The sequence below is a fragment of the Bos taurus genome, chromosome 6 (assembly GCF_002263795.3).
Source record: "Bos taurus isolate L1 Dominette 01449 registration number 42190680 breed Hereford chromosome 6, ARS-UCD2.0, whole genome shotgun sequence".
Classification (NCBI taxonomy): domain Eukaryota; kingdom Metazoa; phylum Chordata; class Mammalia; order Artiodactyla; family Bovidae; genus Bos; species Bos taurus.
The window spans coordinates 15,132,331-15,412,874 of NC_037333.1; the positions used below are offsets into that span (position 1 = coordinate 15,132,331).

At 40.5% G+C, this 280,544-nt stretch overlaps 2 protein-coding genes and 1 non-coding gene across 5 annotated transcripts; 2 read left to right on the top strand and 1 right to left on the bottom strand.

The window, feature by feature from the left end:
• The first annotated feature begins 26,904 nt into the window (after window positions 1–26,904).
• Window positions 26,905–27,039, top strand: LOC112447187 (small nucleolar RNA SNORA70). The gene has a single exon (XR_003035293.1). It is a non-coding gene; the product is annotated as a small nucleolar RNA SNORA70 (small nucleolar RNA).
• Window positions 27,040–87,103: 60,064 nt separating this feature from the next.
• LOC107132556 (small nuclear ribonucleoprotein G-like) lies at window positions 87,104–87,550 on the bottom strand. The gene has a single exon (XM_059887886.1). The coding sequence runs from the start codon at window positions 87,463–87,465 to the stop codon at window positions 87,235–87,237; it is 231 nt and encodes a 76-aa protein (XP_059743869.1). The 5' UTR covers window positions 87,466–87,550; the 3' UTR covers window positions 87,104–87,234.
• An 8,120-nt stretch (window positions 87,551–95,670) lies between these two features.
• ELOVL6 (ELOVL fatty acid elongase 6) lies at window positions 95,671–230,118 on the top strand. 3 transcript variants are annotated; one of them, XM_015471503.3, is made up of 5 exons: window positions 95,671–95,768; window positions 96,437–96,557; window positions 178,600–178,731; window positions 213,666–213,817; window positions 225,790–230,118. In XM_015471503.3, the coding sequence occupies exons 2-5, from the start codon at window positions 96,475–96,477 to the stop codon at window positions 226,215–226,217; spliced, it is 795 nt and encodes a 264-aa protein (XP_015326989.1). In that variant the 5' UTR covers window positions 95,671–95,768; window positions 96,437–96,474; the 3' UTR covers window positions 226,218–230,118.
• Window positions 230,119–280,544: the final 50,426 nt, after the last annotated feature.

Below are 280,544 nucleotides of genomic sequence, written 5' to 3' on the forward strand. Positions count from 1 at the left end.
TGAGTGCCGAAGAATTGAGGGTTTTGAACTGTGGTGTTGGAGAAGACTCTTGAGAGTCCCTTGGACTGCAAGGAGATCCAACCAGTCCATCCTAAAGGAGATCAGTCCTGGGTGTTCATTGGAAGGACTGATGCTGAAGCTGAAACTCCAATACTTTGGCCATCTGATGCGAAGAGCTGACTCCTTGGAAAAGACCCTGATGCTGGGAAAGATTGGAGGCAGGATGAGATGGTTGGATGGCATCACTGACTCAATGAAGATGAGTTTGAGTAAAGTCCAGAGTCGGTGATGGACAGGGAGGCTTGGGGTGCTATGGTCCATGGGGTCGAGAAGAGGTGGACTGAGTGACTGAAATGAACCAAACAGAAGAGGTGACTGAGTGACTGAAATGAACCAAACAGACTCTGACTCAGAGTCCTTCCTGATGGTGCACGCTTGTTCGGCCAAGATGGGTGTCAGAGAGAAGGATTCTGGGAGGTGGTCGGACATGTGGTGTCTCCTTTTGACCTTTCCTGAATTCTTCCGGTTGGTGGTGGCTTATTAGTTTTGTGTTTTTTACCCGGACCTGCTGTTGTAAAACAACTCATGTGAATGGTTCCTATGGTACCTGGCCAGGGTGCAAGGTCTCAGTCAGTGTACTTCCCCTAACAACTCCCCCACCCCCTCCCCCCGGAGACTTCATACTTAAGATACTTCTTGGGAATTTGGGCGGAGGTCTCTTTCTTCTGTAATTTCTTCCTGCTGTGCATGGGCATAGGCCTGCCTAGCAGAGCAGAGCGTATTAGATCTCTCTCCCTGATCTAAGTCAAGGTATTTTTTGCCTGAAACCAGCATTCACCCTTGTAATAACAGCAATTTAGTTTGAAACTGTTCACTCCTCTCAGAGATGAAATAGACAGGGGGTGGGGGCCCAGTTCTGTACAAGAACTCAAAGACATTGTTATGCATATTTTTTTGAGAAGGAACCAGGACCATGTCAGGAGGCTGTACCAACCTTTGATTCTCCTCTGTTTCTGTATCTCCTCCCTTCCCTGATTAGCAATTATTTGAATCCACCCTTTGGAATTTAGGGAAGGTTAAGGAGGCTGAATGAAGTCTATATCCTACAGGCAAGAAATGGAGAACACAGAATAGATCTGTACTCCAGAGCCCCACAGAGTCCTGCTCAGTTTTAATTTAGGGAACTGGGCAACTATGATTGTGATAACTTTCTGTCAAAATGGGGCATAGGACTGCCTCAGCTTGGAGAATAGACACTGAAATGGAAGTATTCCTGATTTCCAAGTCTTAGATCTGAGTCTTGTATGATTAAAATCTCAATCCCTTGTCTGCCATTTTGGTGTAACAGACTCTATTAGAAGTAGTTGGAAGAGTGATAACTGGAATTTTTATACACAAAAAAAATCTGATTTCTTTTAGGAAGAATAGGCCTGAAACCCAGTCTGGACCTAGCACTTAGGGGAGACTTGTAGCCAGGTAACCAGTTGCCTAATTTTATAAAAAGTAGGGTTGCAGTTTCTAGCTTCCAGCAGACATTGTTTTGAAAATGGTGGCATCCAAGCCTGACATGACTCAGAAAATTCAAGTGTTTAGCAGTACAAGGTCTAATCTGAAAGTACACCCATAGCATTACCTAGTTATTTCCCAGGATGTCTGAACCATTGTTACACTGTTTTGACTTTTAATTGTAAAATTTTCCTTAATAGCCAAAGCAGATGTCACCGTTATTGACATCGGTGTTTCTCTAGGTATGAGAAGATGCAAGAAATGGGACTCATAAAATCTTCTCCTGAAAAGATCTAACTATCGGAAGGCCTGTTCTGCCGGGTTTTCCCAGAGCACAGAGTGCCTCATTCCTGATTTTCACCCTGAACTCCTTTCAGGGGCGTTGAAGGTCAGCAGTTGTGGTGGAAGTTGCAGTTCTTCTTCACTTTCTGCCATAAGGGTGGTGTCATCTGCATACTGAGGTTATTGATATTTCTCCTGGCAATCTTGATCTCAGCTTGTGCTTCATCCAGCCCAGCATTTCTCATGATGTACTCTGCATATAAGGTAAATAAGCAGGGTGACAATATACAGCCTTGATGTACTCCTTTTCCTATTGGGAACCAATCTGTTGTTCCCTGTCCAGATTTAATCTTTGTAGATGTAGATGGCAAGTGTCAGTTTTCAGTTGGCAGAGCCCCTTTTTGCTCATAAACTTGACCATGATTTTGAGGGGGGCATTTCAGGACCATTTTATCCCATGGTGCTGAGAATGTCCATTCTCAGGTTTGGCAAAGATTTTGTTGACAGGCCACTCAATGTGCTGTTACTGGACTAGGCCATAAAACAGTATTCAAAATTCTCTGGCCTACCTGTCTCACTAGCCTCTTGGTCCAGGAAAACATTCGCTCTTATTGCTTCTTCCCATATCTAGAGTTAGAGTTACCATCATCAGTCTCATAAGGAACTATATATTATTTTATCAGAGGCCTTAGTCACACATTTGGCAGTGTAAGAAACAGCAATTTTGTAAAACAGGTGAAATACAAATAACATAGCCAGCAGTATTAGTAAAATCAGAAGTAAGACTTAAGATCTTCCATTAGATGTAGCCCAGTATATCTGAAGTCATCTGACTTAGTCTACTCTGTATGAATCTTTATCTTCCAGGGAAATTATATATTGGCACTGTCTATAAGGCACATGGAGAAGGCAATGGCACCCAACTCCAGTATTCTTGCCTGGAAAATCCCATGGACAGAGGAGCCTGGTAGGCTGTAGTCCATGGGGTCGCTGGGAGTTTGACACGACTGAGCTTCACCTTCAATTTTCACTTTCCTGCATTGAAGAAGGAAATGGCAACCCACTCCAGTGTTCTTGCCTGGAGAATCCCAGGGATGGGGAAGCCTGGTGGGCTGCCGTCTATGGCGTCACACAGAGTCGGACACAACTGAAGTGACTTAGCAGCAGCATAAAGCACATAGCCCAGTTTTCTAGTGTTACTAGACTGATTATCCTTAGTATAATTTAATTGCTTCCAACGTAGAGGAGACTTTAAACCTAAATTACCATAGCCTGGTGTTAGCTATATAAATCCATCCCATAATTGTGGGAGATTTTTTTCTTTGCTGAAACTTTGCTTGTTGCTCTGATTGAGCTTGAGTAATAGAAGAAAATTCAAATTTATGGCCAGAGTCAGAGCAGGCATTATTAATCACCCCGGTGAGGGAATCCCATCTAGTAATATGACTATAATTTTTTTTTAAGTAAATTTTCTCAGGGCCAACCAGTTAGAGCCTTGTAGTAGAGAATTGGCCACAAACCCAATAATTGGATTGATTTATAAAACTAGCATAGGATCAGGCCTATGATAGAAAAGCATTTGATTTATATGCAAAGGTCTAAGAAGTCAAGAAAACATTATAAAAATGATCATATGAATCAGGTCCAGCATCTTAGCAAGCTGTCTACCTCTGACGGTGTCCTCTTCTCATCCTGGTGTAGTGTAGTTTCTCCTCTGTTTGAGCATCATTTTAAGGTGAGATAAGGTCAGCTGTCTTCTCCATAGCCCAGTCCAGGGTAGGGGCCTTTGGAGGTGGGAATTAATCTAACAGTCAATTTCCCTTCAGTTTCATTGTGCATGAGCTAGTTAAGAGTACCTGATAAAAAAGTCCTTCCATCCAAGTTGGAGACAGTCCCTTAAATTATGTCTTTTCCAGTCCTGGTTGCATGTCATGAGGCATCTGATCTTCATCCAAAGATAGATTACTGAGATAAACTTCAGAAACAAACTTAGGGAGTTCTTTAAGAAGCCAATTAAATTTTATATTAATATGGCATAACAGCAAAGAACTATCCAAGAAATGAGTCTTACTAGACACAGAACTCCATTAACAAACTGGGATTTAACATTTATTGAAACATCTTTTTCTCCCTAAAATTACCCTTATGTTTATCAAATATAACCAAATTAAGGCTAGTTTGTTTGCAAAATAGATCTGCTCTCACTAATTTTGGCCTGATGATTTATATAACCATAATTGATCATAGGCTTTTTATTTTGCTGAAACATTTATAGAGTCTCAGACTGAATTTTTAAAATAAAAGTTTTATTTTTATAAAACTGAGAAACTCACACCAAAGCCTTATCACAGATTTCACCTAACATATCTAGGTGAATTCTTCCCTTTCTAAGGTCTCAAAAATTTTCCTTGAGATTTTTCTACCTGTTAGTTAAATAACCTTCCTAACTCATATAATAAGCTTACTGGAAACCTAAGAGTTTCCAATTTCTGGAGGAGTCAGAGAGAAAATATAGTTGTTTTGTTTATAATGTATAATTTTACCAAATTATTGTCATAATTAGTTTGAGAGGAAGTTTTTCCCTACCCCCAAAAAACACAATATTCAAACCTGTAATTTTTCAGATAGAAACCATAGAAGTTATAAGCATATTTGCTGGTTCATTCAGTCCTTTTGTTAATGTTTTTGAAGTCATCAGGTTTCCAGGACGTATCAGAATGTTAAGAACTCCATATAATTTCTAGGATATCTGTGTTAGTAATATTTACCATACTTTATAACATGAGAGGATTTACTACTCATTTGATAACATTTTTCATGCAATTTAACCAACCAAATAAACGCAATTGATTTAATATCTCTTTGGGATATTTCGGGGGCCCTCTGAAGCACCCCAAAGTTAGCTAGAGGTCAAAGGAACTTCAAAAGAATTAGGAAGTTTTGTCAAAAAAAATAACTAAAAGGATTTAGAACTTTTGGTCAGATTTAGTCAGTGTTGTAAATGGGTGTATCGTTTAGCTTGTTGATATGTCACAGTGGGCCTATATATCAAGGTTCAAGGTCTAGTGAAAGTCAAATCCACCATCCTGGACCTAGTTGGCTCTAACCGGTTTTCCTATGGCTGTGTCATTCCTAACGAAATCCATTTATCTAACTAATTGTAATCCAATTTTAGAAAATCCTGATCATGCATAACTCTTTTTAGTATTTTTTCATGCCTTTTTTTTTTTTCCGATGAAAATACACTTCCTACTTTAGGAATCAAGAACTAATATTTATATTAGCAATTGATAGATTAGTGAGCATAAATACCAGTGATAATTTCTAAAACCCTTCCTTTCTTTAGAACATTTTAGGATGGCACCAAACATTATTCATTTATAGTCCCAAAACTCTTTAGTTTATCTGTAAAAGGAAATTAGTGTTTTGTCGTAAATGTTTCGGAGAAGGCAATGGCACCCCACTCCAGTACTCTTGCCTGGAGAATCCCAGGGACCGAGGAGCCTGGAAAGCTGCAGTCCATGGGGTTGCACAGAGTCAGACATGACTGAAGCTACTTAGCAGCAGCAGCAGCAGTAAATGTTTCAAAATCTTATTTTATTTGGAAATGACCTAACTGTTCAATAGACTTCCAACCCTGAGTTTAGCACAACACTTAGAAATTCAAGTTATCCCAATCTGGAGAGACTATTTTAGACAGATATTCCTAAAGCATAATTATTCCTAATAGAGTTTATCTAAAAGTTCATATTTCATTTACTTTTTTTAGAAGTTTCTTCACTCGAGGTAACTTCCTTGTTCACAAACTTGTAACAGATATGATAATATTTAACTTATATTAAACCTACAATGAAAATATTCTACTTAATGTTAATTACTCTAAGACATGTCAATATTAGGTCAACAAACAAACATTAATATCAGGTGTTTAATACTGAATATTTCCCAGTTCACGTGAACCTGGAATTTATTGTTTAATTTAGAATTTTTTGATTTGTAAGCTCTTACCTTTCTTTAAGCCAGTTAAATAGAGCTCATTTACAAATTAATCTCAAAAATATTATCCAGAGACAGAGACATATTTAGACAGACACAGCGCAAGATCTAGCTTCATTTTCTAAGCTCAGTCATGAATTAGATATTACAATATAAAATTTACTAGCTTATAAAAAACAGTTGGGATAAATAAAATTTTTAAAGGCTTTTTCCCATTTTTCCTCAGTCTCAGGAGTTAGAGATAGTCTAGATAAGTTTTCCTGACAGCCCTGGTCTCAAGGCACAAGGAAAGAAAATCAAGTTCTAACAAAATGGTGGCAGGTCTAAACCAACTGGTGTCCAGACAAAGCAAAATGGCCATCAAAAATCACAACACAGAACACAGAGTTCAAACACACATATAGACTTGGCGATCCTCATCAGACACTCCCTTAAATACAAGAATACAGTCTCTCAGAAAACCTCCTACCGAGACACAGAACTTCAGATCCAAGTACTAACAGAGTAAATGAAAATATCTCAGGTCTTCAAACATTTCAAAGACAGGAAAGGAAGCCAGGTTGAAAGAAGAAAGGGGAGGAGGTGGGAGAGGGGGGCAAAAGGGGTGGCCTTACAGATGTCTCCTGCCACCTGCATATACCCAGGTGTTATGGGATTTTACCCTGGGCCTCCAGAGAAGGGAGGACTGGAACTTGGCCCTACCAGAAACCAGACCAGGACAGAACCAGAATTCGAGTTCTCTGCAAAGAGGAGGTGTTCAGTTCAGTTCAGTCCAGTTCAGTCGTTCTGTCCAGTTCAGTCGTTCAGTCATGTCCAACTCTTTGCAACCCCAGGGACTATACCATGCCAGGCCTCCCTGTCCATCACCAACTCCCAAAGTTTACTCGAACTCATGTCCATTGAGTTGGTGATGCCATCTAGCCATCTCATCCTCTGTCGTCCCCTTTTCCTCCCACCTTAAATCTTTCCCAGCATCAGGGTCTTTTCAAATGAGTCAGCTCTTTGCATCAGGTGGCCAAAGTATTGGAGTTTCAGCTTCAGCTTCAGTCCTTCCAGTGAATATTCAGGACTGATTTCCTTTAGGATGGACCTGTTGGATCTCCTTGCAGTCCAAGGGACTCTCAAGAGTCTTCTCCAACACCACAGTTCAAAAGCATCAATTCTTCTGTGCTCAGCTTTCTTTATAGTCCAACTCTCACATCCATACATGACTACTGGAAAAACCATAGCCTTGACTAGATGGACCTTTGTTGGTAAAGTAATGTCTCTGCTTTTTAATATGCTCTCTAGATTGGTCATAACTTTCCTTCCAAGGAGTAAGCCTCTTTTAATTTCATGGCTGCAGTCACCATCTGCAGTGATCTTGAAAGAGTAGAGTGAAAAAGTTGGCTTAAAGCTCAACATTCAGAAAACTAAGAGCATGGCCTCTAGTCCCATTACTTCATGACAAATAGATGGGGAAACAGTGGAAGACTTTGGTTTTTTGGTCTCCAAAATCATTGCAAATGGTAACTGCAGTCTCCAATCCTCAGCTTAGGCTGAGGGCCTTCAACCAGATTCCTGCATCCAGTACCAGGGGACTACAAAAAAGGGGAAGGATAGGAAAGGTTAAGGAGAGGAAAGAGAGAGCGAATGGGAGAGAGGTCAATAAAGTCTCTTGTTCCTTAACTGGTTGGGGCACTCTCGCCAGTTGCCTGAGTTGGAAGGAGATTGGAGAAAACTTGGTCCCAGTTGCAGCCACTGGGATGGGTCTGGTCCATCAGCAGGCAAGCTGGTCCCTGAGTATCCCGAGTGGTCAGGATGTCAGTTGCAGCAAAGAAGAGTTCTGCCAGAGTAGCCATTTGTTGCAGGAAGGGGGACCCTTTCCAGGGCCCAAAACTGGGCTCTGGTCTAACACTCAGAAATGAATTGTCCGAGGAGACACATGTGCTGACAAAGGAAGAGATTTTATTGGGAAAGGGCACCCGGGTGGAAAGCAGTAGCGTAAGGGAACTTAGGAGAATAGCTCTGTCATGTGGCTCGCAGTCTCGGGTTTCATGGTGATGGGATTAGTTTCCTGTTTGCCTTTAGCCAACCATTCTGACTCAGAGTCGTTCCTGGTGGTGCACACATTTTTAGGCCAAGATGGATGCCAGAGAGAAGGATTCTGGGAGGTGGTCAGACATGTGATGTCTCCTTTTGACCTTTCCCAAACTCTTCCAGTTGGTGGTGGCTTATTAGTTTCGTGTTCCTTACCAGGACCTCATGTTGTAAAACAACTCATGCAAATGGTTCCTATGGTGCCTGGCCAGGGTGTGGGGTTTCAGTCAGTGTGCTTCCCCTAACAGCCCTAATGGTAAAGAACCCATCTGCCAATGCAGGAGACGTAAGAGATGTGGGTTCGATCCCTGGGTTGGGAAGATCCCCTGGAGGAGGGCATGGCAACCCATTCCAGTATTCTTGCCTGGAGAATCCCCATGGACAGAGGAGCCTGGCAGGCTACAGTCCATAGGGTCACAAAGAGTCACACATGATGGAAGTGACTTAGCATGCACACATACAGGTGAGAAGCATGTCACCCTATTACTATTTCATATTCAGACATTAGCATTACCAGTTATTGCAGGAAAAGTTACAAGTTAGAAAGGCATTTTGCAAAATACTGAAAAGTTGTTGTTGAGGTGTGAAAAACGCCGGGATTCTTGGCCTCTGGAGAAGAATTCAATCCAGGGCTGAGGCTTGATCACTCAGAGTTTTGTGTAATCAAGTTTTATTTAAGTATAAAAGAGATAGAGAAAGCTTCTAACATAGACATCAGATGGGGGCAGAAGGAGTTGCCCCCTTGCTAGCCTTTAGCAGTATGTTATATACCTATCAGCAAGCTGTTAATTAGAGAAAGGAGATGTCTGAAAACTCAGAGTGGCACCAGGCCCCTCACCCACAACATGCATTTTGAGATAACATTGGTACCAGATGAGTCATCCCGTGCCATAAAACGATTGACATGAATCTTGAAGAAAGGCAGGTTTCCAAGTAAATATATAGATTCATTAACATAGATTAGGAGAACAATGAATGAGTAAAACACCTTGGTGTGTTGAGCCCTTATCAGCTGGTTCTGCCTTAGTTGGAACCAACTTGAAGAAAGACAGAGTCTAGGGTAAATACATAGTTCATTAGCATAGCTTAAGACAAACATTTCCATAAGAAAACTGCATTGGTTAGCTCAAGGTTTGAGAAAAGTTCAGGTGGAGCCAAGTGTCATGGCGACACAGAATTTTAAGAGAAACCTGCCTTTAATTTAGTATAGAGAAGGGGAAAAAGTCTGACACTGAAAACGTCTGACACTTGCAGCCTATTTTCTCCATTTGGAGACCCCTAGCCTTCCTGCCTGTTACCCTCTCAATACCACAAAGGCATTGTATGGTATTTCGCAAATACGTGCTTTGGAAGGGCAAATGCGAAGTGCCAGTTCAGAGTGGTCCTTGTTGCCCTTCTCAACACAGTTGATCTTGACCTTTTTCCTACTTTCTTGATGGAAAATGGATTCCCCACATTATTCATTACCACAAGCAGTGCAGGTTACTTCATCTTAAAAAGCAATGTGAGTTTCTTGGTTGGAGTAATGAAATAGACATGACTCAAGTGAGATTTTAAAATAATCATAATTTAATAAAGGAATAAATATATCAGTGTTCCCCCCCCCCCACCTCTGCCCCAAACCCAGTGCAGTGTATTCCCCAGTTTCTTTGATTTTTTTTTTTTTTTTTTTGGCCACACTATGCACCTTGAGGAATCATAGTTCCTGACCAGGGATTGAACCCGGGTCACAGAAGTGGAAGTGCCAAGTCTTATCTCCTGGACCTCCAGAGAAGTCCCTCATTAAGGCTTTTTAGAAATGAGACAAAGAGAATTTTCTGTTTCATTTTCCATAATGCAGGATAATTGAGAAATCAATATATAAACATGCAGAAAAAAATCTTCCTCTGTAATTCATCTCTTCTATTGGACTAATGTCACTAACCACCATCCTTTTACCCAGGCATTTAATCTTTTTCCCACCCTACAAATTTAGTCAGCCACTAGATTCTGGACATTCTGCCTGTGCAGTATCACTGTCTTCTGAGCCACAGGAGACAGAAGTTTGACCCCTGGGTTGGGAAGATCCCCTGGAGAAGGGCATGACAACCCACTCCAGTCTTCTTGCCTGGCGAATCCCAAGGACAGAGGAGCGTGGTGGGCTACAGTCCATTGTGTCACAGAGTCAGATACAACTGAAGCAACACGGCACACCCGTTCAAATTCTGGCTTTCCTTATCTGGCCCCAGTTATAACTGCCTTCAGGATCATTTCCTCTGTTCCCTGTTCTGAGGCATTCCCTACCGATGCAAACTGATTACCAATTCTACGCTCAAAAACCTTCAGAAGCTCCTCCTTGCCACATTGATGGCTAGTAGTCATCTCAAATTCAGTATATCCAAAAATGTGGCCTTAATCTCCTCCAAACTCTCATTTCCCATATTCTTTCCATCTCAGTCAGTGGCGGGCATTACAAAATCAACATGTTTTACTGGCAGCTCCTGGTTTATGTTGCAAAACTCACTCCTCCTATAGTTTTCCTTGTCATTCCAGTTAATCAGGGCAAAAACCTTCAGGTCTTTTTTTTTTTTTTAATACCTCTTATTCCCGTACTTCAGAGAAGGCAATGGTACCCCACTCCAGTACTCTTTCCTGGAAAATCCCATGGATGGAGGAGGCTGGTGGGCTGCCATCTGTGGGGTCGCACAGAGTCGAACACGACTGAAGCGACTTAGCAGCAGCAGCATTCCCATACTTAAGAGATATGTATTCCCATACTTTAGAGATATGTATTCCCATACTTTAGAGACATGGGTTCGATCCCTGGGTTGGGAAGATCCCCTGGAGGAGGGCACGGCAACCCAGTCCAGTATTCTTGTGTGGAGAATCCCAGGGACAGAGGAGCCTGGCGTGCTATAGTCCATAGGGTCGCAAAGAGTTGAACATAACTGAAGCAACTGAGCATGCACGCATTTCCATACTTAGCATCCAGTCCTTCATGAAAAAAAAAATCTGTCACCTGTAGTTTCAAAGTATGTATCCAGCTACTTCTCAGTGCCTCCACTGATACTGGCCTGAGCCGCTCTCAACTTTTGCTCTGTTGTCGCAGTAGCCTCTACCTTGTCTCTCAGGTGAAAGTCTGCTATTCTCATCACATGACAGAATGATCCTTTAAAAAACACTTAGGTAAATCAGTTTTGTTACTGCTTTGTTCAAAAGTGGGGAATAGCACTAATTCCTCTAATATCCTATAGTGGTCTGCGTGGTCCCACATGATCTGCCCTGCGCCTCACCTTCCTGACCTCATCACCTACCACTCTCCTCTTGCTCACCCCTGCAGCTCTACCCACCTCCTTGCTGACTTCTCCAAATAAGCCAGATAAGCTCCCACCTTAAGGCCTTTGGATAGTCTGTTCTCTCTGCATGACTAATCTTTACCCAGATATTTACCAGGCCTTTTTGCTTACATCTTTCATATTTTTGTTTAAATTTCCCTTCTTAATAGCAGAATCAAACCCTCTCTACTGCCCAGTATTCTTGAACCTCCTCACCATATTCGAGCTTTCTTTTTTTCATGGTGGCCCTCACCACCTTCTAACATACTGTACAATTTTCTTATTTCTTATTTGTATTGTCTTTCTACCTCTGCTACAATAGAAGCTGCACTGATACAGGAATCTTTGTTGATTTTGTTTATGGATGTAGGCTAACTACTTATTACTTTGCTGAACATATTGTGTGTACTGAATATTTTTTAAAGAACTCAATTAGTCAAATACCAACTAATTAAGAATGAATATTCTGAGCATGGTGAGAAACATCCACAAAACAAGTTCTATTTTCCTATCTTTATTATCTACTTCACTAATTTTCTATTCTTTAGTAGAATAGAATACGTGTGTTTAAGTAGTTTTCATGAGAATAAAATAACAGGGGAAGATGTACTTCTATAAAAAGCATTTTTAATTCTAAGTCATTTGTCCAAATTACTATGCTAAAAAAAGAGGAATGCTTCAGGTGTCTCTTACAGTCCTTTCCAATGTAGTTAACTTCACTTTCTTAGTGAAGATAGAATAGCACCACCTGTGTCAGCATGATTTTGATGAAATTATTTATTTTGGCCTTAACTTCCTGATGTTCAAGCTGGTTTTAGAAAGGGCAGAGGAACCAGAGATCAAATTGCCAACATCCGCTGGATCATCGAAAAGCAAGAGAGTTCCAGAAAAACATCTATTTCTGCTTTATTGACTATGCCAAAGCCTTTGACTGTGTGCATCACGATAAACTGTGGAAAATTCTGAAAGAGATGGGAATACCAGACCACCTGATCTGCCTCTTGAGAAATTTGTATGCAGGTCAGGAAGCAACAGTTAGAACTGGACATGGAACAACAGACTGGTTCCAAATAGGAAAAGGAGTTCGTCAAGGCTGTATATTGTCACCCTGTTTATTTAACTTATATGCAGAGTATATCATGAGAAACACTGGACTGGAAGAAACACAAGCTGGAATCAAGATTGCCAGGAGAAATATCAATAACCTCAGATATGCAGATGATACCACCCTTATGGCAGAAAGTGAAGAGGAACTAAAAAGCCTCTTGATGAAAGTGAAAGTGGAGAGTGAAAAAGTTGGCTTAAAGCTCAACATTCAGAAAACGAAGATCATGGCATCTGGTCCCATCACTTCATGGGAAATAGATGGGGAAACAGTGGAAACAGTGTCAGACTTTATTTTTCTGGGCTCCAAAATCACTACAGATGGTGACTGCAGCCATGAAATTAAAAGACGCCTACTCCTTGGAAGGAAAGTTATGACCAACCTAGACAGCATATTCAAAAGCAGGGACATTACTTTGCCAACAAAGGTTCGTCTAGTCAAGGCTATGGTTTTACCTGTTGTCATGTATGGATGTGAGAGTTGGACTGTGAAGAAGGCTGAGCACTGAAGAATTGATGCTTTTGAACTGTGGTGTTGGAGAAGACTCTTGAGAGTCCCTTGGACTGCAAGGAGATCCAACCAGTCCATTCTGAAGGAGATCAGCCCTGGGATTTCTTTGGAAGGAATGATGCTAAAGCTGAAACTCCAGTACTTTGGCCACCTCATGCAAAGAGTTGACTCATTGGAAAAGACTCTGATGCTGGGAGGGATTGGGGGCAAGAAGAGAAGGGGACAACAGAGGATGAGATGGCTGGATGGCATCACTGATGTAGTATGGAGTCCTGGACTGCAAGGAGATCCAGTCCATTCTGAAGGAGATCAGTCTGGGATTTCTTTGGAAGGAATGATGCTAAAGCTGAAACTCCAGTACTTTGGCCACCTCATGCAAAGAGTTGACTCATTGGAAAAGACTCTGATGCTGGGAGGGATTGGGGGCAGGAGGAGGAGAGGACGACAGAGGATGAGATGGCTGGATGGCATCACTGACTCGATGGACGTGAGTCTGAGTGAACTCCGGGAGTTGGTGATGGACAGGGAGGCCTGGTGTGCTGCAATTCATGGGGTCGCAAAGAGTCGGAGTGACTGAACGACTGAACTGAACTGAACTGAATAAGGAAATGATTCATTCACGGAAATACAGAAAATTTCAGATCTCATTTCTGGGAAAATTAAGGAAAGTGTTAGGGTAGTGATTCTAGTTTTCCTGGTATATTAGTCATTTCACATCATGGTTGACAGTCATGAATAAAGAATTTCCTCCTAGGGAAAATATCCTTCTTGTGTCCAGCTTTTCAGAAATGCAGATGTCCTTCTTTTTTCCCCATAAGTGATTATTATATTGATTGCTTAACATAGAATCTATTAAAGAAAGGCAAGACTGGTCTATCTGACTGCATGTCATCAGTTTGTTCAACAAGTATTTACTGAGTGCCTGCTGTGTGCCAGATTCTGTTTTAGGTGAAGGTGATTCAACAGTCCAAACAGACAAATTCTCTGTCTTCAAGGAATTTACATCTCAGTTGTCAATTCATTGCTTAGCTAGTATGGGAAGACTGACAATACTTGCCCTCCTGGCAGCTAATATTTTAACGGAGAGAAAACAAACCACAAGCATAATAAAGAAAACATATAGTATGTTGGATGATGTTACGGGTTGAATTGTGAGCCCCTCAAAGTTCATATGTTGAAGTCCTAACTCTCAGTACTTCATAATGTGACCATATTTGTCAGTTACACCACTGCAGATCTAATTAGTTAATATGAGGTCATAATGGAGCAGGGTGGGCCCCCTAATCCAGCATGTCAGACATCCTTATAAAAAAGAGATATTTGGACATAGATATACACACCAGGAGAATGCCATGTGCATGTGGCAGAGTGATACCCTTACAAGCCAAAGAACGCCCAAGACTGCTAAAAAAACAACAAAAAAACAACAACAAAAAAACTGCCAGAAGCTAGGAGAGAGGCATGAAACAGATTGTCTCTTAAAACTCTCCAAAAGGGTTGGAGGGTGAGAGGCAGGTTCATGAAGGAAAGGACATACATATACCTATGACTGATTCATGTTGATGTATGGCATAAACCAACACAATATTGTAAAGCAATTATCCTCCAATTAAGAATAAATAAATAAGAAAAGGAAACTCCCCAAAAGAACCAACTCTGCCATCTAGATCACAGGCTTATAGTCTTAGATATGTGAAGCAATACATTTTGCTGTTCTAAATCCCCCAGTTTTTGGTACTTTGTTGTGGCAACTCTAGGAAGCTTAAGGAGGGAAAAACAATAATGTACAGGTTGCAATTTAAAATATTTTTTTAATTTTTAATTGGAGGATCATTGCTTTACAATGTTGTGTTGGTTTCTGCCATACAACAACGCAAACCAACCATAATTATACATATATCCCCTCCCTCTTGAGCCTGCCACCCCACCTCCAGCCCACCCCTCTAGGTCATCACAGGGGGCCAGGCTGGGCTTCCTATGTTATATAGCAGCTTCCCACTAGCTTCCTATTTTACATGTGGTAGTGTATATATGGGGAGAAGGCAATGGCACCCCACTCCAGTACTCTTGCCTGGAAAATCCCATGGACAGAGAAGCCTGGTAGGCTGCAGTCCATGGGGTCGATGGGAGTCGGACATGACTGAGCGACTTCACTTTCACTTTTCACTTTCATGCATTGGAGGAGGAAATGGCAACCCACTCCAGTGCTCTTGCCTGGAGAATCCCAGGGACGGGGGAGCCTGGTGGGCTGCCGTCTATGGGGTCGCACAGAGTCGGACACGACTGAAGCGACTTAGCAGCAGCAGCAGCAGTGTATATATGTCAATGCTACTTGACCATTTGAGTCACTGCCTAATTGGGTATTGGGGGGCTTCATTTGAATGGTGAAATGTTTTAGAACTAGTTAGAGGTGGCAGTTGCACAGCACTGTGAATATTCTAAATGTCATTAAGTTTCATGCTTTAAAATAGTTATTTTTTTAACCTTTTTAGTGAAGTACCTAGTGGGCTCTTTGCCCATTATTCTTTGTCACATTGTGATGCCCAGGGTGCCCATATCACTTCTGGCTGTAGCTCTAGCACTCCAGTCACTATATTCTTTTTCATTTTTTATAGACAAGACATTATGTCATATTTATTTCTTTTTCAGCTTGGACAAACTTGGATGTAGAAGTATGAACGTAGTACCTTTCTCCCGTCTTCACCAAAAACATATCAAATATGCACTATGATTGTATTAAAAATACAGATGGGATACTGAGGCCACCAATGTCTTCCTGAGAGACAAACAGGGACAAGTAATATCGAAAGTGTGAGAACATCACCGGCTAATTGTACATTCTGCACTTGACACCGCAGAGTGAGCTGAGACTAGCAGTCTATGTTCTAAGATCTTAGATAACGTTTCACAGCCTGTGGTAGAGCTAGTTTTCTGTCCTTCTGTATGCATGCAAGGTCCATAGCCTATTTAATAAAACTGGCAAATAATGCATTTATATGTAAATTTGCAAATGCATAATTGACAATGTAATATATAAGCAAGTAACAATTGCCATGATACAGAAAAAAATAACTAAAGTGCTGACATTGTTTGATATAGTAAAAAGAAAAAAACACTGAATCAACTTTTAAATTTGACTTGTAAAATTTGAAGCTGTTTACATTTATCTACTGACCAATATGATCAGCTGAATTTAATGGGGGAAAAAAGCCAAGACCAATACTTCCTCGCATTTGGAAACTACTCAGATTGGCAGCCTTCAATTTCTGGATTCTGTATAAAAACAATACAAAAATAGAGTGGAGGGGTCATTTCAGTCAATAAAAATTTAATAGCCACTGTGACCAGGAAGTTGCCACACAGAGGCCTCCTCTATCCCCATTGTCCATTAAGCCCCTTATGGGTTGTTCTTTGATGACTGACCCTCATTGCAAAGGCTGGCATCTCTAACCAGGTTTTGATCTCTTGATCCCAGTCACCACCTTGGATAAAGAAGATGGGGACTATTTCCTCAGTGATCCTCCAAAGGAGTTTAAGCTTTTTAGGTTTTTGCAGAATCAATCTGTCACGCCCTCCCCCTGGAAATGTCCTGGACTCTGTTGTGACAGAGAAGTAAACTCTGTCCTGTTTAGCTTTTCTTTTCCAGTTAGAGCAGCATCCAATTCTAAATAATGCAATTTGGAATTGGAGTTGGAGATTTAACCCAACTCTTTATAGACAAGGAAACTGAGAATCAGAGAGATCCATAGCTGTACCTCAGTAAATATTCATTGATCTTCTGAGTTTCAACCTGTATGCTAGCCAGCCATAATACTTCTCCTCAAATTAGATTTTCTAGGAAAGAAAGCACTAGAAGGAAGTGGTTACTTCTATTAGGGCTGAAGCCAGTCTCTCCATAAATCTTTCCCTTTGTTGATTGCCTTCTAGCCTTAGGGAGTAAAAGAAGTCCCAGAAATAATGCCAAAGGATCAATAACCAATGTAAAGATTTTAAAAATAATTTGGCAAAGCAAATTAATCATAATAATAGCTACCATTTACTAAGCATGTCTTATTTCCAGGCTCTGTGTTAAGAGTTTCAATAAGATTTTCTCATATAATCCTCACAACAAACATATGAAGTATTATTGTTTCCTCATTTTTCAAAGAAGGAAACTGAAGCTTCAAGAAATGGATTGACTTTCCCAAGTGTTCACAATTAGTAAATGGCACATTACCCAGAACACATTAGCCCAAGACTGATTCCCAGCAAACACTGCAGTAGCAAGTATTGTGTAAAGAAATATGAGAGCAGATGCTGACTGCTCACCACTTGCATATGCCATATGATTGAAGCCTTTTTCTTTATAATCACCTCTTTGCTGCTAAGATGCTCAGCATGAACATGTTACACTCTCTATACAATTATTTTGCTTTTGCTACATATGTACACTGTCATACGTGTACTCTTAATGCACAGTATAAGGTGTACATTGTAGAAAGTAGTGAAATTCTCCACTTATAAATACAGGAGCAGCTATAGCATCTAATCAGAAATCCTTATTCAACTTGTATATTTGTACAAACAAGGAATGCATTACTTTATATCTATATTCCTACAGCTTTAATTTCTATTTGTGGAAGAAAGTGAATTTTTTTTTTTTTTTTTTAGGAAAATGAAAGTTTCTTGCAAACGAAGATTTCTTGCTTCCCTCTGTGCTCCATCATGCTTGGTTTAGCTCCCTGTTACACTCCTTCCCTCATTAGGTTTGACTTTTCTACTCATATGACTATTTCCTCCACTCAACTGATAGCAACATGACAACATAATCATGTCTTTTGCCATTATGAATCCTTAATACTTGAGTTAGTGCTTGGCACATAGTAGGTAGATAAATATTTATTAATTAAATTAATGCATGATGCAGTAAAAGAAGATGACATATTACTCTACCAATCTCTGGATAAAGTCACCTAAAATAAGTTTTCAAATAAAGATTTAGAGTAGTTTTATTACTTTATAATATTGAGTTCAAAATTAAATTATCATATAAACAAAGAATTGCAAAACAAAAAAATTCTCCAATGTCTTTTTGCCATAACTAGGCTAGATGTTTAAACTATATATTTTTAATTAAGTTTATAAAACATGTTTATATAAAGACACCATTCTTTTCCCACTAGGTTTTAAGGGATTTGATGGTTGTGGATTTTCTTTATATGATTTCAGATATTCTGCCACATCAAATCCAAATGAAAATTTCAGTTAGCAAATAAATCATCACTTCTTTTTTATGTTATTTTTTTAATCATCATCTCTTTTACTGTTGTAAATTATAATCCTTTCTAGCCTTGCAAAAATGACAGGTGTTGAATGATTTTTGATCAAAACTGAAAGTGTTAATCAAGGTAGCTAGCTACAAATTGCCTCCTACAGATGGGCGTGTTTAACTTATGAACACACAATTTAAACATGAGCATATATCCTTTCTCTTATTCAACTCAACAGTTATTCATACGATTCCTTGCGTATTTTTCAGAATACTAGTCTGCAAGTTAATCTTCCAGGAATAGAATTTCTGAAATTAAATAGAAAGAACCTTAAAATTCTGAGTGTAGTAATAAGCTATTCAGAGTGATAATACCACCAAGATGATTAACTATTATATAGTTCCTTGTCTCTCATAATAAAATATGATTTTAAAAGAAATCTTTTTTCTCCTTACTTGAATTCTAAAATTTTTTATCCACCTGCCCATCTCTAGAATAGTATGTCTGTAACCCTACCATTAGAAGAAAAGACTAACTATAACACGACACAGAATAATGTAAAAAACCAAAAAGACACTTCTTTCATAAGCACTTTTCTCTCATCTACATGTCTGTGAACTCAGTTATAAGATCGTGAGACTTCTACATCTATTATTATTACTTATATGTTTATTTTATTTCCACCATACTTTTCCTGATTTCTACTCACCCTGCTTTTTCTGTGCTTTTTTTTTAAGCTTCTTCTTGTCTTATAGCAGTCTAAATCCTGATACTTCATCTTCTCTTGTGGAATACTCTATAGCCATGTTATCTAACAAATGTAATGTGAGCCACATACGTAAACCTAAAGCTAAAATATTTTAAATTAATTAGTGCATGTGTATATGTTGTTTAGCATTTGTATCCATGTACTCAATAACCATTTTACTTTGTTTTGTTGTATTAAGACCTGAAACTGGTGTGTATTTTACTCTTACAGGACATCTCAATCTGAGCCAGCCACATTTCAATGGTTAAAAGCTCCGTGTAAGCTAGCAGCTGCCATACTGGACAATAGAAATCTAAAATTTACTCTCTTTTGGACTTCCTTGTGGTCCAGAGGCTAAGGCTCCAAGCTCCCAATGCAGGGGCCCAGGTTCAATCCCTGGCCAGGGAACTAGACCTCACATGCTGCAACTAAAGATCCCTTGTGCCGCCAAGACTGAAGAGTCCTCATGCCACAACTAAGACCCAGAGCAGCCAAATAAATAAATAAATAGTAAAATTTACTCTCCTTTGTCAGCTGTAGGAAAACTTAATTTTAAAAAATACCCAGTTGGAAATGGTCCAAAAAAAAAAAAAGAACAATAGTAACTGTCAGTAAAGATTATAATTTTCCTAAGCCTGGATTATCTATTCAAGAGTTATTCCACAGGCCAAGATCAAGGTCTTCACAACATGCCATAATTGTACATTAAATCAACAAAATTGTTATGTTCTTCTAAAATGAGGAGTTCTAAATCACTACTCTTTGTAGTGAATGAATTCACTAGAAGAAAGATCTAAGAGTTTTTTCCCCTATTTTTAAAGTTAGCAATCTAAAATCTTTCAATTCAATATGGATAAAAGTATGGCCCTGGCATAAATTGAAGAGAACATGATACCATTTAATAATTTTAACATCATCAGTTTTCTGGTGAACATGAAAAATTCCCCCAGTGAAAGAATTATTCTTCATTCTATGAAGTCACAGGGAATAAAGGACACAGACTGTCTTATGCTCTGGACAGCCTCTACCTATTGCCAAACCATTGCATGTGCATGCCTTGACTGCGTGCAGACTTCTCTAAAACACTCAGCTATTGGCTGAGATTATAGTTCTACTGCCAAAGTTCTAATTGGACTAACTTCAGTGCAAATACTGGACCTATCTTACCCCCTCATTTTGGCTAGCTTCACAAAGAGAAAAAATAAGCTATTGAAATAACTCAGTTCAGTGTTGACAGAACCTATTTCAAACTGTCAGCACAATTGTTCCAAATGTTCCCCACTTAAGTCAGTTTGAATGAACCTGTTTAAAATGACCAAAATTGTGCCTAAATTGCCAGCAACTTGACTAGAAACACAGAAGGGTTTTTCTCCTTCCTTTTAGAAGCTATACGTCCAGTGGAGAAAAATTATTCACACCAATTCTTATTAGGTAAGATAGATTTAATTCAAATACTAATAATTTAAAACTTTAATTCTCTCACAATTCATTTTGATATCTGTCTTTTTCATTTTTTGGCTTTTGTATGACATACATGCATATATATATATATATATATATATATACACACACACACACACACATGTTTCATGTGTACAGCATTATAATTCAACATCTGTATATACTACAAAATGATTACTGCCACTAGTCTAGTTATCATCCTTCACTATACAATTGACCTTCTCCATTCATTTCACCTACCCACCCCCAACTGCCTCTTCCCTCTGGTCACCATTAGTGTGTTCTCTGTATTCATCAGTTTGTTTTTGTTTTATTTTGTTCCCTTGTTGTTTTTTTGTTTTTTTTTCTAGAATCCATATATGAGTGAAATTATATAGTATTTGTCTTTCTCCACCAGAATTATTTCACATGGAGAATATCTAAGAGGACTCTTGGCATGAGGACTCTTCTATCTAAGATAAAGATATCTTATCATGATATCTTTAAAGTGTAGCCAGGTTATCATAAATGGCAACATTTCATTTTTTATGGCTGAATAATGTTCTATTGTATGTATATGTGTATATACATACTACATCTTCTTTATCTATTCATCTATCAATGGGCACTTAGGTTGTTATCATATTTTGGCTATTGTAAATAATGCTTCAGTGAATGTAAAAAGGCATATTTCTTTTTTAATTAGTATTTTCATGTTCTTCAGTTAAATACCAAGAAGTAGAATAACTTGGTCATATGATAGTTCTATTTTCAATTTTATGAGGCATCTCCATACTGTTTTCTATAGTGGTTGCACCAGTTTATACTCCCACTGACAGTGTACAAGGCTTCATCTTTCTCTGCATACTCTCCAACATTTGCTGTTTCTTGTCTTTTCCATTATAACCATTCCAATGTGCATGAGGTGATATGTCATTGCATTTCCCTAATAATTAGACATGTCGAGCATCTTTTCATGTGTCTCTTGGCCATCTGTATATCTTCTTTGGAACAGAAGAAATGTCTATTGTTCACATTTCTATTTGGAATAGAAAATGTCTATTCATATTCTCTTTCCACTTTTTAATCAGAATGTTTGTTTTTGGTTGAATTGTATGAGTACTTTCAGAGAAGGCAATGGCACCCCACTCCAGTACTCTTGCCTGGAAAATCCCATGGGCAGAGGAGCCTGAAAAGCTGCAGTCCATGGGGTGGCTGAGGGTTGGACACGACTGAGTGACTTCACTTTCACTTTTCACTTTCAGGCATTGGAAAAGGAAATGGCAACCCACTCCAGTGTTCTTGCCTGGAGAATCCCAGGGATGGGGTGAGCCTAGTGGGCTGCCATCTATGGGGTCACACAGATTCAGACACAACTGAAGTGACTTAGCAGCAGCATGAGTACTTTATTAATATTTTAAATATTAACCTCTTATCAGATACATGATTTGCAAATATCTTCTCCCATTGAGTAGGCTACTTTTTCATTTTGATGATGGTTTCTTTCACTTTGCAGAAACTTTTTAGTTTGATGCAGTCCCATTTATTCTTTTTTTTTTTTCTCTTGCCTATGGAGATAGATAAAAACAAACAAACAAACATCATCAGTAAGCCAAATCTCAGTGAAGTTACTACCTTTATTTTTTCTTCAAGGAATGAAATGATCTCAAGTCTTACATTGTTTTGCCTTCCAGATCACTGATTTGTTCTGCCTCATCTATTCTGATACTGAACCCCTGTAATATATTTTTCAGTTCAACTTTAAATGGTTTGTTACTTTCTTATTTTTCCTATCTCTTTGCTGAAGTTATCATTCTGTTCATCCATTCTTTTCCCAAGTTTTGTGAGCATCTTTATTACCAATACTTTGAACACTTTATCATGTACATTGCTTATCTCCATTTCATTTACCTCTTTTGCCGAAGTTTTTGTCTTATTCTTTTGATTGGAATGTATTCCTCTGTCTCCTCTGTTTGCCTAATTCTCTGCTTGTTTCTATGTATTAGGTATGTCAGCTGTGTCTCCCAGTTTCGAAGGACTATCCTTATTTAAAGGATGTCTTGTAGGGCTCAGAAGTGCCATCAGAGCCAGGAGATCAAAGGGTATCCCCTGTGGTCTGTGTGTGCCCTTCTGGAGTGGTTGGGCTGTAGCTACTGCAGGGTGCTGGTGGGTGGGGATGGCCCCCAGACGGCTTTAAGACCCAGTGGTAGCTGCCTCAGTGCACTGGTGGCTATTAGGCAGCTGTAAGGTCCAGCTAAGGTGCAGTGTGGGTGGGCCTTTCTGTGGAATGTGCCCACAGGTGATAACAGGTTAGATAAAGAATTCCAAAATGGTACCTGCACTTCCTACTTATCATTTTTTTCTTCCATCTTTCCTTCACAGAGGTCATACCTGAACTAGAGTTCTCCCCTGAACTAAAGCCTCCTCCAGCTTCCCCCTCATTTTCCCTCACAGTCATTTTCCCCAGGAAATAACTTGCATGTTTAGTTCCCTTCTGGTGTTTTCTTCTCAGAGGAACCAAACTAATACAACACCATTCGTGTTTCTAGTCTTAAGAATATATCCCTTCCTCCTCCTGCTTAAGGATAGCTCATTCAACAGTACTTTTAACCAAAACCTCCCCTGTCATCTCCAGTACTTTATTACCTACCACATTCTTACTTACAATACTTGCATTTTTCTTCTTGGTATTTATATTCTTTCCCAACTAAACAACAGCTACCAACACATATACCCAGGGAACCAGACTCATTCAGTCTGGATGTGGTTATGAAAGTAGAAGTGAAGTGAAGTGAAGTGAAGTGAAGTCGCTCAGTTGTGTCTGACTCTTTGCGACCCTGTGGACTGCAACCCACTGTCCATGGGATTCTCCAGGCAAGAATACTGGAGTGGGTTGCCATTTCCTTCTCCAGGGGATCTTCCTGACCCAGGGATCGAACCCAGGTCTCCCGCACTGTAGGCAGACACTTTAACCTCTGAGCTGCCAGGGAAGCCCATTATGAAAGTAGAGAAACTTTAAAATTCCAGAAATAAAGGGTTTATTTTAAGAAGAAGGATTTATCTGAAGGATAGAAGAACTGAGGGAGCAAAGGTCAGGGAATTTACCACCAAAGTTCAGAAAAAGTGAAACAGACACTGATGACCACAATCTGAAGCACTGAAGCAACAAGTTACCTATCTAAAGTTCATGTGAAACTTGGAATTTTCAAGTTTAAAAGTTTTCAACTAATTTACTCCAAAGCAATGAACCAGATGGTTCTCAAACATAAAAAAGATTGTAGATCTCATTCAAGTATAGCATTAGCAAAATCTATGATCGTATAACCAGAGTCATATCATAATCAGAGTTATCAGAGTCTACAACAACCTAGAAAACTTGTGATTGTGAGAACTCTGGAAACCTGGATCATTTCAATACCTCTCTCTACCTCTTTCTGCTCTCAGCTCATTGGTCCTCATGGCCAGGACTGAGTTTCACTAAAACCTCAAAAATAAATGAAAAAACCCACAAAACTATATTTCTCTTACCTAATTCAGAAAAGAATATGGGGAGAATGCTACGTTCCTTAGTACTATTTTATCAGGTCCTCAGAAAATTCTGAAAAAAATTCTGATTTCTCATCACATATCTATAGCAATTAGAAAGGAAACATTAGGTTTGTTATTTCTTTATTTGAAGACAAATGGTTAAATTGCAGGAACGTGAGGTATTCATTCCGAGTCTTTGTAAGAACCCAGGAGATCAGATTCTCTGGCAAGTGTTTAACAACTTATGGCAAGCATCCTGCCTATGCTGAAATGTATTTTCATGTATGCTAATTATTCATTGAGCAGTTGTTTCATTTGTTGTTTTGTTGCCCAGTCCCTAAGTCATGTCCAACTCTTTGCAACGCTATGGACTGCAGCACACCATGCTCCTCTGTCTTCCACTATCTTCCAGAATTTGCTCAAATTCAAGTCCATTGAGTCAGTGATGCTTAATCATCTCATCCTCTGATACCTCCCACCTTCAATCTTTCCCAACATCCAGGTCTTTTCCAATGAGTCAGCTTTTCATATCAGGTGGCCAAAGTATTAGAGTTTCATCTTCAGCATCAGTCCTTCCAATGAATATTCAAAGCTGATTTCTTTTAGGATTGACTGGTTTGATCTCCTTGCAGTCCAGGGGACTCTCAAGAGTCTTCTCCAACACCACAGTTCAAAAGCATCAATTCTTTGGTGCTCAGTTTTCTTTATAGTCCAACTCTCATATCCTTACCTGACTACTGGAAAACCATAGCTTTGACTGTATGTACCTTTGTTGGCAAAATGATGTCTCAATATGCTGTCTACATTGGTCATAGCTTTCCTTCCAAGCAGCAAGTGTCTTTTAATTTCATTGCTTCAGTCACAGTCTGCAGTGATTTTGGAGCCCAGTGTTTCCACTTTTTCCCCTTCTATTTGCCATGAAGTGATAGGACTGGATGCCGTGATCTTAGTTTTTTAATATTGAGTTTCAAGCCAGCTTTTTCACTCTCCTCTTTCACTCTCATTAAGAGGTTCTTTTAGTTCCTCTTTGCTTTCTGCCATTAGAGTGGTATCATCTGCATATCTGAGGTTGTTGATCTTTCTCTTGGCAATCTTGATTCCAGCTTGTGAGTCATCCAGTCTGGCATTTCACATGATGTATCTACATTGAAGTTAAATAAGCAGGGTGACAATATACAGCCTTGTCATACTCTTTTCCCAATTTTGAACCAGTCAGTTGCTCAATGTGAAGTTCTAACTGTTGCTTCTTGACCTACATACAGATTTCTCTTGCTTCATATTCACTTCTAAATAATTACCCAGAAATTTAGAAATATATGTTCAATTTTCTCTCACATATGTCCAAAACATATATCCAGAGACCTACTCAGAACTGTTAAAAATCCAAAGGTGGGATATCATGCTGGCTGTGGACATCTCAAGAACCAATTGTATTGACAGCCATAGGAGCTGGGGAGAATGCAGTTCATACATACAATAGGGCTATAACATCAGTTCAAGGACTGCAGGGTAAAATATATTACAAGTTAGCAGAAACTCACAGAGAAGGCGATGGCACCCCACTCCAGTACTCTCGCCTGGAGAATCCCATGGATGGAGGAGCCTGGTAGGCTGCAGTCCATGGGGTCGCTAAGAGTCAGACATGACTGAGCGACTTCACTTTCACTTTTCACTTTCATGCATTGGAGAAGGAAATGGCAACCCACTCCAGTATTCTTGCTTGGAGAATCCTGGGGACGGGGGAGCCTGGTGGGCTGCCATCTATGGGGTTGCACAGAGTTGGACCCAACTGAAGCAACTTGGCAGCAGCAGCAGCAGCAGCAGAAACTCAAATGTTTAAGAAAGGGAGCAGTCATCCAAGGAGCATGCATCTAGAAACATAACTGAACCAAAAATTCCTAGTTCTTAGGATTCCTTAAGCTGGAAAAATCTGGAAGAATGTATTTTTCAGAATTATAAACCTGGCTTGTTCACGTATTCACCAAAAGACCTGGGGAAAAATAACTTTTGTAGCATCTCAAATTCCTCATTTGACTTTTAAAAATAACTATCTTAATTATCTCCAAGGGCTATTATGGAAACCAAAGGCAACGTTGTGTGTAAATTAAATACAATCACACAGATTAAAATAAAGGTAAAATAATTGTTGCTTCCTAAACACTATCTTGATTAGACCCTGAGAAAGTTAGGTTCATTCTGTATCATAGCATCATGTAGTGATTAAGGTTGTAATATAATAATGTGTCCTTTCTCTTTTTATTAATATATGTTCTTCCTGTTCTTCAAAACTCAAGCTCAAATTTTCTACAAGAAGTTTAAGAGGGTGTACAGTTCAGTTCAGTCACTCAGTCATGTCTGACTCTTTGTGACCCCATGGACTACAGCACGCCAGGCCTCTCTGTCCATCACCACTCCCAGAGTTTATTCAAACTCACGTCCATTGAGTCGGTGATGCCATCCAACCATCTGATCCTCTGTCATCCCCTTTTCCTCCCACCTTCAATCTTTCCCAGCATCAGGGTCTTTTCAAATGAGTCCGTTCTTTGCATCAGGTGGCCAATGTATTGGAGTTTCAGTTTCAGCATCAGTCCTTGGATCAACTTTAGGATGGACTGGTTGGATCTCCTTGCAGTCCAAGGGACTCTCAAGAGTCTTCTTCAACACCACAGTTCAAAAGCATCAATTCTTTAGCACTCAGCTTTCTTTATAGTCCAATTCTCACATCCATACATGACTACTGGAAAAACCATAGCTTTGACTAGATGGACCTTTGTTGGCAAAGTAATGTCTCTGCTTTTTAATATGCTGTCCAGGTTGGTCATAGCTTTTCTTCCAAGGAGTAAATGTCTTTTAATTTCATGGCTGCAGTCACCATCTGCAGTGATTTTGAAGCCCCCCAAAATGAAGTCTGTCACTGTTTCCACTGTTTCCCCATCTATTTGCCATGAAGTGATGGGACCAGATGTCATGATCTTAGTTTTCTGAATATTGAGTTTTAAGCCAACGTTTTCACTCTCCTCTTTCATTTTCATCTTTAGTTCTTTGCTTTCTGCCATAAGTGTGGTGTCAGAAATATTCAAAGATGAGATGTCATTATATCTGCAACTTATTTTGAAACGTGGCAAGATGTTAAAAGTGGGAATCTATTTGCATCCAATAAAGCAGATTGTGTTCTTTTCCCCATGGGTGCCCAGTGTGCAATGACTGCAAAGAGCAGCCTTCTTGGTGGTGTACGCAGCCTGTTGCCTATACAGTTGGCCCTAAGGGACCTTGGAGACAACTCTTTCCAGTGGACAATTACGATTGGCTTGCTGTCTCCAGTCTAGGCTCCAGACAGGTATGTGTGGTACCTTTGGAAAGCCCCAGGGCATAGTGGCCAGGGCCCACACTGGCAAAGTCATAATGTCCATCTTCACCAAGCTTCAGAACAAGGAGCCTGTGGTTGAAGCCAGACCTTCCACAGGGCCAAGCTCAAGTTCCCCGGCTGCTAGAAGGTCCATATCTCCAAGAAGTGGGGATTTACTAAATTAAATGTGGATGAATTTGAAAACATGGTGGCAGAAAAGCAGCTCATCCTGGATGGCTGTGGGGTCAAATATATCCTTAATTGTGACCCTCTGGACAAATGGCAGGCCCTACATTTATGAGAACCTTGGCTCTGTCCTCTCCTTACTCATTCCCACCAATAAATCCTACTTTTCTATCAAAAAAAAGTGGAATCTAAAAGAAGAATGTTCATTAAACTGTTTAACTTGTCTCCAAGTTAAAACATTTTGAGAATAAAAAGTTGATGGAGGAAGCAGAATACATTCCTCACTTCAGTCCTTCACACAGCTGTTCTTTCTCCTAGAACAGCTTTTCCCTTCACCTCTGTGTCTAGAATTTATTACAGTGGTGAAATTTAGAGTCATAGATCCTGATTCTGCCACATGCAAGGGGTTATGGGGCCTCTGAAATGTTATTTCACTCTTTGGGGCCTTAGCTTTCTTATTTGTAAAGCAAGGATTTTAGTAGTATTGGGTCTGAAGGCATACAGTTGATAGAACCTAACTCATGAGTTTATTTACTTTAAACCTATGCAAAGTAGCTTCAGTAACTTTTTGAGCTTCAGCTTTCTTACCTATAGATGAGGAGCAATGACACCTTATAGAATTGTTGTGAAGATGATAGATATGATCACTGAAAATATTTTGTAAAATACAATGTTCTCATATGATTATTATTATTAATTTTTGAATTTTAAGTGCCTAATATATCATACTAGCCACATAGTATGGGCTTAGAAATAATTATGGAGTTGTTTTTTTTTTTAAGCTTTCAGCAAAAAGCTTTTTCTACAATAACCTGTTAGATTAGACTCTGTTCCCTTCAGCAGGTAATGTACCATGTTATGGTGTGAATTTGTTGTCCATGTACTGATGTCCCTAGATGTTAACAGCACCTGTTGGGAGGAAATCCAGTATTGGTCAGTTTGGGGACCCTACCCTTCCTTTAAAATTGTACAAGACCCCTAATATTTATATAATTTGGTAAAAGTGAGGAAGATCTGATGTTCATTCCATTATGTCACTGCTGAGATGCTTATTGTCCAAGTCTACATGGTCCAGATGAAGATCAGTGAGTCAGTGAGCAGTGTCTACACCCACTGAGGCCAGTTTCACCACTGGGACCTTTGCTATCCAACCAAGGGAACAGTGTGAGGGCCCAGTCCTCAGGCATCCACAGAGTCAACTCCATCAGGCCAGTGCACTGATCACCACAGAACCTTTCCACCCTTCAGTCCTTCTAGTCTTGATAAATCCAACCCTCTTTCCAAGGTAAACCCACATCCTTGTCTTACTCTGGCAGAGCAGATGTTTCCTTTCACTCCCCACTCAGTACACTCTTGGTTAGTATCAGTGGACCTGACACACTCAAAGCACAGAGAGCTGGCTGAGCATCCACAAAAGCAAAAGGAGACGTAATCTTTGACTCTTTGTCCCTTCCTCCACACCAACAAAAAGACACTAAGTAATTAATCAATAACTCATCCATGACAATACAGAAAATTGCACTGACTCTTGCTAGGTCATCAGGATAAACTCTTCTCCAATTTTTTGATAATTCCACGATACGACTGGAGTCTGCAGATGTAGTTTCAGATATTCATGGCTCTCAGGTTTAAGAAATAGTGATTTAAGGCAAACAAGTGATGATCTAAGCAAGCAGATGATATCAGGACCCTGATGAAATTTCTCCTCTCTCCAGAATTTCTATTTCAAATGTTTAGAAATTGATTCTTAAAATAGCTTTGTGTCTTTCTTTCTAGTCATCTTATTGAAAAGTTTTCAAATACCTGCAATTATTTAAACACTGAATATATTGTCTTAATAGGAGAAAATGGTACAGAGCCTGCTATACCAGATAATTAAATGTGATTCTTTCTTTGGTTGTCCTGTATTCTTTTCTTAACTCACCACCTTCATAATCTCTGATACCACTGCAGTTAATTAAATTCTGTTATCTAAAGATTTGGGAACAATAAAATCAAAACTAAAGGAGAATCTCTGGTTTGCTGGGTTTAGACTATGAATACTTTTAAGATATCAGATTCAGGGGGAAAGGTAGTTATTTTAATAGGCATGAACATTTAAAAGCTAAAAGAGGATAGAATCCATTTAGTTCAACTCATGTATTACAAATAAGAAGAAAGGATCAAAGAGATTTTTTTGTCTGATCACATATTAAGGTAGTTATTAAATTATTTGTTTCAACACAGAAACATTTCCATGAATATGTCTAGAATGAATGGTTGGTTCACTATCATCTTTTAGACCGGGCAATTGGTATTTGCTACTTCTTTTGGGCCCCTTAGAGAGGTAACCACCAGGCAAGCAGTTCTGAGGACCCTTGCTCCAAGTCTAGGTTTTTTGAGAACCCTAATCTCTTCCCTTTGTTTCCCTAGTACTAAAAATGAAGCTACTTCCTGAAGTTCGTATCTGTTTTATCTGTATCCCTTCCATTTCCCATTTGACCAGCTCCCCACATTAAATTGTCTTTGTTAAAATAGTTGTTGTGGTTTCTCTTTTCCTGATTGGACTCTGACTGACCCTGTTCAACATCCTTTCTGTTGTAAAGAGAGAGGTCTTTAGCCCTATCACTCCTGAATTTCAAAGCTCACATCTCACTTAGCAAAATGTTAGGGCACATGTGTGTGTGCTAAGTTGCTTTAGTCGTGTCCAACTCTTTGTACCCCTGTGGACTGTAACCTGCCAGGCTCCTCTGTCCCTGGAATTCTCCAGGGAAGAATTCTGGAGTGGGTTGCCATGCTCTCCTCCAGGGGATCTTCCCAACCCAGGGATTTAACTCACATCTCTTAATGTCTCCTGCATTGGCAGGCAGGTTCTTTACCACTAGCGCCACCTGGGAAGCTTGTTAAGGGCACACCTTCATTCATAGTTTGTCAAATATATCCCTGTTCAGGGCGATAGTTGGGAAAAGGGCTTCCGTTGACCCATTTCCACCCTTTTTTGTCTCTCAGTTTCAAATGATGCACAGAAAAAGGGAATGAGATCAGGATAGTCTTGGTCCCAAATAGAGAAACTGAATGCTCATTATCCTTTCTTTGGCTGTTAGAAACATCATCCAAACAGATATCTTGGATCAGTTTTTCCATGAATCCTGTTCTTAAATTTGGGATCTTAAAACAGATTTAGAGACTTGCAGAAAAGCCTTTCATCTGGGTTACCCAGAGGATCACAGATTGAAGCTCCCCCAAGGGACGAAAGAGATATAACTGCATAAGACAGCTCAAGCTCTGACATTGTTTGAAGACAATTTTGTATGAATTAAAAGCTACAGCCTGAAAATTACAGGACCAAAGCACCCATTCTGAGCAGCCCAGGGAGTGAAATGGAAAAGAAGTAGGTGATCTGAGGCACTTAGGTCTAGAAAAGTGTTCAATAGGTTTAAAACTCTCCAGAAAATAGTTTTGGAGGGGAAACACAGTAAAGAATTTTTAAGTATTTATATGTCATTTATTACTGACATGGATAGTTAGGGTTTGTTTAAATGTCTAACATAAATTACCATGTGGATAGCTTTTAAATTATTTTTCTTAGACTCATTTTTTCACTCTATTTATGTTTGATAACTGACAACAAAGCTTTACAGGTAAAATATGATGCTTCATGAATGTTGACTTGATCTCCTGAATATTTTATTAACAGCTACTTCATTTAGTAAAATTAATAAGAAAAAAGAACCAGTTAATCAACTGTAGTATCCTGTATATCATTTAAATAAAGCAATTATGTATTAATTAAATAATCTGTATGGTTTTCTAAATGACATCAATCATACTGTGCATTTTTTACATTTGATAACTTGTCTCTGGGGGGGAATTTTTACTTAGTAGAAGAAAAAGGAAAACAAAAGGTATGGACAAGTCAGAAAGTTACGATTAAAAGACCATCCTTCCTGAACAGATCTTTATATTAAATGTTTAATTTATTTATTAACTTATTCCCACATACCTATATCTGAAAAGAATTTGAGACAACAGATAAAATACATAAAATTAAATGGGATAAAGTAGATAAAAGAGTTAAAGTGAAGGGGAGTATGGGAGGAAGAGTAAAATAAAGCCAAAGTAAAATTTACAAAAGTTCTTACACAGCTGCTGAAGGTAAGGAGCAGATTTAGCTTTGAGTTTCCTAGCCACCAAAGCAAAGAAAGAAATTAATAAAATACATAAATAGAGTACACATTCAAAACCTGCCTATTGCACAAAACAAACATAGCTTTTTTCTGGTATTATGGCTTTCTTTCCTATGGATATTTATGAAGGGTTGATAAGTATGTTTAGATGTTCTCAACATCATCCCCACAGTAAAAATACCTGTGAGTTCTTTTTTTTTTTCAATTAAAAATTATTTATTTGTTTTAATTGGAGGCTAATTACTTTACAATATTATAGTGGTTTTTGCCATACATCGACATGAATCAGCCATGGGTGCACACGTGTTCCCCATCCAGAACCCCCCCTCCCATCTCCCTCCCCATCTCATCCCCCAGGGTCATCCCAGTGCACCAGCCCTGAACACCCTGTCTCATGCATCGAACCTGGCCTGGTGATCCACTTCACATATGATAATATACACGTTTCAACGCTACCCTCTCAAATCATCCCACCCTCACCTTTTCCCACAGAGTTCAAAAAGCTGTTCTTTACATCTGTGTCTCTTTTGCTGTCTCACACATAGGGTCCTCATTACCATCTTTTTAAATTCTCTATATATGCATTAGTATACTGTATTGATGTTTTCCTTTCTGGCTTACTTCACTCTGTATAATAGGCTGCAGTTTCATCCATCTCATTAGAACTGATTCAAATGCCTTCTTTATAATGGCTGAGTAATATTCCATTGTGTATATGTACCACAGCTTTCTTATCCATTCATCTGCTGATGGACATCTAGGTTGCTTCCATGTCCTGGCTATTATAAACAGTCCTGCGATGAACATTGGGGTACACGTGTCTTTCAATTCTGGTTTCCTCGGTGTGTATGCTCAGCAGTGGGAGTGCTGGGTCATATGGCAGTTCTATTTCCAGTTTTTTAAGGAATCTCCACACTGTTCTCCATAGTGGCTGTACTAGTTTGCATTCCCACCAACAGTGTAAGAGGGTTCCCTTTTCTCCACACCCTCTCCAGCATTTATTGCTTGTAGGCTTTTGAATTGCAGCCATTCTGACTGGCATGAAATGGTACCTCATTGTGGTTTTTATTTGCATTTCTCTGATAATGAGTGATGCTGAGCATCTTTTCATGTGTTTGTTAGGCATCTGTATGTCTTCTTTGGAGAAATGTCTGTTTAGTTCTTTGGCTCATTTTTTGATTGGGTCATTTATTTTTCTGGAATTGAGCTGTAGGAGTTGCTTGTATATTTTTGAGATTAATTATTTGTCAGTTGCTTCATTTACTCTTATTTTCTCCCATTCTGAAGGCTGTCTTTTCGCCTTACTTATAGTTTCCTTTGTTGTGCAAAAGCTTTTAAGTTTAATTAGGTCCCATTTGTTTATTTTTGCTTTTATTTCCATTACTCTGGGAGGTGGGTCATTGAGGATCCTGCTGTGATTTGTGTCAGAGAGTGTTTTGTCTATGTTTTCCTCTAAGAGTTTTATACTTTCTGGTCTTACGTTTAGATCTTTAATCTATTTTGAGTTTATTTTTGTGCATGGTGTTAGAAAGTGTTTTAGTTTCATTCTTTTATAAGTGGTTGACCAGTTTTCCCAGCACCACTTGTTAAAGAGATTGTCTTTTCTCCACTGTATATTCTTGCCTCGTTTGTCAAAGATAAGGTGTCCATAGGTGTGTGGATTTATCTCTGGGCTTTCTATTTCATTCCATGGATCTATATTTCTGTCTTTGTGCCAGTAACATAGTGTCTTGATGACTGTTGCTTTGTAGTATAGCCTGAAGTTGGACAGGTTAATTCCCCCAGTTCCATTCTTCTTTCTCAAGACTGCTTTCGCTATTCGAGGTTTTTTGTATTTCCACACAACTTGTGAATTTATTTATTCTAGTTCTCTGAGAAATACCATTGGTAGCTTTATAGGGATTGCATTGATTCTATAGATTGCTTTGGGTAGTATACTCATTTTCACTATGTTGATTCTTCTGATACATGAACATGGTATATTTCTCCATCTATTTGTGTCTTCTTTGATTTTTTTCATCAGTGTTTTATAGTTTTCTACATATAGGTCTTTTGTTTCTTTGGGTAGACATATTCCTAAGTATTTTATTCTTTTTGTTGCAATGGTGAATGGAATTGTTTCCTTAATTTCTCTTTCTGTTTTCTCATTGTTAGTGTATAGGAATGCAAGGGATTTCTGTGTGTTAATTTTATATCCTGCAACTTTACTATACTCATTGATTAGCTCTAGTAATTTTCTGGTGGAGTCTTTAGAATTTTCTATGTAGAGGATCATGTCATCTGCAAACAGTGGGAGTTTTACTTCTTCTTTTCCAATCTGGTTTCCTTTTATTTCTTTTTCTTCTCTGATTGCTGTAGCTAAAACTTCCAAAACTATGTTGAATAATAGTGGTGAGAGTGGGCACCCTTGTCTTGTTCCTGACTCTAGGGGAAATGTTTTCAATTTTTCACCATTGAGGATAATGTTTGCTGTGGGTTTATGATATATGGCTTTTATTATGCTGAGGTATGTTCCTTCTATTCCTGCTTTCTGGAGGGTTTTTTTTTTTTTTTTATCATAAATGGATGTTGAATTTTGTCAAAGGCTTTCTCTGCACCTATTGAGGTAATCATATGTTTTTTATATTTCAATTTGTTAATGTGGTGTATCACACTGATTGATTTATGGATATTGAAGAATATTTGCATCCCTAGGATAAGCCCACTTTGATATATGATCTTTTTAATATGTTGTTGGATTCTCTTTGCTAGAATTTTGTTAAGGATTTTTGCATCTATGTTCATCAGTGATATTGGCCTGTAGTTTGTGTGTGTGTGTGTGTGGCATCTTAATCTGGTTTTGGTATTAGGGTGATGACGGCCTTATAGAATGAGTTTGGAAGTTTACCTTCCTCTATAATTTTCTGGAAGAGTTTGAGTAGGATAGGTGTTAGCACTTATCTAAATTTTTGGTAGAATTCAGCTGTGAAGCCGTCTGGTCCTGGGCTTTTGTTTGCTGGAAGATTTCTGATTACAGTTTCAATTTCCATGCTTGTGATGGGTCTGTTAAGATTTTCTATTTCTTCCTGGTTCAGTTTTGGAAGGTTATACTTTTCTAAGAATTTGTCCATTTCTTCCAAATTGCCCATTTTATTGGCATATAGTTGCTGACAGTAGTCTCATGATCCTTTATATTTCTGTGTGGTCTGCTGTGATTTCTCCATTTTCATTTCTAATTTTGTTGACTTGATTCTTCTCCCTTTTTTTCTTGATGAGTCTGGTTAATGGTTTGTTTATTTTATTTATCTTCTCAAAGACCCAGCTTTTAGCTTTGTTGATTTTTGCTATGGTCTCCTTTGTTTCTTTTTCATTGATTTCTGCCCTAATTTTTATGAGTTCTTTCCTTCTACTAACCCTAGAGTTCTTCATTTCATCCTTTTCTAGTTGCTTTAGGTGTAAAGGTAGGTTATTTATTTGACTTTTCTCTTGTTTCTTGAGGTAAGCTTGTATTGTTAGGAACCTTCCGTTTAGCACTACTTTTACTGAGTCCCATAGGTCTATTGGATGGAAGAGCAGTGTAGACAGCAGACAGAAGACTTTAGTTCCACCAAAGAAGATTGGCAGGAATTCGTCGGACCCGACTGAGTGACTTCACTTTCACTTTTCACTTGCATGCATTGGAGATGGAAATGGCAATACCCACTCCAGCGTTCTTGCCTGGAGAATCCCAGGGATGGGGGAGCCTGGTGGGCCGCCGTCTCTGGGGTCGCACAGAGTCGGACACAACTGAAGCGACTTAGCAGCAGCAGCAGCAGCAGCTGACTGGATGGAAGCGGGATTAATTCTGCGACCAGCACACTAAGCGCGGGCGGCTGCGACCGGCGCACTAAGCGCGGCGGAGAGGAGCTACCCCATGTCCAAGGTCAGGGGCAGAAGCCAGGAGGACCCCATGCCCGAAAGGCTGAGGCCAAGAGGAGTTACCCCATGTCCAAGGTCAGGGGCAGTGGCCTGGAGGAGCTACCCCGTGTCCGAGGTCAGGGGTGGCAGCCGGGAGGAGCTACCCCACGCCCCTATGCCGGAGGCCAGGGGCGGCGGCTGGGAGGCGCTATCCCACGTCCAAGGAGCGGTGGCTGCGCAGGCGGGCCCAGGAGGGCCTAGAGGAGCTGTTCCACGTTGAAGGTCAGGAAGGGTGGCAGTGAGGAGATATCCCTCGTCCAGGGTAAGGAGCAGCAGCTGTGTTTGCTGGAGCAGCCTTGACGAGATACCCCACGCCCAAGGTAAGAGAAACCCAAGTAAGATGGTAGGTGTTGCAAGAGGGCATCAGAGGGCAGACACACTGAAACCATACTCACAGAAAACTAGTCAATCTAATCACACTAGGACCACAGCCTTGTCTAACTCAATGAAACTAAGCCATGCCCCTGGGGCAACTCAAGACGGGAGGGTCATGGTGGAGAGATCTGACAGAATGTGGTCCGCTGGAGAAGGGAATGGCAAACCACTTCAGTATTCTTGCCTTGAGAACCCCATGAACAGTATGAAAAAGCTAAATGATAGGATACTGAAAGAGGAACTCCTTAGGTCAGTAGTTGCCCAATATGCTACTGGAGATCAGTGGAGAAATAACTCCAGAAAGAATGAAGAGATGGAGCCAAAGCAAAAAGAATACCCAGCTGTGGATGTGACTGGTGATTGAAGCAAGGTCCGATGCCGTAAAGAGCAATATTGCATAGGAACCTGGAATGTCAGGTCCATGAATCAAGGCAAATTGGAAGTGGTCAAACAACAGATGGTAAGAGTGAATGTTGACATTCTAGGAATCAGCGAACTGAAATGGACTGGAATGGGTGAATTTAACTCAGATGACCATTATATCTACTACTGCGGGCAGGAATCCCTCAGAAGAAATGGAGTAGCCATCATGGTGAACAAAAGAGTCCGAAATGCAGTACTTGGATGCAATCTCAAAAATGACAGAATGATCTCTGTTCATTTCCAAGGCAAACCATTCAATATCATAGTAATCCAAGTCTATGCCCCAACTGGTAATGCTGAAGAAGCTGAAGTTGAACAGTTCTATGAAGACCTACAAGACCTTTTAGAACTGACACCCAAAAAAGATGTCCTTTTCATTATAGGGGACTGGAATGCAAAATTAGGAAGTCAAGAAACACCTGGAGTAAAAGGCAAATTTGGCCTTGGAATACAGAATGAAGCAGGGCAAAGACTAATAGAGTTTTGCCAGGAAAATGCACTGGTCATAACAAACACCTTCTTCCAACAACACAAGAGAAGACTCTACACATGGACATCACCAGATGGTTAACACCGAAATCAGCTTGATTATATTCTTTGCAGCCAAAGATGGAGAAGCTCTATACAGTCAACAAAAACAAGACCGGGAGCTGACTGTGGCTCAGATCATGAATCCTTATTACCAAATTCAGACTTAAATTGAAGAAAGTAGGGAAAACCACTAGACCATTCAGGTATGACCGAAATCAAATCCCTTATGATTATACACTGGAAGTGAGAAATAGATTTAAGGGCCTAGATCTGATAGAGTGCCTGATGAGCTATGGAATGAGGTTCGTGACACTGTACAGGAGACAGGGATCAAGACCATCCCCATGGAAAAGAAATGGAAAAAAGCAAAATGGCTGTCTGGGGAGGCCTTACAAATAGCTGTGAAAAGAAGAGAAGTGAAAAGCAAAGAGCAAAGGAAAGATATAAGCATCTGAATGCAGAGTTCCAAGAATAGCAAGAAGAGATAAAAAAGCCTTCCTCAGCGATCAATGCAAAGAAATAGAGGAAAACAACAGAATGGGAAAGACTAGGGATCTCTTCAAGAAAATTAGAGATACCAAGGGAACATTTCATGCAAAGATGGGGTCGATAAAGGACAGAAATGGTATGGACCTAACAGAAACAGAAGATATCAAGAAGAGGTGGCAAGAATACAGAGAAGAACTGTACAAAAAAGATCTCCACGATCCAGATAATCACGATGGTGTGATCACTGACCTAGAGCCAGACATCCTGGAATGTGAAGTCAAGTGGGCCTTAGAAAGCATCACTACGATCAAAGCTAGTGGAGGTGATGGAATTCCAGTTGAGCTATTTCAAATCCTGAAAGATGATGCTGTGAAAGTGCTGCACTCAATATGCCAGCAAATTTGGAAAACTCAGCAGTGGCCACAGGACTGGAAAAGGTCAGTTTTCATTCCAATCCCAAAGAAAGGTAATGCCAAAGAATGCTCAAACTAACGCACAATTGCACTCATCTCACATGCTAGTAAAGTAATGCTCAAAATTCTCCAAGCCAGGCTTCAGCAATATGCGAACCATGAAATTCCTGATGTTCAAGCTGGTTTTAGAAAAGGCAGAGGAACCAGAGATCAAATTGCCAACATCTGCTGGATCATCGAAAAAGCAAGAGAGTTCCAGAAAAGCATCTATTTCTGCTTTATTGACTATGCCAAAGCCTTTGACTGTGTGCATCACGATAAACTGTGGAAAATTCTGAAAGAGATGGGAGTGCCAGACCACCTGACCTGTCCTCTTGAGAAACCTATATGCAGGTCAGAAAGCAACAGTTAGAACTGGATATGGAACAACACACTGGTTCCAAATAGGAAAAGGAGTAGGTCAAGACTGTATACTGTCACCCTGCTTATTTAACTTATATGCAGAGTACATCATGAGAAATGCTGGACTGAAAGAAGCACAAACTGGAATCAAGATTGCCAGGAGAAATATCAATAACTTCAAATATGCAGATGACACCACCCTTATGGCAGAAAGTGAAGAGGAACTAAAAAGCCTCTTGATGAAAGTGAAAGAGGAGAGTGAAAAAGTTGGCTTAAAACTCAACATTCAGAAAACGAAGATCATGGCATCCAGCCCCATCACTTTATGGGAAATAGATGGGGAAACAGTGGAAACAGTGTCAGACTTTATTTGGGGGGCTCCAAAATCACTGCAGATGGTGACTGCAGCCATGAAATTAAAAGACGCTTACTCCTTGGAAGGAAAGTTATGTCCAACCTAGATAGCATATTCAAAATCAGAGACATTACTTTGCTAACAAAGGTTCGTCGAGTCAAGGCTGTAGTTTTTCCTGTGGTCATGTATGGATGTGAGAGTTGGACTGTGAAGAAGGCTGAGCGCCGAAGAATTGATGCTTTTGAACTGTGGTGTTGGAGAAGACTCTTGCGAGTCCCTTGGACTGCAAGGAGATCCAACCAGTCCATTCTGAAGGAGATCAGCCCTGGGATTTCTTTGGAAGGAATGATGCTAAAGCTGAAACTCCAGTACTTTGGCCACTTCATGCGAAGAGTTGACTCATTGGAAAAGACTGATGCTGGGAGGGATTGGGGGCAGGAGGAGAAGGGGATGACAGAGGATGAGATGGCTGGATGGCATCACTGACTCGATGGACGTTAGTTTGAGTGAACTCCTGGAGTCGGTGATGTACAGGGAGGCCTGGCGTGTTGCGATTCATGGGGTCACAAAGAGTCGAACAGGACTGAATTGAACTGAATAGGTTTGGGGTTGTTGTATTTTCATTATCATTCATTTCTCTACATATTTTGATTTTTGATTTCTTCTGTGATTTGTTGGTATTCAGAAGTGTGTTGTCTAGCCTCCATATATTTGTATTTTTAATAGTTTTTTTTCCTTGTCAGTTCAATTCTGTTCAGTTTAGTCACTCAGTCGTGTCTGACTCTTTGTGACCTCATTAATTGCAGCAAGCCAGGGCTCCCTGTCCATCACCAACTCTGGAGTTTACTCAAACTCACGTCCATCGAGTCAGTGATGCCATATCCAGCCATCTCATCCTCTGTCATCTCCTTCTCCTCCTGCCCCCAATCCCTCCCAGCATCAGAGTTTTTTCCAATGAGTCAACTCTTCGCATGAAGTGGCCAAACTACTGGAGTTTCAGCTTTAGCATCATTCCTTCCAAAGAACACCCAATACTGGTCTCCTTTAGGATGGACTGGTTGGATCTCCTTGCAGTCTAAGGGACTCTCAAGAGTCTTCTCCAACACCACAGTTCAAAAGCATCAATTCTTTGGTGCTCAGCTTTCTTCACAGTCCAACTCTCACATCCATACATGACCACAGGAAAAACCATAGCCTTGACTAGATGGACCTTTGTTGGCAAAGTAATGTCTCTGCTTTTGAATATGCTATCTAGGTTGGTCATAACTTTCCTTCCAAGGAGTAAGCTTCTTTTAATTTCATGGCTGCAATCACCATCTGCAGTGATTTTGGAGCCCCCAAAAATAAAGTCAGCCACTGTTTCCAATGTTTCCCCATCTATTTCCCATGAAGTGATGGGACCAGATGCCATCATTTTCGTTTTCTGAATGTTGGGTTTTAAGCCAACTTTTTCACTTTCCTCTTTCACTTTCCTCAAGAGGCTTTTGAGTTCCTCTTCACTTTCTGCCATAAGGGTGGTGTCATCTGCATATCTGAGGTTATTGATATTTCTCCCAGCAATCTTGATTCCAGCTTGTGCTTCATCCAGTCCAGCATTTCTCATGATGTACTCTGTATAGAAGTTAAATAAGCAAGGTGACAGTATACAGCCTTGACCTTCTCCTTTTCCTATTTGGAACCAGTGTGTTGTTCCATATCTAGTCCTTACTGTTGCTTTCTGACCTGCATATAGGTTTCTCAAGAGGCAGGTCAGGTGGTCTGGTATTCCCATCTCTTTCAGAATTTTCCACAGTTTATTGTGATCCACACAGTCAAAAGGCTTTGGCATAGTCAAAAAAGCAGAAATAGGTGTTTTTTTCTGGAACTCTCTTGCTTTTTCTATGATCCAGTGGATGTTGGCATAATGATCTCTGGTTCCTCTGCCTTTTCTAAAACCAGGTTGAACATCTTTTTTCCTGTAGCTGACATCTAATCTTAGCACATTGTTATCAGAAAAGATGCTTGAAATGATTTCAATATTTTTGAATTTACCAGGGCTAAATTATGGCTCAGGATGTGATCTATCCTGGAGAAATACCCATGTGCACTTGAGGTAAAAGGTGAAATTCATTGTTTTGGGATGAAATGTCCTATAGATATCAATTAGGTCTAACTGGTGCATTGTAGAATTTAAAGTTTGTGTTTCGTTGCTAATTTTCTGTTTAGTTGACCTATCCATAGGTGTCAGTGGGGTATTAAAGTCTCTCACTATGATTGTGTTACTGTTAATTTCCCCTTTCATACTTGTTAGCATTTGTCTTACATATTCTGGTACTCCTATGTTGGGTGCATATATATTTATAATTGTTATATCTTCTTCTTGGATTGACCCTTTGATCATTAAGTAGTGTCCTTCTTCGTCTCTTTTCAGAGCCTTTATTTCAAAGTCTATTTTGTCTGATGTGAGTATTCTTTTGGTCTCCATTTGCATGAAATATCTTTTTCCACCCCTTCACTTTCAGTCTGTATGTGTCCCCTGTTTTGAGGTGGGTCTCTTGTAGACAGTATATACAGTGGTCTTGTTTTTGTACCCATTCAGCCAGTCTTTGTCTTTTGGTTGAGGCATTCAACCCATTTAAATTTAAGGTAATTATTGATAAGTATGATCCCATTGCCATTTACTTTGTTGTTTTGGGTTCGAGTTTATAAACCTTTTCTGGGTTTCCTGTCTAGAAAAGATCATTTAGCATTTGCTGAAGAGCTGGTTTGGTGGTGCTGAATTCTCTCAGCTTTTGCTTGTCTGTAAAGCTTTTGATTTCTCCTTCATATTTGAATGAGATCCTTGCTGGGTACAGTAATCTGGGTTGTAGGTTTTTCTCTTTCATCACTTTAAGTATATCCTGCCATTCCCTTCTGGCCTGAAGAGTTTCTACTGAAAGATCAACTGTTATCTTTATGGGAGTCTCCTTGTGTGTTATTTGTTGTTTTTCCCTTGCTGCTTTTAATATTTGTTCTTTGTGTTTGATCTTCATTAATTTGATTAATATGTGTCTTGGGGTGTTTGGCCTTGGGTTTATCCTGTTTGGGATTCTCTGGGTTTCTTGGACTTGGGTGGCTATTTCCTTCCCCATTTTAGGGAACTTTTCAACTATTATTTCCTCAAGTATTTTCTCATGGCCTTTCTTATGGTCTTCTTCTTCAGGGACTCCTATGATTCGAATGTTGGGGCGTTTGACATTGTCCCAGAGGTCTCTGAGGTTGTCCTCATTTCTTTTAATTCTTTTTTCTTTTTTCCTCTCTGCTTCATTTATTTCTACCATTCTGTCTTTCAGGTCACTTATCCTATCTTCTTCCTCAGTTATTCTACTGTTGTTTCCCTCCAGAGTGTTTTTGATCTCAGTTATTGCATTATTCATTATTGATTAACTCTTTTTTATTTCTTCTAGGTCCTTGTTAAACATTTCTTGCATTTTCTCAATCCTTGTCTCCAGACTATTTATCTGTAACTCCATTTTGTTTTCAAGATTTTGGATCATTTTTACTATCATTCTTCTTCATTATTCTGAATTTTTTTTTTCAGGTAGACTCCCTATTTCCTCCTCTTTTGTTTGGTTTGGTGGGCATTTATTATTTTCCTTTACCTGCTGAATATTTCTGTCTTTTCATCTTGTTTAGATTGCTATGTTTGGGGGTGGCCTTTCTGTATGCTGGAAGTTTATGGTTCCTCTTTATTGTGGAGGTTCCTCCCTGTGGATGGGGTTGGACAAGTGGCTTGTCAAGGTTTCCTGGTTAGGGAAGCTTGTGTCAGTGTTCTGGTTGGTGGAGCTGGATCTCTTCTCTCTGGAGTGTAATGAAGTGTCCAGTCATGAGTTTTGAGGTATCTATGGGTTTGGTGTGACTTTGGGCAGCCTGTATATTAATGCTCAGGGCTATGTTCCTGCATTGCTGGAGAATTAGTCTGGTATGTCTTGCTCTGGAACTTGTTGGCTCTTGAGTGGAGCTTGGTTTAGTGTAGGTATGGAGGCTTTTGGATGGGCTCTTGTCGATTAATGTTCCCTATAGTCAGGAGTTTTCTGGTCTTCTCAAGTTTTGGATTTAAGCCTCCTGCCTCTGGTTTTCAGTCGTATTCTTACAGTAGCCTCAGGATTTCTCCATCCATGCAGCACTGATGATAAAACATCTGGATTAATGTAGAAAAGATTCTCCACAGTGAGGGACACCCAGAGAGGTTCGCAGAGTTACATGGAGAAGAGAAGAGGGAGAAGTGAGATAGAGGTGACCAGGAGGACAAGAGGGGGAATCAAAAGGGGCGAGAGCAATCTAGCTAGTAATCAATTCCCTATGTGCTCTCTACAGCCTGGAACACCCAGAGAGGTTCACAGAGTTATGTAGAGAAGAGAAGAGAAGAGAAGAGAAGAGAAGAGAAGAGAAGAGGGAGGAAGGAGGTAGAGGTGACCAGAAGGAGAAGAGGGAGAGTCAAAAGGAGAGAGACAGATCTATCCAGTAATCAGTTCCCTAAGTGTTCTCCACAGCCTGGAATACCTAAAGAGATTCACAGAGTTAAGTAGAGAAGAGAAGGGGGAGGGAGGAGATAGAGGTGACCTGGGGGAGAAAAAGGAGAGTCAAAAAGAGGGAGAGGGCAATCAAGCCAGTAATCACACTCCTAAGTAAAAATGGGTACTAAAGATTGGATTCTTAAAGGTACAAAATTGATAACAAATACCAAAAAGCAAAGATTAAAAATCTAGATAGAGATTAGACTCTCAAAAATACAATATTAAAAAAAATCATAAAAATTATAAAAAATATATATGAAACTTCCTTTAAAAATGGGGGGTTTTTTTGCAAGGTAATAATAGGTTATAAAAATGAAAATTAAAGGAGTAATAAAGGACTTAAAAATAAAAAAATTAAAATTAAAAGAATGATAATAGTAAAATATATCTAGGAATTTCTCTGGAGCTGTTGTGGCCATTGTGGGGTCAGTTCAGTTTCAGATAGTTCCTTGTTCCAGCTTTTACTTCTCGAGGTCTATAGGCCCCTTCCAATGTAGTCGGTGCTAACTACAGGGTTTTAATCTGTTGCACCTGTCACTTCCAAAGCAGTTCCCTCTATTTATTTTGACTTATTCTGTTTGCAAGTCTCTTCAGTGTCTAATTTCCGCCCTGACAGAGGCAGTGGGGGTGGTCACTTATTTAGGCTCACTTGTTCAGTCTTGCTGTGGCGGGGGAGGAACACTGCATACAAATATCACTGGCATGTGTGGGGAGTGCTCATAGTGTCTGGGCCACACTGGCTTTTCCCCAACTCATGGCGTGTGTTCTTTCCTGGTCTACACTACTCAAGCTACAGGTTGCTCTGCAGGGGAACTGGCTAAAGCAGGCCCTGGGTTGCATGCACTTCCCAGGTCTAAGCTGCTCAGGTTCAGGTTCTCGTGTATTCCACAAAGGCATAGACTTGGTTGGGCCTGTGTTTTGTGCCCTTCCCAGGTCCGAGCAGCTCAGGCAACCAGGTGCTTGGCGAGCGCACTCTCCCCATGTGGGTGGTGCATCTTATCACCTCCCCCGTCCCAGGCACTCGGTTTCCTGGGTGCAAGCAGGAGTGCCATCTCAGGTGTGCCGTGTGTCTCCTCTGGGGAGCTGATCTCTGGCTGTGACCCTCCTGGCAGATGTCAACCGTCCAGGATCCCAGGAAGACTTGGTTAGCAACTAGGAGCCTGCTTGCAGTTTGGTAGAGGATGCCATCTCTGGGGCCAAGATTGCTCCTCGCCCTCCAGCTCTGGCCATTACCCTCCTGCCTCTCTGCCTCCGGCCGGCTGGGGATGGGCCAGTCTGCAGCCAGCTAGCTCTCCTCTGGTATTCAATCAGTCCTTTGTTCTGTGAACAGGCCTGGCAGTGCCTTAGGTTAGAGCTTTTCTCAGGAAAGTTATTCTCTCTCTCTCTCTTTTTTCCCTCTCTCTGGCCATCCCACAGTCTGGGTTGCTATCTCAAGTTAGTTCCCTCAGATGGCCCTCAGGGCATTCAGGCCCAGTCCTTATCTTAAGCAATGCAGCCCGCGCCTCCCTGTTCAGACCCCGTTTGCTGGGGGCGGTTGCGAGCCCTCAGGCTACTTCTCTGCTGGGAGTTGTGGTTAGGCAGGTAATCTGTGGGGTTTTTTTTCCTCCTGGCTATGTTGCCCTCTGAGAATCCAAAATTCCCCCACAGACCCATCCATGAGAGGGTTTCCTGATATTTGGAAACTTCTCCTCTTTGACGACTCCCTTCCTGGGACAGGTCTCCATCCCTAACTCTTTTCTCTCTCTTTTTATCTTTTATATTTTGTTCTACCTCCTTTTGAAGACAATGGGCTGCCTTTCTGGGTGCCTGGTGTCCTCCGCCAGCATTCAGAAGTTGTTTTGTGGAATTTGCTCAGCATTCAAATGATCTTTCAATGAATTTATGGGGGAGAAAGTGGTCTCCCCATCCTATTCCTCCACCACCTCAGGACCGCCCCCCGACTAGTGCGTTCTTATTGTGGGTGTGTGTGTGTGTGTGTCTTTATTATTGAGTCTCATGAAAGTGAAAGTGTTACATCAAAGCTTATTTCAGTAAAAGTAACCAGGAGTGACAAGGATACTCTAAGAAAAATCTTACTGATGGTCTGGCTGGATTCTGGACTAGTAAATTTAGTAATACCCAAAAGGATGAAGAGATAGTGTATTCAGTAGGCAGAGGTATCATTTCTCACAAAGGAGTTTTTACTGAGAGAACTTCTCTGGAATTAAAGACTGATGGGAGTAATCAAACGGTTTGGTTGACGTTGTCTTGTTTAAATCGATTTGATGAAGGAGAGGCCAGACTGAATGGATATGGAGATGGGGTGATAGAGTGCCTAAGGATAAGTCCTGTGTGTCCCTCAGAAAATGATTATAAGATTGTGTAACCAAAAAAAAAAAAAAGATTGTGTAACCAAAGACAAATGAACTAACAAAGAACCCTAGTTCCATGTGATTATGTTAGCTAGAAACCTCCCAGAGCATGTTTTTCCAGTAGCTACTGCTACTGCTACTGCTACTGCTACTGCTAAGTTGCTTCGGTCATGTCCAACTCTGTGCGACCCCATAGACGGCAGCCCACCAGGCTCCCCCGTCCCTGGGATTCTCCAGGCAAGAACACTGGAGTGGGTTGCCTTTTCCTTCTCCAATGCATGCAAGTGAAAAGTGAAAGTGAAGTCGCTCAGTCCTGTCCGACTCTTAGCGACCCCATGGACTGCAGCCCACCAGGCTCCTCTGTCCATGGGATTTTCCAGGCAAGAGCACTGGAGTGGGGTACCATTGCCTTCTCCAGTAGCTACAAAGTCATAAAAACAAAAATCTCAATAAAAGAATCCTACCATGGCTTCCACATGTCCTCCTTGACCTTTAATATGAGGGAAACTCACACAGGTTTGTCGGATGAAAGTCAATTAATAAAAGCTTTGGTTTTTCCAGTAGTCATGTATGGATGTGAGAGTTGAACCATAAAGAAGGCTGAGTGCCAAAGAATTAATGCTTTTGAACTGTGGTGGTGGAGAAGGCTCTTGAGAGTCCTTTGGACTGCAAGGAGATGAAACCAGTCAATCTAAAGGAAATCAGTCCTGAATTTTCATGGGAAGGACTGATGCTGAAGCTGAAACTCCAATACTTTGGCCACTTTATGTGAAGAACTGACTTATTGGAAAACACACTGATGCTGGGAAAGATTGAAGGCAGGAGGATAAGGGGACAACAGAGGATGAACATGGTTGGATGGCATCACTGACTCGATGGACGTGAGTTTGAGCAAGCTCCAGGAGTTGGTGATGGATAGGGAAGCTTGGCATACTGCAGTCCATGGGGTCACAAAGAGTTGGACACAACTAAGCAACTAAACTGAACTGAACCTAACGGAAGTTAATTAAATGATTGAAGATGTCTGCCCAAAATGCAATTTGCAGTTTAAGTTATTTGTGTTCACAGTAATTAGATAATATCCATTTATTCAACAATAAAAATCGACAAGCTATTAGATATCAGCAACTGTTCCGGACTTTGAGACAGAAATGCCAGCCTTCGTGGGGCTGAAATTTTTCTAGTAGAACCACATTAAGCACATAAATAGTAAAAAACAAAAACAAAACAGAAGTGCTATGGAAGATATTAAAGCAGTGAAGGGGGAAATAAAGTTCTAGGAATTAAAACAGGACTGCAGTTTTAATAAGAATGTTCAAGGAAGGCCTTTTATGTGTATGTTTAGTCGCTCAGTCCTTTAGGATAGACTAGTTGGAATATTCATTGGAAGGACTGAGGCAGAAACTCCAATACTTTGGCCATCTGATGCAAAGAACTGACTCACTAGAAAAGACCCTGATGTTGGGAAAGACTGAAGGCGGGAGGAAAAGGGACCGACAGAGGATAAAATGGTTGCATGGCATCACTGACTTGATGGACATGAGTTTGAGTAAGCTCTGGGAGTTGGTGATGGACAGGGAAGCCTGGCATGTTACAGTCCATGGGATCTCAAAGAGCTGCACACTACTGAGCGACTGAACTGAACAGAGTCACTCAGTCATGTCCTACTCTTTGCCACCCCATGGCCTGTACCCAGCCAGGCTCCTCTGTCAATGGGGTTGCTCCAGACAAGAACACTGGAGTGGGTTACCATGCCCTCCTCCATGGAATTTTCCCAAATCAGGGATCGAACCCAGGTCTCCCGCATTATAGGCAGATTCTTTACCATCTGAGCCACCAGGGAAGCCTGGCTCCCTAAAATATCACTAAGACAACCTGCTGATAAGACAAGCTAAGCTTATGCCTACCCTGGTAAGAAAGAGCACAGAGTCTGAGCATCTCAGAAGGAGGAGGGCAAAGTGGGGATATTTGATGAGACCCTGAGTCAGTTTAAGGCAAGTCTTTCAATGGCAGCCTAAGGCCGGGATCCAAAGCAAGCCAAAATGACCAAATTGACCCCTATTTCCTAAGCACCTGAATCTCAAACTTTTCCAATCCAGAGGGAAAAGTTTGTCTAACAAAAGGCAGCGGTAGAGGAGTGCTGAGAGACAAAACAAAAAAGTTGTGTTCTTCCACAATGCCAAGAGACTCCCTCCTTCCATGGGCTAGAGGAACAATCTAGACCAGCTTACTTCACCAGCTGTCAGAAGAGAATGCCCACATAATGGCAAAGAGTCCACCAAAGATCTGGTAGGAATCACAGTGCTGGCTACCTGGGAGAGAAAGTATTGATTAGGAAGGAGAACTAGGAAACCACCAGAGTCACAGACATATTTCTATTTTGATCTGGGTAGTCATTGCATGTGGATATATATAGGCAAAAATTCTTCCAGCTGTTCACTTAAGATTTGTGCATTTCATTACGTGTAGATTATGCCTCAAGAAAAAAGGGTGGGGGGGACATTTTTTTTTAAAAAAGGAGACACATAGCCAAACTTTTCTCCAATATGAAAAACTTCCAGACTTTCTTTAATTCTCCGGATTTCTGGAAGTGATAGATCCCAAAGAAATAATTAAGGGGCAGTCAAAAAAGAAGCAGAGAAGGCAATGGCACCCCACTCCAGTACTCTTGCCTGGAAAATCCCATGGACGGAGGAGCCCGGTAGGCTGTAGTCCATGGGGTCGCTAAGAGTCGGACACAACTGAGCAACTTCACTTTCACTTTTCACTTTCATGCATTGGAGAAGGAGATGGCAACCCACTCCAGTGTTCTAGCCTGGAGATTCCCAGGGATGGGGGAGCCTGGTGGGCTGCCGTCTATGGGGTCGCACAGAGTCAGACACGACTGCAGCGACTTAGCAGCAGCAGCAGCAAAAAAGAAGACAATGATCACAGAGCAGGATAGTTTCCATTTCCCTTCAAACTCATGGCAAAGCAACTGGAAGAGAAACAAAGAAATAATGCCCTCACCCCATCACAACTTAGTTCTCATGAAAGAGAATGCATCCCCAAAGTCATCACCTGTATGTACACTGTGACTTTAAAGCCCTTTCATGAAAAAAAAATGAGGGATCCATCCCAGGGAAACCTGGCCATATAGAGATGATGAGTCCAAACTGCTGTCCAACCCTTGAGTAACCTTCTCTGGAGGCACAGTTTCACAACTATAGTTCAGTGCAACTAATGTACAGATATATTCTTAGGGATGTGCCAAATGATTTTCAGTTTTAGTTATTTTTGGTTTTACTTTTTGGCCACAAAGTGTATGTGAGATCTTAGTTCCCTGATCAGGGAGTGAACTGATGTGCCTGGCAGTGGAAGCATGGAGTTATAACTACTGGGCCACCAGGGAAGTCACAAATGACTTTCTCTTAAAGGGCTGCTGCATTATTCAATTTGGGGGAATAATGCCTCTGAGGGCCTTAGTTAGGATCAACAAAAAGAACACAAGAAAAAACTTTATTTGATACTTTAAAATATTAAAATATTCTTATACCCCCATTCCTCAATATTTTCTTCTCTAATTCCCTGTTTGCCTCCCCACACACAAACTACCACCACCATCAGACAACCTGATTGTTCTACCTCCTGAACGAGAGGAGGGGATGTGTCAATAAATTAAAAGATTTTATTCTTAAAAGATTTAATTTTTAATTTAAAATTTGGGATTTTAAAACTTAAGCAATTTGGAGACTAACAAAGAGCCATGACAGATACAATATAAATGGGAAAGTACCTGATACATAAGAGAAAAATATCCCATCCTCATTCTACTCCTTGTCAATCTCCAATCTCTAAAGTACAAAGGAGTCCTCAGGCTAAAAGAAGACTCCATCTTATTGCAGTGGAAACACAGAAGTGGTAACAGAGCATCTAAAGGGTCCCAGAAAGAGGAAACTTGCCCTCGAGTTCTTGGGTTGAGTTCTAGGAAGGATTCAAAACCCCTGTATGGGCTGCTGGTCTCTGGGAGGAAAGGAAACCAGCTCCCATTGTTTAGGCAGAGCCTGTGGAAATGACATAGCCTTGGAGGAAAAGTTGTTGCACAGCACGCCTAGCCAGATGGCATTGGAGACAATGCCTTAGGCTTCCCCATGCCCCAACACAGACTGGATGATTTACATGGCTCCTCAGAGAAGCACAGAGAGAGTGATAAAAAATGGAGGGCTCATGGAGATGGGAATTAGGTACAACTAGGCAATAACATAGACCTTCATTTAAAGACCAGACAGGATGATGACTGTTCCAATGGATGCCAGACAACATCAAGGACAACACTGACCTCCTGCTTTCCCAGTATGCGGCCATGACCACTGCTAGCCCACAGGGACTTTTGTGCAACCTAGGAAAAATACCTGTAAAATGTATACTGTTTAGTGAAAGGAGCAGTTAGCTTTCAGCTGGCTTTTCTCTCTACCTACTCCAACCCCCAAGCCATGGTACTTAGAAATAGAGCTCAGATGTTCTAACTCTTATACCTGAGCCACATCAACTCCAAACCTGCCTGAATAGTTGAGACTAACCCATCTCAGGAAGTTTATCTAAAATTTCATGCAAATTAAATCCATCCCAATAAACAATCATGGTATTAAAAAAGTTGTAATTAAGAAAATTCAATCTTATACAACTAAAGATATAAAGGAGAAACCACAACACAATGGTAGAAGGTACAGAGACATAGTCAAGACCCATAACCCCAAATGCGCAACTCACAAATGGGAGTTGCAAATTAGAATTGCACAGCTTCTCCCCAAGGAGCAAGGGGTCTGAGTCCTACACTGAAGTCTCCAGCCCAAGGGTCCAGTACAAGGAAGATAAGCCCCCAGAATATTTGTCTTTGAAAGCCAGCAGGGCTTACTTTCCAGAGAGGCAGAAGGCTGTGGGAAATAGAGACCCCACTCTTAAAGGGCACCCACAAAGTCTCATGCATTCCAGGACCCAGGGCAGAAGCAGTAATTTGAAAGGAGCCTGGGTCAGGCCCACTTGCTGATCTTAGAGAGTCTCCTGAAGAGGCAGAGGCAACTGGAGTTCATCCTCGAGACATAAACACTGGTGCCAGTCATTCTGGGGAGCTTGATCTACTCTGAGGACACTGGTTTAGGCAATTTGGAATGCTCCCTTTAGCTTTACTAGCGCCTGGAGTCTAGGGCCCAGGCCTGCCCACAGCCTGTGGCATCAGTATTGGGATGCCAGAACAGTCTGGTACAGGCATAAAAACAGACACAAAGCTCAATGCAACAGAACAGAGGGCCCAGAAACGAGCCCCTCTTATATGGGCAATTAATCAATGACAAAGGAGCTAGGAATATAAAATGGAGAATAAATAAATAAATAGATTCTTTGATAAATGGTCTTAGAAAACTGGCCAACTGCATGTGGAAGAGTCAAAGTGGACTTTTCTATTGGGCTTCCATGGTGGCTCAGTGGTCAAGAATCTGTCTGCTAATGCAAGAGATGCAGGCTTGATTCCAGGGCCAGGAAGATCCCCTGGAGGAGAAAATGGCAACTCACTTCTGTATCTTGCCAGGAAAATCCCCCAGAGAGAGCAGCCTGACAGCCTAAAGCCCATAGAGTTGCAAAGTCAGACACGAATGAGCAACTGAACACATTCTATCACGCCATGAACAAAAATAAACTCAAAACAGATTAAAGACTTTCACTTAATATCTCTGAAACTATGAACCCTTCGGAAGATAACATAAATAGTTAAGTTCTCTGCCATCAGTCTTAGCAATGGTTTTTTGGCTATGTCTCCTCAGGTAAGGAAAACAAAACAAAGATAAAGAAATGGGACTACATCAAACTAAAAGGCTTTTGCATAGCAAAGGAAACTATCAAGCAAAACAAAAAGGCCACCTACTGAATGGGAGACGATGTTTGCAAATGATATATCCAACAAGACGTTAATATCCAAAATATACAAAGAACTCATACAGCACAACATCAAAAAAAATAAATGATCTGCTTAAAAATTAGGCAGAAGATTTAAATAGACATTTCTCCAAAGAACACATACAGATAGCTACCAGGTGCTGAGAAGGTACTCGACATCACTGATCATCAGGGAATTGCAAACCAAAACCAGCTGTCATAGTGGCTGTCATCAAAAAGACAACAAGGAAGAAATTTTGATAAGGATAAGGTGAAAAAAAAAAGTCCTCCTACACTGTTGGTGAGAGTGTAAATTGGTGCAGCCCTTGTGGAAAACCGTGTGGAGGTTTCTCAAAAAATTAAAACTTGAACTACCACATGCCCCAGAAATTTCACTCCTGGGTATACATATGAAAAAAATAAAAACATTAATTGTAAAAGATACATGTACCCCAATGTTCATAGCAACATTATTTATGATTGCTTAGATATGGAAGCAAATTTAGTGTCTATCAACAGATGCATGGACAAAGAAGAATTGGTATGTATATTATCATGGAATACTGCTCAGTCATAAAAGAGAAAGTTTGCCATTTACAGCAACATGGATGGACTTGGAGGGGATGACACCACCCTTATGGCAGAAAGTGAAGAGGAACTCAAAAGCCTCTTGTTGAAAGTGAAAGAGGAGAGTGAAAAAGTTGGCTTAAAGCTCAACATTCAGAAAACAAAGATCATGGCATCTGGTCCCATCACTTCATGGCAAATAGATGGGAAAACAGTGGAAACAGTGGCTGACTTTATTTTTGGGGGGCTCCAAAATCACTGCAGATAGTGATTGCAGCCATGAAATTAAAAGACGCTTACTCCTTGGAAGGAAAGTTATGACCAACCTAGATAGCATATTCAAAAGCAGAGATATTACTTTGCCAACAAAGGTCCATCTAGTCAAGGCTATGGTTTTTCCAGTGGTCATGTATGGATATGAGAGTTGGACTGTGAAGAAAGCTGAGCACCAAAGAATTGATGCTTTTGAACTGTGGTGTTGGAGAAGACTCTTGAGAGTCCCTTGGACTGCAAGGAGATCCAACCAGTCCATTCTGAAGGAGATCAGTTCTGGGTGTTCATCGGAAGGACTGATGCTGAAGGTGAAACTCCAATAGTTTGGCCACCTCACGTGAAGAGTTGACTCATTGGAAAAGACTCTGATGCTGGGAGGGATTGGAGGCAGAAGGAGAAGGGGACGACAGAGGATGAGATGGCTGGATGGCATCACCGATTCAATGGACATGAGTTTGAGTGAACTCCGGTGTTGGTGATGGACAGGGAGGCCTGGTGTGCTGTGATTTATGTGGTCACAAAGAGTCTGACATGACTGAGCAACTGAACTGAACTGAACTGAATACTAAGTGAAATGAGTCAGGCAGAAAAATAAAAATACATCATGATCTCATTTATATGTAGAATCTAAAAAATAAAACAAAAAGTACAAACAAGACAAAATGAGAACAGACTCATAGAACCAACAGGTTCTTGCCTGAGGAAAGAAGGGGTAGGAGGGCTTAATGAAATAGGTGGAAAGAATTAACACTTACAGACCTCCAGTTATATAATAAATGCATCACAGTGATATAATAGAAATGATAAGGAATAAGGTCAATAATATTAAAATAACTTTGTATGGAGATAGATGGTTACTAGATTTGTAATGTTGATCACTTCACAATACCTACAAATGCCAAATCATTATGTAGTACACTTGAAACTAATATTGAATGTCAGCTATATTTCAATTTTAAAAAAAAGGCATTCAGAACATAAGAGATCCTTAACCACAGGCATTCAACACAAAGTTATATGCTTCATGAAACAAAAAATTCTAGATGTCCTTTGTCAAACATATGAAATAGGCCTTTTCAAACTTCTCAAGCTAAATTTCAAGGATTCTTTTGTCAAAGGCGATTTCTTTCACCCAAAGTGTTCTGCTGTGAGGAAGCCTGTTCAATAACATTAGAAAACTGTAGGTCAGAGTCAGCACTGATTTTAGAGACATTTGAACCTAGCATTTAAAAAAATAACATAATAAACATTTCCAGTACTGATATTTCTCCTCCATATTTTTGTTTAAGCATGATATTTTTAGGTATAAAATAATATTACCCTATTGTAGATTACTGTGAATCCAGAGGGAAACAAACTCAGATAATTTCATTACCATAATGCAACAATTATAATTTTTGCCTAATAGCCAACGGTATTTTTTTCCAAGTCATTTTGAAACTTTGAGGATGAAATCTTCAGCATAGATTAAATAGCCCTTAAAAGAGATGACTCACTGTTGTAAAATTCTTCACCTCTTTAAAGATATTTATCTCATTATAGTACAGGTGAGATGATAAAGTCGTGGGAAATTTTTTACAACAGGCCTCAGTATCGAAAGAGATAAGAAGTTCTCCATAATAAAACTTAGGTTAACTCCTGGTGAGACCCAACTTCAAGCTTGCCAGTTGCAGTGAACCAGCTCAGGCCTACTGTACTTATTTATGCTATGGTACTGTTGGAAACAAGAAAATAATCCAGTCCAGTTTTACAACCTAAAGGTTAAGAAACATTGCCTACTCCAAATCTGAGCATATGGACATACTGAGCCCATGGGAGAAAGGATAGGAGAGAGTATCTGTCTGTGAATGACTCAAGAAATTCATTTTACAAGCTTATTGCACAACAGTAAAAACCAATAGCAGATAGAACAGAATCTCTAGTTAGCACATAAGGGCACTGGTTGAGGTGGAAGAGAACAAAATGGAAATAAATGAACAAGTTCAATGACTCTCCTTCCTTTCCTTTTCTGTTTTTTCCAATTACACTACACTTCTGTTTGCTCCACTTGAAACGCCAAATAATGTTTATGCTGACTGCCACAGGCTAAAAAGGACTTGTTCAAGTTTCATTTCAATTAGAGAAAAAAGCTTAATTTGAGTACTTAAATATATAATAGTCCTCCTAAAAAAAAATAGGAATAAAACTACCATATGACCCAACAGCTGAGCTATTTCAAATCCAAAAAGATGATGCTGTTAAAGTGCTGCACTCAACATACTAGCAAATTTGGAAAACTGAGCAGTGGCCATGGTACTGGAAAAGGTCAGTTTTCATTCCAGTCCCAAAAAAGGGCAAAGCCAAAGAATGTTCAATCTATTGCACAATTGCACTAATTTCACATGTTAGCAAGGTAATGCCCAAAATTCTTCAAGCTAGGCTTCAGAAGTATATGAACTGAGAATTTCCAGATGTACAAGCTGGGCTTAGAAGAGGCAGTGGAACCAGAGATCAAATTGCCAACATCTCTTGGATCACAGAAAAAGCAAGAGAATTCCAGAAAAACACCTTCTTCTGCTTCATTGACTATGCCAAAGCCTTTAACTGTGTGGATCACAAAAATGTGGAAAATTCTTCAATAGATGGGAATACCAGACCACTTTAGCTGCCTGCTAAGAAATCTGTATGTGGGTCAAGAAGAAGCAGTTAGAATTGGACATGGAACCACAGACTGGTTTGAAGCTGGGAAAGGAGTATGTCAAGGCTGTATATTGTCACCCTGCTTATATAACTTATATGCAGAGTACATCATGTGAAATAATGACTGGATGAATCACAAATTGGAATTAAGATTGCTGGGAGAAATATCAACAACTTCAGATATGCACATGATACCATTCTAATGGCAGAAAGTGAAGAGGAGCTAAAGAGGCTCTTGTTGAGGGTGCATAAGGAGAGTGAAAAAGCTGGCTTAAAACTCTACATTCAGAAAACTAAGATCATGTCATCTGGTTCCATCACTTCATGGCAAATAGTTGGGGAAAAAATGGAAACAGTGGCAGATTTCATTTTTTTGAGCTCCAAAATCACTGTGGATGGTGACTGTAGCCATGAAATTAAAACATACTTGCTCCTTGGAAGGAAAGCTATGATAAACTGAGGCAGCATATGAAAAGCAGAGATATCAGTTTGCCAACAAAGGTCCATATAGTCAAAGCTAGACTTTTTCAGTAGTCATATACAGATGTGAAAGTGAAAGTTAAGTTGCTCAGTCATGTCTGACTCTTTGCAGCCCCGTGGACTACAGCCTATCAGGCTCCTCCGTCCATGGAAGTTTCCAGGTGAGAATACTGGAGTGGGTTGCCATTTCCTTCTCCAGGGGATCTTACCGACCCAGGGATCAAACCCAGGTCTCCCACTTTGCAGGCAGACGCTTTACCTTCTAGCCACCAGAGAAGCCCCTCTACAACTTTCACAGACATGAAAGTTGGACCATAAATAAGGCCGAGCACTGAAGAACTGATGATATCAAACTGTGGTGCTGGAGAAAACTCCTGAGAGTCCCGTGGAGAGCAAGAAGATCAAACTAGTCAATCTTAAGAAAAATCAACACTGAATATTCACTGAAAGGACTCATGTTAAAGCTGAAGCTCCAATTTGGCCACCTGATGTAAAGAGCCAACTCACTGGAAAAGACCCTGATGCTGGGAAAGATTGAGGGCACATGGAGAAGGGGGCAATGGAGGATGAGATGATCAGATGGTATCACTAACTCAATCCACATGAATTTGAGCAAACTCCAGGAGATAGTAGACAGGGAAGCTTGGTGTGCTGCAGTCCTTGGGGTCCCAAAGAGTTGGAGAAAGAGTCGAACTTAGAGACTAAACAACAAGTAGTACTTGTACTGTAAACAAAAAGAACAGAGTGTCTCTCATTATCCAGTTATACAAAGAGTTAAGTTTCATCCCTTATTGTGACTGTGTGGATCACAATAAACTGTGGAAAATTCTGAAAGAGATGGGAATACCAGACCACAAGATCTGCCTCTTGAGAAACCTGTATGCAGGTCAGGAAGCAACAGTTAGAGCTGGACATGGAACAACAGACTGATTCCAAATAGGAAAAGGAGTGCATCAAGCCTGTATATCGTCACCCTGGTTATTTAACTTCTATGCAGAGTACATCATGAGAAACTCTGGGTTGGAAGAAGCACAAGCTGGAATCAAGTTTGCCGGGAGAAATATCAAGAACCTCAGATATGCAGATGACACCACTCTTATGGCAGAAAATGAAGAAAAACTAAAGAGCCTCTTGATGAAAGTGAAAGAGGAGAGTGAAAAAGTTGGCTTAAAGCTCAACATTCAGAAAACTAAGATCATGGCATCCACTCTCATCATTTCATGGCAAATAGATGGGGAAACAGTGGCAGAATTTATTTTTTTGAACTCTAAAATCACTGTAGATGGTGACTACAGCCATGAAATTAAAAGATGCTTACTTCTTGGAAGAAAAGCTATGACCAACCTAGACAGCATATTAAAAAGCAGAGACATTACTTTGTCAACAAAGGTCCGTCTAGTCAAGGCGATGGTTTTTCCAGTAGTCATGTATGGATGTGAGAGTTGGACTATGAAGACAGCTGAACACCGAAGAATTGATGCTTTTGAACTGTGGTGTTGAAAAAGACTCTTGAGAGTCCCTTGGACTGCAAGGAGATCCAACCAGTCCATCCTAAAGGAGATCAGTCTTGGGTGTTCTTTGGAAGGACTGATGTTGAAGCTGAAACTCCAATACTTCGTTTTGTTTTTTTTTTAACCATTTATCATTTCTTTATTATTTTTTTTTACTTCACAATATTGTATTGGTTTTGCCATACATCAACATGAATCCACCACAGATGTACATGTTCCCCTTCCTGAACCCCCCTCCCACCTCCCTCCATGTACAGTCCAGTTTCGATGCAGGATACAGGATGCTTGGGGCTGGTGCACTGAAACTCCAGTACTTTGGCCACCTCATGGGAAGAGTTGACTCATTGGAAAAGGCTCTGATGCTGGGAGGGATTGGGGGCAGGAGGAGAAGGGGACAACGGAGGATGAGATGGCTGGATGGCATCACCGACTCGATGGACGTGAGTCTGAGTGAACTCCGGGAGTTGGTGATGGCTAGGGAGACCTGACATGCTGCAGTTCATGGGGTCGCAAAGAGCTGGACATGACTGAGTGACTAAACTGAAGTTTCATCCTTCTGCAGTTGCCCAGGACAGCTGCCCTGAGGGGAATTTGGGCTGGAAGAAAAATAGAATGAAGCATTCATATTTTGGATATATGTGTCCCTAGATAGTTCAGAGAAGGCAATGGCACCCTACTCGAGTACTCTTGCCTGGAAAATCCCATGGACAGAGGAGCCTGGTGGGCTGCAGTCCATGGGGTCGTTAAGAGTCAGACACGATTGAGCGACTTCACTTTCACTTTTCATTTTCATACATTGGAGAAGGAAATGGCAACCCACTCCAGTGTTCTTGCCTGGAGAATCCCAGGGATGGGGAGCCTAGTGGGCTGCCATCTATGGGGTCGCACAGAGTCGGACATGACTGAAGCGACTTAGCAGCAGCAGCAGCAGTCCCTAGATAAGATACAGATCTAAGAGAGATCTCAATGACACTAGATCTTATATCTTCCAGTAAAGAAGCACTGAAATCATTAAACTTGAGAAGTTTGTTTTGTGTGTGTGTGTGTGATTAGCAGTAATCTTTTACCGAGATGTATGCTTGACTTAGACTTTCCAAGTGGTCAGTGGTAAAGAATCCACCTGCCAATGCAGGAGACAGGGATTTGATCCCTGTTGGGAAGATCTGCTGGAGAGGGAAATGGCAACCTGCTCCAGTATTCTTGTCTTGGAATCCCATGGACAGAGAGCCTAGTGGGGCTACAATACATGAGATAGTAAAAGAGTTGGACACAACTTAGCAACCGAACAACAACCACCACAAATGCTTGACTACATCTATTTCCCAGATTAAAAAAAAAAATTCATATCTATATACAGCTCCTCCCCTACCTCTTTGGAACAAGTCCTCTCAGAGCTTCTGAGAAGCTGTAGTCCTCAGTAAAGTGAAAGTGAAAGTCACTCAGTCATGTCCAACTCTTTGTGACTCCATGAACTGTAGCCCGCCAGGCTTCTCTGTCCATGGAATTCTCCAGGCAAGAATACTGAGTGATTCTTTTGAACTGTGGTGTTGGAGAAGACTCTTGAGAGTCTCTTAGACTGCAAAGAGATCAAACCAGTCAATCCTAAAGGAAATCAGTCCTGAATATTCACGGGAAGGATTGATGCTGAAGTTGAAACTCCAATACTTTGGCTACCTGATGAGAAGAACTGACTCACTGGAAAAGACCCTGATGCTGAGAAAGATCGAAGGCAGGAGGAGAAGGGGACAACAGAGGATGAAATGGTTGGATGGCATCACTGACTCAATGGACATGAGTTTGAGGAAATTCCGGGAGTTGGTGATGGACAGGGAGGCCTGGTGTGCTGCAGTCCATGGGGTCTCAAAGAGTCGGACACAACTGACTGAACTGACTGACTGACTGAATAGTGGAGTGGGTAACCATTTTCTTCTCCAGGGGATCTTCCCAACCCAGGGATCGAATCCAGGTTTCCCACATTGCAGGTGGATTTTTTTTAGGCTGAGCTACTAGGGAAGTCCAGTCCTCAGTAAGTTGCTTGAATAAAACTTGGAGCTTTTATGTTGTGTGTTTTTCTTTCAGTCAGCAAGTTGTTTAGTTGCCAAGTTATAGTTGACTCTTTTGCAACCCAATGAACTGACAGGCTTCTGTGCATGGGATTTCCCAGGCAAGAATACTGGAGTGGATTGCCATTTCCATTTCCACAGGATCTTCTCAACCCAGGAGTTGAACCTGGTCTCCTGTATTGGCAGGTGGATTCTTCACCACTGAATTACCAGGGAAGCCCATAGTTGATATACAGTCTCATATAAGTTACAATAGAGTACAATAGAGTGATTCAAAAATTTTAAAAAGTTATCTACTTATAGTTATTATAAAATATTGGCTATATTCCCTGTGTAGTACAATATATTCTTGTAGTTTATTTTTATGCATAATAATTTGTACCTCTTACTCTCCTACTCCATGTTGCCCCTCCCCGCCTTCCTTCTCCCCACTAATAACCAATAGTTTGTTGTTTATATCTGTGAGAGACAGACAGATATAATTTTAATCACTAGAAGTATTATGAAATAATGGCCAATAAAATCAGAAGTCTCGCATTTAAAAAATATCTTGTCTGGCAGAAAGCAGTTTTAAGTTGAACTTTTCCAGGGAGGATCAAATTAAAAGTGATGACAACTAAAGTCACAAGTCACAAGTATTTATTTTATTCATATCCAAGAAACTGATGAAAATATTTAATATGCATATCCCCTATAATCAGGAACAGAAAATAAATAATTGAGCTAATTTAATAAAGCACATTACTCACAAAAAAATCCCTCACCCTGCATATTTTCATTCACTGAGTCTTCAGCAGAGTTTAAATTGTACCCTGACAGATTTCAGCATATTAAAATCAAGTTGCTAAAAATGAGTAGGTGTGAGTAAACTTACAAGAAGATGGGAAGATAGTTGAGAAAAATAATACCTACTTTCTCAATCTTCCAGGGCAAAGACATGACCTCCTGAGAATGAAAGTTTTAGGTTAATGCTCAGGAGAATTTGGAATAGTCACTGAAGAGTAGAGCAGAGAAAGCTGAATGTTGACAGGTGGTATGGAAAGCTCATAAGATTGAACGGCAGATAACATATTTGTGATGGTGCCAGTCCATGTGTCTCTCCAGCAGTACTCAGCTGTCCAAGTTCAGAAGGATAGGACAGTTGAATAAATAGGACAAAAATACATATTGCCATCCTTGAATAACAGCAGTTTTGTTTGTACAATTGTACAACTGGCATAAGGGATCCATTGAAGTTATTTGACTACTGAATTGTATTAGAGAGCAATATCTTGCAACACAGTATGACATGAGGAGAAACTCCATGAGTCCACACATCAGGTCCTGAGAACAAGAATGGGAGCAGAAGCAGTGTGAATGTAAAGAAGAGAATAGGGTTAAGCTACATGCTAAGAAAGTAAGATGATTTTTTGATTGAGCAATCAATTGAAATGAAAGTAATGGAAGTGTCTAATATTTCACACCAAGTTAATATGAAGAATTGAACAATGAATTTCCTTGTGCATCCCAAAAGGATATAAAATCAATCAATATACTGGAAAAGTTGATAGAAAAATCTGACCTATTTTTGATTGTGTTGTTAGGAGGAAGGAGCCTTGAAACAAGGTATTTTGAGATGAGAGCAAGTCCAGCCAAGGGAGAAATAATAAACAGGCCACTGGTGCTGTTAGATGTCATGGCAGGACTGAAGATTCAAATGAAAACTGCCTAGAAGGGGTTGCTAAGGTGCAAAACCAGAGATCAAATTGCCAACATCCTCTGGATCATGGAAAAAGCAAGAGAGTTCCAGAAAAACATCCATTTCTGCTTTATTGACTATGCCAAAGCCTTTGACTGTGTGGATCACAATAAACTGTGGGAAATTCTGAAAGAGATGGGAATACCAGACCACAAGATCTGCCTCTTGAGAAATCTGTGTGCAAGTCAGGAAGCAACAGTTAGAACTGGACATGGAACAACAGACTGGTTCCAAATAGGAAAAGGAGTACGTCAAGGCTGTATATTATCACCCTGCTTATTTAACGTGTATGCAGAGTATATCATGAGAAACGCTGGACTGGAAGAAACACAAGCTGGAATCAAGATTGCCGGGAGAAATATCAATAACCTCAGATATGCAGATGACACCACCCTTATAGCAGAAAGTGAAGAGGAACTCAAAAGCCTCTTGATGAAAGTGAAAGGAGAGTGAAAAAGTTGGCTTAAAGCTCAACATTCAGAAAATGAAAATCATGGCATCTGGTCCTATCACTTCATGGCAAATAGATGGGAAAACAGTGGAAACAGTGTCAGACTTTATTTTTTTGGGCTCCAAAATCACTGCAGATGGTGACTACAGCCATGAAATTAAAAGACGCTTACTCCTTGGAAGGAAAGTTATGACCAACCTAGATAGCATATTCAAAAGCAGAGACATCACTTTGCCAACAAAGGTCTGTCTAGTCAAGGCTATGGTTTTTCCTGTGGTCATGTATGGATGTGAGAGTTGGACTGTGAAGAAGGCTGAGCGCCGAAGAATTTGAACTGTGGTGTTGGAGAAGACTCTTGTGAGTCCCTTGGACTGCAAGGAGATCCAACCAGTCCATTCTGAAGGAGATCTGCCCTGGGATTTCTTTGGAGGGAATGATGCTAAAGCTGAAACTCCAGTACTTTGGCCACCTCATGCCAAGAGTTGACTCATTGGAAAGGACTCTGATGCTGGGAGGGATTGGGGGCAGAAGGAGAAGGGGACGACAGAGGATGAGATGGCTGGATGGCATCACTGACTCGATGGACGTGAGTCTGAGTGAACTCCGGGAGTTGGTGATGGACAGGGAGGCCTGGCGTGCTGCAATTCATGGGGTCTCGAAGAGTCGGACACGACTGAGCAGCTGAACTGAACTGAAGTGAAGGCGCAAAAAGAAAACAGAGAAGGAGAGAGAAGAAAAAAAAAATTCTAATCAGAGAGCCAAAAAAAATGGAAAAGCTGTAAATAAATATTCAGTAGCACCAACCATATCATATTTCTGCAGTAATCACTGGAGAGGTGGTCTTCCCCACAAATGTAAATTACTAAGTTGACTGGAGAGGAGGCAAATCAATAATACACACTTCTCCACAAAAGATAGCATTGCTCACTATTACGTTTGTATGTAATACATAGATGCACTAGTGGTATAGAACCCGCCTGCCAATGCAGGAGATGTAAGAGACACGGGTTTGATCCCTGGGTAAGGATAATCTCCTGGAGGAGGGCATGGCAACCCACTCCAGTATTCTTGCCTGGGAAATCCTATGAATGGTGGAATCTGGCAGGCTATGGGACCCATGGTGTCTCAAAGAGTTGGACATGACTGAACATAAGCACGATGCATGGTATGCGTATGTATATATACAGTTGACCGTTGAACAACACAGGTTTGAACACAAATTTGAACTGTGTAAGTCCTCTTATATGTAGACTTTTTTTCAATAAATGCTGCGATACACCATGATCCAAAGTTGGTAGAATCAGTGGATACAGAGGGCAACTATAGAACCGTGGCATGGATTTTCGACTATATGGAGGGTCAGCACCCCTAACCTTTATGTTGTTCAAGGGTCAACTGTATATCCTATTGCTTCTGTTTCTCTCGTGAATGTAATACACCAAAGATTTAATCTTTTAATCAGTTTGATGAACTAAAGTCCAGTGTGACTGGTTTGGGGGTCAAGGAAGACATGGATTGAATTGGGATCACCTCAAGTGTACCAGAAAATATAAATAGCATTATTATTTGATTATTATGAAATTTAGTGAGTAATATAAATTTTTAAAAAATTCAAATGAACAAGAATTCAAAAACGTTAGTGTAACAACCCCCACCACAATAATAATAGAACACCTTAGAGAAGTTTTACTGTCTGCTTATGTAGTGACAACTGCAGCATTAAAGTTTTCCCTTATTGTACTTGGTACATTGCATGAAGTCTATGCTCACTGCATAACCCTGTGTGACTCTATAAGTAATTATTTCCTGAATGATAGTTATTTCCATGAGATCTATGAACAAGATCCATCACTGCAGTGGCCAGAGGTAACAATATAGCATCCAAAGCATTTCAGATGCCTCGAATACAATGCTGTTCATCCAACACTATCTCAGTCTTACTTTTCTAATCATTAATCAGCCCGAAGGTCAATAAACATTTAATGATAAGAAAAGAAGCGTCCCTCAAAAATGAAAACACCTTTAAGAAGTCGTAGTTGAGGACTCCTGGAACAATGGGTACTGTCATTCATGGCTTATTTTGTTTTAGTGCTGAATACTATTCCATTGTCTGGATGTACCACAGTTTATCCTCTCACCTACCAAAGGAGGGGCTTCCCAGGTGGTGCTCGTGGTAAAGAACCTGTCTGCCTGCAGGAAACATAAGAGACATGGGTTCCATCCTTGAGTCAGGAAGAACACCTGGAGAAGGAAATGGCAATCCATTCCACTATTGTTACCTGGAGAATCCCCACGGACAGAGGAGACTGGAGGGCTACCGTCCATAGGGTCAAAAAGAGTCAGACATGACTGAAGTGACTGAGCATACACACAGCCTTCCAATTTTTTTCCCTGTATGTATGAATGCATTTTTTATTTTTGCCCTTCTAAAGATATATACAAATCAACTTAGCTAAGAGCAAGTTCAACGTCTCCATTTTCAGCCCCCTAAAGTATTTCAAATTTGCTGGCCAAAAGAGTGGCCTTCAATTTGCAGTTTGCTATAGCTGGACACCTGTGTTAATGGACATGGAAGCAACCTAGATATCCATCAGCAGATGAATGGATAAGAAAGCTGTGGTACATATACACAATGGAGTATTACTCCGCCATTAAAAAGAATACATTTGAATCAGTTCTAATGAGGTGGATGAAACTGGAGCCTATTATACAGAGTGACGTAAGCCAGAAAGAAAAACACCAATACAGTATACTAACGCATATATATGGAATTTAGAAAGATTCTAACAATAACCCTGTGTACGAGACAGCAAAAGAGACACTGATGTATAGAACAGTCTTATGGACTCTGTTGCAGAGGGAGAGGGTGGGAAGATTTGGGAGCATGGCATTGAAACATGTATAATATCATGTATGAAGCGAATTGCCAGTCCAGGTTCAATGCACAATACTGGATGCTTGGGGCTAGTGCACTGGGATGACCCAGAGGGATGGTATGGGGAAGGAGGAGGGAGGAGGGTTCAGGATAGGGAACACATGTATACCTGTGGTGGATTCATTTTGATATTTGGCAAAAGTAATACAATTATGTAAAGTTTAAAAAAATAATAAAATTAAAAAAAAAAAAAGAATAACTAACTTGTCTGAGGTTCCTGAAAGTGAAATAGATCTGTATGCTTTAATAGGTAAAAATGAAATGTTCATTTATATAAAGAATTAGGTAAAAGGAGAGAAGTCATGGACCCTGGCTGCCAAGTTCATGGTGTCCAGTCTCCAAAGTACCTCAAGATATGGGACTTCCCTGGTGGTCCAATGGTTAAACCTCTAAGCCTCTACTTTGGATCCTACCTCCTGCGAGTCTTCCTCTGAGCTTCACTTCTTTCTTTCTCACCTCTGACCTGGTATTTAAATAAAATCTATGTCCCCTCACCCCACCATCCTTCATTTCATTTAGGTATGAGTCCCCTTCCACGTCAACGTTCTCTGCATCTAGGTATGAGTCTATCTTTCTCTTCAAATTTTATAAACAGTTGATTCGTTTATTCAGCAAATACCTGGTGTCAACTGCATGCAAGGTTTTGCTTTAAGTGCAAGAGATTCAGTGAAGAACACAGCAGACAAAATTCCCTGCCCATGTGGAGTATGGAGGGCTGTAACCATGCCCTCATTTCCAGATCTATCACTACCCATCTGGTTTCTGCCTCTACCCATCTTTGCAAACTGTTCTCACTGAGGTCACTAAAGATTTCCTTGTAAAACTTACAGAAATGTGTTTAGTTCTCATCTTGTTAGATGTAAGTTTTGCAGCATTTGAGATGGTGATTACCTTTTCTCAAAACCCTAGGCCCATGGGCTTCCCTGTTAGTCCAGCAGTTGAGACCTCACGTTTCCACTGCAAAGGGTGCGGGTGTGATCCCTGGTGGGAGAACTAAGATCCCACGTGCTGCACAGTGTGAAGAAAAAAAATTAAAATATTTCTTTAAAAACCTTAGGCCAAAATAGAGAAATAAATAAATAAAAATAAATAAATAAATAAATAAATAAACCCCAGGCCATTCAGATGATATCCATCCCCTGATTACAAACATTTAATGGCTGCACATCTCTTTTAGGATAGTTTTGAATCCTCCACAGTTTATAAAGTGCCGGGTTCCAGCCCCGGCTGATCCAGGTACTCGAAGGAGAGACGGCATAGGCGAGGATCAGGAAACAATTGCTTAATTAAACGTTAATTAAAGATATAAAGAGTAATAGAATGAGGATAGCTCAGTAGGAAAATTCAGTGGAGAAAAGAGGCTGAGTAGCTTGGTTTACGCGGGAGACCAATAAAACTTCAAGACAAGAAGTTTGCAGCACTTACGTAGGCCGCAGGCATCCTTCCGTTCTCCCGAAGGAGAGGAGACACTGAGGCCTCCCCGGTCGGATCTTAGAAGCCCAGGCATAATTAGCAAGCATGGCGGGTTCCGCACTCCAGATGGAGACTCAGCCAGAATTTGAGAGACAGAGTGACATGGGGAGACCAAGTTTTGGCGAACAAGACCCGCACTTTATTTTCCAAAGTAGTTTTTATACCTTAAGTTGTGCATAGAGGATAATGGGGGAAGGGGTAGAGTCATGCAAGGACAGCAGTTCCTGGTCCTAATTGAAGCCAGGCTTTCAAACTTATCATATGCAAAAGTTCAGGTGAATTACATCATCTTCTGGCCAGGAGGCCTGTTAACATTTTAAGAAACTTATCTTTCTCTAAAGGTAATTATTCCAAAGTCAGGTACCAGCCTCCAAAAAAGCATTGGACAAAGCTGCATTCCTATACGGCGAAGGTGAGGTGGGCTCAATCAAGAAAAGATTTAACTCAAGGGTCCAAGGTTACAAACATTGAGGCTACTACTTACATTTCTATACACCCATTATATCAATCAATACACTGCCAAGGACACAGTAGGTAAGGAGTATGGAGACTTAGCAGCAAACATTGGCTCAATAAGTGAAAAACCCTTCACCAATACAATTTCTAATCAATCTTTTAACTACTCAAAGGAATCTGTGTTTAGACAGTTTAGAACATCTCCTGCCTCTCACAGTTGAGAGGCTCTGAACAATCACATGTGGCCGGAAAAACCTATTCAGGCAGGCTAGAGGATTTCCAAAGGAGTTTGTAGGTTAAACACTGTCACACCCAGGAATTATTAACTGGAGCTGTAAGCTAACTCTTTTTTCAGAGAGAGGTAGTGGGGGACAGCCCTCCGTAAAGTCAGAGGTGTAGGTGAAAGCACAAAGCAGAAAGTAGGCAGGCTCTGGTTTGGGGGGTAGATGCTTGAGAATTTCCAGGGGGCTCCTGAGGCTCGATCCCGCCTTTGCGTATGCCGAGCCTCCTTCCTCATGACCTTTGTCATGGGCGGAGTTCCTCACGCTGGCTCCCAGCAGTGATAGAATTCCAGTTGAGCTATTCCAGATCCTGAAAGATGATGCTGTGGAAAGTGCTGCACTCAATATGCAATATGCAATATGCACTCAATATGCAATATGCCGGCTCCCGGCAATAAAGCACTCACTAATGACTCTCTTGTTTCCCTCTCCAGCCTCAATTCTCACCTTGTTAGCCTTAGTCTTGGTCTGCCACTTTTGGTTCCAAGCATCCTAATCTCTCCATGATTCACTAGAAATGGCACATATTCCTTCTTCCCTCTTCCATTGGCTCATCCCTACTCACTCTGCATGCTTCAACTCTGGCATCCTTTTGTCAGGGGGGGGGCCCCAAGCTTCCAATTTTTAATTCTGAGTGTTTCTTACAAACTTTCATAAAAACTCTAATTCTTCATCTGGCAGCATCTATCACAGTATGCTTTCCCCATCAGTTTACCTGTCTGTATCGTCTTGGGATACATAAGACTCTAAAGCGTGAAGACTAACTCTTATTCAATAAATGTTTCCAGTATCTCGCATACTGTTGGACATAGAGTAGTTCCATAATAACTATTAGCTGAATTAAGATTATATATGTCGGAAGTTCCCTGGTAGTCCAGTGGCTAAGACTCTGAGCTCCCAATGCAGGGGCTGTAGGTTTAATCCCTCATCAGGGAACTAGATCCCACATGCTACAACTAAGACCGGGTGTAGCTAAATAAATAAATTAGAAAAAAAAAAGATTATATATGTTGAAGATCTATTTTATGTCAGGCAGTGTGCTGCTTGCTTTACAAATAGTATCTCATTTAAACCTCACCAAAAACCCCCTCAAGACACCAGTTTTTATCATAGGGAAATTGGGGCTCCAAGTAGTAAAATAATCCAGCTGGACCTGTGGTTTCCCAGCAGCCCCCTGGTGAACAGTCTCAACAAGAGGAACCACCAAAGAGTGAGGACATTCTACCTGGTCAAGGGAGAGAGGATGAAGGAGCACCTGTTATTCAAGGACCTAACCTGGAAGTTGATCGACTGGAACTGACTGGAGGTGAGCGTGGAGATAGTCTAGAGGTCAAGAGGAAGCTTCTACCCAAGCTTGAACTCACTGAAAGACAGTTATAGGTTTAAAAGAAGACAAACTGAAATCGTGTCGTTTGTTCTTATACTGGACATTTATTAAGATTCTCTCAGTAAAGTTTTACAGTTTGCTCTTCAACAGGTACAAAGATGGTAAGTGGTGAGGGAAGATTTGAACCCAGGTTTGACTTTAGAGCAAAAAGTATATTTCATCTATCTCTGAGCTTCAGAATGAATTAAAGAAAATTATATCAGAGTTGCTAGAAGAACCTTCATTATGATTCCAGGTCAACGTGCCAGAATCTGTGGCTCTGTTTTTTAAATATGTTTCTCTCTATGGGAACTTTCCAAGCTGTGCTGCTGGGTGGCATTTGACAAGTTTACATTTCTCAATATAACCCTTTTCCTTAATTACACAAAGAAACTTGTCTTGATGTGATAATGGTATAGAAATGGGAGGTGAAAGGATGGCTAGTAAGAACATGAAATTCTGAGTCTTTAAATTCTACTCACAAAGATCCACATACTAGCAGAGAAATCCCTGAAAGAAAGGCGGGTAAGTCATCTTTTCCTGGTGGGACATCTCTTGGTCTTTAACATCCAAACCTCATAATGGTACATATCTCTTAGCACATTTTGGGAAATAATATTTACATAGGCAAAATGTGTATGTATGTCTTTAAAACTCAATACAACCTTTTAAACTAAACAATACACGTAAAAAGTCTCAATTATTTTCCAAACTGACAGAATAAAAGAATCATATGAAAAGAACCCCAAGGGTCAGTTAAGTGGATGTATAACTCTTGCTGGCACCAAGAGAGGTTGTATTAACTACAGACAAAGCAAAGAAATTAACATTCATATTAATTTTTTTTTGGTGACTGGGAAATGATATTTTAAACATTTTCCATTCTTATTGACAGTTTATTTATTATACATAGTATTTGGATGTGTTTACATTTCAAGAAGTTGGCTCAGAGTTTGGGATTAATATGCAGCATTATATAATTTTTGTAATTTAAAATAATGTGAAATACATTTCCTGTGAATGTTCTTATATTAATACCATAAAGTCTGATTTTCAGAAATGAATTACTGGAATTAAGCAGGAAATACCTATCTATGCATAGAAAGTAAAATCAGAAAGAGAGCTAAATTAGCACTCCTGCCCAGACAAAGAAGTCCTACCAACTTAAGCTCTCCTCTGAATTCATCCTTCCACATGCATAAAAGGACAAGGGACTGGGTCCTGAGCCCCTTCTAGAGTATACTCTGAGCTCCTGGAATCTTGAAAGTCCCTTCAGTCAGGAGGAAGAGAAGGCAAAGAAGGATTCTGTCAGTAGTATCAGTCTCCTTTTAAAGAGCTTTCCAAGAATGCCACCCTCTCGTCGCTTCTGCTTGTATCTCATTTGCTAGGACTGTATCCAATGACACGTCTACCTGTAAGGGAGGCAGGACATACGGCTGTGAGTATTACCATAACCAAAAACAAATAAATAAAGGAAGAGGACACTTTCATATTAAGGAAAAAAGAGAAACTGGCCACAGATGGAATAATTTGTGAAGGAACAGTAATCTTCTCCTAAGCCAACAACATTCACCAGCATTTTGTTTTTTAGCCTGTTAACAAGCTCAGTAGCACTTTGACGGTCAATTAGCAGGAGGGAAATATTGGAATATCTTTATTCCTTTGTCAGGAAATTGTCAATGCTCCTAGACATGACAGGGAGTTCTGTCCATTAGTACCTTGTGAATATTTCTACTTTCTTATTCTAGAAGCATCTGAAATAATCTAGAATGGGCTGTTAATTCAATCTTGTTGTTCTTGGTTAGTTGCTAGTGAGTGAAGTTGCTCAGTCGTGTGCGACTCTTTGCGACCCCATGGACTGTAGCCTACCAGGCTCCTCTGTCCATGGGATTCCCCAGGCAAGAGTGGGTTGGTTAGTAGCTAAGTTGTCTCCAATTCTTTGAGACCCCATGGACTATAGCCCACCAGGCTCCTCTGTCCATGTGATTTTCCAGGCAAGAATACTGGAGTGGGTTGCCATTTCCTTCTTTAGGGGATCTTCCCAACCCAAGGATTGAACCCATATCGCCTGCATTGGAGGGCAGATTCTTTACCACGGAGCCACCAGGGAAGCCCAATTCAGTCTTCAGTTCAGTTCACTTCAGTGGCTCAGTCGTATCTGACTCTTCACGGCCCCATGAATCACAGCACGTCAGGCCTCCCTATCCATCACCAACTCTTGGAGTTCATTCAAACTCACATCCATCAAGTCGGTGATGCCATCCAGCCATCTCATCCTCTGTCGTCCCCTTCTCCTCCTGCCCCCTATCCCTCCCAGCATCAGAGTCTTTCCCAATGAGTCAACTCTTAGCATGAGGTGGCCAAAGTATTGGAGTTTCAGCTTTAGCATCATTCCTTCCAAAGAACACCCAGGGCTGATCTCCTTCAGAATGGACTGGTTGGATCTCCTTGCAGTCCAAGGGACTCTCAAGAGTCTTCTCCAACACCACAGTTCAAAAGCATCAATTCTTCGGCGCTTAGCTTTCTTTACAATGCAAAGAAATAGAGGAAAACAACAGAATGGGAAAGACTAGAGATCTCTCCAAGAAAATTAGAGATACCAAGGTAACATTTTATGCGCAGGTGGGCTCGATAAAGGACAGAAATGGTATGGACCTAACAGAAGCAGAAGATATTAAGAAGAGGTGGCAAGAATACACAGAAGAACTGTACAAAAAAGATCTTCATGACCAAGATAATCACGATGGTGTGATCACTCACACTCACCTAGAGCCAGACATCCTGGAATGTGAAGTCAAGTGGGCCTTAGAAAGCATCACTACAAACAAAGCTAGTGGAGGTGATGGAATTCCAGTGGAGCTATTCCAAATCCTGAAAGATGATGCTGTGAAAGTGCTGCACTCAATATGCCAGCAAATTTGGAAAACTCAGCAGTGGCCACAGGACTGGAAAAGGTCAGTTTTCATTCCAATCCCAAAGAAAGGCAATGCCAAAGAATGCTCAAACTACCACACAATTGCACTCATCTCACATGCTAGTAAAGTAATGCTCAAAATTCTCCAAGCCAGGCTTCAGCAATATTTGAACCGTGAACTTCCAGATGTTCAAGCTGGTTTTAGAAAAGGGAGAGGAACCAGAGATCAAATTGCCAACATCCGCTGGATCATGGAAAAAGAAAGAGAGTTCCAGAAAAACATCTATTTCTGCTTTATTGACTATGCCAAAGCCTTTGACTGTGTGGATCACAATAAACTGTGGAAAATTCTGAAAGAGATGGGAATACCAGACCACCTGACCTGCCTCTTGAGAAATCTGTATGCAGGTCAGGAAGCAACAGTTAGAACTGGACATGGAACAACAGACTGGTTCCAAATAGGAAAAGGAGTACCTCAAGGCTGTATATTGTCACCCTGTTTATTTAATTTCTATGCAGAGTACATCATGAGAAACGCTGGGCTGGAAGAAACACAAGCTGGAATCAAGATTGCCGGGAGAAATATCAATAACCTCAGATATGCAGATGACACCACCCTTATGGCAGAAAGTGAAGAGGGACTAAAAAGCCTCTTGATGAAAGTGAAAGAGGAGAGTGAAAAAGTTGGCTTAAAGCTCAACATTCAGAAAACGAAGATCATGGCATCTGGTCCCATCACTTCATGGGAAATAGATGGGGAAACAGTGGAAACAGTGTCAGACTTTATTTTTGGGGCTCCAAAGTCACTGCAGATGGTGATTGCAGCCATGCAATTAAACGACACTTGCTCCTTGGAAGGAAAGTTATGACCAACTTAGATAGCATATTCAAAAGCAGAGACATTACTTTGCCAACAAAGGTCCATCTAGTCAAGGCTATGGTTTTTCCTGTGGTCATGTATGGATGTGAGAGTTGGACTGTGAAGAAAGCTGAGCACCAAAGAATTCAGTCTTAAAGGTGCACTATTTACAACTGTCTGTGTATATCCCACATTATGTCTGACAGCCTTTGGTTCAAGATGGCAGACAACAAAAGAGAACAAGAGGGCACAGTCAATAGACATGAGAACTCAACAAGCTTCTAGTGGATGGAAAGAAGATGAAAACACCAGGGTCTTGCAGGGGAAAAGGAAGGGATTTCAGCAAAAAAGAACCACTCAGAGTTCTAAGACACTGAATGAGAATATCTGAAGTGGCCGGGGGCGGGGGGCGGGTGGGGGGAATGAAAGCAGGCCAAAAGCAGAGGTGTAAGTACAATTCTGACCATGGAAAACATGAGCCACTGTCTGCCTTTCCCATCATCATGTATTCCTGTCTCTATTCATATGAGCACCAGCATTTTACCTACAGAGAAAAAATAAACAGACACATAACAACAAAACATTAAGGATTTTAAAAAATATAATTGTAGCTCTTTCCTGGGGAGAATTAGGGAGGAAGGCCACAGAATGAAGTTCTCCCCATTCCAGTATTTGTACCTTCTCTATTCCCCTGATTAAACTCTGCACTTGCAGAAAGTAAAGTCTTCTGACCCCAGTACACACATATACACACAGACTACTGTGTCCATATACATACAGACTACTGGGAAACTAACCTACAATACCACAACAGATGAAACTCATGCTGCCTGCTTAGAACAATCAAATTAAGCTGTGCTAAACTTTCCAGCCAATATGGATGGATGCACAACATGGATCACATGAAAATGTAAATCCAAATGTGTGAAATCCTTGAACCTGGCCACCACCTTATAAATTTAAGATAATGAAGCTCCTCCAACTAACAAGTCCATCCTTGTTCCAAAAATAAATAAATTAATGTCCCTCTAGGTAGATCTCTCCTTCAATTTTAAGTCCCAGAAGAGGGAATCAATGCTTCTCCTCCCCAAATTCATATTTTTCTCTGATCCAACGGGAGGGGTCACACTCCATGCCTGGGTTGAGGTTTATTCCTTCCTCAACAACTTGCACCAACTTTTGTATTTTTCTTTAGTGGATCACGTTGGGGTAGCACCAACATTAGCACCTGCAGAACTGGATCACTTCAACCCCAATGGTCTCATGAGTCCCAATCTTACAAATGTTCATAGGACCAGCCCTTTAACCACTGAATTTAGAAAACTTTATGGAAATGTCTAAAACAAAATGTAAGCCTTAACACTTAAATCTCAGCAACTACCCACCACCAATTGCATTTCTTGAGCTGAAGCGGATATTTCAGACCTTAGCTACAACCTAAGACCGCATCATTGTAACCAGTTGTAGGCCACCTCAGAGACAGTGTCACGGAGGAGAAGAAGGTAGACTATGGAAAATCATAAAAACATCCTTCTTATTGATGGACGAGGATGCACTATTTGAAAGACATCATTTCCCTAGCCAAGGGCAGCCTAAGACCTGGGTCCAAAGCAAACCAAATGACCTGCATCGCCCCTATTCCCCAAGCACCTGAATCTCAAACTTCTCCAATCCAGAGGGAAAAGCTTGTCCAACAAAAAGCAGCAGCAGAGGAATACTGAGTGACAGAACAAAAGAGCTGGGGTTCTTCCACAATACCAACAGACTCACTCTTTCCACTGGCCAAACGAACAATCTAGACAGGCTTCCTTCACCAGCTGTCAGAAGAGAATGCCCACAGAATGCCAAAGACTCCACCAAAGAGCTGGTAGGAATTGCAGTGGTGGCTACCTGTGGGGAGAAAGTATTGACTAGGAAGGAGGGCATTAGGAAACCACCAGAATCATGGAACTGTTTCTATTTTGATCTCAGTACTGACTGCATGTGGATATATAAGTAAGCAAAAATTCTTCAAACTGTTCACTTAACATTTGTGCATTTCATTGCATATAGAATATACCTCAAGAAAAAAGGGGGAAAAATAATTTTTTAAAAAAAAGAAGACACACAGCCAAATTTTTTCAAATAAGAAAACACTTCCAGACTTTCTGTAATTCTCCGGATTTCTGAAGTGACAGATCTGAAAGAAAGAATTAAGGGCAGTCAAAAAAAGAGGAAGATGATGATCAAGCAGGAGATGACCACATTTCCCTTCAGATCAGATCAGATCAGTCCCTCAGTCGTGTCCGACTCGTTGCGAGCCCATGAATTGCAGCACGCCAGGCCTCCCTGTCCATCACCAACTCCCGGAGTTCACCCAGATTCACGTCCATCGAGTCAGTGATGCCATCCAGCCATCTCATCCTCTGTCGTCCCCTTCTCCTCTTTCCCTCAATCCCTCCCAGCATCAGAGTCTTTTCCAATGAGTCAACTCTTGGCATGAGGTGGCCAAAGTACTGGAGTTTCAGCTTTAGCATCATTCCTTCCAAAGAAATCCCAGGGCAGATCTCCTTCAGAATGGACTGGTTGGATCTCCTTGCAGTCCAAGGGACTCTCAAGAGCCTTCTCCAACACCACAGTTCAAAAGCATCAATTCTTCAGCGCTCAGCCTTCTTCACAGTCCAACTCTCACATCCATACATGACCACAGGAAAAACCATAGCCTTGACTAGACAGACCTTTGTTGGCAAAGTGATGTCTCTGCTTTTGAATATGCTATCTAGGTTGGTCATAACTTTCCTTCGAAGGAGTAAGCGTCTTTTAATTGCATGACTGCAGTCACCATCTGCAGTGATTTTGGAGCTCAGAAAAATAAAGTCTGACACTGTTTCCACTGTTTCCCCATCTATTTCCCATAAAGTGATGGGACCGGGTGCCATGAACGTCGTTTTCTGAATGTTGAGCTTTAAGCCAACTTTTTCACTCTCCTCTTTCACTTTCCTCAAGAGGCTTTTGAGTTCCTCTTCACTTTCTGCCATAAGGGTGGTGTCATCTGCATATCTGAGGTTATTGATATTTCTCCCGGCAATCTTGATTCCAGCTTGTGTTTCTTCCAGTCCAGCGTTTCTCATGATGTACTCTGCATATAAGTTAAATAAACAGGGTGACAATATACAGCCTTGAGGTACTCCTTTTCCTATTTGGAACCAGTCTGTTGTTCCATGTCCAGTTCTAACTGTTGCTTCCTGACCTGCATACAAATTTCTCAAGAGGCAGGTCAGGTGGTCTGGTATTCCCATCTCTTTCAGAATTTTCCACAGTTTATTGTGATCCACACAGTCAAAGGCTTTGGCATAGTCAATAAAGCAGAAATAGATGTTTTTCTGGAACTCTCTTTCTTTTTCCATGATCCAGCGGATGTTGGCAATTTGATCTCTGGTTCCTCTGCCTTTTCTAAAACCAGCTTGAACATCAGGAAGTTCACGGTTCACATATTGCAGAAGCCTGGCTTGGAGAATTTTGAGCATTACTTTACTAGCATGTGAGATGAGTCCAATTGTGTGGTAGTTTGAGCATTCTTTGGCATTGCCTTTCTTTGGGATTGGAATGAAAACTGACCTTTTCCAGTCCTGTGGCCACTGCTGAGTTTTCCAAATTTGCTGGCATATTGAGTGCAGCACTTTCACAGCATCATCTTTCAGGATTTGGAATAGCTCCACTGGAATTCCATCACCTCCACTAGCTTTGTTTGTAGTGATGCTTTCTAAGGCCCACTTGACTTCACATTCCAGGATGTCTGGCTCTAGGTCAGTGATCACACCATCGTGATTATCTGGGTCGTGAAGCTCTTTTTTGTACAGTTCTTCTGTGTATTCTTGCCATCTCTTCTTAATATCTTCTGCTTCTCTTAGGTCCATACCATTTCTGTCCTTTATTGAGCCCATCTTTGCATGAAATGTTCCTTTGGTATCTCTGATTTTCTTGAAGAGATCCCTAGTCTTTCCCATTCTGTTGTTTTCCTCTATTTCTTTGCATTGATCGCTGAAGAAGGCTTTCTTATCTCTTCTTGCTATTCTTTGGATCTCTGCATTCAGATGCTTATATCTTTCCTTTCTCCTTTGCTTTTCACTTCTCTTCTTTTCACAGCCATTTGTAAGGCCTCCCCAGACAGCCATTTTGCCTTTTTGCATTTCTTTTCCATGGGGATGGTCTTGATCCCTGTCTCCTGTACAATGTCACGAACCTCATTCCATAGTTCCATCAGGCACACTATCTATCAGATCTAGGCCCTTAAATCTATTTCTCACTTCCACTGTATAATCATAAGGGATTTGATTTAGGTCATACCTGATTGGTCTAGGTTTAAATTCATGTCAAAACAACTGGAAGCGAGACAAAGAAATAACCACCCATAGCCCCATGCAACACAAGTTAGCTCTCATGAAAGAGAATGCATCCTCAAAGTCTTTACCTATATGTGCACTGTGACTTTAAATCCCTTTCATGAAAACAGAGAGGGCTCTACTCCAGGGAAACATCGCCAAATAAAGATGTTGAGTCAGAACCCCTGTTCAGCACTTGAGTAACCTTCTCCGAAGGCACAGTTTCACAACTATAGTTCAGTGACCTGGTTCAAAGATTTATTCTCAGGGATGTGCCAAATGATTTTCTTTTTCTTATTTATTTCTGTTTTTACTTTTTAGCCACCAAGTGGCACGTGAGATCTTAGTTCCCTGACCAGGGAGTGAATTGGTGCCCCCAGCAGTGGAAGCATGGAGTCTTAACTGCTGGGCCACCAGGGAAGTCACAAATGACTTTCTCTTTAAAAGGGCTGCTGCATTATTCAAATTGGGGAAATAATGCCTCTGAGGGCCTTAGTTAGGACCAAGAAAAAGAACACAAGAAAAAAACTTTATTTGATGCTTTAAAATATTAAAATATTCTTATACCCCCATTCCTCAATATTTTCTTCTCTAATTCCCCATTTGCCTCCCCACACACAAACTACCACCACCATTCAGACAACCAGATTGTTCTACCTCCTGGACTAGAGGACAGAATGTGTCAACAAATTAAAAGATTTAATTCTTAGATTTGGGATTTTAAAACTTAGGCAGTTTGGAGACTAACAAAGAGACATGACAGATACAGTATAAATGGGAAAGTACCTGATACATAAGAGAAAAATATCCCATCCTCACTCTACTCCCTGTCAATCTCCAACCTCTAAAGTACAAAGGAATCCTCAGGCTAAAAGAAGATTCCATCTTATTGCAGTGGAAACACAGAAGTGGTAACAGAGCATCTAAAGGGTCCCAGAAAGAGGAAGCTTGCCCTTGAGTTCTTGGGTTGAGTTCTAGGAAGGATTCAAAACCCCTATATGGGTTGCTGGTCTCTGGGAGGAAAGGAAACCAGCTCCCATTGTTTAGGCAGAGCCTGTGGAAATGACATAGCCTTGGAGGAAAAGTTGCACGGCACACCTACCCAGGTAGCATTGGAGACAATGCCTTAGGCTTTCCCATGCTCCGACACAGCCTGGATGTTTTACATGGCTCCTCAGAGAAGCACAGAGAGAGTGATAAAAATGGAGGGCCCATGGATGGGAATTAGGTACAACTAGGCAATTACATGGACTTTCATTTAAGGACCAGATAGGATGACTGTTCCAATGGATGCCAGATGACATCGAGGACAACACTGACCTCCTGACTTCCCCTCAACAATGCAGCCATGACCACAGCTAGCCCACAGGGACTTTTGTGCAGCTTAGGAAAAAACACTATACAATGTATACTGCTTACTGAAAGGAGGGCTTCCCTGATAGCACAGTTGGTAAAGAACCCACCTGAAATGCAGGGACCCTTGATTCCTGGGTTGCGAAGATCCGCTGGAAAAGCGGTAAGGCTACACACTACAGAATCCTTGGGCTTCCCTTGTGGCTCAGCTGGTAAAGAATCTGCCTGAATTGCGGGAGACCTGGGTTCGATCCCTGGGTTGGGAAGATCCTCTGGAGAAGGGAAAGGCTACCTACTCCAGTATTCTGGCCTGGAGAATTCCATGAACTGTATAGTCCATGGGGTTGCAAGGAGTCGGAAATAACCGAGAGGCTTTCATTTTCACTTTAGTGAAAGGAGAGGTTAACTTTCTGCTCCCTGTCTCTCTACCTACTCCAACCCCCAAGCCATGGTACTAGGAAATAGAACTCAGATGGTCTAACTCTTATACCTGAGCCACATCAACTCCAAACCTGCCTGAATAGTTGAGACTAACACATCTCAGGAAATTTATCTAAAATTTCATGCAAATTAAATCCATCCCAATATACAACTAAAGATATAAAGGAGAAACCACAACACAATGGTAGAAGGTACAGAGACATAGTCAAGACCCATAACCCCAAATGCGCAGCTCACAAATGGGAGTTGCAAATTAGAATTGCAGAGCTTCTCCCCAAGGAGCAAGGGGTCTGAGTCCTACACTGAGGTCTCCAGCCCAAGGGTCCAGTACAAGGAAGATAAGCCCCCAGAATATTTGGCTTTGAAAGCCAGCAGGGCTTACTTTCCAGAGAGGCAGAGGGCTGGGGGAAATAGAGACCCCACTCTTAAAGGGCACCCACAAAGTCTCACGCATTCCAGGACCCAGGGCAGAAGCAGTAATTTGAAAGGAGCCTGGGTCAGACCCACTTGCTGATCTTGGAAAATCTCCCGAAGAGACAGAGGCAATTGGAGTTCATCCTCGAGACATAAACAGTGGTGCCAGTCATTCTGAGGAGCTTGATCTACTCTGAGGACACTGGTTTAGGCAATTTGGAATGCTCCCTTTAGCTTTACTAGCGCCTGGAGTCTAGGGCCCAGGCCTGCCCACAGCCTGTGGCACCAGTACTGGGATGCCAGAACAGTCTGGTACAGGCATAAAAACAGACACAAAGCTCAATGCAACAGAACAGAGGGCCCAGAAACGAGCCCCTCTTATATGGGCAATTAATCAATGACAAAGGAGCTAGGAATATAAAATTGAGAAAGAAGAGAAAACAGCTTTTCTGATAAACGGTCTTAAGAGAATTGGACAGCTACATGTAGAAGAATAAAACTAGACTTTTCTATTGGGCTTTCCTGGTGGGTGGCTCAGTGGTCAAGAAATCATCTGCAGTGCAAGAGACCCAGGTTTGACCCCTGGGTCAGGAAGATCCCCTGAAGGAGGAAATGGCAACTCACTTCCGAATTCTTACCAGGAAAATCCTTGACAGTCTACAGCCCATAGAGTTGCAAAGTCAGACATGACTGAGCAACTGAATATGTTCTGTAAAACCATGAACAAACATAAACTCAAAGTAGATTAAAGATTTAATCTTAAGGTCTGATAACATGAAACTTCTGGGGACAACATAAACAGTTAAATTTTCTGACATCACTCATAGAAAAAAAATTTTTTTAATATGTCTCAGGCAAGGGAAACAAAACAAAAATAAAAAATGGACTAACAAACGAAAAGGCTTTTGCATAGCAAAAGAAACTATCAAAAAAAAAACCCGAAAAGGCCACTTACTGAATGGGAGAAGATGTTTGCAAAAGACACATCCAACAAAATGTTGATACCCAAAATATACAAAGAACTCATACAACTGGATATTAAACAAATAATCTGCTTAAACATTAGGGAGAGGATTTAAATAGACATTTCTCCAAAGAACACATACAGATAGCTACCAGGTGCTGAAAAGGTGCTTAACAACACTGACCATCAGGGAAATGCAAACCAAAACCAGCTGTCCTAATTGCTGTCATCAAAAAGACAACAAAGAAGAAATTTCGGCAATTATATGCTGAGAGAAAAAGTCCTCCGACACTGTCAGTGGGAATATAAATTGGTGCAGCCCTTGTGGAAAAGCGTGTGGAGGTCTCTCAAACAACTAAAACTTGAACTACCACATGCCCCAGAAATTTCACTCCTGGGTATACATATGAAAAAAATAAAAACATTAATAGTAAAAGATACATGTACCCCAATGTTCATAGCAACATTATTTATGATTGCTTAGACATGGAAGCAAATTTAGTGTCCATCAACAGATGCATGGACAAAGAAGAAATGGTATGTATATTAACATGGAATACTACTCAGTCATAAAAGAGAAAGTTTACCATTACAGCAACGTGGATGGACTTGGAGTATTGTTATTATTCATAACAAGGTCCTTTCAATCACACCTGAGTTTTTATCAATGACATGACTTTCAGTTAGCTTCAAGATAAAGGCTGGTGCCCAAGGGAACGATCAGCCATCCCCTGACTATGGAAAGCTCTATACCTTGCCTTATGCATCTCTTCCATCTGGCTGTTCCTGAGTTGAAACCTTTATGATAAACTAGTAATCTAGTAAGTAAAATATTTTCTTCAGTTCTCTGAGTCATTATAGCATATTATTAAACCTATGGAGGGGTTGGGGAACCTCCTATTAGTGGCAGGTATGTCAAAAGCACAGGTGATAACCTGGACTTATGATAGGTATCTGAACTGGGGACGTGGGGTGGAGTCTTGCAGGACTAAGCCCTTTAACCTGTGCAATCTGATACTATCTCCAGGTAACATCAGAATCGAGTTCCACTCAGACATCTAGTTGGTGTCAATAGCAAACTGGAAAACTGCTCAGAGTGAAAAAGCCTACACATCTGGCATCAGAAGTGAAGTACTGAGAATGATGTATATGGCACAGAAAAACAGATTTTTTCCCCACAACTTTCTTCCTTCCAAATGTGTCATGACTGTATCTAATAGACAGAACCTATGGCTCAGATGGTAAAGCGTCTGCCTGCAATGAGGGAGACCCAGGTTCGATCCCTGGGTTGGGAAGATCCCCTGGAGAAGGAAATGGCAACCCACTCTAGTACTCTTGCCTAGAAAATTCCATGGATGGAGGAACCTGGTGGGCTACCATCCATGGAGTTGCAAAGAGTCAGGCACGACTGACCGACTTCACTTTCACTTTAACTTGCATCCAGATTACAGATGCAAAGGAGATTGGTCAACATAGTTTTCAGTTTTCCAGTCTCAAGTTTACATCAGTTCAGTTCAGTTCAGTTGCTCAGTCGTGTCTGACTCTTTGCGACCCCATGGACTGCAGCACACCAGGCTTCCCTATCCATCACCAACCCCCAGAGCCTACTCAAACTCATGTCCACTGAGTCGGTGATGACATCCAACCATCTCATCCTCTGTCGTCCCCTTTTCCTCCCACCGTCAATCTTTCCCAGCATCAGGGTCTTTTCAAATGAGTCAGTTCTTTGCATCAGGTGGCCAAAGTATTGGAGTCTCAGCTTCAGCATCAGTCCTTCCAATGAATTTTCAGGATTGATTTCCTTTAGGATGGACTGGTTGGATCTCCTTGCAGTCCAAGGGACTTTCAAGAGTCTTCATCACCACAGTTCAAAAGCATCAATTCTTCGGTGCTCAGCTTTCTTTATAGTCCAACTCTCACATCCATACATGACTACTGGAAAAACTATAGCTTTGACTGAACGGACCTTTGTTGGTAAAGTAATGTCTCTGCTTTTTAATATGCTGTCTAGATTGGTCATAGCTTTTCTTCCAAGGAGCAAACGTCTTTTAATTTCAAGGCTGCAGTTACCATCTGCAGTGACTTTGCTGCTGCTGCTGCTAAGTGGCATCAGTCGTGTCCGACTCTGTGCAACCCCATAGATGGCAGCCTGCTCCCCCATCCATGGGATTCTCCAGGCAAGAACACTGGAGTGGGTTGCCATTTCCTTCTCCAATGCATGAAAGTGAAAAGTGAAAGGAAAGTTGCTCAGTTGTGTCTGACTCTTCGCGACCCCATGGACTGCAGCCCACCAGGCTCCTCCATCCATGGGATTTTCCAGGCAAGAGTACTGGAGTGGGGTGCCATAGAGCCCCCCAAAATAAAGTCTGTCTGTTTCCATTGTTTCCCCATCTATTTGCCATGAAGTGATGGGACTGGATAACCCAGGGATCAAACCCAGGTCTCCCGCATTACAGGCAGATTCTTTGCCAGCTGAGCCACAAGGGAGAGCCCCCAACTTTATATAAAGACACTCTAAAAGGAGAGTGGACTGGACCTTAGCAGGCCATTCTTCAATATCTATCACAGACATTGTATCACTGTCCTAATATATTGTATTTGTGCATTCTAAAATTATACAGTGCCAGAAAAACATGATGGAAGTTGCCCGCTTTGGGAAATAAACTATTTTAAGTATATCTATTCTGTTGAAAGCAGAGGAAATGCAAGTAGTGTTACCTGGCAACTTTGAATATCAATGAAATGATTAAGCATACAGTTTCCATTTATTCATGATCTGTGGCTACACATTGCCAAATTTCCAACTGCTTGATATTACAGGGAAGGAGAAGAATCTGACATGTGTAGTGCCCATTTGATCTTGAAAGTATTTTAAAACCTGTGCTTTCCTCAAATTTATTCATTCTTTCCTATGGAAAAAAAAAATCCAGGAAGAAAGGCATTCTGGCTTGCATCACATAAAATCTGAAAACTCTACAAATACTAAATAAAGTACTGCAGTAGACTGAACAACAGCTACCCAAATATATTAGGTCCTAATCCTTGGAACCTATAAACATTACCTTATATGAAGAAAAAAAAAAAAAAACCTTTTCAGATCTGATTAAAATAAGGATATTGAGATGGAGAGCTTATCCTGGTTTATCCAGGTGGGCCCTAAATGCAATTACATGTATCCTTATTAGGAGGAGGCAGAGGGAGATTTAACATGGATATATAGAGGAGAAAGGTATATGAAGACAGATTTGAAGATACTGGCCTCAAAGGTAAGAGTGATGCTGCCACAAACCAAGGAATGCCAGCAGCCATCAAAAATTGGAACAACTAAGAGATTCTCTCCTCTAGCTACCAAAGGAGCATAGCCCAGCTGACACCTTGATTTTGACCTAGTGACACTGATTTTGGACTTCCGGTGTCTAGATCTGAGAGAAATAAATTTCTGTTGTTTTAAGCTAACCAGGTTTACAGTGATTTACTGTAATAGTCACAGGACAAGTATTTCACAACTGAAATATTAGAGCCTACTAGCTCAATACATGAACTGTGAACTTCCAGATGTTCAAGCTAGTTTTAGAAAAGGGAGAGGAACCAGAGACCAAATTGCCAACATCCGCTGGATCATGGAAAAAGCAAGAGAGTTCCAGAAAAACATCTATTTCTGTTTTATTGACTATGCCAAAGCCTTTGACTGTCTGGATGACAATAAACTGTGGAAAATTCTGAAAGAGATGGGAATACCAGACCACTTGACCTGCCTCTTGAGAAACCTATATGCAGGTCAGGAAGCAACAGTTAGAACTGGACATGGAACAACAGACTGGTTCCATATAGGAAAAGGAGTACATCAAGGCTGTATATTATCACCCTGCTTATTTAACTTCTATGCAGAGTACATCATGAGAAACGCTGGACTGGAAGAAACACAAGCTGGAATCAAGATTGCCGGGAGAAATATCAATAACCTCAGATATGCAGATGACACCACCCTTATGGCAGAAAGTGAAGAGGAACTCAAAAGCCTCTTGATGAAGTGAAACTGGAGAGTGAAAAAGTTGGCTTAAAGCTCAACATTCAGAAAATGAAGATCATGGCATCTGGTCCCATCACTTCATGGGAAATAGATGGGGAAACAGTGGAAACAGTGTCAGACTTTATTTTTTTGGGCTCCAAAATCACTGCAGATGGTGATTGCAGCCATGAAATTAAAAGATGCTTACTCCTTGGAAGGAAGGTTATGTCCAACCTAGATGGCATATTCAAAGGCAGAGACATCACTTTGCCAACAAAGGTCTGTCTAGTCAAGGCTGTGGTTTTTCCAGTGGTCATGTATGGATGTGAGAGTTGGACTGTGAAGAAGGCTGAGCGCCGAAGAATTGATGTTTTTAAACTGTGGTGTTGGAGAAGACTCTTGCGAATCCCTTGGACTGCAAGGAGATCCAACCAGTCCATTCTGAAGGAGATCTGCCCTGGGATTTCTTTGGAAGGAATGATGCTAAAGCTGAAACTCCAGTCCTTTGGCCACCTCATGTGAAGAGTTGACTCATTGGAAAAGACTCTGATGCTGGGAGGGATTGGGGGCAGGAGGAGAAGGGGACGACAGAGGATGAGATGGCTGGATAGCATCACTGATTTGATGGACGTGAGTCTGGGTGAACTCCGGGAGTTGGTGATGGACAGGGAGGCCTGGCGTGCTGCGATTCATGGGGTCGCAAAGAGTCGGACACGACTTGAGCGACTGAACTGAACTGAATCCCCTTCCAATTAACTTATCTCCAATTAACTTAATCCTATTTTTTCTTCTTCCCCATCTTGATTAAAACTTCAGTTTTAAAAATTCAGCGATTAAAGTGAGTGAAGAGTGAGTGAAGTCGCTCAGTCGTGTCCGACTCTTTGCGACCCCGTGGACTGTAGCCCACCAGGCTCCTCTGTCCATGGGATTCTCCAGGCAGGAATACTGGAGTGGGTTGCCATTTCCTTCTCCAGGGCATCTTCCCGACCCAGGGATCGAACCCAGGTCTCCCGCATTGCAGGCAGACGCTTTAACCTCTTGTTTGTTCAACTTTGTCCCAACTTCAGGCAGACTACAGTAAACAACATCTCCCAAAGCTTCCCGACAGCAGAGCAGGGCCGGTGCGCAGCTCCGGGACTGCACCCGCTCGCAGTCCCCAGGGCCGCGGCGAGCAGGGCACGCTGGGTGCCGAGATGGCGTGCAGGCTGCCGACCGCGGCCTGCATGCTCCACACCGCGCGCAGCCCATGTTCGCAGTGGTTAGAAGGTACACCGAAAGCAGCCAAGAAACCACCTGAGGCAAGATTAAAGGGACGTGAGAGGCTCATCAAGATTAGGAGACTGGACCACCTATGACTCTGCATACACCCTAATCTTGTCAGCAACCCCAACCTATTGAAACTTTGTAGAAGAAAGGAATGCAAGACTGTTGTTACTGCCTTGATCTTTATCACATACCCTTGCCTGACTTAGCGATTCCCTGGTGGCTCAGACAGTAAAGCGTCTGCCCGCAATGCAGGAGACCCGGGTTCGATCCCTGGGTTGGGAAGATCCCCTGGAGAAGGAAATGGCAACCCAGTCCAGTACGCTGGACGACTGAGCGACTTCATGACTTCACGACTTCCCTGACTTATAACTTCTCCCTATTCACCAGAGAGTGGGGGCACAGTTCTTGAGACCCTAGCCTACTGTGTTCCCCCTTTGCCTGGCAAAGTAACAAAGCCACTCTTTCCTTCTCCATTAAAAAAAGCAAAAGAAAAAAAAACTGGATCCAAATTCAGAATACCCTGGAAATCATTAGACTTTATACCAGGTAGTATATGATCTTAAAAAAGAAAAAAACCTTCAAAAGTCTAAAGTACAGAACTTCAAACAAAGAATCAGACGTCAATAAATCAGTATGGGGACTTCCCTAGCAGTCTGATGGTTGGGAGTCTACTTTGCAATGCAGGAGACATGGGTTCGAACCTTGGTCAGGAAACTGATCCCACATGCCTTGGAGCAGCTAGGCCCGAGGCAAGAATACTGGTGCTGCAACTATTGAAGAGATCACGCCACAGCTAGAGAGTCAATTAGTGAAAGTCACTTAGTCACGTCTGACTCTTTGAGACCCCATGGAATGTGCAGTTCTGTGCAATTCTCCAGGCCAGAATACTGGAGTGGGTAGCCTTCCCCTTCTCCAGAGGATCTTCCCAACCCAGGGATCCAGCCCAGGTCTCCAGCGTTGCAGGCGGATTCTTTACCCGCTGAGCCAGGAGGGAAGCCCGCAAAAGAGTCCATGTGTTGCAACAAAAGATCCCAAGTGCCACAGCTAAGACCCATGCAGCCAAATACATATATAAATCACCATGATTTTGGAAATCCCACATTTGGGGAACTGTTTTACTCATTTGGCTTCTGGGAAACTCTTATTTTGTGGATGATATTTTTTCTCAAGGTCACCTTATTTTCCAACTTTAAACATCCTCCAATCTCTTCCACAGTTTTCTTCTCCTAGTTCAGTCAATTCAGTCACTCACGTCTTGTCTGACTCTTAGCGACCCCATGGACTGCAGCACACCAGGCTTCCCTGTCCTTCACCAACTCCCAGAGCTTGCTCAAACTCATGTCCATCGAGTCAGTGATGCCATCCAACCATCTCATCCTCTGTCATCCCCTTCTCCTCCTGTCTTCAGTCTTTCCCAGCATCAGGGTCTTTTCCAATGAGTCGGCTTTTCGCATCAGGTGGCCAAAGCATTGGAGTTTCAGCTTCAGCATCAGTCCTTCCAATGAATATTCAGGACTGATTTCCTTTAGGATTGACTAGTTGGATCTCCTTGCAATCCAAGGGACTCTCAAGAGTCTTCCAACACCACAGTTCAGAAGCATTAATTTTTCTCCTAAGATACTTGAACCATTACAAGAGTTCTCTACATGGTCTAATTGAGAAAGACTCCAGGCTCAAAGTACAACTGTTAGAGAGGAATCCGCTGCTGTGAATGCCTACAGCACTGAGAGAACGTGAGCCATAGATGGTCAGGCCAGGGTGGGGGTGTGGATGTGAGCCTGGCCATCTGCAGTGCAGATGGCCAAACTCCGCCTTCCCTCTTCCTCCTTTTCCTACTAAGAACCATAAAACATGACAAGTGGAGGACACCTAACTGTCCAATAATCCTCATTCTACAGGAGAAAACTGAGGCCACCAAAGGGAAAGGGATTTGCCTAAGATACCTGGTAAATCAATTAATGCAGGGCTAGGAAAGAACTCAGGCTTCCCTGGCAGCTCAATTAGTAAAGAATCTGCCTGCCGTGCAGGAGACCGGGGTTCGATCCCTGGGTCAGGAAGGGCCTCTGGAGAAAGAAATGGCAAACCACTCCAGTATGATTGCCTGGAAAATCCAACGGACAAAGGAGCCTGGCAGGCTACAGTCCATGGGGTTGCAAGAGTCTGACATGACTTAGCAACTAAACCACCACCACCATCAGGAAAGAACTCAAGCCTTCCAAGAATAGGTCTAGTGCTCTCCCCCTGTGCTACAGCTTTCCCTTTCTTATCCTTCCTCTAACAGGAGCTGAAATGACTTCTGCCAAGGCTCCCTTTGCCTGCATTTGGGGCTGGGTGGTCTTCTTCCCTCCAGCTCTCCCTCCCTCTCTCCTCCTCCCTTGCATTCTTTTCCTTCCTTGTTGTATACAAAATACAGCAAAATGATGTATAAAATATAATACAATCATAAAAACAAGTAACAGAAGAAAAAATAAGGGTAGAGATTACAAGATGGAGTTGGGAATAAGGTTAAAAATGTATATTATATTAAGGTAAAAACGTCTACGAAGGTAAGTCCCAGATTTGCCTCCAAATTTTTCTAACAGTGGAAACACAATTTACGTTATTCTTGATAATAAATCAAGTACCTAAGATGGCACAACTATTAATACTGAGACCAGGTAGGAATACTCTTCAGAGTTTCCTTATAATCAAAATATTTGAAGATTTGTTGTTGTTCCTTTTAGGCTATTTGCTGTAGAACACGTTGAAAAGACAGTCTTTAGGAGTTTAATTAGTATTCACTGTCTTAGGCCAAGTCATAAGGTGGTAAAGCCCTCCTCAGTCTTACATGAGAGTAACTGCTCTGCAGGTCTGAAGGCTCAGCTATGGTCCACTGTTCTGCCACATGCTTCTGACAGATTAAAGTTGGATCATGGTGGGAAAGGGACTCACTGAGATTCATGCCTTTCTCAAGGTCTCATTTATAGTTTGGACCAATGTTTATCAGAGGGAGAGCCTGAGAGGGTCTAGGTATTTCTTTGTAATTAAAAGAAGTTTATTCATTATAAATTTCAACGCATCTCCTATTTTCTTTTTTCTTTTTTTGGCTATTACAAAAGTTTATTTAACAAAAAAGTAAGAAAATGTACACAACCCAATTTTTCTGGTAGTAAAATGTGGAGAGGGGACACAGGGAAGCGTTGATTTCTCTGGTGAACACAGCCATTGTTCATACTCGTTCCAAGGCTTCTAACATGATGATACTATTTCCTCGTATTACCACCATTCCAATATTGTTCTGTTGCCCACTAGTTGCCATCTCCACACATTCATCTATCACAAGATTCATAAAGGGATCAAATCCCCGCAATATTCCTTGGACAAGTCTGCCACCATTTAATTTCAATGATAACTTCTTGTCCATAAATTTCTTCAACTCGGGAGGGTGTGCTTTGCTCATGTATACTCCGCGAGCTCAAAGAAGCCTCCAAACGGAATTCGAGTGGGCCTCACGCTTCAGCAGCAGGCCCGGGGCTTTCCTATTTTCTACTAACACAAAAATAAAGAGTAAATGCAGTTTCCTAGCAGCCAGTTCATTAATACATTTATTTAGCTGCTAAGTTATGTCTGACTCTTTTGTGACCCCATGGACTGTAGCCTGCCAGTCTTCTGTCCATGGGATTTCCCAGGCAAGAATACTGGAGTGGGTTGCCATTTCCTTCTCCAGAGGATCTTCCCAATCCAGGGATCAAACCCATGTCTCCTGCATTGGCAGGTGGACTGTTTAACACGGAGCCACTAGGGAAGCTCTCATTAATACATACAAACATATATATGCACACACACACACACACACACACACATATATGGAGAGTGTGGGAACCTTAATATAATGTAAAAGTAACTCTTCAGTTCAGTCGCTCAGTTGTGTCCGACTCTTTGCGACCCTATGAACCACAGCACACCAGGCCTCCCTGTCCATCACCAACTCCAAGTCCACCCAAACCCATGTCCATTGAGTTGGTGATGCCATCCAGCCATCTCATCCTCTGTTAGCCCCTTCTCTTCCTGCCCTCAATCTTTCCCAGCATCAAGGTCTTTTCCAATGAGTCAGTTCTTCCCATCAGGTGGCCAAAGTATTGGAGTTTCAGCTTTAGCATCAGTCCTTCCAATGAACACCCAGGGCTGATCTCCTTTAGGATGGACTGGTTGGATCTCCTTGCAGTACAAGGGACTCTCAAGAGTCTTTTCCATCACCACAGTTCAAAAGCATCAATTCTTCGGTGCTCAGCTTTCTTCAAGTCCAACTCTCACATCTATACATGACCACTGGAAAAACCATAGCCTTGACTAGATGGACCTTTGTTGGCAAGTGTCTTTAAATTTCATGGCTGCAGTCACCATCTGCAGTGAAAAGTAACTCTAGATTTCTATTAACATGCAGGTTGCCTAATTGTTCTCGAGGAGTGCTTTGATCTTAATAGCAATAATAAGAAATTGTTTTCATTATCAAATAATGTTCTTGAGGTTTTCCTTTATATCTCAAATACATTTTTTGTGCTACCAAATAATTCTCTGTGTTGAACACATACAGGGGAAGTTTATCAGAATATATCTGAATAAAGAAAGCACAAGAGGTAGGATCCTATTACCTCCTATTTGATCTCCTTTCCCAGACATCCCTCAAGGGCCAAGGAAAACTCATTCCTTGGGCCTTAATTGCTCTTGGCTACTCCCGGAGCAAAAAGTCTTGGCTCACAAATTCAGAGGCTTTCAGGCAGCAAGCGACTGTCTGCAGCATGGAAGGCATATGCTCAGAGTGTTGTGAAAACCCCAGAGTTAAACTGGATTTTTGAACACCTATCTCATTCCCTTATTAAATCAGATGTCTTAAATCAGATGTCTTCCTCTGTAATGCTGTGCTCACCACTCACTTAATTGAACTTTTTCAATTCACTGAATTGAAAGTGTCTATTTTGGAGTCTGAGTTTATTTTTACGTAATTATTTGTACATCTCCTATTCATGTAAAATTTTGACCTTTTATATTTCCCTTAATCTCTTCCAAGATTAATAAGGCATGTTGATCACTATGGTAAGATCTTTTTAGGACAGGTCTACATGGGATGGGCTTTGAAATGGCTCAGGCCCACCTCAAACTTTGGGGCAAAGGAAGACGATACTTTGAACTCTGGCCAAGCACCACGATAGGGAGATGCAGGATGCCACCTGAGGCACGTACAGAGCACCTCTGGAGGGGGCAGTGGGAAGCAGGAGCAGAAGGTGGGTCCCTAGGTCACCCTGTTCTTCCCAGTGTTTGGGGGAGGCCTCTGCCCTGCCACAGTCTTTAAGAAGGCTCCAGGCCCCAACTTCCCTGTTCCAATCAAAAATCTTGCAAGCCACCTCAGTTCTGTCAGTTTTTGTCAGAAAAGGAATGGGGAAAGTTAAGGCTCCTTGGCTTCTTTTGTTTGTAAATAAATTGTGTCTTTGAGAGGAAAAAAAAAAAAAGATCTTCCTAAACTTTTTAATTTTCAGAGAGATCTAAAGTGAAAATTAAAGAAAAAAAGAAAGAAAGTGAAAATGACCAGGAATTGAATATTGATTTTTCTCTCCGGGAGTTTTGATTTTTTTTTCCCCCAATGTTAGAATTTCTTCCTTACAAATCAATATAGTTTCCAACTTTGGAAACTATCTCCAGTTAGGTTAGCAAAGTTCATTGGGGAAAAAAAAAGAAATGAAATGTGGTCCCTGTATTGCCAACCTCTGTAAGCAGGCCCAGAATAAAATTGCAACTTACCACTGTCATTAGAGAGGTGTAGTCCATTTCCACCTGTGCCAGATCCAATGCCAGCTGGGTGGCATCAAAGAAGGTACATGAAGAAATTATGATCTGAATCCCTCTCAAGGGGTCAACTGAATCAGAGGACAAGGGAAAATGGAATCACCTACTTGGGGTGTGTTTTTCAGTTCAGAAATCTTTAGATCTGTTGAAACAGAGCTATACAACTCTGATGTGATGTGGGTGTAGTCATTGGCTACAGCAGCCCTATGAAACTAAGAACTCATTGTCTCTGCCCTTAAGATACAAGGTACAATGGCTTCCCTGGTGTCTCAGTGTTAAAGAATCCACCTGCAAGGCAGGAGACATGGGTTGGATCCCTGGGTCAGCAAGATACCCTGGAGAAGGAAATAGCAACCCACTGCAGTATTCTTGCCTGGAGAATCCCATGGATGGAGGAGCCTGATAGGCTGCAATCCATGGGGTCGCTAAGAGTCAGATATGACTGAGCGACTTCACTGTCACTTTTCACTTTCACACCTTGGAGAAGGAAATGGCAACCCACTCCAGTGTTCTTGCCTGGAGAATCCCAGGGACGGGGGAGCCTCATGGGCTGCCATCAATGGGGTCACACAGAGTCGGACATGACTGAAGTGACTTAGCAGCAGCAGTATTCTTGCCTGGAGAATCCCATGGACGGAGGAGCCTGGCAGGCCACAGTCCATGGGGTTGCAAAAGTAGGACACAACTTAGCGACTAAAACCATCAATCACCACCACCTCCCACGTGGCTGAGGGCTTCAGAGCTGTGGTAACAAGCACAAGAGTTTAGGAGGTGAGACAGCAAGAGACCTTATTTTTGAACAGGTAAAGCCTTAAGCTGGGAGTAGCTCGTGAATATCCAAAGGGGTTTTGGAAAGAAGGCATCCAAGCAGAGAGAATGATGGGACAAACGAAGTCCAAACTCAAGATGTTCAGAGGATGTGAAATGGGTCAGCATGGCTAGATTCATCTAGGGACCAGAGGTCTAGAAAAGTAGGTTACTGTTAGAAGGGGCCAGAAACAATGAGTATATTTTAACATATTTCTGAACCAGTGAAATTTTGAGCTGGTAGCATGTAGCCCAGTGGTTATTTTACATATAGAAAATGAAATTAAGGATCAATGTACTTTCCCCAGTAGCCAGGTCTGGAATAGAGTCAGGACCAAACTCCAGATCTTTTGCTTAGCTGTCATTCATCTCTGTAAATAAATATGTCTTTCAAAGTATGCCTTACTCTCTGAACTAATTTTGAGAATTTTACTACTAAATGTCGATTAGCTGTTATTTTTTAAGCCCCAATTATTTATATTCAATATTAACTACCTATCTGGTTATGGGTTAGAAACACACACAATAAATATTTTCATAAAAATTTCTAGTGGTGTTGCTAGGCACCTTCCTAACATTCTTCTCCATTTCTCCTAAGCTTCTATAGCACCCTTGCAGGAAAAAAATAATCAACACAAATAGCCAGGTCTTAGTATGTGTTTTGCAGTGTAAAATAAATGTAGAAAAATCATCATTTAAAATATTTTATTTCTAATAGAAAAACAATCCATTATTTCACTACTCAGCTAACTACTGTTGACTTTTATTTTTAAATGAAATACAAATACATCATAAAATTCAAATACTGTGAAAAAATAAACACTAGGAAATCTCTTTAGTTTGCTCCCAAGTCTTTCCCCAAACATATACATCATCAACAAACTCTTCCCTCCAACCCCCACAAAAGTGTACATTTGTAAATATTTTTCTTAAATATATCACAATACAAAATGCCCTGTGCCTTGCTTTTTAATTTTCCTTAAAAATATTTCTGGAAGCTCTCTGAATATTGCAACCAACAGAACCATTTCTTTTTAAAAGGCTTTAAAATATTCTATTGCAAGGGTTTGCCATCATCTAATTAATATTAACCATCATTTAGTTAGCCCATGATTATTTCCAAAATTTTCTTATTACAAACAGTGCTGAACAATATCTTATACATATATCTAAAATGTGTTTATGAGTGTATCCACAGAGTAAGTTCCTAGTAATGGAATTACTAGGAATCATCATGCTATTCTCTATCTAAAATCCTTTTAATGTCTCCTCACCCCATTGCAGTTAATGTGTGTGTGTGCTCAGTCATGTCCAACTCTTTGTGACCCCATCGACTGTAGCCTGCCAGGCTCCTCTGTCCATAAAATTTTCAAGCAAGAATACTGGAGTCGTCTAATCCAATTATCTCATCTTGATTTGCCAGTCTGCTAAGATCTGGCCCATGCCTGCCTCTCCAACCTATCAGTCATTCCTTCCTTATGACCTGGAAATACACCAACCTACAAACTTATCCCTTACCTTAGAGTGTTTGTACTTGCTCTTGCTTCTGCAAAAGTTAGTGACTCTTCGTCATTGTGGTTTCAACTACTGACCTATAACAAATAGACTGGTGATTATTACTCCAGCAAGGATGAGTTTATTCAGAAATAATAGAGAATTACAATTGAGAGTGTGTAACTGGTAAACCATGCACAAGTCACCACAGAGGAAGGGAAGGAGAACACTCTTATAGAGGGGAAAAGGAGGTGGGTAGGGTGTAATAAACAAAGAGACCATGGTTTTTCATTGATTCAGTTGTTGCCAGAAAAAAAGAGGAGTCTTTCTTCCTGTTGGGCTCTGCTGTGGTTGCAGGGCAAGGAGGGCTCCTCCTTTTGGTCTCGCAGCTCTATTTAATTGAGATTTCTGTGTATTAATTTTTTATAAGACTCATAGTCACCTTCTCAGTGAAGCCATCATCTCTTCAGATGATGCTACTTAATTTTAATCTTAGAATGTCACCTTATACGAAATTATTTTGTCTTCTCTGGAAAATGAGCTCCAAAAGGGCGGGAGACCTGTCTTTCTTCTTCCCCTGACTCCCAAGAGCTCAGCAGAGCACAGGCTCAAGTAACATCTGGTAAATAAATGGTCAAAGGATAGTGTATTTAAAATGATTAAATAGGCTGCCAAATTGCTTTCCAGGTAAAGTTACCAGTTTTCACTACCACTGATAGTGTCTGTTTTGAATACTCTTAAAAACACATAATACTATCAAGAATTTACCATTTTTTGGTACTTGTCCACTTTAAAGGTCAAGAAATAGGGACTTATCTCCTATTGTAATTTTTCTTCAGACACTGTTAAGAACAAATCAGATATTTGCTTTTAACAAAACCCCAACTTCATCTCCAGAAAATAAACAGGTAATAACGGACAACATATTAAGTCAATAAAAATTTCTCATACTAGTTTAAAATTGACATGATGCCTAGTGAGAATAACAGTTAGTTTAAAAATGGGATTTTTTTAAGGCAAAAGTAGGACTTGTCCTTGTAACATATAGCAAAATATTTGCTGGATTTTCTCACCCTTGTTTCCGTTGTCACTTTCCTCGCTTCTTTAAGAGCCTTCCCTTGTGGCTCAGATGGTAAAGAGTCCACCTGCAATGCAGGAGACTGGGTTCAGTCCCTGGGTCGGGAAGATCCCCTGGAGGAGGGCATGGCAATCCACTCCGGTATTCTTGCCTGGAGAATCCCATGGACAGAGGAGCCCGGTGGGCTCAGTCAGTGGGGTCGCATAGAGTTGGACAGGACTGAAAGACCAACCAAAACATGCCTCCCTTCTTTCATCTACTTAAATCACTTCACTTTGCAAATACTTTTTGGTTACTCATATGCCCAGGTGCAGTGCTAAAATCCTGATCTCATCAGGCCACGCCCACCTTCCACCTTAAGACTATTAAGTCTTTTGGCCTAGCTGTACTTTCAGATTTACTCAGACTTTTGCTGCAGAAGTCTCTAGAATAACAACCCTTAAATGGAGAGATGAGGAAAGTTTGTATATGGAATATTTGGGAGCATCAACTTATACATTAATTTGCCATATATGTGTGTGTGTATGTGCGTGCCTGCAAAGTCAGTTCAGTCGTGTCCAACTCTTTGCCACACGATGGACTGCAGCCCACCAGGCTCCTCTGTCCGTGGGATTCTCCAGCCAAGAATACTGGAGTGGGTTGCCATGCCCTCCTCCAGGGGATCTCCCTAACCCAGGGATTGAACCCATGTCTCCTGTGTCTCCTGCATTGGCAGCCGGGTTCTTCACCACTAGCGCTACCTGGAATTGATCTCTCTCTCTCTCTCTCTCTCTCTATCAGATCAGATCAGATCAGTCGCTCAGTCGTGTCCGACTCTTTGCGATCCCATGAATCGCAGCACGCCAGGCCTCCCTGTCCATCACCAACTCCCGGAGTTCACTCAAACTCACGTCCATCGAGTCAGTGATGCCATGCAGCCATCTCATCCTCTGTCGTCCTCTTCTCCTCCTGCCCCCAATCCCTCCCAGCATCACAGTCTTTTCCAATGAGTCAACTCTTCGCATGAGGTGGCCAAAGTACTGGAGTTTCAGCTTTAGCATCATTCCTTCCAAAGAAATCCCAGGGCTGATCTCCTTCACAATGGACTGGTTGGATCTCCTTGCAGTCCAAGGGACTCTCAAGAGTCTTCTCCAACACCACAGTTCAAAAGCATCAATTCTTCGGCGCTCAGGCTTCTTCACAGTCCAACTCTCATATCCATACATGACCACAGGAAAAACCACAGCCTTGACTAGACGAACCTTTGTTGGCAAAGTAATGTCTCTGCTTTTGAATATGCTATCTAGGTTGGTCATAACTTTCCTTCCAAGGAGTAAGCATCTGTTAATTTCATGGCTGCAGTCACCATCTGCAGTGATTTTGGAGCCCAGAAAAATAAAGTCTGACACTGTTTCCACTGTTTCCCCATCTATTTCCCATGAAGTGATGGGACCGGATGCCATGATCTTCGTTTTCTGAATGTTGAGCTTTAAGCCAACTTTTTCTCTCCTCTTTCACTTTCATCAAGAGGCTTTTTAGTTCCTCTTCACTTTCTGCCATAAGGGCGGTGTCATCTGCCTGTCTGACGTTATTGATATTTCTCCCAGCAATCTTGATTTCAGCTTGTGTTTCTTCCAGTCCAGCGTTTCTCATGATGTACTCTGCATATAAGTTAAATAAGCAGGGTAACAATATACAGCCTTGAGGTACTCCTTTTCCTATTTGGAACCAGTCTGTTGTTCCATGTCCAGTTGTAACTGTTGCTTCCTAACCTGCATACAAATTTCGCAAGAGGCAGATCAGGTGGATTAAAAAAAAAACACTCTTAACTTTTTATTATACCCTCCTTATTTAAAGAGATGTTTCTCACAGTTTCCAGTTTTCAGTGGTTTGAGGCACTCGACTTTAAATGAAAATATCTTTAGACTGCCTTGGAGGTGGGGAGGTGCAGAGTAAGAGAATTTTCTTCCTGGTCCTAATGTCCACCTAATTTTTGAAGCATAGGTTCGTTATTCTTATTATATTTTAAGCTTACAATTACATGCGTATATTATTAGACGCCTGGATGTCCCATTTCACTTTTCTTAATTTGTGGGGGATGAGTGGAGGGAGGGACAGGGTAAAAAATACTTTCCCTCTGAGAAAAGAAAGACGGTGTATATGGAAACTGATATTAAAACATTGGTGTGAGACTGGGAGGTCAGTAGGGGTCAATGGTACATTTAGCCCTCTCCTCAAAGGTGATTCTCTTCTACCTACACCCGTAAAATAAATAAAGCGAATTTCTTAGGCACGCAAATAGTTTTTGCATTGGACCAGTTGGTCCAGTTCTCCAATCTGCTAACTGCCTTACCCCCTTCGTTTCAGTTCACTATCTCTCTGCTGCTGCACTACCTCTACCCTTTTCCATATCCAAACCCTCCACCTAACCTCCCTCCTCTTCTGGCTTCTAGTCACTCTCGACTTTCTGCCACCTTCGCCCTCAGCATCCCCAGCGGGCACGTGACTGGGGGGCTCCGCAGACCGGGCCCCAAGTTACCTTGAGTCAAAGCCAGAGCTCGGCGGTGAGTGACCTGGAGGGTGCGGCAGGGGCAAGGAGGCAGAAAATGCGTTCGTTTCACGTGGCATCTCAGCGCAAATTTGCCTGGAATTGTTGGCGAGGAAGCGGGCAGGTTTTATTACTTACTTATAGCCTACGTGCTATTTTCGCCCTGGGGCTTCGCTTGGTTTTCAGAAACTTCATTCAAAGGCCTGGCGAGGCGGCCCACGAGGTCGGGACAGGGCGTTGTAGATGACCTCAAAGCTACTTCCTCCCCCTCCTAGCCCTTCCTTCTCTCCCCTAGTCACCTTTGCATAAACAAAACTGCCCCCGGGGCTAGAGAGGTCTCGCTGTCTCTTGCAAAGGGTTAAGATTTGTCGAATCGCACGAGGGGGAGGAGATTCCCCACAGACAAGTAAAAAGGGTGATGGACAAACGTGCGGGCACTAAGACCGCAAGGCATTCATTTCCTCCTACGGTGGATGCGGACGCCGGGAGGAGGAGAGTCCCGGAGAGAGGAGCTGGGAGCGGAGGCACAGGCAATGCTCAACCCCGACTGTAGCTGAGAGAGGCTGGGGGAAACCGGTTGCCGGAGATCGACCGGCGAGGGGAAGACCTTGGGGGGTGGGTGGGGGAAACAGACTGGAGAGCACTCGAAATCTAGCGCTTTACAGATTATTTTATTTTGTGTAGAGAACACGTAGCGACTCCGAAGATCAGCCCCAGTGAACATGTCAGTGTTGACTTTACAAGAATATGAATTCGAAAAGCAGTTCAACGAGAATGAAGCCATCCAGTGGATGCAGGAAAACTGGTAGGTGATGCTTTCGTGTGATACTGTCCCCAGGAGCCCCGCGCGTTTTCCCGGTGTGCCTTAATGTCGGTACTCCCTTTCTGGGGCGTGAATGGGGCGAGGAATCGCGGGTAGCGGGAGCGGATCGCTGAGTTCCCGGGTCTCCCCGGTGCAGGAGACCTTGGAGCTGCATGAAGCGCGTGAGTCTGTGGGTGCCCCTGGGTGAACCGTGGCTACACATGCATCTTTAACATAGATTATATAACATAGAACATACATGTGTACATAGAGTGCGACAGGGAAGGCGGGAGAGACGCCACAGACCCTACCTGAGCTACTCCTGGTTTCCCTCTAGATTTGGGTTTTCTTGCTTGGCCTCCTGCAAACAGATTGTGAAAGGCAGTGGAGGGAGGACCTGGTCTCCGGCTCTGTTTAACCCTTTCCCATCCGCCGTCCTCTGCTCTCTGGTCCTCGCCCTGTCCCCATCCCTCCTGTCTGCCCTTCCTTTCTCCTTGCAGCTCTTCTACTTCACTGTCTTCCTCCTTGCTGCTCCCCAGCCAGATTCCTCCTTTCCTGGACCCCTTTTCCCCATGCAGATCCCTTTCCAGTTTCCTGAAGAGACGGAGGCGGGGAGTGGGGGAGGAGGGGACAATGAAAACAGTAATAAAAATGAATGAACCCGAGCGAGTGGAGCCACGCCATTATTAAGTTTGTTTTACGGAAACGCCTTTTGGACACACTCGATTCTAATTTAGTGGGAAGCTGCTGATTGGAGTTGAGACACAGATTAAAAACCCCTGGGTCCGCAGAGTCCTTGGGGGGTGGGGAGTGTTCCCCACACAACTTCTAACCCGGGAAAGCATCTTTTCTTGTTAACTGTGTTCCCTCCGCCAGTCCTTCTGGAAATCCCTGTGTGGGAAGCGATCCCGTGTCACCTTGCAATATTTAACAGGGGAGGGTGTGTATGTTCATCTCGCTTCTAGCTTGTAGACGGAGCTGCTGTGGCAGACATTCTCTAACCACCCCCCCTTAACCCCGTGTCTGACGATCAGTAAAAAGAAAGCCCAAGGCAACCCCCAGCTAGGCAGCTGCTGGCAGCCTCCCAGGTACTGTTGGAGAGGGTCGGGCCGAGGGACCTCTGGGAAGGTGGGGGATTCCGCCTGCCGCGTGCGCTAGCGCGTGCCCCCAGCGCCCTCACGACCTGCCTTCCCTCCCCCAGCTCATCAAGGGAAACCGGAGACGCTAGCGCGCCTGGAGGCTGGGGGGTGGGTGCTCTGCGCCGGAACCCGGGAATGGGGGCTCAACGTCTTCTCCTCTGGAGGTTCGGCCGCCGCTCCCGCCTTCTCCCTCGCGGCCGGCCCGCCGGGGACCAGCTGGCCATTTGTGGTCTTAGGCTGGGCCCGCCCCGTGCGCCATGCGCGCCGGCGGGGTCGGGCCGGTTGGGGCGGGCGCGGCGCGCGGCCTGGCGCGCTCACACTTGCTGCGGCGTGGCTGGGGGCTTCCTCGGGCGCGGGGGCCGGAGGGCTACAGCCGGAAGCCAGGAGGGCCACGCGATTCGCTCGGAAGGCTGGGAAGTGCGGCAGCGCTCTGGGCCGAGGCCCCTCCTGGGCCTCCGAGGGCGGAGGCGCGGAGGGTGGGTCCGGAAGATGGTTGTGCACCGGGAGGCTCGATCCTGTAGGAGTTTAGACAATTAAGGCCTCTGCGCTTAGGGAAGCCAAGCGTCCCTCGGGCCCCACTAAAGGGACCTCTCTCCAGGCACTTCCTCCTCCTGCGTAGGGGGTGGTGCTGAAGGCCGGGCGGGGGCGGTGGCGCCGGGAGCCGCGCGGCGAACCAGCAGAAGGCGAAGGTCTTCTTTGCGACTGTTAGTCGTGGTGTCTTGTCACAGCGCTCAGTCCATCTTCCCGTCCCATCGGCCCTGCGCTGTCTGTGTTTCCTAATATCTGACCAGTCTTCACCTTGCTGCACGCTTGTTGAACCTGCCCCTCCGGAACTGGCCTACCCTCGGGCCGGATGCTCGAGCTCACTGTGGGCTAGCCCCTCTCCTTGCACCTCCTCGGTGGATACTCCTCCTACTCACTTGTTGCCTTTTCTCTGGGGCCACTTTCTGTGCTTCCACCACCTCCTGGTACTATTTCCCGCCTCTTTCTCTATTGGACTTCCCTGGTGGCTCAGACCGTAAAGCGTCTGTGTACAATGTGAGAGACCTGGGTTCGATCCCTGGGTTGGGAAGATTCCCTGGAGAGGGAAATGGCAACCCACTCCAGTACTCTTGCCTTGAAAATCCCATGGACGGAGGAGCTTGGTGCAGGCTGCTATCCATGGGGTCCCGAAGAGTCGGGCACGACTGAGCCACTTCACTTTCACTTTCTCTATTGACCAATACACCAATACACCCGAATCAAACAGGGCATAACCCTCTGGGGATTGAAAATGGGAAAAAATGCACCAATTTATCTTTGCCTGTTGGACTCTTACCACTCTGAGCTCTTTTTCTGTACATTTCATCTGGCAGTATCTTTCCTAGCTTTTATTCATATGCGTAAGTATTTAGATGTATGTCTGTGCCTCCTAGGAGAAGGAAATGGCAACCCACTCCAGTATTCTTGCCTGGAGAATTCCATGACCAGAGGAGCCTGGCAGGCTGCAGTCTACGGGGTCACAGAGAGTCAGACACGGCTGAGTGACTAACACACTGTGCCTCCTACTAGACCATCATCTCTTCAGGGCGTGTTTCTCATTCCACTCTTGAATGCATCTTGAAGAACACATTGTACAGGGCAGATACCTGGGAAAAGTCTTAATTAGTGAGTTAAAGTGATGATGGATGTCTATTTTATTGCCAGCACTGCTACCTGAACCTTAGCAGACTTGGCCTTCCCTTGAGTTTTGAATACTATGCCATAGTCACATATTAGGAGTTCCCCTTTCTGACTTTTTTCTGACTTTTTCTCTCTTTGACCCTAATTGTCTTGCTTCCTTTTTTTATCCCAGAGTGTATGCGTTTCTCCCAGTATCCTTGGGTGCCCATTTTATAGACCTCTCCCAAAATGTCAACAGCCAAAAAGTCTTGAACTAGGTGTATTAGAAAATGAAGGTTTTCCTTTTCATATCCCTTGTTAACCAAGGCTCACACGCTCTTGAGGAGAGGGAAAGTTTAGGGAGCACAAAGTCTTGCATGTGCCAGACTCATTAACTACAGATGACTTGAAATAGCTTCTGGAGGAAAAACAATGTTGTGAAGTTTCTACTGTATTTTTTTGACAAATTATTTTCAGTTGTCCTTAAAAATTCCCTAGACATAGCCTCAAATAAAACTCAGTTTACAGAATTAAGTTATAACTTATCTCTCAAAGATTAAGCTGCACTCACTGTGTTTTGAAGAATTGCAAGGAAGGTCAGGAGTGTTGTTGTTTTGTCAGGGTGCTGTCTGCACTTTGAATATGATTTAAGAAGGCCTTTATTAAACTTATCCTATAATCTGTATTCATTACTTTATTACATATTAATGTAATGGGACCCTTATTTTGGAGTGGTGTTTTTATAAACTAGAGTTGAACTGAAGCAAATTTATCAAGTTTATTGCTGCTCAAACAATGATTAACCCTGTATTCATTGTTTTAGACATGGGATAAATACTATAGACCATTTTACTTTTCTAGCAAATAGTTTCACATATAATACATTAGAAAAACTATGGGAAAATGCAGAGTAATAAATATGCCTTGGAGAATCACCCTGAGCCGCATCTTTATATGTCAGTTAAAAAGTATCCTGGGTAATATTATCTGGTAAATGAGAGGATATTGCATGAGATAGAGGAAAATACCTGTTTTTAGCTTAACAACATTTTTAAGTTCTGATTTGACACTGAAAAGTCCTTGTGGTTTTACAGCATTGAAAATAGAGGTGTTTTGTTCTTTTATGACATGTCTGGCCTTTACCTGTTATTTTCACAAGTAGCTGACTTCATTTATGGGGTCTGCTGGGAAGGGGGCAAAATCGCCTAGGGATTGGTAAGGTGACATAAAATTCACTGACTGAGAAGGGCAGCTGGGCTAAGCTCTGCCTTCTCTTTCAGCAGCCTGCCAGGTCTGAGCTAGCAGTGGTGGATGCTAGTTGCTTCAGTTGTAATTGTCTGACCAATGATGATTATCTTCTGATGTCGGCTGACACGGTGTTCACCAATAAGAAAGCAGGAGGCCTGTGCTGACTGCTGTAACATTATGTCTGTGAGGTGACGTCATCACAGGGTTTGCCTAGAACCTCACGAAACCCTCCCCCGCTCCCCTATGACATCCTTCACACCCAGCCTTTCACTGCTTTGTATATTTTTCTGACCTTCTTTCCACCCGTGGTAATGGTTATAAAGATTTTATTGTTTTTGTATTTTGTATGCTGTGTTTGAGGTCTATAAGATAGTGTGGGGATTTTTAGAAGTAAATACTGTCTGGCTAAGGAAACTATCTACAGATTGGTTTTTACTAAGGAAAAAATTAAACACTGTTAAAAAGAAATTGCACATCTTTTTGTTTTTTCTTAGATGTGAGATTTGGAAGGTAACATACAATTTCAATATGAAAAAACATAAAAGTATTATAAGCCTGTGTTAGATTTTTACTCAAAATATAGCATCTAATGTCTATCACACTTTGGAATGCAGGCTGTTTTTCCTGGAGTGACAATTGTTTTGCATTGATCTCTAAAATCCTCCTTGTGACTTGTGTGTTTTTGTAAGAAAAGTGGCTGGAAAACAGTACCGTCTGTGGTCATAAGACAGAAAAGGCCACAGTGTCTCATTTAATCAATACAAATGTGGTCAGCTGTCTAGGAAACTACTGTGTCCACACTGTACCCAGTGTGTTTTTGCCATTTAGTTTGGAGAATCACAGTTCATATTAGCCTTAAAATTGAAAATCCTAAGTGTGAGGAACTTAACATTTATTCAATAAACTTTAGAAAGCATTTGAGATGTTGGCCTCTTAGGCACTAGGTTAAGAGTGAGAACACTGAGAAAATGTATACAGAGAAAAATTGCAATCTCTGTTGTGATCCTAGCAAATAATATTGTCTCAACTTTAATCTGAACTTTTATGTGATGTATATTCATGCAGTCTGGCTTCTCTAGGGTTTCCAGGAATCATGCAAATTATTTATGATTATCTGTCTCTATATTCGCATTAGTAATAAATATGAATATAGTGATAAAATGTTTACATAGGCCTTTTGTTAAACTGGAAGTTAAATTTTGTGGTCTAGACACGACTCCTTGGTTCTTTTAATGTTCAGTTCAGTTCAGTCACTCAGTCCTGTCTAACTCTTTGCGACCCCATGAATTACAGCACGCCAGGCCTCCCTGTCCATCACCAACTCCTGGAGTTCACCCAAACTCATGTACATTGAGTCGGTGATGCCGTCTAGCCATCTCATCCTCTCTTGTCCCCTTCTCCTGCCCTCAATCTTTCCCAGCATCAGGGTCTTTTCAAATGAGTCAGTTCTTCCCATCAGGTGGCCAAAGTACTGGAGTTTCAGCTTTAGCATCAGCCGTTCCAGTCAACACCCAGGACTGATCTCCTTTAGGATGGACTGGTTGGATCTCCTTGCAGTCCAAGGGACTCTCAAGAGTCTTCTCCAACACCATGGTTCAAAAGCATCAATTCTTTGGCGCTTAGCTTTCTTCACCATCCAACTCTCACATCCATACATGACCATTGGAAAAACCATAGCCTTGACTAGGCGGACCTTTGTTGGCAAAGTAATGTCTCTGCTTTTTAATAATGCTATCTAGGTTGGTCATACCTTTCCTTCAAACATAAAGCATTTTGTGAGGACAGAAATGCACATTCTTATTTCAGATGTATACTTTATCAAATTAAAGTAAAGGTAAGCCATACTGTTGATTGAGGTCACAATAAATTTCTCTCTCCAATTCCAAATTATACAGTTTGATTTTTTTTTTTTTAAGTAGGAACGTGTCCTGCCTCTTTAAGGGAAGGTTATAACAGACACTTGTTTGACTTGAACATGACAACTTTTATGTCTGGGTTTCAGGAATGTATCTAATAGGGCAAAGGACCCCCAGGGACAAGAGTCATCTAATCTAACAGCAATAAAAGATTAAACATAAACCTGCCTCTGGAGAGCAAAAAACAATAGGATAATTGGCTCAGGGACCTTGTGGCATCTGGAAATAGACTGCGCACACGTACATTGGATATATCATTAACAAATACTCCAGCACTGCCCATTGCCTGGGAAACAGAGTCTGATTTAGAGGCGCTGGAAGGATTTAGTTACTGTCTGCAGTGAAGGTTGTAAGGGGTATAAAGGACCAGTCTAGTCCAGAGGCCAGCCTGTGTGGAGCCAGAGAATCTGGTGTGTCTGGTCCGGTAGGAAGAACCAGGGATATGGTTGGGAACTAAGTGCTGAGAGATTTTTCACAGGATTGCCTTGCAGAGGTCTAATCACTTTGGGGCATTGCTTTGAACACTTGCTTCTTCTGTATTTCCTCGTTAGAAGGGATTTCCATGTGAGCACATGAGAAGTAATGTTTTGTTTTTAGTTCGCTGTGTCTAGGAAGACTTGGTGTTCCTTTTTCCATAAGAGTCTTTGCATTGTCTCAGTCAGCATACAAAAGGTTACTGGAGCAGGGAGAAGAGGGTGGAGAAGAATGGCTCCAAATCCTATGGGATATAGTTCGTAACAAAATTTCTGTAATTGAATTAATGATGAGATTTTGGTTTTACCTTTTATAAATTTAGAAAAAGTTCTGCACTTAAACTGCAGACAACTTAAGTGTTCTTTTTGGAAACAAGAAAACAAGAAATATGGTTAGAAATATTCCAAAGGACCAAAAAAGAAAATAATCACTATAAGGAAAATACTGCATACTTAATATGTGTTAGGTATATTAGACGTGATTTTTCTAAAAGAGTGTTAATTTTCCTCAAAAAATAATATTTCTTGAAGTAAATTTTAAAATTTAATTTGCTAAACATTTATGACTTCTGTAACATTAGAAGAAAAAGTACCTTCATTCTTTTTCAGGTAATTTTTTAAGGCAACTTTTTTCCTATCGTAGAAAAAAAATCTTTTTTTAATTTGACAACTACTCTAAAATAAAGCATAAGAAATTGTTCATCATTTCATATTCTAGAGCAACATGTTTATGAGTCTAATACCAAAATTACAGCCTATCAGGTATACAGTGTTCTGATTGGCACAGTCTCTGAGTATGTAGTTAGAGTTCCAACTGGTAGAGGGTGAGGGCTGTACGATTGTCCTTGACTTTGCAAAACATTTAAACAGAAATTTTCACATTATAAACTTGGATAAATTTTTAAATGTTCAAACAAATTTTCACATATTTTAAACACTTGATATCTATTTATACTTTATCTTGAAAATAGGCTTTCATTTGAATGCCATATGATATGAATATTGTGGTACTTTTACAAAGAAATCTTTATTATTGAATTCTTTTTTAATTGAGCCAATGTTGATGCTTATCCCTCGTTAGCAGATAAGAAATGGTCAACATCCTGCAGCTGCTATGTAGGCTTGGATTGGTATTTATGTGGATAGTTCAGGCAAACCAGAGAGCTGCTTTTTTAAATTTGCATTATTACATAGAGAGACTAACACACTCACAAAGGAAATCTGCACAGAATAAGCTGGACGAAAAAAAAGAAGAAAGACTCTACTGTGTTTTTGTGAATTATCTCTTGGCTAAGGAACAAAAAGCTCAGTTTTGGGGAGACTGTTTCTTCCCCACAAAACATTTGGTATCCAGAGCCTCTTTTTTCCCCAGCAATGCTGAAGGGACAGGGTATAGGGACTCAAGCTGGTGAGTTATGCTCATCCTACCTTCGCACATTGAAATGCTGTTCTTGTTCAGTTGCTCAGTTGTGTCTTAGTCTTTGCAACCCCATGGACTGCAGCACACCAGGCTTCCCTGTCCTACACTGTCTCCCGGAGTTTGCTCACACTCATGTCCATTGAGTCGGTGATGTTATCCAGCCGTCTCATCCTCTGTCATCCCCTTCTCCTCCTGCTCTCAATCTTACTCAGCATCAGAGTCTTCTGCAATGAGTCAGGTGTTTGCATCAAGTAGCCAAAGTACTAGAGCTTCAGCTTCAGCCTCAGTTCTTCCAGTGAATATTTAGGGTCGATTTCCTTTATGATTGACTGGTTTGATCTCCTTGCTGTCCAAGGGACTCACTGGAACATAGATTCTAACGAAAAGTGGTGCAATTGTATACTCCTTTCGGGATAAAACTTTTCTTAGTGAGTAGAATACATAGTCTCTTTTATATTTATAGTCTGTCTTGTCTAGATGTGCTCTAATAGATTTAAACTATTTTCCTTAGGTGGTTACAATATAACAGTTCCAAATGCCTTGTTGATATGCAAAGTGTAGAATATTTGGAATATAGGTAGTTTACCCAAGTATTGCTATAAGCTGTGTTTTCATTGATCTTGGATCAGACCATCAATAGCATGCCAATTGTCTTCAGTAGTTGGCTTAAATTGCTTTTTTTTCACCTGAAAATAATACTCTTGTTTTCTCATGAGTTCAGCTGAGTTTAAAGATTTAATATTTCCACGCTAGTTCCTGAAGTTTGTATATGTGTTGGTTTTCATCAAATTATATGCGTCTGGAGGCCTAGAATTAGGAGATATACATAAAATCTTTACTTTTCTCTTAAGATCTTATGTAGAAAGGTATTAGGATGCATCTTCATAGAGCTATGTATTGTCACAAACAGTTTGTAAGGGAATAAACTCCTATTAAGTTGTAGCTGCTGCTTTTTTTTTTTTCTTCAGTTTCTTTTGTAGTTATAGTTTCTTCATTCAGTGGGTAGGCCTGGTGCAAGTAACTTGAAATTATACATTGTCAGAAATTTAGGTAACATAAGAAAAAATAGAGTAAAAGTTACCTTTAGGTAAACATTTTGGTGTAAATCTTTTTAAACATCTTTCTTTCCATTTATCCATCTTTATATTTTTAGCAAGAATATTTTCATAGAGTTCATACCCTATTTTTCTGTAACCTGACTTTTTTTTCTTGATAAAGGTTGGAACATTTTTCCCTATTCTTAAATACTTCTTCACCAAATTGTTAAGTGGGATAATTGTGTTTCTTTAATGTAGTGTTTGTTCTAGCTGACATTGGAAAAGCTTGAGGAGACATGTGTCACTGTTTTCAAAAGAGCAAAGACTACACTGGTTAATAGACCAGTAGAATAAATATGCAGTATATTTCAGATTATTTTCTTCATGGATTATGTCTTCTTTGGGTAATAACATCAGTTTGCTGTGTAGAACAAACCACCAATCAAGGAATAGTGTTAAGATGCTTTTAACTGCAAGTAACATTATAATTAGGAGAAGGCAATGGCACCCCACTCCAGTACTCTTGCCTGGAAAATCCCATGGATGGAGGAGCCTGGTGGGCTGCAGTCCATGGGGTCGCTAAGAGTCGGACATGACTGAGCATCTTCACTTTCACTTTTCACTTTGACACATTGAAGAAGGAAATGGCAACCCACTCCAGTGTTCTTACCTGGAGAATCCCAGGGACAGGGGAGCCTGGTGGGCTGCTGTCTATGGGGTCGCACAGAGCCAGACACGACTGAAGCGACTTAGCAGCAGCAGCAGCAGCATTATAACTGTGGCTTAAAACATAAAACTTTTACTTATTTCATATAAGAGTAGCTCCGATTGGAAAACTTTGTAGTCGTTCAGTGGCTTAATAATGGTATTAGTGTTTCAGGTTCTATCTGGGTTTTTACCGTCCTTACTGTATCTACCTGCTTCTGTGATGGCCTGCTTCTGAGCCTTGTCAGGCCCTAGTTCACCTTTCTCTGTTGGTGTTCATTCTCAGGCTTGACTAAGTCACACCCAGCAATTTGTGTTGTTGAGGCGGGGAAGCAGGTCAGAGGTGCTATTTGAATACAGTGATAAGCGGATGAGGTCAGTGGATGAAATAGCACACTACTATGGTTATGCAGGTTGGGCTTTTTCTACTTTCTTACACAGACCTGCAGATGACTCAGCACAGGGCTGATACAGGAAGGTACAGGAAGGTATCACATGAACATATGAAAAGTCAGCATGGCTCGGAATGCTGTTTTTCCTCTTGTACTTAGGATCTCAAGAAAAGCAGGTTTGGGAGATCCGTGAACGTTAGTTTTCGTGTACTTCCTCTGCACTAGGTAACATAAAGTTCAGATGAAAACTCCCCATATTCCAGGCAACATAGGTTCATTGTCTCACCGTGTTAGTCGCTCAGTTGTGTCCAACTCTTTGCCACCCCATGGACTGTAGCCTACCAGGTTGTCTGTCCATGGAATTTTCCAGGCAAGAACACTGGAGTGAGTTGCCATTCCCTTCTCCAGGGGATCTTCCCAACCCAGGGATCGAACCCTGGTCCTCTTTCACCGTGGGCAGATTCTTCATCTTCTGAGCCACCAACGAAACCCCTGTCTCACTGTAACAAGACTTAAAGTCCTTGGTTACAAAAGAGAAGGTAATCACTAACCAACCGATATGAAGTCCGGATTATACTCCACAAAGTTTTTGTATGGATTAGTACTGTCTCCCTCTGTCCATTTTCCTTATAGGTGGTGCAATTGATTCTCATTACTTGACTAGATATGTTCTATAACGTCACTGGAAACACTAAATTGGCAAATTCTGTTCCTAGAAGAAATACAGAGTTAGGTTCCTGCAAGCTTCTGGCCATATTTTTGTCAACCAGTCAACACATAACTTTGTTTTATATGTTTCTGTTTGCATGCTCACTTGTTCAGTCATGTCTGACTCTTTGTGACCCCATGGACTGTAGGCCACCAGGCTCCTCTCTGTCCATGGAATTTTCCAAGCAAGAATATTGGAGTGGGTTGCCATTTCCTATCCAGTGTTTCTGTTTAAAGACACCTTATTTTACACCTTATTTATGTATAGTTGATTCATGAACACTGAACTCACAGCCAACAGCACCATAACTCATGCCTGAAAGAATGTGATCGAACACATGAATTTCTCTGTAAAACAGGACAGCCTTGTATTTAGGAACATTAGTTAGATGGCATTTCAGCCCTGGGGGCCATTTTTAACAGGGAAATCACCAACAAAAAAGCACAAAAGTGTAGAACATGTGACACTGCTGCTGCTGCTGCTAAGTAGCTTCAGTCGTATGCAACTCAGTGCGACCCCATAGATGGCAGCCCACCAGGCTCTGCTGTCCCTGGGATTCTCCAGGCAAGAACACTGGAGTGGGTTGTCATTTCCTTCTCCAATGCATGAAAGTGAAAAGTGAAAATGAAGTCACTCTTAGTGACCCCATGGACTGCAGCCCACCAGGCTCCTCCGTCCATGGGATTTTCCAGGCAAGAGTACTGGAGTGGGTTGCCATTGCCTTCTCCAACATGTAACACTAAGTAGACTGAAAAATGGACACTTATTTCCAATATGAGAGTTGAAATAAGAAGGCAGAGCATTACCTTGTTTGACCTAAGCCTGAAGCTCAGGCATTGGGCAACTCAGATTACTCACCACTCTGTGAATGACCATGAATGACCATGGAAGCACTGTGTGGGGGGTGAGAAATAAATTCTAATAAGTAGGTGAACTTGCAATAATGAGGATCAACTGTATTCTGCTATAGGAGGTAACATCCAGAGTTCAAGTGTTTGTGCTGTCCTGGATAACCCTGATTTATAATGGCAGCACTCAGCTATGCTTAGCAGTGAAAATACTTTTTCACAGAATGCTGAGAAGGCGTCTCTTCATACATACAGAGAACTTGTCTTTTCGGATTTGTATCACAAAGCATGCCTTTAAAAGCTCGAGATTTGAAATTTTATTAAAGGACAAATTTTATTAAGGGACAAAAGAAAACTTGGGGTTTTCTAAGGGAGAATCCAGAGAGAACTGGGGAGAGAAGGATGGGTAATTGAAAACACACCTGTACATGCACTCAAACATACACAATTAATCCTTATCAATTGGATTTATGATTGTGGAAAGTGATTAAATTGTGTTCGCTAGAATTTGTGAGTAATGCTTATTTGAAGACTTCTGGGCATTTAATAAGGGTATTATGTGTGTGTGTGTGCTCAGTCATGTCCAACTCTTTGCAGCTCCGTGGATTGTAGCCAACCAGGCTCCTCTATCCATGGAATTTTCCAGGCAAGAACACTGGAGTGGGTTGCCATTTCCTTCTCCAGGAGATCTTCCCGACCCAGGGATCAAACTCTTGTCTCTTGCATTGGCAGGCAGACGCTTTACCACTGTTCCATTTGGGAAGCCCAACAAGAATGTTAACTAACAGTTATTGAGAGCCTATCCCAGGTCTAACAGGGACTTTATGAACAGTGACTCAACTAAGCCTCCGCTTTACAAAATGCACTTTGTGATGGGGCCTGTTTTGCAACTGAGGAACCCCAGGTACAAAGAGCATGAGTAACTTGCAAAGACTCCTACAGAAAGGGGTTCAGATGCTGGGCATCCTCAGAGACGGGTTCATAGCCTGGTAGGCTGAGTCTGCCCACTGGCTGCACTCTGTCTCCCACTTTGGCCTGCAACCCAGCACTTACTGGGAAAATCACAGAAACCATTTCCAAAGACAGTGTTTTAAAAGTATAGGGATGGGTGACAGAGTGGGCTTCATTCATTTTCTTTAGGAAAGTCCAGATCGCTGGAAGTATACTGTGTGAAATAGGAGTTTTGGTAATAATTATGGTTGTATCTTTTGGATGGGACTCTTATTCCAATAATTTACAGCAATATAATGCTCACTTAAGCTAAAAATACTTATAGAATATGCTTATTCACTCTTGAAGAGTTTCATTTATTTATTTTTGGTAATCTCTTCTGTGTTCACATATTCTGGGTTGTAGTCTTACAGTGATACAAAGGCAGAATTTCTACTGAACATTAATCTTAAAAAAAAATTCCCTTACTGGACTTTCCAATTGGAATCAAGCACTAAATCTAGAATTTTATACCAAAAATACAAGAAAGAACTTCCTTAATTGGACTGATATTTGTCAGTACCTATAGGCCTCAAAAAGTTTTGTGCAGACTATTAAATTAGCCTTAAACATTGAAGTAGGCATTCTGTTCTTCTATGGCTGAGAAAATAACTCTACAAAATAAGTATATGTATATATATGTAATTATTATTAAAAATTAATATCAGTGATCTTCTTGTATGTACTTGACTAAGATCAATTATAGTCAAGAATAGTCTGATAGAAGGGTCCTCTACCTGCACACCCACCCCCCCAAAAAAAACCCAGAAAAATTTTATAGATACTTATATACCCATTAAAGTTACATTACCGAGAAATGTATCTTGGTAGAAAATGTACATCATATAATATTACAGGGAAAAATTACCTGCCTACAAAACAGTCTGGCCAATTTGTAAAACACACACATTGCACACATACATATACATAATTAGTACAGTTAGTTTGTTACAGTTTTACCTGTGTATGTACCAAAATTCTAATTATGATTGTCTTTTGAAAACAGGGTTAGGTTTTTACTCCAGGGAACCAATAGTTGTCTCAATGCACCTAATATTTTACTAGTGGAGAGACTTCTAGAGGTCTTGCTCTTCAGCAGCTGTGTGCATCCAGGCTGATCCATCTGTTCTTGGGTCAAACCAGCTGGTAATTACTAAAAGATCAGAGTGTGCGTGGCATGCAGGAGATGGGCAAGAAGAGAGAGAAGAAGGCAATGTCCTATGAGTGTTAGATCCTCTGTAAATATCTCTATCTATTTGAATTACAATCCATTCAGGAAGGCAAATGTCCATGCAAAATATAGGTAGGTGTCATATAGCAGAGCAAATACTCAAGTGCTGGAATATAGAAATTATAGAAAATAGAAAAGAAAATCACTATAGTGGGACTTTAGAAAGACTCCATTAAGAGGCAGGAAACTTGAGAGCTCTTATTGTAGGTAGATTGACAAAAAGGAGAACTGGGCATTTACTTTTAAGGTGGTAGAAGAGAAAACCAACCCCATGTTCTCCGATATGCCAGCCATGACTGTGTACAGAGGGCCGAGATTAAGAGGCAGTGTTCAGGGGCTCTCTGTTAGCCAGGCCAAAAGTACCAACACAGAATTTAAGAGAGTTAATATCTGAAGAGGACGGCAACCAGGTATCTAATTATTCCTCAAAAGACTTAGATGATTTTGGCAATAAGGTAAGGATAAGGCAATGTCCTAGACCAAGACTAGAGCAATGTTTGAAGAAAGTCAGTGATAGGATATCAAAGAACACACCAGCACAAGGCCCAGATTCATGTGGCCCAAGGCATTTCCTAATCTCACTAGCAGGCTAGAATCCGGTCCCCAGGGGAATGGATAATGCTGAGGTATCATCCTGGAAGCTGGGCTCTGAGCCAGGCTGTGTTGCTAAGCTGTCCTAGGAGTAATGGGACTCTGTGTCACTGACGGGGGAAGTGGCCAGGTATATTGAAAAGCGGCTCATTTGTTGATAATCAGTTAGGAAGGTAGAAAAGCCTAGTTGGTCGCCTTGCTTAGAGAGGACCACCCCTCCCTTCCATCTGCCCTGGTGGGCCAAAGGGTGCAGGTGGACAGTGTAGGGTTGATTGTCCTTGGAAATCCATCTTGGCTTCTCTCGAATGCATGGGTAAATGTTTGGTTTTTTGAAGCAGATGTTACCTGGTAACTTCTACATACCTTATTTCATAAATTCCCCTGATAGTCTGGGCAGGAATGCACTGTAACTGTTCCTTTATAGTTGAGGAAAGTGAGTCGTAAAGAAATGATTGGCTCACTTCTGCCCCAGAGCAAGTGAGTGACTGACTTGGGATTCAATCTTGAGCATGCCCATCTCCCAAGACTGGAACCCATGCGCCTCCCGACCCACTACAGCCCCACATGTTGAGGAGAACAGGTAAAGCATGGCCCTTCCTTGTCTTTGTGAGTTGGACAAGCCGAACTCATTCCCACCTGCTCTTTCTTGCAGTGACATTAAGTGAAGGATTAGATAAGCAGCAGCGGCTGCAAGGCGGAGAAGGTAATGGCACCCCACTCCAGTACTCTTGCCTGGAAAATCCCATGGACGGAGGAGCCTGGTAGGCTGCAGTCCATGGGGTCGCTAGGAGTCAGACACAACTGAGTGACTTCACTTTCACTTTCCACTTTCATGCATTGGAGAAGGAAATGGCAACCCACTCCAGTGTTCTTGCCTGGAGAATCCCAGGGACGGGGGAGCCTGGTGGGCGGCCGTCTCTGGGGTCCCACAGAGTCAGACACGACTGAAGAGACTTAGCAGCAGCAGTAGCAGCTGCAAGGAGACTCAGCCCTGCCTGACTGAGGTTTACTTAAGGTTGTTGTGAGGAATGAGGTTGGGTACATGCGCGTAGATTGGCAACTTGGAAACCAGCCTTAGGACTTGGAGTAACTTCAGTAGGCATAGTGGCGGGGGGTGGGGGGAGTGGTGGGAGGGGAAAGAAAAACACATGTAAATCAGGTAGGAACATAATGGTAAAAGTGCCCTCTTCTTTCATAAGCCCAAATCATATTTAGGATGAGCTATACGCAAGTGCCAATACTTAAATATTTTGACCTTTGAAATGACAACATCATATGTTTCAGCTAAAACAGGTTCCCTGTTGTTTTGATCACACTTTTACTTCACATCCACTTTCACTGAGAGGCTGTTGGAAAGGGTTGCCTTTAATCTAGCATTGTTTGCAGACAGCAAGCAAACAATCTGTATTGCTTGTCGAACTAGTTGGAAGTCAGTTCTCTTTGTGCAGAAAAAAGGCCAAACCTGCTGCACAAGTTTATGTATTTGCCACGATTAGGATAAACATTATAAAAATTAAATGCAGAGAAAGGTCACGCACAGTATTACTTTTTGGAAATCTTTGCTTTCATCAGAAACAGCCTACCTGCCTGCCTTCCATCCTATTTTCTGTCTTTCAACAAATCCTCATGGCATGTCTATGGCAGCCTTGTGATAGTGGAATTATTTAAGTGTTTACCTAGAGCCTGAGTTATAATACCCATGCCATAAATGAAGTTCTCCATTTCTCTTTTTATTGTTTTTTTAATTTAATTTAATTTTCTTTTTTAACTTTACAATATTGTATTGGTTTTGCCATATATTAAAATGAATCTGCCACTGGTATACATGGGTTCCCCATCCTGAACCCTCCTCCCACCTCCCTCCCCATACCATCCCTCTGGGTCTTCCCAGTGCACCAGCCCCAAGCATCCAGTATCGTGCATCGAACCTGGACTGGCAACTTGTTTCATATATGATATTATACATGTTTCAATGCCATGCTCCCAAATCATCCCACCCTCTCCCTCTCCCACACAGTCCAAAAGACTGTTCTATACATCAGTGTCTCTTTTGCTGTCTTGTATACAGGGTTATTGTTACCATCTTTCTAAATTCCATATATATGCGTTAGTATACTGTATTGGTGTTTTTCTTTCTGGCTTACTTCACTCTGTATAATAGGCTCCATTTTCATCCACCTCATTAGAACTGACTCAAATGCATTCTTTTTAATGGCTGAGTAATACTCCATTGTGTAAATGTACCACAGCTTTCTTATCCATTCATCTGCTGATGGACATCTAGGTTGCTTCCATGTCCTGGCTATTATAAACAGTGCTGCGATGAACATTGGGGTACACGTGTCTCTTTCAACTCTGGTTTCCTCAGTGTGTATGTCCAGCAGTGGGATTGCTGGATCATAAGGCAGTTAGTTCTATTCCCAGTTTTTTAAGGAATCTCCACACTGTTCTCCATAGTGGCTGTACTAGTTTGCATTCCCACCAACAGTGTAAGAGGGTTCCCTTTTCTCCACACCCTCTCCAGCATTTATTGCTTGTAGACTTTTGGATCGCAGCCATTCTGACTGGCATGAAATGGTACCTCTTAGTGGTTTTGATTTGCATTTCTCTGATAATGAGTGATGTTGAGCATCTTTTCATGTGTTTGTTAGCCATCTGTATGTCTTCTTTGGAGAAATGTCTATTTAGTTCTTTGGCCCATTTTTTGATTGGGTCATTTATTTTTCTGGAATTGAGCTGTAGGAGTTGCTTGTATATTTTTGAGATTAGTTGTTTGTCAGTTGCTTCATTTGCTATTATTTTCTCCCATTCTGAAGGCTGTCTTTTCACCTTGCTTATAGTTTCCTTTGTTGTGCAGAAGCTTTTAAGGTTAATTAGGTCCCATTTGTTTATTTTTGCTTTTATTTCCAATATTCTGGGTGGTGGGTCATAGAGGATCCTGCTGTCATGCATGTCAGAGAGTGTTTTGCCTATGTTCTCCTCTAGGAGTTTTATAGTTTCTGGTCTTACATTTAGATCTTTAATCCATTTTGAGTTTATTTTTGTGTATGGTGTTAGAAAGTGGTTGACCAGTTTTCCCAGCACCACTTGTTAAAGAGATCGTCTTTAATCCACGTGGATTAAAGACGATCTCTTTAACAAGTGGTGCTGGGAAAACTGGTCAACCACTTGCAAAAGAATGAAACTAGAACACTTTCCATTTCTCTTTTTAAAACCATGGCCTCAACTTTCTTTTCCCCGAATGTGTCATTAAAGAAGCAGTGTGTGACTATCTGACACCTCCTTCTGGTATTTCATTCTAATTTCATTCCTTTGTGGTAGAGAATATACCCTGTATGATTTCAACCTTTTAAACTATTTTGAAGGTTTTCTTGTGGCCTAGTATATAGTCTATCCTCTGGATGCAGGCACACTGAGTTCCAGATCCACCTTTGCCATTTGTCACTCCATGGTTTGCTGAATTTCAGTTCAGTTCAGTTTAGTCACTCAGTCATGTCTGACTCTTTTCAACTCCATGGACTGCAGCACGCCAGGCCTCCCTGTCCATCACCACCTCCTGGAGTTTACCCAAACTCATGTCCATTGAATCAGTGATGCCATCCAGCCATCTCATCCTCTGTTGTCCCCTTCTCCTCCCACCTTCGGTCTTTCCCAGCATCAGCGTCTTTTCAAATGAGTCAGGTCTTCACATCAGGTGGCCAAAGTATTGGCATTTCAGCTTCAACATCAGTCCTTCCAATGACCACCCAGGACTGATTTCCTTTAGGATGGGCTGGGTGGATCTCCTTGCAGTCCAAAGGACTCTCAAGAGTCTTCTCCAACACCACAGTTCAAAAGCATCAATTCTTTGGTGCTCAGCTTTCTTTATAGTCCAACTCTCACATCCATACATGACTACTGGAAAAACCATAGCCTTGACTAGATGGACCTTTGTTGGCAAAGTAATGTCTCTGCTTTTCAATATGCTGTCTAGGTTGGTCATAGCTTTTCTTCTAAGGAGTAAGCGTCTTTTAATTTCATGGCTGCAGTCACTATCTGCAGTGATTTTGGAGCCCCCAAAAATAAAATCTGACACTGTTTCCATTGTTTCCCCATCTATTTGCCATGAAGTGATGGGACCAGATGCCATGATCTTCATTTTCTGAATGTTGCTCTTTGAGCCAATTTTGTCACTGTCCTCTTTCACTTTCATCAAGAGGCTCTCTAATTCTTCTTCACTTGCTGAACTTGGGCACATTCATTAACCTCCATGGGTCTTCATTTCTCAGTGTGAAATTTGGGTAATCAAATGGGGTTCTGGCCGGAATTAAACTTGATAAAGTGTGTAAACCTCTTACAAATGTCCGGAGTTTTATAAACCCTCTGTAAAAGGTAGCTTTTACTGGTTTGTCTGTGAACCACCATTTTATTTTTGCCTGGCTCTCCGTATAACAACAGGGTTCCTAATCCAACACTTAAGGCAATGGCACCCCACTCCAGAACTCTTGCCTGGAAAATCCCATGGATGGAGGAGCCTGGTGGGCTACCGTCCATGGGGTTGCTAAGAGTTGGACATGACTGAGCGACTTCCCTTTCACTTTTCACTTTCATGCACTGGAGAAGGAAATGGCAACCCACTCCAGTGTTCTTGCCTGGAGAATCCCAGGGATGGGGGAGCCTGGTGGGCTGCCCTCTATGGGGTCCCACAGAGTCAGATAGGACTGACTTAGCAGCAGGCATTCAGAAACATTGTATCACAATTCTGTCTAAAACCTTTTCACTGCTTGCAGATTGCCTATCCATGGACTCAAATTGCACAACCTGATACGCAAGATTCTTTGTAATATGACCTCAACTCACCATTTCTGTATTAAGTTAGTTCCCCCTTTTTCCTATGGATAACTTATGTTCATGGCAGACTGAAGCACTTCTTACTTCCTTTGTGTTTCCATCCCATCTTTTCCTTTTATTTCTGTCACCAGGAATATCCATCTCTTTTCCCTGCTTTGAAAACTTACCCAGAAAGCTCCACGTTCCCTCCCACCTTCATAAATCCTTAAGTTTTTTGAAATGGTTTTAATCTTTGCCTTTAAACCCCCTAACTCTTCCATTTGCATTTAAACCCTCTAAACTCCAATTTAGTTCTGGCAGATTCTCTCTTAATAGTTAGTTGTGACTTGTATTATCATCTTTATAGCATTTTATACTAATTTTGATAAGATTTGCCTTTCAATCAAGCCTGCCACAAAGCACAGTAAGTTCAATAACTATTTGTTGTTGTTATTTAGTCAGGAAGTCGCGTCCGACTCTTGCAACCCCGTGGACTATAGCCCCCCAGGCTCCTCTGGAGTGGAGCCATTTCCCTGGAGTGGTGGAGTGGGTTGCCATTTCCTTCTCCAGGGGATCCTCCCGATCCAGGGGTCAAACCCACATTTCCTGCATTGGCAGGCAGGTTCTTTACCACTAGTGTCACCTGGGAAGGCTGATATTTCAAGTACCTTAAAATACAGTATCCTATTAAAATAAATTATCAATATGGTATGTAAATCTAGATTCTGAGCCCGTGTTTCTCTATCATTGCCATTCGTTTCAGTGGTTAAACATTCTTTGTTGTGGAGTTTTCATCTTAGGAAAGCAAATTTATGCCTTCTAAAATCAGAAGTATAGCAAGTCCTCAAGGAAGGTGCCTGCACACACACTCCTCTCCCCAAAAACCCCTCAAGGAGTTGTTTTGATGAGGGAACCATGGTGATTTAAGAATAGACTGTAACATGTTAAGTGAGCTGGAGAAACTGCCAGTAGATATTTCCTTAACCAAAATATGATTCAATTTTTCTTTGGAATCCAAATAGGTGTGTTTCAGGATCCCTTATTTTATATTTACGGCAGTGAGAGACAGAGGGAAAATGGCCAAAAAGAAAAAAAAATTTCTGGGGAAAAATTGTTCAAAATAGCTAAATATATTCAGCAAAATGGTTTATTATACCACCTTGAAATAGCCACATTAAAGCTGTATTGAGTCAAAAGTTGATAGAATTTTGGTATTTGGTTGTCTATTATCTTTATAATTCGACTCTGGGTAGCCTTTAAAGCCAGTTGTTGAACTTTCTACTGTTAACATTCTTTTAGTTAATTTTTTTTTTACCTTTAGTTTTATTCATTTAAAAAATAATTTAAAACAGGCATGGTATAAAATAAAAAATGTACACAAGGGTACTTATTGGAAAGTGTATTCAATGTAAAGGGATCTGTTGTTGTTTAGTGGCTAAGTCATGTCTGACTCTTTTGTGACCTCATGGACTGTAGCCCGCCAGACTCCTGTGTTCATGGAATTCTCCAGGCAAATATACTGGAATGGGCTACCATTTCCTTCTCCAGGGGATCTTCCCAACCCAGAGATCAAACCTGTGTCTCCTATACCTCTGAGCTACTTGGGAAGTCCATGCTGCTGCTGTTGCTAAGTCGCTTCAGTTGTGTCCAACTCTGTGCGACCCCATAGACAGCAGCCCACCAGGCTCCCCTGTCCCTGGGATTCTCCAGGCTAGAACACTGGAGTGGGTTGCCATTTCCTTCTCCAGTGCATGAAAGTGGAAAGTGAAAGTGAAGTCGCTCAGTCGTGTCCAACTCTTAGCGACCCCATGGACTGCAGCCTACCAGGCTCCTCCATCCATGGGATTTTCCAGGCAAGAGTACTGGAGTGGGGTCCATCGCCTTCTCCGTGGGAAGTCCATAAAAGGGTATAAATCCATTTTTAATTCACAGTGCCCCTTCCTGTGGATAACCAGCATACCTTTATGGTCTTGCATGTAAAAGCAACTGTGAATACAGTCAGTTCTTATTATTGGTGGTACGTGCATGCTAAGTTGCTTCAGTCATATCTGACTCTGTGTGACCCTATGGACTGTAGCCTGCCAGGCTCCTCTGTCCATGGAGTTCTCCAGGCAAGAATACTGGAGTGGGTTGCTCTCCAGGGGAATCTTTGCAACCCAGGGATCAAACGCACATCTCTTACATCTTCTGCACTGGCAGGTGGGTTCTTTACCACTAGCACCACCTGGGATGTATTATTTGTGGTAGCTATGTTCTATAAAATCACCACAAACACTGAATTAGCTAATACAGAACCAATGCACTCGGGAAATATAGGATTTGGTTCTTGAGAGCTTCTCATCACTTTGATCAATATGTATTTTTGTTTTGTATGCATTTCTGTTTAAATACATACTATATATATTGTTCATTCATTAACAGTGAGCCCAGCCAGTGGCTCTCTGATTCATGCATGAAATTTCTTCATAAGACATATCACAGCTTTGCTTGGGAGCAAGGCAGCACGTTAGCACCAGGGGCCATTTGAAACAACGAAACATCAACAACAAAGCACAGAAATGCGAGAGACAGGGCGCTAAGACCTGGAAAGGACACGTGCTCACAGCGCGAGAGCTGAAATTGGAAGCGGAGGGTCCTTTGTCCCGTTCTGCCTCAGTTGGGCACGTATGTCACGTGACTCAAATTTTTTTGCCACTCTGTACGTGTCCACAGTTGATGCTGAAAGTGCTTCAGGTGTTGATTTCAGGAGAGGGTAGAAATGAATTTTAGTGAGTAGGAGGATTTGCAAATACAAAATCTGCAAATATATTCTATTTTCTAATTTTAGATACACAAGTGGTAGGATACTATCCATAATGTTCTACATCTTCATTTCTTCATTGAGCACTACTATCTAAACTTATTTTATGTATGCATACATGTATCGTTTTTATTTCAGTGAAAAAGGAGCTTCTGCACTGTGTTTTTTTGAAGCTGTATATTGTTTCATTACATGGGCATTTGTGTTGTTTCCAGTCCTTTATTATTTGAGATACAGTATATCTGTAAGATATACAAGCAACAAACTGCAATGAAAATATTGATGGATATTGTCAAATTGCCGTCTCTGATGATGTACATTATATACTGCTACCAGTATTTTAAGAGGGAATGGTATTCTTCCTCATAGCATCATCTTTTGCTGGTTGTAATGATATGAATTATACCTTAATATCAATCTCCTATGTCAGAGAAACCATCTTACTAAGTTTCCCAGTAAGACATAAGAAACTACTGAATAGAAAACAATTAAAAAAAAAAAAAACCTCAAAGGAGGCAGTGTGTGAGATAATGAGGTTCCTTCCCCCCTTTGTCTACCTATTTCCTAAACTTTTCATTTGGTACATCACCATTCTTGGTATTTCACATGAATCCATTTCTTATTTCCCATTCTAGTTACACTTTCTATAGAAAATATAATGTTTCCAAAATCAGTACATGTTGTAGCAACATATGGGCAACATGCATGCTTTTAGTATTGTAACAACAGACTAGAGTGGATAATTTGAATACATTTAAAATATCTGAAGCTTCATTACCATGAAGTTGATGTGCATTAAACCTAGTGAAATGGCATAGCTGTGCAGATTGTTTAATGAAATAGTATTTTTAATCCCTACCTCTATGAAGGTCGCAAAAAGTCAGACATGACTGAGAGACTTTCACTTTCTTTTTATGAAGTTTATATATTAGTAGTAAGAGATAGATAAAAAAAGTTAACCATGTATATTTCTGGTTTATATCTAGTGTGCCTGATAGTGATGTGTGCTATGGAGAAAATCCAAGCAGGATGGCTTAGACAGGAATTGGGAATAGTTGTAAGGTCCGGTTTTGCAGGAATGTTAGGAAAGATAGTATCTGAGTAAAGATTGTAAGGTAATGAGGGTAAGCTATGCAGGTTCTGAGAGGCCGGAATGAGGGAAGGGCCCAAGAATAGGCTCTGTCTGGCAGGAAAGTCACATGTCTGTCAAGGCCAGGATGGTAGGAGCAGGTTAGTGAGGGGACAGGTAAGAGGAAAAAACTCCAGGCAAAGAGTCAAAGGAACTAGGTTTTAAAATTTGATCACTATCAGTGTGTTGAGGGTATGGGAGAATAGATGGTCATATGTAGTATTGGTGGGACAGTCAATGGCTACAGTCTTGGAGAGCTTTAGACACTGTCAAGACTTTTCAACGTAGAAGCGTTTTGCCCATGACTGGGATCCCGCCGCTTCGCACCCCTCCGCCACCCTTATACATGTGTACAAAATGATACAGGTGCAAGAATGTTCTTTGCAGTATTGTTTTTAATAGCAAACAATTGAAGGCATTCTATATGCTTTCCGAGGGCACACTGAAGCCATGAAATACTACAGAACTGCAGAAAAAATGAGGTCAAGCTTCAAGTGCTGTGATGGGAAGACCTGCCATACACATTGTTAAAATGATAAGAAATCATGGCATTTAAGTACATGCCTGTATGTGTGTTTTATGTGTTTGTATTTAATGTGGAACAAAGTGGTAAACAAATTCCCATTGTATTGTTTAAAAAAATATTAAATTTTTGTTTTAGTGTTTGCTTTAGGTGCCAATTTAAGAGTAGAAAACAGCAATGAGATACTACTTTCATCTTCTAGACTATGAGAGATTAAAATTTTTCCACACTCTCAATGCTGGGGAGTATGGGAAAATATTTTGGTAGAAGGATAGAAATTCTTGTACTTTTTGGAGTCATTTTTGAGGGTAATTTTGTGTTCTCTATGAACTGTTAAAAAGATGGAGGTAGTGACTCCTGCTGATGTGAAAAGATTTCAGATACATTGCCATAAGTAAAAACATAGAAATATACAATAGTATTAAGATACACCTTTTAAAAAACATGTATGCATATATTAATACACAAATATACATAAAAATCCAAGGAGTGGAATTGGGAGTCAGTGGAAAAGGGAAGGAGACTTGGCTTTCATTTTGCATCATTCCTGTATTACTTGACTTTCTCTTTTTTTCCTAACCCTGGGCATTTCTTATTTTTATGGTAAAAATTTTAATCTCACCTACTTAAATTGAAAACCATTTATCTTTTTTCATGATTAAGCAAAGTAATCATCAATTTTTAAAGTTGCCTTCATATATATTATTGACTGACAGTCCCCCTGTATTATAAATCCCATGACAGTAGAAGATTTGCCTGTCTTCCTCCCCTGGGTGTGCTCTGGTTCCTTGGCATGTGGTAGGCACTCCATGAAAGTTTGCTGGCTAAATGAATAAAGGAAAATGATTTTGAAATAGTGTTCAGTATTCCAATACTACCATCATCCCGGGCAGGTACACTATTACTTCTGTTTTACAGACAAACTCGGAGAAGGCAATGGCACCCCACTCCAGTACTCTTGCCTGGAAAATCCCATGGATGGAGGAGCCTGGTAGGCTGTAGTCCATGGGGTCACTAAAAGTTGGGCACGACTGAGCGACTTCACTTTCACTTTTCACTTTCATGCATTGGAGAAGGAAATGGCAACCCACTCCAGTGTTCTTGCCTGGAGAATCCCAGGGACGGGGGAGCCTGGTGGGCTGCCGTCTATGGGGTCGCCCAGAGTCGGACACAACTGAAGTGACTTAGCAGCAGTAGCAGCTTACAGATAAACTATGGAAAAACTTAAGTCCATTGTGAATAGAATAGATAAAGCAACTGTGCAAAGTAAGTTTGGCATTAGAGCTGAGGCTAAGATTTTGTGAGTTGTGACTAGTCGTTTAACTTAGTGTACTATCCAACTTTCTTGGTTACCAACTGGAGAATGGCTGTTCCGTTTTGTTCTGCTTCTTGATAAATGGTGTGCCAGGGGTCCAGAAAGATGTTAATGAGAGTGGAGTTTCCCTTCGTCAAAGCTGCGTTTCTGTCTCAGTAAACAGATCGCAATGGAAGAAAATGTGCAGATTGATTCCACAGGTGGCACAAAATAAATTGCATCATGTTTGGCTTAAAATTTGTTGTGATATTCAAAATGGGATTACTTAAATTATGGACCCTCTATACAATGGTCACTGTGGAGTCCTTTCTCTATTTCTGTGGCGATGGATGAATACGTAGTGCCATGGGAAAATGCACCCTTATATAATATAAAGTAATATAGGGATGTATACTATGATTGGATTTTTTAAAAATAACATTCACGTTAATAAATTCAATAAACTGTAAATAAGTACAAGAAAATAATGTAATAAGTTTCTTAAGCTGTGTATGAAAGCATAATTGACTGATTTGGCAAACTTATTTTTCAGTAGGTTATATCCATGAATTTTGGATTACCTTTGTATTTAAATATGAAGTAACTGAATATTTGGTTACTATTTATATGTATTTGTTTAATCTTTCCTTTTCCTAGAAAAGAATTTGTGATTAGATGTCAAAATACTAAGCACTGATCTCTGGTTCACTTCTTAGCATCATGAACATATTTCTTACTTCTTTTCCTTTAAAAAATTGACTTTGTATAATGAAACAATAAGGCTGCAAAGAGTCGGACAGAACTGAAGTAGCTTAGCATGCAATAACAAAAAGTGTCATTTAGCCTAATGACTAATTCAACATGCTTAACTCCTTGAAGGTGTTTTTATATCTTCCATGGCAGATACATAATTCCTTGAGGGAGTTGGTACTTGGTGTTTATTGAATTGCTGTTGGTTTTCTTTCTAAAGATAAAATATCTTTAAGAACTATATTACAGATTATTCGGTCACCACCCCCCTCTCCAATACTGTGTAGTATTATTTGGCATCTGGCTCTCTTTGCTTCACATTGCATATTCCCAATTGTTACTTAACTTAGGGACCATCTGTACAATGGTCAGTCACTGTGTACAGATGTTCCTGTTATGCTTCAGTTAGCAGTAAATTATGGAGGGAAATGGCAACCCACTCCAGTATTCTTGCCTGGAGGATCCCAGGGATGGTGGAGCCTGGTGGGCTGCCGTCTATGGGGTTGCATAGAGTCGGACACGACTGAAGCGACTTAGCATAGCATAGCATGGAGGGAACAAGTGAGATTGGTATTAGGATAGATGAAATGTCTGAGCCTTTCTCTCATGAACCTCTCACTAATCCTGGGCTCTGGCCTTGCTGCAAGGAAACCAGGGGCGGCCTGGCCTTATGCTCTTGGACTGTCCCCCTGTCCAAGTCTTCCAAAAACGGGTCCAAATGATGATAATTAGCCAGTTGCATAGGTTGATGCAGATCAGTCGAGTGAGTTAGGAAACAGCATCTTTTACCAGTTTGGCTGTGGCTTCCTGTAGCCACAAATATCCAGCCACAGGCTACCATCTGAAAGAGTTTTTTGAGGGATAATTTTGCGCTTGGGTACAGATGCTGTGTCTTGATACATTTTGTAAAGGCAGACATTTATTAATCAAATTTTTATTTAACTAACCAAGGAAGTACAAAACTAACTGCTTAGAGAAACTAATTCAATTCTCCTGTCCTTCCTTTCCTGAAAATGAAGTATATAATTCAGCATACATGGAGCCCTTTCATTTCTGTTCATGAACATTAGTAAGATTTTAGACAGTACAGTCAGGCAAGGAAGTGTCTTAGAAAAGCCCTTCCTTTCATTACACCCTCTGTATAGTTCTCTCCTTCAGGGAGAATCCCGTCCTAATTTCAGGTCACTTGTTACCTAATCCTCTTTCCTGACGCGCCTCCCACTCTTGAAAGCATTTGAACTTCCCAAATATTCAGATTTCACCAAATGTAGCAGGGTCAGTAACAACTACCCATCTCTTGCATTTTCAAGGTGGCTCTGATGGAATGTTCCTTTTCCAGTAGGTTCTGGTTTTTTTTTTTTTTTGTCTGCCTCTTTTTGTTCTGTCCTTTTTTTTTTTTTTAATATTTTTTGAACAGATATTTAAAGAGACAACAGCAGGCATATTTGGAGGTATGCCCACTAAGGCACTATTCTTAAAAGAACATTTGTTCGTGTCTTTTTTAACACTCCGGTGCTTTACTATTCCTGCACTGCCTCGTAGCCATTCTTATTATTTAGCATAGTTGGTTCTTCACATGACTTGCACTTCCCACATTGTAATCACCTGGAAAGATTTTGCAGTCACCATGCAAAGTCACCTTAGCATCTCTGGAGGTGGAGATCAGGTTTAAAGCCTTACCTAGGAGATGAGATAATGAGAACTTGTCTGTAGGAAGATGTTAGAGACATGAGGTCTGTTTATCTGCCCAAGTAATTCTGATTATTTAAAATCTACCTAGAAAAGGTAGCCATTCTGCCATGCCTCTAGATATGAGTATGTGAACCAGGACAACACGGGTCTCTCTTTCTTACTCTCTGAAAACACTGAAATTGTGTTCGAGTAAAAATAAATACTCCAACAAATGCCTATAAAGTAGTTAAATCTTGATACTTAAACAAGTTTTTAAATTTTGATTTTGTTATATATTATCTGATATGAAATAAAATGCATTTAAATACTTTCAGTAGATTTTATAGTTATCTTTCTTGTTTTCTTTTTTCCATTATTATAAACAAAATTTTTTGCTAAAGATAGGAAAGTTTTCTATTCCCTCAGGTCCCAGGGCTAACCATTTTTGGTGCCTATATTTTTAAATAATGTTTTAAATGATATATAAATACTGTTAACACACTAATAACTATGTGTGACTTAATTGTAAGAGGACTTCTAAAACCACAAGGTCATTAGTATGTATTAGGATTAAGATTTGGTTCCAAACATGCAATTATAATGATTTATCATCTGAAAACTTCTAAGAAGGAAAAGTTTTTGTCTATGTAAACATGTTCAATATATATGTTAACATTATATTTTCAAGGAATTTAAAAAATTTGTTACCAATTGTGCCAAAAATTTGCTACAATTTATTGGGGTTAATAAAGTAAATTAATTGCCTATCGTGCTTAAAATGTATTACTTATTTAATTCTCGGAATAATGCTACAGGGAAGAGATTCTCTCCGTTTTATAGATAAAGAAGCTTGGATTCCATCACAGAATTAGTAACTCAAAAGGGTAGGATTTTGACTCAGCGCTGTCTTTCTGAAAGGCTTTTGTTATTTCTGCTTCTACCACATTTTTGACCTTACAGCACCCAGAATAGCATTTCTTCTCCAAGGTAATTACAAATAAGAAATGGAGTTTCATAGTTGGAGAGCAGCATAAGAGGAGTCTCTGTCTTGGCCATTACATTGCCATTCCTGTTTCATTTCCATGCACACCAAGCCGCCTCCTCTACCCAGCAGTGTACAAGCAAAAGGTGGCAGCTGATAAGAAATTCAGGCAGAGTTTGGGTCCGATGGCAGAGATAGCCTTAAAAAATTCCTGGAGAGAGGCAATTAGGAAGACACTAAGAAAGTAATATTGACAATGCCTGAGACTTTTAACATTTCTGAACTTTTCTAAACAAAAGAGGAAACATACTTTTTAATAGACAAAGTCTATGCCCTGGTATAAAATTGCCTTTGGAGAGAAAACTATTTCTGTTTCATTGCAAATGAGGTAAAGAATGCTGTTAGGTCAGTGGAGACAGCTAAGCTCTGTAAAGCTGCTTACTTTGCATTAAGAAACTACAAAGTAAGAAACAGCCCATTATTCCATCTCTAGAGTTATTTCAGGAATGGCACTGCAAAGTCCAGTGGATCCCATTTTAAACAAAGATCTGTTAGTTTTGCTTAAATCTGTAAAATCATCCTTAAAATTTTCTAGATTATAGTACTTTTCATTTTTTACATGGGAGCAAAAGATTTAAAGGTTTAATTTTTGAAACATCAAAAAAAAAAAAGCTGCCTTCTTTTAAGATTTACATGGAGAATAAAATATGTCAGCAGCTTATGAATCTTAAGCCTTTTTTATACTTTATTTCCCTTATATGGCACCATTCATGTAACCACTCTACTGGATTTCATATTATCAAATCAGCTTCTTTTTTTTTTCAAATGAACTTCTTCAGAGTTGTCACCCTTAGAGAGGATATTCCTCATTTTGTTTCTCTATCAATTAAACTTCACCTCACTGTCTAGTAACTATCTATGAACTTATCCTACTATCTCTTAAGGTTTAAAGCATTCAAGAAAGATAGGTAGGGGGTTAATTCCTTCATTCTGTTTCAAAGATAAAAATTTTGTGTAAGAGATTAAGTATGGCCTTAAATAAGGTCTCAAAAGTGACACTAGCCATTTACTTTGTACAGAATGGTACCATTTTCACAAAGTGACCCAAGTTATAGTTTACTATTATTATTAATAAATTTGGAAAATCTTATCCATGACAGCAGGAAATTGCCCTCACATACATTCTGTTTGTAGTTTTCTTCATGTCTGTCAGTGCCCTGGCCACCTAAGAGACATAGGCTGATCATGACCTTTAAAGTGACCATGGTATATCAGAGAAGTAGTTCATTAACTACTGTGTCCTCTCTGCTCTCTCACAGGCCAGTGTCTTTAGTTATGGAGGGGTCATCTAGGTTTGAGAGCCTTATTTTGAGAGACAAAAAACTGTCTTTACCAATTCGAAAAAGCAAATTTTGGAAGAACCAAGTGTTCATCTTGAAATAAGGTTTCTAGGACAGTGCAGCGAGTACTTCCCCCTTCTTCTAAAAATTTCTGAAATATTTTTAGCCATGTCACACATGCATATGCGCACGCACACGTGCGCACGCGTGCACACACACACACACACACACACACACACACACACATACACTATAGTAACCTCACTAGGATTGTCACAGTCCTCACTACTTAGGACCTGGCTCTGTGTGTGGACCAGCAGCATCACTGGGGTAGCTTGCTGCACATACAGCATATCAGGCCCCACCCCAGACCCACTGAATCAAAATCTGCATTTTAACGAGATCTCCAGATGTTTCATATGCTCAAACATACTCAGAATTTGAAGAGCTGGTGTCAGGGACTCAATCTCTGTCTGGCAGAAAGGCACTGTCTGTATTTTCACTGGGGAAAAAAAAAAAGTATTTTTCTGTGCTTGAGAGAATCCTGCTTTTTTTTTTCCTAGGCAAGGGAGATCCTGAATGAGGTGGTGGAGACTTAGGCAGGTAAAGGTTTTATAACCATAATAATGTGACAATAGCAGCTGTAAACTAATACCAGGGAAATAGTTGAAAAGAATCCATTGTGACAGATTTCTTTTTTTCCCCTCAGCGATTTCCTCTTAGATTGTGTCTTCAGTTAAAGATCTGCAAAGAGAAAGGTCCATTTGGGGGACTGGGATGATGTAAAATGTGGCCATTCAGTAGCCTCTAAGGAAAACTGTTTCTTTTTATAGTAATCCAAACAGTATGAAGCTGTAAAAATTTTTTTTTGAGGGCGTGGGAGTTCCGAGAGCCAAATCAATAGGAGTCCACTGTTTAGAATTGAGTACTTCTCATGTAATATTCATTTTATTGTTAACATGTGTCAACTAAAAAGAGATGCATAATGTGAGAGTTGCGAGTTAAGTTTTATTGGTGGCACAATGAGGACTGCAGCCTGAGAGACAGCACCTCAGAGAGCTCTGAGAGAGGAGACTGCTCCAAAGAGGGAGTGGGGTAGGTCAATATATCAATATACGATTTTGTTGAAGGGGGAGTTGAAGCACTTCTTTTACAGAAGGTTTTCTGCTAGTCATGAGGCACCATGAAGAAATCTACTGCTTTTCCAGATATGAGGAGATGCAAGGATTGAATTATGAAATCAGTTCCTGAAAATATCTAACCATCTAAAGACCTGGTCCATCTAGTCAAGGCTATGGTTTTTCCAGTAGTCATGTATGGATGTGAAAGTTGGACTATAAAGAAAGCTGAGCACCGAAGGATTGATGCTTTTGAACTGTGGTGTTGGAGAAGAGTCTAGAGAGTCCCTTGGACTGCAAGGAGATCCACCCAGTCCATCCTAAAGGAAATCAGTCCTGGATATTCACTGGAAGGACTGATGTTGAAGCTGAAACTCTAATACTTCGGCCACCTGATATGAAGAGCTGACTCATTTGAAAAGACCCTGATGCTGGGAAGGATTAAGGGCAGGAGGAGAAGGGGACAACAGAGGATGAGATGGTTGGATGGCATCACCGACTCAATGGACGTGAGTTTGGGTGAGGTCTGGGAGTTGGTGATGGACAAGGAGGCCTGGCATGCTGCAGTCCATGGGGTCGGAAAGAGTCAGACACGACTGAGAGACTGAACTGAACTTAAAGACCTGTTCCACCAGTTTCCCTGCTGTGTGCCTCACTCTCCACTCTGAACTTCCTTCTGGGTGTGTCAAAGGTCAGCAGCTGCAGCAGCACAGGATTCAATTGCGGAGGCAGATGGCAAATGCCTTTGGCAAGCGCCAGCTTCTAGTTCACACATGTATTAGATAAACTTTCTTTTTACCACTAGAATTTCATTACAGTTTAGAATTTAGAGATGTTGATAGTTTCAGGTAATGACTTCTTATTGTTGACTGCTACAATTTCTCTAAGGTTAATATTTATTAGCTGATTAGTAAATGCAGCCAGCAGAATTCATTAAGTTAATCTTCACAATACTCCTAGGCAACTAAGGACTAATTATTTCCTTTTAGTACTGATGAAGAAACTGAGACGCTACAAAATTAAGTAATTTGCTAAAAACTGTATAGCTAGTAAGTGGCAGAAGCAAGTAATAAGTCCAAGATCACTCATTCCAAAGTCTCTCAATTATGATGCTAGATTGCCTTCTAGAATTCTTTATGGCCCAAGAGCACCGGCTGTTAGGAATGGAAAATATTTCAAACCTCATTATTGCTCTAGTTAGTAAAACCTTTTCTGTAAATAATTACATGTAAATCTTTTGAGACAACCAAGCACCTATCTTATCATTCCCACCCAAATACTGGTCTCATTGGTGACTCATTACTATAATAATGCTATTAAAAGACACCTCTCTTTTCATTTGGAACTTATGCAAATGAGAGGTATAGAAATCTAGCTAAGAATTTTAGTTTCATTTTAAAGATATATTTTTATTTTTAAATTATCAATATATTGCCAAATAAGGTTAAATTATAGAAATGAAGGGATCATATACTGAATTAATATCTAAAGTCATTTAAATCATGTCAAATTGATGCTTTAAGTATTCTGCTTTTTAAAAAATTATGTTAAATTGTATTTATTTGTTTCTGGTTGTGCTGGGTCATTGTTGCTGTGCAGGCTGCTGTCTAGTTGCGCTGTGCAGGCTTCTCATTGTGGTGGTTTGTTATGTTGTTGGGGCGTTCCGAGTGGCACTAGTGGTAAAGAACCTGCCTGCCAATGCGGAGATGTAAGAGACATGGGTTCGATCCTTAGAGGGGGAAGATCCCCTGGAGAAGGGCATGGCAACCCATACCAGTATTCTTGCCTGGAGAATCTCATAGAACAAGGAGCTACAGTCCATAGGGTCCTAAAGAGTTGGACACAATTGAAGGGACTTCATACACACACACACACACACACACACACACACACACACACACACACACTCTTGTTGCAGACCACGTGCTCTAGGACACACCGGCTTCAGTAGTGGCATGAGGGCTCAGTAGTTGTTTCCAGGCCCTAGAGCATAGGCTCGATATTAGTGGCACATGGGCTTAGTTGATCTCCCAGCATGTGGGATCTTCCTGGATCAGGGATCAAACCTATGTCTTCTGAATTGCCAGGTAGTTTCTTTACCACTGAGCCCCCAGTGAAGCCCTTAAGATTTTTAAACATCTTTTAGTTTTCTAAGATACAAACTGGAGGACTTTTGAAAATATTTGCTTAATTTTACTTATTGTTGAGAAATCATCAGTTTTAGAAACTGGCTATTGACTTATTGGCTTATTGATGAGTAAGAGATTTCCTTTTGCCAGACAATATAGTGCCATGTGATAATATGGAAATTACCAATGTGTTTAGATATTTATGGAGAATCATGAAAAACAAATCTAGATCAAGCTACACAAGCCAAGAACTTTAAACTTATGAGTTTAATTTTTGCTGCCTCTGTGTTTAAAAGAAAAAGTGTTAGTTGCTCAACCATGTCTGACCCTTTGCAACCCCATGGACTATAGCCTGCCAGGCTGCTCTGTCCATGGAATTTTCTAGGCAAGAATATTGGAGTGGGTAGCCATTCCCTTCTTCAGGGGATCTTCCTGACCCAGGGATGGAACCCAGGTCTCCTGCATTGCAAGCAGATTCTTTACCATCTGAGATACTAGGGAAGCCTCTATGTTTAAATTTGGCAATTAAGGAATAAAAATGTTGTATGAACTTGAGTGCATGTGTTTTCATGGTTATTTGGAAATATATGGAATATAATGCAGAAAAGAAGAAACAGTTCCAACTCAGATTTTTACTTTTTAACAACACAATTGCTCACTGGCTTCATTGATATCCTTAGTTTAAAGAAATTAGTAAGAATTCAACCAAGAATGTGATTAAGAAGGTATTAACAGAAGCAGAAGATATTAAGAAGAGGTGGCAGGAATACACAGAAGAACTGTACCAAAAAGATCTTCACAACCCAGATAATCACGATGGTGTGATCGCTCACCTAGAGCTAGACATCCTGGAATGTGAAGTCAAGTGAGCCTTAGAAAGCATCACTATGAACAAAGCTAGTGGAGGTGACGGAATTTCAGTTGAGCTATTTCAAATCCTAGAAGATGATGCTGTGAAAGTGCTGCACTCAATATGCCAGCAAATTTGGAAAACTCAACAGTGGCCACAGGACTGGAAAAGATCAGTTTTCACTCCAGTCCCAAAGAAAGGCAGTGCCAAAGAATGCTCAAACTACCGCACAATTGCACTCATTTCACATGCTAGTAAAGTAATGCTCAAAATTCTCCAAGCCAGACTTCAGCAATACGTGAACCGTGAACTTCCAGATGTTCAAGCTGGTTTTAGAAAAGGCAGAGGAACCAGAAATCAAATTGCCAATATCCGCTGGATCATCAAAAAAGCAAGAGAGTTCTAGAAAAACATCTATTTCTGCTTTATGGACTATGCCAAAGCCTTTGACTGTGTGGATCACAATAAACTGTGGAAAATTTTGAAAGAGATGGGAATACCAGACCACTTGACCTGCCTCTTGAGAAACCTATATGCAGGCCAGGAAGCAACAGTTAGAACTGGACATGGAACAACAGACTGGTGCCAAATAGGAAAAGGAGTATGTCAAGGCTGTATATTGTCACCCTGCTTATTTAACTTGTATGCAGAGTACATCATGAGAAACGCTGGACTGGAAGAAACACAAGCTGGAATCAAGATTGCCAGGAGAAATATCAGTAACCTCAGATATGCAGATGACACCATCCTTATAGCAGAAAGTGAAGAGGAACTCAAAAGCCTCTTGATGAAGTGAAAGTGGAGAGTGAAAAAGTTGGCTTAAAGGTCAACATTCAGAAAACGAAGATCATGGCATCTGGTCCCATCACTTCATGGGAAATAGATGGGGAAACAGTGGAAACAGTGTCAGACTTTATTTTTTTGGGCTCCAAAATCACTGTAGATGGTGATTGCTGCCATGAAATTAAAAGACGCTTACTCCTTGGAAGGAAAGTTATGACCAACCTAGATAGCATATTCAAAAGTAGAGGTATTACTTTGCCAACAAAGGTCCGTCTAGTCAAGGCTATGGTTTTTCCAGTAGTCATGTATGGATGTGAGAGTTGGTCTGTGAAGAAAGCTGAGCACTGAAGAATTGATGCTTTTGAACTGTGGTTGTTGGAGAAGACTCTTGAGACTCCCTTCTGCAAGGAGATCCAACCAGTCCATCCTAAAGGAGATCAGTCCTGGGTGTTCATTGGAAGGACTGATGCTAAAGCTGAAACTGCAATACTTTGGCCACCTGATGCAAAGAGTTGACTCATTGGAAAAGACTCTGATGCTGGGAGGGATTGGGGGCAGGAGGAGAAGGGGATGACAGGGGATGAGATGGCTGGATGGCATCACCAACTCGATGGACATGAGTTTGAGTGAACTCCGGGAGTTGGTGATGGACAGGGAGGCCTGGTGTGCTGTGATTCATGGGGTCACAAAGAGTTGGACACAACTGAGTGACTGAACTGAACTGAAACTCTCTAAAGTCTATAGGGAACAAATTCATTCGTCAATTGTTATATACTTATAACATGTTTTTCTATGTATGTCTTTTCTAAGTGGAAATTATTCTATGTAGGCAGGTAAATGTCTAGTCTTAGGAAGACAGTTTAACAGGGAGATAACAGAAAGTGGTCCCAATAAAATTCAAACCCATATCTATTTCATTCCAAAATCTGTTTCTGTCTCTAATAGTTGTCTTTTTCTGTCTTGTCTTTGTCCTGATTTGTGATCACCCACATGTCCATAGACTGATTCAGCTCTTTTCTACAACCAAAGCAGAAGTCTTTACTATGGTAAACTGCTCATCTTGGGAATGGCCTTGGTGACAGTTTTCTCATCAGCATCATCTGTGTCTTGAGTAGGGGGTTTCCAGCCAGGATTCACCTTGCGGAGTGGGCATTGGGATTGAGTAACTGGTAAACAATCCTTTTTTGATCAGTTTTGTCTTCTCTCTTTATTCTTCCTCATTTGAGGGGGATGCATTGTTTCCCTACCTAGCTCTAAACTGAAATCTTTCCTTCTGAACCTGCTTTGCAACTACTCTAGAAATACAAAACATGAAACCAGAGCTTGACATATTTTGACCTTATCCACAGATTCAAGACTGCCATTAAAGAGTACTTGAACTAATGAAGTAATTAAGAGACTTGTATTATATCTTGTCTGAAAATAATATATTATTTATGGAAAAATATATTTTTTAAATTATTTGTATGTTATTTCCAAAAAAAACTTTATGGAAACAGTTTAAAGATAAATGGACAACAGCACTGGACTCTGGTTGGAAACACCCTGCACAGCTTCTGTCCATCTCGCCCCTGTTCTTCTATCTTCTATCTCCGGCCTAAGCACACCCTGCACAGCTTCTCTCCATCTCGCCCCTGTTCTTCTATCTTCTATCTCCGGCCTAAGCACACCTTTCCCTTCCACCTCAATCGCCCTGCTCCCTCATTTCCTATCCAGCTGTCATGGACCTCTTACACTGTAGCATGCTGGATACTAGCCTTCTAAGGAGAAGGACTTTAACACACTCCTGGGAGCCTGTGTTGAAAGTGAAGGAGCAAGTCAGACCAAATAGAGAGAGGTGACTGCCTGATGACAAGACAAGAAAGGTTTCAACAACCAATGTTTTCTGGCTTCTAAAGTTAGTTAGATCTTTTGAAGTGCTGGCATTTCCTTCTTTACAAATGTATTTCTTGGCAGATGTCTTCTTTGTAGTGATTACCGTTGCTGTATTTGGAATTAATTCTGTTCTTCAACACAAGGAGAATCTGCTTAAAGACTTAGCTACATGTTGTGTTTTTATTGGCAGTGGTCACTCCCGTGTGACACCCAAGCAGGATGACACTAACTTGCATCTGTCCTGCTCATTATATGTCATTAAGATCATTTGTGCAGGTTGGGGACAGTGGAAAGCTGGAGAGAGCAGTGCACAGCTGACTCCCGAGGAAGGGCTTCCTGAGTCATCTGTACTTTCAGAGGCTCGTCACTCCAATGGTGGTCACGCAGGTTCCTTGGGGGTGAAAAGGGTATTCATATAATGTGTTCATGTTTGTCATCAAAAAATCGGAAATGGACTAGTGATTCTGATGCCAGTATAATATTATAGGTATATACTATAAACATACTGCCAAGTTTATTGATTTGCAGTAGAAGATGGCTTTTCCAGTATTTAAAATATTCATGACTACTCAATGTGGCTCTCCTTTTCTTGTAAATAATCCATAAGAATTATGGGTTGGGGTGGAATCAAAATGCAGGGAACCACCTAATTTTGTGGGTTATTTCACCTGTAATAGAAACTGACAAGACTGTGTATTACTAGTATTCAGCACATCATGGAGCATGCTCCTATATGACAGATTAAGTATTTTGCTTTAAAATTGTTATGTCAGTCACTTGACAGATTTTTTTCAAGACCACTCTTCTTGTGTTATGAAAGTCACTTGTGTTCTTGTTGTCATTATTGTTTTCTCAATGGAAAACTAAACCTTCTAATACAGTATTGTTCAAACTTTAGTGTGAATCCAAATTACCTGAAGAACTCTATTTCAGGAAGTCAGTCTGTAGAAATACAGATTCTTAATCATAGATGGTGCTGGTGATGATGGTTGTCACAACGCTTTGAGTAGCCAAGTTCTTAGTCATCCTAAGAAATGGCTAAGATTCCTTGGGATGGGTTATTTCTATACAACCTAGTGCTTCTCTTCTGAACTTGGTCTGAATTTACTCTATAAATGCAAAATATGAAACTGGGGGTGGGGGAAACCCAAAGCATGGAATTTTACGACCTGCCATTAAAGAATAACTAATAATGAAAAACTTGTTTTATATAATACAACATATTATTCAGCATAATATATTATACTTATATAAAAAATTTATTTTAAGATAAATGAAAACAGCTCTGAAGTCTAGTTTGCATGAAAATTTCACTTCTATTTTTTTTGAGCTGGCATTGATGAGATATGCCATGTTTACTTAGGTCAAATGAAGCTGTTAGTTTTCTTTTTTAATGAGGTATCCTCACCATATCCTGGGATTAGGTATTTGATATTCCTCACACAATATTATGATTCAGTCTACAGTAACTATTGACTTGCTAGGTACATAGAACAGAGATTAGCTATTAGTTAGCTTTTAACTGGTAGATTTAAGAGCCTAGGAACTGACAAAGGTGTAAGTCATTCTGTGTACGCTGAAGGGTGGAGGAGGGGAATGGGTATGAAGGAGAATCAGTAAGTCATAGTAGTAGTTTTTAGAAGATTTAGCATTGATTTTTTTCCAAAAGGTAAAATCACAATTTGAGGATAAGTTATACTGAAAAATGTGTAGGCTGTAGCGCTGGTAATAACTGGAAAAAATGACAACACAGTAAAAGGCTCCTAGTCAAGTGATATGAAAAGGAATTAATTCAGAATGGCACACATAACTTAAAACTTCCGAATTGTCTGTTCCTGGGATTTTTCTATTTAACATTTTTGTAAAATATTTATATATTTTCATCACAGTTAACCGAAACTGAGGGATGTGAAAGCGCAGGTAAGGGCTGGGGGGCACTCCTGTATCCTCACAGTATACATGACAGAGGACTTTATTAAAAAGAAAAAAGAAAAATATACAGACTTTTAAATTTTACCGGGAGGAGTGTAAAATTAGGAGTGCAGTTAATACTCTTAAAACATACACACGGGAATCAAAACCTTTCTGATTGTTGAAGCCTAGTCCCAGTGCTGTTAAACACAGGCCTGGGAAATAGTAAGAAGAGGGTAACAGCAAGAAGAGCATGTGACAATTTCCAGCAGTATCCCCTACAATTTAGTGCGTCTTATGAGACGGTAAAGCATCTGCCCACAATGCGGGAGACCTGGGTTTGATCCCTGGTCAGGAAGATACCCTGGAGAAAGAAATGGCAACCCACTCCAGTATTCTTGCCTAGAAAATTCCATGGATGGAGGAGCCTGGTGGGCTACAGTCCATGGGGTCACAAACAGTCGGACATGACTGAGTGACTTCACATGTGATGAACTAAGTGGTACCACTTTTCATATAGTGCTAAGTTTTTAAAAATACAACATCCATGCAAGAAATTTGCAGAAAATAGTTAAACTGATAGTTTGAACTATTTGTGTACCACAATTTCTCTGGGGATGAAATTCTCCAGACCGAGTAAGCTACTTCTCAGGTAAGTGAGTATAGCCAGCTCTAATACTATGTCACAACCCACTAAAAAGTGTATTCCTCACTTGCCATAGTAGAAATAGTAACTCTGAGAATGTGAAAACTTATTTTGTGATTAAGAAAAAATTTTAAAACCTGTTAGTATGGGAATGGGAATACCTCTTTATAGAATTCAATCAGGAGGTATCCTTTTGCACATGAAAAATTCTATTTCTACTAGAGAGAAGAGCTGCTCATTTCAGAATCAGTCATTTTGTGATATCTGTATGAAAAAGGAGGCATCCCACCAGTGAGGAAAAAGTAAAGTGCTTCTCTAATCTTAAAGAAGACTTCAAAGAGGGGACATGAGATATCTGCCATTATATAAATTCAGATCACGCACAAATTTCCATTCAGTTACTTTTAGTGGGGGAGAAGTGGCAGCCAGAAAATATCGTTTCCCTTTTGGTTGTCTGCCAGCTCCACTGGACTATGGAACACAGTGAGTGTTGGCATTTGATAAAAACTGGAAAGAGACCACAGTAATAAGTGGACAGACATGGACGGTGGCCATTGTGGCTTACAGGGCACTTTCCCTGTGCCCTGTAAAAAAATACCCTCAAGTGGCTCACTGAAACAAATGTGAGCCATTCTGCAAGTTCAGAAGGGGACAAAAGGAATATGATCAGAAGCGCAGGACCAGCTTATAGGAAAGGTGCAAGTGAAGTTGCTACAGTGGGGCTAAGCTATCTATATGGTAGTCATTCTGCTTTACTGTATAGTCTCTCACACCAGCTGACTTTCTCGTATTTGTCAACATTTTACCTGAAATTCCAAAGCATCACAAGGTTCTTTTAGATTAATACAACACAAATTCATACTCGTAGAATTTGAATATTTCTGCAAGAATCATAGTGACTGTCCAGATAAGGACCACTCCCCTCCATGTGGTTGATTATCAGTCACCTTCAGACTTCCCACTCCTGCTACTGCCCTCCTTATGATCATCTGATAGACCCTTTTCTGAGTAGGTGGCCTCGGGAAATGCTGTTTCTGTTGTATTCCTCAGGTACATTGTGAGTATCCTTCAGATGTGCTGGAGCTGAATATTTAGAGTTACCTGGGCAGCTTTTAAAAGATACCAATGTCTCTTACCCCTAGACAAATCAGATCCTCTAGGAGGCAGTTCTCAAATACTGTATTTTTTAAAGCTCTCCGCTGCTACTGCTAAGTCACTTCAGTTGTGTCCGACTCTGTGCGACCCCATAGACGTCAGCCCACCAGGCTTTCCTGCCCCTGGGATTCTCCAGGCAAGAACACTGGAGTGGGTTGCCATTTCCTTCTCCAGTGCATGAAAGTGAAAAAGTGAAAGTGAAGTCGCTCAGTCGTGTCCGACTCTTAGCGACCGCCTGGACTGCAGCCTACCAGGCTCCTCCGTCCATTGGATTTTCCAGGCAAGAGTACTGGAGTGGGGTGCCATTGCCTTCTCCTTAAAGCTCTCTAGATGATTCTAATGTGCTCCAGGGCTTAGAACCATGCAACTTTCAAGAATTAAACATGAGAACTATCATTCATTCATTTATACCTCAAGGTGAGTCAGTTCCCCCTGGACTGAGTGTTTTCAGAACAAAGAGGTATGAAAATGAGTGAATGAGAAATTTTAATAGTCATTATGAGCCATTAAAAAAGCAAACATTTTAATAGTCTGTAAGTTTCGGGTAACAGAATTTATTTAAGTCAATATTTTGTTTAGTTTAAACTGTAAGCTATTTAACTGGTAGCAAACCACTTGCAGAAAAACAGTATAAGGCTTTGCCTTTTTCTTGGAGCCAAGAGCAGGGTATTGATATAATATGCTCTCAATAAGTTGTTAAATGTCCCTTTACCTGTTGGTTGTTAAGATCAGAATTAAGGGTTATCTAAGAAACATCAGAAAAACTAATCATTGTGAAAGAGTTTGCTGCTGCTGCCGCTGCCGCTGCCAAGTCGCTTCAGTCGTGTCCGACTCTGTGCGACCCCATGGACTGCAGCCCACCAGGCTTCTCCGTCCATGGGATTCTCCAGGCAAGAACACTGGAGTGGGTTGCCATTTCCTTCTCCAATGCATGAAAGTGGAAAGTAAAAGTGAAGTCGCTCAGTTATGTCCGACTCTTAGCGACCCCATGGACTGCAGCCTACCAGGCGCCTCCATCCATGGAATTTTCCAGGCAAGAGTACTGGAGTGGGTTGCCACTGCCTTCTCCACTGAAAGAGTTTACTGTGGTGTTTTTACAGTATCCAAGAGGTGACCTTTACACACGGTATTGTCTCCGTGTTGTTAAATCTTAGGCAGTTCTTGAAGACCTCAGCATATTCATTAAGAAATATTATCCTTGGTTGCAATTAACAAGCAGTCACTGAAGGCACTTGGACAATAAGAACATGATTATTATCAATCAGATATTGTCCAAACTTTGAGTATTCATTGATAATCTTAAAAATTCACAAAAATATTGTCTCTTGGTTACAAGTAAACAGTGCTCAGAACTGAAGGCAAAAAGTGATCCAAAACATTAAAAAGAACTAGACCCTCAGCATCAACAAATCTTTAGCAGAGGAAGTGGTTGAAATTAGTCCTGATTTGATACTTGAGTGCACAAAAACTTAGAAGTGAGGAGCATAAAGCAGCTGATCATTGCAATTGCAGAAATAAAGACAGTACAGGCTTCCTCTGGTCTTATCTTCTTGTAAAAAGAAAAAGTGGGAGGAGACCCAACTTCTCCACCTTTCTGTGGAACACAAAGTCAAGTTTGGGACTTATAGACAAGTGCTAGCCCTGCCTCCATAGTGCCATGGGGAATAAAGAAGAAGCTTTCACTGAGAGCAAGTGAGTTCAGCCCTATCTATGGCAGCCCTGGACTAGGGGAGTCACAGATAATTAACATATGCTGGGAGAAGAGGGATACTGAGCAAATGGGGGTGACAGAACTATCTCTGACCTTCCCCAACGATGCTTAATGTGCCTAATTTAAGGGAAATTTAGGTAAGGTGTTCTGCCACAGAAGGGAAGGGGCAGATCAAAACCCTGTCAGACACTTAGATGTGACCAAACAGTTTGTAATCAATGAAAAGTTGAGATTCTTTGCTATGAAAGTTCAGCCACGGTAAGATGGTTGCAGTTGTTAGAGATTGTTATTGCTGAAAAAGAAGAAGAGGGTTAGAGTTAACCTGAAAAAGAAAAAAAAAAAAACTTAAGATGTAGTTCACTTACACTTAAAAATTCCAAGTTAAAACACTGTGAATAGAAAGAGTTGGGCCAACCGTGGCAGTCCAGTGGTTACGACTCTGCACTTCCACCGCAAGGAACTTGAGTTCTGTTTCCAGTTGGGGAATTAAGAGCCTGCATGCCGAGTGATACAGCCAAAAAAAAAAAAAAGAAAGAACAAGAAAAAGAGAAAGAGTTGGGTCAACTATACAGCCATTCTCTTCTTTGCTTCCACATCACCTCTAAAAAGAGATTAAAAGAGTAGACATAGAAAAAGTCCAGATCCACCAGAGCAAAAGGAAGAATTTTTATGTGCATGGTTGTTCTCTAAAAACATATCTGTGAGCCACAAAAAGAGAGTCATCTTTAACAGCAAAAATACTTTGGAAAGAAGACTGATTTAAATAATGGGAAGTGTTACTGAGGTCACCATGATCACCTATGCTGTCTGCCCATCTCTGAAAAGTAAAATATTGACAGTCCAGGGCCCTAAGGGGATAAAAATGCATATTCAATTCTTATTTAAATAAAAATGCATAGGCTCAGGTCCAGGGAACATTCTTGAATTTGATTTTTTTCTTTAAGCTTCCGAAATTTAGCCAGCTGAAATTCTTCTTAAAACCAGGCTTTCCTAAAAGCAAAAAGAATTTTTTCATTTTGCTGTTTATTTCCTTAATTTAAAAAATATACACACAAAGCAAATCCCTATAATCTCACTCCCTGTCCCCCCACCTTGAGATATACTACTTTTCTTCTAGAACACTAGAGATATGTATCTGTCCATTCTTGTGTCTATATCGGTATCTATAATGATTCAACTTGATGTAAACCTTCATTAAAAAGATGGAAACTTGTGTCCTTGGTCTAGGTAGTCTTTTGATATTATATTTTTAGCTTTATCTGCTTAATCAGGGATAGTTTCTGGATTACAAGGCAGTTGAAAGTGAAAGTGATAGTTGCTTCAGTCATGTCCAACTCTTTGCAACCCCATGGATGTAGCCCGCCAGGCTCCTCTGTCCATGGGATTCACCAGGCAAGAATACTGGAGTGGGTTGCCATACCCTCCTCCAGGGAATCTTCCCCATCCAGGGATTGAACCCTGATCTCTTACGTCTCCTACTTTGGCAGCTGGGTTCATTACCACTTGCGCCACCTAGCGTCACAAGGCAGTTAAGTGTAGTCATTTGAAGGCAAGTAGCAGGGTAGGCGATGCCTTGAGGCAGTTAAAATACAGAGAAGCCTGACAGGCTACATTCAGAGTGGGACAGTATTGAGCAACTAAGCACACACAAAACAGTTCAGGACTCCAGCCTTATCTCAGTCCTTCCCTAACACTGCCTGGTCCTACCCACACAATGACTGTTTCTGAGCCCGTTACACAAAACTCTATTTTTCAGACTTTTCAGCATGTGTTTCTTTCTACCTTGAATATTCTTCCATGCTTCTCAAGGCTAGCTCTTTCTCATTTTTGTAATCTCAATTTATGTGCCACCTCTACTGAGATATTCTCATTCTCCATCTAAAAGAGCTTCCCACCCTCAAACACTGTCTTTCCCAATAATCTTTCATGGGCCCTCTCTGGCAGTCCAGTGGTTAAGACTGCATTTCCACTGCAGGGGACATGAGTTCTATCCCTGGTCGGTGAACTAAGATCCTGCATGCCTCCAAGTGTGGCCAAAAAAAAAAAGCAACTCCTAGTACTCTCATTTTTTTTCAAAATGCACCATACCGGGTTATTTTTATCTGTTGGTTAACGTCTCTCCCCTACTCAACAGAATGCAGTGCCCATTTTTTTTCACTACTGTGTATCCAGCACTTCACATAGGGTCTGGCAGAGAATAGGTGTTCAGTATATATTTGTGGAATTAATGATCTGTATATCTGTTTATTATCATTATATATTATCATTAGCACAAATCCACAAACAAAACTAGCTTGCTTTACAACTGTGAGGTAGTGAAGAGGTTAGTGTTGGATTGCTTTTTATTCGTCATGTTTTACCAAATTAAAAGTTACTGGTAAATTTCTAGTAGTAGCTTTGTCAGTAGTAAATTACAGAGCATGCCATGTTACTAAAGTGGGTTACCATTCTTGAGAAACCCAGCAGCAAGGGATAAGAACCTCCCTGCACATTTTTATAATGACTTTGCAAAAGCTGTGGGATGGAGGAAAGAATTGTACTTTTTCTAATCATAGATCTTCTATTTCTTAGTCACTTATTAGTAACTTCTGTTTTTTTCTAAAGAGCCTCCATTTTCTTACCTGTAAAAGGCAAATGATTTGGTCTCATAGGAATAAGGTAGGTGATAACCTACAATTAAAACCTGCCATAATATATAAGTGAAGCTGAAAGTCATATTATTTTGAAATGAATGAAAAGGGAAACACTTGCAGCTGACTGCCTGGGAATTCCAGACATGTGTGAGCCCACTGCCAATTGTGTTAGTTCCACAAACTTGTTTTTGTCTCAGAGTGGGTTGCCGAGGAATCTATGTAATGTTAGTAGAAGTGTTTTGTGAGTTGCAAAGTGCCAAATGAATTTATGGTCGCTTAATTATTATATGGTTAAAAAAATAGATTCTATTAATAAGTAAGAGAAATCAGTTAATAATGACTCTTAGTTTTTACCCGGAGAAGGCAATGGCACCCCACTCCAGTACTCTTGCCTGGAAAATCCCATGGATGGAGGAGCCTGGTGGGCTGCAGTCCATGGGGTTGCTAAGAATTGGACACGACTGAGCGACTTCACTTTCACTTTTCACTTTCATGCACTGGAGAAGGAAATGGCAACCCACTCCAGTGTTCTTGCCTGGAGAATCCCAGGGACTGGGGAGCCTGTTGGGCTGCTGTCTATGGGGTCACACAGAGTCGGACACGACTGAAGCGACTTAGCAGCAGCAGTAGCAGCAGTTTTTACCTTTTAAATTTAGATAGACTTACTAGAAGCATGGGCTTCCCTGGTAGCTCAGCTGGTAAAGTATCTGTCTGCAATGCCAGAGACCCTGATTCGATCCCTGGGTTGGAAAGTTCCCCTGGAGGAGGGCATGGCAGCCCACTCCAGTATTCTTGCCTAGAGAATCCCCATGGACAGAGGAGCCTGGCAGGCTACAGTCTATGGGGTCGCAAAGAGTTGGGACATGACTGAGCGACTAAGCACAGCACTAGAAGCATCAGCTTAAAAGACTCCAGTATAGTCAAAATAACTTGTAAAACCTGGTCAATGGTAATGTTTCTTCATGTAATCAAGCAGGACCCTGTAGGGTCTTCTCGGGACAGACTTCCTGCCCCATACCCTCTGCTACAGCTCCTCTCAGAGGTGCTTAGATAATACCATCTGACGCACATCAGAGGCTAAAACTACCACCAACTGAAAGAAATTAACTACTTAATGACCATGAGCATGCAGCCCCAAGACCTCCTGGCACCTAAGACTCATCAAGTCTTGTGATGCTGCCCTATTACCTCACCATCCACCAATGAGAGAATCGTGCCTGAGCTGATCGATTACCCTGGGACACCCCTCTCTCACCTTGCCTTTAGAAGTGCTTTGCTGGAACCCACGGGCAGCTCAGGCTTTTTGAGCGCTGGCTGCCCTGGACTCCTTGTCTGGTACCTTCCGTAAACTGCCCTTTTCTTCACAACAACCTGGTGTTGGTACATTGTATTGTGCATGGGCAAGTGGACCCAAGTTTGGTTCAGTAACAACAGTGAAAATGTCCTCCTCGCCAGGGAGTGGAAGGTGAATTTGTTTGCTCCATTTCAGATTGACTTTGCCCTCTGCTGGACTTCCCTGGTGGCTCAGATGGTAAAGCATCTGCCTATAATGCGGGAGACCCACGTTTGATCCCTGGGTTGGGAAGATCCTCTGGAGAAGGCAATGGCACCCCACTCCAGTGCTCTTGCCTGGAAAATCCCATGGACAGAGGAGCATTGTAGGCTACAGTCCATGGGGTCGCAAAGAGTCGGACACGACTGAGCGACTTCACTTTCACTTTCCAATGTACCGCCCAAGAAATTAGTCACAATGGTGCACTTTTTAAGAGGAGGCAGCCATAAAGTGCAAAACCACTAAAGGCAGCCAGCCAGTGCCGGGTTTATACTCAACCGAGGTAGATTTAATACCAGCTCAGAGTTAAGGAACCTCTGAAATCTAGTGATGGAAGGAACTAAAATGTACTTATATTAACCCCAATGTTCTCTTGATTTCCAGTCTTCTAAGGAAACCAAAGAAACCAGTTTCATTGTATTTCTTGACCTTTATATAAGGCCAGATCATAAAATTTCCAAAGGTGCCATTTTCCCTACCAAACTTTGACTTGTGTCCTCAGGCTTCCAGCCAAGAAGAAGGAAAGAGCATAATTCTGAGTTTATGTGATTTCCACAGCTCTTTAAATGACAATGCCAGAAGACTGGATGTTTCTGTGATAAGGGTTTTTTTTTTTTCAGACCTCTTTTCCTTCTTCCTTCCTACCTTTTCGTTTACTGAAATGATCATAGGCTTTACTCTTGCTAAAGTACAGATGGTATGCGTTCTTATTTTCTAAAGGTATGAAAACAGAGTTTCTAATTACTTGTTTTAGAGGCTTAGAGGTCAAGTTTGCAGAGTCATTTTAAAAAGTAGAAGCCCTTCCAGGAATGGTGTTTAGAGGCGTTCAGCATGGTGGTCCCGAGCTTGACACACCATCGCAGGCTCTCCTGAAATACAGCCTCTATTCAACCCCTGGTAGTAGAATTACTTGCTTCTATACCAACAGGATTGGGGAAAGCACCAAAATCTGTATGTGGCGTGTGCTGAGAAGTTCATGCTGTGAGACCTGAAGTTCTTGAGAGGTTACCTAAAATGAAAAACCATGCTGGCAGGGCCTGGTGGGCCCATGTGTGCTAAATGGGTCTGTGACGGGGTCAGGCTCACTCTCCTTATTGAGGAACAGAAAATCCTGGTCAAAGTATGAAAGGCACAACCACAGAGTCCAAAAGTTTTTTTAAAAAAATGTTTTGGTAATTAAAAAGCCTGAAAGACTTGTTTTATTTTAAAAGAAAAAAAACAATGAAACTAAGGCACGGTGCTAAATACCTATGAGATGAGGTTTCAAAAGTGTAGTCCAGAAACATTTCGGTTGAATTTGGTGTGTTTAACTCTTTCCTACCTTATTCTTCTTCTTGCAACCCCAAAAGAGTCTTTTGGGAAATAAGGACTTCTCAGCAGAGGACTTTGCTCCCCAAGCAGACAACGTTAAGATGGAGTTAAGTCAGGGTTAAACAGAGAAAAGCTCAGGATAAGGAGGTGATGCTGCAGTGCCTTTTCTTCCTGTCCCCACTTTAATCTCAGACTCCTTCCTTCTGAAGCATGTCACCTCACCTCTTTTTGCTGTTCGCCCGAATGCAGCTTCCCCCAGTGCTTTGCATATGAATCCAATTTCCATTCACATCTACAAAGTGCGACATTTGTAAGGAAATGGAAATGCTTTTGTTATGCTCCCAAAGTAGGATGATGCTGTCCTTTCAGATTTATCTTTCCAGCACCTGGCACTCAGGGGACTTCAGTAAATATTTGAAGAAATGAATGATCCTTGCACAGAGGAGGCAAGCCTTTGGAACACTCTTTATCAGCACTTATCTGTCTTGATTGCTCCGGGACACTTGACCCTCTCTGCTGTGACCTTTTTTCCATGATACTCCTAGGTTTTCTTCTTACCTTTTGATTGTCTCTTGTTCTTTCCTACTTGTTTCTTTTCATCTCCCCCTTAAATGGTGATACCTCCCTCCCAGTTGGAGAAGGAAATGGCAACCCACTCCAGTATTCTTGCCTGGAGAATCCCATGGACAGAGGAGCCTGGCAGGGTACAGTCCATGGAGTCACAAAGAGTTGGACACGACTGAGCGACTATCACTCACTCCCTCCCTCCCAGTTACCTTGATTTTCAGGACATTCCCCCTGGATGATCTCATCCAGTTTTGTGACTTCAGCCATCACCACGCAGACGTGGATGGCTTCCAAATAGATACCAGACCAGTCCAGACATTTCTAAGTCCCACGCCCTATGGGTCTCTTTTAATCTCTACCAGCAAGTCACATAATCTTACTCTCTTTATTCGTAAATATTAAAATGTCATTTCTTTACTCCCCACCCACAAAACTAACACCACTTACCAAGTCACACAAACCAGAAACCTAAGAACCATCACTAATCTCTCTTTTTTGCCTTTCTCCCCACATTAGCTTCGTTGCTAAGGGCTTCCCAGGTGGCACTAGTTGTAAGAGAAAATCTACCTGCTAATGTAGGAGACACTAGAGACACGGGTTCGATCCCTGGGCTGGAGTGGTCTCCTGGAAAAGGAAATGGCTACCCACTCCAGTATTCTTGCCTGGAAAATCCCACGGCAGGCTGCAGTCCATGGGGTTGCAAAGAGTTGAACACGACCAAGTGACTGAGCACAGCCACATTAGATCAGTTGCTAAGACCTATCTGTTCCTCGTCTATTGAATTCACTTCAATCCACATAGGGAATGATTACTGTGGGTTACCATCTCCCAAATGGCATGCCCTGGCTTCACCTGTCCTGGCTTCTTCTCTTGAGAACTGCAGTTCCCAGGCCTCTCTGCCTCCATCAGATGGCATTCCTCCCAGGTGTTCTCTGTGCGACTATGGCCTGCAAGCTTTCTAAAAATTGAATTTAACTCTGCCCCTCATGCCTCAACCCTCCGCTACCTCCTGTGCCTTCAAAAGTTCAAACAAGTCCCACATAGAAAAGTCATTCGGGACACTACTTCCCAACTCTCCCACCTCATTCCCGACTCCTCGGGTGTCCCGGCGAGTCCAAACTCCTCGTTCAGTTCCCGACAAGCCTCACCCAGTGCTTGTCCTTGCTGTGCTTCTTTCTGCCTGAGCGCTTTCCTCCCATTCTTCTGCTGTTCCACTCTTAAAACTAGTTCATGTCACAAGGGAGCTTAGTCTCACTCGTGCACTCAGTTTTATGCCTTCACTCCTCGCTGAATACTTTGAAGGCACTGGAAAATTGTTGTTTCTTTGTGTCTCTCACTAGTCTGAACAGTCTGAGCTTTGTATCTCTAGCATCTAGAAGCATATAGATTAGCTCAAAGGGAGATCTCAAAGGGAGGTCCGCAGGCCTTCCTGGGTCAGATTCATTTAGCCATTGTCAACATTCATGTTGTTGGGCTCTCCTCTCCCCCACAGGACCCAGAGAGTCAGAATTTCTGTTTTTGTTTTTTAACAGGTTCCCCAGATAGTTTTATGAATATATGTATTTAACAAACATTTTAAAATAAATCAGCCAGTGCCTTTGAGCTTATATTTTACTAGTTCACGTACACTGTAATAACTTGGATTTGTTGCTGATCATTCTATAAATACTCTTCCTGTTTCTAAAAAACCATTTAATTTCTTAAAGAAAAGTTGACCTCTACATTATAAAATGAACTGGGGATTTGAAAGTCCCGTGGTCAGTTCTAATCAGTTTAATACACAATTTGAACAGTTCAAATGAAATAATCCACACAACTAGATTTAAGCAGGCCAGATGACTCTTCTTGTTAATTACATGAGCACTTGGTCTCACCTCTCTGGAACTCAGTTTCTCTCTGTGCAAATTCAAATTCCTGGGCATAGCTCCAGATGGCTTATAGGAATTTGAAAATCATTGTGGCAGACACTTTATGTGTTCTATCATTTTGAGTTCAATGTCCAGGTGTAGCCCCTACACATAGTATAGTATTAATGCTTAGGAAGCTCCCTTAACTGAAATTTTTATTATATGCAAAGAAAACTATAAAACAGTGCAGCCGGAACTTCTATATACGAGTGGGAATGAGAAGTCTCTTGTGATGTTTAAACTCACATATTATTTCTTTGAACAGAAATATGTACTTACCAACATTTATTCCTTTTAAGTGCCAATATAAATTCATAAATCTGTAAGGATGACTTTGCTGTGTTTGGTATCTTATAAAGATTTATCGTCATGTGCTTATAAACTAGCCTGAAGATCCTGGAGTCTGCCAGACAGGTTGCACAATAGCCGGTAGCTGTTGTGAACTTTAGCTCACATGTTTGTGCAAAGAGAACCATCCAGTCCCTGGTGGCTAATGCTTTTGGCTGGTTTGCGCAGTGCTTACTATTGCATAACTTTAATTTTCCCCAAATTGTCCATAAAACATTTGGTTCTTGATTTTTTAGAAAGTTATATCCTTGGGCCAGTGTGTCTCTTCTGCTTTAGCATTCAGGGCTCAGTCATTTTTAATACTTGACCAATCAAGCTCAACTAAGTGAAGGTAATTGTGGCCAAAATGCCTTGGCAGAATGTAGAGAGTTTGGGGGTTTTGTTTCTCTGCTGTTTTTTGGTAACAACACAGTAGATCAGGTAGCCCAGCATTTTTTCTATAAGGAGGCTCTACAAATGTCACTATATAAACATTTATGTTTTGGAGGTAACGTCTTGCTTGTTCCCAGCCAGTATCATCAACTTGCCACAGAATTCCATATATATCAGTAGCAAAGAGAAGTTTGAATAGAAATTCAGGGTGCTGATTAAGAGTATGTTGGAAACTAACAGAAAAATCAATAAATAGAACCTTAATTAAGTATAGAGATTTCCTTGTTTCATTCAACAGAAATCCAGAGCACACAATCCAGAGTTGGTAAAGCAGCCTAGTGATGCCATCTGAAAACCAAGCTTATCTCACCTTTCTGTGCTGCCAGCTTTCTCTCCCATGGCTACAAGATGGCTGCAACCAGGCATCTGCTCTGTGACAAGGCCAAAAAGAAGTGCCCAGCAGCAAAACTCTGAAGGGTTATGTCAGCTTAAGCAAGAAACCCAGAAGTACCTTCTGGCCACTTCTACTTTTTGTGTCGTTGCCAGAGCTCCATCACGTGACTAACCCTAGACCATTTGCCGGAAGGGAGACAGGGAGAACGGCATTGTGATCGGCAGCTCAGTCATACCGCCATCCTCAGACAACCTCCCTAAGGATGCAGTCCGCTGAAACTAGGGTTCCAATCAGAGGCCATCACTCTCTGTAATGTTTGCCCTGGTGGTGGGGCATCTCTTGAGAGATTAGAGACTTGCAGGAAATGATATTGGGGACACTCTCCTCTCAGCTGGCGAGAAGCTAGAGCAATCCAGCATAGATGGGCCTCACTTGAGAAAATACATAATACAATAACAAGATTTGATCTTTACAAGTAATCATTCAGTTCCTCTTCAGTAGGGAAGCTCCCCAAAGTTTCTCAAAATAGTTTAAAATAATTTAGACAATTGTATATAATTAAACAATTGTACAATTAAACAATTTTCTGGGGAATCTGTTGTTTAAAGCAAGATAAACCTGTACTTTAAAAAGGTTTATTTTACTTTTGAGACATGACTATAAAATTCATAACAAAATCTTGGAAATCAGTCACCTGTGTATTAGATCTTCATAAGTGTGTTCCACATGAAGTTAGAACTTTAAAAGTTCTGCCTTGTTGGTTAGGAAAATGGGTGAATGTTTTCTTAGTCCTGACATCATTGCACATCACTGTTTGACACATTATAGGAAGGAGCATAATTTTATAGCCAAGATCATGATAAGCACCAAAACCATGAGGAAATAATATACTTTGCTGGGTTCCCTATACTCATGGATGGGTAGAGTGAAGATAATTTGCAGAAGTCACTTGACTAACCTCATACACCCTTCCTTACACTGAGCATTATTAAACTTTATGATCTGTTCCTATGAAATGACTCCCCAACTCGGAATGTCCACACTGGAGACTTCCTAAAACCATACTGCACTCTCCTCCCTTATCCTCAGCTCCAGGACCTGCCCTTATCTGAAATCTGTGCCAATCATTCAAGACTTAGTCAAGCTCCTGCCATCATCTTATCAGTGAGCAATCTTTACATATTCAAATAAGAGCATATTGACTTCATTTATTTAAAGTCTTCAGTGGCTTCCTATTGCTCTTAGGATTAAAAAGAAACATTTTAACATAATCTGTAAGAGCCCTCATACTCTTGCTTCTACCTATTTCTTGGGCTGTCAGCTCAAAACTCTCAAAACCTTCTCTTGGAATTTGAAGATCAAGCCCACTAAACTTCTTATAGTTGCTTGAATGTGGTTTCTCTCTCTGCTCGTGCTATTCCCACTCACTCACTCATTTGGTCTAAATATGGGTTAAAGAGCATCCTTATTATTTTTTTCATTGGGGTATAATTGCTTTACAATGTTGTATTAGTTTCTAACATGAAACGGATCAGCTACATGTATCTCTTCCTCTTGAGTCTCCCTTCCATGGCACCCATCCAACTAGGTCATCACAGAGCATGGGGCTGAGCTTCTGTGCTGTATAGAGGGTTCCTACTACCTAGGGGAATCCCAGGGACGGGGGAGCCTGGTGGGCTGCCATCTATGGGGTCACAGAGAGTAGGACACGACTGAAGCAACTTAGCAGCAGCAGCAGCATATGTATGTTAATCCTAATCTCGAAATTCATCCCACCCTTCCCTTCCCCATGTCTGTTCTCTATGTCTATGTCTTTATTCCTACCCTTCTAATAGGTTCATCTGTACCATTTTTCTAGATTCTATATATATGTGTTAATAGATTTGTTTTACTCTGTCTTACTTCACTGTGTATGACAGACTCCAGGTTTATCCACATTTCTACAGACGACCCAGTTTCATTCCCTTTTATGGCTGAGCAATATTCCATTGTACATATGTATCACATCTTCTTTATTCATCTGTTCCTGGGCATTCAGATTGTTTCCATGTTCTGGCTATTGTAAATACTGCTTCAGTAAACATTGGGGTACATGTGTCTTTTTGAGTTATGGTTTTCTCAGGTTATATGCCCATTTGTGGGATTGCTGGGTCATATGGTAGTTCTATTTTTTTTTTAAGAAATTTCCATACTATTCTCCATAGTGGCTGTATCAGTTTACCTTCCCACCAATAGTGGCAGGAGGGTTCCATTTTCTCCTCACCTGTTACTGGAGTGTTTCCTTGTTATCTATTCCTCCACTTTCCCGTTCACTTGTCTATTACCCACCAAAAGCTTTAAAGTCTCCAAGGGATCAGGGAGTGTGTCTGTTTTGTCAACCCTTCTCAATGCCTTGCATGTAGTCAGCATTTAATAAATATTTGTTGAATTGCAATATGAAAGAATGAATGAATCAGAACTCTCCATACTCTTGGCCCAGATAAACTCTTAGCAGTACAAATTCAGCAAAATTTAGTTCTGTAAGCCAAAAGACTTTGTAAATTTATATTAACTAGGAGATAAGTGTCTTTGATCTATGTTATTAGACTAAATTATCCTCCTCCAAGGAATTCCTTAAAAAGTATATCTTTCAACTGAAATAGCTCATTATCTATGAAGAGAAGTTCCTATGTTTTAGTTATCTGTCTAAAGGGCAAAGAATGAGACTAATGTGTGTATTAAATTCTCACATAAAGGAGAAGCTTAGTGAGATGTAGACTTACCTTCTCATCATCAGAGTCCTAGGGCAGCTGCAGTGCAATGTCCTGTCTCTATTATCAATGCAGAGTACAAGAGATGTGTGCCACTCTTCCTTCTTTGGGTCTTCCCTGGTGGCTCAGTGGTAAAGAATCTGCCTGCCAAGGCAGGAGACTTGGGTTCGGTCCCTGGGTCAGGAAGATCCTCTGGAGAAGGGAATGACAACCCACTCCAGTATTCTTGCCTAGGAAATCCCATGGACCAGGGAGCCTGGCGGGCTACCATCCATGGGATCGCAAAGAGCTGGACATGCTCGACTCAACAGCAACAACTTCCTTTCTTTTTGTTTTCCTCTCTTTTGTCAAAGTCTTTGCTCTTTGTAATGCACTGATTTTTTTCTTTTTTGTAAATATGGTATTAGAAGTTTTTTAATTTGATTGTAGGATATAAATGATTTTGTGTGCATTGCTGCTGCTGCTGCTAAGTCACTTCAGTCATGTCCGACTCTGTGCAACCCCATAGACGGCAGCCCACCAGGCTCTCCCATCCCTGGGATTCTCCAGGCAAGAACACTGGAGTGGGTTGCCATTTCCTTCTCCAATGCATGAAAGTGAAAAGTGAAAGGAAAGTTGCTCAGTTGTGTCCGACTCTTCGTGACTCCATGGACTGCAGCCTACCAGGCTCCTTCATCCATGGATTTTCCAGGCATATAATTGATTTTGCTGTGCATACAGTTGTGTTATATTTGAGGTAGGAAATCAAAGAACCAGGAGGGATGGTGTCAGCCAAAGAGAGGAAGCTCAGTTTGATCCTGATGTGGGTTGATCAAGCTCAAGTCTAAACATCTCCTAAGAGGTGTACTGAAGTGCAAACTTTTAGGGTTACTTTTTATTCTTAGTCTGTTCAGGCTGCTATAACACAGTACCATAGACTGAGTTGCTTAAGCAACAAAGTTTTCTCACAATTCTGGAGACTGAAAGGTTCACGATCAAGACAGTGGCAGATTCCGTATCTGGAAAGGTCCTGCTCCTTAGATGGCCATCTTCTCTCTGCAACCTTATATGGAACTTTCTTTTATAAGGACACCGATTCCATTCAGGCTATCTCTACTGTCTCCCAAAGGCCCTGTCTCCTACCACTGTCACACTGGAGGTTAGGATTTTGACACAGATTTTAAAGGGAACACAGACATTTGAACCACAGAACTCTCTAGATTCAGGTCTAGGTCTGGGAAGTTAGAATCTGCCACTGTAACAAGCACCCAGAGGCTCTGATGCAAGTAGTCAATGGACCACGTTGAGAAACACTTAGGATTTGCTAGGAAAAGGTGCATAGTTAGAAAATGTGCACTTGTACATAGATTAGGAGACCAGCACCCACCTCCAGATCTGCTTAAACTCTTGCCATATTCTCAGGGATCAAGTTAGAAGGTGGGAGAAAACTGGCTTCTAATCCCTCATCACCTTCCATAGAAGCACTTGTTCCAAAGGCCTCCTGAGCTACCAAAGGGACAACATTGAGCCACTGGTTTGCCATTCCTGGGAATGCCAGGCCTTCTTCCAACTCAGACTAGGACCTGACATTTTTTGTTTAAGATTTTCACTTTTTGCCAGTTTTCCTCAATTCTCACTCCCAATCTCTAGCTCTCTTATCTCACTCAAATGAAAACTTATAAAATATATCCTGTTTTAAAATACATCTTGCAAAACACAAGTAGAAAGTAAGTTACCCCTAAACCTACCATCTCAATGTTTCTTTTTAATAAAGAGTAAATTAAGAAAATTAACTTTTATCCACTCTTTTCTTTATATATATTAATACAGTTTTAGTCTTTCATTTTGCAGGCAGCAATCTGAGTTCTATAAGGATGTGAAGATAATCTTTTGTGACATTAGAAAGGATGAACTAGACAAATACAGAATTTTTTTTAAGTAAGCTATTAGTTTTTGGCTTTTAGAGAAACAACTAGCCCTTATATTTGACATACTATGATAACTTCCTAAAATTTGGATTAGGTTATAGTTATATTGTGTTATTACTTGGTTGAAAATTTAAAACCTAACTGCAACTCATTTAAGCTCTAGAATAAAAAGCCTAAATTTTTTAAAAAATGGAAATAGTTGCTACAGTATATTTTAAAAGAAATTCACTTAGTTCCTTTTTTTCGTTTTAAAGTCATTTTACTCATTTGTCTCTTTTTCTAAAGTTTTGATTTCTACAGTACCCTTGGGCTTTGCTTCTTAAAGGACGTTTAGAAAAATATACATTAAAAAGTCACTTCTGTCCTACAACCCCCCCCCCGCCCCTCCCCCCGTTGATTCAGGAAGCAAACTGAAAACTTATTTCCTTGTCCTTGTCAGGAATTATTACCCCTTTTTTTGCTACTTGGACCTAAAGCCATTTTGCCAGTGAAGCAGAATTAATTTGCTCACAGAAAATCAAATTCTGTGTCTAGTTGGGGAATAATCTTGGCAATTTTTTTTTTTTTTTTAAGAACCAGCCTTTGCTTTTGTATATTCAGGTTTGGGTTTGCAGGAGGAAATCCTGAAAGAATAATATACATGTTCTTCATGAGAAAGATTAAATAATTCATCTCTAGTGTCAAGCTACTTTAGATATGTCTTAATTTAAGATTCTACCATGGTACCTCATAATCTTTTGTCTACAGACTACCTTAATTTACAAAAAATCAGAAACTCAAAAGTTTAGGGATTTCTTAGGAACTCAGATTTTCAATTATAATTATCCCCTAAATAAATATCATTTGCTTATATAAATTAATAACTTTCTTTACCATAGTTGAAATACTTTTATGCTCATTCTTTCTGAATGATATTTATGACTATGCAAACATAGCTGTATTTACAAGAAAAGTTACTGAAACAAGCAGAGTTACTTTTTCAGATACACACTTAGAGTTACATGCCCAAAGGATATCCCAGTATACTGAAATTCCCAAAGGCAAAATTGGCAGAACCTGGTAACAGTAAACATGGAAGACAGTTCTTGCTCTGGTGTTTTTCTCAGCCTTACACAGCTTTTCTCAGAGTGGTTCATTTCCTTTCTATAATTTGTTTGCTCAAATTCACCTTCTCAGTGTGTCTGCCCTGGCCACCCTATTGAAACTGTGGTCTGCCCCTCATTTCCTGCCTGTTTTTCCTGCACACTGCTTTTACTTTCTCTTTTTTCCACCATATGTATCATCTTCTAACATACATTATTGTTTATATCTTTTGTAAAAACTTATTTATTTACACATGTATTTGTACCAAGTCTTGTAGCACGTGGGATCTTCCGTGGGACCATGGGACCATTAAATCTATATGATTAAATGTTTATATTTCCTTAGATATAGTCTTGTACATGTGTCCTCAATAATTTTTGAATACTAGATTTTAAGAACCAAAACACAGGAATACAGCATGTCCTTTTGGACAGCTAGAACTCTGCAGAGTACATCATTCTAAGTAGGAGGACACAAAGGCAGAAAATTATTATGCCACAGATTACAAAGAAATCACATGGAGAATTGTGTAAAATCCCAAAGTATGTCCAACCATTAAGTGAGCCAGGGAATATCCCTGTCAGCATACGAGAAAAGTAGGCAAACATCAGACTGAAAGAGTCAGCTTCTAGCATGCATTGGCTTTTTGAGATGCATTCTCTAGAGACTTTGAACTCTTGGGCAAGGGCCCTGTTTTAGTTTATCTTCTTCAAGCTATTTCTCTCTATTGAAATTAATAGCCTTGTTAATATGCCTTAAAAGGAATACTTTTTTTGAAGAACAAGTGGATTTCAAGAGTAAGTGATTATTTACATTCATGAATGGTAGCATGCTGGAGAACTAGAAAAAGTTCTTTCTTTGAAAGAACCAAAGAGGAAGTAGTCTAATATTTTGGATAGGAACTCAATGTAGTGGTTAAAGGCCTTGGGCTAACACTTGGCTGCCTTGGTTTAAGTCCCAGCACCATCACTGAAAAGTTTTGGGTTCTTGTACAATTTATTTAATCTTGTTCTTTAGTTTCTTTGTCTGCAAAATGGACATGTTCTCTGAAATGTAAATAAGACATTTTTTATAACAAGTCCTTGGAACACTAAGAATTTGGAATGTAGTAGTGCTTGGTGACAGAGAAGGCAATGGCACCCCACTCCAGTACTCTTGCCTGGAGAATCCCAGGGACGGGGGAGCCTGGTGGGCTGCCATCTCTGGGGTCGCACAGATCTGGACACGACTGAAGCGACTTAGCAGCAGCAGCAGTGCTTGGTGAAACAAGTTATTATTACTCACCAAATTGAATCTTAGTCGTCTTATACCAAATATTCCATCTTAGTGGTCTGGAGCAGTACACAAATATGCATTCTAGGCCAGTGTTCAATTTTGTGTCTATTGTGGAATAGTAAATTCATGTAATAGAGGTTTATTGTGGGTGCTCAGTAAACACCCACAGTAATGTTGGTGTTAAATGTTGTTGGTGTTAAATGTTATTGGTGTTTAAATGTCATTATAGCACATAGGTGAGGCTTCCCAGGTGGCTCAGTGGTAAACAATCCTCCTGCCAATGCATAAGATGCAGGAGGTGCAGTTTCAATCCCTGGGTCTGGAAGATCCCCTGAAGAAGGAAATGGCAACCTGCTCCAGTATCCTTAGTTCATGGGGTCGCAGAGTCGGACACGACTTAATGACTGTGCATGCGCATGCATGCTCATAGCACGTAGGCATCTAGAATTTTTCAAATTGTTTCAAAAATGCTTTAGACTGAAGGATGTATTTTGAATTAACACTTGCCAAATCATTTTTTAACTTTTTTTTGTTGGGGGGGGCGGCGTGGACCCTTTGTGTAAACATAGCTAAGTAAAGAATATTCTTTCTCCCAAATCTTGATGCTTATTAAATTGGCCTTGACAAATAAGAAAAGCAAAGGCTGAGGATGACTATTTAGAGTGATGGCTCTCTTGACACAGCATGTGCATGCCACTGTGAATAATCTCAAGGACTCAAGTCCCTCATAATGCACATTCCCGAGGGGAATGGTCTTGGGAATATGGGAAGACCCATCAAGCTTCCAGCTTTCAAAGAAACTGTGAGTCAGATACACATGTGTCTCCTTAAGAAATTTTACTTCCTTCTGAAATTGTCTGATTGAAGAAAGGCGTGCTATGGGCATATTGCTATTTTAAGAATCTCTTTTCTCAGAACACATACTTGATAAATCCCAGCTGTGCCTTAGTCATGTCTCAGGATTCACCTGCCATGCAAGTGAAGTAGAAATTATTCTTGTCTTACAGCCCAGTAGTAAAAAGAAACTTTAAAAATGAGACAAATTCTCTTTTCACTTTCTGGAGAGTTGGGAGCTGTGCTCTTCATTTCTATGTTTGATAGACCTGGAGATTTTTCTATTAAACATTTTCCCCAAGAGAAATTTTTATCATTGTTCCTAGCTTTGATCCTATAATTGAAGGATTTTTTTTTTTTTTAAAGCAAAGTGAAAGTCTCTGTGGGAAACGATGAACACAGATATAAAGATAAAAAGCTCCTAAACCAGTTATTGGCCACTCTCTGGCAGGTTTTATTCTGGTTCCCCCTGTAGAAATTGATGACACACACATAATAGAGAGCAGCTTCCTGTTCGACTTGTTCTGCTTGGTACACAATCATCAGGAGAGGATCAGTATCTCTCGACATGGCAGAAATGCAGGAGACCCAACGCCTGAGTGTGGCTAATAAAAATAATAATTTGTTCTAAGATTCAGAAAACAGTGCAATTCATTTTATTCATTACAATTGGCATTCTTTGGAATATGATAGCAGCTACTTACATAGTTCTGAGATGTACAAAATAGAGTTATTTTAAAATAGAGTTAATTTTTAAAAGGTTGCAGCACAGAAACCTTTATTGTTATCAAATTGTCATGCTTTGATTTAGAAGAAATTGGCTAAGAACGTTTAAGATCAGATTTAGAGGTGTAAGTCCTGATCAGATCAGATCAGATCAGTCGCTCAGTCATGTCCGACTCTTTGCGACCCCATGAATCGCAGTCTAACGTTATTTTTACAGCATTACCCTAGCCAGGGCTAGGAAAGTGTTGGCCATCATTGAATTTTTATACTTGGGGTGAATTGAAATAACTGAAATTCTACTTCAAAAGGAAGTTGGCGGTTACTGTTCTTCATTTCAGGTTATTTGTTTATCTTGCCTAGAGAGATGTTATAAAATGCAGTCTGGATGACCTTCTTGGCAAGGGAAGCATCGCAACAGGTGTACAGTTTGTAAAAATGGATCATTCCAGGCTTCCCGAGGTGGCTGGACCATAACTTGATTGTAGGCAGAAATGAACCTAATTCTAGAGCAGTGCAGGGAAATATTGCTCCAAATTGGTGGTTCTGTTTTAGTCTCAAGTTTAAATGAAACTGCTGATTTGAAACCAGGAGCTTACTTTGTTTACTCTGTGCTTTGTTTGAAGCAGTTTAGCCCGAGGGTATCTGAAGGATAAGTGACTGTCATTCTTACCAACAAACACTTTGTGTTTTGCAGGCTGTATCACATTTCAACATACACTCTTACATGTTTCAACTTCTCTGTTCTTCAGTTCAGTTCGGTCACTCAGACCTGTCCAGCTCTTTGCAACCCCATGGACCACAGCATGCCAGGCTTCCCTGTCCCTCACCAGCTCCTAGACTCTTTCTCTTTTTCTTCTCAGCCTTGGCACTGTTGACCTGAGGTGTGGATAGTGCTTGTTGTGAACAGCTGTCCCATGCAGCACCCAGCAGGCCCTCTACACACCACGCACCAGCTGTGTGGACGTCTCCAGACATTGTCAAATACCTTCTGCAGGAGGCTCTCACCACCTCTGAGAACCACTGGTGTGGATGAAGAGAACAGAGGTCCACAGACTGTACCCTGGGAGCCCTTCAAACTTTAAAGATTGAGGGAGCTGAAGAGGGAGCTAGCAAATGAGAACAGGAAAAGGAGCAGTGGTGAAATTGAAGAAGAAACACGAGAATATAGTGTACCATAAATCAAGTGAAAAAAGTGTCGCAGAAAAGAAGGGATTACCATTTGTGTCAAATGCTGCTGTTCATCAGGCCACTCGAGATGAAGACTCTTCCCTAGGTATTTAAGGGTTTTAAACTTTAGAACAAATGGATTGCTGTGATAGGAAAATGCACCTGATGGAGCCTGCAGTGTGTGTGTTTCTACGGCATTAAACAAAAGCTTGTTTAATATGTCATAGAAACAAGTTCAATTGCTTTTTCTCTTTTGGCCACACCAGGTGGCATGTGGGGTCTTAGTTCCCCAACTAGGCATTGAACCTATGCCCCCTGCAATGGGAGGACAAGAGTCTTCAGCACTGAACCGCCAGCGAAGTCCCTATAGTATATATTTTAAAATTGAAATTCAGAGGGTGGTCACAAGCCAAATAAACTTTGTTGTTGAAAAATAGTATAAGATGGCACTTTAGAACCTGTGACATTTGGGATAGACTGCTGCTGCTGCTAAGTCGCTTCAGTGTCCGACTCTGTGCGACCCCAGAGACGGCAGCCTACCAGGCTCCCCCGTCCCTGGGATTCTCCAGGCAAGAACACTGGAGTGGGTTGCCATTTCCTTCTCCAATGCATAGACTGAGTACATACTAATTTCTGATTGCATGTTTCACTAGAAATCCTAATCTTTGGTGCCTTGTCCATTTATGGTATTAATAGTATATAATAAGTCATTTGTTACTAATGCAAATTCGAGTAAATTTGTGAATTTATATATTCATGAGTCGTTTCAGGACAATCCTTAACAGTGTGACTCTCAGCCTGTTGAATTCTAAAATGCTTTCTTGAGCTGGAAAGAAGGGACTGCTTTTGGATCTAGCAAACCAAGAATAAAGGTGAAAGGTTTGCCATCTGTAGGGGATTCCTCTCTGTCACAATAGAAAAGGGACTTTAGACTCTGCTCTCAATCAGCATAATCCATGTGATAAAATGAAAATAATCCCTCCAAGATGTCCATGTCTTAATCCCTGGAAGTGTTGACTATGTTACCTGACAGATCAAAAAGAGACTTCGCATGTGTGAGTAAGTTTAGGAATTTAAGATGAGGAGAGTGGTCTGGAATATCTGGGGAGACACAAAAAGGCAAAGGAGCAGATTTTCCCCAGAACCTCCAGAAAGAATGCAGCCCTGGGAACACCTTGATTTTAATCCCATGAGACTCATTGGAGACTTCTGGCATTCAGAACTATAACATCATAAATGCATGTCATTTTCAACCCACTAACTTTGTGGGAATTTGTTACTGCCAATAGTAGGAAAGTAATACAATCCAGTTTGTAAGGCAGGTTTTCTTGATGACCAGCTTTCTCAAAGCTACTGTCCTTGGGCCTTATGTCACTGAATTCAGATTTTGAAGTAGAAGTGTGACTAGCCTAATTAAAATCTTGCCTTATTATTATTTTCAAGAGTAAAATGAAATTGATAGTCTTTGCTTGGGTAAGTGGGTGGTATCTCATGGGTGAAAAAATGTCTGTTAAGCTTGCTTATGGGCTTCCCTGGTGACTCAGTGGTAAAGAATTTGCCTGCCAATGCAGGAGATGCAGGAAATGCAGGTTCAATCCCTGGGTCAGGAAGATCCCCTGGAAAAAAGTAACATCCCATTCTAGTATTTTTGCCTGGGAAATCTCATGGACAGAGTAGCCTGATAGGCTACAGTCCATGGGATCGCAAAAGTCGGACACAACTTAGCAACTAAACAATAAACAACTACAGCAACCTTGCTAATATGTCATTGCTTCTTCTCGCCATTGCTAATTTTTACTCTGTCTTCATTTCTTATGTAAATATGATTTGGTGACAAAAAGGTGTCCATGAGTTAGACCATGAAGTAATCTTTATTATTGCTGACTTATTTTCTCCCTAATCCAGAAATATATTTAATCACCCAATAGTTAACATGAAAACGTAATTTTTTTTTCCTTGAGAGTATTTTCCAACTTTAAAGCTGCCTGAAGCAATGAATGTCAACAAAAAAAATGGTTTTGACTTGCTATTTTGTATTGGGATACAGCTGATTAGCAATGTTGTGATAGTTTCAGGTGAACAGCAAAGGGACTCAGCCATACATACACATGTATCCATTCTCCCCAAACTCCCCTCCCATCCCGGCTGCCACATAGCATTGAGCACAGTTTCCTGTGCTATACAGTAGGTCCTTTCAACTAAAACTCTTTGTAAATATAAGGAGATAGTTAACAGAAATGGATCACCTTTCAGTTCAAACAGTTCCTCCTTGAGTGTAGAGAAAATGCTCTCAGATTTGGGTACATATATGCTTATTTACTGGAGAAGGCAATGGCACCCCACTCCAGTACTCTTGCCTGGAAAATCCCATGGATGGAGGAGCCTGGTGGGCTGCAGTCCATGGGGTCATGAAGAGTCGGACTCGACTGAGCGGCTTCCCTTTCACTTTTCACTTTCATGCATTGGAGAAGGAAATGGCAACCCACTCCAGTGTTCTTGCCTGGAGAATCCCAGGGACGGGGGAGCCTGGTGGGCTGCCGTCTATGGGGTCGCAGAGTCGGATACGACTGAAGTAACATAGCAGCAGCAGCAGCATGCTTATTTACATAGTTATCTGTGTGGCTGTCATTTTGACTTAAATCTGGGAACATTTTATGTCTGAATTGGATTTAATCTTGTAAACCTGAAATCTGGTTTCCATTCCATTGTGAACAATCATATGCTTTTCATAGTGTTTTCATTTCTGGTTTTAGTCTCCAGCGCTGAGATAAACCTATTATCCACAGAACATTCAGGGCTTCTTCAGAATAAAGACAAACAGGAAACATTTTTACTTTGACTCTGATTTTATTTTTATTTTTTATATATTTTATATTTCTATAGTCAGCTGGCCATTTAAGTGGATGACAAGATCTTTTTTTAAGCTTGCAGCCTTAAAACAAGCCCATAATTCTACATTGTACAACTTCTGGTCCAAGAAAATTTCATATTCAGGGGGCAAAAATCATCAATACCTCATTTATATTACTTGGTAGGTATCTGTTCACAGGAGTGTCCCTCAACTGCTTCTATTTAATAGCCATTTCAGAATTCTGGTATGCTTTCTGTATTATCTTTATTATTATACTTTAAAATAACCAACAAGTGAGCATTTCTTCATTGGAAATTAAGATGCAAGCTTTCTGTTTCTTAGAACAAAGGGCATTTCTTTGGCTTTAGCACAATGAAATGGAATTGTTGATGAAATTACTTTCTGGATTCTCTTTCTGCTTGGTGCCTCTCCTATTAGGAAAGTACTGTGTTTTGTTGTTTGTGTTTTTGGTAATGGCCTCTAGAGTTTAACGTTGTACCATGACTAGTATCAGTAGCTTATGTATTATATAAGACAGTTATTTGAAAATTCTGACTTGAAGTGACAATCATTAGCAAAGAATCAGGATGATTGAGAGCAATATTTGCAAACAAAACAGAAGCTAGAAATTGTTTTGTCAATGCAGAGCTTATTGTAAGTTAGCATTGTAAGATGGGAGGAGATGTGTCTAATTAAAACCACTGACACATTTTGGCTAACGTGTTAGTCAGAGGTTTTGGCATGTATTTACCCTTTTTAAGGAAATAAAACTTTGTCAAAGAATTCTTTTTCTTTTATTTACTGTCCTCAAAAATCTCTGATGCTTACTTTGACATTAATTCTTTCTGATTGGTTAGGTTAAACCATGTCGTCCAAAACAAAAATATTCTTGTATCTCTCGAGGATGCAGTACTTTAGGATTAAAATTGACCTTTACTCTATGTGACAATTCAGGACACAGCTTGACTGAAATAATGCCATGATTAGCCTAGCCATTTTCAAAAATTTTCTCAGAACAGGAGGATATCCATTCTTAAGTGATAAGTTAAAGAAGGTCCCATATGATAATGCCTGTGAAGAGGAATAATTCATTAAAGAAGATCCTTCAGTTCATACATGTGCTTCAGTAACTCCTGTAGCTACAGATGCTGACAATATAGATTGTGGGGAATATGCCAGAATGTACTAACTTAGAGTACTAGGATTAAAGTTCAGCCACATCTGCCCACTAGAATAGACGTATTTAATGCCAAATTTCTCTGTGAGCATATCTTTTCTTTAATTCTTTGTTGTCGTTGTTCAGTCGCTATGTCATGTCTGACTCTTTGCAACCCCAAGGACTGCAGCATACCAGGCTTCCCTGTCCTTCACCATCACCTGGAGCTTGCTCAAACTCATGTTCATTGAGTCAGTGATGCCATCTAACCATCTCATCCTCTATCGCACCCTTCTCCTTCTGCCCTCAAGCTTTCCCTCAAGCTGCATTTCTCAAGATGCAGCATCAGGGTCTTTGCATTAGGTGGCCAGAGTATTAGAGTTTCAGCTTCAACATCAGTCCTTCCAGTGAATATTCAGGGTTGATTTCCTTTAGGATTGACTGGTTTGATCCCCTTGCAGTCCAAGGGACTCTCAAGAGTCTTCTTCATCACCACAATTTGAAAGCATCAATTCTTTGGCACTCAGCCTTCTTTATGGTCCAACTCTCACATCCATACACGACTATCTTAAAAACCATAGGTTTGACTAGATGGGTCTTTGTCAGCAAAGTAATGTCTCTGCTTTTGAATATGCTGTTTATGTTTGTCATAGCTTTTCTTCCAAGGAGCAAGCGTCTTTGAATTTCATGGCTGCAGTCACTACCCTCTGTGATTTTGGAGCCCAAGAAAATAGTCTGTCACTGTTTCCATTGTTTCCCCATCTATTTGCCATGAAGCAATGGGACTAGATGCCATGATCTTCGTTTTTTGAATGTTGAGTTTTAGGCCAACTTTTTTCACTCTCCCCTTTTACCTTTATCTAGAGGCTGTTTAGTTCCTCTTTGCTTTCTGCCATTTAGGGTGGTGTCATCTGCATATATGTGGTTATTGATATTTCTCCCGGCAATCTTGATTCCAGCTTGATCTTCATCCAGCCTGGCATTTTGCATGATGTACTCTGCATAGAAGTTGAACAGGCAGGGTGACAATATACAGCCTTGATGTACTCCTTTCCCAATTTTGAAGTAGTCTGTTGTTTCACGTCCAGTTCTAACTGTTGCTTCTTGACCAGCATACAGGTTTCTCAGGAGGCAGGTAAGGTGGTCTGGTATTCCCATCTCTTTAAGAATTTTCCAGTGTATTGTGATCCACACAGTCAAAGGCTTTTTTATTCTGCCCCCTCCCATCTCTAAGTCTTTCATTGCTCTCCATGACTTAAACCAGCATTCTCCATCTCTCTCTTTCTGGAATCACTATCCATCATTCTTCCCCCTCTTCTTCTTGCATCCAAGTCACATAATATATTTTAAGAAGGAGGAAGGAAAAGAAAATTAAGCCACAAATTTTGGTACTGTACTTTAATTATTAATGGTAACAAATTACTGGCCCCCTGCCTTAAAACCTATTGCAACTTTGAGCTAAGATGCAGGCAGAGTTAGCTCTGCTGTTTTCAGAACTCTGCATACTTTGACTTTCCGCTTTATTTCCAAACTAGATTTCTCCACTCCACTTAGCTCATGCCAGACACCACTGCTTCTTCCCACCCAAGTTCTCTTGCATCTGTCCATCCATCCAAAGCCTTAAGGGTCCGCCTCAAAGCACCAACACATTTTTTCCTGTCAAAGGCAGAATTTGTTCCTACGTAGTAATTTTTTTTTAAACCATTCAATGGCATACTAACCACACTGCAAATGAAAAAAATGATTACATTTTGAATGGATGGAAAGATGTCAGCATTTTTTATCAATAAGTGAAAATATCTAGGGAAACAAAGGTAATTAATTGGTATCTCACCAATTTAAACATTAGAGAGGTGGCATTTTTTAGGGGGCTGTGTGTGTATGTGTTTTACACATTTTGAAAGTATTTTTCCCCAAAAGATCTCATTTCCAATTGTAAAAAGAAAATAACAAGAAAACAGTTTATCAAGTTGGGGTTGTTTGTTTGTGGGGTTTTTTTTGTAGCAAAGGGAAAAAAAATGTTGACAGATAATGTACAGACAACATTCTACAACAGGTCTGTCCTAAGAGGAGTGCTCTTCCCTGGAAAGTGATATATGACCATGTCATTGAATCCATTGTATTAATGTAACTACTTTGATCATGACCTACTTTGACAATAGAATGATAAAAAAAAAATGGTTTTCTCACCTTAAATAAAGAGAACCTGTGATCTTTAAATTAGCATGTGAGGGGAAAGCAGAATGAGAAGCAGAGGTGTTTGCAACTCAAAGCTCAGAAGTCACACAATATATGCTGGGTCAAACAGATTAGAATAACACCCTTTTCTTCAGTAATGGCTTGTCTTTCCATTATAAACTCACCATTTGTATTAATTATGGACATACTCCATTATTCACAAAATTATTTCTCAGAATTTCTTGGCACAGAGTTAATGCCCAGTTTACTTAAGGATAAAATTTACTTAAGGATAAAAACTGCTGAAAATTTCCCATCATTTTTAATATAGAAAAATGCTTGAAGTCTTGGTGGAACTCTCAAGAAAGTGACAGTCCTGCCCTGGCTAGACTGTGCATAATTTCAGGATCCCTCACCAGAAAACCTCCTTTTATACCCTCATCAAATTGTAACCACGATACACATCCCCTGAGTGTCTTGTTGGGGGAGAAAGCAGTATATTTCCTTCAGTCTCTGGGTCTTGTTTGACATCAAACAAATAGATGACCATATGTTTCTCCAGCAAAGATGAATTTATTGGGGATCAGCAGAGAATTGCAGTTTAGGGTGTTACAACCATGATGAATCTCATGCAAGGAAAGGAGAATGCTTTTATAAGGAAGTACAGAGGGCTATAATAAACAGAATCCATGACTTTTCATTGGCTATGTTGTTGCCAGGCAAAAAGAGAACTCATTCTTTTTCCTGTTGGTCTCTGCTATGGTCACAGGGGCTTCCCTAGAGGCTCACTGGGAAAGAATCTGCCTGCCAATGCAGGAGACACAGGTTTGATCCCTGGGTGGGGAAGATCCCATGGAGAAGGAAATGGCAGCCCACTCCAGTATTCTTACCTGGAAATCCCATGGACAGAGGAGCCTGGCAGACTGCAGCCCATGGGGTTGCAAAAGAGTCAGACACGACTTAGCCACTAAAACAACAAAGAGAAGATGGCTGCGGGACGGGAATTTCCCCTTCAGGTCTCCGGACTGTATTTACTTGAGGTTTCTGTTCACTGATTTTTAGTCTCCAATTCATGTGTGTCCTACAATTTACTTTTAGAACCTTGAATTATTTTTCTGACTTGAATCAACAACCAAACTAAAGGAGAAATCTTAAAGGAGATGTGGCCTTACTGAGCAGCATACTTTCTGGGCTTCACACTCTTCAGCTCAGGAGGTGTACCAGATAGATCAGCCAAAGTCCTTTTAGGTCTCCTTTTTGTTCCTTTTCTCCCTCACAGCATATTTTCTCTTTCACAACTCCTTGTGTCTGACATGTACATAGTAGCCATTATAACAAGATCGCTGATATAAAGACGCTCAGGTCATCTCCCCATGGGGTTCATTAGCAATTATCCTGTGTGAAATGCTACCCACATGAAAGTTTCGCCATTTTCAAACCTGTCTGACTTCCAAAGGAGTGCAAGTCATCTGGCAGAGATTTTGATGGGCAACTCAAGCTACTAAGTGCTGGTTCAGTGTAATCCCAGGAGTTGAAAAGAAAAAAGTTGAATATATATATATATACATATACATATATATATATATACACACACAGACACACACATACGCTCGTTAAGAAGTTTTGTTAGATAGAACAATAAATATCAATACGAATCATAAGCAGGTACACAGACTAGGTCAGAATAGGCAAAACATGTAGGAATGATTTGGAACAATATAGCATGATGAAGAAATCCAGATTTCTGAAGATAAAAAATAAAACTATTGTTTTGATTAATTACGGGCTATTTTCATTAATCACAGGGACAGAAATAAAAGGGGAAGAAAGGGTATATACAAACATATCCGTATTGCATTTGGGTGGTCCTTATTTGGTTGGTTACTTCTTATGTGTGCTAGGTCACTTCTGTTGTGTTTGACTCTTTGCAACCCCATGGACTGTAGACCACCAAGCTTCTCTGTCCGTGGGGTCTCCACGCAAGATTACTGGAGTGGATTGCCATTTCCTTCTCCAGGGGATCTTCCCAACCCAGGGATCGAGCCCACATCTCTTATGTCTCCTGCATTGGCAGGTGGGTTCTTTACTACTAGCGCCACCTGGGAAATCCTATAACTAATGTAACTGGGCTGTAGAATGACTATCTCAAAAGTATTCAGTTCAGTTGCTCAGTCATGTCTGACTTTTTGCGACCTGCATGGACTGGAGCACGCCAGGCCTCCCTGTCCATCACAAACTCCCAGAGTTTACTCAAACATATGTCCATTGAGTCGGTGATCTCATCTCATCCTCTGTCGTCCCCTTCTCCTCTCACCTTCAATCTTTCCCAGCATCAGGGTCTTCAAGTGTGTCAGTTCTTCATATCACGTGGCCAAAGTACTGGAGTTTCAACTTCAACATCAGTCCTTCCACTGACTATTCAGGACTGATTTCCTTTAGGATGGACTGATTGGATCTACTTGCAGTCCAAGGGACTCTCAAGAGTCTTCTCCAACATCATAGTTCAAAAGCATCAATTCTTCACTCAGCTTTCTTTATAGTCCAACGCTCATATCTGTACATGACCACTGGAAAAACCATAGCCTTGACTAGATGGACATTTGTTGACAAAGTAGTGTCTTTGCTTTTTAATATGCTGTCTAGGTTGCTCATAATTTTTCCTCCAAGAGGCAAGCGTCTTTTAATTTCATGGCTGCAGTCACCATCTGCAGTGATTTTGGAGCCCCAAAAAACACAATGTCTGTCACTGTTTCCACTGTTTCCGCATCTGTTTGCCATGAAGTGATGGGACCAGATGCCATGATCTTAGTTTTCTGAATGTTGAGCTTTAAGCCAACTTTGTCACTGTCCTCTTTCACATTCATCAAGAGGCTCTTTAGTTCTTCTTTACTTTCTGCCATAATGGTGGTGTCATCTACATATCTGAAGTTATTGATATTTCTCCCGGCAATCTTGATTCCAGCTTGTGCTTGTTCCAGCCCAGTGTTTCTCATGATGTACTCTGCATAGAAGTTAAATAAGCAGGGTGACAATATCCTTGACGTACTCCTTTTCCTATTTGGAACCAGTCTGTTGTTCCATGTCCAGTTCTAACTGTTGCTTCCTGACTTGTATACAGATTTCTCAAGAGGCAGGTCAGGTGGTCTGGTATTTCCATCTCTTTCAGAATTCCCCACAGTTTATTGTGATCCACACAGTCAAAGGCTTTGGCATAGTCAATAAAGCAGAAATAGATGTTTTTCTGGAACTCTCTTGCTTTTTCGATGATCCAGAGGATGTTGGCAATTTGATCTCTGGTTCCTCTGCCCTTTCTTAAACCAACTTGAACGTCTGGAAGTACACAGTTCACGTATTGCTGAAGCCTGGCTTGGAGAATTTTGAGGATTACTTTACTAGCATGTGAGAGTGCAATTGTGTGGTAGTTTGAGTATTCTTTGGCATTGCCTTTCATTGGAATTGGAATGAAAACTGACCTTTTCCAGTCCTGTGGGCCCTGCCGAGTTTTCCCAATTGGCTGGCATATTGACAGCAGCACTTTCACAGCATCATCTTTCAGGATTTGAAATAGCTCAACTGGAATTCCATCACCTCTACTAGCTTTGTTTGTAGTAACACTTCCTAAGCCTTGCTTGACTTCACACTCCCCATGAGTGACCACACTATCATGGTTATCTAGGTTATTAAGACATTAATGATTTAATGATCATGAATGATCTTCCTTAATGATCTTTCTCAGTGATCAGTGCAAAGAAATAGAGGAAAACAACAGAATGGGAAAGACATTGTACAGGAGATAGGGATCAAGACCATCCCCATGGAAAAGAAATGCAAAAAAGCAAAATGGCTTTTTGAGAGGCCTCACAAATAGCTGTGCAAAGAAGAGAAGTGAAAAGCAAAGGAGAAAAGGAAAGATATAAGCATCTGAATGCAGAGTTCCGAAGAATAGCAAGAAGAGATAAGAAAGCCTTCTTCAGCGATCAATGCAAAGAAATAGAGGAAAACAACAGAATGGGAAAGACTAGAGATCTCTTCAAGAAAATTAGAGATACCAAGGGAACATTTCATGCAAAGATGGGAGTGATAAAGGACAGAAATGGTACGGACCTAACAGAAGCAGAAGATATTAAGAAGAGGTGGCAAGAATACACAGAAGAACTGTACAAAAAAGATCTTCATGACCCAGATAATCACGATGGTGTGATCACTGACCTAGAGCCAGACATCCTGGAATGTGAAGTCAAGTGGGCCTTAGAAAGCATCACTACGAACAAAGCTAGTGGAGGTGATGGAATTCCAGTAGAGCTATATCAAATCCTGAAAGAAGATGCTGTGAAAGTGCTGCACTCAATATGTCAGCAAATTTGGAAAACTCAGCAGCCCACAGGACTGGAAAAGGTCAGTTTTCATTCCAATCCCAAAGAAAGGCAATGCCAAAGAATGCTCAAACTACTGCACAATTGCACTCATCTCACACACTAGTAAAGTAATGCTCAAAATTCTCCAAGCCAGGCTTCAGCAATACATGAACCATGAACTTCCAGATGTTCAAGCTGATTTTAGAAAAGGCAGAGGAACCAGAGATCAAATTGCCAACAATTCCTGCTGGATCATCGAAAAAGCAAGAGAGTTCCAGAAAAACATCTATTTCTGCTTTATTGACTATGCCAAAGCCTTTGACTGTGTGGATCACAATAAACTGTGGGGAATTCTGAAAGAGAAGGGAATACCAGACCACCTGACCTGCCTCTTGAGAAATCTGTATGCAGGTCAGGAAGCAACAGTTAGAGCTGGACATGGAACAACAGACTGGTTCCAAATAGGAAAAGGAGTATGTCAAGGCTGTATATTGTCACCCTGCTTATTTAACTTATATGCAGAGTCCATCATGAGAAACGCTGGGCTGGTAAAAGCTCAAGCTGGAATCAAGTTTGCCGGGAGAAATATCAATAACCTCAGATATGCAGATGACACCACCCTTATAGCAGAAAGTGAAGAGGAACTCAAAAGCCTCTTGATGAAAGTCAAAGAGGAGAGTGAAAAAGTTGGCTTAAAACTCAATATTCAGAAAATGAAGATCATGGCATCCGGTCCCATCACTTCATGGGAAATAGATGGGGAAACAGTGGAAACAGTGTCAGACTTTATTTTGGGGGGCTCCAAAATCACTGCAGATGTGACTGCAGCCATGAAATTAAAAGATGCTTACTCCTGGGAAAGAAAGTTATGACCTATCTAGATAACATATTCAAAGGCAGAGACATTACTTTGCCAACAAAGGTCCGTCTAGTCAAGGCTATGGTTTTTCCAGTAGTCGTGTATAGATGTGAGAGTTGGGCTGTGAAGAAAGCTGGGTGCCAAAGAATTGATGCTTTTGAACTGTGGTGTTGGAGAAGACTCTTGAGAGTCCCTTGGACTGCAAGGAGATCCAACCAGTCCATTCTGAAGGAGACCTGCCCTGGGATTTCTTTGGAAGGAATGATGCTAAAGCTAAAACTCCAGTACTTTGGCCACCTCATGCGAAGTGTTGACTCATTGGAAAAGACTCTGATGCTGGGAGGGATTGGGGGCAGGAGGAGAAGAGGACGACAGAGGATGAGATGGTTGGATGGCATCAGTGACTCGATGGATGTGAATTTGAGTGAACTCTGGGAGTTGGTGATGGACAAGGAGACCTGGCGTGCTGCAGTTCATGGGGTTGCAAAGAGTCGGACACGACTGAGTGACTGAACTGAACTGAAGCATGGCCCCGCCCATCAGAACAAGACTCAGTTTCCCCCTCAGTCAGTCTCTCCCATCAGGAAGCCTCCATAAGCTCTTATCCTTCTCCATCAGAGGGCAGACAGACTTAAAACCACAATCACAGAAAACTAACTGGTCTGATCACATGGAACACAGCCTTGTCTAACTCGATGAAACCATGAGCCATGCTGTGTAGGGCCACCCAAGATGGACAGGTCATGGTGGAGAGTTCTGACAAAACGTGGTCCACTAGAGAAGGGAATGGCAAATCACTTCAGTATTCTTGCCTTGAGAACCCCATGAACAATATGAAAAGTATTAAGTACCTACAGTTAAAGGTTGTGCTGTATGATTGTGCATTTAAGAGTACATTTAGTAAGCCAGAGTCCATACCATCTAGAAATTTCTAGTTATCTGGTGATAAAACAGTGCAGTGTTACAATTATACCCAGCTATGGAGGCCTGTCAGAATATGAAGTATTATTGGATTCCTGTTGAAATTTTAGGGACGTCATCTATCCACATTAAATAGTAAGTGGGCCTGCAGCAAGTCATTATTCATCTTGACTGTAATTGAAACTTTACCAAAGAGATACCAGGATGGAAATACAGTTTTAATCCACTTAAATCACCCTTTTGGCTAAAGAAAAATTATCTTCTAGCAAAATGGAAAAATCATAACATTCAACTATGAATGATAAATTTTTACTCAGTTAATGCTTCCTCAGATGACTCCTTCTCTTAATAGAACCCTAAACTTAGTTCTCAATTACCTCAAAGCATATTGAACATTTTTATTTTTTGTGTATTTACTCATTTTTACTACAATTTTTAAAGTTTATACTCCTTTTACAGTTATTGCAAAACATTGGTTATATTTCCCATTTGTAAAATACAACCTTGTAGCCTGTCTTATATCCAACAGTTGATTTCTCCTACCCTCCCACCTTTATACTGCCCCTCCCCTTCCTTTCCCCACTGTTAACCAGTAGTGCTTTATATCTATGAGACTGCTTCATTTTTCTTATATTCATTAGTTTGTTGTATTTTTTAGATTCTTTGTATAAGTAATTTCATATAGTATTCTTTCTTATCTGTCTCATTTCAGTTAGCATAATGGCCTTCCAAGTCCATCCATTGTTACCAAAACATTATTTAAATTTCACCACAGTGGAAGATTTATGTAGGATACAATAAGTAACTTGTTTTTTATTATAATATTTATAGTCAGTTCATATGATTGACTGGGGGCTTTCCACGTGGCTCTAGTGGTAAAGACCCTGCCTGTCAATGTAGGAGATGTTAAGAGATGTGGGTTCAATCGCTGGGTCAGGAAGATCCCCTGGAAAACTAGTGATTACCACTAGTGGAGAAGGGCATGGCAACCCACTGCAGTATTCTTGCCTGGAAAATCCCCATAGACAGAGGAGCCTGGCGGGCTACAGTCCATAGCATCACAGAGAGTCAGAGATGACTGAAGCGATGGTGCTCATTATTGACTGCCTGGGACCCAGATAGAGCCTAGACAATTGATTTTTGTTTACCTGCATGCTTGATCACAGCCATTTCAATTTTTGGTAGTTTTGACCAATATGTGTGAATGCAGCCACGTGACCCTGAACAACCAATGTCATCAGCATGCCCCACCTCATTTCCTTTTCTGTAGAACATTTGTCCCTCACAGTTCTCAAATTCTGCATGTTTATATTGATCAACTTGGTTGCCCTAGCTGTGGACTTGAAGATTCTTAAAGAGATCTTTAGCAAACATGTGGAAAAGGGAACAGCCCCGGCCAGGAACCTAGCAGTACCTTAGGACTAATTCTCATTCTAGAACTGAAGAAATTTGAGGAAAGACTACAGAGGGAGGACTTTTATTCTTTGGTTCATTCTTCAAGGCACATTATTTTTCCCTTAGGCTAGAATGATAGGATCATATAGACATTCTTTAACTTGGTTCATAATTGGGAGTAATATAATTAATGTAACTATAACAGAACTTGGAATTAGAGTGAATGAGCAAGAGAAAGAATAATAAATTGTTGAAAGGAAGAGTTTTCAGGGATACATATAGTGAATTTGTTCTGAAGAGAATTTGGATCAAAGACTTCCACTGCCCAGAAAATGTGGCAGTTGAAACAAAGGTATAGAGATTTCCTCTTCATCTTTTCACAAACAGGGTGCCACAAAGTTACAGAACAGCCTTGTAATTCTGTAAAGGGGTTTAAGGAATTCTTATAATACAGCAGATAAATTCTTCTTACCATAGAACTGAGGCTACTTAATCTCTAAGTCAGGCTCCTTAATCTCTAAGTCAGGCTCCTTGGTCATAACATGAAGAAAATGTTTTACCTACATTAAGGATGATTAAGAGAATTAAATACCAAAGCTTTTTAGCACTATCTCTACCCCCAGGAATCACTCCTTAAATCATAATACCTTTAATTTAGAAAAGAATATATGCTTTTGCTTATGACTACTGTCTACATTAACTTAATAAATTTTGTTTTTCTTGAGTGAATCCTTATGTGCACATAGTAGAGTGATTCTGATTTTTAAAGTAATGCCATACACTTTCAAGCTTAAAAAGAGTAAGGCAATAAATGTATTTATGGCCAAAACTGCTTTATTCTTCAAATGTTGAATAGTTAACAGTTTCCGTAAATTGTCTCACTTTTCCGCTTCTCTTTGAAATACAGAAATAGCCTCTTTCTTTCTGGAGGAAGAAAATGCATCATTTTTTTTTCTAAATATTTTATTCTTTTTAAGACATTAACTGGGAAAGGGAAAGTGAAAAAGTGAAACTGTTAGTTGCTGAGTTGTGTCCGACTCTTTGTGACCCCATGGACTGTAGTCTGCCAGGGTCTTCTGTCCATGGAATTCTCCAGGCAAGAATCCTGGAGTGATTCCCTTCTGCAGGGGATCTTTTCAACCCAGGGGTCGAACCTGGCTCTCCCACATTGCAGGCAGATTCTTTCCATCTGAGCCACCAACTGTTGATTTATACAATGTTCTCTGAGTTTCCATGTGCCTTGAGTACATTAATTATATTTTCTCTTATCAGAAAATTCAATATGACAAGATCATGGTCATTCAATAAACATTTATTAAGCACTAGTCTGTGCCAGGTCTTATGTTTCCAGAGTTTGTGGAAGTGATTTATTTAAATCTATTTACCAGTTGCTTTCAGAAATCACCACTTTATTTGGTGGTGTTCACCAAGTCAGTCACTGGCAATCACTGGAAGAAGCGTGACGCTGTGTGAACAATCAGATCTCTCATGTGTCAGCAATTCGTGGCAGTTTGGGGAAAAAATACAAAGCCCTTTACAAGTAATCCTCTTTGGGTGAATGCATTTTTCTTTTTGTATTACATCTCGGAACTTATTTTTCAGCCCTTGAATGAAGAGTACCCATTTTAAAAGAAACATTGCTTTATCATATCAGAAAGTACTCAGTTGTTTCAGTTATTTGTAATACATGGCCTCTGTTACTTTATATTGAATTGTACTCTACGAAAACTTTGTGTTTTTATTCTTTATGGCATTACCGATACTATTGTTCACTTCTCCTTGGTACACTAATAAATGTGCAGGACATGCAGATTCTATTCTATTTACCTGGACCTTCCTGACTAAAAGTCCCACCTAAACCTAACAAAAAGAAAAAAGGACTCATAAGATCCTGTGTTCCATCATTTTTTTTATTACTCTCCTTTCATCTCTCCATTATTTTTTCTTTTTTATCTTTTTTATTTCTGAAATTCCATTTATTTTTCTGAAAATTTTTTTAGACTTGTTAAAAATTACCACTTTTAGATTTTCATTAAAAATAACAGTGGAACAACTAGGACCTATTGTATAGGATGTGGAACTCTACTCTGTGTTCTGTGCCAGCCTGGATGAGAGGGAGGTTTGGAGGAGAATGGATACATGTGTATATATGGCTGAGTCCCTTCGCTGTTCACCTGAAACTGCCACAAGATTGTTAATAAAAATTATTTATTTTGTTAATACAAAATAAAAGGTTTACAGTTTGAAAAATAATCAGCTTGCCAATATATGAGGAAGCCAATTAAATAATTATTATGTTATTTGACATAACTCAAATGAAGATGGACTTGAGCTAAAAATTTCCTATGGGTTCTTATATAATTTAGTAGTAAAAAAAGGTGAAGTTCTATTAGATCCAACTGTTCTTAAAACTTAATTGATTCTCTTGAGTTTGCCTTTTGGTTTAGAATGCCTGAGCTCTTGGTTGTTTTCCTAATTTCATACATTATGTTGATAAAACAGTCTTCAAAAACAAAGTTCGTTAAAAGTGTTTGTTGGTGGGTAGGTATTTCCTGAAATGTAAGGGTTTGTTTTTTTTTTTACTTTATTTTTTAATTGAAGGATAATTGCTTTACAGAATTTTATTGTTTTTAAACCTCAACATGAATCAGCCATATGTATACAGCCCCTCCCTCTTGAACCTCCCTTCCATCTCCCTCCCCAGTCCACCCCTCAAGGTTGATACAGAGTCCCGGTTTGAGTTTCCTGAGCCATACAGCAAATTCCTGTTGGCTGTCTATTTTACATATGGTAATATAAGTTTCCATGTTACTCTCTCCATAATCTCACCCTCTCCTCCCCTCTCCCCATGTCCATAAGTCTATTCTCTATGTCTGTTTCTCCATTGCTGCTCTGCAAATAAATTTTTTGGTGCCATCTTTCTAGATTCCATATATATGCGTTAGTATATGATATTTCTTTCTCTTTCTGACTCACTTCACTCTGTATAATAGGCTCTAGGTTCATCCACCTCATTAGAACTGACTCAAATGTGTTCCTTTTTATGGCTGAGTAATATTCCATTGTGTATATGTACCAAAACTTCTTTATCCATTCATCTGTCAATGGACACCTAGGTTGCTTCCGTGTTCTAGCTATTGTAAACAGTGCTGGAATGAACAGTGGGATACATGTGTCATTTTCAATATTGATTTCCTCAGGGTATATGCCTAGGAGTGGGATTGCTGGGTCACATGGTGGTCTTATTCCTGGTTTTGTAAGGAATCTCCATACCGTCATCCATAGTGGCTGTATCAATTTACATTCCCACCAACAGTGCAGAGCGTTCCCTTTTCCCTACTCCCTCTCCAGCATTTATTGTTTATAGACTTTTTGATGATGGCCATTCTGACCAGTGAGAGGTGATATTTCATTGTAGTTTTGATTCACATTTCTCTAATAATGAGTGATGTTGAACATCTTTTCATGTGTTTGTTAGCCATCTGTATGTCTTCTTTGGAGAAATGTCTGTTTAGGTCTTTTCCCACTTTTTTGATTGGGTTGTTTATTTTTCTGGTATTGAGTTGTATGACTGCTTGTATATTTTGGAAATTAATCCTTTGTCAGTTGTTTCATTTGCTATTATTTTCTCCCATTCTGAGGGTTGTCCTCTTACCTTGCTTATAGTTTCCTTTGCTGTGCAAAAGCTTTTAAAGTTTAATCTTGTTTACTTTTGTTTTTATTTCCATTACTCTAGGAGGTGGGTCATAGAGGATCTTGCTTTGTGTCATCCAGTGTTCTGCCTATGTTTTCTAAGTTTTATGGTTTCTGGTCTTTCATTTAGGTCTTTAGTCCATTTTGAGTTTATCTTTGTGTACGGTGTTAGGAAGCATTCTAATTTCATTCTTTTACATGTAGCTGTTCAGTTTTCCCAGCACCACTTATTGAAAAGGCTGTCTTTGCCCCATTGTATATTCTTGCCTCCTTTGTCAAAAATAAGGTACGCATAGGTTCAGTTCAGTTCAGTCACGCAGTCATGTCCGACTCTATGAGACCCCATGGACTGTAGCATGCCAGGCCTCCCTATCCATCACCAACTCCTGGAGTTTACTCAAACACATGTCCATTGAGTTGGTGATGCCATCCAACTATATCATCCTCTGTTATCCCCTTCTCCTCCTGCCTTCAATCTTTCCCAGAATCAGGATCTTTTCAAATGAGTCAGTTCTTCACATCAGGTGGCCAGAGTATTAGAGTTTCAGCTTCAGCATCAGTCCTTCCAATGAATATTCAGGACTGATTTCCTTTAGGATGGACTGGTTGGATTTCCTTGCAGTCCAAGGGACTCTCAAGAGTTTTCTCCAACACCACAGTTCAAAAGGATCAGTTCTTCGCTCAGCTTTATTTATAGTCCAACTCTCTCATCCATACATGATTACTGGAAAAACCATAGCTTTAACTAGAAGGACCTTTGTTGGCAAAGTAATGGGTTTATCTCTGGGCTTTCTATCTTGTTTCATTGGTTTATATTTCTGTTTTTGTGCCAGTACCATACTGTCTTGATGACTGTAGCTTTGTAGTATAATCTGAAGTCAGGAAGGTTGATTCCTCCAGCTCCATTCTTCTTTCTCAAGACTGCTTTGGCCATTTGGGGTCTTTTGTGTTTCCATATGAATTGTGAAATTTTTTGTTCTAATTCTGTGAAAAATGCCATTGGTAATTTGATAGGGATTGCACTGAATCTGCAGATTGCATTTGGTAGTATAGTCATTTTCACAATATTGATTCTTCCTACCCAAGAACATGGAATATCTCTCCATCTGTTTATGTCATCTTTGATTTCTTTCATCAGTGTCTTACAATTTTCTGCATTCAGTTCTTTTATCTCCTTGCTGCTGCTGCTGCTAAGTCGCTTCAGTCGTGTCTGACTCTGTGCGACCCCATAGACGGCAGCCCACCAGGCTCCTCTGTCCCTGGGATTCTCCAGGCAAGAATACTGGAGTGGGTTGCCATTTCCTTCTCCAATGCATGAAAATGAAAAGTGAAAGTGAAGTCGCTCACTCATGCCTGACTCTTAGCGACCCCCATGGACTGGAGCCTACCAGGCTCCTCCGTCCCTGGGATTTTCCAGGCAAGAGTACTGGAGTAGGGTGCCATTGCCTTCTCCCTTAGGTAAGTTTATTCCTATATTTGTTACAATGGTGAATGGGATTGATTCCTTAATTTCTCTTTCTGATACTTCATTGTTAGTATATAGGAATGCAAGTGATTTCTGTGTGTTGATTTTATTTCCTGAGGCTGCTAAATTCGCTGATTAGCTCTAGTAATTATCGGATACTATCATTAGGGTTTTCTGTGTATAGTATCATGTCATCAGCAAACAGTGAGAGCTTTACTTTTTCTTTTCCAATCTGGATTCCTTTTATTTCTTTTTCTTCTCTGATTGCTGTAGCTAGGACTTCCAAAACTATGTTGAATAATAGTGGTGAAAGTGGCACCCTTGTCTTGTTCCTGAACTTAGGGTGAATGCTTTCAGTTTTTTCCATTGAGAATGTTTGCTGTGGGCTTATCATATATGGCCTTTATTATGTTGAGGTAGGTTTCCTTCTTTGACCATTTTTTGAAGCATTTTAATCATAAATGTGTGCTGAAGACCCTGTGTTTCATCATTTTTTTTTTAAATCTCCTTTCATCTCTCCATTCTTAATGTTGCCTGAGTTCTGTTTGTTTCCTAGAGTATTTTAAAGCAAATCCAAGACACATAATTTTACCCATAAATATTAACTGATAAGAACTTTTAAAATTATGACTGATAATTTTCTGATTTTATTAAAGATTTTTTTAAACATCTGTTCAAATAAAGATCCCCAGAAGTTCAACATGTTATATTTAATTATGTCTCTCAAGTTGCTTTTAATATAGAACAGCCCTAGATTTTGATTTCTTACAACTGACATTTTGAAGAAAGAAAGTCAGCTGTCCTACAGAATGTCCTGGGCTTCCCAGGTGGCTCAGTGATAAAGAATCTGCCTGCCAAGATGGAGACGCCTGCTCAATCCCTGGGTGGGAAAGATCCCCTGGAAAAGGAAATGGAAACTCACTCCAGTATTCTTGCCTGGAGCATCCCATGGATAGAGGAGCCTGGCAGACTACAGTCCACAGGGTTGCAAAGAGTTGGACACAATTTAACAACAGAATGTTTCAGTTTGGCTCTATCCCCTATCTTTTCCAATCAGTTCAGTTCAGTTCAGTCGCTCAGTCATGTCTGACTCTTTGCAACCCCATGAATTGCAGAACGCCAGGCCTCCTTGTCCATCACCAACTCCCGGAGGTCACCCAAACTCATGTCCATCGAGGCAGTGATGCCATCCAGCAATCTCATCCTCTGTCATCCCCTTCTCCTCCTACCCCCAATCCCTCCCAGCATCAGAGTCTTTTCCAATGAGTCAACTCTTTGCATGAGGTGGCCAAAGTATTGGAGTTTCAGCTTTAGCATCATTCCTTCCAAAGAACACCCAGGGCTGATCTCCTTTAGAATGGACTGGTTGGATCTCCTTGCAGTCCAAGGGACTCACAAGAGTCTTCTCCAACACTACAGTTCAAAAGCATCAATTCTTCGGTGCTCAGCTTTCTTCACAGTCCAACTCTCACATCCATGCGTGACCACTGGAAAAACCATAGCCTTGACTAGATGGACCTTTGTTGGCAAAGTAATGTCTCTACCTTTTAATATGCTATCTAGGTTGGTCATAACTTTCCTTCCAATAAGCAGGTAGAAAAATCAGATATTTGCCGAGATTCAACCTCAAGGTTTTAGGCCACTGTACTGTAAGAAGTTCTGTGTTCTTCCTATTGCATTGTATGATGTCTGACAATTAGGCTTATTATTAATGATTATACTGACGTTTAATACCTGCCTCCCCTGCTTCCCTGGTGGCTCAGACGGTAAAGCATCTGCCTACAATGTGGGAGACCCAGGTTCAATCCCTGGGTCAGGAACATCCTCTGGAGAAGGAAATGGCAACCCACTCCAGTACTCTTGCCTGGAAAATCCCATGGATGGAGGAGCATGGTAGGCTACAGTCCACGGGGTCGCAAAGAGTTGGACACAACTAAGCGACTTCACTTCCCCTAGTGAAGGTGTCAGGAATCCATCTTTCAGGAGCCATAATTCATGTAGCTTGGTTTTAGTGTTTTAAATCATGAAGTGTTTCTCCATAGTCATTCTTTAGTATCATTAGTCTGTTAGGAAGATGGCATTTTTAAAGGCTTTCTTGTCCTAGGACACAGGTCTGTCACCTAGATTTTCTATTTCCAACAAAATGGTCCTTTTAAATTAATCTATCTAAATTGTCCAAAAAACTCTGAAAATCAGTGCTCTTGGTAAAAATATTTCTTTTTGTACCTCAGTACCATGTTGATGAAATGTTTAGAGTTACAGAGCCTCAAAAGAAAATACATCTATCCTGACAAGAGTTAACCTGGATGGCCTCCTTTATCAGGGGAGGAGTCACTAGCCACCATGTTGCCAAATGGACTCAAATTTCTCTCTTTAGGGAAGGGGGCACATTCCCAAGAGTATATTTTCAGTGAGTACGAAGAGAAGAGGGGTAGAAAAGTTGGTGAAGCAATATACGTTTCTAATGAATAAAGATAAATTGCTTAAAGCTCTTTATTTCATAAGATTTTGTTTTTCTGTTTGTTCCTAGGAAGAAATCTTTCCTGTTTTCCGCCCTGTATGCTGCCTTTGTCTTTGGTGGTCGGCACCTAATGAACAAGCGGGCGAAGTTCGAGCTGAGGAAGCCTTTAGTGCTCTGGTCTCTGACCCTTGCAGTCTTCAGGTAGGTTTTTTTGTTGTTTTTCATTTTCCAAATAAAATCCATCTATTTCATCAGATTAGCTGAAAGACAACAACGTTTAATCCTGCATCTCATATTTTTTATCCTTAAGGATGTAAAATAGCACCACATCCCGAGGGAAAGGCTTCATGCCGCCAAGCTTGCCATGCTCTCTTCATTTTGAGAACACTCAGGCCATCTCCTCTCTTGTCCAGACTGTTCGTGCAGTAACTCAGTTTATGTCTTAGGACTAGAAGCAGTGCATCAGTTCCATTTTTTGGCGTATAAATAAAGATGTAGGGGTAAACTGCAGCAATAAACTGTGGAAGTGTATGGTAGTGTTCAGATGGGGTGGGCATACTCTAATTGACTGGTACATAGTCAAAAATAGCTTTCGAGCATTTGATGAGACACTGGACCAGAAAATGCTTCTGTTCCATATCCCCAAAGCATCCTCCACCTGAATTGACTCACAGGCATATGCTTATGCATTCAGGTCTTACTTTGCGTCAGACAAAACTCGTCATAGAGGCTGGTCAGGATCAGGCCTGGTCTCTCCAAGAATATCTGCCAGCCAACATGCAAACACACTCTTGGAACCCTGAAGGAGCATGTCTAGCTTTGTAATATTTGGTGATTTGACAATCATAAGATGAATTGACACACAGCTGGTATCCAAACAGGTGCCAGAACTTACCTACAGTGCTAACAAAGGCACCTATTCCTTCTGTGTTTTGCTTGTCAAAACCAGGAGGTTGATAACTAGGCCTGGGGATGGGTAGGAAGCAGATATAAATATGCTACAGAATAAAAACCTATTCTTTCTAATATATAGGAGTATTTCTACTTTTCTTGTATTACATATTAACAGTTCTACTTCTCCAGGGGTTCAGTGGTAAAGAATCTGCCTGCGATCCAGGGAGCACAGTAGACACTGGTTTCAATCCCTGGGTTGGGAAGATCCCCTGGAGGAGGGCATGGCAACCCACTCCAGTATTCTTGCCTGGAGAATTCCATGGACAGAGGAGCCTGGTGGGCTATAATCCATGGGGTCACAGAGTCGGACACGACTGAAGCGACTTAGCATGCACCACTAATGAGAAACACATGGACTCATTAAAGGCCTCATTAGTCACTTAAGGCTTTGTTAAAGATGATCAGGCAGGAAGAGAATTTTCACAAACTCTGATCTGTACATTTCCGTCAGGCTGGCTCCCTGCATCTGAAACACTGATGTGCTTGCTTGCTACTGCAGGCACTCTTTATTTTGGTGCATTTCATAAGGCACTACATGTGAGATACTTGTGATCTGAACCTACCACTAAAGACTCCTTCCATTTCATATGCATCAGGTCCTAATTCTCTAATACAAAGCAGCATTTTCATTTTTATTTACAATGAAGGTTCACAGAGTCTGCCTCACCTTAAGTACTTTGATATTTGAGGGAAAAATTATCTTGATGATGCCTTTCAGCATTTTACAGATCTTTCAACATCCCCTGAACCTTTATCTTCTGTTTTTTTAACCTTAGCACATATAAGAGGGAAGAAGAAAGTCCAGGGACCCCCACGCACCTGTTCTCCTGCTTAAACAGTTATCAATACTGTTTCATCTATGTTCCCACCAACTTCTCCCTTGACCCAAATTATTGGGAACTATTACAGACTCAACTATTTCTGAATGAAATGATACCATTTCTAAAAGTTAAGTAGTCTCACTAGACTGGTCAGTGTCCTTAATCTCACCTAAATTAGTAATAATTCTTTCTTATTGAGTGCTCCATTTTCTCCAGGTGTTTGAAATTTTTTTTGTACAATTTATTTTTAAGAATTTTGACCCAATGGACTTATACACACTGCTGCTGCTGCTAAGTCTGTTCAGTCGTGTCCAACTCTGTGCGACCCCATAGATGGCAGCCCACCACGCTCCCCTGTCCCTGGGATTCTCTATATATAAAATAGTCAACTGATAAGGACCTAAACAAAAGTAAAAAATCCTCACCCAATTTAACTTATAGGTTTTGTCTTTCCTTCCACTTCCAATCCATTCTTTGGATAATCCAAATTGTTTCTCTTTTAGAGTTTCCACCAGACAGGATGTTACTGATTGCGTTCTTCTGAAACCCTGTATTTTTTGTTAGTCAACAGAACTAGAAATTTTATTATATTTAGATTTGATAGGACTTTTTATAAGAAGTTAGTGAAACAAAAGCAAGGATAAGTACTTGATTCTTTAGTCATATTTAGCAGTTTGAAAAAAATTAATTTGATTACTTAGCATGTGAATAATAATGGGTGTTTTTAAGTATCATTATGAACTTACAGAATTGTACTTTTTTACATGTCAGTGAGTGTGAGGTGAATTTGGATATGATGTATTGTAGCCCAATGCTATTATTCTTTTTGATGCTAAGTTAACCCATGTTTAGCCAGAGGGAATTTCTTCAGATTAGCTCCTGAATCCTTTCCCCATCTTGAGTAGTGCTCATAGCTTGATTTTTGTGTATGTGTGTGTATTTTGGGGTGTGTATGTGATTGGGGGTGGGGGTGGGGATGACAAGCTGTCCCAGGTCAAGCATGTTGCATATCCTTGTCCAGAACTGAAATCAATCATTTCTCAAAAGATCCCAACTTCCTTTGGGAGAAGGAGTAGTATTTAGAAATAACTCTAAGTACCAGGGATGGTTGTTGTCACTAAGTTCTTATTTTTAGGCCTCTTCGGTTCAGTTCAGTTCAGTTCAGTCGCTCAGTCGTGTCTGACTCTTTGCAACCCCATGAATCGCAGCATGCCAGGCCTCCCTGTCCATCACCAACTCCCGGAGTTCACCCAGACTCACATCCATCGAGTCAGTGATGCCATCCAGCCATCTCATCCTCTGTCGTCCCCTTCTCCTCCTGCCCCCAATCCCTCCCAGCATCAGAGTCTTTTCCGATGAGTCAACTCTATGCATGAGGTGGCCAAAGTACTGGAGTTTCAGCTTTAGCATCATTCCCTCCAAAGAAATCCCAGGGCTGAGAGCAGAAAAAGAAAATTATTTGTTATTTTGAAAGGATGTATCCAGAGTTTTTACTTAAAAGATTTCTCTTTCCTCCTATGCCAAAACCCAAGTTCCCAAGGTCAGTACTTACACCATAGAACATATGCAATAGTCATTAACACAACCATCTTTTTTAGATTGACAAGTTCCTGTTTCATCTTCAATTTCCTTAATTCTATTGGTTACTTACTTTCTTAAGAGCCATGTTTTGTATAAAATTGTAAAAGCTGGAACTACCAAAAGGTGTCCAAGCATGGACTGTCTTGGGTCTTATAAAAATTGATCATAATATTCTAATCAGTTATTTGGAAACATTATAATGGAATTCTGTGGTTGTATTAATTGAACATGGTCCCATGTTCAGATCAGATCAGATCAGATCAGTCGCTGAGTCATGTCCGACACCTTGCAACCTCATGAATCGCAGCACGCCAGGCCTCCCCGTCCATCATCAACTCCCGGAGTTCCCTGAGGCTCACGTCCATCGAGTCAGTGCTTAATTCTGATCAACAGTGCATTGAATGAAAAGGCTTAATACAGAATTAATTTTTTAATGGAATGTTTATGTAAATTTTACTCCTAGACATAAAACACGTATTGTTCATTAATACATTTAAGTATTTGTAAAAATATCTAAAAAGATAATAGAAGAAAATATACTCGATTCTTACAGCTACGGTAAGGGAGAGGAGACAGGTTTGTGTGTTTTTGTTTTTTTTTTTTAATGCCCACTATTTACTGGAAAATAAGCAGAAAAAAATTTCAGAGCTTATAGAGGTTGGTTCTAGTGGACCAGTAATCTAGAGCAAAAAGGATTTAAATTTTTCGTGATGCCTTATCTTCTTATTCAAAAGAAATGAAAGAAGCATCATGTTGACAGCTCAATTCTGGATATTGTGTGTTTATTATTCTTTGTGCTTTACTGCATTTACAGCATTTCCTAAAATATACACATATGCATACACCATCTCATACACAGCTTAGAGAATCTCAAGTGATGTTTGTTCTTTCTTTTAGAAAAATAGCTTTCGAATGAAATTGACATAAAGCGTCAAAAATTTATATAAAGCATCAAAAAGATAAGCTCACAAACAGTTGTTTTGATGAGTATTAATAAAAATTCTATCTAGGTCATATATTATCTAGGTCATAAAATAACTTCATTATTATAAGAATATGTTTGTAGAAGATTATGACTCTTATTTTATTATAATTCACAAATTTTCAAATTCACCTGTAAATGGTGTTTATTATAAGGTCCTTACACAAGAGATTCCTGCATGAGATGGCATGCAATTATGAAGGACCCTTAAGAGCCACTGCTTACCACTAATAGGATATCATGGGTTTGGAAAAAAGAGGAGAGAGAACCTAATTTTTCTGTTAGAGGAATTAGAAATGAGGGAGAGGAAGAGTAAGATTTTGCTTTTGGAAAATCACTGAAAAGAATTTTTAATGTATATTACTGCTTAAAACGAATGTCTTTTCCCCAGTTTTTCAAGCTTACCTGTAAGCTCCTTTACAGTAACTAGAGACCCAACTTAGACTTATTTCCAGATACCCCAAACTATGTTTACTCATGAACTGAGACAACTGGGTGGAAATTAAATCAGATATGTAGGCTCCCTAAGCAAAAACAAACCCCTCTCTTTTTACTGCTCTGTTTCAGAAGGAGGGAGGGGGTGTTATATGATTTGGTGAGCATTACCTGTAGCGTGTTTTCTTTCTTTATCTTTGTATTTTGACCGAAGTTTTCATATAGGTCAAATACATTGTAATTTATTGAAGGCTGTCATAAGTTTTGACAGAGTAGATAAGATATGATCAAGTGAGGTTTTTCCCAGGTCCACCATAGATTTATTTCATTGGAAAATGACTTCTCTGGGGTTTTCTTGACAATTTCTTCCCATTAACCTCAAGCCATGCCTCCCCTTTTAGACCCAAGCCGTCAGCTTCTGTATCAGTCTTTACGGATAAGATTAGGACATAGCAGCCTACAACCCAAGGATAAGCATTTTCTTATTTGATGAGACCATTCCAGGTGGCGTTTGGCCCTAGATATTTGGATATTGCCTTAGGGTAATACTGAAAAAAATTCTGGCAATTTGAACTAGTAAATCCTGGGATTATTGCTTATGGCAGACAGCCTCAAGCCCTTCAAGATGCCAGCCAGCCATTCTTCCTGAGTCATTAAATCATGTTGCTATGGCATCTCAGTGGGGTTACTTCTGTTGATTTGTAAAGGACTTTCTATGTACTGATTTAATAACTTTAAATCCTTCTAGATTGGGTGCAGATGTGCATGCTTCTGATTCAAGCAGCCTTCACCAGGTCTCTGTCTGGCAGAGTTTTCTTCTTACTAGCAGAATAAGGAGCCTTCTTCTAGGTCTCTGACCCAGAGCAGATCAAAGGACAGGTGTCTAGTCAATGCACATTAGAATAAGTTAATTACTTTGTGCAGCATATTTGTAGATGCCAGTATCACACCTGCTTCAAATTTGCTTATTCCTGTCTCCTGGTGATTCACTCTGGCCTCAATTGCTTTAGGCTTTATTTGTTCAAAGCCAGATACCCTAACTTTACAGCTGGACTTTTTGCCATGTTATTATCCAGCGATTTTCTCTGTTGAAACTCATTTTTATTTCCTGGCCTTATTTTTATTTAGTCATTGAATTTTATCTTCAGCTTAAGTATAAAATATATTCAAAGTGAATAGAAAATTACTCTTTTTCTTTAGTAAGAGTTCCATGAACAAAGGGCTTATATATACCATAGGACACATTCAGAAAAATGTGTTTAACAGAGCAAAGATGCACATAAATGATATTTGATCAAATCTAATTGTGGTTTTATTCACCCATCAGTATTTAATATTGGAAGAATTATTGGCAACTGCCTTATTTTTAAAGAAACAGACATATAATAAAACCAACTGAAACTATTCAGATGAGAAAAATATGACATTTTAAAAACCCATATTGAAGGAGTTAAGTACATCATTGACCTATAAAGTGATGAAACATTGAAACTAACAAATTTCAGAACTGAATTTATACTCATGTGCCTTGTATCTGGTGCTTTGTTATGGTTTCCGGAAGTGGTCCTTCTTAATCCACAGAGAACATTACAGACAATGATTACAGTGATATTAATATTATGAAGGAAATGAATACATAAACTGTAAATGTCATAGGGGAAAAGCTCCTAGTTTTTCAACAACAGGTTATAAACTTCACATTTTTTAAGACACAGCATCAAAAGGCCAAATGTAACAAAGCAGAAGGCATTTCTAGAAAGCATATACTAAGTAGCAAAAAAAGGCAAGCTGATGAATAATTGTGGTAATGTAATACCTTTTGTGAAAAGTTTCAGTTCAGTTCAGTTCAGTCGCTCAGTCGTGTCCAACTCTTTGCGACCCCATGAATCACAGCACGCCAGGCCTCCCTGTCCATTTCCAACTCCCGGAGTTCACTCAGACTCACGTCCGTCGAGTCACTGATGTCATCCACCCATCTCATCCTCTGTCGTCCTCTTCTCCTCCTGCCCCCAATCCCTCCCAGCATCAGAGTCTTTTCCAATGAGTCAACTCTTCACATGAGGTGGCCAAAGTACTAGAGTTTCAGCTTCAGCATCATTCCATCCAAAGAAATCCCAGGGCTGATCTCCTTCAGAATGGACTGGTTGGATCTCCTTGCAGTCCAAGGGACTCTCAAGAGTCTTCTCCAACACCACAGTTCAAAAGCATCAATTCTTCGGCGCTCAGGCTTCTTCACAGTCCAACTCTCACATCCACACATGACCACTGGGAAAACCATAGCCTTGACTAGACGGACCTTTGTTGGCAAAGTAATGTCTCTGCTTTTGAATATGCTATCTAGGTTGGTCATAACTTTCCTTCCAAGGAGCAAGCGTCTTTTAATTGCATGGCTGCAATCACCATCTGCAGTGACTTTGGAGCCCAAAAAATAAAGTCTGACACTGTTTCCACTGTTTCCCCATCTATTTCCCATGAAGTGATGGGACCGAATGTCATGATCTTCGTTTTCTGAATGTTGAGCTTTAAGCCTACCTTTTCACTCTCCACTTTCACTTTTGTCAATAGGCTTTTTAGTTCCTCTTCACTTTCTGCCCAACCCATAAATTAACACTACATTGTATTTATTAACATGTGTGTACTAAAACATAAAAAGAACATTTCAAAAGTTCAAGCTAGTGATTCTTTTGGGGACGCAGGGAGCCCAGTGAGATCAGAGAGGGTCTGACGGAGGCTTGCCCTGATTTTGTATGACCTTGTTATTATGAAAAAGTTAAATAAGAAAAACAATAACTGTTCGAAACAAGTATGGATAGCAATTTTTTTTTAATTGAAAACAAATAATGAAAAGAAGTCAGTTGTTTAAAGGAAAGATAATGATTGTAGTCATTTATAAGATTCTGGCAAAATGCTGCTGCTGCTAAGTCACTTCAGTTGTGTCCGACTCTGTGCGACCCCATAGATGGCAGCCCACCAGGCTCCTCCGTCCATAGGATTCTCTAGGCAAGAATACTGGAGTGGGTTGCCATTTCCTTCTCCATTGGTGTACATTAAATAAAGCAAGTTTATATCAAAACACAAATTTTGTGCCCTGTTGATCCAAACACGCACCACAATAATGGCAGATTTATAGTTAGAATTAAGAATGGTTTTTTATATATTGTTAAGTTGTGTCCGATCCTTTGTGACCCTATGGACTGCAGCACTCCAGGCTTCCCTGTCCTTCACTATCTCCTGGAATTAGCTCATACTCATGGGACTGAGCAACTTCACTTTCACTTTTCACTTTCATGCATTGGAGAGGGAAATGGCAACCCACTCCAGTGTTCTTGCCTGGAGAATCCCAGGGACGGGGGAGCCTGGTGGGCTGCAGTCCATGGGGTTACACAGAGTTGGACACGACTGAAGTGACTTAGCAGCAGCAGCAGCAGCAGCAGCATGTCCATTGAGTCAGTGATGCCATACAACCATCTCAACCATCTCAACCTCTGTCATCCCTTTCTCCTCCTTTCTATCTTTCCTGGTATCAGAGTCTTTTCCAATGAGTCAGCTCTTCACACCAGGTAGCCAAAATATTGGAGCTTCAGCTTCAGCATCAGTCCTTCCATTGAATATTCAGGGCTCAGTTGAAGTGGAACCAATACACTAAAATCCATACATACTGGTTTGCTCAGGATAACCTTAGTTTTATACCCATTGTCTCAGCATAATTATTAATAGCTCCCCTTTCACTCTCAACAGTGGCCCACTTTGAATGGTAAAAGATAATGGTTAATCTAGTTATAACCCACTGAGGAAGTGAGTTGGCTTAATAAAACAGGAAAAGGGGAAATTGCAACTATCATTTGCCAAGTTGCCCCAACAAATCTTTATTTTTAGTATTTCTCTCCTCTCTGAAACTTGCTCTTCTGTCCATAATATTCCCAAACATTTAACATACTATCACTCAAATTTAAAGTATTCAAACCAGATGTCTTTTTGATAGCCCTTTAAAATTTTTCGGAGAAGGCAATGGCACCCCACTCCAGTACTCTTGCCTGGAAAATCCCATGGATGGAGGAGCCTGGTAGGCTGCAGTCCATGGGGTCGCTAAGAGTCGGACACGACTGAGCGACAAAATTTGTCACTATTTTCCTAGGTAACATCTTTAAGTCATTCAAAAATAAAAGCTCAACTAGTCACTTAATTGTAAAGTGAAGTGTTAGTCGCTCAGTCATGTCCAACTCTTTGCAACTCCATGGACTGTAGCCCACCAGGCTCCTCTGTCCATGGAATTCTCCAGGCAAGAAGACTGGAGTGGGTTGCCATTTCCTTCTCCAGGGGATCTTCCTGGCCCATGAATCAAGCCTGGGTCTCCCGCATTGTGGACAGATTCTTCAGAATTTAAGCCATCTAAGTGAATGCTGGAGACCATGTCACTTCTTGGGAAGATGAAGCTGGTTTGAGACCCATGGTCAAATAATCCACTGGAGTGTGAGTTTCACTTTTCAGCTCATGAGCTTGGTGCCAGTTAGCTGTATTCTTTGTTCAAAACAAGACAGCCATACTTATACCAGTAATTGTAAAGGATGAGGTAATGAAGCTATGCAATAGAAGGAACTATGAACTAGACTAATCTAGATTTTACTGATCCAGCTCATCTTTTATGGATTTTAAAATCTTATCTAATATGCTCTCTCAGGGCAACCTGAGAGGCAAGAAGGACTGAGAAGATGGGTAAATTCAACACAGTTGTTCTGAGTATGATTCTTATTTCTTTGCCTTGCACTATGCTAACCCACCCCCCAACCCCCCCAAAAAAAGATGAACACTAAAGGAGAGAAATAAATCCAGAGTGAAATAGAACCTCAACCCAAGTAAATCTCCTCTCATTGCTACTGAGACGCTTTTATAGGTATCGATATGCATTCCCAGACCAATGACAAGGGTCACTTCCTATCTCAACACTCTGGAATTTGGGGTCAAACTGCCTTCAATACTCCCTGAGTTGATTCTGGGAATACCTAAGGACCTTTCTACACTGTGACTGGGAGATGATATGCCGTGTACATGACAAGGTTATGGCCAAAACCCAGGGAGACTGAAAGATCTGGAGAAAAATCTCTTTGGGAAAAAATCATAAGGCGATATTATTTAAAAACACTCTGATACACCTTGTCATAAACAATAAAGCTGTAAATCAATAGTCAGTTACATCATATGACAATCTGTTGCAATAAAAAGATATTTCTGGTTTGAATAGCAGGAAGTATCGTCCATCTGTAACTCCTCTCCCTCTGTTAAATGGTTCCCGTGGGTCATATAACTGCTCCAACCCCACCTCTCTGCCCTAATATTGTTACTGATGTAAAGCTAAGTCCACCACAGAAGGAACAGCTAGAACCAACATTACTGATTTGGTTTGGCTTGTTTGTTTTTAAAGGCTGTATTTAAAGACTCACCAATTGCTGGATTCTGAATATCCAGTGTTCTTAGTGTCCAAAAACTCCTCTGAGTTGTAAAATTCTTCTTAAATATGTTGAGTAGCTGTCTCATCTCCATTTCCATGCTGGGATCTCTGGTCTGGCCTTCATCACTTCACATCTTAGTACTGCAAACCACCAGTTCCTGTTTCCCAAATGTTTCCTCCATCAGAGCTACTCTACATATCTTACTTATTTCCCTGCTTAAGCATTAATTGAAATGCCTTTGCCTTTAGGTTGATACTTCAACCTGCCCATCAAAAATTAGTCGATCTTTCACCACTGCCCTATGCAAGCTTTCCATTCAAGCCAACTTGCCTCATCGTTGCCCCCCAAATTACATACTTTTGCCCATGTGCATTTCCTATCTTTGAACCCAATATCCCTCCTCTTTCTCCATTCATCCTCCATTTTTTCCCCCCTTTAAGTCTTATCCATTTTAGAGTGTCTTCTCTGTAAAGGATTCTCTGATCATCTCAACCCGTATCTCAGCTTCTGTCGACCTTGTTGCTCATGGTCACGTAGCCAGGCTATATGCGACCTTATCTGTGTACCTTTGAGGGGCCTTGTGAGTTCCTTGGGGCCAGAATTGTGTCCGGTTGTTCCTGGAACACCCTGGCATGCACGCAATTTCTGAATTAATGAATAAAAATCTCACACTTAGCTACTTCTCCAGTCATGTGTAATCAACGTTTTTATTCATTGCACTTGTTCATCCTTTATATTTCTTGTATCAACTGCCACAGACAGACCCCAGTCCAATCTTCCTTTGGTATCATCAGGCTTCACCTAGGAAAGTACAGATGTGCTTCAAGAAATCCAGGGTTGACTTCCTGGAGTTGGAGGTGCCTTGCAGAGGCCTGCAGAGCCTGACTTTGTTCCTGTCTGACTTCTCCTCCTCTCCCATCCCTCAGGCCAGAGTGGCAGCTCTGTTCTTGCTCAAACCTATTAACAAGGTTGCTGCCTCAGGGCTCTCACACTGGCCACTCCCTTGACTGGAACATTCATTGCCCATTATTCTAACAGCCTGTCCTTTGCCTCCTTCAGACCTTGGCTCAGATCTCACCTTCCCACCTCCCTATCCAAAATCACACTAACATCCACCCTCACTCCTCATTGTCTTGATTTCCTTTTCTCCTTGACAGGGATCACCTTCCAGCCACTATGTGTATTGCTAATCTTGCTCATTCTAGAAGGTCTGTAGGGGAAGGATTTTGTCTGATATTTTTGCTGTGTCTCTAGTGTCCGTCTAGGCATTGAAAAAAATAGCTTTTCAAAATGAAAAAAGGAAATGAAAAGAGATTTGTAAATAGTTGTTAGTAAGTCTCCTTGCCCTTTATGAAAAGTCTTCTTTCCAAAGAAGGAAATAGGGTATTTTTTGTGCTTTTCCCTTGACTCTGGGAACAATGTGGATTTTCAAAATGTCAAAGTATTCCTAGGAAAATAGTAATTAGACTGATTAACTGAATGCTTAATATTTTGCTTTAAAAAAAAATTAAGATGTCCATTACAGAGGAGGATTCAGAGCTGCTGTAAGAGGCGCTTTCTGAGGAAGGCCAAGAGAGCAAACCCTGCTTTGCAGGTGGAATCTGGGCGCTGAGCAGAGCCCTGGCCTCTTCCTTGGGGATGGCATGGACCTGCAGGTCACTCTGCTGCTCCAGATTAAGAGAAAAATCAGCTCATAGTGTCGTGATCTGGTCCAAATAGGAGATAAGTGTACAGTTTGTTGTAAACGTAAGTTATGAGAGGACCTAGACTGGCCCCACTGTGTACATGAAGGGAGCTGCAGGTTAATGAGTCCAGGCAGCAGTGGCCTCCTGCTCCCAAAACTACAGTCTGCCTGCCAACCTTTGCTTCTTTACAGCTGGAAATGGGATCCAGTAATCTTGTTTTATTAAATGATTTTTTTATAATCATAAAAATGAGAATTTGCTGTTCGTAAAACTGGTAACTGCGGAAAAGCATGAACACAAAACCTTTCCTTTCAGAAATCCACATATATTTGCTATTAATATTTTGGGGCATGCCCTCTCAATAATGTTAAGCTTGAGATTCTTTCCTCATAATTTTAATTTTGTGTAATCCAATTAATATATTTGAGTCTGGATGAAAATAGGACTTCAGTAATATGTTTGTATTATAGGTGCTGGAACAATGTAAAACGGTGACACACAGGGCATTTTAAATCCTTTTACCAAAAGGAATTAGTATGTAAATAGCTAGAATAACAGGTTTTCTGAAACTTGTGTGAGAAATAACATGAGCGTTCTTGAAGAGATTTCACAGTCATTTAGGATATAAGTGTTATAATTCTGAACCATTTGTTAAGGATTATTTTGAGTTAAAGCTGAGTTAAGGATTACTTTGCTTATAAATTTGCAGTATTACTTCACAAATTCTTCAAGAATCCTTGTTTAGTAGGGTTTAAAAAATATATGATATTGAACAAAAAATTGAATCCTCAAAAGACTCTTCAGACCTAACTTTTCATAAAAGCCCCTAACTGCATGATCTAGAGTACATCAGGTGATGTGACATCCTTATTAAGATGAAGTAACTGGTTGGACTGCAAGGAGATACAACCAGTCCATTCTGAAGGAGATCAGCCCTAGGATTTCTTTGGAAGGAATGATGCTAAAGCTGAAACTCCAGTACTTTGGCCACCTCATGCGAAGAGTTGACTCATTGGAAAAGACTCTGATGCTGGGAGGGATTGGGGGCAGGAGAAGGGGATGACAGAGGATGAGATGGCTGGATGGCATCACTGACTCGATGGACGTGAGTCTGAGTGAACTCCGGGAGTTGGAGATGGACAGGGAGGCCTGGCGTGCTGCGATTCATGGGGTCGCAAAGAGTTGGACAGGACTGAGCGACTGATCTGAACTGAACTGATTGAACTAGAATCACCACAATTGTAGACTGGCTGAAGAAAACAAAATGAGTAACATGGAAAAGTACTAGAAGCTTGTTCTGGAAAGGCCTGTTTACACAGAATAAACTGAAATTTGGAGAGAGAACACTTCCTTCTTCTCAAGGTCCACATGTGCTCAAGGCATGAGTGTGAGTAGAGAGCGAACTATAGGAAAGACGTGAGATGAGGGTTCGGGAAAGAAACATTGATAACTCATGCTAGGGTTAACCACAGCTGTCAGAATCAATGGAAATATGAAATAATTCTTGCAGGAGACTTCTGACCTCCATCTTGAAAGTATCAGCAGTCCTTTCATGAGAACTATCAATTTTTATTCTCTGTATTTCAACCAAGAACTCCACAGAGTAACTGCTCATCTATTTTTGATGGTGCTGTAAAATTGACAGGCTGCCCACATCCCACTTGATTTTGCATGTGATAGAAGGACCCAGTTTTCTCCCTGGTAACTAACATGTCTTGTCGTCCATGCTACCAATTGATGGATTACTTTAATCGACTGCTGGTTCTTCTTGGAACTTGACTCCTGCCATTTGTTTTACCAACTCTTGAGTGAAAATTGATGGAGGCTGTTGGATACCTTCTCATCACTTAGGACTGGATGGTCGTTTGTGGTGGAGGCTGTGGTACCCCAGCAGTCCTCACTGTACTCATTGCAATCCACTATTTCCTTTATAGTTTTCAGAGCCCTGGGGTTTAGAAACAAATTAATATGACCCAAATGGTTGGTTTGGGGCATAATACTTCATAGCTCTCATGCTGCATTTTCCTAACAGCATGATTTTCTTTTATTCTTTTTTATTTCATTATTAACAGTACCATGGTGGACAGACAGGTGGCTTTTGTTTTCTTTTGTTCTGAGAAGCAGATAAGCAGGGTGATTACAGTAGCTGGAGAAAACTGTCCATTGATTCTAGGTATATATGTGTTAACCCACAGCAGAAATTGTCAGTACAGCTTAGAGAATTGCCTATCACTTGAAGAAATTATGAATCATTAGCTATTCAGAGTTCTCTTATGCAGGAGGTAGGGATTTGGGTTCTCTGAAAGGGTTTAGCTTTAAATTATACTGACTTGGTGAAAAAAAATTTTTTTTTCAAAAAGATCCAGGTCAAGTACACAGAGATCAGGAAAGAAGTGCTGAGGAAGGAAAATAAAAATTTTGCCTTTAAAAAGAACATAATTAAAACTCTTAAAAAAAGAAAGAAAAACCGTCTAGAATTTTTCCAATTTCGAATGGACAGCCTGGCCCAGGAGATGGCATCTAAACTTCTCAAGATGTTCTTACCACCACTTCCATTCTTGCTGAGACCAAACCCGTCTTTTGCCACCCCGAGCAGTGAGGGAATTGCACTTGAGCATGCTTGAATCCGCTGATTGACACCTCTAGGATGTAAATGTATGACATTTCCTGCATTCCTTAAGGACTTCTCTCTAAATGCATTGAGGAGAATGGGCTTAAAGTTTGAAGTCATTAAAAGTTAAAGCAAAGACCCATTTTCCTGCCTTGTGTATTTCTTTTCTTTTTTTATTTTATTTATTTTTTTTTTTGGAGTACCGATGCTTTTTTATTTATTTTTGCCACTTTATTTCTTTAATTAAAGGATAATTGCTTTACAGAATTTTGTGGCTTTCTGTCAAATGTCAACAAGAATCAGCCATGGGTACACCCGTGCCCACATTTTTTTTTTTTTTTAAGTTAACATTTTTTTAATGGCCATGACATGTGGTATATGGGATTTTAGTTCCCCAGCCAGGGATCTGACTTTCACAGCTGCCTTGAGGTATATATATGTTGTCTCCTTTTACAAATGAGGAAACTGAATCTCAGAGAGGTTTAAGTAATTTTCCCTTGCTTACTGCTAGGCAATAAACCTAAAGCCTATTGTGCTTTACAAAGAAAATTGCTGCGAAGCACCTACTGCCCTAGGGGCTAAATCCTGCTCTCTTCCTCCTCGTAGTCCTAGTCATCATCATGACTGTGCTCTTCTGCAGCCCACAGCCCTTTGGGTAGGAGCACTACATTGGTAATATTTATGACTTGCTGTCCTGATGCAATGATACCACATCAGAACAGTGAGCAGCTCTGAGGAGAAAAGATGGCCCATCTGATTGCAAGTTTTCATCGGGCAAGAATCCCGTGTAGTCCACAATGTTAGCACCCAGTGCCCATGACTAAATTTTTTTTCAAAGGCACGTGATCTGTTAGTGATTTCAGTTATTGAGAAATGCAGAGATGCAGTGTTGATCCATTTGTGAGACTGCCAATAGAAATGGACACCAGGTGTGTAGGCAGCCTGTAGAGTTTTATATTCAGCCAAATGCATGTTTTCATACACAGTGTCCATTATTTCTTCATGAGGAAAAGACTGAACATCTATTTCTTCATGAGGAAAAGGCTGAACTGTTAATTTTGATTTTTTTAAAAACACTTTATCCTAAATACGTGATTATCACTTGAAATATTTATCAAAGTAGCATCTGCCAGAAAGGGAAAAAATCAAATAACACCCCCCCCCGCCCCGCCAAAAAAAGACTTTTTTTTTTTAAAGAGGAAACGGAAATCTGTTGTGAAAGTTGTGGCTAAGTTAAATAATAGAGTCTCTACATTAAAACACCAGTATACCCAAGTAAGTCCTCCTGCTTTCACTTACTCTTGCTGCGCTCAGCATTTGGATAGAAAGTAATATTTGTTCTCATGAAATATACAAGCCATAAAACCCTGATGTTGGCTTTGGTGAAAACAAACTCCATACTTAGTTCCACTGAAGGCTTTGAGGAGAAATGACCAAAGGTTGTGTAAGCTTCTATACCACTGTCTCATGTTTCCTTGAAACTTCTGGGCAAAGCCCTATGAGATGTTCTATAAATCCTAAATAGACTTATAATTTAAAATGTTTTTAAAGTCAATAAAACCATATTTTTTTAAATATTTATTCAAAAAGGAAAGACTAGAACCAAAGTGACTGATTTTTAAGGACAAAATGAGCACTTTTGACAAAACAAAACTGGTAGAAATCACTTTGATTAAAAGTATTTTGTACCAAAAACCAACCAAAAAATCGGAGGTACTTTAAAAAATTAACTCCTCCTCCATCCTACCATAAGTTTTAAATTATTATTTTTTAATGCAGTTTAAGTAGCTACACAGACAAGGTAAGGCCGAGTGGCTCTGCTGTGACATTAGTGACAGGTGCACTAAGAAACTCATTCAAGTATGTTTGCAGAATGAGAACTGTCAGAGACAGCTGGGCTTGCAAAACCTTCCGGAAGTCTTATTGTTTCCTGTATTGGATCAAGTCCAAAAATGAGGATAATTACCCTTTAGAACTGCCAAGTTTTCAGGCTTTTCAGAAAACCCTGATCTTGTAGTAGGAAAGAAATGTGGGCCAAGGTATAAGAATAGTGACTGGATTTTTAAAAGAATATTTCTAAAGGAGCAATTTTCTCAAAAGTGGTCCTTTTGCTTTGACTAACAATGCAAAGTAGAGAACCATCCAGTCAAAACCACAGACAATAGAAAGAGGAAATCAGACTTATTATCTACTCCTGCTGCTGCTGCGTCGCTTCAGTCATGTCCAACTCTGTGTTACCCTATAGACGGCAGCCCACCAGGCTCCCCCATCCCTGCGATTCTCCAGACAAGAACAGTGGAGTGGGTTGCCATTTCCTTCTCCAGTGCATGAAAGTGAAAAGTGAACGTGAAGTCGCTCAGTCATGTCTGACTCTTCGCGACCCCATGGACTGCAGCCTTCCAGGCTCCTCCGTCCATGGGATTTTCCAGGCAAGAATACTGGAGTGGGGTGCCATTGCCTTCTCCGTTATCTACTCCTAGGCTACCCTAATAATCGAAGAGCTGAGAATTTCAACCAGGCTTCATTGGGACTTTTATTTAGGTAATTCATGAAAGCCTTTGCTGGGGCAGGGGAACAGAAGTAGATCTCAATGTTGAATGGGAAATTTTTATTGTCCTGAAAGCTCCTTATTTTCCAAAATTTTTAAAGATTACCCTGATTTAAAGTGAACAGATCCCCTTTGTTTAGAATAGAGAGGAAATGGTAGGTTTTGCTCTACATTTCCAAACCTAATAATCAGATCAGATGGTATATGCTGGTTACTTTATCTACACTGTTGTATTCATCCTCACAACAGAAAACTCTATCCTAGGGAGGTCACATTTTTCCAGGTGAGATGAGTTCTTTGTATATTTCAAATAATTTAGAACTTTCATAATTCAAAAGCATTTTCCCATAGGAATAATTTTAAACGCAACAAATATATACCTAGCTGAGTGCCGGAGAATTGATGCTTTTGAACTGTGGTGTTGGAGAAGACTCTTGAGAGTCCCTTGGATTGCAAGGAGATCCAACCAGTCCATTCTGAAGGAGATCAATCCTGGGTGTTCTTTGGAAGGAATGATGCTAAAGCTGAAACTCCAATACTTTGGCCACCTCATGCGAAGAATTGACTCACTGGAAAAGACTCTGATGCTGGGAGGGATTGGGGGCAGGAGGAGAAGGGGACGACAGAGGATGAGATGGCTGGATGGCATCACCGACTCGATGGACGTGAGTTTGGGTGAACTCTGGGAGTTGGTAATGGACAGGGAGGCCTGGCGTGCTAAAATTCATGGGGTTGCAAAGAGTAGGACACAACTCAGCGACTGAACTGAACTAAACTGAAGAGTAACTTTTCATCATATCTAACTTTTGTTTCTTCATTTGAAAGTTCTTGGTTCTACCACTGACCCCTCCACTTAATGACTACTCAAATAGCATTGTTATAATTTAGCAACAATGATTGTTAAACTAACAGCCCCCAGTAGTCACCAAAATCACCATTAAGACTTCTGAGGCACCTGAACGAAAGAGTGGTTCAAAAGATAATGACCAAAGCTCTGGGTATTTCTGTTCCTCATTGCTGTGGTGCGCCTGTGGGCAACACTGTAAAGGTAGTTTAAATCAGGTCCACCAGCTTTGAAATTGTATGATTCTTGAGTGTATTTTAGATGTGGGGGATTCATAGTCCTTCAGATTTTACATATAGGTACATTCTGATTAATATCATATAATACATCAGTATTTCACAATGTCATGATCCAAATCTATGTAAAATGCATCTACGTTGCTATTTTGCATAGAGTGATGAAGAAACTTACGGCTTATAGGTGACAGGACCACATTTAGTTGGTCTGACTTAAAAACCCATACTGTGTGCTCAATGCCATGCTGCTCACATAACTGAGAAAATCAGAAATAAAAGTCCTCATTCCAGAAAGACTTTGTGAGAGGCTTACATAAGAGGGGGAATATGATCTTACAAGGGAAGGAGGAGAAACAACTGTTTCTCAAACTGCTTCAAAACATCTGGAATGTCTATTAAAAATTCCCAGCTCTGGGTCTTCCTCCAAAGCTATTAAATTGGCACCTCTGGTGGTAGAGCTTGGAAATCTGCATTTGTATTGACCTCCATGGTTTACTGTCATTAAAATTCCTGTGTAATTTCAAGGCTCTTGAGACATCACCCTATCCTCTAACCTGAAATCTAGATAACTCCCCCCTACACACACACACATAGCCCTACACACACACCAGCAATAGAACAGCAAAAGACTCAGAAGATGTTCAGTGTATGGTGAGCTGCCCTACAGGGTGACAGGCTGACTGCCAAGTCCAGCACGCTTGATCCTTACTCATGCATTTCTTACTGTGCCTCTGCCTTTCTACAGACTTTCTCCAGCACCATGGAGTATTCACTCAGGTGCGTTATATCACAATCAGCTTCCTGGTCAACCAAAAGCCATCTTGGCAGAGCCAGGCGAGGCAAAGCCAGCCACCCCCCAACAGTGTCTCAGACCTCCACTATGACTTCCTGTGAGGGAGATCTCTCCCTAATTCTGGTTTCTCCACCCCACCTCCCTCCGCTCAACATGCACACCTGATTTGCCAAGTCTTGAGTTCCTGTTCCATTATCCGTCTGCATTTTCTCTCTTGGCTGCCCCATCTGGCCTCAAACTCAACGCTACCTGAACCTGTTTAATGGAAAAGGTTCACAGCCAGTACCTGAACTCAAAATTTCACCGTGGGGAATATATTGCAAGGAAATAAAGTCAAACAAGGAGAGGCTTCCTGTATGATGTTTATGGCAGCATTATTGGCACTTAAATAAGCAATATAGAAAGAAAGAAGGGAGTGGTAAGTTACAGTGCAAACATCCGGTGGAATCATGATGCAGATATTAAATAGGGGGTTCAGGAAAACTGGGTAGCAACATGGGAAAATTGCTGATGATAAGTTGGAAATGTACTTAGGTAGGCCTCTCTGCTTAGGTACTCTAAGCTCAACCATGAATGGAAAGTGAACAAGACTGGAAGGTATTAAAAATTATAACCATTGTGTTATGTTTATAGGATCATGATTGGTCTTTTCCTCTGTATTTTCTGAATTTTCTAAAGTCTATATGCTATAATTGTTTATCTTTTTAATAAAGCTTATCAAACTTTGCAATCAGGGTGGCCTGATGGCGTCCTATTTACGAGGCTCAGTGAGGGAGTAAGCTTTGCCTTCACCCTCAGCAGGCAGTTCTGTGCTCAGGCGACCACTGTAGTGGGCCTTCCAGCAGCTTCCTCACTCCCTCTGCAGCAGTGCTCCATTGCACCCCTCTGCTCTGACCTCTGGAAGTCAAAGTGTCCTAGGGCTCAGGTGCTCTCTTCCCCTCTATTTCAGTTCTCTCCCTAAGGGATCTCACCTTATTCAGCCCATGTTTAAATATCAGATGACTCTTATACTGAAGTGTCCAGCCCTGATCCCTTCCCTAAACTACACACTTCCCTTCATCTAAAGCTACTTCATCTTCACTTAGACGTGTATATGGTAGGCATCTCCTGTCTTATGTCCCTAAACAGAGGTCTGGATTTCCTCTATGACTTAATTAACATGCAGATACGTTAATTATTAGGTCAAGTCCTCTCTAGCTAAGTACCTGGCATCATTATCCCATTCTTGTTCATCAGGCCAGAAATCTTTGTCTTCCTCCTTGTTATTTGACCCCACTCACAGTGGTCCAGGGCATCCTCTCAGGTATACAGATTTGTCTGCTGCTTTCTGTTCATGTCTGCTGTGACCGCCTCTTTCATTTGGAAATAGGGATATAATATCCTTTTAAATGTTCTCCCTGGTGGATTTCTTACATAATGATAAATTATCATTTAATAGTATTCATAATTACACATTAGTCTTAATTATATATGATTATCTATTTTTTTAAATTTTATTTATTTATCTGGCTGTGTCAGGTCCTAGCTGCAACACCCAGGATCTTCGTTAAGTCACGATGGATCTTTTGTGATACAGCTGGGGCTCACGGACTCCCTAGTTGTAGCCTGCAGGCTTAGTTTCTTTGAGACATGTGGGATCTTAGTTACCCAATCAGGAATCGAACCCGAGTCCCCTGTATTGCAAGGTGGAGTCTTAACCACTGGACCATCAGGGAAGTCCCTATGATTAGCTATTAATGTTACTTTAATTATTGTGGTTGTCTTTGATTGTATTATAGTCTATTCTTCACACAGTGGTCTGAGTGATCATTAAAAACATATATTAATATTGTGTCACTCCCTTGCTTAAAATCCATCAATGTCTATGCAGTGCAGTTAGAATGAAGTACATTTTATGACATTCATTGTTAATTTTTAATATTACTATCACTGTGACATATGAAACCCTCAAAGGCCCTACCAGTGCTGGGCTCTGTCCACGTGTTGAAGCGCATTTCCCTCCTGCCTCTGTCACCTGCCAGCCTCACACCACAAGCACACACAGCTCACTCCTGCTCTGCTGTCTCCTGTCCCTGTCGTGTTCTTCTCCAGGTCTTGGCCAGAGTGGCTCCTTTTCATCAGTTTATGTATCACTTTCTTTTTCTGTAAGCCTTTTTATTTGAGATATTCATATATATTCAGAAAAATGCACAAATAATTAATGTAGAGCACGATTTTTTGTTTTTAAACAAAGTGAACTCACTTGTGTAATCCCCACCCCAGTCAAAGTATAGAATGTTACCAGCACCTCGGAAGCTTCCCTCTGTGCCCCTTCCCAACTGTTACCTCTCCAAAAGTAATCTCTGCCTGTGTTTGAACTTCGCATGAACAGGATCACACAATGTATATCCTTGCATGTCCAGATTCTTTCATTCATTACATTTGTGAGTATCATCCACGTTTTGCATATAGAAGTTGTTGCTTTGTTCTTATTACTCTATAGTACTTCATTTATTCATTTATTTTACTCTATGGTAGGTTGACATTTGGTTTTTACTATGTAGATATTATGAATAATGCTGTTGTGAACATTTGAATACCTGTCCTTTAGTGTGTACTATGGAGAAGGCAATAGCACCCCACTCCAGTACTCTTGCCTGGAAAATCCCATGGACGGAGGAGTCTGGTGGGCTGCAGTCCATGGGGCCGCTAAGAGTCGGACACGACTGAGCGACTTCACTTTCACTTTTCACTTTCATGCATTGGAGGAGGAAATGGCAACCCACTCCAGTGTTCTTGCCTGGAGAATCCCAGGGACGGGGGAGCCTGGTGGGCTGCCGTCTATGGGGTCACACAGAGTCTTCAGACACGACTGAAGCGACTTAGCAGCAGCAGTGTGTACTATGTTGGCATTTCTGCTCAGTTTTTACTTAAGAGAGGAATTGCTCAGTCAGAGGGTTTGGCTTAAATGTTTTCCAAAGAGTTTGTACCAATTTAAGTTCTCACCAACAGCATGTGAAAATTCCAGTTGCTCCTCATTCTCTCCAACCATTGATATTGTCCCTTTCTCTTAGCTTTAGCAATTCTGATGGGAGAATTAGTTGTTTCTTCTTTTGAAATAAATCAGCTGCCTGGATGGATTAAATCTCCAGGAACATTTTTATTTTTTCCTACTGATGTTGTGTGTTTGTCAGCAGATCATAGGAACTTTCACACTGTGAGAAATAAAAAGTTAGTAGTATTTTTAAATGAATAAACCTAGGTAGAAACAATCTGATAAAATTTAATTTTTGTAAAGGGATATATGTACAATGATTTTACTTACGTTGAGTGCCAGATTCTTGTCTCAGGATTCAAGGAAGGATTATGAACTCTGATATTTACATGTAACAATAACAATGGGTTCCTTAATCTGAAATTTCTATGAACCTGCTAAGAGGGTTTGTTGATAATGGTTGAGTTCATTAAGATTCTATAATGAAGGCCATAAAGAAGGCTGAGCACTGAAGAAATGGTACTTTTAAATTGTGGTGCGGGAAAAGACTGTTTCTTGGACAGCAAAGAGATCAAACCAGTCAATCCTGAAGGAAATCCATCCTGAATATTCACTGGAAGGATTGATGCTGAAGCTCCAATACTTTGGCTACCTGATGCAAACAACAGACTCATTGGAAAAGACCCTGATGCTGAGAAAGATTGAAGGCAAGAAGAGAAGGGGACGACAAAGGATGAGATGGTTGGGTGGCATCACTGACTCAATGGATATGAGTTTGAGCAAATTTTGGGGGATAGAGAAGGACAGGGAAGCCTGGCATGCTGCAGTTTGTGGGGTCCCAAAGAATGGGACATGACTTAGCAACTGAACAACAAGAATAAAAACTTGATACATCCTATAACATATATTTATATATAGTATATTATAGAGAAACGTTCTGATTTCATCCTCCTCCTCTCATGCTCTGTAGCACTCCTATCCCAAGACATTTGTACTGATGTTTATCTCTCTTTGTTTCCTTCAACCACTCATCACTGATTCTTCACCTTTAGTGATAAATGGATTCAATTTATGGCTGCAAGTGCTGAGTCATTTATCAGGCAGTCTCTTAACTTTGGTGTTGATATTGGCTGTGACTGGGCAATTTGGAACCAGTCTGTTGTTCCGTGTCCAGTTCTAACTGTTCCTTCTTGACCTGCATACAGGTTTCTCAGGAGGCAGGTCAGGTGGTCTGGTATTCTCATCTCTTGAAGAATTTTCCGCAGTGTGTTGTGATCCACACAGTCAAAGGCTTTGGCATAGTCAATAAAGCAAAAGTAGATGCTTTTCTGGAATTCTCTTGCTTTTTCGATGATCCAGTGGATGTTGGCAAAGGCTGGTTCCTCTGCCTTTTCTAAATCTAGCTTGAACGTCTGGAAATTCTCTGTTCACGTACTGTTGAATCCTAGCTTGAAGGATTTTGAGCATTACCTTGCTAGCATTGAAATGAGTGCAATTGTCTGGTAGTTTGAGCATTCTTTGACATTGCCTTTCTTTGGGATTAGAATGAAAACTGACCTTTTCCAGTCCTGTGGCCACTGCTGAGTTTTCCAGATTTGCTGGTATATTGAGAGCAGCACTTTCACAGCATCATTTTTAAGGATTTGAAATAGCTCGACTGGAATTCCATCACCTCCACTAGCTTTGTTTGTAGTAATGCTTCCTAAGCCCTGCTTGACTTCACACGCCCTGTGAGTGACCCAACCATCATGGTTATCCAGGTCTTTAAGACCTTTTTTGTACAGTTCTTTTGTGTATTCTTGCCACCTCTTCTTAATCACTTCTTCTGTTAGGTCCTTGCTGTTTCTGTCCTTTATTGAGTCCATCTTTGCATGAAACTTTCCCTTGGTATCTCTAATTTTCTTGAAGAGATCTCTAGTCTTTCCCATTCTGTTGTTTTCCTCTATTTCTTTGCATTGTTTGCTTAAGAAGTCTTTCTTATCTCTCCTTGCTATTCTTTGGAACTCTGCATTCAAATGGGTGTATCTTTCCTTTTCTCCTTTGCCTTTAGCTTCTCCTCTTTTCTCAGTTATTTGTAAGGCCTCCTCACAGCCATTTTGTGACATGTTGCAATTCTTTTTCATTTCATGCATCCATTTATCTAATGGATTTTTAGAACAGCCTGACAAAAGGAATTGGGCACATAGAGAGCAGAAACTTATGGCTTATGTCTCCTCCCTTTCTTATGAGTAAAACATGACCTCACATAATTTTAGGGCTCAAATCCTAAAAGACATTCCTAGTCCCCAGTTTTGAGGATGTGGAAAGCTGAGCATCATAGTTACTTTTCTCTTCCCTCCTCACTTTCTTTATTTTTTGTTTCAGTTTTTGGGTCAGAGGAGAGACCATTTATACAAATAATGCTATATATATTCAAGTACTCTCCCAATGAAATTTTCATTAATCATCTCTCAGGTGGAAAAAAAAGTTTGATTTCTTCTTGCAGTTGCAAACCCTAGTTAAGACTGTGCAATGGAATCAATGGGTCAATGCTATTTTTCTTGGCACTGGAGTTACCATTGCCTAGTAATTTGGGAATATTCCACAAGAGATTAAGAGTTTTCTCAAAGGAACAAAGCTTTCTGTAGAAACAAGATATGTAACCACTTTTGTAGTTCTGGTGAGTTTTTTGCTTCAACATTAATTTCTACTATGCCCACATTTACTTTGAGGTTCTTTTTAGTTCATTCAAGTCTCTTTTTTTAATTTTCTGCCATACTTAATTAGGGTCACTAATCGTAAGACTTTATCTCATTGTTCCCATCTTAAAAGTCCAGGAATCGGCACATTGTTCTTTCCATATGTTGGTGACAGTCAATAAACCTTAGTCAGGAGCAGGTCTCCACTCACCCAAGCATGAGTCAGATGGCATCCCATCAGTGGTGAAATTCAGGGAGAAGAGCTCTCACCTAGGACAGCAGTGACGCAGAGACAGGCATCTGTCTTCATCAGTTACCTGGACAGCTTCATCCAAAGGCTTGTGGAGTAGGGAGTGGAAGGCAGTGTGCAGGGTGAAGTCTCCAGGACATCCTTAATGCAGAGCCAGCACTCGGTGCCTCCACATCCAAGATGCCAAGTGAATTGGTATGAGATGGGTCCTGGGTATTAGAACTGTTTTAGCGTGCATCTTGGTGATTGTAACGTCCAGTCAACTTGAGAATCACTATACTAAATGAAAGCCTACTGGCAAGTGAAGGGTCAGGTCTGGGTAAAGGGCAAAGGACTGGAGCTATAGTCAGAAGATTCTGCTACTTAGTAACTGTAATCTCAGGCCAGTCCCCTGCCGTCTCCATGCCTATTTCTCTCTCTGTCTGTGTAACCATGAAGGTTACATACCACACCATAGTGGGACCACATGAAGTTGTTATGAAAATAAAATTTCATCATGTAGGGACTCAGTAAATTTGTTTAAATGTGACATACTATGCCACCATCTAGTTAAGTACTTGTCAGCCAAAACTGAAGCTGGTTTCATGTGGCTTACCTTCATATATTTTTTTACAACTCACAGTCTATGTATGTATAATCTTTTTTAAATGTATACAACCTGGATCATCCTATAGAATGTTCTGTTCCTTATATTTTTCACTTAATCACCACATATCCTGGAGCTCTTCTATGTCAACACCTAAGGCAAATGTACCTGGTATATTTTATTGCTATATTGTTTTCATTGTAATTAATTTAATCAGGTATATTGAGATGTTTATATTATGTCTTAGCCATCTTTTTTTTTAATCAATTTTTTAAATTGCAGTAACATTGGCTCATAATATTTTACAAGTTTTATGGGTATCGAAAGTTGTTGATCGCTCAGTCGTGTCTGACTCTTTGCCACCCCATAGACTGTGGCCCACCAGGCTCCTCTGTTCATGGGATTCTCCAGGCAAGAATGCTAGAGTGGGTTGCCATTCCCTTCTCCAGGGGATCTTCCTAATACAGGGATTGAACCTGAGTCTCCTGCATAGCAGACATATTCTTTACCATCTGAGCCAGCAGGGAAGCCCCCTGGTACTGGGTTGGCCAAAAATTCATTCAGATTATTCCACAGGATGTTACAGAAAACCCCAAATGAACCTTTTGGCCAGCCCAATCAAAGCATAACATTGTTACTTCTGTCTACCTTCCAGCTGGCTCACCAGCAAACTTCTAGTATCTGTTACCATAGCGTAGATCCCCCTTACCCATTTTGCTCTCTGGTAATCAGTACCCTCTCTCTTCTGCATTTACATGTTTTTTTGTTTGGTTTGGTTTATTCATTTATTTTGTTGTTAGTTTATTAGTTGTCTCATATTCTACATCGGAGAAGGCAATGGCACCCCACTCCAGTACTCTTGCCTGGAAAATCCCATGGATGGAGGAGCCTGGTGGGCTGCAGTCCACCGGGTTGCTAAGAGTCAGACACGACTGAGCGACTTCCCTTTCACTTTTCACTTTCATGCATTGGAGAAGGAAATGGCAACCCACTCCAGTGTTCTTGCCTGGAGAATCCCAGGGACGGGGGAGCATGGTGGGCTGCCATCCCTGGGGTCGCACAAAGTCGGACTGAAGCGACTTAGCAGCAGCAGCAGCAGTTTATTAGTTTTCTCATATTCTACATATGAGTGAAACTATATGGAATTTGTCAGTCTGATTTTTTCACTTACCTAATAACCTCTTCAAGGTCCACCCATGTTGTCCCAAATGGCTAGGTTTCAAAAGATGTGTATATTTTCAATTTTGATGAATATATATATGTTGTTCAGTTGCTATGTTGTGTTTGACGCTTTGCGACTCCATGGACTGCAGCATCCCAGGCTTCCCTGTCCTTCACTATCTCCTGGAGTTTGCTCAAACTCATGTCCATTGAGTCAGTGATAGTATCCAACCATCTCATCCTCTGTCGTCCCCTTCTCCTCTTGCCCTCAGTCTTTCCCAGCATCAGGGTCTTTTCTAATGAGTCAGCTCTTCGAGTCAGGTGGCCAGACTATTAGAGCTTCAGCATCAGTCCTTCCAATAGAATATTCAGTTGCAAACTCTGGTTAAGACTGTGCAATGGAATTAATGGGTCAGTGCTATTTGTCTTGCACTGGAGTTATTGCTGTTCTAGTTAATTTTGGAATATTCCAAAAGAGATTAAGAGGTTGATTTGCTTTAGGATTGACTGGATTAGTTCCTTGCTGTCCAAGGGACTCTTGGAAGCCTTCTCCAGCACTACTGTCCAAAAGCATCAATTCTTTGGTGTTCAGCCTTCTTTATAGTCCATACATGATTCCTGGAAAAATCATAGCTTGGACTATATGGACCTTTGTCTGCAAAGCGATGTCTCTGCTTTTTAATACACTGTCTAGGTTTGTCATAGCTATTCTTCCAAGGAGCAAGTATCTTAGTTTCATGGCTACAGTCACCATTGGTGTTGATTTTGGAGCCCAAGAAAATGAAATCTGACACTGTTTCCACATTTTCCCCATCTTTTTTGCCATGAAGTGATGGGACTGGACTCCATGATCTTGTTTTTGAATGTTGAGTTTTAAGCCAGCCTTTCAGTCTCCTCTTTCACCTTCATCAAGAGGCTCCTTAGTTCCTCTTTATGACATTAAAATGGTATCATCTGCATATCTGAGGTTGTTGATATTTTCCCCAGCAATCTTGATTCCAGCTGCTGAGTCATCCAGCTCAGCATTTCACATGATGCACTCTGTATATAACTTAAATAAGCAGAGTGACAAATATACAGCTTGGGCTTATTCCTTTCCCAATTTTGAACCAGTCTGTTATTCCATGTCTAGTTCTAACTACTGCTTCTTGTCCTGCATACAGGTTTCTCAGGAGGTAGGTATTCCCATCTCTTTAAGACTATTCCACAATTTGTTGTGATCCACACAGTCAAAGGCTTTAGCATAGTCAATGAAGCAGAAGTAGATGGTTTTTTGTTTGTTTGTTTGTTTTTAATTCCCTTGCTGTTTCTATCATCCAGCATATGTTGTCGATTTGATCTCTTGTTCCTCTGCCTTTTCTAAATCTAGCTTGTACATCTGGAGTCTTGGTTCACATACTGCTAAAGCCCTCCTTGAAGGATTTTGAGCATAATCTTGCTGGCATGTGAAATGAGTGCAATTGTACAGTAGTTTGAGCATTCTTTGGCATTGCCTCTCTTTGGGATTGGAATGAAAACTGACCTTTTCCAGTCCTGTGGCCATTGCTATGTTTACCAAATTTACTGGCATATTGAGTGAAGCACTGTAACAACATCATCTTTTAGGATTTGAAATAGCTCAGCTGGAATTCCATCACTTCCACTAGCTTTGTTCATAGTGATACTTCCTAAGGCTTACTTGACTTTGCACTCCAGGATGTCTGGCCCTTGGTGAATGACCACACCATCGTGGTTATCTGGGTCATTAAGCGCTTTTTTGTACAGTTCTGTGTATTCTTGCCATGTCTTCTTAATATCTTCTGCTTCTGTTAGGTACTTGACATTTTTGTCCTTTATTGTGCCAATCTTTGCATGAAACTTACCCTTGATATCTCTCATTTTCTTGAAGAGATCACAAGTCTTTCCCATTCTGTTGTTTTACCCTATTTCTTTGCATTGTTTGCTTCAGAAGTCTTTCTTTTCTCTCCTTGCTATTCTCTGGAACTCTGCATTGAGTTGGGAATATCTTTCCCTTTCTCCTTTGCCTTCTTTTCTCAGCTATTTTTAAGGCCTCCTCAGTCAACTACTTTGCTGTCTTTTGCCTTTCTTTTTTAAGAAGAAATATATATATATTCATTACTTTATGCAGTTTTAACATCAACTTTCTTGATCCACAAGAAATTTCAAACTTTCTAATGGAGATATACAACTAAATATCCAAGTCAAGAGCAATCAGTCACAGCTATAAATGACCACTCAGTAAAAAGTGAAATTGTGCACTCTGAATTGTTAGTGAAGGAGGAGTAGAGAAAATAAATTTTTAAAAACTACATTGTGTGGGGTTGGTGAAAAGTTCATTCTGTTTTTTTCCATAGTATCATACAGAAAAATATAAAGGAACTTTTTGGTCAATCCAATACATCCCCAATTTACTGCCCATTTATTGGACAAAAAAAAAAAAGCTTCAGACTTTGACTTGTTATATTATTATTGGAAAATATGTTTGTAGCAAGGAACAGTCTAGACCAAACAAAAGGAGACATTCTCTATTACAGATATGTGTCCTCAAGTGTGGAAAGGTGAGTTGTCGAAAAAGACAAGATACCGATGTGGAGATGCCTTCATTCCCTGTCACACACACTGTAATATTTTGGTTCTCATTGATTTGCTTTAACATATTCGGGGATCATTGAATATTCTTCTTATTCTGGAAACTGTCAGAGTCTAGGACAGTTGTCAGAGTCTGGCTCAGACGGTAAAGCATCTGCCTACAATGTGGGAGACCCGGGTTTGATCCCTGGGTCAGGAAGATCCCCTGGAGAAGGAAATGGCAATCCACTCTAGTACTATTGCCTGGAAAATCCCTTGGACAGAGGAGCCTGCTGGGCTGCAGTCCAGGGGTCTCAAAGAGTTGGACATGACTAAGCAACTTCACTTCGCTTTAAGACAGTGTAATGGAGTTAAAGTTTGTTATTGGGGAAATCAGTGGCCTTGCCCATGTTTACAGAGTTGCTACTGTTAGATCAGCCATCCCCATTTTTTGATAACTGATAAGATCTCGTAAATATTTTTTTTTTTCTGATGACAAGATACAAGTGTAATGAAACATTTTTGTTGCTCAATACTGGAAGGGATTGCACCTTTGGTTATTGAGTTAGCAGGGGGTAGGCGGCAGAGGAAGGGAGACCAGTGTGGTTGGCACTGTAGAATAAAAAATCTTTGAGAAACCTTGTTTTGATCCCTAAATACATTTAAGTTGAGGGCCAAGAAGGAAGCAATGCAAAACTGGTTTTATCAACTCTTAGTGTTCATGCAGAAATAATTGAAAGTATTATTGATGATTTATACTCATGGCTCTATTCTCAGGGTAGAATTCTGGAATTCTTATAGTCATTACTGAGATATTCCATTTTTGACTTCCAGAAGGCACTAAAATTGGAAGATTAGAATACAGTTATTCAACTTTTTCTCAGGTAAATACATAGTCAGACCTCATGATCACAGCGTAGTTTTAAAAGATTAGCCATATTGCTCAAGCTTTTTTATAAGAGACCCCAGTGTTTATTCCATGAGTTGTTTCTGTCAGAATTTGAAAGTTGTTTATATTATATATATATATATATATGTTTATTACCACTTATAATGAGCTGTAGAGAGTCTCTCCCTGCCCCAGTGGATTATAATATCTGATACTTGGTGGATGCTGATGACATAGATGTTGGTTCAATAAATGAGTCAGTCTTTCTTCACCAGTGCCATGTGTCATCCACGGGCAGATCAGGGATTAGTATTTTGTCTCATTCTCTAAGAAGTTGCAAGCTAGTGTCATCATGATTATTCAGCATATCAGTTGTAAGTAGGTGCCTATTTTAAAATGTATTTTTTAAATTGTCCGTCTAATACCAACTTGCTTTCCAGTAATCAGGCAATGCAGAAATGTGTGTACAGTACAAAATAGAAGGTTCCTATCTTCATCCCCAGAGTGTCACAGTAGGAGTCCAGTGGGCATTCTTGGCACCTCCTTGAGTACATGCTGTGGCAAATGGTAATGATGATGAAATAGGCTTCTTTTGGGCCAGAAATCTAGAACATCTGATTGAGAAGAAGCACCTTAGTTAATCAGGGCTGTGGTTACTTCCCGATCTTCCGGCACTGTGTCTAATAGGACCCAGCAGCTGACGCAGGACAGGAACATCTACCTCCACTGAGCTCTCCCCTCTTCCATTAACTGTTATAATCAAAACTAGACTCAGGCAAGAAAAATAATGTATTTCTTTAAAAAAAAAAAAAAAGGATGCTGGTGTGACTTTACAGCTGGGAAAAGGGTGTGATGATGTATGTGGTCACATGCCCCCATTAAATACAATGGCCCATACTCTTAGCCTCTTTGAAGCCCTAGATTTACAATCTTTATCATCTGATCGAAAGATAAATTTCACATGAACCAGGAGCTCAACAATCTCTTCTTCCTGTTAGAAAATGCCCATAACACTTAAGAATAAAACACATAATACCATGAATAATCATCAGTGCCGATCAAATTCTACATTTATCAATTTCCTTGACTTTCAATTAGGATAATTTCAATTAAGGATATTTAGTCTTAACTGAAGAAAGTTAAAAGTGATTTTCAACACTGAAGGACAGATGAAGTAAAGCAGCAGTAAAATAAAATTTTTTATTATAGTAAAAAAATAATAGTATAATAATTTATTCAGCACCTACATATGAGAGGCTGTGTGCTAACTAAATACCTTACTTATATTGTCCTATAAAATTTGTAGAATTTACAAATTAGGTATTAATTCAGATGAATAAAGACGGAGAGAGGTTAAGTAATTTGTCTAGTCATGAAACTAATGAGAGCTCTATGATTGGAATTTGCAGCTCTAATCTATGGGTATTGGCTCGCAGTGATCCAGGCATGTGGCCTGGAAAGTGTGTCAAGATTGCTAAGAGTACTGTCTGCCATGAGTATGAGTAAGGACTGGGAATAGCCAGACATAAGCTGTATATTTGTCTCTTGCATCATATCAATTATGGAGGGGAAAAAGCCTCCTCCCTTAAAGTACATTTTGGTGAAGTCTCCCAGTCTAAGAACCCTGTGCCCACTTATAACAGAAAGCTGCCTGGTTCCAAAGCTCACGGTGGCTGAGATATGCTAGGGGCAGAGGTACTGGTTTCCCCAAATAACAATAACCCCATTGGCCAAGCAGCTCCCTGATGGCTCCCCGGCAGTGGCATTGTTACATCACAACAAAGCGCCTTTGCCCTCAGACACATGCGCCCGACGGCTGGCACTGAGGTTTTCCCTGAAAAGTGCACTGTCCTCTGTTTTGAGTCAGCCTTATTGTTCAGAGCTTAGGGGGTGAGGCGCATGTCCAGACATGGGACAATAAGATGAGCTATGGACTTGTTGCCAGTAATATTGTGGATCACTGTGAGACCTAAACTTTGAATTCTGCAGTGCTCTGAAATGACCTCCCCTTCGTGCCCTCCTAAGAGTCTGGATACCTATTTAACCCTAACTCAAATGCCACCTCCTCTTCCAGGACTACTAGCAGCAGCCAGTGTTCGTGTACCGATTCTTGTCACCCTAGCACCTGGAACATTGCCAATGAGTCTTTAACAAATGAAAGAATGAATAGCTGTGCCAGTACTTAGAATATTGGGTATGGTTAAACTACAGTGACTTTTGAAACTCAGGAAGATAAAAAAAGTCATTATTCCAAAACTCCTCTCATTGGATCTACTATGATCATGTCTGAGGCACATAGTCAAGCAGCAAAATGTGGTGGAGGAAGGGCTCTGCTTCCTGGGTGTGCTGGGCGGGGCTCAGCAGGGAAAGACATGGTCTCCACAATGTTGATTGTTCAGAAAAGTCACTGATCTGGGGCCTCAGGAGCAGGGACTGATACATCTTGGAAGTGCATCAAGTGTGTGTTTCTTTGCTTTCAACTGGTAGAGAAATCACTGATGTATCTCCCACTGACGTATCTGTCTATGAAAACCAGCCAACTGATACAGTCAGTGGTTCACCAGCAGCATCTGTGACCAAGACATATTTGATAGCCACAAAAGGTTAACCAGTGTTCAGAGGTTTCCTGAAAGTAGGATGCTCTGGGGTCTAAATAATAAAAAGCAGGACTCCAAATAGCTTATACAGTAAGGAAGCTCTAGCCCCAAACCAAGAAGTCTTGTGGTAAAGTCACTGAAAGATTGGTGCATTCAGCAGGTCAGTCACACCTTGGAGGAATACTTTGCGATACTCTCTCACTGAACTTTATCCTCGAGGGAGCTTCCTCCTGGTGGCCAGATGTCTGCTGCTTTTCCAAGTAGTATGTGGTAATGAGCAAGGAAAACTTTCCCCAGAAGGCCCCCAGCAGCTCTCTCCTCGCATCATATTGATTAGAATTGGGCCATTGTCCATCCTAACAAGTCATTGTGAGAAAGGGAAATGGGATTACTAAAACTTGCTTAGGTAATTAGGGTTTACTCCTAAATTGAAGATAAGATCACCTTCCTGGAGGCAATCATGATTTGGGAAAACCTGGACAAAATCAGAATTCTTTTCACATTGGGAAGGAGGAAGGGACTTGGCCCCCCGAATAGACAACCAGAATGTCTCTCTGTAGGCTCAGTGGAAGTGCCATATCCATTTTTGCGTACTACCTTCCACAGCAGCAATCAGTCCCCAGTTTGCTAATAGTTTGGTGATGGTGGCTACTTTTCATATGAAATTTAGCCATCGTCTGGTGGAATAAAGACAAAACAGTAAAAATTAATTCAGGTTAAGACAGAAAGTTCTCCATTATTTGACAGTACCAATGAAATCCAACTCCCCATTCTCAAACTGGGACAAGTTTATTGACTCTAAAGGCTTTTAGGTCATTCCACCAGGAGGGGACATTTCTTTGAGATAAGAGAGTGAGAAGAACAGCCTTCAAGTAAACACAGAAAAAAAGCTCCCCAAGAAGAGGAAATAGCATATGCACAGGTCCTAAGGCAGAAAACTGGAAGGATCAGAACTTGTTGGAGTGATTGGCTCACAGGAGCAGGAAGAGCGTGACAGGATGCAGGGGTGAAGAAGGAGGGGCCCTCCAGAGTCTGGCAGTTTCTGTTAAGGAGTTGGGGGTTACATTCTGTGTTCAGCAGGAAGACACTGAAGGATTAAACAGGGATCTGCAACTGTAAAATCATACCAATAATCCTATGCAGAATGCTTTTATGTGTTGGAAAGAGTAACTCTGTTTAAGGTAGGTCGTATGTTATTAGAGAAGCTGCTCATAGAGTCGTCACTTAATTAATCGGCAGTTGCCAAGAATTGAACTTCATCACCTCTATTCTATGCAAAGCTGGCCTTTAGTACTCGCTAGTGGATGCATGTTTGTGGATGGGGTAGCCGAGTGGAATGACTTAGTCAAGCGACACAAAGACATTTTAAATGCTAAAGTGATTCAGTTATACATGCATATATATGTATATGTGTGTGTAGCTCTTTTTCATATTTTCCATTATGGTTTATTATAAGATACTGAATATAGTTCCCTGTGCTACACAGTAGGACCTTGTTGTTTATCTATTTTTTATATAGTAGTGTGTGTGTCAGCTAATCCCAAACTCCTAATTTATTCTTCCCCCAACCCCCTTTCCCCTTTGGTGACCATACGTTTGTTTTCTATGCTCACTGACTTTGGAACCTAAAAAGGGAATGCTGCCAGAAAAAAAGATGGGCAAACACATCTCTCCCATGATCAGTCAGCTCTCCCTTCACTCATGTACATGGCTTGTGAACTCTGGAACACATGTCTATGGGGTTCACATCATGGTGGAGGCTGTGTGTTCCAGTTGACAAGTCCTTTCATACTTCACTCACATCACTGAGCTCAACACACTCCAGAGCTCTCCCGTCTCTTTAGCGGTTCCGTGATAACAAGTCCACGTGTAAGTTTACTTCTCAAGCCACGATCTCACTTTTTCAGCCCTTGGAGCACCTCTGACTATGCAGAGGCAGATACATTACAGGACACTGAAGAACGGGGTCGACGCAGTGTCAGGGCCTAGTTCTGGGCTAAGGGAGTGAAGCTGGGTGGGCTGCAGGGTTGGCAGTAGAGCTCAGCCTTCTTCCTTTGGCTTCTGTGAGAAAAAAATGGATTAGAGAGATTCAAGGGAACAGAGGTAGGGGATTTGGAGAATGATTGAACAAGGGACAGAACTGAGATAATTCCAAAAGTTTTCGGCCAATTCCCTCTCATCCCCAAGGGGTAGTTGTCAAGTTGAAACACTAAGATAATTGGAGTTCTTGAGATCCTGCCCTGGATCTAGTCCCCTTTTCCATGACCTCTTTTTGGAACATGGGTGAAGAGTGAAGTGGCATGGCCTTCAGAATAAAACTCTGAGTAGTTTTCTTGCTCTTGTTAACAAAACATTTTTAAATGCTTCTGGGTAAATGCAAATGATTGTGGTGCAGTTCTGCCTATTTCTGCCAACGGCAGTCTTCTACTAATGGTTAATGTTAGACATGAAATTATTTTCCTGAATATTGTTTCTTCTCTTTTTTCATTATGAAGTATATTCGGTGCTCTTCGAACTGGTGCTTATATGGTGTACACTGTGATGACCAAAGGCCTGAAGCATTCAGTTTGTGACCAGGGTTTTTACAATGGACCTGTCAGCAAATTCTGGGCTTATGCATTTGTGCTAAGCAAAGCACCCGAACTAGGTGAGTGTCTTCTCTCTTTCCATTTCCTCCCCCACCCTCACCCCTTTGTAGTTACACATCCGTAATATTTATTGAAAAATCAACAAAGAAATAATTTGAAGGTCCTATTTTACTGGTTGCAGGAAAATTACAATAAGTGAATTTGCATTCTTAACTAACTTCCATTATGTTTGTTCTCTTCCCTCCTTTTAAATAATTGTACCTTGTGTGTATCAAGAGCCAAAAAGTTTATATAGAACGTGCATGGATCCAAACCTCACTGAAAGCACAGTTCCAGGGGCTAAGAACATCTATCTAGCCCCTTCTCTGAGGCCTTTAACAGCTGAGCTAATATTAGAATATTGGGGACAGTTAGCCTCACAGCTATTTCCCAGTCTCACAGGGAAGTGTATGTTCAGCTCTGGAGTTTGGATACAGACTAGGACATTCAGCCTTTTGTTTGGGTAGCCTCATGTTCTCATTCACAAAATATTAAGGGTTAGCTTCTGATGTTGTTTAATTTTCATCAATTGAAGAAATAGGCCTTAGAGAAATGTAATTCATCTTCTAGAAATTAATCCAAAATGCTGGTACTAGATAGGTAGATTCCTAATAGTTTTTGCTTTAACTCTTTAATAGTCTTGAATATAAGTGTGTCACAAGTTAACAGACACAGTAGAAAATCAAGTAGCAAGGGTTTTTTTTTTTTTTTTTAACACAGGCACAGTTCCCCAGGAAAATATCTTTGTTGCCAGAAAAAGGGAGGCACCGGTGATAAAAAGATCTGAGTTCATCTATGAGCCACGCTGGCCAGCCTCTCACAGATTGGTCCACATCCTTAGGGGACACCTGTCTATCCTCTGGGTTTCTTAATGTTTTATCTGTAATTAAGAATTGGCTTATTTAGTTCAAAATTTTAATCTATCAATTGTGTTCCATCTCCTGTTTCTCCTGAAAGGGGGGTTGGAAGTTGTAATTTCATTTTAAGTTACCTACAGTATTAGCTATCGAGTCTTTCTGAAAGGTTCGCCTAGTTTGTATCTGTTCACAGAGGATATGACATGCCTCTGATGTATGCATCCTCTGCCTCTAGCCACTCTTCATCAGAGGTCTAATCTGCTGGCAGTTGGTTTGAACTGCTGGTTTGACCACTTCTTCCCAGGTCAAAGACAAGGGAGGAACAGCAGGAAAAACTTCAGCACTCACACACACAGCCTATCAAAAGTCTTAGAGTGAAATGCATTAGTATGGACTCAGTTTATTCCTTTAATAAATTTTTAAATTTTTTTTATTGAAGTATAGTTGATTTACATGTTTCCCTAATTTCTGTTGTACAATAAGGTGATTCTGTTATTCATATACATTCTTTTTCATTATGGCTTATCATAGGGTATTAAATATATTAATAGTTCCCTGTGTTCCAGTAGGACTTTGTTGTTATCCATTCTATATACAATAGTTTGCATCTGCTAATCCCAAACTCACACTTCATGCCTCCCCTGCTTGCCCCCTTGGCATCCTCAGGTCACTTCTCTGTGTCTGTGAATCCATTTCTGTTTGGTAAAATTCATTTGTGTCATATGGTAGATTCCACATATAAGTGATATCATATGGTATTTGCCTTTCTTATTCTGACTTATTTCACTTAGTATGATCATCCCATCCACACTGCTGCATATGGCAGTATTTTATTTTTTATGGCGGAGCAGCATTCCACTGTATGTATGTGCTGCATCTTCTTTATTCATTTGTTGACAGATACTCCAGGTTGCTTCCATGTCTTGGCTATTGAGAATAGTGCTGTTATGAACATAGGGGTTGCATGTATCTTTTTGAATTTTAGTTTTGTCTGAATATATGCCCACGAGTGGGATTGCTGGATCATGTGGTAGCTCTGTTTGCAGTTTTTTAAGGAACTTCCATACTGTTCCATAGTGGGTGTAATAACTTACATTCCCACCAGCAGTGTAGGAGGATTCTCTTTTCTCCACATCCTCTACAACGTTTGTTATTTGTAAACGTTTTAATAATGGACATTCTGGCTGGTGTGAGGGAAGACATCATTGTGGCTTTGATTTGCATTTCTCTAATAATTACTGATGGTTGAGCATCTTTTCATGTGCCTACGGATCATCTGTATGTCTTCTTTGAAGAAATGCCTATTAGGTCTTCTGCCCATTTTTCAACTGGGATGTTTGTTTTTATTCTTGTTGAACTGTATGAACTGTTTGTATATTTTGGAAAGTAAGCTCTTGTTGGTCATGTTATTTACAAATATTTTCTCCCAGTCCATGGGTTGTCTTTTTTTTTTTTTCTTGTGTATGTATTCCTTTGCTGTGCAAAAGCTTGCAAGTTTAATTTAATTAGCTCCTTTAATTTTTGCTTTTATATCTATTGCCTTGGGAGAATGGCCTTAGAAAATATTGGTAAGATTTACATTAGAGAATGTTTTGCCTATGTTCTCTTCTAAGAGTTTTATGGTGTCATGTCTTATATTTATGTCTTTAAGCCATCTTGAGTTTATTTTTGTGTATGGTGAGAGGGTGTGTCCTAACTGCATTGATTTATTTACATGAAGCTGTCCAACTTTCCTAACATCCCCTGCTGAAGAGACTGTCTTTTTCTTATATACCCTTGCCTCCTTTGTCAAAGATTAACTTGACAATAGGTGTGTGGGTCCTTTAATAAACTTATAATAAGCACCTACCATGGGCCAGACATTTAAAGTGCTGAAATGGAATTGCTACTTTATCAAAAACAGAAATTTATCATATGAATTTTTTATGAACCAGGTCCCCGGGCAGCTATTTTTTAATATTAGATTAGGAGCACTAGCTGCAAAGTTTTACACTAGAGAAGTGTTTTTCAGACTTGGAGCTACAGACAATGCCTAAAAGCCTACAGATGTGTTTTTTAGCAATGTCAAAATTCTGTGAGGACATTTTAATTTTGTATTTTCAGGTATAGATAAAAGATTGTCTACATTTCTCATAGTGATTTTTTATTTAGAGTCATAGAGTCTGCTATGAGTCAGACTAAAGAGTTATTCAAATTGAGAAATATATCCCTTTGACTTTTAGTTTATTCAGTGTAAGTATCCTTATGAACCGCCTCCCCACCTTTTTGATAAAGAATTGTCTATAGATACATGAATACAGTAAATGTATGAACCTTGATTCCCTCTGCATGCCATCCCTGAACACCTTCACAGTTTCCCCCTCCCTACCCTCAAAAAGTACTTTCTTGCTTGCCTTAATCAGAAAAGGTACCTCTATGCTTCTGGCCTTTAGGCCTCTAATTGCAAAGGAGCTACTTCAGTCTTGGCTGCTAGAAATGCATTTCCCTGCCAGGGCTGCTTGTCTGTGTTCTGAGTTTTATCCAGTTGTGTCTGAGGGACTTGAGAATAAAAATAGTTCCTTCTACCTTTTGAAGGAATAATACATGGAAGAGCCACACCAACCCATTCACAGTGGCCATTTTCCTTCAAAGGCGTGAGTCGCTCTGTGCTGTCTGTCCTCCCAGCTTCTACTCTAGATGGACACCTGAGTTGTAAGGTTAGGATTTGTGGATGAGAACTGCATCACTCAGAGGTATTTGTGCTCTAATCCTCTGTCTTGTTGGAGTGTTGTTGGTTCTGAGGAGGGTAGGGCAGTCAGTCACCTGTCTTAATTAATCTAGGCTCGAACATACTACTCCCTCCTGCCCCAATGTAGACCTTGTAATTAGACACAATTCTGTTCCCTCTTGAGGCCCAAAGGAGCTGTATTCTAGTTCCTTATGCCATTGGCTTGATAATCACTTTGCCTGGAGAAGCCTCATTCACCACAGCAGTTTATAGGCTGCATATCAAACAACCCATTCCTTCACAGTTCAAACAAGGGATTAGAGTGCTGTCAGTGGGCTAAAGAGTTGAAAAATAAATCCTAAACTTGATGCAGCTCTTTAATGAGGGTAGCATGTGACACCAATTCTTCATGTGGTTTCAGATCCATTATACAGATATTTTCAGTCTTGAGTACCCTTTTCCGATTTTCAAATATGACTTATTCCCTTTCAGATATCCTGGATCTTACTTGATAGCTATATTCCCAAGGTAAACTGCTTCATCAAAATAGATTCTAAACCAATTCGCCTAGTTTAGTGAACATGTGTGCTTTGGATGGCTTTTTGTTGGTTTGGGAAGTTAAATTCCTTCCCTGTAAAACACTCTAGAAAACCTTGTCGCTACTATTTAATTAAGAAAGCTTTATTCATTTGGATTATTTAGAATTTTTCTTATTTTTTAAGTTCCCGGTTCTGCTTCCAGTTCTCTATTCTGAACTTCCTAATGTATAGCAGAAAGAAAAGGTCTTGAGAGAGAAAAAAGAACAGTTCTTCCATGTTCAATACTGAAAACTCTATTTCCCCACTCCCAAAACCTGCCTGCCTACAGTTTTCACTAAAGTAATTTTTTTTTTTTTTTTTGTGGCGGAGCATATTTAAAATTGGCCATTTCTAGGTGACAGGGCTGCTGCATAATGGGCATTGGCATTGTTGTGCAGCCATCACACATCCACCTCCAGAACTTTTATCTTCCCCAACTGAAAACTCTGTGCCCATTAAACACTAACATTCCCCCTTCACTGGATTTTTAATAGCAAGAAGGGCTTTCTGTCTCAGCAGAGAACAATGAGCTCATTTCAGTGAATTCCACAGCTATGGCCTACTAGAACAAGTGAGGGGAAGAGAGCCACCAACCTGCTTTGTGTGCCAAAATCTTTGACTGACTACTGTTTGAATTACATTAAAACCTGCTGAGATTTTGTTTTGTTAAAACTTGGAAACATCTGCTCTGAGTCTAGGTCCTTGCTCGGTTGAGCTCGTCATTGTTTTTGAAACTCTGACTCAGCGGAGCTCCCGCTAACTCTGTGAACAGGGGCGCAGCCATCTGTAACAAACCACACACACAGTGGGCGCTCCATCTCTTGGCGGCTGGGGCTTCCACATGCTCGTGAGCTTCTCCAGAGCTGCACACAGGGCTGCACTTGACAACACATGCACTGCAGGCATAGTTCAGGAGGGACACTTGGATACTGGATCACCGTGATCTGGCTTCAGGCTGGCTCTTGACTGAAAACAGCCAAACCAAAGGTTAGACTATGGTAAAGGACATGAACCAGAGGAAGATCTGGCTTCAGGCTGGCTCTTGACTGAAAATAGCCAAACCAAAGGTTAGACTGTGGTAAAAACATGAACCTGAGGAAGCTAAAATAGGTGACATGCCCAAAACATTCACAGGTCAGAAGATCCACTGCTTATACTTGGCCAACATTCTTCCCATTATGCCGGCAGGACCTTTGACCAAGAAAGATTGGTTGGCTGACACAGCATTCACAGTCTCAATATCTTTTGTTTGCATTTCTCGGTCACTCTGTAGCTGTTGAGAGGCCTGGATGTGGAATGCTATCAGCATGATTGGCTCACAACAAATTAAATGAGTTATTGTGTGGTTTTTCCCAGAGGAAAAATAATTCATAATTCCCAGAGCTGCATGACTGGTGTGTCTCAGCTGTGATATCAGAAGAACCGTGAGAGGTCTCAGGGCATCCTTTCTAGAACCTCACTCAAGAGAAACTCCCCTTCTCTGCATTGGTGGCCTTCCTGGAAGCAGTAACTTTGATATGGAATCGGAGTGCTACTCCTGAGAGATTCAGGGCCATTACTGGAAACTCATCTTCTTTCTCCATCTAATCACCCTGCATAGCTGTTCTGAGAAAAACTGTTATGTGTATCTAAATTAATTTCATTTTGAAGATCTCATGGCATGACCTTTGCCCCCACCTCCCTATGTTAGATAAAAGCACCTAGTATGTCTTATATCAAGCCAGAGACCCCCACTCAGACAGGAAGAACACAATATTATTCCAGATTTGTAGCTTCTATGTTAGCTCATTCTCATGATCTGTGTTTTGTCTCCTACCACTCTTCCCACTCAGACTGTTCTTTAGACAATAAAGTTTTAATATAAAGGTGATGACAGAGGTCAAATTAAATCTAAGGAATTTAAAAGGATAAAATGCTCATTATTTTATGGCAAATAATTATGTTTGAATATTGTACAGGCTTTATTTTAGTTAATACTTAGAGACTCAAAGTCTCAATTACAAATAAATAAATTTGCTTTTAACATACAATTCCTTGGAAATTCTACCTTCTTTCTGCTGTGAACAAAGGCAAGTTGAAATTACCGTGTCTACATTATAGTCCATAGAAGGAAGGGAGGCGCAGAGTAGTAATTACACAGAAATAGTCTTCGACAAGCACACAAAAATAGCCCAGATTAACACAAATAAGTAGACACCAGGTCTCCTAACACTAGTTGTCTCCCTTTAACATACAACTGAGAGTTACTGTCACCATCGATCATTATTAGTCTGTCTGACATTTATAGGTTTAATATGTCAAACATCTCACAATAGAGAAGACTTCAAAGAAAATTTTATAAAAGGTTCAGAAATGCAGCAGCTGGAAACTTCCTTTCTGTTCTAAACAAATAAGTAATAATGTTGGAGTTTGCTTTTTCTTTTTTTTTTTTCATTTTCCTTAGGTAGTAACTGACTATGTTTTCTTGAAGAATAGCTGATTTACAATCTTGTTAATTCCAGGTGTACAGCAAAGTGATTCAGATTTTTTGTTTTTAAAATATTTTCCATTATAGTTTATTATAAGACATTGAATACAGTTTTCCATGCTATATAGTGAATCTTTGTTTATCTGTTTTATATATAATAGCATGTGTATCTGTTAATCCCATTGCTGTTATTGTTCAGTCACCAAGTTGTGTTCGACTCTCTGTGACCCCATGAACTGCTTCCGATCAGGTGGCCAAAATAGAGCTTCAGTTTCAGCATCAGTCCTTCCAATGAATATTCAAGGTTGATTTCCTTTAGGATTGACTGGTTTGATCTCCTTGCTATCCAGGGGACTCTCAAGAGTTTTTTCCAGCACCACACTTCAAAAGCATCAATTCTTCAGTGCTCAGCCTTCTTTATGGTCCAGCTCTTATATCCATACATGACTACTGGAAAAACCATAGCTTTGACTCTATGGACCTTTGCTGGCAAAGTGATGTCTCTGCTTTTCAATACATTGTCTAGGTTGGTCATAGCTTTCTTCTAAGAAGCAAATGTCTTTTAATTTCATGGCTGCAGTAATCAACCGCAGGATTTTGGAGCCCAAGAAAATAAAATCTGACACTGTTTCCACTTTGTCCCCATCTATTTGCCACGAAGTGATGGGACCAGATGCCATGATCTTAGTTTTTTGAATGTTAAGTTTTAAGCTAGCTTTTTCACTATCGTCTTTCACCTTCATCTAGAGACTCTGTAGTTCCTCTTTGCTTTCTATCATCTGCATATCTGAAATTATTGATATCTCCTGGCAATCTTGATTCCACTTGTGATTCATCTACCCTAGCATGATGTACTTTGCATATAAGTTAAATAAGCGGGGTGACAATATATAGCCTTAAGTTACTCTTCCCAATTTTGAACCAGTCCATTGTTCCATGTATAACATTAACTGTTGCTTCTTGTCCTGCATATAGGTTTCTCAGAAGGTAGGTAAAATAGTTGGGTATTCCCATCTCTAAGAATTTTCCACAGTTTGTTGTGATCAAGACAGTCAAAGGCTTTAGCATGGTCAACGAAGCAGAAGTAGATGAGATTTTTTGGAATTCCCTTGATTTTGCTATGATCCAGCAGATGTTGGCAATTTGATCTCTGGTTCCTCTGCCTTTTCTAAATCTAGCTTGTACATCTGGAAGGTCTTGGTTCACATACTGTTGAAGCCTAGCTTGAAGAGTTTTGAGCTTTACCTTGCTAGCATGTGAAATGAGTGCAATTGTGTGGTAATTTGAACATTCTTTGGCATTGCCCTTCTTTGGGATTGGAATGAAAACTAACCTTTTCCAGTCCTGTGGCCACTGCTGAATTTTACAGATTTGCTGGCATATTGAGTAGAGCACTTTTACAGCATCATCTTTTAGAATTTGAAATAGCTCAGCTGGAATTCCATCACCTCCACTAGCTTTGTTTGTAGTAGTGCTTCCTAAGGCCGACTTGACTTCACACTCCAGGTGAGTGACCACACCATCATGATTATCCTGGTCATTAATTGTCATTTTTGTACAGTTCTGTGTATTTTTGCCACTTCTTCTTAATCTCTTCTTCTTCTGTTAGGTCCTTGCTGTTTCTCTCCTTAATTGTGCCCATCTTTGTATGAAATGTTCCCTTGGTATCTCTAATCTCCCATTCTAATATTTTCCTTTATTTCTTTGCATTGATCACTCAGGCTTTCTTATCTCTCCTTGCTTTTCTTTGAAACTCTGCATTCAGTTGGGTATATCTTTTGCTTTCTCATTTGCCTTTAGCTTCTCTTCTTTTCTCAGCTATTTGTAAGGCCTCCTCAGACTACCACTTTGTCTTCTTGCATATCTTTTTTTTGAGGATGGTTTTGGTCACCACCTCCTGTACAATGTTACAAAGCTCTGTACATAGTTCTTCAGGCATTCTGTCTACCAGATCTAATTTGATCTCTGGTTCCTCTGTCTTTTCTAAATGCAGCTTGTACATCTGGAAGTTCTTGGGTCATGAACTGCTATAGCCTAGCTTGAAGGATTTTGAGCGCATAATCTGCCAACATGTGAAATGAGTGCAATTGTATGCTTATTTGAACATTGTTTGGCGTTGCCTTTCTTTGGGATTGGAATGAAACTCCTAATTTCTCCCATGCCCTGCTCCCACTTTTCCCTTTGGTGACCATAAGTTTGTTTTCTATGTTTGTGAGTCTGTTTTGTAAATGAATTCATTTGCATATATTTTAGAGTCTACATATAAGTGATATCATTATAATGTTTGTCTTTGACTTCACTTATGATATTCTCTAAGTCCATTCATGTTGTTGCAAATGGCAGTATTTCTTTTTTATGGCTAAGTAATATTCCTTCATGTGTGTGTTTAGTAGTTGTTGTTTAGTAGTTAAGTCCTGTCCAACTCTTTGTGACCCCCATGGACTGTAGCCCACCAGGCTCCTCTGTCCATGGGATTTCCCAGACAAGAATACTGGCATGGGTTGCCGTATCACATTTTTATCCATTCATCTGTTGATGGACACTTATGTTGTTTATCATGCTTGTATGAACATTGGAGTGCATGTACTTTTTTGAGTTAGAGATTTTGTCTTTTCACAGTATATGCCCAGGAGGGGGATTGCTGATCATATGGTAGCTCTGTTTTTAGTTTTTTGAGGAACCTCCATACTGTTCTTCAAAATGCCTGTACCGATTTACATTCCCATCAATCTTATCTTTTCTGTTTACTTAAGGTCCCATCAGAACCTTAAGTCTTTCCAAGATCCAACATTGTCTGACCTTCCTTTGTACCCAATGTTTTAGGGCATCCTTGAAGAATAAGGGATAAGACAAGGGTAAGTACTAATTCCCCTTGTAGTTAATTAAATTTCAGAATAAGAAGAGGGACCACCTAGTTATCCTTGTTATACAAAGAAGTCAAGGTCACCAAAGGTCATGAAGGATATTGATTTTTCTCATATCTGAAAACCTCAGAGATAGGAAAGAGAATGAAGCATCTGCCACATAAATCCTGCTTTTGCCCCACATCCCAGTGCTTGTTGTTTTGGTACTTGTTAATGGAATTGGGTGTATTTGTTATGTGCCTGCTCTTCATCTATTTTTATGTAAGTGTTCTAAAGTATATTTTTTTAGAATCCCTAGGTTTTTCAGAGAATCATTATCATCTACCTACATGAGCATCATTCTTGCTTCTATAATGTAAATTCTCTACCTTAGATGTGAATAGTGGTCTTTGGGGTAGCCAAAATAGCTCAGATGAGAGAGTTAGACCAAAGAAACAGTCTTTTTCTTCAAGGGGTTAATGTTACTGAGATTTTGGATAATCCTGTAAAGCATTTTCAGAGTTAATTGCAGAAGCAAGTGTCATTCTCAGTTTTTTATCACTTGATTCATTGCTACCAAAATAATACCTATTATCCTCCAGTAAATACAGAAGATAATTTTTGTTCTTTTTCTGTTTTTGTCTTTTAACTTTTCAAAATTTATGTTAGAGTACAGTTGATTTACAATGTTGTTAGTTTCAGGTACACAGCAATGATTCATTTATAAATATATATATACTCATTCTTTTTCAGATTCTTTTCCCATATAGATTATTAGAGGATTGAGTAGATTTCCCTGTGCTATACAGTAGGCCCTTGTTGATTATCTAAATGCCTAATTTATCCCTCCCCCACCCTTTGGAAACCATAAGTTTATTTTTTGAAGTCTGTTTTGCAAATAAGTTCATTTGTATCATTTTTAGATTCCACATATAAGGGATATTGTGTGATATTTGTCTTCCTCTGACTTATTTCACTTAGTATGATAATCTCTCATCCGTTGCTTCAAATGGCATTATTTCACTCATTTTTTATGACTAGTATTCATTGTATATATGCACCACATCTTTTCCATTCCTCTCGTGATGGACATTTACATTGCTTCCGTGTTTAGCATTTGTAAGTAGTGCTGCAGTGAACATTAGGGTGCATGTATCTTTTCAAGTTATGGTTTTCTCTGGATAGATGCCCAGGAGTGGGACTGCTGGATCATAGGATAGTTCTATTTTTCATTTTTTAAGGACCCTCCATACTGTTCTCCACGGTGGCTGTACCAATTTACATTTCTACCAACAGTGCAGGTTGCTTCCCTTTTCTCCACACCCTCTCCAGGATTTATTGTTTCTAGACTTAAAAAAAATGTATTGGAGTATAGTTGATTTACAGTGCTGTGTTAGTTTCAGGTATACAGCAAAGTGAATCGGTTGTATATAGGCCATTATAGAGTATTGAGTAGAGTTCCCTGTGCTCTACAGCAGGTTCTGAGTTATCTATTTTCTATACTGTAGTGTATATAAGTCAACCCCGGTCTCCCAGTTTACCCCTCCCCTTCTTTAGCCCCTAGTAACCATGCATACCATAACCTAGTTTTCTACATCTGTGATTCTACTTCTGTTTTGTAAATAAGTTCCATATACACACTGGAATATTACTCAGTCATTAAAAAATTACAAAATATTGATATTTGCAGCAACATGAATAGATCGAGATTGTCATAGTGAGTGAAATAAGTCAGACACAGAAAGACAAACATTATATAATATTACTTATATGTAAATAGCCTAAAAAGGTATTTTTGGTAGACTTTTTGATAACGGCCTTTCTGACTGGTGTGATGTCTTTGTCTTTGGATGTGGAGTATCTTTTCTGTCAACAGTTGGTCAGTAGTTACTTGTGATTTTGATGTTTTTGTGAGAAGAGGTAAGCTCAAGTCCTACTCTGCTATTTTGTCTCTTACCCAGGAATAGCCTTTTGTTTAAATTTTACTTTTCTAATTTCCATATGTCAAGGCTTCACATTTTATAGGGAACCTACAAAGATATGTTTTTAAAGAGTACTTTTGTCGTGTACCAAAGAAAGGTGGTTTTATTACTCCAGAGCGGCCTAAGAACATTTTACTGGGCACTTAAATTCAAATTTGTTTCTCTTGATTAATGAATATCACTTGACTCTCTTCCAGGTGATATTTCCTAAAATGCACAGCCTCATTGGAAATGGACAATATACTTACTAGTGTCCCTTCCAAATCAAAAATACGATTGTGTGCAAAACACCTTTCTGACAGTAACATTTATGGAGTGCTTACCATGTGCCTGTTTTGTATCCTATTTAATCCTCAAATAATTCCAACCTATTATCTCCATATTACAGATGAAGAAACTAGAAAGTAGGATGAATAACCTGCCAGGGTCACCGAGCTAGTAAATATCCGTCCACAAGTCTAACCCAAATCCATCTCATTCTGAGGTACAAGTTCATTCACCTTCTTGATACGGAGTATAGTCAGGGGGCTCACATCCATTTCTGTTTGTGTCTTCCAGGAGATACAATATTCATTATTCTGAGGAAGCAGAAGCTGATCTTCCTGCACTGGTACCACCACATCACTGTGCTTCTGTACTCCTGGTACTCCTACAAGGACATGGTTGCTGGGGGTGGTTGGTTTATGACTATGAACTATAGCGTGCACTCTGTGATGTACTCTTACTATGCCTTGCGAGCAGCAGGTTTCCGAGTCTCCCGGAAGTTCGCCATGTTCATCACGTTGTCCCAGATCATTCAGATGCTGATAGGCTGTGTCATTAATTACCTGGTCTTCCAGTGGATGCAGCATGACCAGTGTTACTCTCACTTTCAGAACATCTTCTGGTCCTCACTCATGTACCTCAGCTACTTCGTGCTCTTCTGCCACTTCTTCTTTGAGGCCTACATCGGCAGCAAGATGAGGAAAGCAACGAAAGCTGACTAGTGTCGGAACTGAGGAGGAAGCCGTAGCTCAGGGTCATCAAGAAAAATAACAGACAAAAGAAAATGGCACAAGGAATCACATATGGTGCAGCTAAAACAAAACAAGACATATGAGCAAACACACAACCCAAGGCAGCTTAGGGATAATTAGGTTGACTTAACCCAGTAAGTTAGTGATCCTTTTCCGGTGAGGACTCACTGAGTACACCTCCATCTCAAAGGACTGCTGCTGGAAGACCCCATTCCCTCTTTATCTGTCAACTCTAGGACAAATGAGAACAAAGTGGGCCAGAGGTAGAGAGAAGGCCAACAAGCTATTAACAGTATATGGGAAAAATGAATTTACTGTTATATTTCTCTAAGGATCAAAGAAGTTTACTTAAAAACCATGTGAGCACATACCTACAATCCTTTATAATCTTTTTTGACACTAAACTGGAGCCAACAGAAAAGGTAAAAATGGAAGGGACACAGGGTGTATACCTAGAGTAATGCTTTTGCAAAACTTTTTCAGAAAGTACTTTTTCAGAAAGGTTACGGGTTGTAGCCGCCGTGAGAAAAGATGTCTTAATCACCTCCTGAGAAAACAGATGATAAACTACATTTCAACTAAGAGAAAGACTCGTCCCCCTTCATAGCACAGCCTCGGTCTAGTGAGTTCACCATAACAAAACGGGGCACAATATTTTCCCAGGGTTCTCCCTGGGAGGAAGGAAACAGTGTTGCCCAACTCTTGAAAGGGCAGCTCCGATCTCAGTATTTCTGATAGTTTTATTTCTACCCCTAAATGGGGTAGGACACAGCATCCTTTGTTCAGTTGCCTTGGGCTTTCAAACAGAAGAATAAATATAGAATAGAAAACAGACAACTCAACCAAATTATTTGAAAAATAGACTCTCTTACCCATAAAAAGTTGCAGCCGTACACCGAAGTTCTTAAGCTGGGAAAGAGGAATGAGCTGAAGATCAATATAAGACACAATAAGTACACCCCTCCATAGTTGACTCCACATATAACTTTCCAAATGAAACCCTGTGGTACAGCCCATATTGTCTATATTTTTGTGAGTTTCACAAAGCAACCCACAGGGCTGTCCTTGATCTTGGGTGAACACTGTGTTTCTGTATCATCTGCCTTTGCTCCCTAAAGCAATGCAGAGGTGTTTAAAGTGCCCTCTGCTGGTCAAGCGGAGATACTTTGACAAACACACTTCATGGCAAGTTGAGCTGAACAGTGGACACACAAACGGCCCCCTCCAAGACTTATTCTTCAAATTTTAAATGATATAAAATATTCACCATATTTTTGGCCAAATCAGAAGACATTCTTCCTACTTTTGAGTCAGCTTCAAAAATTTTTTGAAAAGGGACTTACGCTCTGGAATTCAGAAAATCAACTTATTAAGAGCCATATTCTTTTAAAAAAAGCTAGATACTATAATATCTGTAATATTTCAGTCCTTTACAAGCCAAATAAATGTGTAAACGTTCCTGCATTTCAAAGAAGCAATTATGTCAAGTTGTTCAATGTGATATAATAGTATTCTAATTGGTTATATAGCTTAATGATTAGACAAACTAGGTAAAAATTAGGGGCTACTACACTGCATAGATTAGACATGCATAACCACACATATATACACACAGATGTGAAGTCCACCAAACTTAAAAGCCCAAATAAATAGAAACATGTTTTCTGGCTAGCAGAAAAAGAAGCTGTTTAGCTTTCTTGCTTTGAGTGTGTACAGAAAAGGGATTTTTCAAATTATTTTTATATTATTTTAGCTTTAATTGTGCTGTCATTCATGAAACAGAGCTGCTCTGCTTCTCTGTCAGAGATGACAAGGGCTTTCTCAGCATCTCGTCTATGTGTGGAATTAAAAAGAATAAAGTTTTATTCCATTCTGTGTGAATGGTCTGAACCATGAACAGAGAATCCGTGCAAACCAAGTCATGACTGATGGGATGGAGGGTGGGCTGTATGCAGGGAAGGGAAGCTGTTATGTCTGTGTTAAATTATTGTGAACAATCTATGACGTCTTGACATGGGTTTATAGATGCATTGATCGAAGAATGTATTCTTAGGGCAAAAACTGACATGGACTGAAAAGACAAATCCTGCTATAACAACTAATAGATTATTAGGATGCAAACAATGTTATTTTGAGCTTTGAAAATACATGATACTGTGCAATAAGCTTTTTTTTCTTATAAGAGAAAATGAGCAGAATAATGAGGAAAAGGCCAAATAACAGTTGACTTGAATTTAACTGAAGGACAGTTAGAGCTTATTTGGTTAATTTAATTTAATGATTTAATCCATTGATTTATCAGTGATCCTTTAATGCAGGTTAGAATAAGGAAATAATCATAGACCTTAAACAGACTCCGATGCTTCCAAAGCACTTTCATCTTGGTACAGGTTCATACTTGTGTCTACTTATGAGATAATTTAGAAATTTTGTTTACAGGTTGAATGTCTAATAAATAGTTTTAAAATTAGCTAAATATATCTAAAGGCATTTCCGATGTTTATCATGGGAGGGGGAAAAGAATCACACCTTTAAAAAAATTGAAATTCTGGTATTACAGGTTCAATACACTGTTTTTAACATCTCAGCTTAAGTGATTAATTCTATTAATATATGAGGCAGGACCACTACCCCATGGCAAATTGAAGCCTATCGGAGAATTGACTGCCACATAGATAATCCTGCTGTCATTTAACATTCCAGAAAAACTTGGGCAGGCAAGTTTTTATAGCTGCCCCACTATGCTGCAATAGATTTCCTTTCTCTTGAAGATTTTCCACTGCACTTCAATTCCAGTATCGTGAAAACATTCCTGGATTGAAAAAGTTTTTTAAACCAAATCTTCATTTCAGACATAAATCATGCAATTTGATACACAAGGTCTGAGCATCAACCCAAGTCTATGAGTTTGCAGTGAAAAACATTCTAATGAGAAATGCTCTGTTCACAAATCAGGAGGTTTGATCTGGACCTTCTAGTTTGCTCATGAGAACAGAGCCACTACTATATTCAAAAATCATGTATTGAGGTGATTATTCCAGTTAATTTACTCCCATCCTTCTAACTGTCTGTTCCCTTCTCCAGGGGATCTTCCCGACCCAGGGATCAAACCCGCATCTCCCACATTTCAGGCAGATTGTTTACCATCTGAGCCACCAGGGAAAACCTTCTAATCATACACTGCTATAGACACGAGGGGACAGGGACAATACATTCATATATGTTGCTGATGGGGAAAGAAAAAATTATAGCCCCTATCATTTCTATTAATGTGGCTCTGAGTCTGGAACTTTACTGAGGGGGTTTTTGCAGAACAGGATGGAAGAACACTTCTAGGAAAGAGACTCACAGAAAAAAAGAATTTTTTTTTAAAAATCAGCTGTGTTATCATCATAAGATAAAAACTGTCACATTAAGAACAACAAAGCACCTGGAGTAAACTACACTGGAATAGAATATTCCACAAGTCTGGTCTGGTTCCAGACTGCTGGGTTACCAGGGAGAAATAAGCTCAGGTTGCTATCTATTATGAGAGAACAGCCTTTCTTCAGACGCAATTAGGCTCCAGCACACTGCCCGCGCCACCCCCCCCCCCCCCCCCAAGTTTGGTTAATGAATCTTCAACATAGTTGTTGGGTTGGTCATGTGCTGACTCAAGAGGGCTGTTAGGAGAGTGGAGATGGTCAAACAGACCACCTCCCTGAGTTCAGTGCTTTGAGCTGTGTGTGCATGGTCTGTGCCTGTCTCTTAGACACTTCTTTCCCTGAAAATGTTTCCATCCTGAAAAGTACAATTGTGTGAGAGCTTTATGATGAAAGTCTAGTGGTCCGATCTTTTTGTTTTCAATAATAAATATTTTGCTATCAATTCAGGATGGTAGTAGAGCCTATTTTCGTGCTGTGAGTCATTGTCTCCTGTAACGTGGTATTCTGTCCTTTTTCTAGCTGTATACAGGAACCAATTCTTTGTGCCTCAGACCCATCACCAACCAAAAGAGATTTTGATAAGAATGCACCACAGGGTTTTGGCCTCTGTTGCATACACATTAAAGTGAGAGCTGATAAAGCAATGATACTGTATTTTGTGCTGACAATCAGGATGAAGTGGTAGGTCCCAGTCTTGCAGTGAACCAACAGCCTCTGTATGCTGGTACCCAGTACTTAAGCAAAAAAAAGAATCATTGTAGTTCTAGCATTTTCTTGAATGCCAGTTGTAACATGCCAATTATAAACATCTTTGAGCCATATGGCAAAACCCATAGCTAAAGAGACCAGTTAGGTACCCCTGTGCAGAGCATCAAAGACTATTTACAGGCCTGTTGAATCACCAAGTTACTTGCTTCATCCTCAGATACTTTGAAAATTCAGGGCTCACAGAGAGGGAAAAATAGGCCCCAGGTCTCCCTTCCTCCTGAATTATTCTACTTTAAAAAAAGTGAAACAAGTTATTCTAGCACTAAAGAAACAGACAGTGGGAACCTATCTGTGGTGGAGTTCAGGGGGGCTGGGGAAGTCTTAAGAATGGCAGTTTAATTTCATGTTGGGCAAGTAAAAGTCTTCACATCAGATGCACTTCATAGAAATTCAAACACGAAACTACATTGTAGTAAACAGTTCCTGAAGCAACTGGTTAAAGAAACTGGTTGCATAAATCACAGGCCATTTTTGCAACATATTTAAGCCAGGATTTCAAGGTCCCGACTCATGCTGGTATTGAACACTGTCATTCTCTCAATGCTTGGTGTCTCTGGAGACGTTTTCCCAGAAGACAGAACCCTAGACTGCTCCAGAAGTAGCCTCATAGTGCTGCCCAAGCCTGTCAATTCAAACAGGTCTGCTCTCTGGGCATGTTCAGGCAGGAGGTTGCTTACTGCTACCTGGAAAACCACTGGAAGATTCTGCTTCTTAGAGGACCCAGTGCCTCTATTCAACTAAAAGACCACCCATATACGCCTCACAGAGCAAATCACAGCAATGTTGGAAGTGTCATTTTCAAGTGCTGATTTCACGACATTAAAAGAAATATTTTTTTTCTGGTATATTAAAAATAAAATCATAACTTTTGATTTAAAAGCGAACTGTTTCTGGTTTCTTTTCTTTCTTTCTTCTGAGCAGTGCAAAGGAGGCATCCATAAGGGCTACTTAGAAATCTCAGAAAGGCCTTCCAGTGTGCTCGTGGAACACAGGAAAGTCACTGAAACTCCCCAGTCCTCAAGCAGAGCCCAGGAATGATGTGGGTGCCAAATACTTCTGATCAAAACCCCACAGGTGTCCAGCCCTCCCATAGTGTTTCAAGGGTGAAACACAGCACATTCTCCAGAATTGACACGTCAGGGCAGTCCTCGTGGGGCAGGTAGCCTAAGTTGGATCCCTGTTTAATAGGTTGAGAAAAATGTGTTCGTTAGATCAAATGTCACCGAAGTAGAAGGAACAAGATGTGAACATAATCTCCTGAAAGAAGTATAAATGAGTGAAATTCCGAGGCTCAGCCCTGAACTAGGAAGCACGGTGCCATGTCACTGGACAAAGAGTTGCAGAACAAAATGTGTTGGAAACAGGAAATGTAGCACCTACCTCCCAGGAAGGGCGGTACATCACTTACACACCTGTGACTAGCAAGGGGGGCACAGCCGTCTACTCCCTGCTCCTACAACTTGCCCTTCAACTCCTAACATTTTTGTATGATCTGTTGTATATGTTTCAGGCTACACGTTCGTGTTTTTCTCTACAATGTGTACAATAGCAATGTCCCTATAGCATTTATATTTAAAACTAAGAACCTGTTACTTGTGAAGGTTCTGTATAGCTAGATTGCTATAAACACGCCTCACTTTTCACATCATCTCAGAATAAGACAAAACTTCCCATTTGTAACTCATTTAATGTATGTTCTTAACTCAGGTCAAAATGGGTGAATGGGGAGGGGGAGACCTATACTGCACAGAAAGTCATTTTTATTAACTTCACAACAACAACAAAAAATAGTGTGTATAAAGGAAAAGCAGAAGCAAACCTTAGAAGTGTTTCTCTTTTTCATAGCAGTCTCAGAACCCCAATGATTGTGCCATCAGGTAGCTTCTGGTAGAAACACAGTCTCGTATAATAGTATACAAGCTTCAGAAATGAATATGGCACACATGAAAACATGAGCATTTTATATCACTATCTAGCAAAAATGCTGTACTTATGATACTTCAAGACCAAGAATATGCTATAGCAGGCTTCCTAGGGATGGAAAAATAAGAATAGGGTCAGAATACAGTATTTCAGCAACATGACTACTCTTGGTTGTTTCTGCAACATGAATGAAATTAATTGGATCCATAATAAGGTATCATTAAATGCATGGTCAACACAAAATAATTAAAAGGGCTCCCCACTGGTTGGTCTGTTGCTGATGAATCTCCAGGCCTCGTTGATCTGGGGCAAGGTTTCATTTATTGCCAAACACCTGTCCTGAGACTAAACAGGGAGGTCTTGCTGAGAAGCACTGGTGACCACAGGGGTTTCCATTGTGCGGGGAGAGGTGGGCTGCACCAAGTGACCCCAGCCCTCACAAAACTGTACACTCAGACATACACAGAATCATTCATATGCTCTCCCCCTTAGTGTGTGATATCTGCACCCTCATGTCACCATAAAGGGCTTCAGGCAAGATTAAGAAGCTCTGGATTAGATCAGGTGAAATTCACCAACCCAGTTCACTCTGTAACCTTTGACATTTCCTTCTGCTTTTCATTCTTTACCTATGTGATAGTTGAAGGATGTAACCATTAGTATTACACCTTACTTATATATGGCTCCTCTGTCCAGGGGGGTCTCCAGGCAAGAATACTGGAGTAGGTTGCCATTCCCTTCCCCAGGGGATCTTCCCGACCCAGGAATCGAACCCAGGTCTCTGCATTGCAGGCAGATTCTTTACCGTATGAGCCACCAGGGGAAATATATGCATTATAGAAGATGTATTTATATGGAAAAGATAACATACATAGGTTCTCAGAAAACAGCACAGCATCCTCAGGGTTAAACCCATGGGGCGGCCCCTCCTGACACAACCCCTGCCATCTCACTACTGGATTCTGCAATCTTTGGTGTTTTCAGCCCCCCAGGGTGAAAGCCCTGAGCTACAGGCTGGGGTTTCATACACAGCTTCCTTTTCTATTGACTACACTAATTCATTTCATACTAGAGGGAAAAACTGCCCCCCTGGGTATTGCTCTGCTATTATTTATTTATGAAAACTCTACTGGCTGTTTCTGCAGGCAGCCAATCTCTCTCTACAAAGAGAAGGCAAACAGGTTTGCAATGCTTGCATCACATCTGGCTTGTAACTGTGAGTTACTATAAAATACCAGTGCATTTTTGCAAAATGAGCACTTTGTCTCCTAATCAGAAGCAGTTCTTATTTCAACTTGGTTTTAGAATAATCAAATCTATACAACATAAATCTACTGAGCTTCTAAACGGACTTAGGCGGCCAAGGCAACTCATTTGTTTATTTTCACCTAAGGCAAATTTCCCCCGGATCCACTGGCCTGTAAAGGCAAATTGCTGGTTTGTAGCTCCCACTGATGCAGGACCTCTGACTTCCTGCCAAGTCCCTTGCATCTAATTCTAGAAATCGCCAAGGGGAGTCTCACAGCCTCTGTCAGGCATTTCTGCTATGTGGTCACTCCCACCCCACCTCCCTGCCACCCAGGGCCAGCCCAGCTGCTATTGCATCTGTCCACTGGGCCCTGAAACCCCTTGGCCTGGCCAGGTGGAGCGGTTCTCAGAAGGCCTCCACTGCCCCTCAGAGAGACAGGGCACCCTCTGGTCTGCAATGAGACAAGATGCCTCTTTCCCTTGGTTAGATGTGTTTTGTGAGAAAAACCACCCCCTTCTCTACCTAACAGCCAGGCATGCGTCCAGGAACTGAAGAATGGATTTGAGAAATGGCCACTGCACTGAATCAGAATGTCTATTTCCTCTCCTGCCTGGGGCAAAGCTGGCCCTTGGGTTGAGCTCATTGGACCTCCTTTTAGCTGGAGAAGTATTATCCCCAGAAGGCCCTCAGCCCCACTATAAATGGACTCCCGTGGCGACCACCTCTGCTCCCTAGACTTGCCCTGACATCTCTGAGTGTAGCAGAGGACACAGGTGGAGTTCCTTTTCTAGAAGCCTCCCAGGTCTCCTCCAGGCTCCCCTTTATCTGTCCCCACTACAGGTCCAGGCATCTCTGAGATGCACTTAAATTCAGCCTAGGCACCCTGCCAAGTTTGTAAAAATGAAATGCTAAGCACACTGACCAAGGGAACATTTCATGCAAAGATGGGCACAATAAAGGACAGAAATGGTATGGACCTAACAGAAGCAGAAAGACATTAAGAAGAGGTGGCAAGAATACACAGAAGAACTGTATGTAAAAGGTCTTAATAACCTGGATAACCATGATGGTGTGATCACTCACCTAGAGCCAGACATCCTGGAGTGTGAAGTCAAGTGGACCTTAGGAAGCATTACTACAAACAGAGCTAGTGTGGGTGATGGAATTCCAGCTGAGCTATTTCAAATCCTTAAAGATGATGCTGTTAAAGTGCTGCACTGAATATGCCAGCAAATCTGTAAAAGTCAGCAGTGGCCACAGGTCGATTTTCATTCCAATCCCAAAGAAGGGCAATGCCAAAGAATGTTAAATCTACCCCACAGTTGTACTCATCTCACATGCTAGCAAGGTAATGCTCAAAATCCTTCAAGCTAGGCTTCAATAGTACATGAACAGAGAACTTCCAGACGTACAAGCTAGATTTAGAAAACCCAGAGATTAAATTTCCTATATCATAGAAAATGCAAGGGAATTCCAGAAAAAAACTACTTTTGCTTCATTATCTACACTAAAGCCTTTGACTGTGTGGATCACAACACACTGTGGAAAATCCTTAGAGATGGAAATACCAGACCAGCTGACCTGCCTCCTGAGAAACCTGTATGCAGGTCAAGAAGCAATAGTTAGAACCGGACATGGAGCAATGAACTGGTTCAAAATTAGGAAAGGAATATGTCAAGGCTGTATATTGTCATCCTGCTTACTTAACTTATATGCAGAGTAAATTATGTGAAATGCAAGGCTGGATCAAGTTCAAGCTGGAATCAAGATTGCTGGGAGAAATATCAATAACCTCAGATTTGCAGATGACACCACCCTTTGGCAGAAAGTGAAGAAGATCAAAAGAACCTCTTGATGAAAGTGAAAGAGGAGAGTGAAAAAGGTGGCTTTAAATTCAACATTCAAAAAGCTAAAATCATGGCATCTGGTCCCATCACTTCATGGGAAATAGATGGGGGGCAAAAAATGGAACTAATGACAGACTTTATTTTCTTGGTTCCAAAATCACTGTGGATGGTAATTGTAGCCATGAAATTAAAAGATGCTTGCTCCTTGGAAGAAAGCTATGACAAACCTAGACAACATATTTAAAAGCAGAGACATTACTTTGCTGACAAAGGTCCATCTAGTCAAAGCCATGGTTTTTCCAGTAATCATGTATGGATGTGAGAGTTGGACCGTGAAGAAGGCTGAGCACTGAAGGACTGATGCTTTAGAATTATGGTGCTACAGAAGACTCTTGAGAGTCCCTTGGACTGCAAGGAGATCAAACCAGTCAATCCTAAAGGAAATCAACCCTGAATAATCATTGGAAGGACTGATGCTGAAGCTGAAACTCTAATACTTTGGCCACCTGATGAAAAGAGGTGACTCACTGGAAAAGACCCTGGTGCTGGGAAAGATTGAAGGCAACGAGGAGAAGGGGGAGACAGAGGATTAGACGGTTGGATGGCATCACCAATTCAATGGACATGAGTTCTGAGCAAACTCTGGGAGAAGGACAGGGAAGCCTGGCCTGCGGCAGTCCATGAGGTCACAAGCAGTCAGACACGACTGAGTAACTGAACTGAACTGAGCTACTGAACAATGAAAACATATTTAAACAAGTCCTTTCCTTTCTAGTGAAAATCAACTTTTGAATTAAACAGGCAAACTGCAGAAAGTCATGACAATTTCTTAGACTTTCTCTCTTTATCCCTGACTATGGCCTTCTCATGTGCACGTTTCATCTGCCTGGAAAACAGAGGTTAGGGCACTTGTTGAGTTCTCATATCCCTGCCTGTGCATTCCTACCTCGTGTGGCTAATCACCACATAAATATATAATTTATTATTTGTGGACTGTTGAAAAATCTGACTTCAATAGATTACAATCTTTACAGCAGTGGTCCCCCACCTCCAGGATCTAATGTCTGATGATCTGAGGAGGAGCTGATATAATAATAATAAAATTAAAGTGCACAACAAACGTAACACTTGAATCATCCTCAAACCATCCCCCCCACCCACTCCTGATGCATGGAAAAATTGTGTTCACAAAACCAGTTCCTTGTGCCCAAAAGGTTGGGGACTGCTGCTTTATAGCACAAAGAATCAAGTTCTCCCGTCTCCCCTGGCAACTCCAGTGCCTTGGAGTTAAATATTTGTTGAACTGATGGAAAAAAATGTTAGTTGCAGCTGTGGATGTAAACAGAATTTTGGATCTCTGTCTTCTTTCTCCTCTGTGTACTGTGTGTATTTGTAAATGTTTGTGTGCTCTAGGAAAGCTCTTGTCCTTTTTCATTGAATACTTACAAATAGGCAGAACTGTGTTTTGAGCCACTGGATTAGTTGCTTATTCCAGTGGGAATTTTTTAAATCTCATGCAATATCATGGTTTGATTAGCAAAAGTTCTTGTCTAGGACTTCAGAAAACAAGCTCTGGAATCAAGTTGCCTAACTCTGCCATCTGCCTGGAGGTAGTTATTTGACTACCCTGTGCCTCAGTTTCCTCATCTGTGAAATGGGCATAAGAACGATACCTAAGTGTTAGTCACTCAGTTGCACCCAACTCTTTGCGACCCCATGGACTGCAGCCCACCAGGCTCCTCTGTCCATGAGATTTTCCAGTCAAGTATACTGAAGTGGGCTGCCTTTTCCTTCTCCAGGGGATCTTCCCAACCCAGGGATCGAACCCGGGTCTCCTGCACTGCAGGCAGATTCTTTACTGTCTGAGCTACAAGGGAAGTGTGAATCTCAAATACATCAGAACATAAAGAAACCTGTACACTTTCCCAGAGTACTGAGAGTTTATAATAAGATGCATTAGCTCCAACTCCATGTTTAGTCAGCTGCTTTTTTCTTCTGAATTCTTCTGGATTCTGATTTCTTTCTCAGACAAAAGAAAAGGAAAAGTTACTCTCTGCAAGAATGTTTCAGTTTAGTCACATCTCAGAAATAAGTCAGCCCACTAGTTTGGGAATATGAGAGAGAGAGACCGTGTGTGTGCACACGTGAGCATGTGCGTGTGCATGCACCTTCATGTGTGTGGGAGGTGACGTGATGAAGGAGTGGAATAATACTGTTCTAAGCAACAGCCACTGGGTAGGTTTTCAAATACTTGGTTTCAGTGTCTATGCTACAGTGTGTACTCCTAAGCATCTAAGAGAAAGAAGAATTTTCCATCCTTTAAAAGAGATTGTGCTTGGTTGTAGGGGAAAGGTGCCTTATTAGATTACAGTACATCAGAGCCTACCTTTGGAAATGGAATGGGACGGTATTGGTGAGATCTGTGTGTGGTATGCTTGATCCATGTTGGTGGTCCTGTCAGCAAATGTTAATTACAGCAAGTCCCACTCAATCACAGTGATCGGGACTTACACTGGTATACATATAGTGACATTCATCAACCAGAAGGGCTACGAAATGTGGATTTTTTTTTGTTTGTTTTTTAAGTTCAGAGCCTATGTGATTTTATGGGGAAAACCCTCTTCTAAAAGTAAAAATTCCTCGATTCAATGGACAGTCATTCAGATAGGATCATGAGAAAACCATTAAGAAATCAGTGATCTTAAATGACACCTTGTACTAGTTGTGCTTAATATGTATCCGTAGGCCATTACATCCAAAAACAGGAACACGTTCTCCTCAAGAGTACATGCAATGTTCTTCAGGATGTAGTTAGGGCACAAAACAAGTCTAAACAAATTTAAGAGGACAGAAATTATATCAAGCATTTTTTCTGACTACAGCGTTATGAAACTATAGGTATCATTTACAGGAATAAGAATGAGAAAAAACACAAACAGGTGGAGACTAAAAAACATGCTACTAAAAAACCCCCAATGTTTCAATCAGGAAATCAAAGAGGAAATCAGAAAATACCTTGAGACAAAAGAAAATAAAAACTATCTAAAGTCTATGGGATGTAACAAAAACTGTTCTAAGAGAGAAGTTTATAGAAACACACGCCTACCTCAAGAAACAAGAAAAGTCTCAAATAAACAACCTGAAAGAAAAAGAACAAACAGAGCCCAATGTCAGCGAAAGAAGGAAACAATAAAGAGGGAAGGAAATAAATAGAAACCTAAAAATATAGAAAAGATCAAGAAAACCAAGAGCTGTTCCTTGGAAAGATAAACAAAATTTACAAATGTTTAGCCAGATTCACCAAGAAAAAGAGAGAGGACACAAATTAACAAAGTAAGAAATGAAAGAAGAGAAATTATACCCAATATAACAGAGATTAAAAAACATGAGAGAATATTCAGTTCAGTCGCTCAGCCGCGTCCGACTCTTTGTGACCCCATGAATCGCAGCACGCCAGGCCTCCCTGTCCATCACCAACTCCCGGAGTTCACCCAGACTCACGTCCATCGAGTCAGTGATGCCATCCAGCCATCTCATCCTCTGTCGTCCCCTTCTCCTCCTGCCCCCAATCCCTCCCAGCATCAGAGTCTTTTCCAATGAGTCAACTCTTCACATGAGGTGGCCAAAGTACTGGAGTTCCAGCTTCAGCATCATTCTCTCCAAAGAACACCCAGGGCTGATCTCCTTCAGAATGGACTGGTTGGATCTCCTTAACAGCTATAAAGCATAGAGCAATAAATTGGACAACCTAGAAGAAATGGATAAATTTCTAGAGACATACAATCTTCCAGACTGAATCAGGAACAAATAGACAATCTGAAATAGACCAATTTAAAAAAACTCCTAGCAAACAAAAATCCAGGACTAGATAGCTTCACAGGGGAATTCTACCAATATAGAATATATATAGAGAGAAGAGCTAATATCTATCCTTTTCAAAATATTCTAAAAAATTTGAAGCGGAGGGAACACTTCCAAATTCATTCCACAAAGCCACCATTAATTTGATACTGAAAATAGGCAAAAACAGTACAAAAAAAAATTATAAGCCAATATCTCAGATGAATATAGATATAAAAATCCTCAACAAAATATTAGCAAACTGAATTCAACAATAAATGAAAAAGATCAGACACCATCATCAAGTAGGATTTATTCTAGGGATGGAAGGATGGTTCAAGATCCATAAATCAATCAATGTGATACACCACATTGACAACAGGAATACAAAAAATACAAATAATAAATGTTGGTAAGGATGTGGAGAAAAGGGAACCCTGGTAGGACATTGGAGGGAATATAAATTGGTACAGTCACTATGGAAAGCAGTATGGAAGTTCCTCAAAACAGTAAAAATAGAACTACCATGCTGCTGCTGCTGCTAAGTCACTTCAGTAGTGTCCGACTCTGTGCGACCCCACAGATGGCCTCCTACCAGGCTCCTCTGTTCCTGGGATTCTCCAGGCAAGAACACTGGAGTGGGTTGCCATTTCCTCCTCCAATGCATGAAAGTGAAAAGTGAAAGTGAAGTCGCTCAGTCGAAGTTCCTCAAAACAGTAAAAATAGAACTACCATGCTGCTGCTGCTGCTAAGTCACTTCAGTCATGTCTGACTCTTAGCAACCCCATGGACTGTAGCCTACCAGGCTCCTCCATCCATGGGATTTTCCAGGCAAGAGTACTGGAGTGGGGTGCCATTGCCTTCTCCATATGATCCAGTAATTTCAGTCCTGGGTATTTATCTGGAAAAAAAGTGAAAACACCAGTTCGAAAAGATAGATGCACTTCAATGTTCATAGCCAAGATATGGAAACAGCCTAAGAGTCATCAACAAATGAATGGAAAAAGATGATGTAGTGTGTGTGGATACAGTGAATGTTGTTCAACCGTTAAAAAGGATGAGAGCCTGCTATTTGCAACAACAAATACAACAAAACAGAAACAGACTCACAGATACAGAGAACAAACTAGTGGTTACCAGAGGGAAGAGGGAAGCAGGGAGAGGCAAGACAAGGGTAGGGGATTCAGAGGTGTAAACCACTATGAATAAAACAGGCTCTCAGGATATATTGTACAGCACAGGGAATATAGCCAATATTTTATAGTAACTTTACATGGAGTATAATCCATAAAAATATCGAATCTCTATACTATAAACCTGAAACTAATGTTATAAATCAAGTATTCTTCAGTTTTTTAAAAAGGCCCTATTTGTATATGCTAAATCCCATCAGAGTTACTTTGAAAACAATGTGTATGAGCTAGCCGTACAAAACCATTTCGGACAATGACTTCTTTGGAGGGGTTTTATTTAGCGATAAAAGCTTCTTTTTAAAATTAGATGAATTGTTTTGCAAATTTAATGGAAAAAGCCTGGCTAATCACAATATGTTCAGGAGTAACTCCTGGGTATGTCCTGAATAATTATAATGCTAGGCGAATGTGCTGAGGTAAACCGTTTTTCTACAGGGGACTCTCCACGTCATATTAATAGGTCACTTACTAATGAGGTGGATGAAACTGGAGCCTATTATACAGAATGAAGTAAGCCAGAAAGAAAAACACCAATACAGCATCAGATCAGATCAGTTCAGTCGCTCAGTCGTGTCCAACTCTGAGACCCCATGAATCGAAGTACGTCAGGCCTTCCTGTCCATCACCAACTCCCGGAGTTCACTGAGACTCACGTCCATTGAGTCAGTGATGCCATCCAGCCATCTCATCCTCTGTCGTCCCCTTCTCCTCCTGCCCCCAATCCCTCCCAGCATCAGAGTCTTTTCCAATGAGTCAACTATACTAACCCATATATATGGAATTTAGAAAGATGGTAACGATAACCCTGTAAGTGAGATAGCAAAAAAGACACAGATGGAGTATTACTCAGCCATTAAAAAGAATGCATTTGAGTCAGTTCTAATGAGGTGGATGAAACTGGAGCCTATTATACAGAGTGAAGTAAGCCAGAAAGAAAAACACCAATACAGTATACTAACGCATATATATGGAATTTAGAAAGATGGTAACACTAACCCTGTATACAAGGCAGCAAAAGAGACACTGATGTATAGAACAGTCTTTTGGACTCTGTGGGAGAGGGAGAGGATGGGATGGTTTGGGAGAATGGCATTGAAACATGTATAATATCATATATGAAACGAATCACCAGTCCAGGTTCGATGCAGGATATAGGATGCTTGGGGCTGGTGCACTGGGATGACCCAGAGGGATGGTACGGGGAGGGAGGTGGGTGGGGGTTCAGGATGGGGAACACGTGTACACCTGTGGTGGATTCATGTTGATGTATGCCAAAGCCAATACAATATTGTAAAGTAATTAACCCCCAATTAAAATAAATAAATTTATATTAAGAAAAAAAATGTCACTTACTAGACCCAGCACATTAAAAATATAATTCTGTGTAGCTTGTTAGTTTTATAAAAGGGAAGGCCTTCCTCTGACTTCTCTGAGTGCATGAGATTAAGATAACCTCAGAGAAAGCTGAAGGGAGAGGAAGTGATGATGCAAGCACCAAGCCGTTCACTTGGAATCAACTTAAAATAAAACAACTGCTTGACTGCCTCATAAATCATCTGGCACACTGTTTCCAATGAAGACTCTCAGGCTACGTTCAGTGGTTTAATAACTTGAGCCAGCAAATGAACAGCAAGGTCTGGGTGAAAACTTAAACAAAGGACTTCTGATGCAGATGAGGCCACCACAGCTAAGTATCATTGCAGACTTAGTACGGGGTTCCAGAGTTAAGTACGGGAGCTGATCGGTGCAAAACAACCCATTTAGATTATTATCCAGACTCCAACCTATTTTTATGGTGGTTTGAACCAGTTAATTATTTTAATTTATTTGCCAACAGCTCTTTTTCTAAGTGGAGGATACTCAAGTAAAATTTCTTTTTGTTTCCTTGCTTCTGACATAAAGGAAATTACTATGCATCCTGCAACAAGTAAACAAGGCCTCCCCCCACCCCGCCCCCACCAAATCTGTTCTTTATTGATAATGGGCATACCCATAACTTGACATATCAATCTAAGAATATAATGACTAAACTGACATACAGTTAAAATTTCAAGATCAGAACTACAGTGAGGATACATATCCATGTGTGAGAATATCACACACATACACACACCCCCTTAATTATGACCATCCGCTGATTTCTTTTCTGCCATGTTTCCACTTAACTCTTACATCTTTATCCCAAGTCCTAACCTTGTGCTTCAGATTTATTTATCCAGATGCCTTCTAGACATCTCTTCCTAGATATCTAACATTCAACACATCTCAACCAAACTCATGACCTTCCCTTCTAAACCTGGTTCTTCTATTTCTAATATCAGTAAAAGGTGGGCTGTCAGATCAGACTTCTAGAGCATCCTTGATCTGTAACTTTAACTCATCTCTTCCCCATAGCCACTTAGTCTGCCAATCCTGACTATGTTCTTCCAGACCGTTTCCTTCATTGTATTCTCTTCTGTCTGTCCTGAAGTCACTGTCCTACCTGATCCTTATCATCTCTTTCCTGGATACCTTCAGTTTCTCTCATATACTCATGTATAGATTTAGTTCTTTCCTCCCCATGTAAATAGTCATGGGTTAACCTTTTCTGCATAATGCCTTTAATTAATTAATTATCCTTACTTTTTTTCCCAATGGGTTTTCCAGACTTATCTCTAGCTAGCATCTTCAAATAAACCTCTCCTACAAAGGTATTTCTTCTTCTTAATCTGCTTGTTTGACGTAGTGCCTTTCCTTTTTGCCTGCTTTTTACATTACTTGTCTCTGCCTATTGAAATCCCACCATTACATCAAAATTCAGCTTCAATCCCAGCAATACTGTTGTTGTTCAGTCGTGTCCGACTCTCTGCACCCATGGACTGCAGCATGCCAGGCTCCCCTGTCCTTCACTGTCTCCCACAGTTTGCTCAAACTCATGTCCACTGAGTCAGTGATGCTGTCTGTCTCATCCTCTGCCAAAACCCCAGAAAACCCAAACTGAAAACTGTCTGTCCTTCAAGTTCTTGTTGTAATTCCTATCAATTCCAATGATTCTCAGTCCTTAAAGTATGAAGATGGCATTCCTAAGTCAAAAAAAGAGATTTTACCAGCTCCTTTTGCCTTTGACATAATACCTACCACATAGTTATCGTGAGGAATTAATGAGCTAATCCATGTAAAGCCCTTAGCATAGTACTTGCCACATAGCAACTGCTCAATAAATATTAGCTAATATTACTACTTCTGTTATTTCTTACTTTCTCTCTTCTAGATGATAAAATACATGTGTTGTGCTTAGTCACTCAGTCATGTCTGACTCTTTGCGATGCATGGACTATATGAAGCCCGCCAGACCCCTCTGCCCATGAGGATTCTCCAGGCAAGAATACTGGAGTGGGTTGCCATGTCCTCCTCCAGAGGGTCTTCCCAACCCAGGGATTGAACCCAGGTCTCCCACACTGCAGGTGGATTCTTTACCACCAGGTGGATTCTGAGCCACCAGAGAAACCCAAGAATACTGTAGTGGGTAGCCTATCCCTTCTCCAGCGGATCTTCCCAACCCAGGAATCAAACCAGGCTCTCCTTCATTGCAGGTGGATTCTTTACCAGCTGAGCTACCAGGGAAGCCCACAAATACATGAACTTCTGTTTTTCCTCACTGTGATCTTCCTAAAGTTTGTCTATATAAATTGTCTTATTATTATAATGCATTCTACAAACAACAAAAATATCTTTTCCAGGTTAAAATAGAATGAGATGCTAGGTTAAAAAAAAAAAGTCAATGAGGGTAAATGTAAAGTTTTTTCTGACATTCCTGTCATGGTTTGTTTTTTGTTTGCTGCTTTTGATATCAATTCCTGATCAGCCAAGATCCTTGAGATAAAGAAAAAAAACAATCTTTCATCTGAGTACCCAGTATTTGTGCCCGGATATTATTCTAACTTATCCTAAAAGATCATTTGGCTCCACAGCTTACTTCTAGCATCAATACTGTAGCAAAAAAAGAATTCTTGAGGAGATAGAGGGGAGTTCTTGTGATGCATAGCTTTAATATTAGGTTTTCAGCATAACGCAGTGAAAAGTTGCCAGGGCTCTCAATACAACACAAACAGAATGGCCTTCCTGTATCATGGCTCTGGTGGCTGTGTCTGTCAATAACAAATGTGTGCTTTTTAATGAAGCTTTCTAATCAAAGAAACTTGACTCCAGGAATAGAGACATCTCCCAAAGGATTATTATATTCAAAAGGCCCTAAAACTCTGGAATTTACATATAAAATTCTAAGCTAATTAAACATGTACTTGTCATTCAAAAGTAGTGAATGAAATATTGATCATTAGAAGCATCATTAGATGTAGACCTATTCCTTTACTTTCAAGCTCACAAATAAAACTTCAATTTTTAAGTGTCTGTAATGAAATCTTATGAAAAAAACTTGTCCCTGTGCGAGGAGTTTTATTTGTCTATTTGAACTAGATTAAAGGCATTTTGAGGTTTTAGACCATGGATTTTGGTTTGAACTGTGGGAATTATTTAAACCTCATTTAATTTATATTGCCATTAAATATAATAATAGTGTATAATGCCACTAAAAAGGGTTCTCTTCGTTTAGAATTTTTGTGCACTTTACATTTCTGTATTAATCTGCAATTATTTCACAGTAATTGCATTTTAATTGTAACAGCATGGTTTTTCTTCAAAACTGCAGTTCTACTTAGTGGATTTATCCAATGTACAGCTCTGAAACTAGAATAAAGTCAGCATCCCTAACAAACAAGATGTTAGAACCTGTTTACATTTCCTTTTTTTTTTTGTTGTTCCATGAAAATTGTTTATCAAGAAAAATCCTTACTATATCTGAAAAGCTGTTTTGGTTCTTATCAAAATATCCCACATTTACATATATATGTTTATTTTTTAAAGGAATTTTCAGTTTTTTCTGTATTTTGGGCTACTCCTTAGAGCTTAATTCATAAAGATTTTATTGAGCCTAACCTCTCACAATGAGGAAACAATGGAAACAGTGTGAGACCTTATTTTCTTGGGCTCCAAAATCACTGCAGATGGTGCTTGCAGCCATGAAATTAAAAGACACTTGCTCCTTGGAAGAAAAGCTATGACCAACATAGACAGCACATAAAAAAGCAGAGACATTACTTTACCAACAAAGGTATGTCTAGTCAAAGCTATGGTTTTTCCATTAGTCATGCATGGATGTGAGAGTTGGACTATAACGGAAGCTAAGCACCAAAGAATTGATGCTTTTGAACTGTGGTATTGGAGAAGACTCTTGAGAGTCCCTTGGACTGCAAGGAGATCCAACCAGTCCATCCTAAAGGAAATCAATTCAAATATTCATTGGAAGGACTGATGCTGAAGTTGAAACTCCAATACTTTAGCCACCTGGTGTGAAGAACTAACTCATTTGAAAAGACCCTGATGCTGGGAAAGATTGAGGGCAGGAGGAGAAGGGGACAACAGAGGATAAGATGATTGGATGACATCACCGACTCAATGGACATGAGTTTGAGTAAACTCCAGGAGTCGGTGATGGACAGGGAGGCCTGGCGTGTTGCGATTAAAGGGATCGCAAAGAGTTGGACACGACTGATCGACTGAACTGAACTGAACTAAAATTGACTGGGATGGATGAATTTAATTCAGATGACCATTATATCTAGTACTGTGGGCAAGAATCCCTTAGAAGAAATGGAGTAGGCCTCATAGTCAACAAGAGTCTGAAATGCAGCACTTGGGTGCAGTCTCAAAAATGACAGAATGATATCTGTTCGTTTCCAAGACAAACAATTCAGTACCACAGTAATCCAAGTCTCCAACCACTAATGCTGAAGAAGCTGAAGATGAGTGATTCTATGAAGACCTACATAACCTTCTAGAACTAACACCAAAAAAAGATGTCCTTTTTCATCATAGGGAATTAGAATGCAAAGTAGGAAGTCAAGAGATACCTGGGGTAACAGGCAAGTTTGGTTTTGAAGTACTAAATGAAGCAGGGCAAAGGCTAACACAGTTTTGCCAAGAGAACATACTGGTCATAGCAAACACCCTCTTCCAACAACACAAGGAACAACTCTACATATGGACATCACCAGATGGTCAATACCAAAATCAGATTGATTATATTCTTTGCAGCCAAAGATGGAGAAGCTCTGTACAGTCCACAAAAACAAGACCAGGAGCTGACTGTTGATCAGATTATGAATACCTTATTGCCAAATCCAGACTGAAATTGAAGAAAGTAAGGGAAACCACTAGGCTATTCAGGTATGACCTAAATCAAATCCCTTATGATTATACAGTGGAAGTGACAAATAGATTCAAGGGATTAGACCTGATGGACAGAGTGCCTGAAGAACAATAGACAGAGGTTCATGACATTGTATAGGAGGCAGTGATCAAGACCATCCCCAAGAAAAAGAAATGCAAAAAAGCAAAATGGTTGTCTGAGGAGGCTTTACAAAAGCCAAGAAAAGAAGAGAAGCAAAAGGCAAAGGAGAAAAGGAAAGATATACCCATATGAATACAGAGTTCTAAAGAATAGCAAGGAGATATAAGAAAGCCTTCCTAAGTGATCAATGCAAAGAAATAGAGGAAAACAATAGAATGGTAAAGACTAGAGATCTCTTCAAGAAAATTAGAGATACCAAGTAAACATTTCATGCAAAGATGGGCACAATAAAGGACAGAAATGGTATGGACCTAACAGAAGGAAAAGGTATCAAGAAGAGGTGGCAAGAATACACAGAAGAACTATACAAAAAAGATCTTAATGACCCAGATAAGCATGATGGTGTGATTCACCTAGAGCCAGACATCCTGGAGTGCAAAGTCAAGTTGGCTTTAGGAAGCATTACCACGAACAAAGCTAGTGATGGTGATGGAATTCCAGCTGAGTTATTTCAAATCTTAAAAGATGATGCTGTTAAAGTGCTGCACTCAATATGCCAACAAACTTAGAAAATCAGACAGGTCTGGAAAAGGTCAGTTTTCATCCCAATCCCAAAGAAAGGTAATGCCAAAGAATGCGCAAACTACTGTACAATTGCACTCATCTCACATGCTAGCAAAGTAATGCTCAAAATTCTCCAAGCTAGGCTTCAACAGTATGTGAACTGAGAACTTCCAGATGTTCAAGCTGGGTTTAGGAAAGGCAGAGGAACCAGAGATCAAATTGCCAATATCCGTTTGATCATAGAAAAAGCAAGTGAATTTCAGAAAAATTCTACTGCTTCCTTGACTCCACTAAAGCCTTTGACTGTGTGGATCACAACAAACTGTGGGAAATTCTTAAAAGATGAGAATACCATACAACCTGACCTGCTTCCTGAGTAACCTGTATTCAGGTCAAGAAGCAACAGTTAGAACTGGACATGGAACAATGGACTGGTTCAAAATTGGGAAAGGAATATGTCAAGGCTGTATATTGTCACCCTGCTTACTTAACTTTTAAGCAGAGTACATCATGTGAAATGCCAGACTAGATGAAGCTCAAGCTGGAATCAAGATTGCTGGGAAAAATATCAATAATCTCAGATATGCAGATGAGAAATATCAATAACCTCAGATATGCAGATGACACCACCCTTATGGCAGAAAGTGAAGGGGAACTAAAAAGCCTCTTGATGAAAGTGAAAGTGGAGAGTGAAAAAGTTGGCTTAAAGCTCAACATTCAGAAAACGAAGATCATGGCATCCCGTCCCATCACTTCATGGGAAATAGATGGGGAAACAGTGGAAACAGTGTCAGGCTTTATTTTGAGGGGCTCCAAAATCCCTGCAGATGGTGACTGCAGCCATGAAATTAAAAGACGCTTACTCCTTGGAAGGAAAGTTATAACCAACCTAGATAGCATATTGAAAAGCAGAGACATTACTTTGCCAACAAGGTCCATCTAGTCAAGGCTATGGTTTTTCCAGTGGTCATGTATGGATGTTAGAGTTGGACCATAAAGAAGGCTGAGCACTGAAGAATTGATGCTTTTGAACTGTGGTGTTGGAGAAGACTCTTGAGAGTCCCTTGGACTGCAAGGAGATCAAACCAGTCAATCCTAAAGAAAATCAGTCTTGAATATTCATTGGAAGAAATGATGCTGAAGCTGAAACTCCAATACTTTGGCCACATGATTGAAAGAGCCAACTCAATAGAAAAGACCCTAATGCTGGGAAAGACTGAAGCCAGGAAGAGAAGGGGACAACAGAGGACAAGATGGTTGGATGGCATCACTGACTCAATGGACATAAGTTTGAGCAAGCTCCAGGAGATGGTGAAGGACAGGGAGGCCTGGTGTGCTGTAATCCAGTGGGTTGCAAACAGTTGGACACAACTGAGCAACTGAGCATCAACAAATTATTAGAGAAATGCAAATAAAGACTACAAGCAGGTATCATCACCTCACAAGAGTCAGAATGGCCATCATTAAAAGATCTACAAATAAGAAATGCTAGAGAGTGTGTGGAGAAAAGGGAACCTTCTGACACTGTTGTTGGTGGGAAAGTAGGCTGGTGAAACCACTATGGAAAACAATATGAAGGCCCCTTAAAAAACTAAAAATAGTGTTGCCATACGATCCTGCAATTCCACTCCTCGGCATATATCCAGAGAACACTAATTCAAAAAGATGCATACACCCCAATGTTTATTGCAGCACTATTTACAACAGTCAGGACATGGAAACAATCTAAATAACCATCAATAGATGAATAAAGAAGATGAGGGGGGCGGTCCTAAGATGGCAGAGAAATAGGATGGGCAGACCACTTTCTCCCCCACAAATTCATCAAAAGAACATTTGAACACTGAGTAAATTTCACAAAACAACTTCTGAATTCTGGCAGAGGACATCAAGCACCCAGAAAAGCAGCCCATTGTCTTTGAAAGGAGATAGGAAAAAATATAAAAGATAAAAAGAGAGACAAAAGTGGTAGGGACGGAGATCCATCCTGGGAAGGGAGTCTTGAAAAAAGAGAAGTCTCCAAACACCAGGAAACACTCTCACTGGCGAGTCTGTGGCGAGCCTTGGAACTTCAGAGGGCAACATAACTGGGAGGAAAAATAAATAAATAATTAAAACCCACAGATTTCATGCCAAACGGTAACTCCCAGCAGAGAAGCAGCGCAGAAGCCCACATCCACCACTAGCAAGCAGGGGCTGGGCAGGGAGGCATGGGCTGCATTGCTTAGAGTAAGGACCAGGCCTGAATGCTCTGAGGGCAATCCGAGGGAACTAACTTGAGATAGCAAACCAGACTGTGGGATAGCTATCCTGTGAAAAGCCCTAACCTAAGACACTGCCAAGCCCGCTCACAGAACAAAGGACTGAGCAGAGCTAGCTGGCTGTGGACTGGCCCATCCCCTGCTGGAGACAGGCAGGTGAGGGCAGCCAGAGCCAGAAGGGGGCAATTGCGGCCCCAAAGAGGCATCATCCACCAAACTGCAAGCAGGCTTCTTGCTAACCAGGACTTCTTGGGATTCTGGACGATCTACATCTGCCGGGAGGGTTGCAGCCAGAGATCAGCTCTCCAGAAGAGACACACGGCACACCTGAGAAGGTGAGCCAGTTTTACACCCAGAACACCGAGCGGCAGGGACAGTGGAGGCAATAAGTCACAACGACCGTGCTAGCCAAACACCTGGTCACCTGAGCTGCTTGGACCTGGGAAGGGCACAAAATGCAGGCCCAACTGAGTTTGCGCCTTTGTGGAGTACCCGAGTACCTGAACCTGAGCAGCTTAGACTTGGGAAGTGCACTCAACCCAGGGCCCACCTCTGACAGTTCCTGGCAGAGCAACCTAGAGCCTGAGCAGTGTAGACAGCGAAAGCACACACACCGTGAGCAGGGGCAAACCCAGTGTGGCTGAGACACTGCAAGCACATGCCAGTGTTGTTTGTTTGCAGTGTTCCTCCCTCCCCACAGCACGACTGAACAAGTGAACCTTAAAAAGTGTCCACCACCGCCCCCTTGTGTCAGGGTGGAAATTAGACACTGAAGAGATCAGCAAACAGAAGCTAAAACAAACAGAGGGAACCGCCTTGGAAATGACAGGTGCAATAGATTAAAACCCTGTAGTTGGCACTGACTACATAGGAAGGGACCTATAGATCTTGAGAAGTATAAGCCAGATCAGGGAACTATCTGAAAATTAACTGACCCTACACTGTCCACAACAACACCAGAGAAAATCCTAGATATATTTTTACTATTATCATTTTTTAAATTAAAAAAATTTTTTATTTTTAAGTCCTCTATTACTCCTTTAATTTTCATTTTTATAACCTATTACTTTGCAAAAAAAAAGACCCTATTTTTTAAAGCAAATTTCATATATATATATTGTATAATTTTTGTGACTTTGTTTTTTTCTTTAATATTGTATTTTTCAGAATCCAATCTCTACTCTAGACTTTTCATCTTTGCTTTTTGGTATTTGCTATCAATTTTGTAGCTTTAAGAACACAATCTTCAGTATCCATTTTTACTTGGGAGCAAGATTACTGGCTTGACTACTCTCTCCCCCTTTGGACTCTACTTTTTCTCCACTAGGTCACCTCTATCTCCTCCATCCCCCTTCTCTTCTCTACCCAACTCTGTGAATCTCTTTGTGTGTTCCGAGTTACGGAGAACACTTAGGGAACTGATTACTGGCTGGATCTGTCTCGCTCCTTTTGATTCCCCCATTTATCCTCCTGCCCACCTCTGTCTCCTTCCTCCCTCTTCTCTTCTCTGTATAACTCCGTGAACATCTCTGAGTGGTCCAGACTGTGGAGAGCACATAGGGAAGTGATTACTGGCTAGCTTGCTCTCTCCCCTTTTGATTCCCCCTCTTCTCCTCCTGGTCACCTCTATCTCCCTACTCCCACTTCTCTTCTCCATGTAACTCTGTGAACCTCTCTGGGTGTCCCTCACTGTGGAGAACCTTCATCTTTAACCTAAATGTTTTATCATCAATGCTGTATAGATAGAGAAGTCTTGAGGCTATTGTAAGAATAAGACTGAAAACCAGAAGCAGGAGGCTTAAGTCCAAATTCTGCGAACACCAGAGAACCCCTGAAATCCAGGGAACATTAATCGATAGGAGCTCATCAATGCCTCCATACCTCCACTGAGACCAAGCACCAACCAAGGGCCAACAAGTTCCAGAGCAAGACATACCACGCAAATTCTCCAGAAACACTGGAACATAGCACTGTGCTTCAATATACAGGCTGCCCAAAGTCACACCAAATCCACTGACATCTCATAACTCATTACTGGACACTTCATGGCACTCCAGAGAGAAGAAATCCAGCTCTACCCACCAGAACACCAACACAAGCTTCCCTAACCAGGAAATCTTGACAAGACACCCGTCCAACCCAACCCACAGCGAGGAAACTCCACAATAAAGAGAACGCCACAAGTGCCAGAATAGGGAAAGGCCACCCCAAACACAGAAATATAAACAAGATGAAAAGGCAGAGAAATACCCAGCAGATAAAGAAACAGGATAAATGCCCACCAAACCAAATAAAAGAGGAAGAGAGAGGGAATCTACTTGATAAAGAATTCCAAATAATGATAGTGAAAATGATCTTGAAAACAAAATGGAGTTACAGATAAATAGCCTGGAGATAAGGATTGAGAAGATGCAATAAAGGTTTAACAAGGACCTAGAAGAAATAAAAGAGAGTCAGTATATAATGAATAATGCAATAAATGAGATCAAAAACACTCTGGAGGAAGCCAACAGTAGAATAACTGAGGCAGAAGATAGGATAAGTGAGATAGAAGATAGAATGGTAGAAATAAATGAAACAGAGGAAAAAAGAAAAACGAATTAAAAGAAATGAGGACAATCTCAGAGACCTCTGGGACAATGTTAAATGCCCCAACATTCGAATCATAGGAGTCCCTGAAGAAGACGACAAAAAGAAATACCATGAGAAAATACTTGAGGGGATAATAGTTGAAAACCTCCCTAAAATGGGGAAGGAAATAATCACCCAAGTCCAAGAAACCCAGAGAGTCCCAAACAGGATAAACCCAAGGTGAAACACCCCAAGACACATATTAAACAAATTAACAAAGATCAAACACAAAGAAAAATATTAAAAGCACGATGGGAAAAACAATAAATAACACATAAGGGGATTCCCATAAGGATAACAGCTGATCTTTCCATAGAAACTCTTCAGGCCAGGAGGGAATGGCAGGACGTACTTAAAGTGATGAATGAAAATAATGTACAGCCCAGATTACTGTACCCAGCAAGGATCTCATTCAAATATGAAGGAGAAATCAAAAGCTTTACAAACAAGCAAAAGCTGAGAGAATTCAGCACCACCAAACCAGCTCTCCAACAAATGTGAAAGGATCTTCTCTAGACAGGAAACACAGAAAGGGTGTATAAACTCAAACCCAAAACAATAAAGTAAATGGCAACGGGATCATACTTATCAATAATTACCTTAGATGTAAGTGGGTTGAATGCCCCAACCAAAAGACAAACACTGGCTGAAAGGATACAAAAACAAGACCCCTATATATGTTGTCTACAAGAGACCCACCTCAAAACAGGGGACACATACAGACTGAAAGTGAAGGCCTGGAAAAAGATATTCCATGCAAATAGAGACCAAAAGATAGCAGAAGTAGCAATACTCATATCAGATAAAATAGACTTTAAAACAAAGGCTGTGAAAAGAGACAAAGAAGGACACTACATAATGATCAAAGGATCAATCCAAGAAGAAGATATAACAATTATAAATATATATGCACCCAACATAGGAGCACCACAATATGTAAGACAAATGCTAACAAGTATGAAAGGGGAAATTAACAATAACACAATAATAGTGGGAGACTTTAATACCCCACTCACACCTATGGATAGATCAACTAAACAGAAAGTAAATAAGGAAACAAACTTTAAATGATACAATAGACCAGTTAGACCCAATTGATATCTATAGGACATTCTACCCCGAAACAATGAATTTCACCTTTTTCTCAAGTGCACACGGAACCTTCTCCAGGATAGATCACATCCTGGGTCATAAATCTAGCCTTGGTAAATTCAAAAAAATTGAAATCATTCCAAGCATCTTTTCTGACCACAGTGCAGTAAGATTAGATCTCAATTACAGGGGAAAAAACTATTAAAAATTCCAACATATGGAAGCTGAACAACATGCTGCTGAATAACGAACAAATCACAAAAGAAATCAAAATATGCATAGAAATGAATGAAAATTAAAACTCAACAACCCAAAACCTATGGGACACTGTAAAAGCAGTGCTAAGGGGAAGGTTCATAGCAATACAGGCATACCTCAATGAATAAGAAAAAAAGTCAAATAAATAACCTAACTCTACACCTAAAGCAACTAGAAAAGGAAGAAATGAAGAACCCCAGGGTTAGTAGAAGGAAAGAAATCTTAAAAATTAGGGCAGAAATAAATGCAAAAGAAACAAAAGAGACAATAGCAAAAATCAACAAAGCCAAAAGCTGGTTCTTTGAGAAGATAAATAAAATTGACAAACCATTAACAAGACTCATCAAGAAACAAAGGGAGAAAAATCAAATCAATAAAATTAGAAATGAAAATGGAGAGATCACAACAGAGGAATACAGAAATACAAAGGATCATAAGAGACTACTATCAGCAACTATATGCCAATAAAATGGACAACTTGGAAGAAATGGACAAATTCTTAGAAAAGTATAACTTTCCAAAACTGAACCGGGAAGAAATAGAAAATCTTAACAGACCCATTACAAGCATGGAAATTGAAACTAATCAGAAATCTTCCAGCAAACAAAAGCCCAGGACCAGATGGCTCCACAGCTGAATTCTACCAAAAATTTAGAGAAGTGCTAACACCTATCCTATTCAAACTCTTCCAGAAAATTGCAGAGGAAGGTAAATTTCCAAAATCATTCTATGAGGCCACCATCACCCTAATACCAAAACCTGACAAAGATGGCACCAAAAAAAAAAAAGAAAGAAAGAAAGAAAGAAAACTACAGCCCAATGTCACTGATGAACATAGATGCAAAAATCCTCAACAAATTCTGGCAAACAGAATCCGACAACACATTAAAAAGATCATACATCATGACCAAGTGGGCTTTATCCCAGGGATGCAAGGATTCTTCAATATCCGCAAATCAATCAATATAATACACCACATTAACAAATTGAAAAATAAAAACCATATGATTATCTTAATAGAGGCAGAGAAAGCCTTTGACAAAATTCAACATCCATTTATGATAAAAACCCTCCAGAAAGCAGGAATAGAAGGAACATACCTCAACATAATAAAAGCTATATACGACAAACCCACAGCAAACATTTTCCTCAATAGTGAAAAATTGAAAACATTTCCCCTAAAGTCAGGAACAAGACAAGGGTGCCCACTCTCACCACTACTATTCAACATAGTTTTGGAAGTTTTGGCCAAACAAGCAGAGAAGAAAAAGAAATAAAAGGAATCCAGATTGGAAAAGAAGAAGTAAAACTCTCACTATTTGCAGATGACATGATCCTCTACATAGAAAACCCTAAAGACTCCACCAGAAAATTACTAGAGCTAATCAATGAATATAGTAAAGTTGCAAGATATAAAATTAACACACAGAAATCTCTTGCATTCCTATACACTAACAATTATAAAACAGAAAGAGAAATTAAGGACACAATTCCATTCACAATTGCAACAAAAAGAATAAAATACTTAGGAATATATCTACTTAAAGAAACAAAAGACCTATATATATAAAACTATAAAACACCAGTGAAAGAAATCAAAGAGGACACAAATAGGTGGAGAAATATACCATGTTCATGGATCGGAAGAATCAATATAGTGAAAATGAGTATACTACCCAAAGCAATCTATAGAATCAATGCAATCCCTATCAAGCTACCAATGGTATTCTTCACAGAGCTAGAACAAATAATTTCACAATTTGTATGGAAATACAAAAAACTTCGAATAGCCAAAGCAATCTTGAGAAAGAAGAATGGAACTGGAGGAATCAACCTGCCCAACTTCAGGCTCTACTACAAAGCTACAGTCATCAAGACAGTGTGGTACTGGCACAAAGACAGAAATATTGATCAATGGAACAAAATAGAAAGCCCAGAGATAAATCCACACACCTATGGACACCTTATCTTTGACAAAGGAGGCAAGAATATACAATGGATTAAAGACAATCTCTTTAACAAGTGGTGCTGGGAAAACTGGTCAATCCGTTCCTCTTCCCCACCCCCCCAGAAAAACCTAAGTTGATTCTGAATTAGATGTAGCATTCCATAAGATTCTATATTCTGTAGTTACTCTCAAGGTAATGTCATTCTTTAAATATACCTTTCTGTAATCACTGATCAAGATTTAGAAAAAAGTATTTTAAAGAATGTTTGTTTCCCTTAAAAGTACAGTACAGGTTCAAAATCTTTAGAGTTGGTCCCTAAGCATCTGTGTTTTTAAACTTCCACAGATTTCTGATGGGTAGCCAAGGACTGTGAGCCACTTTCCTAAAGGCAACAATACCGCCAAGGAATGCCCAGATAGCAATACAAAGTATCCCTTGGTACCAAATATATTTATTTCTAGGTTTTGAATATAGAGGATATTATCTAAATCTGTTTGACTTTTTTTTTTTTTTTTTTTAAGTTTTAGATAGTGTGTAGCAGGAGTTCTAAAAACTGATCCAGATTTCTTGAACAGTGGGATACCTGTAGTGTGAAACCACTTTCAAGTATACTTCTGCCTAATGCCCTCAACTGGGACTAACTCACACGACAAGTGGGAAAAGGAGTTTGCTGCTGCTAAGTCGCTTCAGTCGTGTCCGACTCTGTGCGACCCCATAGACGGCAGCCCAGCAGGCTCCCTCGTCCCTGGGATTCTCCAGGCAAGAACACTGGAGTGGGTTGCCATTTCCTTCTCCAATGCATTAAAGTGAAACGTGAAAGTGAAGTCGCTCGGTCATGTCTGACTATTAGCGACCCCATGGACTGCAGCCTACCAAGCTCCTCCATGGGATTTTCCAGGCAAGAGTATTGGAGTGGGGTGACATTGCCTTCTCCCGGAAAAGGAGTTTAGGACATAGAAAAACTTTTAGAGCTCCCTGAAACTACAGAAGCTTTAATTAATATGCAAACAGTTGGTGAAAAGTGGTTTAACTAAGACCCATTAGGCCTTTTAAAAAATTAATTTATGTGAGTATAATGTTTGTGAAAATTTCAAATATACAGAAATAAATGGAATAAAGAATTATGATTTCCCTTCATTTTACTCTCCCAGAGATTACCAGTGTTTAATAATATATATCCTTTCATGCTTTTTAATTAAGTGTGACTATGTAAAGGGTTTGCTTTGTACATAAATGGGATTATATTGAAATAAGTAGTGCCTATTTTTAAGGATAGGTTAAACTTGTGAATGATTATTTCAAATATATTGAATAAAATAAGACAAAAGCTAAAAAAAAAAATTAAAAAAAAAAAAAAACCACTTGTAAAAGAATGAAACTAGAACACTTTCTAACACCATACACAAAAATAAACTCAAAATGGATTAAAGATCTAAACGTAAGACCCGAAATGGTAAAACTCCTAGAGGAGAACATAGGCAAAACACTCTCCGACATAAATCACAGCAGAATCCTCTATGACCCACCTCCAAGAATATTGGAAATAAAAGCAAAAATAAACAAATGGGACCTAATTAAAATTAAGAGCTTCTGCACAACAAAGGAAACTATAAGCAAGGTGAAAAGACAGCCTTCAGAATGGGAGAAAATAATAGCAAATGAAACAACTGACAAAGAATTAATCTCAAAAATATACAAGCAACTCCTGCAGCTCAATTCCAGAAAAATAAACGACCCAATCAAAAAATGAGCCAAAGAACTAAATAGACATTTCTCCAAAGAAGACATACAGATGCCTAACAAACACATGAAAAGATGCTCAACATCACTCATTATCAGAGAAATGCAAATCAAAACCACAATGAGGTACCATTTCATGCCAGTCAGAATGGCTGAAATCCAAAAGCCTACAAGCAATAAATGCTGAAGAGGGTGTGGAGAAAAGGGAACCCTCTTACACTGTTGGTGGGAATGCAAACTAGTACGGTCACTATGGAGAAGAGTGTGGAGATTCTTTAAAAAACTGGAAATAGAACTGCCATATGACCCAGCACTCCCACTGCTGGGCATACACACCGAGGAAACCAGAATTGAAAGAGACACGTGTACCCCAATGTTCATCACAGCACTGTTTATAATAGCCAGGACATGGAAGCAACCTAGATGTCCATCAGCAGACGAATGGACAAGAAAGCTGTGGCACATACACACAATGGAGTATTACTCAGCCATTAAAACGAATACATTTGAATCAGTTCTAATGAGGTGGATGAAGCTGGAGCCTATTATACAGAGTGAAGTAAGCCAGAAAGAAAAACACCAATACAGTATACTAACACATATATATGGAATTTAGAAAGACGGTAACAATAACCCTGTATGTGAGACAGCAAAAGAGACACAGATGTATAGAACAGTCTTTTGGACTCTGTGGGAGAGGGCGAGGGTGGGATGATTTGGGAGAATGGCATTGAAACATGTATATTATCATATGTGAAATGAATCACCAGTACAGGTTCGATGCATGATACAGGATGCTTGGGTCTGGTGCACTGGGATAACCCAGAGGGATGGGATGGGGAGAGAGGTTGGAGGAGGGACTCAGGACGGAGAACACATGTACACCTGTGGCAGATTCATGTCAATGTATGGCAAAACCAATACAATATTGTAAAGTAATTAGCCTCCAATTCAAATAAATAAATTTATATCAAAAAAAGAAGATGAGGTAAATAGATATACAGATAAAATGGAATATTACTTGGCCATAAAAAAGAATGAAAAATGCCATTTGCAGCAATATGGATGAACTTAGAGATTATCATCCTGTGTGAAGGAAGTCAGACAGAAAAAGACAAATATTATGATATCAGTCTCATTGGAATCTTAAAACTGATATAAACGAACTTACTTATAAAATGGAAACAGACTCACAGACATTGAAAACAAACTTATGGTTACCAAAGGGGAAAGTGGGTGGGAGGACGGATAAATTAGGAGTTTGAGATTAGCAGATACACAGTACTATAAATAAAATAAACATCAAGGTCCTATTGCATAGCACAGGGAACTATATTCAGCATCTTGGAATAAGCTATAATTGAAAATAAAAAATAATCATTCTCTATCAACTCAGGTAATTCAGGCCTCTAAAATACAATTTATGTCAGAAACTAAAGGTAGGATAAATTCTTAATTCTATCCTTACATGATTTTCAGAGTGTCTATCTGGTGCAGCCATGACTTCCAAAGGTGACAAATGAGTTGAGATTTTTTTTCCCCCTTTCACTCTCGTATTTTCATTATCTTTATTAACTCACGGGTTTTTATACTTTCCATATTTTTCAACCAATTGTAGTCATTATTCTCTTTTGGTTACTCAGGTTTTCCCATCTTTAGGCAGTGAGCACCCTTTGGGACTGATGCTGTGTCCCTGTTGCATGTCCTCAGAAGTCTCTGAGAGGTTCCTCTCCTTCAGCCAAAACAGAAAGTCCCAAGCTCACCTGTGCTTTTCCTCATCCAGACCCAGAATCAACCATCTCTCTAAGGAGTCACCATTACTCTTAGTGGGGGAAAGTTCTAATTTTTTTCTACTCTAAAATACATTTCAAAATGAAGCTGAATTTAACTACATTATCAATTTGAAAATCAACTTATTTCAAAGACTAAAAACCCATTTACATGCTGCTCCCAAAAGATGTTTTAATTAATATAATAATCACCAGGCACACACAAGTAAGATTATCAAAGCACTTTGGGCATTTCATCACTGGTTCTGCAATATTCCCATTAATTTGGTACAAGATAGTTTTATCCCCATCTAACAAGGTGAGCTGAATAGAAAAGCAGAAACTTAATTGCACAGAATATTAGATGCATGTAAACCTTAAGGCATGAGTCGTGTTCTCTCACTATTAACAAAAAGCTAGTCGAGACTTTAAAGAAATTGTATGAAGCAGTCCAAAAACTATTACACAAATAATACTTAACTAGCAGTTCTTTGATTAAATGTTAGTTAAGTAACTTAAAAGAAGTGTTTTGAGCATAATTTTGAATTTTTATTTCACATAAAAATAAAGATTAGCCAGGGAGGTAAAGTATTGGCTAGAGCAAACATTCATTCATTTAGTCAATAAATATTTATGTACTTAGAAACATGAAACACTAACAGTCTTTTGGCTTGTGATGTTTTAAATTTTTAGAGATAGAATACTTTTCCTGTGACTTTAAATTAATTACATTTGAATTATCCCACAACTGTCAAAGGGAGGATTACAGTATCATGATCTCTTCAAGATATAAGAAGAAGAAATTGGTCTAATTTCTCTAGATATCAAATCCCTTGAGTTCCTTGGCATTTGCAGTTGATAGGCTCTTGTTTTACACTGTGGGTTGGGGTAAGGTTTTCGAGCTATAAATCTGGGTTATTCTCATTTTGGTTGCCAGCTTGTCTCTATCACCATCAGAACCAGCCCCAGCCACCTCATTGTCAGGCATCTATTGTACCATAGAGTAAACCCAAGCTGAACATATTCCTCCCCAGAGGGCTTTCTCGGGCTGAAAGGCCCTGGAGACTTGCAATAGGACAGTTTCACCATTGGAGTCTGCCTGTCAGCAGACACCTTATCAGCAGCACTGTTACTTTCCAGCTTTTTCAGTTCACAGGGCACCATTGTGGAAAGAGCTCTGTTCCAAAAAGCGAGCATCCTAGGCTCCCATGAAGTCCCTCTTTGAACTATGGCCCCTGATTATGCACAAGCCTCTGATCCTCAAAAATCCGATAAATTCACATTAGCAAAGAGAAACACACTCAAGGTCAAATCCAGGCGACTTCATTTACATCATTGCGCTTCAGGTCTTTTTAGTTGGTACAAACCCAATTGATACAATGAGATGGAGAATTTAGGAAAATGGGTGGGAAAAAAAAAAAATAGTAATTGAGAACTTAGACATCATCCATCATCGCAACCTGACTTTTTCAAAATATATGGGTTGCCAAACAGGGTTGACTGAATTCACCAGAAAATAATCCAGTGCTTCACTCAAACGTTTTGCTGGGACACTGCCTTTCTTCAAAGTAATTTGAATGATATAAGCCTACAAATGCCTCCTCCCGGTTAAGGTTATGCCTTTGGAGGCTGTGTAGCAAAATAGAAAAAGAGTATGTGCTCTAGAGTTAAACTATCTGGACTGAAATCTTACTCTATCACTAATTAACTGTGTGACCATGGGCACGTTGCTTAACCTCTCTTTGTTTCAATTTCCTTATCTATCAAATGTGGGTGGTAAAAGTACCTCCCTTTGGCCGCCATGGTGGTCCGGTGGCTAAGACTCTGAGCTCCCACCGCAGGGGGCTAGGGTTCGATCCCTGGTCAGGGAACTAGAACCCACATACCACAACTAAGACCTGTAGCAGCCAAATAAATAAAAATAAATATAATATTAAAAAGTACATCCCTCATAAGCAAATAGTGTTTCAGATAGCGTTTGGTACAGCCTGAGCCCTCAATAAATATTGGCTAGTATGCATAAAACCAAGCTGCCATTCCTGACCAAAAAAAAGAGAACTGTGATTTCTTTCAACATATCACCACCACCCTTCATCATCCACCACCAAAAGCTCATGAGTCACTACATTTTTACAGATTATACAGCACCTGTGGGGACAGTTAAATTTTCAAGGCAGTCCAATAGAGAAACGATAACTTCTACATATTTCTAGAACACTTTCTTCGAGTTAGTGCCTATCCAGTTGCAGATCAATCAAACCACTGCTGAGCCAGTATTGCTCTCCTGAGAGCTGTTCAAACATTCTGTCTCCTGGCAGGCAAAGCAATCTACCTCTTTGGTGGATTTTTTCCCCCCCACTGAAAGGTCATTATCTACTTGTGGCCTTAAACTTACACTGAAATGTGTAAGTCTCTCTTTTTAACAGGATTCTTCAGGCTACTTGTCCTACACCACACACCTCAGCAGCTCTCACTTCTAATTCTCACAACCAATGACTTGAACAAAGATTGAGCACTTCCTCAACAAAGATTGAGCACTTCCTGTCCGCATGATTGCTGCAACTGTTATAATATTTTCATAAGAAAAATTTATAAATGGGTTTCACTCAATGCAAAATTTCCCCTAAATTCCTTCACGTATGCCGAATGTGGGAAGAAAATTAGAGTTACCTTCAGAAAAGTACTATTTTTTTCATTTTCTGCCATGAAGACTAGTCAGAGTAGCTTGAAACTATGAGAACATACCTGAGATGTATTTGCTTGTCAACTATAAATAGATTCACATTTCTGGTTTAATAGATCACTCTGAAAGTTTCCCAGCAGCTTTCAGAAAAGCAATTTCTCAGGTGTTTCCATGAAATTATTGAGACAAAATGGATTTTTCTACCCAAAATGTTAATTCTGGTTCACATACTGAAGCATGTATTTTGGTGAATATATAATGTAATACTGTATCCTTCTTCACTAGCTGTAAGCAGGAGACAAGGGATTAATTCACTGAATGGAAAACCTTTGCCTGGATTGTAGCTGACCAAAAAAAAAAAAAAGTGTTCTTACCTCAGAAGCCAACAGTCAGACATGCTTAGGAGAGGCGTGTGGGGGAATTCATTGGGAGGCCTATGGGGAATGGGAAGAAAAAATTATTATAATGCACCTGTTTATTAACACTCTGTTTAATAAATTCACTTGTTTTTCCCATTCAAATTAAAAGACTGTTTCACTTGGACACAGTTTAACATTAAGGAAAATATAGCCTTTAGTAGGAGGAAAGAACTGGCGTCAGTTTCACAACAACAGGTAAAAGGAAACTTTCTGGTTGTAAAACTACAAACTACTTTTCCATAATATTCTCCATCATGTCAATGGATAACAGTTTTCTAATGACGGGTACTCCACTCCCTTTACAACCTGGCGCACCCATGCCCCTAGCCACTGTGTTATAACTAAGGAAAACAGTTTCAGTGATATAATCAAAGTCAGGACAGAGTCTCCACTTGAGGAACTGCAAAATGGATCAGAAGGTGGGATGCTTTCAGAGAATAAAAAATAAGAAAAATTTTGGTAAAGGAAGAGAAAAATAGAAAACATATGATTGACTGGGCCACACCGTTAACCCAGGAAGAAAGAACAAGGAAATAAGTAGAGTCCAGATTCATCTGGGCGTTTGGGGATTGGTTGGCTGGATGTAATGCATTTCTGGTCAAGAGGGGACTTTACAGGGACACACAAGGTATCTAAGTATCTGTTTGCTGATAAAAGCAGGCTCCTTCCTGGGCCTAGAAATTCAATTCAACAGCTGATAACAACTCAATGGAAAGCTGCCCACTGCTCTCTGGGTGTGTGCTGAGGGAGTTGGGGACCAAAAGGGCAGACAACCATCAGGTACTGACTAAAGGTGAAGCAAAAGACCAGTCTTCTCACCTCGGGAAGGTGAGTCCTTCAGGGCAATTTCTGCCCCAGATTTTCCACACTAGAAAGCCGGTCTCTAGCTCTGCCCTATCCCTGCCTCCTCTCCTCTCCTCTAAAAAGTTTTCTTCCAGTAAACAACCAGAACACAAAACCCCAAGCAGGCTCCTTCTGGGGAATCTAACCCGGTGTTGTGTTTGGCCCTAGGAAGCAATGCCGAGGGTGGACGCTCTGCCTCCCTACCTGGCCGGTTGGAAAGGAGGCTCACTTCATTGGTGGGGCCAGGGGAAGGCTACTAGTTCTCAGGCAGGCTGATTGCTGAGATTTTAACCTGTGGAGAACTGCAATGAGATTCAGGTGGAGAGCTGTGCGTTAACTGGTTCAATGAGCTAGGCATTTAGGGTATGTGGGAAACAGCAAAGCCAGAGGAATTTAAAAAGAAAATGACTGGCAGATTTATTAACCAACAATTTAAAGCAAAGTTTGAGAGCAAAAATTAAAAAACCTCTGGCAGTTTTTTATAGGGACCCTCCTCTCCCAAAGTTAGAAGACTTACTTGTAAGAACAGCAGAAGTTGAGAGAAAGTTGGGTTCCCAGCAAAGGCCAAAGTCAGGGCCCTAATGGGGAAGACGTTTCTCCCCATTGCTGCGTTTCTCTTTGTGGGATCCAGTCTCTGGCAGGCTTTCCCGTGGGGGTGACTCCCAGCTGCACCATCATTATGTCTTATCAGCTCAGCATCTCTGCAAAAACAAAGGGAAGAACTCTATCTTAGGGAATTTGCTGCTGGTTCAGTGATAAAGAATCTGCCTGCCAAGCAGCAGGTGAGGGTTCAATCCCAGGGTAGAGGGGTGGGGTACTGGGAAGATCCCCTGAAGAAGGAAATGGCAACCCACACCAGTCTTCTTGCCTGGGAAATCCCATGGACAGAGGAGCCTGGTGGGTCACAAAGAATTGGACACAACTTAGCAACCAACCAAACAACAAACTTGAGAGAGCAGAAATCCCAGGAGAGAATGTTATTATCCTGATTGAGATCAAGTGTCCATTTCTATAACCAGTCAATGTAAACTGAGGGATGAGAAATTACCTAAAGAAAGAACAAAAAGGAGAAAGGAGCCCAGACTACCAATAAGATAACCACCCTTTCCTGAAGGCACAGAGCTTTCTGATTTCTAGAGATATTAACTTCCCTGCCTCATCCTCATTGGAATAATCTTGGCCTACAGGAATCTTTCCCTTCTTTAGGCCGACTGATTCTCCTACAACAACAATAATAGTTCAGTTCAGTAGCTCAGTCGTGTCCGACCCTTTGCAACCCCATGAATCACAGCACGCCAGGCCGCCCTGTCCATCACTAACTCCCGGAGTTCACCCAGACTCACGTCCATCGAGTCAGTGATGCCATCCAGCCATCTCATCCTCTGTCATCCCCTTCTCCTCCTGCCCCCAATCCCTCCCAGCATCAGAGTCTTTTCCAATGAGTCAACTCTTCGCATGAGGTGGCCAAAGTACTGGAGTTTCAGCTTCAGCATCATTCCTTCCAAAGAAATCCCAGGGCTGATCTCCTTCAGAATGGTCTGGTTGGATCTCCTTGCAGTCCAAGGGACTCTCAAGAGTTGGTGGAAATATAAAATGGTACAACCATTTTAGAAAAAATATCGGTTTCTTATAAAACTAAAAGATACACCTAGAATTAGAATCCTACCTGAGATAAATAAAAATATATCTCCACAAAAAGACTGGCATAAGAATGATCACAGAGGCTTTATTCATAATGGTTAAAAACTGGAAACAGACAAGAGAATGGAAGCAAACTGTGGTGTGTTAACATAATAGAGCACTATTCAGCAACATAAAGGAATACAGTACCAGTGAGCACAGAAAAATAGGAATGAGGAAAAAATTAGGCTGAGTGAAAGAAGTCTTACACAAAAGAGTACATATCATGATCCTAGTTAACTGAGGTTCTGGAATAGGTAAACTTGTCTATGGTGAAAAAATCAGAACTGTGGTTCCCTGGAGATGAGGGTGGACAGAGATGAAGGAGGACCAGGCAAAAGGGAGCTTTCTGCAGTGATTCTGTACTTTTACAGGAGTTTGGGTTATAATATGTAATCATTTTTTCTACTCAGTAAATTTTGCTAATATAAAAAAATAAACTAAAGAGATAATCAACAAGGACCTACTGTACAGCACAAGGAATGCTACTGAATATTCTGTAATAACCTGTATGGGAAGAGAATCTGAAAAAGAAGAGATACGTGTATATGTATAACTGAATCATTTTGCTATACTCCTGAAACTAACACAACATGGTAAGTCAACTATACTCCATATAAAATAAAAAAAAATTTAATGTAAAAAACGAAAAAGGAAAAAGAAACTATTAGCAAGTATAGACCTCTCATTAATAACCTGCACACAGAAGGGTTTTAGGAGAAATGCGCCATTGTCTGCAATGCATTAAAAATAAGATGAGCTGATGGCTCCATCAAGGGGTGGCTAGAGGTTTAGATATGCAATGAAGCAAGCACAGTGAAATGTTAGTGGAGAATCGAAGTGGCAGGTTTACAGCTGTTCACTGTAAAATTCTTTACAACTGGCTGCATTTCAAAAATTTCCATAATTAAATGTTGGATGAAAAGTAAATACCTAACCATTAAAATAGTTCACCTAGCTGCCACTTGAAAGCACTTCACCTCCCTCTAGTAGCCCATGTTCAGAGCCTGCAAACACTGCTGAAGCAGAAATTTGCTTTTTCTTCACATCCAGATTCGCAAAAGAACATTTGTTTCCAGCTCTGTTTAAGCTTATAAACTGAGTGAAAAAGTTATGATTTAGGTTCATATCCATCTCTCCACTTTTCCTGTCAAAAATTACACATTTCCTCCAATCTGTCTCCTTTCCAAGCTTTTCTGAAACAAAGGAACAACTGACTAAAATTTTGTAAATGAGCTCTATTTTCCTGCAGGAAAGTCATTCTTTAGGAAAAGAGAGGGATTTGGCTTTTGGAAGTCTTGCTCACTGCACAGATATGTCTCTAACTTAGCATGGAAACAAATGGAAACAACATGGGAGAGAGAACTCAAAGCTGACCATTATGGAACTCGGTAAGTTTTGTAAGCGTCACCACTTAAATCATTGCCTGAGATACTGTTAAAGTTATAGTATGCAGCTATCAAATACTTGAATGCAATAACAACCCAAATCAATATTGATTTGGACCAAAATATTTTTGTGTGACAAATTAATGACTGCCATTCAGAAGGTTGAAACAGTAGTCCTTCATTAAAAGAAACTGGGAAAGCCAGAACAGCAGAGCAAGCTAATATAAACCAAATTAGAATAGAAGATCTGGAGCTTGGCGGAATAAATAAAATGGTTATTTTTCAAAGCCATAACAATTACTATCTTGATCAAGAAAAGTACTGAAGACAAATATTCATCAGTCTGAAAGAGTTTTAATAGCTATTAGCATAGATTAAATTTGTGAAGGAAAAAAATAGCACATAGGCTTGTGCCTTGCTATGGAATCCAAAAGCTCAAAGCCTATAAATGAATAAATTATTCTAATTAGGCAATAATAAGGACTATTTATTAAAACTTTAATTCAAATGCGAGCTTCCATTTTACATTATCTAGCACTAAAAGGAATAAATTAGTTGCTATTAGGAAAGAAGAAATCCTCTTTGCTATATGCTTTATATCTGTGTATAATCTAATAGAAGATAGGAATCAGATCAATGTTTCTTCTTATAATATCTACATGAAAATTATACTTATTAACTACCTAGATGAGATAAACTCAGACAAACTAATGATGTTTATTTGAAATTTAAATAAAAAATGACAGTGATACAAAAAGAAAAATTATAGGGCATATTAAGACTGTAAGCCTTCAAAATTACCTCCTATGGGAAGAGGACAAACCTCTGCAGCTACAGCCAAAGATAAATTACAGATCGCTAAAAAAAAAAAAAAACAGACAAGAGACGCATTCCCACTAAGAAAATCAGAGTGAGGAAACTATGGATTTGGTCTTGATATCTCCCATTTGGTAAAAATGGAAAACTCTCGTTGAAACCATGTGATAAACAGACACACCACGAACATGGCTGGGATCATGCATCAGTGGTACTGATGCTGACAGATTCACACAAAGACGCTTCTATTTATTTTTCAGGGGCTTGAAAATTGATCTCTACCATGGTCCCAGGTGAGTGTCTTTTTGGCCTAACAAATCTCCCAGAGTACTTTGATTTTCTTTACATCCCAAATGAATCTATCCATTGTGGCTATGCCTCTTAATTGACAAAACTGAAGCGATGGAGAGGAAGCCAAGTTTCTGATTAAATTTATGTGCCAATTTGCTGAATTATGGACGACCTCTTGCAAACCCCAAATGGATCCTATGGTTTTTCTAGGACTAGTTTTTTTTTTTTTTTTAACTGAATGAATGATAGTAACCAAATCTGACAATCCAGGCTTGAAATGAACGGTTATAAGATTTCGTCCTAGGCTCCCCAAAGTAGAATCACATGGTTCCTCTCCCCAGTCTCGTGCCAGAGAACTTTCTCATTTTTCTGTCTCGTCATCACTTCTCCATTGCACATTCACTCAAGTACTTCAGTCTCTAGAAACTATCTATATACTAGAGACTAAAGAAACTCTGGAGCCACTCAGAATACCAAAGCATTGTAGTATCATTACCAAGGAGGAAGCATCTAGATTACGGAGCAAAAGTAAAATGCTGACATGGTTTCCAGTATCTTTAATGTAGCAGGGAAGTCAGCTTTCTGCATGGTCTGTGGGTGGGGGTATTGGGTGTAGGTTTTCATTCTGAACTACAATGTTTCCATCTGGATATCATTTGCACAGTTTACAAATCACACTCAGACTCCTGGAAGGGCCATGCAGGCCCACCATGAGAGGCTATTGAAAAGGGACATTTGACCATTGTAATTTCAAATTTGCACCAAGTTCAGGGCCTGGTACAAAGATCAAGAATGCAATATAAAGGGTTTCCTTGAGGGTATCTGATATGAGAGCAAGTCTTTGTTTCCTTCTAAAATCTCACTGAAATGACAGAAGAATAGAATCTAAAGTATGAACATCTATTTTAAGAAGATAACTGATAATTTTTTCTTTTTTGGAGTATTTTAACTTGACAGTTGTAAGCCCCACACATCGAAAATAGGTTTAACTTAACGATGTGGACAGGGTTTAAAGGAAATTAGAACCATGCCAATCATGTTGAAAATGAGTCTTTCCTGTTAGAAAAATTATACAAGGGCATGATGTAAAACTTGGCTTAGTGAACCATTTGTATAAAAATGACCTGGGGATCGAGTTGACTGTTGCCATAGGTGCATTCTGGCATTTGGAACTACTCAGTCTACCCACAGTTACTGGTGAAAGGGCCAACCAAGGTGGCTGTGTTTGTACTATGACCATCTATTCTCCTGCCAGTGGCTAATTGGAGCAGTGTGACCCAGGGTGAACGAACCAAAAATTAAACAAGGATAATCAGATTCCTTCTCCCAGGAACTGGGAACGGGGAAACTGGATCAGCTGCATCCCGATTGCTTTGCTTCTCCAAATGTGATTTGTGGGTCAGCAGCATCAGTGTCACCTGGGAACTTTAAAATATACACTCCTTCCCTTAGACTGAGTGAACCATTCTTCACATTTTTTTAAACATCTCTATGTGATTTGATGGATATGAAATTCTGAGAGACACTGAGCTGGATGCTGGGGAGAGGGGCGCTTCAAATGAAAGGTTGTGTAGAAATTGGGTTAGGTTGGCTTCAGGGCACACTGGAGCGAGCACAGGCAAGCCAAAGTTACAAGGAAACAGAAAAGGCTGGAAGAGGCCACGTTGTTAAGAGGGAGGGCAGAGTGGAGAGAAGCAGAGATGAGAGCTCCTTTGGGGTAAGAGACTAAGAAAGAGCCTAACTTCTTACATTCGTGACCAGTCCTCAGATGCAGAGATCTCTCTCCTCACATCTTGGATGGATGCCCTGTAACCTGTGGCAATGTTACATTCAACACTTCTTTAGGGCTAGCCTCTAATCCCTGATTATTTATGTTTCCCATCTGATGTGGTTGCTATCAGAACTAATAAGATTTAGGAAGCTGAGTGCAAAAGGGTTCTCCCAGGATCTGGGCTACATCTGGAGTATGCTTAGATGCTCAGGTGGTGCTGGTGGTAAAGAATCTGCCTGCCAATGCAGGAGACATCAGAGACACAGGTTTGATCCCTGTGTTGGGACAATTCCTTGGAGGAGCGCATGGCAACTGACTCTAGTACTCGTGCCTGGAGAATCCCATGAACAAAGGAGCCTGGTGGGCTACAGTTGATAGGGTCACAAAGAGTCGAACACGACTAAAGTGGACTTAGCACGAGCATGTTCAGTTTGGGTCTCTCACATCAAAAATGATGCTGCCACCCAGGAGTCAGACCTCCAAAGAGGCACAGTCCGAACTATGTCGGCAAGGTCTGAAATGTAATCGATAGCGGAATGGTCAACGAAAGCAGGAGTATTTGGCTCTTGTAAAGGAAGATTCTCTGGACACCTGGTTTGAAAAAGGAGATACTATTTTCTGATATTTTAAGGATTAAATGAAGAATGTGTCTTTCTAGATGTCAGACGCAGCCCAGTGGATGAGTTAACAGCTTAAATAAGGAAGAATTTTCTTAGAACTCAGATGGTATAACAAATTGTCTTTTGGAGTACCAAGCTCCCTATGACCACAAGTCTCAAGTCAAAAGCTGAAGCCAAAGACCCTCTTCCAAGGCTTGGGAGAGAAAATCCTACTTTGAACATGGACCTAGAAGATCTTTAGGGTATGTTGTATCTCTAAGATGGTCCATTTGCAGAGCTAGGATTTTAAAGGCTCTTTTCCCTCTTTTGTCCTTGAGCAGACAAAGAGGGACTGCTTTAGGGATCTGAGTGATCATGGAAGTCCAGACTTAGCTATTTGCCTTTATTGTCTGAGAACTCTACTGAGTTTTATGACAGTTTTTGAATAACAAGATGGTAACAATTGTGAGGGAATAAAAAGTCACTTGGAGTCCAAGAGAGAAATGGAAAGAAAGCTATGAGTTTGGAATGAGAAAGGAACAAAAGTTGGTTCCAGGAGTAAAAATTTTAATATTGCAGAGAGTTAAAAAAGCTGTTAGAGGATCTTGAAGCTTCTGCTTTCTTGCATTTGTGATCTTGATTCCCTCTCTATTTTAATTGCTCAAAAATTATCCCTATCAACTATCTTTTGATTGCAGGAAGTACAGACGGCTTCATTATCATTTCCAGCTCAGACCAAACATAAGCAACGTTGTGTGAATCTATTGAGTAATTTAGCAAACACAGAAAGTTGCATCAGGAATTGAAAGGCAGAATCTAAAACTAAAAGTTAAGGGGAAAGCCTTAACAATGAATTAGTAAAGGTCAGATGTGTTAGAAGAATGAAGCAAATAGTATCACCAGAATTTGAATGACTCTTTTCATCATACTTAAAAACATTTTTAGTATCCCCAACCAGGTAATTTCTTATGAGACTCCAAATGCCAATTTCTTATTTTTCTATATGTTGCCTTCTACACAGCCTTTCTTTCTTCATAATCTGTTATCTCATTCTTCTTTCTTATCCCTCTATTTGCCAAAACTGTTCAGAGTATGTGGTAAACAGCACTCCGTGCTTGTCTTCATTCTTCCAACTGTGGAGGAAAATTCCCAGTTCAGAAACATGTTAATCCAGCATACATGCTCCATGGCTTCCGCAATCCAGAGTTCAGAAAACCTAACCCAGACAAATGCAAGGAATGTGAATAATTCTGTTTGGAATCCATGAAATGCTCAGTAGAATTGAGGGACAATTTCTTGTATATTCTTTTCACTATTTCTTTTTTGAAAAAAATTTTTTTTCACAGTTTTGGCAACTGGGAAACACACGTTTTTTTCCCACTTTTTGTGTGATATGATATATGGGTAGTTTACAGAGAAATAATAACAATAGAAATACCTATGTCCCTACCAGTGAGACTTAAAGATAGGACACAACCAGACCTCAGAAGCCCCAGATGCCCATCGCTGAAGGTCTCCTCTCCAGGTATCAAAGACAACTACCCTTCAGAATTTTTTTGTCAATGATTCCCTTGCTTTTCCTTATCAGTTTACCACATAAGCCTATATCACCAAATAGGATATTGTTTAGCTTTACCTGCTTATAACTTTACATAGTGGAATTATTTCATACTTAACTTTTTCTTTTCTGTTTAAATACTGTTTTTCAGATTAATCCACTTTCATGTGGGTAGGTGTACTTCACTTAACAGTATTCTGTAATAAACCTATATGGTAATTTCTTACTGACATTACTGTTGATGGATATTTATATGGGTTCCAGTTTTGTTTTGTTTTTTGCCATTATAAACATTATTGTATTTCTTTCCCATGGGGATGGTCTTGATCCCCCTAAACTGAACTGAACTGAGATATATTATTGATGCAAGAGTTTCTCCAGGATATATATCTCAGATTAGAATTGCTAGGTTGTAAAATATGAACATGCAGATGACACCACCCTTATGGCAGAAAGTGAAGAGGAACTCAAAAGTGTCTTGATGAAAGTGAAAGAGGAGAGTGAAAAGGTTGGCTTAAAGCTCAACATTCAGAAAACAAAGATCATGGCATCTGGTCCCATCACTTCATGGGAAATAGATGGGGAAACAGTGGAAACAGTGTCAGGCTTTATTTTTTGGGGCTCCAAAATCACTGCAGATGGTGATTGCAGCCATGAAATTAAAAGACACTTACTCCTTGGAAGGAAAGTCATGACCAACCTAGATAGCATATTGAAAAGCAGAGACATTATTTTGCTAACAAAGGTCTGTCTAGTCAAGGCTATAGTTTTTCCAGTGATCATATATGGATGTGAGAGTTGGACTGTGAAGAAAGCTGAGCACCAAAGAATTGATGCTTTTGAACTGTGGTGTTGGAGAAGACTCTTGAGAGTCCCTTGGACTGCAAGGACATCCAACCAGCCCATTCTGAAGGAGATCAGCCCTGAGATTTCTTTGGAAGGAATGATGCTGAAGCTGAAACTCCAGTACTTTGGCCACCTCATGCGAAGAGTTGACTCATTGGAAAAGACTCTGATGCTGGGAGGGATTGGGGGCAGGAGGAGAAGGGGATGACAGAGGATGAGATGGCTGGATGGCATCACTGACTCGATGGACGTGAGTCTGAGTGAACTCTGGGAGTTGGTGATGGATAGGGAGGCCTGGCGTGCTGCAATTCATGGGGTTGCAAAGAGTCAAGAGTCAGACACGACTGAATGACTAAACTGAACTGAACTGAAAATATGAACATGTTCAAACTTGCTTGGTGATGCCAATGTGATTATACCAATTATCACCCCACCAGCAGAGAGTACTGGTTGTTCCACACTTCTTGCCAACACTTAGACTACACTGACTTTAACATTTTTCCCAGTAGTTGAGTGTGAAATGATCTCTCCTTGTGGTTTGATTTCCTTGGTTACTAAGGGGATTAATCATCTCTTCATGTGTTTTTTGTTTTTTTTTAACTTATTTTCATTAGAGGCTAATTACTTTACAATATTGTGGTGGTTTTTGCCATACATTGGCATGAATCAGCCATGGGTGTACATGTGTTCACCATCCTGAACGCCCCGTCCCACCTCCCTCCCCATCCCATCCCTCTGGGTCCTCCCGTGCACCAGCCCTGAACATCCTGTCTCATGCATAGAACCTGGACTGGTGATCTAGTTCACGTATGACAATATACATGTTTCAGTGCAGTGGTTTTGAGGTCACATCTGTGTTCCCTTTCCTGCCTTTCTTTCTATGCACTTTCTTTCCTTCTTGTTCCCTCTGGGAAGTACTTATATATTCTAGGTTTACTTCCTTTGTCAATTTCAAGCTTCTTTTCAAAGTTACACCTTGCTTTTCTACTCTCTTTATGATGTGCTTTAAGGAACAGAAAAGTTCTTAATTTTAATTATAATTCATTGATATTTTTCTTTTTGAGGTCTTAAGAGATTTTCCTTTAACCCAAGGTTATTAAAATATGATCCTATAAATGTTTGTAAAGGCATCCCACATTTAAGTTTACAGTCTACCTTAGATTGATTTTTTTTTGGTAAATGTGTCAAGTGGGTATTGGTTTTATTATCTTCTGTACAGAAAACTTTTTTTCAGGTGTACATATTCTTCTCCCACTGATGTGCCACTCTGTCCCACTCTATCATCTTTCAAGTTTTTTTATATCAGTATTTTGTATTTTATTTATCCATTGTTATTAATATATTCCTACAATGATACTACACTTCTTAATGGCTATTGGTTTGTAAATAATTTCTGGTATCTGAGAGATCAAGTCCTCCTAGTTAATTCTCTTTAACTTCTGTTTTGTAAATAAGTTTATTTGTGTCATATTTTAGACTCCTCATATAAGTGATATCTTATGGTATTTGTCTTTCTCTGATTTACTTCACTTAGTGTGATAACCTCTAGGTCTATCCATGTTGCTGCATATGACATGATTCATTATTTCATTCTTTTTATAGCTGAATAATATTCCATTATATAAACAAACCACATCTTCTTTATCCACTCATCTGTTGATGGCCACTTAGATTGTTCATGGGTAACTTTTGACTTTATTCATTTAAATTTATTTATATACTTGTTCTTTTAATTGGTCTTCATTTCTTATATTTTCATGATTTGACCTGGTATCATTTTACTTCTGCCTGAAAAATCACTAGTATTTCCACTGGTACATGTCTTCTGGTGTCCAATTTTCTGTTTTTGCTATCCAAAGTTTTGATTTTTGCCTTCATTTCTTCACCAATATTTTTGCTGGATCTAGAAATATATTTATTTCCCTTTAACACTTTAAATATATTATTCTATTTTCTTCTGACTTGTATCACTTCTGTTACCTGTCTTTTTAAAGTATATTTTTTTTAATTTCTGAATGCTTTAAAAATTTTATTGTTTGTATTTAAGTTTTAAAATATTTATCTTATTTAATTTTATAGCATTTCTTTAATCTGCATTTATTCTTCTTTTGTTACTGTTATGTTTATTGGTTTAAATATTTAACCAGATTTTCATTTATCATATAATTTCCGTTTGGTCATTTTAAGCTCTCTTTAATTTCTGAATTCATTAGTTAATATTTTGTTCAGACATTTTGCATCTATACTCATAATTGAGTTTGATTTATAAGCATTCTTTCTTGTACTTTGTCTAATTTAGAAATAAGGATTATATTAACCCCGTAACAGGGCTTCCCAGGTGGCTCAAGTGGTAAAGAATCCTCCTATTGATGTAGGAAACACAGGAGACACAAGTCTGATCTCCAGGTCAGGAAGATGCCCTGGAACAGGGCATGGCAACCCATTCCAGTATTCTTGACTAGAAATCCTGGGCAGAGGACCCTGGTGGGCTACAATTCATGGGGTCACAAATGGTCAGACATGACTTCTTGATGGAACAACAACAACAACCCCATGAAATGAGTTAGGCAGTGTTTTCCTTTAAAATAACTTTTTTATTGTTTTATAGAGGTTTTAGTTTCCCAGAAAAATTGGAGGAAGGTACAAGGATATCCCACATGCCTCTTGCCCCCACACATGCATAGCCTCCCCCATTTCTGACATCCCCCACCAGAATGGTATATTTGTTACAAATGATGAACTTTCACTGACACATCACAATCACCCAAAGTCCACAGTTTCAGATTTACTTCTTGGTGGTGTTCGTCCTTTGAGTTTGGAAAAATGTATGACATGTATCTCCCATTATAGTATCACGTAGAGTATTTTCACTGCTTTAAAAATCCTCTGTGCTCCACCTATTCATGCCTCCCTCTCAACCCTTGGAACCACTGATTCTTTATAGTTTTGCTATTTCCAGGATGTTGTACAGTTGGAATCTATCGGTAGCTTTTTCCAATTGGCTTCTTTTACTTAGGAATTTTTTTTAAGGTTCCTCCTTTTCATAGTTTGATAGCTCATTTCTTTTCAGTGCTAAATAATATTCCATTATCTGGATTATCACAGTTTATTCGTTCATCTATGGAAGGACATCTTGATTGCTTCCAATCAATTTGGCAATTATGAACAATGGCACCCCACTCCAGTACTCTTGCCTGGAAAATCCCATGGATGGAGGAGCCTGGTAGGCTGCAGTCCATGGGGTTGCTAGAAGTCGGACACGACTGAGCGACTTCACGTTCACTTTTCACTTTCATGCATTGGAGAAGGAAATGGCAACCCACTCCAGTGTTCTTGCCTGGAGAATCCCAGGGACGGGGGAGCCTGGTGGGCTGCCATCTATGGGGTCACACAGAGTCGGACATGGCTAAAGTGACTTAGCAGTTAGCAGCAAATACCCATGTGCAGGTTTTTGTGTGGAAACAAATTTTCAACACCTTTAAGTAAATACAAAAGAGTTGATTGCTGGATCGTATGATAAAAGTATGTTTAGTTTTATAAGAAATCACCAAACTGTCCAAATGTGGCATGTGAGATCTTAGTCCTGCAACCAAGGATGGAATCCACACTCTCAGTGGTAGAAACATGGATTCTTAAACACTGGACTCCCAGGAAAGTCCCTTAAATTTTTAAATTTCTTTAGTTGGTTTAAAACTATTTCTTCCTCTTAAAGTTTGGTAAGCTGATTTTTTTTTCCTAGGCAATTGTCCATTTGGCTTAAGTTTAAAATTTTATTATCAAAGTTATTTATACTTCCTTTTTTTAAAAAAAAATTGCTACCATGTCTATAATTTTATGGTGATTACAGCCATGAAATTAAAAGATGCTTACTCCTTGGAAGGAAAGTTATGATCAACCTATACAGCATGTTAAAAAGCAGAGACATTACTTTGTCCACAAAGGTCCTCCTAGTCAAAGCTATGGTTTTTCCAGTAGTCATGTATGGATGTGAGAGTTGGACTATAAAGGAAGCTGAGCGCTGAAGAATTGATGCTTTTGAACTGTGGTGTTAGAGAAGACTCTTGAGAGTCCCTTGGACTGCAAGGAGATCCAACCAGTCCATTCTGAAGGAGATCAGTCCTGTGTGTTCATTGGAAGGACTGATGCTGAAGCTGAAACTCCAATACTTTGGCCACCTGATGTGAAGAGCTGACTCTTTTGAAAAGCCCCTGATGCTGGAAAAGATTGAGGGCAGGAGGAGAAGGGGACGACAGAGGATGAGATGATTGGATGGCATCACCAACTCAGTGGACATGAGTTTGGGTGGACTCCGGGAGTTGGTGATGGACAGGGAGGCCTGGCGTGCTGCAGTTCATGGGGTTGCAGAGTCAGACACGACTGAGCGACTGAACTGAACTGTAGTTTTATGTTCTTTTCATCCATAACATTATATAGCTTTTCTTTCTTTTTTTCTCTGATTACTTTTGTCATATAGTTGTTAAATTTTTCTCAAACAACTGTATTTTGGCTTTTAAATTTTTCTTATATTTTTTCTCGATTTCAGTAATTTCTGCCCTTAATATCTTTGGTTATTCTGCTTTTGGATTTATTCTACTTTGTATTTATTCTGCTTTTTAAAAATTTCTTCAGTTGAGTGCTTCTCAATTCACTAACTTTCCTTTTTCCTATACAAAATAAAGACATAAAGGTATAAAATTCCCTCTGAATGTCAGTTTAGTTATATACCATAAATTGTGGTACAAAGAATTTTCACACTTGTTCAGGTCCATTCTGATTATAATTTCCACTATGATTAAATCTTTCACCCACAAGTTACTTGGAAATATTTTTGTAATTTCCAAGCATACTCATTATTGCTTATCATTTAACTCTTAATTTCATTATGGTCAGAGAATATGGTTTATATTACCACATTCACTTGCCCTTGTGAAACTTGCTGAAGATACATTATGGACTAGCAAATACTAACACTCATGAATTTCTATGCATACTATATATATCTGATTGTAAAAATTATATTTAAAGTCTTCTATATCCTCACTAATTTATCTCCTAAGTTTATTAATTACCAAGAACAGTATGATAAAATCTCCTACTGTGATCAGATCAGATCAGTCGCTCAGTCGTGTCCGACTCTTTGCAACCCCATGAATCGAAGCACACCAGGCCTCCCTGTCCCTCACCAACTCCTGGAGTTCACTCAGACTCACGTCCATCGAGTCAGTGATGCCATCCAGCCATCTCATCCTCTGTCATCCCCTTCTCCTGCCCCCAATCCCTCCCAGCATCAGAGTCTTTTCCAATGAGTCAACACTTCGCATGAGGTGGCCAAAGTACTGGAGTTTCAGCTTTAGCATCATTCCTTCCAAAGAAATCCCAGGGCTGATCGCCTTCAGAATGGACTGATTATAGTTTTCTTTAATACTTCTTGTGAGCTGTAAATTTTTTGCTTTATATATTCGAGGCAGGGTTCTCAATGTATATGATTTTTGAATTATATTTCTGGCAAACTGAACATTTTTTCATTATGAAGTAACTTTTACCTCTAGTGATGTATTTTATTATTCATCTTCATTTTCCTTCTTTGGAAGGAAGGCTTTGGACACAATCTAGCTTTAGGAATAAGTAAAATGGAAAGAATGTCTACCCCACTAACTTTATCATTTGGGTGTGAGAATTAATGAGATCAAATAAGATAATGAATACAAAAGTCCTTAGTAAATTAAAAAGTACAATGCAAATGTAAGATAGAACTCAGAAGAAAAATATCTTAACAACACAGATATAAAGGTTTTTTGACCCAGTACAAACAATCATATATATCCACATCTATGTCCATTGAGTCGGTGATGCCATCCAGCCATCTCATCCTCTGTCATCCCCTTCTCTTCCCACCTTCAGTCTTTACCAGCATCAGGGTCTTTTTAAGTGAGTCAGCTCTTCACATCATATGGCCAAAGTATTGGAGTTTCAACCTGGGAGTTGTTTTTACTTTGGCTCTGTTGCTTCATTCTTTCTGGAGTTATTTCTCCACAGCCTCTTGATGAAAGTGAAAGAGGAGAATGAAAAAGTTGGCTTAAAGCTCAACATTCAGAAAACGAAGATCATGGCATCTGGTCCCATCACTTCATGGGAAATAGATGGGGAAACAGTGGAAACAGTGTCAGACTTTATTTTTCTGGGCTCCAAAATCACTGCAGATGGTGATTGCAGCCATGAAATTAAAAGACGCTTACTCCTTGGAAGGAAAGTTATGACCAATCTAGATAGCATATTCAAAAGCAGAGACATTACTTTGCCAACAAAGGTCTGTCTAGTCAAGGCTATGGCTTTTCCAGTGATCATGTATAGATGGGAGAGTTGGACTGTGAAAAAGGCTGAGCACTGAAGAATTGATGCTTTTGAACTGTGGTGTTGGGGAAGACTCTTGAGAGTCCCTTGGACTGCAAGGAGATCCAACCAGTCCATTCTAAAGGAGATTGGTCCTGGGATTTCTTTGGAAGGAATGATGGTAAAGCTGAAACTCCAGTACTTTGGCCACCTCATGCGAAGTGTTGACTCATTGGAAAAGACTCTGATGCTGGGAGGGATTGGGGGCAGGAGGAGAAGGGGATGACAGAGGATGAGATAGCTGGATGGCATCACCGACTCGATGGACATGAGTTTAAATGAACTCTGGGAGTTGGTCATGGACAGGGAGGCCTGACGTACTGCGATTCATGGGGTCTCAAAGAGTCAGACATGACTGAACTGAACTGAACTTCATTCTTTCTGAAGTTATTTTTCCACTGATCTCCAGTAGCATATTGGGCATCGACCTGGGGAGTTCATCTTTCAGTGTCCTGTCTTTTTGCCTTTTCATACTGTTTATGGGGTTCTCAAGGCAAGAATATTGAAGTGGTTTGCCATTCCCTTCTCCAGTGAACCACATTTGTCAGAACTCTCCACCATGACCTATCCATCTTGGGTGGCCCTATGGCATGACTCATAATTTCACTGAGTTAGACAAGGGTGTGGTCCATGTGATCAGACTGGTTAGTTTTCTGTGATTGTGGTTTTAAGTCTGTCTGTCCTCTGATGGAGAAGGATAAGAGGCTTATGGAAGCTTCCTGATGGGAGAGACTGACTGAGGGAGAAAGTAGATCTTGTTCTGATGGGTGGGGTCATGTTCAGTAAATCTTTAATCCAATTTTCTGTTGATGGGTGGGGCTGTGTTCCCTCCCTGTTATTTTGTGGTGGTTTAGTCTCTAAGTCTGTCCCATTCTTTCAACCCCATGGACTGTAGCCCCACCAGGCTCCTCTGTCTATGGGATTATCCAGGCAAGAATACTGAAGTGGGTTGCCATTTCCTTCTCCAGGGGATCTTTCCGACCAAGGGATTGAACCCAGGTCTCCTGTGTTGCAGGCAGTCTTTACCAACTGAGGTACGACCTAAGGTCAAACCATGGTGGAGGTAATGAAGATAATGGCAACCTCCTTCAAAAGGTCCCATGTATGCACTGCTACACTCAGTGCCCCCAACCCTGCAGCAGGCCACCACGGACCCATGTCTCCGCCAGAGACTCCTGGACACCCACAAGCAAGTCTGGGTCAGTCTCTTGTGGGTTCACTGTTCCCTTCTACAGATGAGGAAATTAAAGTTGAGAGAGATTAAGCAGTTTGAACACAGTAACAAAGCTAGTTAAGTGATGCAATGGGATTCAAACAGGGTTCTGTGACTTCAGAGACCATTTTTGTAATCACTACATTTTGTATTGTCATTAAATACATACAAGCATCACCTCGTCTATCTGGACTCGATAATGTGCACTCTGAGAATTTAGATGAGAAGAGTAAGGAGAACATAAAAGGATGCAACATGTCAAAAGTTTAAGGGCTAAAGTGTAAGTAATACTTTACACAGGAAATTTTCTTAAATTCTCCTTCAATATTCATATATTCTTTCCTTACAGTGTTAACTTGCTTGGTTATCTCAACATCAAGTTTACAAAACAGAAGCAACAGGGAAGGTGATGAAGAACATCTACAGATACAGGCGTGAGAACAGACAACCTGAAAATTCATAAAAGTAATAAAAGATAACAGGTTAAAGTATTTCAATTCAAGTTCTAAGGACCTTTGTATTTAGCAAAGGAGCTCTGATCATCACAAAATTGTAGCATGCTATCATGTTATGCCTCGTCTGTAACAAAATTCTTTTGTCATCAGAAAAATGTGTAACTGTGCTCCATGTGTTTCATATTGGGGTAGAGAAAGACCATTATTCTAATTTTTTTTTTAAGAATATTTGGTGTTTAGAGCAACAGGCCTTGATTACCACAAAACCTCAGTGGTAGAAAGAACACCTTAGTTTGTATTGGAGTAGGTGTTACTTTAACTTGCTTCGCACAAGGGATGCCTCATTTAGAGCAAAGAAGCCGAGGTGCAAGCACCTGCCTCAGTGTCCTAAAGGGCCTCCCCTAAGGGTTCTGAAAAATACAGTTTTAGTATACTCTATTGTTTTGGC

Coding starts and splice junctions, on each gene's coding strand:
- LOC107132556 (XM_059887886.1), bottom strand. CDS start 87,465: ATGAGCAAAGCACACCCTCCCGAGTTGAAGAAATTTATGGACAAGAAG.
- ELOVL6 (XM_015471503.3), top strand. CDS start 96,475: ATGTCAGTGTTGACTTTACAAGAATATGAATTCGAAAAGCAGTTCAAC. Junction 96,558..178,599: donor CAGTGGATGCAGGAAAACTG/GTAGGTGATGCT, acceptor GTTTGTTCCTAG/GAAGAAATCTTTCCTGTTTT. Junction 178,732..213,665: donor CTGACCCTTGCAGTCTTCAG/GTAGGTTTTTTT, acceptor TTCATTATGAAG/TATATTCGGTGCTCTTCGAA.